The sequence below is a fragment of the Choloepus didactylus genome, chromosome 1, assembly GCF_015220235.1.
Source record: "Choloepus didactylus isolate mChoDid1 chromosome 1, mChoDid1.pri, whole genome shotgun sequence".
Taxonomy (NCBI): domain Eukaryota; kingdom Metazoa; phylum Chordata; class Mammalia; order Pilosa; family Megalonychidae; genus Choloepus; species Choloepus didactylus.
The window spans coordinates 62,893,138-63,136,930 of NC_051307.1; the positions used below are offsets into that span (position 1 = coordinate 62,893,138).

Sequence of the window (243,793 nt, forward strand, 5' to 3'; positions counted from 1 at the left end):
TGTGCTCTGAGGCCTGCCAGTTCTTTCAAAAAGGAGATTCATGGCAGCATGAAGTAAAGCCACAAAGGGTGACTAAATGGAATGAAGCAGACAACGAGTTGTATGAGTTACCAAAAAGACCCCACCCCATTCAGAGCTCTCAGAGTTAGACCTTATTGTTACTCTCTTCTAACTTCTGGTGTCTATTGTTTCAGCTGTTGAGCATTTTAGGTTTCTTCCCCAAGATAAAAGCAAAGCCAATCCAATTTCTATTCAATTATGTTGTTTCACTCACATCCTTTGAAGTGTAATTAATCAGGGTGGTGTGTGGCCATTTCCAAACCAGGAGCCCAAACTTTTCCGATAACTATTAAGAAAACATCTCTCACCCAGGGAGAGAGCTCTTTTCTCATTCTCTATGCCAAAGGACAGACAATGAGAACAGGTCGTCTGACTCGAATTTATAGGTACAATATGGATCTCATGTCTGGTCTTTTAGGTCAGAAAACACACAATTTCATCTGAATAGCTCTTGAAAAATCCTCTACAAATCTGTGTGAAATTGTCTGCTGGCTACAGCTTTCATATTCACACTGATGGTGTCTGATTTTCTGTTCTTTCCTTTAATAACATTTTTCTACCTGAGGCCATCGCTGTCAAGCTATTTTACTCCAGGGTGTTGGGCTTCATACTAGCTGAAAAAACAGGAAAACCTTCCCTGGGCATCAGGCTGCCTGCTCCCCACCCTCGAAGGCTCACTAGGAATCACAGTGAGCTTGCGTGGCAGTGTCCTCAAATTCAACCAGAAGATCCTTCCAAGTAGAATCCAAACGCACATCAAAGAAATATCATTTGCCCAGATACGTTTGCCCTTTGCCCAGAAATTTTAAAGCACCTTTCCAAGCACCAAAAACTGGAAATCTCCCTCCACAGACAATGTTTTGTTGGTCAGTATTGTTATAGCCAAGTCACACATTTGCCTCACTATGATTTATGGGTCAGAGAGGTTAAGGGCTGCACCTCAAATCGTCCAGAAGTCATCAGTCAAGTGTGGAGTTGTTTGTCCACCTTCCTCTCCTAGAGCCTTAGCTTAGGTTTACAAATAGCATTTTCTTTGAAGGAGCTTGTAAGTTTTCCTTAAATCAAACCAACTATCCTGGTGCCAGATTGCAAGCATAGAGCTACTTCACCACTTTTTTGTCTTTCATCTTTCTTATTTAAAAGGTTATCATCTTTAACAAAATAATATCTTAAATTTTCATTCATTTCATGGAGACAGGGTTTGGGAAAAGGGGGAATAAATCCATTCAGGTTCCAACTGGAAAGTGAAGGGAACACTCAAAAAAGAATAATTCAGAGGGAAGATTTATTTCAGAGCAATGATTCACAAATGTAACCTGAAGACAATGTCAGCTGAATTTTTACCACCAGTAAGCCTGAAGAGAGGACAGGAGGAAGTAGTTACCAGAATCCCATAGAGTAGAGAGCTGTGTAGATTCAGCCATTTTCAAAAAGCAGTGATTTTGGTTGAGGGACACAGCCAGGTCTTACAAGAAAGGAGCCAAAGAACCACATCCCTGACCTCACTGTCTGCCCCCTCCACAGTCTCCTGTAAGAACATCCTTTGCTCAAACCCAAAAGGAAGCCCAAGGGCTTGGAGAGCCTTCTTGACATAGTCCAGACAAATCAGGATCTGATCATTTTTCTGAGCTCTTGCAATGATTACTGATGATAATAAGGACCATGTATGGCATTCCTAGTATGTACCAGACACAAGTACTTCATTTCTTCTAATCTCTTTAATACCCTCTTTGGTGGATATTTTATCTATGTCTTGCAGATGTGGAAATTGAGGCTCAGAGCCATTCAGTAATTTTCCCAAGGTGGTCACACAGCTAGTAAGTGCCTCAGCCTCATACTGGTTTCAAGCTCCATTGAACTTCTATCAAAGCTAGTTCTTCTAATATGTCCCCACTGCATATAAAGTGCCCATCATTGTGCTTACTGCATAATGAGGCTCAGTAAATTGTAATTATCAATATCGTTTCAAACTTGGCAGGTAATAACATTAATGACAACAAGAAAAGAGCTGCTTCTTATTACATAATCACTGTGTGCCATGTGCTGTGCTAAGCACCTTATATACTTTATCTCAGTTAATCTTCATAGCCACCAATAGATCTTTTCAAAAATGAAAACTTTCTTATTGCTGGGAGAGATGCTCAAATGTTGACCAACCAATTCCATTGTGACTGCCATGAGAAAATGTGTCTCAGATCTCCTTCAGCAGGGAACACAATTGACTAATGGCCCCAGGGGCTGCACTCAGAAATCTCATCATCTCCTTTGTCCAAGATCATACTGTTCACCGGCTACTCACAATCAATGACTGACTGCAACAGGAACACTAAGTCAGAACCTTTTCTGGGAGATGTAGGATTCCTTTGATAGTCAATTTTGTCTCACAGACTCACCAATGAATGGCCTTGCCAAACTTTCCTTAGAACTACACTTCATTCTAAGATGCCTTTCTTCCTTTCTACTCTCCATCTGGAATCAGAGCTGCATTAGAGTCTGGCAGCTCTCCCAGCCTTTCCCAGCTCCCTTCCCATTTTTTTTCACAGGCACTTTCTCTAATAAATTTCTTGCCAGTTTAATCTTGTCTTGGTGTCTGTTTCTTGGCAGACCTGTGCTAAAACACACCATCTTAGGCTCAATGAAATTGTAATCTCAAATACAGTATTCAACAGATGATCACTTAGTATCTGTTATTTGAATAGTTGCTATAAAAGATATAAAGAAAAATCAGTCAAGCACCTATCCTCAAGTAGCTTGCAATCTAGCAATGCATGTGGTGTTTACAAAGATATACTGTTAGATGGTTACTGGATATGCCAGAGGAAAAGCTACAAAGCTACACTGGACAGTCAGTTTCAGTCCTTTTGTGTTTTTTGCCATTATCAGTGGGAATTCCATGCATATTTCATGACAATGTGTTTCTTTGAAAAATTGGTACTAAATTCAATATCAAATTGTGGTTTTTTGAATCGTAAGTGGAAATGGCTTGGCAGGAAGAAAAAAATGAACCAGCTGTCATCATCCAACTGTTTAAAATATGTATAAATATGTATTTTCCAAGCATCCCATTCTTTCCACTGTTTTTTTCAACAAAGACCCCACTCCTTCCCTCAAAATATGTCTGCACTAAGGAAGTTCTCCTCTCCTCTGAAGCAGATGAGGTGGAAACAAAGCCATTGGTCTAAACCATTCCTTTTGTTTATATAACAGACTACGTGTGCATTGCCTGCCCCACCCCATCTCCCAAAAAAGAAAAAGAAAATCCTGTAATTTTCTTATATAGATATTTGACCAGCTCTCTTTTCTTTCCTCTTAATGAATTTTGGGGGTATATGTGAGATACATAACAGAGACAGAGAGGAACACAGAGAAAGAAAGGTCATTCTAGTTGCCTTTTGTTGCTAGGCTTGAAACATAGCTTGCACATGTTAGCAACTTAAGAAATAAAAGACAATTCCAATTTTCTACCATTGTCTTGTTTGAAGGAAGTCATGGGCTTTTTGTTTAACCAAAAAAACTAAAGTCCTAAAAAACATCAACCACCTTTTTAATCAAGCATGGATTCTACAGCAACTATGTAATCACTTCAGAGACAAGCTAAAGAGTCAAGAGATAGATCATTTTAGTAGCTTCCAGTTATACTGTGAGTTTACCAAGTGATTCAAATGATTTCTCACCTTTGGTATGTGTGCTGTTTGTATATATTATGTCCCCCAGAAAAAGCCATATTCTTTAATACAGTCTTGTGGGGGCAGACATATTAGTGTGGATTAGGTTGGAACCTATTGATTGAGTGTCTCCATGGAGATGTGATTCAATCAACTGTTGGCAAGACCTTTGATTGGATAATTTCCATGGAGGTGTTACCCTACCCATTCAATGTGGGTCTGAATTAAATCACTGTAGCCATATGAAGAGTTCACAGACAGAAGAAGCAGAGAGCAGCTAAGAGTGACATTTTGGAGAGCAATTGAGAGACACATTTTGAAGACTGAAAATGGCTATTGGAAGCTGACACTTTGAAGAAGAGTTGCAGCTAAGAGAGGACAAAATGCCCCTAGAGCAACATTTTGGAGAACACCATTTTGAAATGCCACCTGAGAGCAAGCGGATGCCAGCCACATGCCTTCCCAGCTAACAGAGGTTTTCCAGAAGCCAATGGCCATCCTTCAATGAAAGTACCTGATTGTTGATGCCTTACCTTAGACACTTTATGGCCTTAAGACTGTAACTTTGTAACCAGATAAACTCCCTTTATAAAAGCCAGTCCATTTCTGGTGTTTTGCGAAGCGGCACCATTAGCAAACCAGAACAGTATGTAATTAAAAAAAAACAACAATAAAAACCCTCCCGCTGTCAAACTATTACCTAAAGGAGCAAGGAGTCTCCAAGGCTTTGAGATGTCTTCCCAATGGGCAGGATGCCCTTGCTTGGACTGAAGACAGCCCATAAAATTTAAGCAAGCAAAGGAGAGGCTAGGCCTCCCTATATTTGTGCCTAAGAGTCTCCTCCTGAATGCCTCTTTGTTGCTCAGATGTGGCCCTCTCTCTCTGGCTAAGCCAACTTGAAAGGTGAAATCACTGCCCTCCCCCCTACGTGGGATCAGACACCCAGGGGAGTGAATCTCCCTGGCAACGTGGAATATGACTCCCGGGGAGGAATGTAGACCCGGCATCGTGGGACGGAGAACATCTTCTTGACCAAAAGGGGGATGTGAAAGGAAAGGAAATAAGCTTCAGTGGCAGAGAGATTCCAAAACGAGCCGAGAGGTCACTCTGGTGGGCACTCTTATGCACACTTTAGACAACCCTTTTTAGGTTCTAAAGAATTGGGGTAGCTGGTGGTGGATACCTGAAACTATCAAACTACAACCCAGAACCCATGAATCTCGAAGACAGATGTATAAAAATGTAGCTTATGAGGGGTGACAATGGGATTGGGAAAGCCATAAGGACCACACTCCACTTTGTCTAGTTTATGGATGGATGAGTAGAAAAATAGGGGAAGGAAACAAACAGACAAAGGTAGCCAGTGTTCTTTTTTACTTCAATTGCTCTTTTTCACTCTAATTATTATTCTTGTTATTTTTGTGTGTGTGCTAATGAAGGTGTCAGGGATTGATTTAGGTGATGAATGTACAACTATGTAATGGTACTGTAAACAATCGAAAGTACGATTTGTTTTGTATGACTGCGTGGTATGTGAATATATCTCAATAAAATGATGATTAAAAAAATAATAAAATAAAATAAAATAAAATAAAAAAATTTAAGCAAGAGGTTAATGGAGAAAGTCTATGTTTTCCAGGGTGTCTCTGTGAGCAGCCACCTTCCGGATTTGGCCTAGTAGACAAGCTGCAGCCTGCCCTTGAGTTCCCCCCGCCCATCGAGTGGTGCCAAGATGGCGCCCACATCCTGCTTCCGGCTTCTGATGTATGTAACCACCCGCTGTATTCACCAATCATGCTTGTGTGCGTGGCGTTAGCCCATTGGATACACGCAAGGTTTATAAGAAAGTTCCCGGGCAAAGCTCGGGGAGACAGCCCACAAGGAGCCGTACCTGACGGCCGCATCGAGGTTGTTCTCCCCCGAGGTGTCTCGCCCCGGGTGGAACCTGTAAAGATGATGATTGCCTAGTCCCATTAAAAGTTTATCTGCTTTACCACCGCGAGTCCTGAGTGATCACAAGTGCTCCGGGTAAGACGTTGTCCGCACCCTCTCTCCCCTTATCTCTCTGGTCCCCATCGCCGGCCGACCAAGGACTCGAGGCGGGGCGGAGAAGCGCCGGACAAGTGGTGGCCCGTACGGGGAACTTCGAACCCGCAACTTCATTTGCGTTCCCCTCGCCCCGACGGAGACATGCTCCCGGGATCCGTGGTTTGACCTCCGCGACTGATCACCGCGAGAAGGTAAGCACCCCCTTTCCATACGAGGACTAGGGCCCGTGGGCGTTCAGGTAGCCCCGGGGACTCGGAAGAGCTCTCCGAGTGATTACAAGACAGTGCCGGCTGCAAGCATGGGGCAGTCCGGGAGTTCACCCCTACTAACCCCCTTAAAGACCCTTTTGAAACAGTGGGGTATCTCAGTTAAGAGAAGCTCTCTCCAGCGATTTTTTGATGATGTGGCCACTTTTGCCCCCTGGTTTCCTTGTTCTGGCAGCCTTAATCTGCCCTCTTGGATGAAACTTGGTCGTGATATAGACCGAGCGCGCCAAACGGGTGTCTGTTTGGACCCGATTCTAGTCCTTATATGGGAGACTGTTCGTGCAGTACTTGAGTTAGAATCAGCCACAGGCCTAACTACGCCTACCGCCTTGTTGCAGGCGCGACATGCACTCCAAGAGGCTCAGTCTGTTTCATCTGCGGAGGGCTCCCATAAGGGCAAGCCGCCGGAGTCGAGTGCTAGTTCTGATAATTCTGACTCAGAATCTGAAAGTGAGGCAGATGAAGGGCCGGAAGCGCCTCCGCTGATTGACCTAGAGGGGCCTCCTGTCTCACCCACGCGGCCCTCCGCCCCACCAGCAACGGCTGCTGCGCCTCAGAGGATGCACCTGCATCCGGTGGATGGTTTCAGCGGTTCCGTAAAGGGCCCTTATAGAGGGCTCCCTCTGGCGGACATGCCGAGTACATACCCTAACCTTCCCGCGCAATGCCCAGAATCCCCACCCGACTACGCGGACCCTCCGCACCCTTCACCCAATAGGAGGCATTTTTGGAGGTGGAGCCCTTTTACCACATTCAGACCTTTTGGCATTCTTGGCGGCTACCGACCGCTGCTCAATGAACCCGAACCAGCCTCCGAGATGTTCCCAGTCATTATCAATCAGCAAGCTCGTAATCATGAACCCTATGATTACAAGCTCTTGAAGGAGCTGAGGCAAGCCGTCCATCAGTACGGCCCTAACGCCCCTTACACCCTGAATATGGTTGAAAACCTCTCCGCCCTAAATCATACACCTGCAGATATCCTTCAGCTGGCTCGCTCTTGCTTGCCTCCTGGCAGGTTTATCGATTGGAAGGCGTGGTTTGAGGAGTTAGCTGAGGAACAAGCCGCAAGAAACGCTGTGGCAAGGCACGGCGGGTGGAATGCGGATATGCTTTTAGGGAAAGGTGCTCACGCCCAGAATCAGACAGGATACCCCCAGGAGGTTTATGCCCAAATTTTTCGCTGTTTCATAGGGGCTTGGAAAAAATTGACAGGGGAAGGAGAGGCGCAGGCTTCGCTTAGCGGCATACACCAGGGTCCCACAGAACCTTTTGTAGATTTTGTAGCGAAAATGCAGACTGCGGCTGAGAGGATTTTCTCAGATCCAATGGTTGCAGAAACTGTGGTTAAGCAGATGATTTTTGAGCAATGCAATAAGGAGTGCAAGGTTATCCTGGCACAGAATAAGGGAAAGAGCTTGACAGAGTGGGTTCGGCTTTGCAGGGACGCTGGCAGCCCGTTAACTAATGCGGGGCTGGCTGCTATGTTAGCCAGCTCCTTACAAGTAAACACAAAGGACCCCAGAGCTTTAGAGGTAAAGCCAAAAAGATGCTATGGCTGTGGCCAGTCTGGGCATTTTAAGAGAGACTGCCCCAATAAAGATCAACCGCCTGCCGTTCAGCACCTCCGCGGGCCACGTGCAGTCACTAGGCTGTGTGGCCGCTGCCACAAGGGGCCTCACCGCGCCGAGGACTGTAAGTCAGTCTTCAATGCGCAAGGAGTACGCCTTTCTGGTCGTCCTGAGCAAGATTCAAAAAACGGGCAGGGGGGGTCCACCCTTGCGGTGGGCCCCCAAACACACCAACGGACGATGCGGCCCCCATCCAGACCCGCGCATCTCCCGGATCAGCAGGATTGGACCTCCGTGCCACCTCCGGGCTCGTGCTAACCCCAGCTATGGGAGTCCAATTGGTGGGGACCTCTTTCAGGGGGCCCCTTCCAGTAGGAACCGTGGGGCTTATATTAGGGAGAGCATCCATAGCGTTAAGAGGATTAACAATTGTGCCAGGTGTTGTAGACTCAGATTTCACGGGTAATGTCCAGGTTATGGTGCAGTCTCTGCAGGGCACTCTGGTCATTGCAGAGGGCGATAGGTTGGCACAGCTTCTGCTCTTGCCCAGCCTGCATTCAGTCTTTCCAAGCAAGCCAGGACAGAGGGGGAATAAAAGATTTGGGTCCTCCGGAGAAGTTTTTGAGGGTCTTCAGATGTCCCTAGAGTCTCGACCCATGCTGACTCTTAAAGTACAAGGCCGAGCCTTCCTAGGTCTGTTAGATACTGGAGCCGATAGGTCGATTATAAGACAGCAAGATTGGCCCCCCCGCTTGGCCAACGAACCAAGCGGAAGACACCATCAGAGGGATCGGCCAAATCTCAGCGCCCATGGTGAGCGCCATTACTCTCCATTGGGAGGATGAGGAAGGGCATCAAGGCAGTTTTCAGCCTTATGTGCTGGCCCTGCCTGTTTCGTTATGGGGAAGAGATATTCTAGCTCAAATGGACGTGACTTTAACCACTGGTTACTCTCCAACTTCTAAACAGTTGCTGAATAGAATGGGATATGTCCCGGGCAGGGGGCTGGGAGCCTCCTTGCAAGGGCGCGTGAAGCCCATTCAGGCTGACTCTAACCCCGGTAGACAAGGCCTGGGTTTTTCCTAGGGGCCACTGAGGGTGCATACCCGCCTACACCTATAAAGTTAACATGGAAAGTTAAGGCTCCAGTCTGGGTACCTCAGTGGCCCTTACCTCAGGAAAAACTTTCAGCATTGCATGCTTTGGTGTCAGATCAGTTGGAGAGGGGGCACATCGTCCCTTCCACGTCACCCTGGAACACCCCTATCTTCGTCATCAAAAAGAAATCAGGTGCGTGGAGGCTTTTACATGATTTGAGGGCCATAAATAGTTGCATGGAGCCTCTAGGACCTGTCCAGATGGGGTTGCCCCTTCTCTCAACTCTGCCGGAGCGGTGGCCTGTTGTTGTCATAGACATTAGAGATTGCTTCTTTTCTATCCCACTTCACCCTGAGGATGCCTCAAAATTTGCTTTAAGACAGACAACGGCCCGGCTTACGTTAGCAAAGCTTTTCAAAAGTTTTGTGATGTTATGGAAGTTAACCTAAAACACGGCATCCCATACAACCCTCAGGGGCAGGGTGTCATCGAGAGAGCGCATAGGACCATTAAAGAACTATTGCAAAAGCAAAAGGAGGGAATAGGTCATGGTCTGTCCCCCAGGGCCCAATTGTCTGCCGCCCTATTTACATACAATTATTTAAATGAAAACGCATCAACCATGACGCCTGCCCTACAACATACCACCCCAGGTCCTCCGCATAGAGGCCTGGTCCGTTGAGGGATGTTCTGTCGGGGCAATGGAAAGGTCCTGACCCAGTGCTCAGCTGGGCCAGAGGCTCTGTTTGTGTCTTTCCCCAGGAACCAGGACGCCAACCAGTGTGGGTACCGGAGAGATTGGTGAGAACCGTGCAGTCGCCTGAGAACACCAAAGAACTGCAGCCTGACGGGTCGTTAAACCCCCAACGTGACCTGTTGGATCCAGTCCTCAACTCGCGTGATGAGCGGTCAAATGATGTCGACGGTGTCGACCACTCCCCAGCAGACCGGGAAGAGGGCCAGGAATATTGACATTTTTTCCCTCCTGGTTCTCTTGGCCTAATCTGACCAACTGGGTTCTTCTTGCTGTGGGGTTATTAGTAGGTTTGATCATTGTTAAGAGTTTGCTGGAGCGTTTGTTTCAAAGACAACAGCAATTACGTGTTACCGCCATGATGGCCATGTCCTCTGCCTGTAACCCTCCTGATAACTATAGTCCCTCTGCCCAGCACCCATCCCAACCACTCGAAGCTGGGCATTCGGGGGTAAGGTTCGCAGCTAAGTATATGAAAAAATCTCGTATATAAACATTCGGTACCAGTGGCCCTAATTTTTGTCTCAGGTGGACCTCTTACGCAGAGTCCTAGTTGTGGCCAGACGGGACCCTTGGCGTTTGCACAGAGGCTCCTAGTGACGCCCTCGGCACTGGCTACCTTCTCCTAATCCTCCTGTCCCCCAGTTGCGAGACTGAGTACTGCAAGGAGGGCCACGTGGTTTCCGGCTCACGGGTTCTCCGGTCTCTATATGAAGTGAGCATTCTGGTCGGTGCCAGAGGTCCCACCTTGGTATGGCCGGGACCTAGTCCAGACTCCCCAAAGCACCAAAAAATACGTTGTGGGCCATCTTGGTCCACGGGAGCACATTCATCACTGGAGACACTGGGGCATAAAAAACAAAAAAGGGGGAGATGTGAGCAGCCACCTTCCGGATTTGGCCTAGTAGACAAGCTGCAGCCTGCCCTTGAGTTCCCCCCGCCCATCGAGTGGTGCCAAGATGGCGCCCACATCCTGCTTCCGGCTTCTGATGTATGTAACCACCCGCTGTATTCACCAATCATGCTTGTGTGCGTGGCGTTAGCCCATTGGATACACGCAAGGTTTATAAGAAAGTTCCCGGGCAAAGCTCGGGGAGACAGCCCACAAGGAGCCGTACCTGACGGCCGCATCGAGGTTGTTCTCCCCCGAGGTGTCTCGCCCCGGGTGGAACCTGTAAAGATGATGATTGCCTAGTCCCATTAAAAGTTTATCTGCTTTACCACCGCGAGTCCTGAGTGATCACAAGTGCTCCGGGTAAGACGTTGTCCGCACCCTCTCTCCCCTTATCTCTCTGGTCCCCATCGCCGGCCGACCAAGGACTCGAGGCGGGGCGGAGAAGCGCCGGACATGTCTCTAAATTACAGAGCCAGATGTCTTCAGTTATTATACTTGGGGCATCTAGCTGATTCCAATAATCCCAGCATGAATTCTGACAAGAACTCTATAAAATATCAGTCCCAAGCCATATTTCCTCTACTGTTATCCCAAGTGATATCTCACCAAGCTTGACCTATCAGAGGGAGGTCTCCATCTGCTGCCTGGCAGAAATTTCCACCAAAAATGTTCAGGTACACTGTTCACCAGAAGGGGCAGAACCCTTTCTACCAATATATTTCAGACATCCCAAATAATTATCTTTATTTGAAAATAATGCTTGAGAGAAGTGGAGGAAAAAATAGGGAAGAGTTCAAAACTCCAAAAAATTAGTAAAACAGCCATTTCTTGTCAATTTTATAAACTTTATTAGAACTCAAGGATAGCTTTTCCCTTCTCTGTGGTCTTTAAAATTTCAGTCTTAGCATGTAATTTAGTTTATTTTAAATGTGCTGTTCTTGTCATCCTTTAATGTAACACCTTTAAGATAAGAATCAGTGTCTCCTCCTTTCCTCCAAACCACTTTTCCCAACAATGTACACTATGGTTTGCACTTAGTAGAAGACCAATAAATAAATAATGAAAATGGATCCCCCAGAGAAATAAATCAACAACTTTTACCTTCAGGAATGTTTTTATTTTCAGGAATTAACATTCTGGATTGATAACCAAATCATTAAAAGAAGGGACTTTCAAAAATTCTTAAAGATCTTTTCTACAAAAAAATATGCACAGACATTCAGAGACTGAATAATATTGTCGTTAAATTTCTATGACCAAATATGTCTATGTAACCACAGAAAAGATTGTTAACCAGTTACTTTTGCTCTGAGAATAAACAGTCTTTTAAACATTTCTTTCTGTTTAACTTTCCTTGGCTTCATTAAGTCTTCCTGGGAATTTTCCCTTTCACATTCGTTCAAAAGACTAGGGATTTCCTGGCTTCAGTGAGATGGTCGCTTAGAGAAAACATTAACAGAGCAGGAAGGTGGAGATCAGATTCTTTTGAGGAACTAGTTGAGCCTCAGGAGGCATTCCACCAGGTTAGATGGAACAGCATTTTGGGATTTAAGTCATAATTGTTGCTGGAAGGAATCAAGATTATGGTAGTGAGGTTAAAGCCTTCAAAAGCTAGGGCACCCAGCTGGGAAGAAATTCTGGCTCCACAAGCAGAACCTGCCAGTACACCCATTTCATTTGATGCCCGGAGTTTTTGGAGAGGAGTTGACAAGAGGTAAGGCAGGGCTGGAGAAGGAAAGGTACTTAAAGGAAGTTTGCCATGCTAAGTGCTTTTCTCTTTTTCATATGTTCCCTTGATTAACCATAATTCTTATTAAAAACAAATCCAACAGGGGGTGTTTTTATCTGAGAAGAATTAGTGCTCCATAAGTTAAAGCATCCACACGCTTTTCCTAGCACATCTGGCATTACTATTGGCTTGCAATACTGAAAGATTTTTCAGTCCCTCAGACAAAAGCAGAAGTGGCCCCTTGAGTTAAGCAGGAGTAAGAGAATTTTTAGCATCTCTATTTTTCAATAATTAAGATGACCCAGCACACTTCAGTCTGTTAGTAAACACAGACCAAGAAAAAAGTGGTTTCCAAAATTCATAGATTCATTCCCTGCTGCATCTCACTTTCATCTTCTGGAGGCAGAGCACTGGACTGGGAGTCTCAAAACCTGTAACTGAATTCAAGCTGCCAGTAACTATCTTGTAACTTTAGGCAAGTTATTTAGCCTCTCCAAACCTGAATTCCTCAACCTATAAAATTGCAATGTTTTTATCTGCCTTATTTAGACAAAAGAGTTTTTGTGAGGCTCCAAGTGGAAATGGATGCGAAAGCATTTTATAAATCATAAAACACTGTACAAGAGATTGTGTTAAACGGATTTGCTGTTGGTGGGGATGCTTTGATGATCTTTGCCTGTATCCCACAAATCCAACCTGACCATCAACCAGTCCTCGAGGAGACCTTCCATTGGATGGAGAATGAATGGACTGAAACCAAATCAAATCTATGTTCTCCTTTATTCTGACATTTCCTGGTAATCAGCATTCCAGAGTTATTTGCAAAGATAAAAATTAGGAGAGGAAACATAGGTGTAAAGTTTTAGGTCCTTAAAATATGGGGAACTGTCTATTTCATGTATCCTATTAAATTATTTTTTGCAAGCCCAAATTAGTTGATATAATAAAGATTTATTCTATTAGAATGTATGTAAATATTAATGTTCATTTCTTGAGTTCTAGAAAACTTTTGTGAAAATTATTCCTTTGCCCCTTGAATTTCAATAAAGATGTTTTACTCTTCCTGCTAAATCATTTCAAATTATGATCTATGCCAGTGGTATACATTTTATATCCTGCCAGTCAACATTTAGGTTGCAATGGTTGTCATCCAGATTCTCATTTCTAGCATAAATGACTTTAAAATACATTCTCTATATTACACTCCAATCTCATCCTAACCCAGCAAAATATATATTATTCAATATAATGTAAATAATATTATGATGTTAAAAAGTACCAAGGATTCAAAATGGTGTTATAAGAACATACTATAAAATTCATATGCTTACTCTGAAAATGTTCCATTAAGCACTAGAAAATATGACAGCGTAATGTGGTACTGAAAAGGTCAGATAAAGAAGCAGGAAGTCTTGTGAAATTTAAGTATAGACAAAAGAAATTGCCAAAAGCATATAATGACTCCTGTAAATTATTCTATATAACACGAGGCCCAAATTTCTAGCTCCAAACTTATACTTCTCTTCATATTGGAGACCCAATATCCTATTAGAAAATCAGAAAAGCAAAGCCTAATCCAAATCAATGGAATTTATACCACAAATACCTTCCTTAGACTTAATAAATGGGAACACCTAGAATTTAAATCTCCCCAAATACCAAGATTACATGTCCATCCTCAATTTAATTCAGCAAATCTGATGAGAATTCTCCATATATATGATAGTTAAATATGTTTTCTATACAGTTCTTTGCTGACTGTCTTAAAACAATGTTTCAGGCATGCTTATTGTTTGCTTAGTTAAGTGTACCTTCAAATAGACATATTTTTAAAGGACGTTTGAAGGATTTTCCAATTCCTGTATGTTGTTTTAAATTTATGGTCTATCACAACAACATCCCTATAATGCACCACATTCCCAAATTCCAGATGGAAAAATAGAGGCAGAAAGGAGAGTCTTTGAATCAGACATTCAGTGATTGATCCAGCAACAGAACTCATGTTTCCAAATTCCTTTTACCGTGATAGCTTTCTGGAGCTGCCTTAGAAGATCTTCCTCCAGGAATGATCAGAACTCTGACAAGCAACTAACTGCTTTTAAGAACAAGAAATTGTCTGCTGGAACATCCTCTAATTGGCATGAGTAAAACCAAAAGCCAATAGGACCAAAAAACCTTGCCTTGGACTGCATGACAATTCTGACCATAAAACACAAATGCTAACATTCAACCATTCAGCAGAAAAAAAAATAAAAAGCTTCAACACGTCTCTCCATCCAAAATAAATACAAATAAACAATACAGGGGTAGTGAAATGCTTCCAAGTTGGCCTGGATGACACAAATCACTAATCCGAAGTATAAAACAATTGAAGAGAATCCCTCTTCTTGGAACTGGGCAGACAAGCTCAGGGTAATATGCCCTTCCCTTTTCTAATTTTCCCACCAGGAGTGCAGCCACCTGACTCAATCTGAAACAGGGCCTTTTGTCTAGTGCATGGAGTTCAATCAGAAGCTGCAGCCAATCCCCAGCCTCCCTTTAATGGTTGAAAATAAGAGTCAATATTAATAAGAGTCTACAAAGTATTCAATCATACATTTCTTTATTGAGGAAAAACACAAGAAAACAACAAGGACCAAAGAAATCATAGGCAGAAGATCAGATATCCCAGCATTCCATTATCCTAGAATGAGAAATTGGAACAATGACAAGGAAAGATTGAATTTTGAGGATTCTTTGGTTTTGCAGTTACTGCTAAGTATCCTTATATTGTGATTCAAATGTTATTTTATTAATTCTTTCAGCAACATTGGCAACAATATGCACTAAGGAATTGGCGTTTCTTTTTTTTCCCCTAAAATTGAGAGACTACTTCTGTCTCAAAAATTATCCTATAAAGTGAGAATTAGAAAAATGCATAAATACCAACTGCTGCAATGCTCAGTTGTAAATCAGTGAAAATAATAGCAATAGAAATAGAAATTCTAATTTGCTAGCTCAGCAACACTACTCCTTCCACTCAGCAATATTTGTTACAACATAGGTATAATTTTATGTTTTCCTTGTAATGGATTTCAAGACAAGTTCTTTCTCAGTTGAGGAGCCATTTTGAAATGTTTTGAATGGCAAAGTGTCTTTTGTATTATTTGAGAGTCCATAGCAAATTAAACTCTACAAAAACAAATTTTAGCTCCCAGATCTAATCTAAAGCCATTTGAATAAATTGCCTTTGCTGGTTTATGTTTGAGAATACTAGTATTCTTTTACAAATACCTGACTTTTTAAAAGAAAACTGTCCATAAAGAGCATGGAATCATAAACCTGCTAAGCTAAGGGACTTTGGAGACTACTTATTATAATCTCCTCAATGGAAATTATGAGACTGGGTTAATGACCCAAATTCTAACTTTCAACATGGTAGTTTTAAATGGAAAATAAATCTATTAGCAAGTTGCTAATGACTTTTTCAAATATATTGCAGGATCCTACTCTTCCCTAAAAGGTACATTCCAATCCTTTCTCACTAACTCCAAAGAGAAATCAGATTTTATATCCTGTAACTTTCTGCCTAGATGTCATAAGACGTGTACACACAGCAAGTTCTTTTTATTCACTATTGAAATTATTGCAACATATCCAGGAAAAATGTCCCTATGTTTCTGAGTGGTTATGGTGAATGTATCATAAATAACACCAATTGGTTGTGCATTCTTCCTGCAAAGATAATACACGAAGTTACTGGGCATGAGCCAATATACATATGCCAGCTCATAGGTCTCCTTTCACTTAAAGAAGAAACTCTGTTTAATAACTATTCCTTTGTGTTGAATAAATCCAGACCTCAAAAGCCCATATTTCAGTAAAGTCAAAGGACAGATACAAAGCAGCATGATTCCTGCAAATCCCTGTAAATAAAATGAAAGCTTATCTGTCAAGGAACTGTAGAACCCTAGAACTTGGGGACCACATTATTCAACATCCTCATTTCAAAGATGAGAAACCTAAGACCTAAGAAGTGAAGTGGGGTGCTCAGTTTTACAGACGATGAAGTACAATTCATAGCTAGAAGCTGAAAGCCAGTCAACGGAGTTCTTCCATCTAATTGACTAATTCAATAAAAAGAATAAGTGATATGGTTTATTGTGGTCCTTCCTGAAATCAGAGCATAACTCAGATGCTTACTCAAATTTCCTTTCTTGTCTGTGATTCTGAGTGAATCACAACCATCATGTTGAGGTGGTATTCATGCATTTACAAAATAAACCTATTATCCAACCCCTCTAGACTACTGACATTTTTTAATATGTTTTGTTTGTTCCCCAAGCTGGATAACCCTAATCTTAAAATTTTGGCATAAAAGTCCCAATATAATTTAAAGTGTACCTTAAATGCCATCTCCTCCATGATTTACTGAAGGCTTCAACCAGAAAGGGGACCCTCCAAGTCCTAGAATATCTAATCCATACTTCTTATTTGGCATTTGATATGCTTCCTTGTATCAATGTTATTCATATATGCATTTCACCTCTCTCAACATGCTTGAAACTCCTTAAATTTAAATCAGGAAAGTGCCTCTCCAAAAGCAATAAACCTAAAGTGCAACATTTGGTTTGGGGGAAAGGACATTAGTCCCTTTGGAGAGACATCAGAGTTTACCACTCGTTGACATTCCATCATAGCTTGATTGGTATTATAGTAAATTGTTATAAATCTGGCTCCTGCACCAAATTAGCAAACCCTGATTGTCTAGGATTATGTTTGTTTGTTTATAAAGGCTCCTATTGCACTTGTTATTATTTTTGTTTTCCCACACTTAAATTACATACTGAGGGAGTTTAGCAAGTTTAGCATCATGCCTGGTGTATTGTATATCATGGAAATCTCTCCAAGGTAGCTGTTATGCACTAATCTGTTCTTTTTAAAGGCTGTATAATATTCAATGGTATGAATAAACCCACTGTATTCAACCATGCCCCTATTTAGAACATTTACTTTGTTTCCAGTTTGGGAGCACTATAAACAAAGCTGCAACAAACAGCCTTTTGCACTCATTTTTGCCATCATATAATATATGCATTCCTAAAAATCAGCATGCTATGCAAAATAATGTAATAAAAAACACTTGGCTTTTGGGAAAAAAAATGAGGTTAGGGGCACAACATTCAAAAATTTCATCAACAACATATTCTAAATAGATAGAAAACTAATAAAGATGTTAGCACAGTTTCACACCTGATAAAACGGTCAAGAAATAAACAAATACTACAATAAATATGGCATTCCACCTTGGGAAAAAAAAACCTGACTTTGCTTGTAGAAGTGGGCATCAGAAAGATTTCAGCTTGTGAGTTATTGCGAAGTGGTGGAAGGGGGGTTATCTGAGATCAGATGGAAAGTTTTAACACCAGATGTGGGTGTGGCTCCAAATACATACAGGGAAATGAGGTAGCTGAAGATGTTTGAGGTGTCTGTGTTTTGTGTTTTCCTAGGCAGTTTGATTCAGCTGGGTGAGGTTTCCTGTTTTCACACAGTATTTCTTGCAGAGGAAATCATATGTAAGAAAACATGAATTTCCCTAACATATTTGTTTATTCCCTAATATATTAATTGCTTTGGAGAAAATTCACATTCTCATATAGTAGAATTGACTGTATATTTATCTTACATGCCAGTGCTTTTATTCCTATGGGTTAGATTTCCAGGATAGAGATTGATAGGTTGAAAGGCTGTGCCTGTGTATTTTTTTTTGAATGGTACTGACAGATTGCATCCCAAGCAGTTTTAACAATTTAAAGATATTTTCTATTTTCCCAACCTCAGAGAAGATAATTCAGTCCCACATTCTGTACCCCATTTTTTCTAGTTTGAGATAGCAATTGTAAGACCAGGTGAGATTTCCATAAAGGGATTCTGGACCCTCCTTGGTACTAGCTAAAGCACCCAAATGGTAATTTAAAGAACAGGCATTTCCTGGGATAAGTAGGAAAGGGAGCTACTCCTATTTATCTGCCCTTTACCCCTGCCTCTGCGCAGCCCAGGATGGGAGGTATGAGACTCTTAGACACTTAATGGTGGGGGGTTCCTTTACGGGGATGTCCTAGTAACCTCACCAGTATGGTGGCCACTGAATCTTCAAAGAATTTATTTCCCACCATATGTCTTACCAAGGCCTCCAACCTATTTAGCAAGGCTAGGCAATGTACCTGTTTATCTATAACAATTAACATGTTATCCTCAACATAATGGGCAATATGCTTTATGGAATGTCCAGATGGCCGAGGTCCTGTCAGACCATATTACAGAAGGTGGGAGAGTTAACAGGGTACTGGAGTAAGACACAAATGTAAAAATGTTGGTTATTCCATGTGCATGAAAAATGCTTCCAATCCTCCTTCTTACTAGGTATTGAAAATAATGCATTTTCCAGATCAATGATTGCACACTTTGTACTTGAGGCCATATATATCTGCTCTGGCAAAGATACAGAAGCTGGAATTTGATCTACCACTTGGTTGAATTTGTTGTCATCGTCTAGAATGCAATCTGGTTTTTATGGGGCACAGACAGGTGAATTAAATGAATATACAGTAAGTACCACAACCCTACATCCTTTTAGTTCTCCAAGGGTGGTACTAATATCTGCCATCCCTACCTCTCCTACTCAGAATATATACTGTTATTGATTTACTATTTTGGCAGTGGAGTGGAGTGGGTGAGTTTCAAAGGATTCCACTCAGTCTTTACCAGTGGAAACTACCCCCACAACCCAGGACCCATTATGCATGTTCTGTCAACTACCAAATATATCCATTCCAATTACACTTTCAGGATCTAGGAAAATGACAGCAGCATAGGTCCATGGTCCTGGCAGATCCATGTGAGCTAGGCAAGCAAGAAAATTCTACCACCTGGTCTTTTTTACCAGCCCTAACCTAAAGAGGACAGCTATCAGTTACCTTCCCAGCCATGCTGGTGCAATGCTGGTGCACATCTCACCAGCAAACGCATCATCTCTTTGGTAAATAGTATATTCTGTGGGTCCTCTCATGGAACATAGCTATGGGGGTGCTACTTAGCTAGTTACTCTAGCATGCCCTATTCTCTAAACCTTTTAGTCCCCACATTTGCTAGATGCCACAGGAGTTCTGACATCTCTACTTCACTTAATGTTGACCACTATTCTTCCATGCTTTCAATAGCCATTGTTCTGGTTTGCTAATGCTGCCATTTTGCAAAACACCAGAAATGGATTGGCTATTATAAGGGGTTTTATTTGATTACACAGTTACAGCCTTAAGGCCATAATGTGTCCATCAACAGTAGGGTACATTCACTGGAGAAAGGCCACTGGCATCCAGAAAACCTCTGTTAGCTGGGAAGGCATGTGGCTGGCGTCTGCTTGCTCCCAGGTTGCATTTCAAAATGGCGTTCTCCAGAAAGTCTCTACATCTGCTTCTCAGGGCAAACTCTGGGCTAGTACCTCCAAAACATCAGCAAAACTCTGCTTTCAACAGTCGTCTTCAAAATGTCTCTGTAAGCTGCAGCTCCTCTCTCAGCTCCTGTGTGTTCTTCAGTGTCCCTCATGGCTGTAGCAAGAGTCTGGGCCTGTGTGGCTCTTTTTAAAGTACTCCAGTGATCCAATTAACCCACTCGCTGTATGGGCGCGGTGAAATCTCCGTGGAAATTATCCAATCAAATGTTTCATTCACAGTTGATTGAGTCACATCTCCATGGAAACACTCAAAGGATTCCAATCTAATCAGCAGTAAATACATCTATCCCCATAAGATTTCATCAAAAAGCATGGTATTTTGGGGGACATAACACATCCAAACCAGCACAGCCATCTTAATTAGCTTATTAGCTCCATCTCCTAGAGCTCTTAGCAGGGTGTTAAATTCTATAAGCTGGGAGAGTGCTTTCATGCAGATAAATTCTCTGTTATCCAGCTTTATGTTCCACCCCTACTCCTTGATCCAGCACCCTCAGGATTCAGTTCCATATATACCCTCCTGACTCCTGCCAACACATACTAGCCCATTCTGACATCTCTTTCATTGTATAGTCCCTTTCCCTCCTTAGAGGGAAAAGATGTTCACAAAAGTCAGTATAATGATCAAATGATGTTATAAATGGAAAAATAGATATGCTCAAACAAAAATGGTTGTCAAAGCTATCAGAAAAGGTATTAAAGAACAGCATAATGAACAGGTAGGAGAATAGATTATGTTATAATACAAATAGAGAAATCAATATCACATAGCCAGTAGTAAATAAAAAGAAGGGACCAAACAAACTCTTTGGCTAAGGGATAAGTTTTCTCATGGCACAAGATGTGTTCTGACAGCTGCATGACCCCTACCCCCACCCCAGTCTCTACCTTTAAGTTGGCATGCTGTGTATATACAAATTTTTGCCTGCCTACTTTCCATGCTACCACTAGCCAAATGCATTCTCATGGGCAGAGAACAGCAGTAATGGTGGAAGTTTTGTTTCCCAAAATGGATATTGTTTTATGCAACTCTGCCAAATACTGCTGTCAGATCTCTGTTTTAACTAGGAAAACGTAGTAAAGAGAAGAGGTTGAAATTATTTGAATCCTCTTCCTCCCCAGTTGGAGAGCTATTAATCAGCATAGATTATTATAGGGAGTGTGAATTTCACAATTCTATGGCCTGAGTGATTTTGACCAGTTATCTAAATCAGTCTTCTTCATCCAATTTGGTCTGTAAATTCCTCTGAGAGGCCCTGAGACCCACTAGCCCCACTGTTTCTGCTTGTCCTACCAAAGAAAATTTTTAGCCTCATTAATGGAAAGAATAGCACCATTTTTAAAAAAGAGAGCCAAGTCCGGTGGTTTCTGAACATTATTAAAGTCATAGACAAATTATCCTGCTATAGGAAGCATAGAGGTTATCATTTTAAATATATAAATATTCTACTAGCCAAGTGCCAGCTATCACCCCTGATGAGGACTGGCAATATGGTAAATTTTTGAATTTAAATAAACTGAAGTTTGAGTCCTGACTCTGCTACCTAATAGCTGTTTCATGGGCAAATTATTTTTCTTTAAGTCCCTGTTGCCTCTTACATAAAATAGATATATTAAATCTATTTCCTAGAATTATGATATGGATTATTTTGCAATAGCATTAGCAATTAGCGTAATACGTGGCACTTGGAAAGGCTTTAATAAATTACACTTCAACTCATTAATATTACTTTTAGCATAATAGTAATTATTGTTTATATTTGTATTAATCACTAGGTGGTCAATCTCCTTTTTTTCCAGTGCTCTTGGGTTGTATGGTTACAGCCTAACTGAAGCAAGAGTTGATTTTTAATCTTTTAAATGATGTTCCCCACCCCACCCAGAGGACCAATAACTCAACCGTGCTTGTTTAATGTGGTTTCTTCTGCACCATCTGCGTGTGGGCTTTTAATAAATGCTATTTGATGACGATAATGAGTTCCTAGAGACAGGCCATGTTCAGCAGAGTCACTACATTATGCTTGGCCCAGCCTTCTACTACTCAACTCCAAGAATGCGCTGGTGAGCGGGACAGAAACTTCTGAAATTTCCATCTGAGGTGAAATACCACTGCCAGCAAGCCTCATGATGAGAGTCATTAACCTTCACCCTTTTTTGTCTTGTGTATACTTCCAAACTGACCAACAGAAGGGTTTTCTCAGCAGGCTGCCCTGTATTTCTCAGCAGTCCTGTGCTCATTCCACAGCAGTGCTATCTGCCGTGTTTTCATGGGAAAGCAAGGGGCAAATAGCCACTGTACTCAGTGAGCTGACTCCCAAAGTCCAAACAACAGAGAACGGTTTATTACAACTCCACCAAAAGGAAAAACAAGACTAGCGACTCATAGTCTACAATTTGTAATTGATAAAAAATGAGCATATAGCTCCAAGGACTCATATAGGGTTTAAATTTTTTCAAAATGTTTGCATTTAAAATAGTGACATATTAAAACAGTAGGCCTGAAAACTAAGATCAAAAGCAAAGACTTTTTTTCTACATAACTTATATTAGAGTGACTGGGAGGTCTTTCTATGCAATTGGGATCAGTCTTTTTTCTAAAGATTCCATGCTCTTTTTCATAAGGTCTTCTTTTCTGATCCAAAATGATCTTTGGGCTGAATTTTGTTTTAAGTTCCACCCACTGCTGTAAAACATATATTTACCAACCATATTTGAGTTAAAAGTCTCCATTTTAGAATGTTCAAGAGGATTGATTACAAAGGTCCATAAATGGATAAGCACAGTACTATGTGACGGTAGCACAATATTGTAAGTATAATTAACAAAGCTGAGTGTGAGTATGGTTGAAAGAGGAAGGCTGCGGGCTTGTACAACACCAAAAGGAAAGATAGAAGATATAAATTGGGACTGTATAACTTAGCAAAACCTAGAGTGGACAATGATGGTGACTAAATGTAGAAATACAAGAAAGTTTTTACATGAAGGAGAACAAGTGAATGATAGGTGTCGCAAGGTGTTGAAAATGGGATGGTATATGGGAAAAATACAACTGATGCAAAGTAGGGTCTATAGTTAACAGTAACATTGCAATATTCTTCCATTAATTGTAACAAAGGCAATATACCAAAGCTAAATGTCAATAGAGGAGGATATATGGGAGGGGTATAGGATTCTTGCTGTTCTTGTTTCTCTTTTTTTATTTTTATATTCTTTATACTTTTATTTTTTTCTTCTTTTTTCTTTGCAGAAGAAATGGAAATGTTCTCATATAGATTGTGGTGGTGTATGCATGTAACTGTGATGATACCAGAAGCTATTGATTATTCACTTAGGACAGATTGTATGGTATGTAAATAAAACTGTTTAAAAAATAAACAAAAAAATATAAGTGTTGGAGAATACGTGAAAGGAGAATATTTTTACTTTTGTACAGAAGTAGATAGGTGCAGCCCCTCTGGAGGGCAGTGTGGTGGTTTCACAGGAGGCTAAGTATAGGGTTGCCATATGAACCTGCAACCCTTTTATTTGGTATATACTTAGAAAAACTGAAAGCAGAGAAACAAATAGGAATTTGAACATTCCTGTTTATGACAACAGTATACACAATTTGCAATGGATGGGGGTGGCCTAAGGGTACATCAAAGGGTAAACAGAACAGCGAACTGTGGTATATACACACAATGGAATACTGATCAGCTGCAAGAAGGAATGAAGTTATGTGGCATGCAACTAGGTGAATGAACCTTGAGGAGATTGTGTTGAATGAAATAAGCCAGAAATGAAAGGACAAATATTGTAAGGCCTCATTAGCATAAACTAACTATAATGAGAAAATGCTAAGAATTGAATTTGGAAGCATAGGGTGAAATCCTAGAATATGGGCAGAGATTGGGCAATGATGCAGGGGTACAGAATATTCAGTAAGCCCTATTGTAAAGGTTCCTAGATTTTAAGCTCTTGCAGCAGTCACATCTATTCCTTACTTTTAACTGTTATTTAAGAGATGTTTATTTGGTACAAAATTTATATCTTCTGTAGCACACTATCTAATTTAACCTGTATGGTAAGCTTATTTAAACAACATAATTACACGGAACCTAGCATAGGGAATGAGACCTTGTTATTCTGTACAGGTTAAGGTAATATCCCAATATATACCAGAGTATTTGGGGCAGGAAATAAAAAAGTATTTGCAAAGTCCCCTTGAGAGACTGGGGGAAAATGTGGAAATAAACTTTCCCTCCTGGGGAATTCCTGATATTCTCACAAGCATTAGAGACTCCAAATTTAATAATTCAAGCCCTCAATCTTGGGGCTTGCCCATATGAAATTTATTCCTGCAAAGGAGAAGCTAAGCCTACTTAAAATTATGCCTAAGAGTCACCCCCAGAGAACCTTTTTTTTTTTTAATTCAGTTTTATTGAGACATATTCACATACCATACAATCATCCATGGTGTACAATCAACTGTTCACAGTACCATCATATAGTTGTGCATTCATCATCACAATCTATTTTTTAACATTTTCTTTACACTTACACCAGAAAGAATCAGAACCAGAATAAAAAATAAAAATAAAAAAAGAACACCCAAATCACCCCCCCCCATCCCACCCTATTTTTCATTCAGGTTTTGTCGTCATTTTTCTACTCATCCATCCATACACTGGATAATGGGAGCGCTATCCACAGGGTTTTCACAATCACACTGTCACCCCTTGTAAACTATGTTGTTACACAATCATCTTCAAGAGTCAAAGCTACTGGATTGGAGTTTAGTGGTTTCAGGTATTGACTTCTAGCTATTCCAATATATTAAAACCTGAAAAGTGTTCTCTATATAGTGCATAGGAATGTCCATCAGAGTGACCTCTCGGCTCCATTTGAAATCTTTCAGCCACTGAAGCTTTATTTTGTTTCATTTCACATCCTCCTTTTAGTCAAGAAGATGTTCTCAATCCCAAGATGCTGGGTCCAGATTCATCCCCAGGAGTCATATCCTGCATTCCCAGGGAGATTTACACCCCTGGAGTCAGTTCCCACAGAAGGGGGAGGGCAGCAAGATCACCCACCAAGGTGGCTTAGTTAGAGAGAGAGAGAGCCACATCTGAGCAACAAAGAGGCACTCAGGGGGAGACTCTTAGGCACTATTAGAAGCAGGGTTAGCCTCTTCTTGCAGCAACAAGCTTCATAGGGGCAAGCCCTAAGACAGAGGGCTCAGCATATCAAGCCGTCAGCCCCCAGTGTTTGTGAGAACATCAGCAACAATCCAGGTGAGGAAGTCTAACACCTCTGCATTCTTCCCCAGCTCTTCATGGGGGCCCCAAATATATATTTTTATTCTCCACCCAAATTATTTTAGGATGTGTTGCTATTTCATTCTAATCTATACGGACCTACATTAGCTCACTTCCTATTCAAAGTTCCATGTAATTGTAGTGTTTGAACAAACTGACTGTAGAAGCTATATTGTTTAGAAAATATAGATGCTACACCAGACAAACATCTCTTCCCTTGGTCTCACATGGAAGTTGAAGTTTGAACACAGTCAGTTTCAACATTTACCCTTTGGCCCAATTTGCTCTAGTCTTAACCAGATCTGCTTTATTCATATCTCTAATTGAAGTCTGGGCTCTATTTCAGCTTTTTTTTTTTAACAGTTGCTGTATACGTTAATACTGATATTCATATCTGCCGAGCTCTAGCTCTGAGTTTCAGGTGTAACACAGACATCCAATGTTCCAGAGATCAATCAGGTCATACATTAAGGGATCAATATCTCAGAGTTTGGAGATAGCCATTACAATTCAGGAATAGATTTGACTGCTGTAAGAGCTTACAATCTAGGGACTATTACAATAATCATTTCCCTGTTAGGCTGTGCTCTAAGATTCAATTCTGAGTTTACACATTGTAGTTAGTCCATGTTGGTGAGGCATTATAGTGTTTGTCTTGGTTTCTGGCATACTTCACTCAACATGCTGTCTACAGGATCCATTCACTTCGTTGTGTGTCTCACAGCTTCACTACTTCTTGTAGTTGCTCAATATATCATTGTATGCATACACCACAGTTCACCATTCTGTTCCTCAGTCAGTGTACCCTTAGGCCACCTCCACCCATTGCAAATAATGAATACTGCCTCCATAAACACTGGTGTGCAAGTGTCCATTCATGTCTCTGCTCTTGGACAGAGAACTTCTTTTGTTGCTCAGATGTGGCCTTTCCCTCTCTCTCTCTCTCTCTCTCTCTCTCTCAACCAACCTGCAATAAACTCACTGCCCTCCCCCCTACATGGATCATGACTCCTGGGGTGTAAATCTCCCTAGCAACATGAGACATGACTCCCAGGAATGAGACTGGCCCTGGTATTGTGGGATTGAGAATGCCTTCTTCACCAAAAGAGGGAAAAGAAATAAAACAAAATTAAGTTTCAGTGGCTAAGAGATTTCAAATAGAGTGGAGAGGTCATTCTGGAGGTTATTCTTATGCATTATATAGCTATTCCTTTTTAGTTTTTAGTGTATTAAAATAGTTAGAAGGAAATACCTGAATCTATTGAACTGTAATCCGGTAGACTTCATTCTCAGTGATGATTGTATAACTATATACCCTTTATCATGTGACCGAGTGATTGTGAAAACCTTATCACTGATACTCCCTTTATCCAGTGTACAGTCAGATGAGTAATAAAATAAAAACAAAAAATACATAAATAATAGGGGACATAATGAGTATGGGCTGTTTGGAATGTTCTTTTTTTTATTTTTATTTTTTTCTTTATTTTGGAGTAATGAAAATGTTCTAAAATAGATTGTGGCAATGAATGCACAACTGTATGATGTAACTGTGAGCCACTGATTGAATGCGTTGGATGGATTATATTGTGTGTGAATACATCTCAATAAAATTGCATTTTTTAAAAAGTCTCTGCTTTGTTTTGTTTTCAGATGTGCCCCTTTTTACTTTGGGATGATAAAATCTTTATTCATGAGTGAAATCTCAACTTTCTTACCTATACAACTTCCACCCTCATACACAAGAGATGCAGTTGGAAAGGATATAGTGACCTCTGGTACAATCTTTTCAAGTAGGAAACTTCAGAAAAACTGGTCTAAATGAGCAATGCTTCTTTTCAGACAACCTGGGTTTTCCAAACACAGAAACAGTTATGATGCTATGCCAGATCAAGAGAGAGCTCCAAGTTTGACAGTAATGGCCTGGACTTTTAGCCATGTACTTTGCAGACAGTCTACAAAGGCTTAGACCTGGTTTTCAAAATCCACTGAGACTATTGCCTGAAATCGCAAGGAGGAGTGAAAGAAGAGATTCAAGAGAGCCAAAGTATATCAAACCATGTTTGGGGGCAGAGTGGGCTCAGGGGAAGCCTGAGACAGTTGTGCCTCTACTTGGAAAACAACAGCCACAACAAAGGTTATGAGTTTACTCCCAAAGTCACTAAAATAGACAGTTTGTTTTACCCAACTTTGTTCTCACAATCCAAGCCACTCTTTCATCCATTTAATCAAATTTTACAGCCAGCTAATCAATCATTTCATCAAGTTTTTTAATTCATCCCCAGAGACTGCAACAGTATTCTAGGATCTTTTTTTTCATCATGGTCAAATCTGTTGTTACTGGCAACATGTGTAGGAACCAGTCCTGGTGACCTTTTTATGAACCCACCAAAAAGTCAAAATTTGCAATTTGTTCTTCAGTGTCAAACTGAGCTTTGACCTTGAGGACTTTGTTGTGGTGGCTTTCCCCAGGAAATCAAAGAGACTGGTCATTTCCCAAGTCCCCAGAAGCACTTTTGTTATGAGAACCTCTCACAAACCTCTGAGTAAGAATCTTTCAACTTTATGATTCAAGTACAAGTTCTCACTGGTATATAAGAGACTGTAATCTAAATCTCAAGTTTTTCAAGAAGTTACAAGAAGACAAAGGGAAGAGAAAAAAGAAAACTGTTTTGAGAAATAAAAAGAGGTGAGATAACATAAAAAGTAGTAGGAGGGGGTCTGTTCGTGCTTCATGACCATATCAATCTTCTATCTTTTTGGAATATCTCATTTCTTTTGTCCAGTCCCCTTCCATTCTTGCTGGCTCTTCTCATGCAAAGAAAAAATACTTCCTTTGCCAATTCCAACTGAATCTCTTACACCTCTGCTGGGAACATTCTGTAGGTAGGACTTTATTCTGATTTACTTGGATGCCCTTCCTACTGGCCTTATTTTCCTTACGTCTCAGTTATAAACCCTTCCTGAGAAGTCAGATGCTGCTATTCTACACCTCACCTAGATGTTGACAGTATATTTTTTGAATGAGCACCCACTGTGTGCTAAAGCTATGCAAAAGAAACAAAATATAAATAATGAACATTAGAACTGGATAGAATTTAGAGCTTAAGTCCAAAATTTCCATGTCCCATATCCAGAGAGGTAAAGTAATTTTCTCAAGTCATCCTACAATATTGTGATGGAACTAGAGCACAAAAACAGTTCTCATCACAAGTGCTGAGCTGTCATATGTTCATGGGGCTGCCAGGTTAGTTGAAATTGCATATTGCACATTGCAATATAATCTAATCTGATAATGTAATCACATTGTAATCCAAACACATTTCTATATAAATTTACATGGTACCCTCTAGTTAAACGATGAGGTACCTTCTATTTGAAAATGTTTATATGCATGAAATGCTGATAATGTAATCACATTGTAATCCAAACACATTTCTATATAAATTTACATGGTACCCTCTAGTTAAATGAAGAGGTACCTTCTATTTGAAAATGCTTATATGCATGAAATGCTGCATCTTCTCTAAGACTACCTAAAAAAGATTTTCCACAAATTCTAAAGAAAAACTGATAAGTGATAATATTTTCATTGTTCAAATTCTCATGAACTTCACAGGTCATGGGGAATCTCTATTAAGAGTCCACAAACACTTTAAAGTAACACACAAGTCAGAAATGATATAACAGGAAGTCTGTGTAGTAGTAGCCTCAGAACCAAATGTAAGAATTGAAATATGGTAATTCTTACTCTCATCAGTAGCTCTTCTGGTAAGTTAGACTTACTAAAAGATGCAGTTCTGTCCAGATCTTTTATCCAAGCTAATCCATTCACTACTGAAAACATGTATCTTAAATCTGGATGAGAATCCCTCCTAAACATGCATGTGTGTGCATGCATGTGTGGGGGTGGGGTGGATGAGTGGGTGGGTGTGTGTGTGTGTGTGTGTGTGTGCTTTCATCCATATGACTTTCGCTTTGTTTGAATTTGTGGAATAACTACAGTGTGCAGAATAGGGAGAAGAAATGGGAGGCATAGTCTGTCTCATTTCTTAGCCCTCAAGCCCAGCAGCCTTCATCCATGTGCCCATCCCTTGCCTTGGGCCACACACATTCCAGGTGTTAGAAAGGAGACATATGAAGAACAGTCCCCACTTCAAATTTCTTCTTTCAATAATTATTCTATGCTGCGATTCATTCTTGCTTTTGGTTTGTGATACCACTTTTTCGGATCTTTTGAGTCAGATCCTTAACCTCTTGTACAGACCTTTAGGTTGGGCTACTATATTGTCCGATAATGTCTCAACCCTCAGGTCCTTAAAGGTTCATTATTTTCCTGGCAAGAGTTCCCAACTCTTGCAGCCTTCATCTCTTACTGACTTTATCCAAGGTACCTGCCTTCTCTCCCCTTATTCTCCCTGGATTTGACCTATGTTGCCTTTGGTACAGTAATTGCTAGCACCTTTCTGACTTTCTAGCCAGATCTTCTATTTTTGATATTTTAGAAGGAGACTCATCTTGACAGAGGACATAAAGGTGGGGCTTTAAAGAATGCCAAGCTATGGATAAAACTTTCTGGGGCACCACATGTTCAAAAGTCATTCATGAAGATTTAGAACAACTCAATTAGCATCATCTATTTAACTCTGCCCTTCAAACAGTCCAATTATTTTTTTATCATGTTCAACTTTTTGTTACAAAAAGTAATAGTCATTAAAACAACTTGTGTAAAAAATTCAGCCTGATAACTTCCCAGATATATGTCCTAGGCTGAATATACATTCAGAATGATTTCTTGTGATATATATATATATATAACCAATAGCCCTCAAGCAACATTGATTAAAGATTAAAATGGTCCCATAGTCTTGCAAAGACTAAAATAAGAGCACACATTGATGTATGTGAGAATAATTTTTAATACCAAAAGTTTGATCCCTTAATCAGCAAAAACTGATTAGACAATAATAACTTCTAATATTCCAGTTAACTGAGGTTTGAAAAATTGAATACAATAGAAATCAGTTATAACCCACTTTGTTAAATGACTTTTGTATATCAGAACTGAATTTCAGTTTCCTAAAATATACCCACACCAAGATGACAGCCCTAGTCCTGAGTCAGCAATAAGTATACTTAATGAAGTAATTTAAAATCTTTAAGCCTCAGTTTTCTTATGTATAAAATGGGGGTGGCAGGTGTTCAGCTAGATGATATTGAAATTCCCAATTTGACTGTGAAAAGTTATTTGAGTATGTGAATTCTATAACACTATTTGGCTACCACCATATACTAAGTATATCTTTTCACAATAAAAGAAAAACTCAACAAAACAGAAGCACAAAATAAAGTCTCTTACGGCCTCTCCAGTGTAATAAAAAAATACTGTAATTCTCATTGCTTCTAAAAGGAGTTCTGCAGATGTAGGAGAAATAACATAAATCATGTGCCTCTGAGAAGTGAAACTGAATGGCTGTGACCAGACAGCTATACCAACAGTGAGTTCATATGAAATGCGATTAGTACCTGGTACTCAAACCAGCTGCACCACAATTTCTGGTGCAATTTTATTTGCAACAAGGAAGTCTTTGAAGACTCACAGGAGAAGATTTATTTACCTGCATGAGATTAGAGACTGAGACATACCAATTAAATTGCAAGTCATTGGTTACCATAGGAAATTTCTTAGAACAGAAAGATTTGTTGGACTTTTCTGTTTTGTTTATTTTGTTTTAAACCAATATCCAATTGAACATCTACTAATGTGCCAGAAATATTAATAGTCTCTGTGGGGATAGAAGAATAAATAAGGAACAGCTCTTGCCCTCAACTCTTTTTTTTATTTTATGTTGAAATAAATTCAAAGTTACATGAATAGTTGCAAAAACAATACTAGCCCCATACACAGAATTCCATCATACCCTAACCCCCCTCCCCCAATAGCTTAATCCACCAACTTTAACATGCTGTCACATCACTATTTCTTTCCCTCCCTCCCTATCCATCATTCTTCATATATTTCTCTGTCTTCTGAATATATGAGAGTTAGCTGCACACATCCTTGAACATCCACTATAATTCACGTATGTACTCCCCATGAACAAGAACATTCTTTTATGTAATTCCATTAAGCCCAGCTAAGAAGTATAAGAGATTCAACAATGATACAATGCTTACATTCTATATTTCCTTTTCCTTATGTCTAAACTGTGTCCCTTCGAGCCACCTGTCCTCCACCCTCCAATCCCATCCAAGTTCATCCTTAGCATTCAATTGTCGTCTAGTTAGACTGTCTTTTTTTTTTTCCTTTTTTCAATTGTGGAAACATATATACAGCTTAAATCTTCCCATTCCACCCCTTTCCTAGCCTTCCATTAGTGGGATTAATCACATTTAGAATGATGTTATGCTCTTTCCCACCATCCATTACTAGAAATTTCCCTTCACCTCAAACAGCAACCCTACACTCCTTTCTTAACTTCCCATTGCCCCTTCCCCCATTTCTCTTAATCCAGACTCTACTTTTCATCTCTATGGTTATATTCTCTGATAATTTCTTTGTGTTTACTGTGGGGCTTAAAACTAACCTCTTAAATCCCTATCAATCTTGTTTTTCTTTGATACCACCTTCACTTCAATAGGGCACATAAACCATGTTCCTATACTCCTTCATTCCCCCACCTTTATATAGTTGTCTAAAATTACATATTTTACATTGAGTTCAAAAACCATTGATTTGTCCTTAGAGTTTGTGTATTTTTCATCATGTAGGAAGTAAATAGTGGAGTTATAGTTCAAAAATTATTGACTTCTATTTGTATTCCACTGTGTTTCGAAAATGTTCTTTGAGTATATTCAATTTTTTTTTTCCAAATTTCTTGAGGCTTGTTTTATGTCTCAGCTTATGGCCCCTTCTGGGGAAAGATCTGTGATCACTAGAGAAAAATGAGTGTCCTGGTGATTTGGGATATAAGGTACTATATATGTCTGTTAAAATTCTCTATATCTCTTTCTCCTTTCTTTGTCTCTCTGTTGGTAGGGCTTCCTTTAGAATCTGAAGTAGGGCAGGTCTTATATTGGCAAAGTCTCTCAGCATTTGTTAGTCTGTGAAAAATTTAAGCTCTCCCTCAAATTTGAAGGAGAGTTTTGCTGGATAAAGTATTCTTGGCTGGAAATTTTTCTCTCTTAGAATTTTAAATATGTCATGCCACTGCCTTCTTGCTTCCATAGTGGCCACTGAGTAGTCACTACTTAGTCTTATATTGTTTCCTTTGTATGTGGTGAATTGCTTTTCTCTTGCTGCTTTCAGAACTTGCTCCTTCTCTTCAGTATTTGAGAGTCTGATCAGAATATGCCTTGGGGTGGGTTTATTTGGATTTATTCTATTTGGAGTTCGCTGGGCATTTATGCTTTGTGTGTTTATATTGTGTAGAAGGTTTGGGAAGTTTTCCCCAACAATTTCTTTGAATACTCTTTCTAGACCTTTACCCTTCTCTTCCCCTTCTGGGACACCAATGAGTCTTAAGTTTGGACGTTTTATTTTATCTATCGTATTCCTGAGATCCATTGCGATTTTTTCAATTTTTTTCTCCATTCTTTCTTTTGTTCTTTCATTTTCTGTTCTGTGGATTTCTAGGACACTGAGATGTTGTTCAGCTTCCTCTAGTCTTGAATTGTGAGTATTCCAGAGTCTTTTTGATTTGGCCAACAGTTTCTTTTATTTCCGTAAGATCTTCTATTTTTTTATTTACTCTTGCAATGTCTTCTTTATGCTCTTCTAGGGTCTTTTTTATGTCACTTATATCCTGGGCCATGGTCCTCTTGATGTCCTTTAAATCCTTTGCCATGTTTTCGTTCTTTGATTGTACCTCTTTAATTAATTTTGCGAGGAATAACGTTTCTTCCGAAATCTTGATTTGTGTGTTTGGAGCTGGATTCTCCATATCATCTGGTTTTATCATATGCATTAAGATTTTCTGTTGTTTTTGGCCTCTTGGCATTTGTTTTGCTTGATAGGGTTCTTAAAGGATATCGATCTAATTTTTCAGAGACACCGCTTGGTGACATGCACTTTCTCTAGGTAACCAGCAGATGGCGTCTGTGAGCCACCTATATCCCTCCAGTCAGTAGTGTGGGGAAATGATTCTTGTATGTTCAGTTGGAGAACTCAGCCTGGGCGTGCAGCTGGAGTCGCCCGCCCTGAATGTGGGGGGCGCGCACGGGTGGTCAGGGAGGAGGGGCAGCTCTCCCATAAACCACCAGACTTGGCATAGCACCTCTGGGTTCTCTGAGCGCATCCCCCCTCCCAGCCGCAATCCTCCCTCAGCCGAGAGAAAATGCCATGCTACGTCATCAGTGTGCTCCGTCCCTCTAGGGAAGCCCTGGGCCACTTGGCTGTGCCGCAGGGCTCTCAGCTCGCCTCAGAATGCAGAATGTGTGAGGTCATCTCCACTGCAACTCCTTGTGGGCTGAGAGCACCCAAGGTTTTCTCCAGAGAGAGAGAGCAAGAGACAGAATATTTCCCCCGATTCTCCCAAGGTCAGCCATCACCAAAAGCCTCTGTCTGCTTGTTGAGGATTCGCTGTCTGTATTGAGCTGTTATCACTAAAACCTCACTTGGGGCTGGGCTGAGAAAGTGCACAGCGCGGCTTCCATGAGGGAGGGGCTCCCGGCTTTAGGTTCTCGGCTCTCAGCGTGGGTCCGCAATTTTACTTACAGATTTTATGTTGTGATCTCGGGCATTCCTCCCAATTCATGTCGATGGATGTTGAGTGTACAGTCACATTTGTCTCCCCGCTACCATCCCAGGTTATTTACTGGTTTTTTGTTCATTTATGAATTGTTCTGGGGGAGACTAGGTCTTCCACCTCTTTCTATGCCACCATCTTCCCAGAATCCTTGTAATATAATATTGAATGTCAAATATCCATTCTCATGGAATACCAGGATAAGACAACATGGGCAGCAGGTGAATGTGGAGTTGTAGAAACAGCGTGGGAGACTCTCCAATCCAGGCTACTGGAGCTTTGCTCGTGAGGGCACCCGCCCAGCCCGAGCGCGTGCCTACAGATCCCAGTGCTTGGGCCGAGCCACCCTCAACTCTTCAAGGGAGATAAGACATACACAAAAATAGATACAGCACAATGCAGTTTGGATTGACCCACAAATAACTGGTTCAATATTCTCCAAGAATTCCAAGTAGGTCTTGGTTAGTCACAAACTACCATTATCAAGTCACTGTAACATATATCACCTATATCACATAGACATAAGTGTATATATATGTATATATGTGTGTATAGATTTACATACATACACATACATACTCATACACATTTGTTGCAAGCCAAGAAATATGATCATGGTAATTAAATGTTTTAAGAAAACAATTATGAAAAAATTGGTGAAAATTTAATGAGACATACAATTATAACTCCATTGACCTTGTTCTATCCCATTAATAAAGGTAGTGTCATTGGTCTTCTAGCAGAGATTAGCAAATCTGACCAAAGTGGGTAGATGTTTCATGCATGTCACTCTATTAAATTTAATGTTTCTAAATTAAACACTAAATTAAAAAGCAAGAAGGATGCTTTTACCCCAAAACACTGTTCCTTGGAATTTCTGACAAACATGTTTAATATTTAAAGCATTTCAATTTCTAATTGTCATTATCTTTTCCTCTAGATAGTTTTTAATTGAATCTTTAGTATCTTTAGTGGAAATATATATTAGTAGAAAATACAGGATAAGTCTGAATTTCTATATTCAGCCAGTTTATGCTTCCTTACAAACATATCATAGTGACCACATGCACATAACTCTTCTCTGTATAAAAATGTGACTAAAATGTCAGTAAAAGAATAAAATTGTATAGATCCTAGAAGAACAAAAGAGTATGAACAACTTTTGGGAAAGCAAGCAGTGTAGTGGTAAATTGATTAGCTGATGGAGGTATAGTAATTAAATTGACTAAAATCTGAAATTCCTGAAGAGAAGCATCTGAGGTCAAGTTCCTTAGAAATAGAGCCTGAGATGGGTGTTCCTGTAAAGTGATTTATTGATGAAGTGCTCTCAGGGGAAACTTGTAGGGAATGAAAGAAATGGGATAAAACTGAGGAAACTAACTATGCAAAAAAATGTAATTTCAGAGGACAGCTAGTCCCCTGATCCCACAAGGAGTTCTGTAGGATAAATTTTACCAACATGTAGTCCCTTTCAGATGGAAGACATTTATACCCCTGCATCAGTCAGCCATTGTCCATTGGGCTGCCCCAGGCAAAAGAAAAGAGTGTAAAATGATGGGGGGAAATCACATACAAAACAATTAGAATTTTATTTGAATTATTAAGAGCAACATCGGATTCTAAATGACAGAGGGAAAGTGCTGAGGGAAGATTATTTTCAACCTAGAATGCTATACCTAGCTAAACTATCACTCAAAAATAAGCAAAGAGTAAATTTTACCTTCTTTGAATCCTTTATTGAGAAAATGCTAAAGGAAGTTCTCCAACCAAAGAGGACAAGACAATATCCAGGGAATGGGACATCTAATATAGGAAAACTAATATAAAGGCAATTCCCAAGATAACACCTGTGCAGCAGGTTTAAAGAGTAACCAGTCTAGCAGGAGAACAGAGACATCAAGGAGAAAGGTGCCTAGAGAAAAAAAGTAACTAATAGATTAACCAAAATGTTTGAGAATTTTGGGGAAAAAATATGCATGCGTGTATGACCAATCTGATGGCTCAACAGGAAAATACTAAGGATAGGTACAAATAAAACTATGTATGATGAAAGATAAAGAAATAGTTTACCCCAGGAAAAATAGAAAGATGTACAAGAAAGGAAATGGAATCATAATACATTGTAATGGGCAGTAGAAATATTATGTATATTATTGTATAATAATTGTTATTATGGTGACCTTTGTCTTCTGGTTTAAACAAAATTTGTGGAGGCATGTAAAACATCAAAATCATCTACTTAAGAGCAAGTCAGTGGATAAAGTCTAAAGTTGATAGCCTCATATAAGGACTATCATTTAAAAATACAGAGGCAATTACCAGAGGCAGCAGCTAAAAGAATTGACAGTGATTGTCTCTGAAGGTAATGGAAGAATAGATCAGAAATGTGCTGATATTCTTTATAAGCCTTGTCTTTAAATATTATATTATCTAACCATGTGTTTGGGTTTGTTAAAGCTGCTAAACCATGTGTTTGGGTTTGTTAAAGCTGCTAAAATGCCATAAACCAGAAAATGGGTTGACTTTTAACAATGGGCCTTACAATTCTAAAGCCTTGGAAATGTCCAAATTAAGGCATCAACAAAAGGATACCTTCTCTGAAGAAAGGCTGCTGGAATCTCGGGTTCCTCTGTCACGTGGGAAGGCATATCGCAATATCTGCTGGTTCTTCTCTCCTGGGTTTAGCTTCTGGTTTCAGTGGTTTTGTCTCTCAGCTCCTGTGGGTCCTTTTTTCACATCTCCAAGACAAACTCTGGATTTCATCTGTTAGCTTCTCTGAGTTCTCTGAGTTTCATCTGCATTTTATTCTCTCATTAAGGACTTCAGCAAGGGAATTAAGACCCACCTTGAATCGGGTGGGTTGCATCTCCATGGAAACCACCTAATCAAAAGGTCCCACCCACAGTGGGTCTGCCCCCACAAAATTGGATTAAAAGAGCATGGTTTTTCTGGAGTACATAAGAGCTCCAAACCAGCACACCATGTGTATTCACTGCCTTGTAAAAATGTCAATATTATTTTAAGAAACTGGGACAATTTCCAATAACAATAATATGTTTCACATTCCTATCTGCCCTGTATGGATAGGACAGCTAATTCTTGACTGCTAAGAAGGAACACATAAGCTAAGCATTTGGCAAGTAGAAAAACCAAAGGTTAATCCAGATGAGAACCTAAAAGCCTTGACTTCACCCCTATAACCCTGATGTTCAAGATAGCATTGATCTGCATTTGTCTTCAGCCTTATTTTTATTATTTGGTTTGAATTGTTATTAATTACTGTTTTATGTAGTTATAGAATTCTTAGGACTATATTCATAACTTTACAAATCAAAGTACACAGTAGAATATTTATAAAGCATGTGTCTGATAAATGACTTGCATAAGGAAATTATAAAGAACTCCCAAATCTCAATAATAAGAAAACCAACACCCAATAAAAAACCTAGGCAAAATATCTGAACAGACATTTCATCAAAGAAGATGTATGAATGCTAATTAAGCACATGAAAAGATGTTCAACATAATTAGTCATTAGAGATAATTGGTCATTATAGAATTGAAAATTAAAACCACAATAAGTTACCACTACATATCTATTACAATGGTTAGAATTCAAAAGCTTGTCCATATCAAGTGTTGGTAAGGATATGGAAGAAATGGAAGGTTCATAGATTGCTGATGAGAATGTAAAATAGTACTATCATTTTGGAAACTTTAAGCATTTTCTTAAAAATTTAAACATATGCCATATTTAAACATCATAACATATGATCCAGCCATTCCTTACTAGGTATTTAGTGAACAGAAAAAAAGCATATGCCCATACAGAGACTTGTACATGAATGTTTATAGCAGCTTTATTCATAATAAATAAGTGAAAATGTTATAGCAGCCAAAATCTATAAACAACCCAAATATTCATCTGGTAAGTGTATTAACAAATTGTGACATTTCTATACAATGAATACTACTCAGCAGTAAAAACTAATGAACTTGAAAAAAAAGTAATGAATTATTGATATATGCAACAATATGAAAAAAATTTCAAAATAATTATGCCAGGTGAAAGAAGTCATACAAAAAAGAGTCACACTATATGGCTTATTTTATATAAAATTGTAGAAAATAAGAACTAATTGTTCATGATAGAAAGAAGATTAATGATTGGGGAAAGGTTATGCAGGGAGGGATGGGAAGAGAGGATTACAAAGGGAAAACTTTTGGGGATATGTATATGTTCACCATCTTGTTTATGATGATAGTTTCATGGATGTATACATATTTCTAAAATTATCAAATTTTGCACTTTAAATATATGCAGGTTATTGTTGTCAAGTATCACTCAATAAAGCTTTAAAAATAAAAGGGAAATTTAAAAATCAATACAGGAAATAATCCATATTATTCAGATATAGTCATTATTAATTCATTCAACAAACAGTTACTGTATAGCTACTATGTGCCAGGTATTATGTTAGATGCTGTGGGGTAGAAAGATTATTATAATACGATGCTCCTTCCCAAGGAGTTCACAGATTTTCTAAATGATAGATACCTACCTTTTGAGAAAGGTAAGCTATTTATTTCAAAATGATGGCTAATGTCCCTTACAATTACCTAATATCAAAATATTGAATAAATACAATAAATGTTGGCAAGCATTGCTCATATAAAGCACTCTTTTACAAATAGTTGTTTATCTGTTATTCTCATTCATCAACTATATTCACTTTGGGTGGCAATAATATCATCCTTTTTCAGTGGTACTGTATTAATATTCCAAAATCATCATTACTTTTTGACCATCATTAATAATGCAGACAACTCTCAATTTTGATAGTGAATTTTCCAGATGCCTGACTTTGGTCCTTGTGTCCTCCTGCTATTTGCATTTGGAAGTATTTCATTGTTTGTTAGCACCTCCAACAAAGGTGTTCAGCAGGAAATGAGAAATAAAATTCAAACCCATCCAGTATTCTGCTATGAATCATAAAACCTTAAAATTGGAAGTAAACTCCAATGTTTTTATTCTAGCTCCCATCCAATGCTCAATCTCCTGTATCCTATCCCTGACAGGTATGCACCCAAATTAGATTGTGCTTGAACATTGTAAATAACAATAAAGCCATTGCTTGGTCACTCTGATAGCAAATTTTAAAGTCCCCTTGTTGAGCCATTTTCCATGTTAGCAGTTCAAATAGAAGTGGTTGAAAGCAATATTTAAACTTTGGTTTGACCATGGCATTATGTATTACAGTTATTATACATACATATATACATACTTCTCAGGCAAAAAAGAAAAAATTATTCCATAATATTATGTTACAAATACTTCATCCCCAATAACTCCTATGAGGGAAGGAGGAAGAGTGGAAGGGAGGGAGGGAAGGAAATATTAAACCAAAAAAAAAAATGAATACATTAGTCCTAGGAAGATTTTTTTGAAGCCTATCAAGGAAATTGTAAGAGCTCAAAATACTTTCTTGCCCACTTCAAGTCAATTTAAAAGATGTTACAGATACATTTTTATTCAGATGTCTTACTTAATCTTAGTTTGTTGATTTTTTTTTTTTTTTTTGAAAGAAAGGAAAGAGGATATGGAAGAAGAGGAAAGCCATTAAGTTGGAGACTGATTGCCCGGATCCTGGACTTAGACTTGACAAAATCATTTGACATAACTGATGCTCAGTTCCTCTTCTATAAACAAAGGATTGGGATTTTAAATGATTCTCTACATCCCCTTCATCTTTAAATTCTCCAAATCTTTAAATCTAAATGGACTTTGCAATATTGGAGGAAAAGGAACAGAGTAATTATCAATTTGGATGAATGTGTAAAGAAACAGGTAAGAGGAGTGATAAGCCCTGAGAACCAAATCATTATAGAACACCCTATAAGGAAGCTAATTTTTCCTATTAAGATTAAAGTAGCCTAAAACTATCTATTATTACTTGGGGCTTAAGCGTAAAAGGAAAGAATTACAGTTTGTAATTGCCCCTTCTGTCTTAACTCATTCATTCATCCAACATATATTAGAGATGAATAAAACGACAAAGCCTGGCCCTGCCCCTTGGAGTCAAGAACTGGGGAGTACTCTATTAGGCAGACGTTTTTCTAAAGAATTTGCTAAACATAATAACTGCAAGATTGCATTACTTGGCAAACATTTTAATCTCCACATTTAAAACAACAAAATGTGCAAGGCATATCATGGATTCAGAGAATTTTAGAGTAAGAAGGAACTTCAGAAACAAATAAGCTGCTGCTTTTTGGAACTTCCACAGCATTTGATTCTCTTCCTTGTAACTGCATCTTGTTCTAATACAATGTTCATTAAATACAGTATTGTTATATTATAATCTTCATTAAATATGTCTAAACATCAAGTGGCATCAGGCAGAGGAAGCAACCTTATTCGCCTGTTTTCCAGTGCCTTGCATCAAATCTGATACATAGCTGGTAGCTCAATACATTTTGTAGATTAAATAGAATAAATCTGAACCTCTCCCATCACCAGATGAGGTGTCCAATTACTTATACAAGATAGGTTGTGGCAGAACCAGGGCTAGGCCCCAGTTCTCAAACTCACAGTTTGGTGTTCTTACCTTTACATCTTGCAATTAAGGAACTGGTATCTCACTCAAACCCCAATTGTTTGTCCAATAGGTAGTAATCAGAAAGTCTAACAATATAATGAAAAGGCAAAATTTAAAATAAGAAGATATTGTGGAGGTGGGGCAAGATGGTGGCATAAGGAGGTGTGGGATTTAGTTAGTCCTCTACAGCAACTAGTAATCAGCCAGGAACAACCAGTAAATAGTCTAGAACAACTGTTTGGGGAACATCTGTGACTGGACACACATCATATACCAGTCTGGAATAAGTGAAAGGGCCAAGACCACAGTGTAGAACTGTACATAAATCTCCCAAATGGCAGAGGCTGGCACCCCTCCCCCCCACCTGGCATGGAAGGCTGAGTTGGAACACTTCCTTGTGGGAAAAAGAAGAGGTCTCTGCTTGGAGCAAGGGAAGGTAACTGAACCAAGCTCCAATTGAACTCCAAATTTGGACTACTGAATACAAGCTATGAGCACAAATAAACCTGGAGCAAGCATGAAAGAAACCCTGAAGTCTCTCTCAGCAGAGAGGAGGTGGAGCTGATAGAAAAAATAATAACAAATAAATTAAAACAGAGGCTTTTGGAGACAGCTGAACACAGAATACTTGAAAAGGGCTATATGCCAAGAAAAGGGGCCCATAGAACCAGGTACCAATTTTGGCTCTCAACTGGCAAAACTGGTTCTGAAAAGGGGATTGTTTCATGTTTTCTTTTTTTCTCTCATTCTAAGTATCCCATTAGAGAAAGCCTCCAGGCAAGCATGGAGTTAAGATAATTAGAGAGACAAAGGAAGAAGTCAAGTGAAGGAGATAATTCCCTAAAGGGCATATCTTCCCTAAGAAAAGGGACTGTGGGGCCCAGCCTAAATGGCTGCCCTCCCTCAAAGAGTTCAGATCCCAGGGCCTGAGGGAAAAAAAAAAGAAACAGCTTAAGCTTGGCTTCTGGCTCACCCATGGTCCCTGGCAGGGACAGGGTCTGCTGAGAATTAAAGGCACTACAATTCTTTCTGTTGGTGGGGAGCTGTGGGCTGACAAGCACCACCTACTGGGCAGGACAGGAAAAGCACAGAGTCTAGATGCCTCACAGGAAAGTCTGACAATCTTTTGGGTCTTATCCTCAGGGAAACTTGATACTGATAACAACCTCCTCCTGAGATGTGGGCCTGTCTGGTCTGGGAAAATCTGATTGGGGTAATCAAGGAAACCAGGTGCCTAGATGACAAAAAAATTATGAGTAACACTAGGAAAAACAAAGATATGGCCCAGCCAAAGGAACAAACCTACATTTGAAATGAGATACAGGAGTTGAAACAACTAATTAAAGATGTTCAGTAGAGTAGGAATATGTTGGAAGTAAAGTAGTTATTTTATATTAGTTGTCTTTTTCTTACTCCCTTGTTATGGTCTGTTTGAAATGTTGTTTTTTTTATTGTATGGTTTTTTTAATTTTTTTGATATAGTTAATACTTAATTTTTTTAAAAAATTAATTTAAAAAAATGAAAAAAATATATGCAGAACCCCCCAGAGAAGCTGATGGAGAATGCTGGGTTGTTGGGCTTCCCCACCTCGATGGTTGCTGATGTGCTAACAGACATAGGGGACTGAGGGTTTGATGGGCTGAGCCCTCTACCACAGGACTTGCCCTTGACAAGACTCTTGCTGCAAAGGAGAGGCTAGGCCTGCCTATAATTGTGCCTAAGAGTCTCCTCCTGAATGCCTCTTTGTTGCTTAGATGTGGCCCTCTGTCTCAAGCTAAGCCAACTTGGCAGGTGAAATTACTGCCATCCCCCCTATGTGGGATCTGACACCCAAGGGAGTAAATCTCCCGGGCAACATGGAATATGACTCCTGTGGAGGAATCTAGACCCAGCATCATGGGATGGAGAACACCTTCTTTACCAAAATGGGGATGTGAAAGGAAATGAAATAAGCTTCAGTGGCAGAGAGATTCCAAAAGGAACCGAGAAGTCACTCTGGTGGGCACTCTTATGCACAATATAGACAACCCTTTTTAGGTTCTAATGAATTGGAATAGCTAGCAGTAAATACCTGAAAGTATCAAACTACAACCCAGAACCCTTGAATCTTGAAGACGATTGTATAAAAATGTAGCTTATGAGGGGTGACAATGGGATTGGGAAAGCCATATGGACCACACTCCCCTTTGTCCAGTGTATGGATGGATGACTAGAAAAATGGAGGAAGAAAAAAAAAAGGCACCCAGTGTTCTTTTTTATTTTAATTGTTGTTTTTCACTTTTATTTTTATTCTTATTATTTTTGTGCATGTGGTAATGAAAATGTTCAAAAATTAATTTTGGTGATGAACTCACAACTATATAATGGTACTGTGAACAATTAAATGCATGCTTTGTATGACTGTATTGTATGTGAATATATCTCAATAAAATTGAATTTAAAAAAGATGTTCAAACAAATATGCTAAATCAAATCAAAGAGCTGAAAGAAATGTGGCAAAAGAGATACAGGATATAAAGAAGACACTTGGTGATCATAAAGAAGAATTTGTAAGCTTGAGAAAACAAATGGCAGAATTTAAGGGAATGAAAGGCACAATAGAAGAGATGAAAAACACAATGGAGACATGCAACAGCAGATCTGGAGAGGCAAAAGAAAGAATTCAGGAACTAGAAGACAAGGCATCTGAAATCCAATCCACAAAGGACAATAGAGAAAAGAATGGAAAAATATGAGCAGCATCTCACAAATTGAACAAAAACATGAAGCATATGACTATATGTGTCATGGGTGTTCTGGAAGGAAAAGAGAAGGGAAAAGGGGCAGAAACAATAGTGAAGGAAATAATCACTGAAAATTTCCCATCTCTTTTGAAAGACATAAAATTACAGATCTGAGAAGCACAGCATACCCCAAACAGAATAGATCCAAATAGACCTACTCCAAGACTCATAATAATCAGATTACTAAATGTCAAAGAAAAAGAAAGGATTCTGAAAGCAGTAAGAGAAAAGTGATCCTTATCACTTATCAAGGAAAGCTTGATAAGATTATATGCAGATTTCTCAGGAGAAACCATGGAGGTGAGAAGGCAGTAGTAAGAGATATTTAAGATACAAAAAGAGAAAAACTGCCAACCAAAATTTCTATACCTGACAAAGCCTTCCTTCAAAAATAATGGAGATGTTAAAACATTTTCAGACAAATAGACACTAAGAATTCGTGAACAAGATACCTGTCTACAAGAAATACTAATGAGAGCACTACAGGCAGATAGAAAAATGCAGGAGAGAGGGGTTTGGAGAAAAGTGTAGAAATGAAGACTATCAGTAATGGTAAAAAGAGAGAGAAAAAATAAAAATAAAATAAGATACAACATATAAAATCCAAAAGACAAAATGGTAAACAGTAGACAATACATTGAGTGAACCTTGAGAGTTAATGTTGAGAACACAAGTTATCAGGAGAGAGAAAGAGGGCAGAGATTGGGCATCTGATGCTGAAGGATTACAGAATGTTCAACAGGATTGATTGTATAGATCCAGAAATGGATAGCACAGTATTGTTTGATGGTAGCACAATACTGTAAGTACTCTAAACAAAGATGAGTGTGAGTATGGTTGAAAGAGGAAGGCTAGGGACTTGTATGACACCAGAAAGAAAGAGAGAAGATAAAGATTGAGACTGTATAACTTAATGAAACCTAGAGTGGCCAATGATGGTGATAAAATGTTCTAATATAAGAATGTTTTTACATGGGGGAGAACAAATGAATGTCAACATTGCAAGGTGTTGGATCGTATAGGGGAAAAATATAATTAATGCAAACTAGAGTCTATAGTTAACAGTAACATTGTAATATGCTCCATTAATTGTAACAAAGGCAGTATACCAAAGCTAAATTTCTATAAGAGGGCGATATAAGGGAGTGGTATGGGATTCTTGGTATTATTGTTGTTGTCTGACCTTTTCACTATACTTTACTTTTTTCTTCTTTTTTTATTCTTCATTATTTTTTCTTCTCCTCTTCATCTTTATTTACAGAAGTGGAAATGTCCTCATATAGATTGTGGTGGTAAATACATAACTATGTGATTATATCAGGAATCATTGATTGCTTACTTAGGATGTACTGTATGGTGTGTGAATAAAACTGTTTAAAAAATAAACAGAGGGCTACAAGTGCTGGAGAAAATGTGGAGAAAGGGATGTACCTATTCACTGTTGGTGGGTAAGTAGAATGGCAAAGCCCATCTAGAGGGCAGTGTGGTGGTGCCACAGGAAGCTAAGTATGGGGTTACCATATGGTCCTGCTACCCTATTATTGAGTGTATATTTGAAAGAACTGAGAGCAGGGACTTGAGTGGACATTTGTACACTGGTGTTTGTGGTGACAGCATTCACAATTTGCAATGGATGGAGGTGGCCTAAGGGTACATTGACTGAAAAACAGAATGGTGAACTGTGGTGTATACATACAATGGGATATTGAGCAGCAGCAAGAAGGAATGAAGTTGTGAGGTATGCAAGTAGGTGAATGGACCTTGAGGACAGTATGTTGAGTGAAATAAACCATAAACAAAAAGACAAACATTATAACACCTCACTAATATGGACTAACTATAATGTGCAGACTCTAAGAATTGAATATGGGAGCATGGGTTATCAGGGAAAGGCTTATTGTAAAGGTTTCTAGATTGTAAGCTCTTACAGCAGTCACATCTATTCATGAGTTGTAGTGGTTATTTCTAAATTCTGAGATGTTTGTGTGTGACCTGGTCAGTCCCTGGAGCTTCAGTTTTCTGTGGCACCTGTGACTCAGAGCCATAGTTCAGCAGCTGTGACTGTCGGCATTGCCCCAAGCAGCAATTGTTAAAGAGGCTGAAAAGGAGATCAGACTTTGATTGGAGATATGAACAAAATGGACTTGGTTGAGACTGGGGTAGATAAGACTAAAGGGTAGAGGATGATACTGACTGTGTTTTAAAACTTTAGCTTCTGTGTAGGATCAAAGGAAAAGATGTTTACTTGGTGCAAAATCTATATTTTCTGTAGCATACTATATAATTTAACTTGTATGGTTAGTTTACTCAAAACCATAATTACATGGAACCTTGAATAGGGAGTGAAATCTGGTTGGTTTGTAAGGGGTAACATGAAGTCCCAACACATCCCAATTTGGGCAGAGATAAAAAGTATTTGCAAAGCCCCTTTGAGGGACTGTGGAAATATTAAACTTCCCCACCTGGGGAATTCCTGATATTCTTGCAAACATTGGAGACTACCAGTTTAATAGGCCAAACCCTCAATGTTGGGGCTTGCCCTTATGAAGCTTGTTACTGCAAAGAAGAGGCTAAGCCTACTTATAATTGTGCCTAAGACTCCCCCACCCCCCCCCCAGAACCTCTTTTGTTGCTCAGATATGGCCTCTCTCTCTCTAAACCAACTTGGCAGGTGGTGTGCCAGTTTGAATGTATTATTCCCCTCAAAAAGCCATATTCTTTGATGTAATCTTGTGTGGGCAGACCTATCAGTGTTGATTAGATTGTAATTCTTTGAGTGTTTCCCTGGAGATGTGCCCCACCCAACTGTGGGTGATGACTCTAATTGGAAAATTTCCATGGAGGTGTTACCCCACCCATTCAGGGTGGGTCTAAATTAAATCACTGGAGCCATACAAATGAGCTGACAAACAGAAGGAACTCAGTGCATCTGAGAGTGACATTTTGAAGAGGAGCTACAGCCAAGAGGGACACTTTGAAGAAAGCACAGGAGCTGCAGATGAGAGACAGGTTGAAGATGGCTGTTGAAAGCAGACTCTCGCTCCAGAGAAGCTAAGAGAGGACAAATACCCCAAGAGCAACTAAGTGCAAAATTTTTGAGGAACTACAGCCTAGAGAGAACGTCCTGGGAGAAAGCCATTTTGAACCCAGAACTTTGGAGCAGATGCCAGCCACGTGCCTTCCCAGCTAACAGAGGTTTTCTGGACACCATTGGCCATCCTCCAGTGAAGGTACCCAATTGTTGATGACTTACCTTGGACACTTTATGGCCTTAAGACTGTAACTTTGTAAACAAATAAACCCTCTTTATAAAAGCCAATCCATTTCTGGTGTTTTGCATTCCAGCAGCATTAGCAAACTAGAACAGGTGGACTTGCTGCTCTCCCCACTATGTGGGACCTGACTCCCAGGGGTGTAAATCTCCCTGGCAACATGAGACAGGATTCCTGGGGATGAGCCTGGATCTGGCACTGTAGGATTGAGAAAGCTGTATTAACCAAAAGGGGAAAAATATTAAAACAAAATAAAGTTTCATTGGCTGAGAGATTTCAAATGGAGTTGAGAGATCATTCTGAGGTATCTCTTATGAATTGTAGAGATATCCTTTTTTAGTTTTTAGTTTATTGAAATAGCTAGAAGGAAATACCGGAAACTGTCAAACTGAAATCCAGTAGCCTTGATTCTTGAAGATGATCATATGACTACATAGCTTATACAGTATGACCATGTGATTGTGAAAACCTTTTGGCTCACACTCCCTTTATCCAGTGCATGAATAAATGAGTAGAAAAATGTGTACAAAAAATAAATGAATAATGGGGGTGAGGAGGGTTATGGGATGTTTTGAGTGTTCATTTTTACTTTTTTTTATTCTTATTTTTATTTTTTGGAGTAATGAAAATGTTCAAAAATATGATGACACTGTGAACAATTGTACACTTTGGATGATTGTATGGTATGTGACTATATTTCATTAAAATTGCATTTAAAAATAATAGAAGGGTATGTGGGAAACAAACATAGCTTTTACAAACCATGGACTATAGTTAATAGCAATATTTTAATATTCTTTCAGCAACAGTAACAAATTTACTACACCAATACTATGGGTCAACAGTAGGGTGTGATAAGGGGTATAGGAAGATTTGAGTTTTATTTTTTATTCTTATTTCTGTTCTGAAGCAATGAAAATATTCTAAAATTGATTATGGGGACGTATGCACAACTATATGCCAGTGATTGTACACTCTGAGTGGTTTGTGTGGTATATGAATATATCTCAGTAAAATTGAGAAAAAAAATATATATATACCAAAAAAAGAGATGGTGTAAAAAGAAGTAAAACTGATTTGAATAGACATTTCTCAAAAAACATATATACAAATGGACAATTAACCTATGAAAAGCTGCTCAACATCATTAATCATAAGAGAAATACAAATCAAAACCACAATGAGATACCACTTCACACCCACTAGAATGGCTGCCACCAAAAAGATGAACAATAACAAGTGTTGGCAAGGAGGTGGGAAAACTGGAACTCTCATACATTGCTGGTGGGAAAATAAAATGGTGTAGCTACTTTGGAAAACAGCCTAGCCATTTCTCAAAATGCTAAGCATAAAGTTCCCATATGACCAGGAATTCCACTCCCAGGAATCACTCAAGAGAAATAAAACCATAGCTCCACACACAAACTTATACAGAAAGTTCATCGCAGCATTTTTCACAATAGCCTAAAGGTGGAAACAACTCAAATGTCCATCAACAGATGAATGGCTAAACCAAATGTGGTATATACATACAATGAAATATTACTCAGCCATAAGAAGGAATGCATTCTATACATGCCACAACATGAATGAACCTTGAAAACATTACACCACATGAATGAAGTCAGACACAAAAGTCCACATACTTATGATTATTTCAAATGTTCAGAACAGGCAAATCCATAGACAGAGAGTATACTGGTAGTTACCTGGGGTTGGGGAAAGGAGTGGAAAGAGCCTGCTAATGTATATGTGGTTTCTCTATGGGGTGATTGAAATGTTCTGGAATTAGATAGTGATGATGGTTGCACAACTTTGTGAACGTCCTAAAACCCATTGAATTGCATACTCTAAAAGGGTAAATTTTATGGTCTGAAATTATATCTCAATTTAAAAATCAAAAAAAAAAAAGAGAAAATAAACTGAACTACATAGAGTGGCCAAACTTATGCACAATAATATCCTTATAGAACAATATTTTTAAATGATGCTATGTAGAACTTGGTACAAAGTGAAATATTATTTTGTACCATGAGGGGATTGAAGGAAAACAGTGTCAATTTAGAGGCTAGTATGTTCCAGGTGCCAGCCTAAGTGTGTTTCCTAGGTTTTCTCATCAATATTTTTAATAAACTATTTCTCATTTTATAGATAAGGAAACCCAGTCTTTGAGGGGTTAGGTAATTTTCCTAGGATCACACAGTAATGTAGGACAAACCTGCAAACTGAATTCAGATGAGCCTGCTCCCAAAGCATGTATTCTTTCCACTGTATCATAACACTTCCTTAGTTTTCAAATTCCATGAAATTAGGTTTCTTGCAAGTTCCTCCAGAAGTTTTGAAGTAAACTAGACCAAACTTTTCTTCAAAAGCTTATTCAAACATTGGATAATATTGATAAGCCCAATGCACTCACTTATTTGTCCCACCTGCATTCCTGACCACCTCCCCCTCCACTGCCAAAGTTGGGGAGAGCAGTTTAAGACAAAGCCTAGTAGAAATTGCATCCCTACCAGATGTCTGTTTCATAATTATAGACCCCAATACAGTTGACTATACTTTGCATTTAATGGGAGTTCAACACATGATTGTGGTGATTGAATAAACAAATGTGTTCTTTTCCATAACCTACTCATAATACATTTGAAGAGGCAGGATGAAGACACAGTAAAATTAACCATGACAAGGTGCACCCCAACAAACCTCTCTTACAGGATAATATAGCTGTAAACAGACTTGGTAAATGTGAAGCTATGCCCCAAATCTTCCTGTACAGGGTTATAGACTGATGGCAACATCTGTCTTCCAGGTAATAATAGGCTTAAACTTGATGGCTTCCTTGGGGGCCATGTGGTTGGCCTGGACAATGGACTGAGAGCCAAAAGGACATGTGCTACTTCTGGGCCAAGCTTAATTACTGATCTCATACACAGCTCTCATTTCTGCTGCACTGTGACCAGCACCTGCTGATGGTAGCTGTTCCATCAGGTACCTGGAGAACTGTGGAGCAGAGGCCTCAACTGACGCACATGGATATTTCATACGCCACCAAAATTTTAAGGTTGTTTTTGTTTCCACCATATAACCTAGCCTGTCCTAACTGATTGAAGTCTCTGAAGTACAGATTGTGTATGAGAATGGTGAGAAGTGCAATTTAATTGGAACATTCTTGACTGTGAAGAACTGGAGGAGATAAGATCAAAATATAGTTTGGGTTTAGATACTGCAAACCCTGGAAACCCAGATTTATGTAGAAGACCTATATTGGAAGAGGAGAATTCTGTAAGTGGGAAAAATAGTTGGGTTGTTAAGCCCAGAGAAATTGTGGCAGAAAATAAACTAAACACAGTCAGTATCAGCTTTCAAGTCATAGATGATGTCTTCATTTTGAGAGCCAAGAGACTGGGTTGAAGGTAGATAACTGAGATCGACATTGAGAGACCACTTGGCAGGAGAAGCCAGAAACCCACCAGAGAGGTACCAAAAGCCCATAGCTGGGAAGGGACCTATGTTAGTGTTTTATTGGTGTTATATCAAATTACCGCAAACTTAGTGGCTTAAAACAACACAAATATATTATCTTCCTGCTCTGTAAGTTAGAAGTCTGACATAGGTCTTGCTGAGCTAAAATCAAGGTATCAGCAGGGCTGCATTCCTTTCTGAAGGCTTTAGGGATAATCTATTTTCTTGCCTTTTCCAGCTTCCATAAACTGCCTGCATTATTTGGCTCTTGACCCTTTTCCTCCATCTTCAAAATCAGCAATGCAGCATCTCTTTGACCCGTCTTCTATTATCACATCTCTCTCTGAGTATAGCTTTTAAGGCCTCATGTCATTAGTCTGAGCCAAGCCAAATAATCTGCAATAATCTTCTAATCTCATGGTTCTTAACTTAATCACATTGCAAAGTCCCTTAAGCAACATAATACACTCACAAGTTCCAGGGATTAGGATATGGACATCTTTGGCAGACCATTATCCTACCTACCATAGAAGCTGAGTATTAAGAATCAGGAAGACAGTCAATGTATAAAGAAACAAGAGTGTGGCACTAGACAGAGGGGGGTCTCCATTTTAATATATTCTGAATTCTAGCAACCCAGCTCTGTGTACAAAGGTTCTTGCTCTGAGGTCCCTAAAAGGCAAGCTGAATGGTCCCAATGAGAGGTGAGTAGACTTGAACTTGGCCAGAGCTTGGGAATGGAGTGTTGCAGTCATCAGTGCCCTGGATGCCTTGAGATTATGCCTCTGCATGTCTCTCTCTCTGCCTAGTATATTTCACAATATCTGGTTCAATAAACACAGGCGGAATGAATGGGTGGGTGAGAGACCTATCAATCAAATAAACAGGACTTGGCAATAGTTTAAATACAGAAGGCAAACAAGAGAGAAGAAGAAAACTTTACAGCCAATGGAGCAGCTAGGAGAGGTACAAGGCTAGGCATTGAAAAAAATAGAAGATGGTTGGATGGGATTACTTCCCAGCTGTGCTCTGAAAATTTCATTGTTAGTGTCAAAATTTAATTTATTTTACAAAGTCAAAGGAGTGACTATACTGGCAAATGGATGTAAGCTAGAGAAATGTAAGAAATTATATTAATCATGTGTTTAGAAAAGGATTATTGGCCAGATGTTTTTTCAGGAAACCAAACACTAGACATACTATTTGCAAAAATAAATTGAGGGAAATTCTAATTAAAAGAGTAGGATAATTTTTAAAGGATATTTCATCTTTGAAGACATCAACATAGGTTGGACCATATTTTAATTCTGAAACAATGTTTTTGAAAGTGTGCATGCCTTAGATCTCCACAGTGGAGGTATACTAAATCTGGGACCACTGACGCAGTAAAATGTGCTGAAAACTAAAAACTATAATAAATCACAACCCCTGCAAGCAGCACCTGATTAAATTTCTTTCTGGCTTTTGCACAATGGTGGCAATGGCTGTAATCAAGAACATAAACAAAAACTCATATGGAAGCAACCAAACACATATGAAAAAAAAAACACTTTTATTATTCTCCAGTCCAAAGAACTCTTTGTCTAGGACTGTGTGACCTAACATTACTGAATAGCTCCACCCAGTGAACACAGAGCACAAGTAACTACAAAAAGGCAGCATTTACATAGTCTAATGATTCCCATATATGTATGATACATGTGCATGCCAAGAAGTTTGGCAATTCCTTTTTGGAAATTGGCTTAATGAGATGGTGACAAGTGAAGTGTGTACATGGTCAATTCCATGATAACCCAGACATTTTATACTCTCATCCTGGAAAATCACACCACTCATTCTCCATTACTAATATGTTTTTAAACAACGTGCAAATAATGGGCAAACTGCCACATGTTGATTTTGCTAAAAACAGCCCCATGGCATAAATGGAAACCAGAGCTATAACCACTACAAATACAATATGATAACTGATGAGAACAGCACGAGTCTTAAACCTCTTGCTTCTTGAACCTTATTCTAAGGACGTGACAAATAATGATATAGGACCAGAAATAATCAATTCAGCCTGCCACTACAATAATGAGTTATTCCTGATCTCCAAGTTGATTATCCTACTAACACAGATTGTCTCTGGTTAAACATTAAACTCACACTGGCTTTCCCTTCCACTTAGTTCATCCTTGTTCACTGTGCATCTGTGTATGGGAGTCCTGCTTACCTAGTTTATACAGATGGGAGATGAAACAAGATTTGAAATCACCATTGGATGTTACTACTTTCCTGATAACTAGAAAGGTTTGCATAATTGGGGCTATCATAAAGATGAGTCGAGAAGTACTGATCCCATACTATTAAAAGTTAACAAGCATATGGCAACATATAATACATGTAACATACAACGGTGAAGGGTATAACTGAAGTTGAAGTTTCTGTGGGTGATGAGTTTTTAAGGATGATAAGAGACATACTCTACACACTCTTGGTTTTCTTCTGTTTCTGTTCTCCACCCACAATGTCATTTTTAATCCAGAGACAATCTGGCACAATAGAGTTTTATCTCTTCATCGTCGATCTCCTCTCTAACTCTTAGCACAGCACCCTGATTTCCATCTTGCCTGTACTCTTTAGACTTGGCATTCTTACTTGGTTCTCTTGCCATACTTATTCATCCATCCATTTTTTCATAAATATTTACTGAACATGACTCTGTGTGCCAGGCACCATGTTAGTCACTGAAGATGTATTGCAGAAAAAGACACAGATGTTTGACTCTCAACTTCCCCTAACAAAGCAAGTCTTAGCCTAATTCTTCGTGCTTTGCTGCCTCTGTCTTGAATAGTTCACTGCCTCAAGAGGACTTTCTGGTCCATTACCGTGGCATTGATCATTAAGTGAGCATCCCAGTCAAGCTGACCCTGAACCTCCTGCAGAAGGATACAGGAGATCTGTATAAACCAGAGCTTCTGCCCTGGATTGCCACTTTAGCATCTCACACTATGCTGTCATAGTGTCAGGGTGAATAACAGTGTTAAAAAAACAACTGCAAAGCTTCATAGCCCCATAACCTGCAGTTGCTAAAAGGTCAATGTCTAAACCAGGGTTTAAGAACTCTGTCTTACTTAATTTTTACTTTTGTTATTTTTATTTCTGTTCTTAATGGCTTTGCACAAATCTGCGCAATGCAGGGACATCAGGAAATGAATCTCTTTGATACTACTCACTCCCTTTGCAAAATGCTAATGCCCTCTGCCACAAGGGAAAATGAATTTAGGTGGGGAAAGGAATGCCTTCTGGGATGAATGTTTCTGGAAGACTCCCTGCCATTATTTGCAAACTCTTTCCTCTCTTTCCTTCTCAAAATGTTACATCAAGGGAAAAATAAAAACCACCACTGGTTGCTAAACTAAGCTTTGTGGACTCAGGGAATTTCTGTTTAAATTTTGCTTGCCCACATGTTGTTTACACCCACTTAGAAAAGGCAGCCTCATGTTAGTGTGAAATGAAGAAAATTATAAACAGTAATGGGAATTTAGTTTACACAAACACACACGCCTGCACACATCAGAAATACATGAATTTCCAAATACAAACTGGGGACAGAGGGAGTTTCCAAACCATCCCCAAAGGGTTGTCTATATTCAGAATTTCTAACAAATCCCTACAAAATTCTCTGCTATAAATGAGTTCCTTTGGTTGAATTTCAACAAGGACCCCTCTTCCCCACCCCCAGATTACATTATGGTTTAACATTGAATTAATCTGGTTTACATAGGCAAATTCATTGGGCATATTGACACCTTATAGAATCATCTGAACAGTGTCTCCCTCCCCATGAGAGGATATAAGAGATCATGCAAATATCACCACACACATTACAGAAGTTTCCTCTGGGAAGAGTGCTGAAAAGGAGCAAAATGTTTGCAAGGTAAAAAACCAAGAAAACTCTCTCTATAATTACAAGGGTTCTCCAACCATAGATCTGTATTCTCTTTACTTGTATGCAACTCAATAATTCTATGACACCCTAAAGGCAGGCACTATTGGAATAGTGTGCTTCCTTTTTCTCATCTATTAAATTTAAAAAAACAATGCTTGCCCAACACTAATCACAGCTATCGAAAATGATATGATATACATCAAAATGCTTTGAAAAGATGGAGATGTTATTCACAATTAGGAGGAAGGGGTGACGTTGGTATCAGTGGCTGCGTTTGTGGTGGGGAGGTGGAATTTTCTGACAGAATTTCCCAACTGAAGACCCACAGGGCACTAGTTCTGTGAGAAGCCCCTCAGAAAGTAGGCAGTGTGTGGAATCAGTTCTGTAGTCAAATATCTTAGAAAATGCTATGTATAATATCTACCTATGAAAAGGCACATTAACCATTCAAGGTTTAGAATAGCCTGGCAGTAAAAAAATCTGTTTAATTTAAAAATGTAAAACTGCCTAAGCATAAATGGATATGAAGCATTTTTCTATATTACATCTATTCCAAGGCACTAGAATACCACAGAATATGATCATTATTCAGAGGGAGAGTTAATTTGATGCTCACCTGGACAAAAGGCTCATTGTAATTGCCTAACTCTTTCCCATCAGACTCTTACCTATACTGACACAAGAAAGGTAGGATTCCAGACACATACCAGTTGACATCTTCTAACATGGCAACATAAGACATCCTCTGAAAAAGTCTCCTATCAGAATCAACTAATAAAAGGATGAATATTACTTGCTTGGGACTCTAGAGGATGACAGAGACTGGAGAAGGACTCCACAAATCCTGAATCAAAGAAAAAGAATCTCCAAGATCAGGTAGGAGATTTCTGTTCCAGACCTTCCAGTCTGGACCCTTCCCCATCACTTTGTCCCACACAGCTTGGGAGTCACACACAGGCAGAATGGCCCAGCTGCCTCCTGTCTCAGATACAGACTATAGAGCCACTCACAGCAGTGAGTTATAACCACAAGCATATCCAGGCAAAGGGACCCAAGTCTGCAGAGACTCGGGGTGGAAACACAAGCCACTGAGGAGTGCCTCATACTGAAGGCCCCCAAGGGAAGAGAGAGGAAGAGAGAGAGAGAGAGAAATTGCAGCAGAGTTATGTAGGCATGAGGTGCACACACTCAACCCAGTTTCTATTCACTGGAGCACCTAAACACAAAACAGACCTTCCTGGAGTGACTCATCTTTCTGGATTGACCTCATTTGGATTGCCAGGTGGGGGAGGAAACCAGAGGCAGAAAAGCCACATAGAAAAAAACAGGTGGGGAGCTGAACTGCTATAAGACAGAAAGTATCCCAACACTGAAAAGTGTAAAGAAAAGGGGGCACTGAGTGAGGGAGAGAATTTAAACAAATCATAGTAACTCAAGAGAAAATTCTGCACAAAAACAAAAAGAAGAGATCAAGATTCCTGGAAAATGAACAAAGGAAAGGAAGCTTTCTCCTGAAGGTAAAACAGTTGCACAAAAGGTACAATCATAAAAATTGTGCCACACACCCAAGGCAAGAATCAAATGAAGAAGAGCTGAAAAAATCTGGACAATAAAACACAGGCTACTCTAAATAATGTTCTGGACAAAGCATCAAAGAAGAGCCTTAATACAAAACTGAGTCCACAATAAAACCCTAGACAACAGGGAGAAACTGACCTTCAGAGTTAACAGATCAAAATAATCAGATGCACAGTCATTAGTAAAAAATTACAAGGCATAGTAAGAAACAGGAATATAAGATGTTCAAACAAATCTAAATCAATTCAAGGAGATGAAGGAAAATATGACTATGGAGATAAAAGATTTTAAGACAGTGTGTGAGCATAAAGAATAATTATAAAGCTTAAAAAGAAACATAAGGGAAATTATGGGGATGAAAAGCACAATAATGGAGATTAAAAATACACTAGAGGCATACAACAGCATATTTGAACAAGCATAAGAAAGAATCAGTGAACTAGAAGACAGGACAGTAGAAATCATATAGTCAGAAAACCAGACAGAGAAAAAAATTGAAAAACTTGAGCAGTGTCTCAGAGATTTGAGTGACAGCATAAAGCATCCAAACATATACATCAGGGATGTCCCAGAAGGAGAAGAGAAGGGAAAAGGGGCAGAAAGAACATTTGAGAATATAATGGCCAAAAATTTCCCAATTCTTTTGAAAGACATAAACATACATGTCCAAGAAGTGCAACATACTCCAAATAGAATAAACCCTAATATACCTACTCCAAGACACATACTAATCAGAATGTCAAATGCCAAAGATAAAGAAAGAATTCTGAAAGCAGCAAGAGAAAAATGATTTGTCACAAGAAATCCTCAATAAGATTAAATTATGATTTCCCAACAGCAACCATGGAGGTGAGAAGGCAGTGGTATGATACATACAAGGTACTGAAAGAGAAAAATGGCCAGCCAAAACCTCTTTATCTGGCAAAACAGTCCTTCAAAAATGAAGGAAACTTTAAAATACTCAGAGATAAACAGAAATTGAGAGAGTCAGTCAACAAAAAACCTGCCCTAAAAGAATTGCAAGTGGGATTTCTATAGGTTGAAAAGAAAAAACAGGGGGAAGTGGCTTAGAGCAATGTGAAGAAGTGGAGATCTTCAGTAAAAGTAACTAAAACAGTAAATGCAAAGCCCAAAAGTATTGTATCCTTAATATACAATTCCACTCTTTAATTCCTATGAGTCAGAATACAATTGACAAGAAAAAGGCTTATTTCCTGATAATGGGTTTACAAAATATAAAGCATTAATGTGAGATAAAAACAACATGAAGAGTAGAAACAGAGGGATGTGGGAGCAGAGAACATGTATGCTATTGAAGCTAAGTTGGTATCTTTCCAAATTAGTGGCTCATAGATGTAGATTGTGTAATACAAATCCCGAGATAACCACAAAGAAAGCATTCAAATATATATTCAGAAAAAAAAATTAGAAAGGAATCAATCAGATAAATCACAAAATATCAACTATACAGAAAATGAGGTTGCAATAAAGGAAAAGAGAGACAAGAAAAAAATGACAAATAAAAACAAAAGGACAAAATGACTAAAGTAAATACTGCCTTTACAGTAATAATGCTGAATGTTAATGGATTAAATTCCCACAGAAAATCCACAAATATATGGAAGTTAAGTAACACACTCTTAAACAATCAGTGGGTCAAAGAAGAAATTACAAGGGAAATTAGTAAATGTCTTCAGATGAATGAAAATCATATCAAAATTTATGAGATGTAGTGAAAGCAGTGCTGAGAGGGAATTTACTGGTTTACACATTCTGTAGGTAAGAAAAGGTGACAAATAAGTTATTGAAAGGTATTTATTACTCTCAATCAATGCAACCAATATCCTTTTTTGTTGAAGTAATTATATTTCAGAGCTTGGTAAATAGTAGGTATTCAATAAATACTTCACGCATGAAGAGGGCAGGTTTGGCTAACAGGTTTTATAACAGGTTTTATGGAGGTTTCAGTCAATCACAGTCTTTGTGAGAATTCCTGTGTGAGAAGTAGCAGATAAAAAGCTAATGGTATTCTTATTTTGCATTCAGACAGACATTGCATGAAGATTATTAAACACCATCCACTCTGTTCTGTGTGAATCTTAGAGTACTGTATTCATTACTGAATGCTCTATTTTAAGATGACTATTAATAAAGTGCAATCTGCCCAGAGGAAGGTGAACTGGAGGGTAAGGGATCTAAAGATATTCATTTAAGGAATAGTTAGTTGGAAGGAACTGAGACAGGTACATGAAGAAAATTATGGCAGATTCATGAAAACTTTCTTCAAACATTTGAAAGGTTGATATGTTTTGGGAGGTAGATGTTTTCTCAGAAAAAAAGAATAATTGCAGAGAATTATGAAAATCAAGTATGATACTAATGCTTACATTATAAAGGAAATACCTAAAATCAAAGACCTAACTGCACACATGGAGAAACTAGAAAAATAACAGCAAACTAAACCCAAAGCAAGTGGAAGGAAAGAAATAACAAAGATTAGAGCAGAAATAATTGATATAGAGAATAAAAACAATAAAAAGCATTAACAAAACAAAAATTTGGTTCTTTGAAATATCAGGAGAATTGACAAACCTTAGCTAGACTGACAAAGAAAAAAAAGAGAAGATACAAACAAATAAAATTATAAATGAGAGGGTGAGAATTACTACTGACCCCACAGAAATAAAAAGGGACATAAGAGGATACTATGAATAACTGCCTGCCAACAAATTAGATAACCTAGATGAAATGGACAAATTCCTAGAAACATATGAACAACCTACAATGACTCTAGAAGAAATAGAAGATTTTAATAGACAATTACAAGTAGCTATTGAATAAATCATCAAAAACCTCCAAACAAAGAAAAGTCCAGGACCAGATAGCTTCGCAGGTGAATTCTACCAGACATTCTGAGAAAAATTAATACCAACCCTGTTCAAACTCTTCCAAAAAATTTAACAGGGATGGAACCCTACCTAACTCATTCTATAAGGCCAACATCACCTTAATACCAAAGCTAGATAAGGATATTATAAGAAAAGAAAATTACAGGCCAATTTCTCTTATTGATACAAATATAAATATCCTCAACAAAATACTTGCAAATGGAATCCAACAGCACATTAAAAATAATTATACACCATGATCAAGTGGTTTATAACAGGTATGCAAGGATGGCTCAACATAAAAATATCAATCAATGTAACACTTCATATTAACAAAACAAAGGGAAAAAAACACATGATCATCTCAATTGACACAGAAAAGACATTTGAAAAAATCCAGAATCCTTTCTTGACACAAAACACTTAGAAAAACAAGAATAGAAGGAAACGTCCTCAACATGATAAAGGGCAAATATGAAAAATACACATTTAACATCATACTTAATGGTCAAAGACTGAAAGCTTTCCCTCTGAGATCTGGTACAAGAAAAGTATGCCCACTGTCTCCACTGTCATTCAACATTGTGCTGGAAGTTTTAGCCAGAGCAGAAAGACAAGAAAAATAAATAAAAGGTATCAAAATTGGAAAAGAAGTAAAACTTTCACTATTTGCAGATGCGTGATCCTATATATAGAAAGTCCTGAAACATCTACAACAAAGCTACTAGAGCTAATAAATGATTTCAACAAAGTGGCAGGGTACAAGATCAACATGCAAAAATCAGTAGGGCTGATTTTTACATATTGCTGGCAATGAACAATATGAGGATGAGACCAAGAAAAAAAATTCCATTCCCAATAGCATTTAAAAAAAATCAAATATCTAGGAATAAATTTAACCAAGGACATAAAGGACTATCATGGAAAACTATAAAACTTTGCAAAAAGAAATAAAAAAAATACAATAAATGGAAGGACCTTCTGTGTTCATGGATTATAAGACTAAATATCATTAAGACATCAATTCTACCCAAAATGATTTACAGATTCAATACAATCCCAAACAAAATTCCAACAACCTACTTTGCAGAAATGGAAAAGTCAATTTTCAAATTTATTTGGAAGGGTAAGGGGAACTGAATAGCCAAAAACATCTTGACAAAGAAGAACAAAGTTAGAGGACTCACACTTCCTTATGGTAAAGCATATTACAAAGCTACAATGGTCAAAACAGCATGGGGAGAGGCGGGGCAAGATGGCAGACTGGTGAGCTGTATGTTTTAGTTACTCCTCCAGGAAAGTAGGTAGAAAGCCAGGAACTGCGTGGACTGGACACCACAGAGCAATCTGACTTTGGGCATACTTCATACAACACTCATGAAAACGTGGAACTGCTGAGATCAGCGAAATCTGTAAGTTTTTGCGGCCAGGGGACCCGCGCCCCTCCCTGCCAGGCTCAGTCCCGTGGGAGGAGGGGCTGTCAGCTCCGGGAAGGAAAAGGGAGAACTGCAGTGGCTGCCCTTATCGGAATCTCATTCTACTGATCCAAACTCCAACCATAGATAGACTGAGACCAGACACCAGAGAATCTGAGAGCAGCCAGCCCAGCAGAGAGGAGACAGGCATAGAGAAAAAAAAACAACACGAAAAACTCCAAAATAAAAGCGGAGGATTTTTGGAGTTCTGGTGAACATAGAAAGGGGAAGGGCCCTAAGGCGCATATGCAAATCCCGAAGAAAAGCTGATCTCTCTGCCCTGTGGACCTTTCCTTAATGGCCCTGGTTGCTTTGTCTCTTAGCATTTCAATAACCCATCAGATCTCTGAGGAGGGCCCTTTTTTTTTTTTTTTTTTTTTAATCCTTTTTTCTTTTTCTAAAACAATTACTCTAAGAAACCCAATACAGAAAGCTTCAAAGACTTGCAATTTGGGCAGGTCAAATCAAGAGCAGAACTAGGAGAGCTCTGAGACAAAACGCAATAATCCAGTGGCTGAGAAAATTCACTAAACACCACAACTTCCCAAGAAAAGGGGGGTGTCCGTTCACAGCCATCATCCTGGTGGACACGAAACACTCCTGCCCATCGCCAGCCCCATAGCCCAGAACTGCCCCAGACAAACCAGTGTGATGGAAGTGCTTCAAATAACAGGCACACACCACAAAACTGGGCGTGGACATTAGCCTTCCCTGCAACCTCAGCTGATTGTCCCAGAGTTGGGAAGGTAGAGCAGTGTGAATTAACAAAGCCCCATTCAGCCATCATTTCAGCAGACTGGGAGCCTCCCTACACAGCCCAGCAGCCCAGAACTGCCCTGGGGGGACGGCACTCACCTGTGACATAGCACAGTCATCCCTCAACAGAGGACCCGGGGTGCACGGCCTGGAAGAGGGGCCCACTTGCAAGTCTCAGGAGCCATACGCCAATACCAAGGACTTGTGGGTCAGTGGCAGAGACAAACTGTGGCAGGACTGAACTGAAGGATTAGACTATTGCAGCAGCTTTAAAACTCTAGGATCACCAGGGAGATTTGATTGTTAGAGCCACCCCCCCCCCGACTGCCCAGAAACACGCCCCATATACAGGGCAGGCAACACCAACTACACACGCAAGCTTGGTACACCAATTGGACCCCACAAGACTCACTCCCCCACTCACCAAAAAGGCTAAGCAGGGGAGAACTGGCTTGTGGAGAACAGGTGGCTCGTGGACGCCACCTGCTGGTTAGTTAGAGAAAGTGTACTCCACGAAGCTGTAGATCTGATAAATTAGAGATAAGGACTTCAATTGGTCTACAAATCCTAAAAGAACCCTATCAAGTTCAGCAAATGCCACGAGGCCAAAAACAACAGAAAATTATAAAGCATATGAAAAAACCAGATGATATGGATAACTCAAGCCCAAGCACCCAAATCAAAAGACCAGAAGAGACACAGCACCTAGAGCAGCTACTCAAAGAACTAAAGATGAACAATGAGACCATAGTACGGGAGACAAAGGAAATCAAGAAGACCCTAGAAGAGCATAAAGAAGACATTGCAAGACTAAATAAAAAAATGGATGATCTTATGGAAATTAAAGAAACTGTTGACCAAATTAAAAAGATTCTGGACACTCATAGTACAAGACTAGAGGAAGTTGAACAACGAATCAGTGACCTCGAAGATGACAGAATGGAAAATGAAAGCATAAAAGAAAGAATGGGGAAAAAATTTGAAAAAATCGAAACGGACCTCAGGGATATGATAGATAATATGAAACATCCGAATATAAGACTCATTGGTGTCCCAGAAGGGGAAGAAAAGGGCAAAGGTCTAGGAAGAGTATTCAAAGAAATTGTTGGGGAAAACTTCCCAAATCTTCTAAACAACATAAATACACAAATCATAAATGCTCAGCGAACCCCAAATAGAATAAATCCAAATAAACCCACTCCGAGACATATACTGATCACACTGTCAAACACAGAAGAGAAGGAGCAAGTTCTGAAAGCAGCAAGAGAAAAGCAATTCACCACATACAAAGGAAACAGCATAAGAATAAGTAGTGACTACTCAGCAGCCACCATGGAGGCGAGAAGGCAGTGGCACGATATATTTAAAATTCTGAGTGAGAAAAATTTCCAGCCAAGAATACTTTATCCAGCAAAGCTCTCCTTCAAATTTGAAGGAGAGCTTAAATTTTTCACAGACAAACAAATGCTGAGAGAATTTGCTAACAAGAGACCTGCCCTACTGGAGACAATCAAGGGAGCCCTACAGACAGAGAAACAAACAAAGGACAGAGAGACTTGGAGAAAGGTTCAGTACTAAAGAGATTCGGTATGGGTACAATAAAGGATATTAATAGACAGAGGGGAAAAATATGACAAACATAAACCAAAGGATAAGATGGCTGATTAAAGAAATGCCTTCACGGTTATAACGTTGAATGTAAATGGATTAAACTCCCCAATTAAAAGATATAGATTCACAGAATGGATCAAAAAAAAATGAACCATCAATATGTTGCATACAAGAGACTCATCTTAGACACAGGGACACAAAGTAACTGAAAGTGAAAGGATGGAAAAAAATATTTCATGCAAGCTACAGCCAAAAGAAAGCAGGTGTAGCAATATTAATCTCAGATAAAATAGACTTCAAATGCAGGGATGTTTTGAGAGACAAAGAAGGCCACTACATACTAATAAAAGGGACAATTCAGCAAGAAGAAATAACAATCGTAAATGTCTATGCACCCAATCAAGGTGCCACAAAATACATGAGAGAAACACTGGCAAAACTAAAGGAAGCAATTGATGTTTCCACAATAATTGTGGGAGACTTCAACACATCACTCTCTCCTATAGATAGATCAACCAGACAGAAGACCAATAAGGAAATTGAAAACCTAAACAATCTGATAAATGAATTAGATTTAACAGACATCTACAGGACATTACATCCCAAATCACCAGGATACACATACTTTTCTAGTGCTCATGGAACTTTCTCCAGAATAGATCATATGCTGGGACATAAAACAAGCCTCAGTAAATTTAAAAAGATTGAAATTATTCAAAGCACATTCTCTGATCATAATGGAATACAATTAGAAGTCAATGACCATCAGAGACTTAGAAAATTCAGAAATACCTGGAGGTTAAACAACACACTCCTAAACAATCAGTGGGTTAAAGAAGAAATAGCAAGAGAAATTGCTAAATATATCGAGACGAATGAAAATGAGCACACAACATACCAAAACCTATAGGATGCAGCAAAAGCAGTGCTAAGGGGGAAATTTATAGCACTAAATGCATATATTAAAAAGGAAGAAAGAGCCAAAATCAAAGAACTAATGGATCAACTGAAGAAGCTAGAAAATGAACAGCAAACCAATCCTAAACCAAGTACAAGAAAAGAAATAACAAGGATTAAAGCAGAAATAAATGACATAGAGAACAAAAAAACAATAGAGAGGATAAATATCACCAAAAGTTGGTTCTTTGAGAAGATCAACAAGATTGACAAGCCCCTAGCTAGACTGACAAAATCAAAAAGAGAGAAGACCCACATAAACAAAATAATGAATGAAAAAGGTGACATAACTACAGATCCTGAAGAAATTAAAAAAATTATAAGAGGATACTATGAACAACTGTATGGCAACAAACTGGATAATGTAGAGGAAATGGACAATTTCCTGGAAACATATGAACAACCTAGACTGACCAGAGAAGAAATAGAAGACCTCAACCAACCCATCACAAGCAAAGAGATCCAATCAGTCATCAAAAATCTTCCCACAAATAAATGCCCAGGGCCAGATGGCTTCACAGGGGAATTCTACCAGACTTTCCAGAAAGAACTAACACCAATCTTACTCAAACTCTTTCAAAACATTGAAGAAAATGGAACACTACCTAACTCATTTTATGAAGCTAACATCAATCTAATACCAAAACCAGGCAAAGATGCTACAAAAAAGGAAAACTACCAGCCAATCTCCCTAATGAATATAGATGCAAAAATCCTCAACAAAATACTTGCAAATCGAATCCAAAGACACATTAAAAAAATCATACACCATGACCAAGTGGGGTTCATTCCAGGCATGCAAGGATGGTTCAACATAAGAAAATCAATCAATGTATTACAACACATTAACAAGTCAAAAGGGAAAAATCAATTGATCATCTCAATAGATGCTGAAAAAGCATTTGACAAAATCCAACATCCCTTTTTGATAAAAACACTTCAAAAGGTAGGAATTGAAGGAAACTTCCTCAACATGATAAAGAGCATATATGAAAAACCCACAGCCAGCATAGTACTCAATGGTGAGAGACTGAAAGCCTTCCCTCTAAGATCAGGAACAAGACAAGGATGCCCGCTGTCACCACTGTTATTCAACATTGTGCTGGAAGTGCTAGCCAGGGCAATCCGGCAAGACAAAGAAATAAAAGGCATCCAAATTGGAAAAGAAGAAGTAAAACTGTCATTGTTTGCAGATGATATGATCTTATATCTAGAAAACCCTGAGAAATCAACGATACAGCTACTAGAGCTAATAAATAAATTTAGCAAAGTAGCGGGATACAAGGTTAATGCACATAAGTCAGTAATGTTTCTATATGCTAGAAATGAACAAACTGAAGAGACACTCAAGAAAAAGATACCATTTTCAATAGCAACTAAAAAAATCAAGTACCTAGGAATAAACTTAACCAAAGATGTAAAAGACCTATACAAAGAAAACTACATAACTCTACTAAAAGAAATAGAAGGGGACCTTAAAAGATGGAAAAATATTCCATGTTCATGGATAGGAAGGCTAAATGTCATTAAGATGTCAATTCTACCCAAACTCATCTACAGATTCAATGCAATCCCAATCAAAATTCCAACAACCTACTTTGCAGACTTGGAAAAGCTAGTTATCAAATTTATTTGGAAAGGGAAGATGCCTCGAATTGCTAAAGACACTCTAAAAAAGAAAAACCAAGTGGGAGGACTTACACTCCCTGACTTTGAAGCTTATTATAAAGCCACAGTTGCCAAAACAGCATGGTACTGGCACAAAGATAGACATATAGATCAATGGAATCGAATTGAGAATTCAGAGATAGACCCTCAGATCTATGGCCAACTGATCTTTGATAAGGTCCCCAAAGTCACTGAACTGAGTCATAATGGTCTTTTCAACAAATGGGGCTGGGAGAGTTGGATATCCATATCCAAAAGAATGAAAGAGGACCCCTACCTCACCCCCTACACAAAAATTAACTCAAAATGGACCAAAGATCTCAATATAAAAGAAAGTACCATAAAACTCCTAGAAGATAATGTAGGAAAACATCTTCAAGACCTTGTATTAGGCGGCCACTTCCTAGACTTTACACCCAAAGCACAAGCAACAAAAGAGAAAATAGATAAATGGGAACTCCTCAAGCTTAGAATTTTCTGCCCCTCAAAGGAATTTCTCAAAAAGGTAAAGAGGCAGCCAACTCAATGGGAAAAAATTTTTGGAAACCATGTATCTGACAAAAGACTGATATCTTGCATATATAAAGAAATCCTACAACTCAATGACAATAGTACAGTCGGCCCAATTATAAAATGGGCAAAAGATATGAAAAGACAGTTCTCTGAAGAGGAAATACAAATGGCCAAGAAACACATGAAAAAATGTTCAGCTTCACTAGCTATTAGAGAGATGCAAATTAAGACCACAATGAGATACCATCTAACACCGGTTAGAATGGCTGCCATTAAACAAACAGGAAACTACAAATGCTGGAGGGGATGTGGAGAAATTGGAACTCTTATTCACTGTTGGTGGGACTGTATAATGGTTCAGCCACTCTGGAAGTCAGTCTGGCACTTCCTTAGAAAACTAGATATAGAGTTACCATTTGATCCAGCAATTGCACTTCTCGGTATATACCCAGAAGATCGGAAAGCAGTGACACGAACAGATATCTGCACGCCAATGTTCATAGCAGCATTATTCACAATTGCCAAGAGATGGAAACAATCCAAATGTCCTTCAACAGATGAGTGGATAAATAAAATGTGGTATATACACACGATGGAATACTACGCGGCAGTAAGAAGGAACGATCTCGTGAAACATATGACAACATGGATGAACCTTGAAGACATAATGCTGAGCGAAATAAGCCAGGCACAAAAAGAGAAATATTATATGCTACCACTAATGTGAACTTTGAAAAATGTAAAACAAATGGCTTATAATGTAGAATGTAGGGGAACTAGCAATAGAGAGCAATTAAGGAAGGGGGAACAATAATCCAAGAAGAACAGATAAGCTATTTAACGTTCTGGGGATGCCCAGGAATGACTATGGTCTGTTAATTTCTGATGGATATAGTAGGAGCAAGTTCACAGAAATGTTGCTATATTAGGTAACTTTCTTGGGGTAAAGTAAGAACATGTTGGAAGTTAAGCAGTTATCCTAGGTTAGTTGTCTTTTTCTTACTCCCTTGTTATGGTCTCTTTGAAATGTTCTTTTATTGTATGTTTGTTTTCTTTTTAACTTTTTTTTCATATAGTTGATTTAAAAAAGAAGGGAAAGTTAAAAAAAAAAAAAAGAAAGAAAAACAAGGAAAAAAAAAAGATGTAGTGCCCCCTTGAGGAGCCTGTGGAGAATGCAGGGGTATTCGCCTACCCCACCTCCATGGTTGCTAACATGACCACAGACATAGGGGACTGGTGGTTTGATGGGTTGAGCCCTCTACCACAGGTTTTACCCTTGGGAAGACGGTTGCTGCAAAGGAGAGGCTAGGCCTCCCTATGGTTGTGCCTAAGAGCCTCCTCCCAAATGCCTCTTTGTTGCTCAGATGTGGCCCTATCTCTCTAGCTAAGCCAACTTGAAAGGTGAAATCACTGCCCTCCCCCCTACGTGGGATCAGACACCCAGGGGAGTGAATCTCCCTGGCAACGTGGAATATGACTCCCGGGGAGGAATGTAGACCTGGCATCGTGGGACGGAGAACATCTTCTTGACCAAAAGGGGGATGTGAAAGGAAATGAAATAAGCTTCAGTGGCAGAGAGAATCCAAAAGGAGCCGAGAGGTCACTCTGGTGGGCACTCTTATGCACACTTTAGACAACCCTTTTTAGGTTCTAAAGAATTGGGGTAGCTGGTGGTGGATACCTGAAACTATCAAACTACAACCCAGAACCCATGAATCTCGAAGACAGTTGTATAAAAATGTAGCTTATGAGGGGTGACAATGGGATTGGGAAAGCCATAAGGACCACACTCCACTTTGTCTAGTTTATGGATGGATGAGTAGAAAAATAGGGGAAGGAAACAAACAGACAAAGGTACCCAGTGTTCTTTTTTACTTCAATTGTTCTTTTTCACTCTAATTATTATTCTTGTTATTTTTGTGTGTGTGCTAATGAAGGTGTCAGGGATTGATTTGGGTGATGAATGTACCACTATGTAATGGTACTGTAAACAATCAAAAGTACGATTTGTTTTGTATGACTGCGTGGTATGTGAATATATCTCAATAAAATGAAGATTAAAAAAGAAAAAAAACAGCATGGTATTGGCACAAGAATAGATATATTCACCAATGAAATTGAACTGAGAGTTCAGAAATAGACACTCACATCTATGCCAAATGATTTTTAACAAGGGTGCCAAGTCCATTCCATTGGGAAAGAATGAAGGGGGACCCATATCTCAAAATGGATCAAAGATCTAAATATGAGGAAGAGAACTATAAAACTCCTAGAAGAAAATGAATGGAATCATCTTCAGGATCTTGTGTTGGGCAATGGTTTTTAAACTTTAAATGCAAAGTAGAAGAAATAAAAGAAAAAAATAGATAAATAGGACCTCCTCAAAATTAAAAATTTTGTCACAAAAGTGAAAAGACAACATTCTCAATGGGAAAAAAATATTTGGAAGCTACCTATATGATAAGGGTTTAATATCCAGAGTATGTAAAGAAATCCTACAATTCAATAATAAAAAGACAAACAACCAGAAGGACCTAAGATGGTGGCTAGGTGAGAAAGGGCGAAAAAACACCTCTGTGAAAAATACTAGATAAAAGCCAGAAAGTGACCCTGAACACCAGTTCCAGCAATGCACCAGCTGGACAAGGTCTGCTAAATCCACAGGGACCGTGCACTTGGTGAAACCAGGAGTCTGCATTCTGAAACGAGTGAGTGAGCTTGCTGAATGTTCAGCAGCCACACTGCAGTGTGGGGAAACCACGGGTTGGCATTTGGAGGTGGACTAGTTCATTTTTAAAAAAATCCAAAAGTGGCTACAGATACGGCAGCAAGAGCCACACAGTGAAGCATGGCAGGAACAGGCTGTGCAAACACCTCAATATCTGGCGTGGAAGATACCCTTTCATGCACCCACTGCTAATTGTCTCAGAGCAAGGAAGGTAGAGGTTAGCCAAAAGGGGAAAAAAACCTTGCCCCTTGCAGCCATCTTCATGGCAGGCTGGGAACACTCCTGCCTGGTGCAGGCGCCCCAGTCCAGAGCCATGCCAGAAAACCCAGTGTAACAGAAAGTATTTCCAGCAACACTAGCACATGCCACAATATCAGGCATGGACAATAGCCTTTTGTGCACCCACAGCTAATTGTCCTGGAGCTGGGAAGGTGGAGCTGTGCAAAAAGGGGGAAATTAACATGCCCCATTCAGCCATCCTTACAGCAGGCTGGGAATGCCCCTGCACGGCCTGGCAGCCCAGGGCTTCCCTTGAGGGATGGCGCACACTTGCGATGTAGCACAGCCTTCCCTCAGCAGAGGCCCTAGAAGGGCACAGCTGGGAAGAGGGACCCACTCGGAAATCCCAGGGACCCTACGCCAATACCAAGGACTTGTGGGTCAGCAGCAGAGACAATCTGTGGTGAGACTGAACTGAGGGTTTAGACTCTTGGAACAGCCTTAAATCTCCAGGAACACTTGGGAGGTTTGATTATTAAAGCTGCCCTGCCTCCCTAACCACTCAGACACATGCCCCACATTCAGGGTAGACAGCACCAACAACACACCCAAACTTGGTGCACCAACTGAACCCCACAAGAATCAGACCCCCATACACCACAAAGACAAAGTTGGGGAGAACTGACTTGAGGGGAATAGGTGACTCACAGATGCCATCTGCTGGTTAGTTAGAGAAAGTGTACGCCACCAAGCTGTAGACCTGACAAATTAGAGCTTAGTCTTTGAATAATCCTTCATATCCTAAAAGAACCCTATCAAGTAAAGCAAATGCCGAGAGGCCAAAAACAACATAAAATTTTAAAGCATAGGAAAAAAACAGACGATATGGATAACCCAAACCCAAACACCCAAATCAAAAGATCAGAGGAGACACAGTACTTGGAGCAATTAATCAAAGAACTAAAGACAAACAATGAGAACATGGCACAGGATATAAAGGACATGAAGAAGACCCTAGAAGAGCATAAAGAAGAAATTGTAAGAGTAACTAAAAAAATAGATGATCTTACAGAAATAAAAGAAACTGCTGACCAAATTAAAAAGAGTCTGGATACTCATAGTACAAGACTAGAGGAAGCTGAACAACAATTCAGTTACCTTGAGGAACACAGAATGGAAAACGAAAGAACAAAAGAAAGAATGGGGGAAAAAAATCAAAAAAAAATTGAAATGGATCTCAGGGATATGATAGATAAAATAAAACATCCAAATTTAAGACTCATTGGTGTCCAAGAAGGGGAAGAGAAGGGTAAAGGTCTAGAAAGAATATTCAAAAAAATTGTTGGGAAAAACTTCCCAAACCTCCTACACAATATAAATACACAAAGCATAAATGCCCAGCGAACTCCAAATAGAATAAATCCAAATAAACCCACTCCAAGACATATTCTGATCAGACTGTCAAATACCGAAGAGAAGGAGCAAGTTCTGGAAGCAGTAAGAGAAAAGCAATTCACCACATACAAAGGAAACAACATGAGACTAAGTTGTGACTACTCAGCAGCCACCATGGAGGCGAGAAAACAGTGGAATGACATATTTAAAATTCTGAGAGAGAAAAATTTCTAACCAAGAATACTTTATCCAGCAAAGCTCTCCTTCAAATTTGAGGGAGAGCTTAAATTTTTCACAGACAAACAAATGCTGAGAGATTTTGCTAATAAAAGACCTGCCCTACTTCAGGTACTAAAGGGAGCCCTACCGACAGAGAAACAAAGAAAGGAGGGAGAGATACACAGAAATTTAGCAGACATATATGGAACATTACATCCCAATTCACCAGGATACACATTCTTCTCTAGGGGTCACAGAACTTCCTCCAGAATAGACCATATGCTGGGACATAAAACAAGGCTCAATAAATTTAAAAAAAAATTGAATTCATTCAAAGCACATTCTCTGACCACAATGGAATACAAATAGAAGTCATTAACCATCAGAGACTTAGAAAATTCACAAACACCTGGAGGTTAAAAATGAGGGGGAGATGAAAACATTCCTGGATAATCAAAAGCTGAGGGACTTCATCACCAGTAGATCAGTCCTGTAAGAAATGCTAAAGGGAATTGTGCAGGCTGAAAGGAAGAGACACTAAACAATTGTCTGAAACCACATGAAGAAATAAGGATTTCCAGTAAAGATCACATGGTAAATATAGATACCGATACTACTGTATTTTTTATTTGTAACTCCACTATTTACTTCCTACAGGATCTAAAAGACATAAAGTGTAATGATAAATCAGTGGTTTTGGACTCAGTGTAAACTATGTAATTTTTGACAAGAACTACATAAAGGTGGGGGAATGGAGGAGTATAGGAACATAGTTTATGTGTCCTATTGAAGTTAAGTTGGTATCAAAGAAAACAAGATTGTTACAGATTTAAGATGTTAAATTTAAGCCCCACAGTAAACACAAAGAAAGTATCAGAGAATATGATCATAGAGATGAAAAGTAAGAGTATGGGTTGTAAGAAGTGGGGGAAGGGGCAATGGGGAGTTAATAAGAAATGAGTGAAGGGTTTCTGTTTGGGGTGAGGGGAAATTTCTAGTAATGGATGGTGGGAAGGTAATGGCATTGCAACATTGTGAATGTGATTAATCCCACTAATGGAATGCTTCGGAGGGGTTGGAATGGGAAGATTTAGGCTGTATATATGTTTCCACTATTGAAAAAAAAAAGACAGTCTAAACAGATAATGACAATTAAATGCCAAGGATGATCCTGGATGGGATCTGAGGATGGAGGAGAGAAGGCTCAAAGGGACACAGTTGGGACATAAGAAAAAAATGAAATACAGAATGTAAGCTTTGTATCAATGCTGAATTTCTTGAACTTCTTAGCTGCGCTTAATGTGATTGCTTAAATGAATGTTCTTGTTCATGGGAAATGTATATATGAATTTCATTGTTTGTTCAAGGATGTGTGCAGCTTGCTCTCATATGTTCAGAAGACAGAGCAATAGATAATGGATGATAGATAGGGAGAGAAAGAAAGAAATGGTGGAGTGACAGGATGTTAAAGTTGGTGGATCTGGGTATCAGTGGAGGGGGTTTGGGGTATGCTGGAGTTCTGTGTATGGGGTTTGTATTGTTTTTGCAACTGTTCCTGTAAGTTTGAATTTATTTCAAAATAAAATTTTAAAAAAAAAGACAAACAACCTAATTTTTAAATGGGCCAAATACCTGAATAGACATTTTTCCAAGGAGGATGGCCAAAATCACACGAAAAGATGTTCAACACCATTAGCTATTAGGAAAATGCAAATCAAAACCATAATGAGATACCATTTCATACCCACTAGAATGGCTACTATTATAAAAATAAAAAATTACAAGTGTTGGAGAGGATGTATAAAATTAGGAACATTCATTCACTGATGGTGAAAATAGAAAATGGTGTAGCTACTGTGAAAGACAATTTGGCAGTTCCTCAGAAAAATAAGTATAGAATTACCATATAATCTGGCAATCTTGCTACTAGGTATATACTCCAAAGAATTGAAAGCAGGGACTCAAACAGATATTCACACACCAATGTTCGTAGCAGCCTTATTCAAAATTGCCAAAAGATGGAAGCAACCCAAATGTCCATGAACCAATGAATGGATAAACAAAATGTGGTAGATACATACAATTGAATATTATTATACATTAAAAAAGGAATTAAGTTCTGGTTCATGCAACAACATGGATGAACCTTGAAGACATTATGAAGAGGTGAAATAAAGAAGACACAAAACGACAAACACTGTGTGATCTCACTGATATGAAACAATTAGGTTTCGCAAACTAACAGAGTTAGAATCTAGAATACAGATTACCAGGGACTGGGTTGGGGGTAGGGAATGAGGTGTTAATGCTTAATTTGTACAGAACTCTTAACTGGATTGATAGTAAAGTTTTGGAAAGGAAATAGATAGGGGTGAATGTAGCACAACAGTATAAATGTAATTAACAGCACTGAATTATATTTGAATGTGATTAAAAGGGGAAATTTAGGTCATATACAAGTTACTAGAATAAAAATTAAAAGATAAACCATAGGACTGTCAGCACAGTGATTCTATTATAAATGATAGATTTTAATTAATAGTGCAATTGTAAAAATGTTCTTTTTGACTTCTCAATTTGAGGAATATATGATCTGGAGGCAGAAAGGAGAGCAAGATGACACAAATTTAAATAACAACTGATATCCATTTGGACAGATAATCCCCACAAACAAGGTTATCTTCAGAAATGTCACCAACAGTAGGAAATCATTCTGGCCCAGTCACACACAGAGAATGGAAACAGAGAGAAGTACCTGATCTTGGACAGGGCTCTTCTGCCACATGGCCAGATACAATCCCAGTACCTCACCTGACACTCTCTGGTAGTAAATCCAACACAGAAAGAGAAATAAAAAATGAAGTTTTTAGAGATTATGCAAAATACAGACAAGAGAAAATTAAATTGAAAACTAAGAATGAATGAAAATTAGAACAGAGAGAAAATGAGGATGAGAAATAAAATGAAACCGACTCCCTTTATAAAATTTGACAGAACCAAAACGATGGGTAAGAACACATTTTTGAACAGGAATTTAAGTCCCTCTTTTTAGTAGGTCATTTCTTTTCCCATACCCTTACCTAGTGCTCTAAAGCCCACTTAACCATGTGTCTGTAGCTGTGATGTTTTTAGATTATCTTAAGAACAGACTTACCTATTTCCTTATGCACAGAGTGGAACTCCAGACATGTAAACTTCTTTCTAGGAAAGCAAGTAGCTGGCAGAAATAAAGAGATCTGGTATTGGTACTCTGAGGATGCTCACAAAACCATATGGTAACTCCAGGCATACATGACGAGGTCCAGCTGTTTATATGCCCACATTTAGGAAATAAATGGATGAATAATATAGATGCCAAGTTATATGAGCCTCTAAATTGCCCCCTTTGTTGTCATGGGGCTCTCTAGGGACGTCTGAGAAGATGATTTCTCTTTAAAGGAAACAGATGGGAACCAGACACCATAAGATGATATCAACCACTCATAGAAGGTTCAAAAATAAGTGGCTTCAGTTCTTTGGTGCTTTGGGCATTAGGTACAGTCTATCATTCTGTCATTTAGTCAGTCAAAACTCTTAGTGTGTGATGGTTTGTACAAGGAGAGTATATTCTGTCACTTTTTATTTCAAAACAATGTTGTCCACACAAAAACTTGTACATCAGCTGTATGATGGTGCTGTGAACAGTTGATTGTATACTGTGGATGATTGTACGATATGTGAGTATATCTCAATAAAACTGAATTTAAAAAAAAAAAAATTGTGCCAAATGTTTACAGCAGCATTATTCATAATAGGCAAAAGGAGGAAACCACCCAAAGCCCAACAATTGCTGACTAAACAGAAGTGGTGTATGCATACAATGAAATATTTGGCCATAAAAGGAATGAAACACTGATATATACCGCAATATGGGTGAACGTTAGAAACACATTATGCTAGGTGGTACGAACCAATCACAGAAAACCACCTGTTGTAGGACTCCATTTATGTGAAATGTCCAAAGTCGGTAAATCTATAGAGACAGGAATTAGATTAGTGGTTGCTTAGAGCCAGGGGAATAGACACAGGGGAATGATAGCTAAAGGGTACAGAGTTTCTTTTTGAGATGATCCCAAACTGTTCCAAAATTGATTGTGGTGATGGGTGCACATATCTGTGAATATAGTAAAAATCATAGAATTGTACACTTTAAATCAATGAGTTGTAGATTATGAGTTAGGTCTCAACAAATGTGTTTTAAAATAAATAAAATTTTAAAAATAAAAGAAAGGGAAAAAAGCAGGGTTGAAACATATCTGCACAAACTTCCCCCCTCAACAGACTCACCTGGCAGGAAAAGCCAGTTTGCAAGTCATCATGCAGACTAACACTCCTGATCCCCAACCAAAAACAATATAAAGCAGACCATTGGATTTTCACTCCAACAAACATAGAGAATGGCAAAGCTTTTCTTTTTCATGTGGTTCTTGGTGACATCCTCTGACTTACGCCTCCCATTCTGGGAAAGCATCTCAAAGCACTTCTAATGAGCAAGGCTAGGTTAAAGAGCATCTTTACTCAGCATTCTTAGTGCCCAATATTTACCCACTCCACCCCCATAGAACTCACCAAGTTGAATGGAAATTGTCTGTTTATCTCTGTCTTCCCCCACAAGACTGCTTAAACTACACAAAAAGGAGAACCAAGCCATACTGATCTTTGGAAGTACAGTTTTGTTATCTTGCCAGACACATACCAAGCAGCCCTAAATGTGTGCTGAACCAACTGAAGCAAAAGGAATTGGTATAGAGAAATGTATGAGAGGATGTGATGATTTATTTTCCAAATGAAGCTCTACATTTTACAAATAGATGTTGACCACCTGCTCTATGCTAGGTCTGGTGTCAGGGTAAGGGGATTTGTCTTCAAAGAGAGAACAATGAAGTTGAGGAGAAAAGAGTGAGCACACATAAAACAAAGGAGATAGTGACAAGCGTCATAACAGAAGTACCAGTTTCCCTGGGAGTTTCTCAAAATGCATACAAAAACACTTTCTGAAGAAGGTGGTATTGAGTAATACAAAATTTGAGCATATATCCATAGATGGACCCAGCAACAGGAGCTCCATAAGACACCACAAGAAGATGACAACTTGAGTGTGTAGACATTGAGAAGAGCAGATTGTTACCCAAGACTGATGTACAGAGAATGTAAATGAGACTGAAATGAAGGCTGGACCTGAATGTTGGAGAGGGGCTGGAATGCCAGAATAAAAATCTGAATTTTTCCTTAAATAGTGTATTATCATAGAAGCTGTCTGAACAAGGGTATAAGATTGCTGGGTGGAGGGTGATTGCTCAGAGCGGCAACAAGCAAGGAGAATAGGACATGCCAGTGTGAGACCAGGACACCTGTTAGACCTCTCACCACAGCTGAACATTTCTGCCTATCGATTCAAACATTTTAATGAAAATCTTAGCTTATATGATATAACTCTGAATAGGTTATATTGAAGTTTATTAAAATTGAACATAAAGTAAATATAAATAAGAACATACTGGTATACACCACAATAGAAGAATGGAAGAAATAAGATAACACAGAGATACAAGGATTAGCCAGCAAGAGAAGTCTAAGACCAAGGTATTTTACAGATTGTAGCCAGGGTCTAAGTTGGCATATAATAAAGTGAATTATATTTTTCTGGAAGGCTCTTACTTTTCCATTCCTTCTGAGTGAGAAAAAATATCTGGCTTATATCCACCACCACCCCACCTCCATTGCACTGCCCCCATGAAAGAATCCCTATAATGAGGTTTTTATTTCTTATTCAGTTTTATTGAGATATATTCATATACCTTATAATCATCCACAGTGTACAATCAATTGTTCACAGGACCATCATATATTGTGCATTCATCACTAAAATCAATTTTTGAACATTTTCATTACTCCAAAAAATAGAAAATAAAAATAAAAGTAAAAAAAGAATACCCGAAACATTCCATCCCCCCCATCTCTCCCTATTATTCATTTATTTTTGTCTCCGTTTTCCTATTCACCTGTCCATATACTGGATAGAGGGAGTGTGAGCCACAAGGTTTTCACAATCACACAGTCACACTGTATAAGCTACATAGTTACACAATCTTCAAGAATCAAGGCTGCTGGGTTGCAGTCCAGCAGTTTCAGGTATTTCCTTCTAGCTATTCCAATACACTAAAACTAAAAAGAGACATCTATATAGTGCATAAGAATAACCTCCAGAATGTTCTCTCAACTATATTTGAAATCTCTCAGCCACTGAAGCTTTATTTTGTTTCATTTCTCTTCCCCATTTTGGTCAAGAAGATTTTCTCACTCCCACAATGCCAGATCCAGGCTCATCCCTGGAAGTCATGTTCTATAGTGCCAGGGAGATTTACACCCCTGGAAGTCAGATCCCATGTAGGGGGGAAGACAGTGAGTTTACCTGCCAAGTTGGCTTAGAGAGAGAGGCAACATCTGAGCAACAAAAGAGGTTCTCTGTGGGAGACTCTTAGGCACAATACAAGTAGGCTTATCCTTTCCTTTCATACAATGAGGTTTTGTAAGGAGTAGAAAAAAAAGATGGAGTGACTTTAGGTGACACTAAAGAGAGGGTGAGAGCCTGTTTGAGGAACTAGAAAACACTATAATAATTCAGTCCATTAAAAAAAAAAGCACAACTAAATTTTTCCTAATTAAAGAAATAAAACTGTGTGGCACTGGCAATAGGGAGGAATTTACATTGAAAGTGAAGCAGCAAGCTTTTTAGGGAAACAAACCAAATAATTTGGACATCAAGTAAATCTGTTACAATGGAGGGAATTTTCAGAAACCAGGAATCTGTGTGGTGTGATTATATTTTCATCAATCCAAAAAACTACTACTACAGAGGAAAAGAGTTAAAAAGATTTGAGGTTCAGAGGCCAAAGGCTGAATCTGGGAGACTTCTGCCAAGTTCTAAGACTTGGTTAGAGAGACAATGGCCACAGTTAAGAGTTAGTTAAAAGACAATAGTATACTCCAACTTTTGGGGTTCTATGTCTAAAATACAGTCAAGGTTTAAGGTTAGGGTGAAATCCCCAGTAGCAAACAATGGACTAATTATAACCTCTTACTACTATGCCTGAAATTGTGCACATGTATCACTGAATGTTGGGTTGACCTCACGGGGAGTGAGAAGAGCTTCCACCATCTGGCAAAGAGCAGCCATTGGAAAGATGTAAAGAACTTTAAAGAGTGTCTGGTTAAACTTCCTTATTTTACAAATATGGGGACTGAATCCAAAGAGGATAAATCATCTGTCCAAAGCTTTCATGGGCAGTTAGTAAAGTGCTAAGACTAACTCCAGATTTCTTGACTCTGTCTAGTATTTAAAAAGCCAGTGGGGGCTGCTAGGCAGTCATCTGTGGGATCACCTGTGTCCATCAACTCTCTACCATCTGGGCCAACAGGAAAACAGTGAGTGACTCACAAAATCCAGAGTTCGTTTGGAATGCATGAGAGGTGTGCCCTTCTTCTGTGCTGTAATGTTTTAAATTTTTATAAATAAAACCCCATTTTAAATGCCCAAGGAGAGCTGGCAATTTAAAGGGTTTTCCAAGCCAAGATCATATTTGGTGATGCTTAGCACAGGCTTAGGCTGACTAATGGATTTTTGATAGATGAAATAGCAAATTTCTTACACCCATATTCCAAATTGTCAGATTTGCTTCAAGTGAGCACTCCTGTCTGTGATTTTCCTTAAACCAAAAGCCAAATTAATTTGCATTTTGAAGCACTTAGGAGTGGCAGGAAGACTCAGAACTTAAATTTGCCAAGGGTAACACATACAAAAATCACTGAAATTTGGCTATTTTGAGAACATAGATGTGAATACACAACTTTTAATGCCAGGTTGTACCGTTTTCTAATCCAGGAGCCCTTGGAAACTTTAAATATATATTTTTTGAACACCTTAAAGCTATGGAAGGTGAAGAAGAAGCTGGTCTCAGACACCAGAGCTGACACCACTCCTCCCAAGATTCCTATCTGTCATCCTGGCCACACCCTAGCAGAGTTCTGTAAAGACCCTATTCAAGGAAAAGTGAAATTGCAATAATGTGCTACTTCCAACTGCTACTCTACTGCACAAAACTCTTCAATGACTCCCCATTGCCTAGACAGCACAATTCAGACCCCTGAGTTGACATTTAAGGCCTTCCACAGGCTGACCCCACCTCTCCTTTCCTGCTTTTTAGTCTCATTGCTCTGCTACCAGGACTCTCCCCTTCAATATTCCATATTTTGAATTATTAGTCATGCTGGCCAATTCACCATTCTTTGAACACTCCTATGCCTTCTTCAGTTCCGTACATTCCCTCCCTTGCCAGGAATGCACTCCTGTTCACCACTCCTGTATCCAAATGCTACTTTCCATGGCTCAGCTCAAATGCCACCTCCTCTTCACTGCCCAACTAACCAGATGTCATGTGTGTCTTTTTCTTTCCATGAGAACAGGTCTACTTTCTCTGCTTTGAATATCCCACGGTGTCTGGTATCCATTCTCGATAGACATTTAATTGATCAATTCTAAACAAGCAAAAAAAAAGTTTACATTTTCAAAACTCTTGAAAATAAGTTAATCAGTGGCTGTTATTATATCCACACAATGGAAACTTCAGAGTATCTAGTATGTTGTCATTGGATTCCTTTCTTTCCACAGAAGACCAAACTAGGTCATTTCAAACCTCAATCACCTTCAGAGAGATTCTAGGAAGGACATGCTAATAGTCAGCAAAAAGATCACATTCTTAGATTCCTGACTTGTCCAGATCTGCTACTGAATCAGAAGCAGGTAGGTATGAACTGGAGAAAGAAACTAGTCTTTAGCACCATACAAGACAAAATGAAAGCAGCTCTTTTGTTATGTTGGCTGGATATTCAGATTTGAAAGGAGGGGGTGAAGTAGGAAAAAAAGAGAAGGAAAATACAGCCATCAATTGCCTTCCCCTTGAATTCACTTTTTTGCTTTCTCTATTTCTATTTTTCACAACTATGTGATGAACTGGAATGTTTAGGAGGCATTAAATCAGGATTAAAGTGATGACTTGCTGTAATATGACGATATGAATTAACATGTTGTATCTCTAGACCTTCCCCTAATCAACCAGGTCCTATTTTCTTTGCTTATATCACATTCTTTGCTAAATTAAAAAGTGCCAGAAGTAGCACCCTACTTGTAAAATCACATCTGATTTCAGGGTTCAGCCCCAGAATAGGCAAAGCAGTCCTATTTCTAGGTCCAGTAACACTGGAGCTATTCATTTCATGGACTTGCATACCAGCAAGAAAGTTCATTTGAAAGTTTCAGCTTTCTAAACATTCATTAATTCATTTATTCACTCATTCAAGTAGTTATTACTGGCTTTCCTCTGTGTCAATGTTCAATAACATCATTTATTCAATTTGTCAGACTATATTTATTTATTGAGCACTTATTTCCTGCTAGCTAATAAACCACTAGATATAACTTCTTTGCAGCAAAAAAGTTATCGAATATAATTTGAATAGGGGCATACAGATGAAAATTTATAAATAATAAGGCAAACACTCAAATGTCTCAAACATCATGATTAATATTTGAATAATTGTCCTAATATCAAATTTGTGTTTATGATAATAATCTTAAATATTTTATTTTACATATTATTAATCTTCCTTCATACCCCCAGGCACATGGGGTTCTATTTTATTGACTCCCAGGAGGTATTCAATTGAGAATAATATCAGTAACAAAGGAAGCAAAGGCTGCTAGTATTATGGTTATGCAAATGGAAGATTGAGCACCAGTACCTTTAAAATGCTTTTTTTTTTTGGTTGTAGAGAGTCTCTAGACCAGTGGTCCTTTTTAACTGGAGGGTGAGGGATTTTGACCCCTAATGGACACTTGACTAAGTCTGGAGACATAATTTTGATTGTCACAACTGGAGGCAGGGAGAGTGCTACTGGCATCTAGTGGGAAGAGGCCAGGAATGCTGCTCAGCATTCTACAATGTATCTGACAGCACCCCACAACAAAGAATATTCAGGTCCAAAATGTCAATAGCGCTGAGGTCGAGAAACCCTGCTCTAGACCATCAAGTTTTCTTTCTTGGATCCTGGTTAAACCCAAAGACATCAGGATTTAACCTGAGAGTAGGCTGGGTGTTCTAGTCTGGTACAGAGAAGAGTGCACAGAATTTGCAAGCTCGAGCTAGTTGCTTAGCCACTTTGAGATTCCTTTTTTTTTTTTTTTTTTTTTTTTTTTGGTACAGTAGGTTATGAGTGCTGAAAAGTTTGTGTGTTTGTATGCGTGTGTGTGTATATACACATATATATACCCATATACTTTTAACACCATACCTAGCTTGTAGTTGGCGTTCAGTGTTAGTCCCCTTATTCTCCCCAGCCCACCCATCCATCCCGGTGCCCCTCCCCTTCCCTCCTCACTCTTCAGAAATGCTTTAATTCCTTTGGTGGCAAAAATCAAGCTTGGGCTGGGAAGTGAGTCACCGCTCAGCAGCGAAAGGAGCTTGTTTTTCTTTCTCTTAATGCGTTTCTTTAAAATTCCAGCCTGATCCTTCAGCCGCTTAATGACTGAATTCTCTACTAAAGTTTAAGACACACTAAGAAAGAGAGGCCCATGGCACCAAGACGTTTTCCAATTGTTAGGAATGAGAGTTTTTTCAATACCTAAAAGAACCAGAGGGCAGAGAGCCCTGAAAGCCTCTGTTATATAAGCAGATGCTGGAGGACCAAAGCTGGTTTTGAGGTTCCTTTCTGCAGGAGCAAATCTCCGCTGATCCTGCCCACCCTTGCTGGATTACCTTAACGCTGCGGAAGCCACAAGAGGGGCCTCTGGATGCTGCACACTACAGGCAGTACGATGAGAACTTTCTTCTCAAATGAGCAGCACCGGGAGCCACGCGGGTTGCGTGGGTAGCACAGGGACAGCGGAGGCAGGGGGCTGCCCCGCTCGCCGCTGCGTGGGTCCTCTCCGCGTTCCGGGTCTGCGTTCACCCGGCACTTCGCGTTTACCGCTTTGACGCCCAGCTTCCCCTCCTCTGCCTGGCTTATGAACCCTTCCGTTTCTCTGAACCGTTATTTAGCTTTTCAAATGCACAGAAAGCACCTTTAGCAATCATAGTCGCCCACAAGTACTCGTCCCCAGAAGTCCTGAAAATAGAAATAATACAAATGCCCTTTCCTCCCAGGTCTTGCGTGTTTGGGTATCTGTCTCGGTCTCACGTTCGTTTTTTCCCCATCTTTCTCTATTCCTCTTCCTTCTCTCTTTTTTTTTTCTTTCTTTTTCTCCCTCCGTCTCCCTTTTCCACTTTCTTCCTCCGCTCCTACTCCCCCCTCCTTCCCTTCTCCCCTCTCTCCTCCCTCTTTACCGGCTCCGCGCTCTGCCCTCCCCGCCCCTCCCGGGAGAAGATTGTCCAGCTCCTCCCGGGGGCTGCCCGCCCGCCGCTCCTTCCCTGCCCACCTACTGTGAGGAGCAGCTCCTCCCACCTGCACATAAAAGCCAAGTGCATGTTACCAGCAGCGGATCAGAGCACTTTCCTGATCTTCTCTTCTGGGAGCCCCCAGCCTCTCTTTGGATCTTACTTTCTCAAGGTAAGATAACCCGTCTTCAGGCATCTGACTTAGGAGGGGTTGCTAAAGGGAAATAAGTCATGCCTTGTCAAGGCGCTTACTGTATGGTTAGAGCCGATTTTTATAGACGCCTGATCAGCTGCTCCTTTAACTAGCAACCGGTTAAAAAACAAACTTCTGTTTGAACGATAAAATAAAACCTCATTTTGGGCAGAAACAGCAGCATAAATATTGCAAAAACTTTTTCCTTTTCGAAATTACTTTTTCCCCTGCTGCTGACGGTTGCTGAGGTTAAAGCGTATCTGTTGGGGCATTTTGCTGACGTTTTCCATTATAAGTATTTCACATAACAGTGGGGGCAAGGAAAACTTAGTCCTATTGTCAAAAATGTACTTTAAAAGAACACAATTAGCTTCTTAAAATAGCACAGTCAAACGGTCTGCTAATAATTTTGCAATGTTTTCCAAACCCCCAAGACAGTTTCTGGGTCCTTTAAAAAATATCTTTCCAGGTTTAAGCGCTTGGAAAAAATGATGAGAACGGGTGTCGTTTGCACAGGAACTGTAATCAGGTGGCTTGTAGATAGGAAAGAATACATTCAATTTGCAAGTTAGGGCAGAATGTGCTCTCACCAAATGAACTTTTCAAGACACCCTAAAATGAAAATTGTTTTGCAACTAAGTATGTAGAAGAACTTCATGGACTTCTGTGCGCACACCTAAACAGAAACCGTTTCAATATGTTTCACAGTAAGAGAAAAATACAGGCCAGATTATACAATACTTCTGTGTACACCAGATGGTTGTAAAGAAAAATCAACAAGAAAAGCTTTGGAAGGTTTAACTCTGCTTACCACCCCTCTTCCCTCATCTAATTAGTTAAAACCTACCAGTCAGCAGCACCAGATTCTCACAGAGATATCCAGATTTTAGGCTACCCATTTTTTTAAAGACTGATCTATCTTATTTGTGAGGTCCAGGAATGAGTGTTGTGCACCTGTGAAAGGAAAAACATACTCCACAGTTACCAGACACTTGGTCCATAAAATTTGGCATCAAAATCTGTGGGCTGTGTGGGATGAATTTCTCTCATGTGAGAGAAAAACCCTCTTCAAATGTTTTCTCCAGGGGATTGCACAAGACCTCTCATAGAAGGCAAACCAAAGCTGCCAATCAGGAAACCAAACCACTATTTTAGCCCTTAAGGTTCTTAAAAGTAAGAGGAAAGCAGTTTCACTTTGGGGGATTGTTTATTGAAACCAATGAAAAGGAAAATTGTTTCAAATGGAAAAGGAAAACTCACAGAAGCTGTAAAAAAAATTCTACCTCATTAAAGAAGCCAGAATCATGAGAAGTTCAATTGAAGAGCTTCCCAACCGTTTCTCCTTATCTTTTGCACATTGAAAGAAATAGCAAAGATATTTTAAAATTGTGTTTGGAGTGGAAGGGATTCAATGCTATTATTCAAGTCATATGTAAAGCTTTCTGTCATGTGAAATTTTGCTTCGTTGGAAAAAATATTGCAAGGAGTACAGTTTCCTTTAAGAAAATAATTTAAAACTACTTTTGAACAAAATGATATGTGACCTGAGCATATTAAAATACCTTTAATCTCACACCACAGTGCAGACTGCTTGCTTCATATCTGATATAAGTCGGTAATCAACCATGATAAAAGCACAGGTATGGGACAAATCCAAACAAAGTGTGTGGCAGTCCAAGTTCTTTCTTCTCTTGTGGTTGTGCCTGATGTGTCTACCACAAAGGTGAAATACACTTCTTCAGTTACCAGATCCTCTTCAGAGAAGTTATCTTTTCATTGGGAGGGGATGATGTTCCCAGTATGAAAGAGCAACCTGTTATTACTAAATTGGGATGTGAGAAGTGTTCTCCAGGGATCTGCTGCTTTTCCTAGCAGGTAATCCATTCTACCAGCTATGAACCATTTAACAATAACTGCCTTCCCTATGTGCCGTCAAGTTCAACCAGCTAAATAACTGGGTAACATCATCTCAGATTGCTCATGATCTAACTCTCCCAGTGGCCTTTACCAGACACCTAAATTGATTCTTTCTCCATAGGATACTATCATGCCAGATAAGACTTCCCTTCTTAATTTTTAGAAAAATCGGTGGTGGGTTTCATGTAGTTATCCCAATGTCTCCCACTCATCTTTTGCACAGGATGTAGAGACCTAGTACGTGTCTCCTCTTTATACCACCACAGAGCTGCCCGTGGATCAAGTTCATAGCCAGACTTATGCAACACCATTCCAGCAGGCTTTGAGTGACTCTCTAATGTTGCTTAAAAAAGAAAAGATGAGTGGCAGCACCTTTCACCCAAGACACAGAGAGAGTGCTGTGCTGATTTTGAGGGCCTGCCATGCCTAGGGAAATACGCATTTTATATTTTCTACTGTACTCAAAATTATAAAATGATATTCTTTCCATGATCAGAAAGTGATCCCACTTTATTCCCATTCGTGAAACAGATATCGAGGGGAAGAGTGTGGGGATGGGTAGAGAATTGAGAGGGAAGCTGCGAGGAATCCCAGAAGTGATTCTCCTATGAAAGGAGAGGGATCAAAAAAAGCAACTTCTCATTGCACTTATTTATGTGGAGTATGAAGGGATGGTGAAGGGGGGAAAAAACATTTCTGCTCTTGTTTTTTGTGTGTGTGTTTGTTTGTAATCAACGACAATATTTCCACCCGTAAGTTGAAATCCATCTGTACTGTGCCAGTCTCCTTAGTCTCCCAGTTTCTAACAAAGGTGACCAGCTCAGTCCTAAAGGCCAGAATGATTTTGGGTCTGCTGCACATTAAAATCCACAAGACTTTGGCAGTTATAATTTTTAAAACTCTGTTATGGGTATTGAACCCTCAGAACACATTTCTTAACTAACATGTGGTTCGCATCAACAAAACCAACCCTAACTCTCCTGAGGGCCCAGTGTTGGGTATTCTGTGCAAGTTAAAAGCAGCACTTTACTCCTTATTTGTAGTCACCCACCTTGATATGGCAACTTGCAATGTGATTTAGGTCACATTTCCTAACCTGTGGTCCTCGAAGAAATCTTTGATAACCAAGTCTTTCCTTCTGCTTGGATTTCCTTCTCTTCAACCTCTTCCACAAAACTGTGTACGTGAATAGTTTAAAGAAGGTATAGATCTTAAGACTAGAGGGCAGTCTTGAGAGAGTGCAATGTTCCCGCTATTGAGTGATAAAAAGGAAAAGGAGGGGAGGAGGTTAAGGAGAGAATGAATTCCCTTTGGAATTTAGAGAACCTTTCACTCCAGCACTCTGTGAAAAGGACCCCTCATGAAAAAGATCCAGTGGACCAGCAATCACCAACATCAGTTTACCCACCACAGGACTAAATGATAGTGCTGCTAAACTTCCTCCTTTCCAGAGAGATAAAGATTGGAAGAAAAAGTTAACCATATTTCAGCACCAACAGAGAGAAGTCACCATTCAGGCATTCCAGTACCACTTTAGTAACTGTGTCGGCATTTGAGGAAAGCAGCTCTTTATGGTATTTTCTCAAGCAAATAGATTTGCTGGAAAGGGGTTAAAGGGAGTCATACAAGGTTGGAATGTCTATAATCTGAGAGCCCTATGTCCCTAAATCCACAAAGCCATTAAAACTGCACCAAATCAGACTGAAGTGAGCAAAATAAAAATGTTTCCCCAAAACTAACCATTGAATGGTCAACTAAAAAGATAATTAATTCTAACTTAACGTAGTCTAAAAACAAAATAATTGACAAAAATTATAGCTGATTATTAAAATATGAAAACATACCTAATGGTTTACCTTCAATTTCCTCTATTGATTTGGGGCTCACTTCCGTTGTCCTTCTTGGTAAACAAAGGCTGGCCCCCTTTCTCCCATGAACACAAGCTTTCCACTATTTGCAGTTGCAGTCATGATCCCTCTATACCACTGTCTTTTTCTTTCAGTGGAAGAAGGAAGAAATCTAAATATTTTCACTTCTTAAACATCAAGTTTATGGAGTACCACTCATATTTGTGGCTTTTCTCATAACCCAAAGTCTTCCCATTCTTCTCTTAATAGGATATAAATTTTTCATTCCAACAAATTAAAAGGTTTCACATTTTTCTAAACCTTGGTTTGTACACCTGCAAGAAAGATGATTTAAAATTGCTGCTTGCCCTCTGACACTCACTGAAATGAGATTTCTAAGCACTTTCATTTATCCATCCCCTATTCTAACTTGTCAGGGATTTAAAAAAAAAAAACATATTTAGAGGATCACAAAATATAAATGTGAAAGGGACCTTTGAGCTAATTTAAGTAAAATTTAATTTTATAGATGAGAAAAAGTCAGAAAGGTTGATGTCTTGCCCAAGATCATCCAGAAGGGTGTAGCAGAATCAGAGCTGAAGTTCATGTAGCCAAACTCTCCAATCAGTGCTCTCTCCTTAATAACTATAATATTTCTCCCCATACGGAGTGAATCCAGAGTGTCTCAGATTATACTGAACATCCTTTAGGAAGTTATCATATAGACAATGATGTGGGTTTAGAGTTCTCAGAAATCTAAGCCTGGTAAAGGTTTTAGACTGTCACTGTACCCTTACTACAGAGTGGCTGTGAAACGTTGATACAGATCCCTGTGAGGAGTGAAATCACCAACCAGCACTATCACAAGAACCTTGTATATTTTCCTCGTTGTAGGACCTAGCACATAGCAGCTGCTCAGTAAATCTGTTTTGAATGACTGAGTGAATGAAAAATTAAAAAGCTAGATATATAATATACAATTTTTTAACTCCTTCCATATAAGTCCCTATAAGAAGCCTAAAGGTACATATAGGTAATCAAATCTCGAATATATCAGATATGAGATTTCCCTTGCTTTAGGAAATATAGGGAGTTCATGTTGCCTTACCAATGGCTAAAACATTTCCCTGCCTATAGTACTTTCACTAGTCCTTCCCACATTTACCTGAGTTATAGAAATTGTATTATGTTTACAGCAGGCTTAAGATCTAGTTCCAGTATTTATTTGACAGGACAACTGTATTGATATGTTATGCTTTACAGCATACCTTTCCTCTTCTCCACCCAATAGATTATGTGCTGACAATTTATCAACCACACACCTTCCCACCTTCCCTGGGCTTTAATGAGAAAAAAGATAGGATGTGCTAAATGAAAATTAGAGAGGACACTGAGAGACCCAGTGATTGGAGGATGTGGACATGAGACGGGTTAAGACAAAGCAATGATCAAGGGACTCTATCAAGTAGAGTCAGGTGTGTGCATATAAGAAAGTTCATTTTCAAAACCCAAACAGTTTTGAGGTGCTGGAAAAGAGAAAAGATTTTGATATGATTGTCTGATCCCAGACATTCTGAAATGTTTGAGAGATAAGTTCCTATTTGGGTCAGACTTTGTTAAGTACAATACTACTTTGGGACTGGGTCACATAGATCAAGACTTTGTGAGCATTACATCCTTTAAAACCCTTCTTAACCCTTGACTCAACTTCAACTGGGAAAAGAGCCTCAATCCACCTCATTTTAGACTTGACCCTGGCCTAGGGTAGTATATTCATGAATGCCAAATCATCAAAATGTTCTCTGCTAAGATAATAACAAAATTATCAGTAACACATAAAGTTCCTCCAATATAGAAAGTGATGAAGGTAGAAAAGAATATCCTTCTATTATTTCTTCAAACAATCTACCCTGAATAAGTGGACAAATATAACACCAGATGCTTCTTCACTTTCCTCTAAAACATGCCTGACAATTGTGTGCATATCTTTGAAACAGCAATTGTGTTTCAGAAATTGATATATTGTACATTAAATTTACAGAGTTTGTGACTAAGCGTCATTGTGAAAACATACTTTTAAGTAGGTTTTCCTTGAAGACTGCCTCTTATAAGCTCTCTTTTTGTTATGTTTACTTCACAGGATATTTTGGCATTGGCATCGTTTGATGTGCTGAAACTAAAAACAATCAATTATTTCATGTGCTACTTTTCCAACTCTAACTGAATAGGCCTGGGTGTGGGTGTCAGTTGTTGGCTTCCCCAGGAAATAAAATGTATCCAGCCTGTTGGGGAGCTTCTCCAGTCCTCTCTGTTAACTAAATAAAACAGCTGTTCTTCTGGAAGTCTGGGCCAACGGCCTCCGTAATAGAGGCTTCATGTACTTGGGTAGCTCCGGCTGGTTTATGCAGAAATTTGGTCACTAGGCAGCAAAGCTACTAAGCCACAGGTGCCTTCAGTCAATCGAAGGACAGATAATCTTAAAAGCTGGCTGAAGAGCATCATCGTGAGGCAACTGGGAAACATTTTGCCAGCCAGCGTCCCATTTTATGTTCCTCCATCATGCCACGTGTACTCTAAAGATAAACCTAAACTTGATTCATAAATTCAAAGGGAATATTGTGCATTGCTAAATTTCTTTAAAGATCCCTACTTAGGTACTGCCCAGTCTCAAAGTCCAAGGGTCATGACGTCCATCAGTGCTGTAAATAAAAACAAGTGGCCTCTTCTTAAAAGGTGGCTATAAGGTAAGGCTGAGAAGTACATAAAAGGAGAACTAGGTGGAGCTAAGAATTTGTGACTTAGGTAGCCAATATTGTTGAGGTTAGAATGAGGGAAGAAAAGGGATCTACAGAAAAACTGTGCTACTTGATCACAAATAGGTGGAAGGTAGGTTGTTGACCAGTAGAGGGAGCCAGGGAGCTGAGTGTATCAGAACAGAAAGTGGTCCTGTTTCCAGAAGGGGTCTTTAGGTTTGAATTTTTCTGATAAAAGACAGAACAAGGTGTCCTTTGGAACCAGTGGCTAAAATGTCCCATAGTAGTGCATCACATTGTTGGTTTTCTTTTTTTAAAAAAAAATCTAATTTAAGCCTCTAGGAATAAATCCACCACATTTCAGCAGAGCCAGGAATGTCCAGGCTTGTAGAAGTTTATTTAAAAGAAAACCAAAGAAAGCAATCCTAGAAAATGTTCTTTCCAAAGCTGCCACCAGCCAAGACTGAATCCAAATGCGCAGTTCAGTAATAAACAAACTCTGTCAGCTGGGGATCAGCAAGAGACAAGCATGGAGAGGACCAAGGACCTTATGAGCTCAAAAGGGATGTTCTGGTACCCTGCCATGGCAAGACCCTCCCTGTCGGCAGGGAGCAGGGAGAGAAGGAGGCAGCAGTGGACCAACAATCTGCTGCAACCAAGATGGCCCAGAACCTGATCTCTTGGATCTGGGCCTCTGCAGGGAGCCGCCCAGGCCTTGCCTAGACTGAGGTGCATACCTCTCATTGAACGTTTCCATTGCATAGGTATGTGGGGATGGCTTGTTAAGACTTGAGACACTTGGCTAATTCAGAGTCCTTTGGGGATAGAGATCAATTAGGACCATAAAAAAAAATTCTTTGGCACACCAGAGAAAGGCTGCTTGCTTTGTAAAATTATGACATTCACAGTAAAGACAGCAATCCTCTCTCTAAGGCTATTTCTGATGTCAGTAGAGATGAAGCTATGGAATTGGTATGCGTGTGGCCTGGGAATCCGCCATTCCAGAAAACCTTCAGGATTCTATTCTCGAAAATACTTTGTCTCTCTCTGGGGCCTGGGGCAGGTCACTGATCATCTCTGTGTCTTTATTTTAAAAGAAGAACGTTTCTCAAATAACCACTCTCTTTACTATTCAGAGACACATGCGATTTTGCCAAGTATTTTGCAGAATGATATTCCTTAAGCATCCGTTTCTACTGTTATTTTGTATGGTAAATGGATTACACATACAGACATCTGGGAATGGCTCATGGGATTTATACAGAAACAAGTAAAAATAGAATAAAATTCCAAATAGGTGCTCACATAACCTACAAAGATGTAGCAGGAGCAGTCTTGTTTCTTAGAATTCAGAGGATAATCCCACACACCTCAAAAGGCCAGATAAAGTCAAGAATAAGTGGAAAAAGAAAAAGAGACAATAATTAATGTATCTTTTAAGAAGTTTCAAAAGACCTATATGTTCAACTGTTTAGATTTTTTTGTTAGAGAAGCTGTAGGTTTACAGAAAAATCATGCATAAAATATACAGTTCTCATATACCACCCTATTATTTACACCTTGCATTAGTGTGGTACATTTGTTACAATTCATGAAAGAACACTTTTATAATTGTACTGTTAATTATAGCCCATCATTTACAATAGGGTTCACTGTGTTATGCAGTCCTATTTTTTTTATTTTTATTCTAGTAACATATATGCACCTGTTCAGATTTTTAACCAGTCAAAAGGGAATTCCTCACATACAAAAAAAGTTTTGTGATTTAAAAAGTCTATTTTAAAAGGAAGGATATTTAATAATGACTGCTATATTATATAAAATCTTTGCATCCCTCTACTTCAACATTTTCCAAAGCATGTTTCCAATACAGTGCTATGTGAGATATTAACAGGAATTTATGCAAAAAAGTCTGTGTGGTTGAATGAATTTTAGAAACACTCAAACAATTTTAACCAATTTTGTTCACTTCAAGATTTCACAGACCTTAATATGCTATGTATATTTTAGTTCTCCAAAGAGGTTACGGTAAAGAATTCCCTAAACTTACTTGATAACAGAGTGCCCTAATCCAGAGCATCTCTTAGAACTGGTATTCTGTGGAACACCTTAGGAACCATCTGGGAATCACTGCCTTACTTCATTGTTTCAAGATCTACTAGAACATCATACTTCCAATGATGTTGGTTATTATGTAATATACATTGTCAACATAGATTATTTTCTGTGTCAAACCATAAAATAAGAAACAATCCCCATGTGATAGATTTCCAAACCCTTCTCAAAAAGGAACAAAAGAAGCAGATGAACATTTCTTTGTTCTATTTGTATGACTCAGTTCTTTATAATAATAACAAAACTAATAGCAGAAATGATGGAAGTATTTACAATCTTTTCTTTCTTTCCACCACTTACTATGCATTATCTTCAACCTCCATTTCTATCAAAAAATCTTTACAACATTGCACAGATTGAAATTATCTCTTCCATCCCTCTTCTTTCTCACTCTCTGGATATGGTTATAAACAGAGAGATGGCCAAGAATGAGCAAGAAGGTCAATAAACAAGGAGTTCAGATAATTCTATAAACGAGCTCATCAATCTCTGAGCAGTTAATTCTTCTCTAAGACAAAGCCATTAGCCAAATGTGTTCCTTTAGCATTTGTTTTCTCATCATAAATAAGGAACTAATTCCTGTAATAGGAATGCACTTATTAATACTCTAGTATAGCTTTCTACATCAGGAATTATTTGGTATATCTATGACAGTCTCCTCTCAACCCCCACCAGATTCACAATTTCTTTTTGAGTCCTCCTCTGGGAAATCTCTTTTCACAAAGTTAATGTCTATCCCAAAAAAGCCAGAGAACATCCTCTCCTTTAAGAAAGTAGGTAGCTCATAGCCTTCCAAGGGAGAAAGGAGAAAGTCAAACACATTATTAATAATAGATACTATTTATTAAGTGTCTAACAGAAACAGACGCTTGTGCTGGTCCCATTTCCTCTATTCTTCATATCAACCCATTTTACAGATGAGAAAATCTGGGTCCCCACTCAGTCATGCAGCTAGTAATTGGCAGAGTCAGTTTCTCATCCAGGTGACCCTCCAAAGCCCATAGTCCTCCTGTTACTTCATGCTGCCTCTCATGATGTCTGTCCTGCCATAAGGGAAACAAAAACATCAACTCCCTTTGAGAAGGCCTCTGACTCATAAAGTAAGTGAGAGAATTCCAGTGGCTCTGTTTCTAGACACTGTAGACTGGCTCTGTTTCTTGTTTAATACGGTGATTTTAATTTCTTTCTTTTTTTTTTTTTTTTTTTTTTTGTACTTTTTCTAAAAGCATGCTGTCATTTCTGAGCCAAAAAAGTAAGAGCTGTGCAACTAGAAAAAACAAACCAAAGTAAAGCTATTGTTTCTCCCCAGGGTGATTTACAAGGGCTCAGGTTTCCCCATAAACTCTCCCCACATGATAACAAGTTGCTTGGCACCAGTCTGGTAAAGAGAGTGACAGTCTAGCATGTCATTCCTTAAGCAGCAAAAATTCCCATGGTTATATGAGAAACAGACTAGATCAAAGGCATTACAGCATGTTAAACAAACTTGAATCTGGCTCCCCAGATCATTCTCTTTGGTAATACTTTGCTATAATCAATAGGCAGATGATAAGAGTTAGTTGATTTAAATGATTCCCCTAAGTCAGGTGAGTCATCTAGACAAATGTCTCTGCTGTCTACACCTGCTGTTTAACCTGAAGTGAGGGTGTATAAGGAAGTAGGTAGAACCCAAGCCAAAAAAGGAAGTAAAGCCCAGCTCTTTCCACGTGATCTCATTTTGCCTTACTTCTTGGTTTGTGTACTTATCTCCCCTCGCTGTGCATAGTGTCCCCCACTTTGTCTACTGGATTCATTTGTACTCTTCTTCCAAGATTCAGGTCAAGTATCTTCTTCTCTGAGAAGGCATGCCTGCAGCCAGCCTGCTCCCCCACCTGCCCGAACCAAGGCCGCAAATGTACACCTCCTCTCTGCCCCCACAGTGCTCTGTGCACAGCCCTGTCATGGTCATTTCCACTCTGTAGTGGCATTTATTTATGTATTTCCATACAAGACTATGAGCTCCTTGCAGAAGGAATCATGCTTTATTTATCTCTGCACCCCCAATGCTTGTCACATAATAAGAGCTTAATAAAAATGAAAAGGAGGAAAGAAAAAAATGTGGACAGAGGAATACAACTTGGTGACAGTGAATGAAAAGCCTGTAAATATGCTTTTCTCTATCTCTATACATTGTTTTAAGAAGACTCTATTTGACTTAAGTCCATTCTTGAAGTCTTGATATAATCAGGGTATTCCAAGCATGGTAGAAATTCCTTTCCATTCTGAAAACTTCCTTGACCAGAATGAACACCCACAGATGTCCTAGAAAGGAGAAAAATTCTGAATTAAACTTAAAATACCCAGATTTCCCTATGGCTTCCTGAGATTAACAACAACTTAGCCTTCTCTTCCCTATGGCCAGAAGAAATGACTGAGAACTGAGTTTCCATATCTCCTCTCTTTCCCCACCCTATATAACATAGACACACACATCACACACACACACACACACACAGTGTTAACAAAGCTTTGACTCAACTCCAGAGCTAACCATGGGGTACAAGATAGAGTTCATCTGGTACCACACATTGGTGTGCTAATATTAATTATCAGCCTTCTATACCAAATTACATAAAGTAAAAATTTTTGCTGGATGATGCCGCTGTCCCAGGACATCAGTATCCTGCTCAAAAGTGTTCAGTGGTATTATGAACACCTTAGCTTGACATTCAAGACCCTCACCCTATCTCACCCAAGTCATCTTTCCATGTTAATCCCCCTTCAGTCTTTAACAGAACTTTGACCTACGCCAAATAGGCCATTATTCCCCCAAGCATTCCTCTGTCTTTTCTCTACTGAAAATGTCCCCTACTCTCCTCTTCACCTGTCAAAATCACCAAAAGTCCTATTAAAGCCTTCCTAAATACTGCACTCCACATTGATCCTTCCTTATTCTCAATTGCCAAGCAGTTACAGTCAAAATCAATAATGTGTTACCATTAAAGTACGGAATAAATCGGGGCTGACCAGTAGAACTTTCTGCAATGATGGAAATGTTCTGTATCTGAGAAGTCCATGTTTTACATCTGAGCCACATATGGCTACTGAACACTTGAAATTTGGCTAGTGTGACTGAAGTACTGCATTTTTAATTTTATTTCATTTTAATTTATTTAAATTTAAAATAACATAACCACATGTGGCTAGTGGCTATAGGGTATTCAACTTTTCATGTGATATGTCTTGCATCACTTGGTGAGACTATAAGTCACTGAAATAAATGAATGTTATCCTTTTTTATATTGCCCCATGACCTCAATAGTGTTCAATAAATGTTGTGTTCAATGCGTTGCTTGACTACTAGGTCTGCCTCTAATTGTTGTATTATCTTAAAGAAGTCTCCTCCCCTATAATTAGTAAAAGAGTATAAATAATATTGACTTTTTTTAATGACTTAAACCCCCAGAATGTAACTACATTGCTACCTGGGTCCTTTATTACACTATACAAACAAAAATGAAATGAAGCCGACTTGAGCTGTATCTCTGAAAGAGAAAGTTGTAGCACTCATTACCATTTCTTCTCCTTTTCCTTTTTGGGGAAAAACATGTTTTAAAAAATTGCTGACACAGAAAATAGCTTCAATCTTCAATATGATCATTTTGACAGAGAAAGACTATCCCCAGGTAGCTGAAACAAGTTCAGCCAACAGATTTTTTGTTTTCTTTCCTCTGGTAATCTCACTGCTTTCTGAATGAAGGTAACTCTTGGTCATAAATTTTCCCAGAGCATTCCTGTCTCTATTTATGTATTCTGCAATGAACTTGAGGCACTTAAAGAAGGCTAAATCCTCTGCAAGCAGGTCAGAGGAGGTAGCATGTCTTTGGAATTTGACAATGATGTGCCCCTGGCACTTGCTATTTTACCAATGGTCCTTTAGGAATTATCTTGCCAAAAGGCCAAACATGCAAGGCCAAGAGCTCAAAGTGACCAAACAGCCTGGCCACAGATGAGATGCTGACTTATTAATAAGCCTTTAGAAAATAAACCAGAGTGAGTCTCTAACAGCAACAGTTTACAGGAGATGTTTAATGATTTCAGAGGTTGGCCATACCACATGCTTTCCTTCTGACTCAGCTAAGTACCAGACAAGGGCAAAAAAGCTGCTCAAGAAGGCAGGACGATCAGCTGTATCTTTTCCATTCACAGCTAAGTTTATTTGAAGTGACTGGAAAAACTTTCAATGAAAACTTTTTTGCAAAATAATAAAATAAAAGAATGTATCCTGCTATCATGAGCCAGACAACGAGAAAAAATGGGCATGCACTTTTCCCTGACTTGTAAAATATTTACAAAATTGTAGCATAAGCAAGCTCTAGAGTCAATGGTAAAAAGAGCAATAACATTTAATTTGTAATTTTTTTATATTTAGCCATTAAAGAATTTCCATGTGTCTAAATCACATTTAAGTATATATAAATAAAAACCCATTTGCAGACATGAGCCAGGCTAGAGAAAGAATCTGTGATTCCTTTTCAACACAGCAAATACTCAGAAGATGTTTAGTATCCTGTTTTTATGTAATACAATTCATTGTCGCCACATCAGCAAAGGAGTATTAGCAAAGATCTTAATTTGGAAACTTTTAAATATGAAAATTACCTATAAATCATGATAATTAATTAATAATCATTAGTAATAATTTACAGTTTATGTCACACAGTTCATACACAAGTCTTCATTTGAACTAGCTAGAAAAGGATTTTATTTCCCTTTATGCATGAGGCTTAGAGAGATTAATTATTCAACATCATTTACATAATGAGTGTTGGAGCTGGAATATGAACCTGGATTGTTCCATTCCTGAAGCCATATTCTTTCTACTAATCCAGTCTGAGCCTTAACAATGTCACATTCAGGAATGGAGAACCCTGGCAGCAGAAAGCAGAAGCTATAGCAAAGGAAGACAGAGTGGCCTGCAAGGATTACTTAGGGAAGAAGATTCAGTGACTAAGAAAGTGTTTTTCAATAATAGAACCCAAACTCCTAACAATAATAGTAGCAGCTAATGTATTATAGGTTGACTCTGTGCTAATCAGAATGCTGAAAATTTTTATTTATACTGTATCTATTTATCCTGGTAAAATGAGACAGGGAACTATGTAAGAGAAGTTAAGTAACTTCCTCAAGGTCACGTAGCTGTAAGTAAAGGAAACAGGATATGAAACTAGGGGATCAGATTCCTGAGCTCTCATCTTTCACTGCTATATCATTGACATTTTATCTCCAAAGAAACATTCACAACATCCTGTAGTAATCTGTGGACAGAGAGTTTTGCTAGTGGTAGACACAACAGCTACATAGGAAATGACACTGATAAACAGCTGAAAGTTTTATAGATTGTCCTTTATATAAGTTTATGACTTTCAGACATCCAAACCATTTTAAGCTTGCCTGTAAGTATTTTTAAGGATATTTTTAAATCTCCCTTTCAATTAATGCCAAATGCATGCTGTTTTAGTTTGCGAAAGCTGACAAAATGCAATATACCAGAAATGATTTGGCTTTTACAAGGGGGATTTATTAACTTACAAGCTTACTGTTCGTAGGCCTTGAAAATGTCCAAATCAAAGCATCATCAGGGTGATACCTTCTGCCTGAAGAAAGGCTGCTGCAATCCAGGGCTCCTCTGTCACATGGGAAGGCACATGGCCATGTCTACTGGTCTCTCCCTTCTCTCCTGGATTTCATTGCTTCCAGCTTCTGGCTTTAGTAGCTTCCTCACTGAGCTTCTGCGTGGGTTTCTCTTTTTAGCTTCTATCTCTCTTAGCTTCTATGTGTCCTTCCCTCTAAACTTCTCTGGGGGCTTTTTCTGTGTCTTCTTTCTATCTTCTATCCTCTTATAAGGGATTCCAATAAGAGGATTAAGACCTACCCTGAATGAGGTGGGTCACACCTCAATTGAAATAACCTAATCAAAAGGTCCCAAGGTCTGCACCCACAGAAATGGATTAAAAGAACATGATCTTTTCTTGGGTATATACAGCTTCAAACCATCAAACATGCCATTGATGGAAAACCAATAAAATACTTTAAATCATCCATGGGAAGCCACCATAGTATTGTGAATAAAAAGACTGAATTTAGTGTAAAAATTCTTGAGGTCAAATCCCACTTTTACCATGTAGTAACACTGTCACCTAGGTCAAGACAGTTAGTCCTGCCAAATCTCAGTTTCTTCTGCTCTAAAGTAAATCTACTTTTCAGGGTTGTTGTGAAAATTAAGAGAATCTATAAGAAAGTGTCTGTCACATAGAAGGTGCTCAGCAAATGTTATTTAATAATAATGACTACCAATTACTGAATACTTAAGCACCAACACAGTGGGCACTTAGGTAAGTAAGAACTTCAAGTGTTGCTTTCTACATTTTGCAAATAAGTGCATTGAGGATCTCTTTGCCTTGTAATTCATTTAATGGACTCGGCTCCCACTCCAGGGTACTACTATGAGCTAGTCGTGGTGGTAGTGTGTACTGTTTATGGGCTGATCTACATTTCTGTTCTTTCAGAGGGTTCTTGTTTGTTTGGGGGAAGAGGGTGGTGAGGAGGAGTTTTTGGTTTCATGTTTGCTAGTACTAGATGGCACTACTTCAGTCTCCCCACCCATTCCCCAAAGGAAGAAAGATCCATGGTTGCACAACCCCTTCCCAATTCAATGCCACCTCCCTCCCCTCATCACAGCAATGGCACGTCTCATGCAGCCAGTTATGACATCATCAGGCAAAGGATGGCTGTACTAGGTGTCTCACCTAAGGTCTTAGTGCATGCCATGAGCTCCTGGAGTTTTATGATGCTATTCTCTACAGAATTTTCTTTAAGGCTGCCAGTATCCCAGATGCATCCTGGCCCTGCATTTTGGTGCAATAATGTGCCTTCTTAAGCCATGGGCACACTACTCCCTACAGCATTCAACATCAGCACATCAGAATCCTTCCTTACATGAATTACATTTATTTTTTCATTAAGTAGAGTAGGACTTTGTTATCTCAATGCCTTAATTACCAAGAAATCTGTAAATCCAGATTCTCTCTAGGAAATAACTTTAAATCCAATGTTTCCAGTAAGTAAAATTGCAAGCTGTGGTGGAAAGCATTTTAGTTCATAAAGACAAAAGGAGAAGAACCTAGAGTTTTAAAAGACTTTGTACCTCAAGTTCAACTACCCCAGTTTTATTTGGTTAGGATTCCAGTCTCAACTTTACTTATCCATTCATTCAGCAAATAGCTATTGGGGACCTACCATGTGCTGAGCTCTGTGCTAGACTCCATCAAGGACCATTTCACCTGCCCCCATGGCTTGCAGCTGAAAGGAATAGAAACCAAAAAATAGAGCCATTGGGAGCATGAATGAATAGGGAATTCAAGAACCTCTCTCCCTCTCTTTTTTTTTTTCCAAGGATAGGTTAGCTTTTGTGCAATTTCCATGATAGTCAGCCTTGTAGTATACCCATCTCCACCCAGAAAAGTCTCCCATTCAGTGACAGCAAAGACCAGGGAAATTATATTACCGCTCCGTGATTCAATTTGTCTATTTGTATAATGGGGGAAAAAAAGCTTACTTCACATTGGGTCTGGTGGACTTTGTTCCTATTTCAAAACTTGAAAATGCTTGATATAAATTCCAATAATAATCTGGTTTGGGGCTATTAGTTTTAAGCAAACACCCCTCAAGGAAAAGATGCAAGGGAAGTTTGTCTTTCTTTCCCTGCTTTTCTTTCCCTACAATCTTTCCTTTCCAAAGAACACAACAAAGAAACAAAGAGCCAAATACACTGACTCACGTCTTTTTCTAATAGTGTTGTGGTCAATTTGCTCCTGCATAAAAAAGTAGTAGTGAAGCTTTGAACTCTGGGATTTGGAAGGCCAAGAGTGGAAAAACATCTTTAAGAGAAAGAACAGCACGTTCCAAATCTGTCCAGTGTTAGGTATTTTGAGAAAAGGCCACTTGGGCATGCTGTCCCCATTGAAGCACTTTTCTGTTGTCAGAACTTTTTGAGAAAAGAAGGGGTGAACTTTGCCTTTCAATGAAATCTTGAGTTTTTGTGGGGTTTTTTTTAATTTTTTATCCCCGGACTTTACTTACTCAGGATGGTTTCTCTACTTGAACTTGCTTTTTCTTTGGACCTAGAAAAGCTGTCTTCAGTTCTAAGTGGTTCAGAGAGCTGAAAAAGAACTGAGAGTGTTCACTAGGCAATTTATGATGCTAATATTGGTTATTATATTCCCAAGGTTGATAAGATGTCATGTCTTTTTTTTCTTAGATGTTGTTTTCTTAAAATCTATCACAAGTTCTTGTAATCATATAACTTTATAGTTTATTAAGGGCTTTCACCCTGAATTCTTAGTGTTTTTTTTATTTTATTTATTTTCTTAAAAGTACTTATAGTCTGAAAATAGAAATTAACTTCAGCACATTTCTGTAAAGCTATTATCATTTCTTTGGCTAATAAGATTGAGCAACTGGTTTATCCTACATAGCACCCAACTGAATGATTTATTTCAGTACTAAAATATTATTACCTTAAGTGCTCTAACAGATACCTCAAAAGTATTTTCACTCCTTTTTTCTCCCTGGCAGGACATTTCTTTGAGAATGGCCTCAACTTCCTGTTATCAGACACACATCATATCTGCAGACTATTCTGTCTTTGCTCTTTCTCACCCATGACAATGGAAGAGACATTTTAAAACCTTTCAGAGATATTTCATGGCCCTCAAATTAGAGTCTGCACTCTATTTTCCCTCCTGAGTCTCTCCCCTCACCTATCCTCTGGGTGCCCTCATCCCACCCCTCCTGCTTTCTGGAGACTTTCCTCTGTTTTATCTGCACCATCTGCCCCACTGCAGCTGGAGTGTTCTTTCTTAGTCCAGATAGGATCATGACTTTCCCCTGTTGAAAATCTTTCAGAGATTTTTTTCTTGGCCCTCAAAGAGTGCACACTCCATCAAAGGATTTATAAGCCCTCCCATGACCTGGGCCTATCCAGCTACCCAGCCCCATTCCTGGCCACACCACCCCTCGTCACCAATTCCTTTGTATTCCTGTCACGTTCTCTTAAAAGGGTCATATTTGTCATCTTTCAAGCTTTCATTCACATTGTTCTGTTCTTTCTGCCTGGACACACTGCCTTCCCATCTCTTCCAACTCCCTAAACAAACACTGGCATTCCCAGACGCCCTCTTTAACCCCTGGACTAGATCAGGCAGGCCTGCTATGGGCTCTCACGTTGCCCCAATACCCCTCTATAGAACCTACCACACCCAAAGTAACTGTTTAAGTACTGTCTTCCCTGGTAGCCTATAAATTCCATTATGGCCTAATTGAATGTGTCTTGCTAAGCAGTATGTCCCCAGCACAGAGCCTGAAAATAAGTACAGGTATTCAATATTCTTTGAATGAAAGAGTGAATGATAAGCAGAGGAGCACAGATATGAGAATCAGAGTAGCAGCTTCAACAGTCAATCAGGCTCTAGAAGTAAAATAAAGTGAGTAGTCAAAAAGTCTGGTCAAAGAAGTCAGAAACCAAGAAGTCTTTAGCTACCAATAGTGCAAAGTAGGAAGAAAAGGCCTAAGAAAGAACTTTAACAATAATGGTAAGCAGAAACGTGCTTGCAACACCCCAGGCTTAGCTGTTGTTATTGCCTCTTATCCTCATCCTGGGCAAAGTTTCCCAGAGTTTTCAAAATGTAGTCCAAGGACTGCCTGCATCGTGATTTGGCATCCATAACCAACCTTACTGAATCAGAATTTCATAGGCTTGGATCAGAAATCTGCATTTTTAACCTACATTCCAGATAGTTCTGATGCACCCTAAGGTCCTATGCTGGAAGTGGGGACAGTTGCAATAGCTGATTGAGTAGGAAGAACAAGAACAGGAAGCAAATGCCCTTCCCCGGTGGCGGCTAGCTCAGCACTGTGATCCCCCTGTTGTTCCATATGTTCGGTGTGATTCTTAGGTAAAGATACCCTTACTTGTAACGAGCTAATGCATAGCTGACTCAGAGGTAGCCATAAAATGTGACAACTAGAGTCATGCATGGTGGCGGGGAGGGGAGTGCTTTCTGGCACTTGAACTATCACCCCTACTTAACTCTTCATTGCTGCCCCTGTTCTCCTCTTTGAGGCATGGCCCTGTGTAATCCACCTACCCACTCCATCTGGACAGATGTACACTTAACCAACATCAATAAGATAATATTCCCTTGTCCAGGATCTGGATAAAAGCTAATAACAATAACCATGACTTCATTCTAAGCTATTACTCCTCTGAGGAAAACAAAAATGTCCCTTTTACCCACACTGAGCTTGTGGTTTTAAAGCCCTTCCCAACTTTGCATTATTGTCAAAGAAAAATAATTAGATATGGTTGACTGACAAAAGCATCTAGAAAGTTCTTTCTAAGGAAAGGGTTCACCTCAAACCAACATTTCCTGTTTTGATCTTGTGTTCCAAGCAGTCTTATTTTTTCCCTTTGGGTTTTACATATAGTTTTGTCATTTATGGTCATGCTCATAATCTGTCATACTCACAATGACTCCAGAATAAACATTCGATTGCTTTTACTCTTCAGTTATTTACAGCTTCAGATTACTCTTCACCTTCCCTCCAAGACCCTGTTCTATCGCTGGCCATTTGACATCAGTGCACTGCACTTTAAGTCCCCGATAAACCAGAACATGTGTGAAAAACAATACATCTTGACTTTCCCAAAGTAGTTTGAATCAAATGTTTTAAGTGTAATTGAAAGCATATTTTTACAAGCAAATAGAGCCAATAAACTAGGAAAGCCATATGGAAGCAACAGGCTCGACTTCTCCAGTTTTTAATAACATGCACTAGAGGACCTCAGGAACAGTAAAACACTTACATTCCAACCCAGAATTATGTAGTAGGATAAGTGAGAGTGGTGCGTCATAACTGCTCTGTACAGAAAGTTCCAGCAGGAAAAGAAGAGGAAATACGTAAGGGCACCGTGGCTTTTAATAACATCCCTAATGTCAGTGTGGGGAATGCAGTTGCCTTTACACAGGTGGTATGATTTAAGGGGGAGAACATCTTTGCTTGTTTCCTTCTCTGGTCCAAAAGATCTAAAAGCATGATTATTTTCCTATAATTATCTTTTTTTAAATGTAACCACAAAGGAAATATCTTTCTGGACCAGGTCCTTAACGACAGTGACACAACTCCCACCTAATCTGCAGGGTATCATCTCCTTCATCCGTGTGTCAGAAATACAGTCTGTCTGGCTTTTCTAGCCCCTGAAACTGGAAGCCTGTGGTGGTACAGTGGGGCTGGCACTGGGAAGAGGAATTCTGGGGCTATGAGATTGAATCTTTGGCATACGCTGAATCATTCTGGCATCCTGGCATCTATAATCTCTCTAGCTACGAATCGAACTGCATTTACTAAATTTATAAAATGGCACCATTCACTAAAGTAAATCACTTGAGGTAAAAGACCTAATTATAGAGCTTTTAGTAAAAATAAAGTGAAAGCTTTTACTCAGAAACAATTTCTGAGTTATAGTTTTTTACTGTATATTCGTGTTAAGTTTCAGGGAACACGATTTGACCTAAATTTGATTAATAGCTAACCATGATGTAACAGGCTTTTACTGTTTGTAGCACAGAGTGGCTATGTATAAAAATATCCTTTTCAATGTCTGTGTCAGTTTTTAAAATACATCTCTTGGGGGGTGCTGACAAGGGGGTGGAGATGAAGGGAAGTGTCATATACTATTGGTAAGAGTCTAAACTGGTACAACCTTCAGTGTTTGAACCCCACCCCAGGATTCTATTCTACAGAAATACTCACATGTATGTATTAGGCTATAAGAGCAAGTATATTAATTACAGCACTGTTGACCATAGTGAAAAAATAGAGAAAACATGCAAGTCCTTTGTTCTAGTTTGCTAATGCTGCAAGAATGCAAAACACCAGATATGGACTGGTTTTATAAAGGGGGTTTATTTGGTTACAAAGTTACAGTCTTAAGGCCATAAAATGCCCAAGGTAAGGCATCAACAATCAGGTACCTTCACTGGAGGATGGCCAATGGCATCCATAAAACCTCTGTTAGCTGGGAAGGCGCGTGGCTGGCGTCTGCTCCAAGTTCTGGTTTCAAAGTGGCTTTCTCCCAGCACGTTGCCCTCTAGGCCACAGCTCCTCTTTAAAATGTCACTCTCAGTTGCTCTTGGGGTGTTTGTCCTCTCAGCTTCTCCGGAGCAAGAGTCTGCTTTCAACGGCCATCTTCAAACTGTCTCTCATCTGCAGCTCCTCTCTCAGCTCTTGGGCATTCTTCAGAGTGTCCCTCTTGGCTGTGGCAACCTTGCTCCTTCTGTCTGAGCTTTTATAGTGCCCCAGTGAACTAATCAAGGCCCATGCTGAATGGGTGGGGCCACGCCTCCATGGAAATTATCCAATGAAAGATCTCACCCACAGTTGAGTGATCACATTTCCAAGGAACATCCAATCAAAATCTTCAATCCAATCAACACCAATACACATTTCCTGCCCACACAAGACTGCATCAAAGATAATGGCATTTTTGGGGACATAATTCATCCAAACCAGCACATCCTTCAAATGGAAAATAGCCATTGTATGGGCTTCCATGCCACCATTAAAATGATGCTGTATAGACACATGAATCAACTTGGAAGTGTGTACAGGATATGTATTTTTGAGTTAAAAAGCAATTCTCAGAGCAATATACTTATAATGATTTCATTTTTTATTATTAGAAAAGATGTATATATATATATATATATATATATATATATATATATATACACACACATATGTATATATACATATGTATATATAAGTAGGAGTATGCACATACAAGTATATAAGGATCTGAAAGATGCACCCCAAACTGCTAACTGGGGTTACCCCTGAGAAATGGTGGGGATAAGAAGGATGGGTGGATGGTACTTAAACTTTTTATTTCCACACCTTTTAATTGATTGAAAGATGTCCAACAAGCCTGTACAGCTATTGTAAATTTAAGAAAGCAACATATAAACTTCCTAATGTACCTTGTAAGCATCTGTCAAGGTAGATACTAAGCTATCTTGGAGAGAAGTGGTAACTACAACAACTAAGTGATCCAAATTGTTTTAATACTTTTTATGTATCAATATGCTAAATAGTAATACTTTACCTAAGGATTATGAGTCAGTGACAGAGTGGAAATAGCACTGAACTTGAAATCCAGAGAGCCAGATGAAGTCCTGTTTCTTGCACCAGCCTGGCCATGTGAACCTAAGTTCTTAACCACACTGGCATTTACATTTTTGTCTTTAAATATTCCTGTAAATTTCAGATATACAGTCGCTTGGTCTGTGTTTATTCAGATCTGGCTCATAAATGTGACATGGTGTATCACAACAACATTTAACTGAGCAAGTTGCCTAAAAATAGCTAACTATCACTTCTCCTAGAAAAGATCTGGACACAGAGACTATTGGTCTAAGCTGTGTACTTGAAGACCAGTATCGATGTTACATGATCAGGCAGCACCTTCCTACTTCTGTACGGTGCTTATCACAACCTCCGCTATCACTATGGGAAGAATACCTCTCCTCTGGGGGACCCTGAAAGCCCATGTCATTCCAGCAATGCTTCTCTTTATTCCACCATTTAATCAGGAAATAATTATTAAGTATCTACTGTGAGCTAGGAATATATCTAGTCTTGGGGATTCATTGATCAGCACAATAAACAAGGTCCCTATTTATTCAAGGAGCTTGAGCTCTTAGGTGAGACAGACAAGAAAACAAGCAATTACAAAATAATATAAAGTGTGTTTTGGTAAAAGAATTTCAGGGTGCTGGGGGAGCCCAGCTCTCTGAGTTAGGGGTCCCGAACTCAAACTTGAAGGTTTTCCAGAGGCTTATCTTCACAGAATTGCATCTATTCCACTATGAAATCATGAGTTAGATTATTTTGCCTACTACCGACTGGCTTCCTAAGAAGTCTGCTTTTCAGTTGCATCTATGGCTGCCAGAGAGGGTCATGACTCAGGCAGCAAGTAGCAAGACCCCGTGGTTCAACTGCTCAGGGAAGAGAAACATTGACATCACTGTCTGAGATATACCCTTTCAACTTCCTGGATGGTGCCATGATTTCACTCTAGGTAGGAGAATCAACTCTAATGAGTACAGATTCAAAAATGTTGAAGACACTTGATCACAAGTCCTGGGAAGAATTAAGAATATTTATTCATTCTCCTTCAGGGTCAATATCCACCATAGCCCACTCCTAACTTTTACTAGCTGTATATAACAAACATAAAAATGTCCCTCTCAAAGTCCTCAGAATGCATGTTTATTGTTTTTTCTGGCAGAGCACATGCTGGGGTGATAGGGCTCATGTCCTTTGCTGTTTCCTCTAAATCTTCTCAGAATTGTTATGTCAAACTTCAAAGCTCAAACAAATACTTGGTTAAAAAAGGAAGAAAAAGAAGTATCCTGGACAAAGTGGTGGTGGAAGTGGGTGCTTTGTTTTGTTTTGTTTTGCCTCTTCATCACAGAAAGCTCTGTAAATTTACCAAATCCCAGTGTATGCTTTGCCTGGCTCTTTGGACTCTAAATCCTGTTTTCTAGCAATGTCTATTGTGACTTTTTTTTCTTTAATTAATTTCTGAGTCATAAAAAAATCTACACTAGAGGACACAGCATGGTAAGAAAGTGATGAAGAAGGTGAGATTCTTCCCCCCCCCCCCCCCACAGAAAGGAATAATCCTAGATCCTCTATTGAAGCCAGGTTTCTTTGGATTTTTTGTAAATCTAGAATGTGTTTTAAATTTCCCTATGCATCGAAGAAAAGTATTTAGTTTATGTCATTTCCTAATCCATGTTTTCCTTGGTTAATTAAACTACAAGTCCATCAAATTATGTCCTCTTCCAATTCTGTAAACTCCCCATTCACAATTCTTGTAAACAATGCCTAATCCATAACAATTCATTGATTTGGGGGGAGAATTAAAATTAAAAAAAGCCTATCCCTAGTTACTGAACACTTACTGAGTATAACTGCAACCTCAGAACTGAGTATATCCAAGGGACCTAAGAATAATTCCATTTCATTAAATTAATTTTATAAGTCCATTTTCCCACCATAGAAAGGATACAGTTATATAGGATTCTAAGTGCAACTAGACTGTTGTTTGTTTGTTGTTTATTGTTTGTCTTTCCCCCACTAGAATATACGCTATAAAAAGCAGGGATTTTCCTTTGCTCATTGCTGTATCCCCAATATCTGGAATAGGGCCAGGCACAACATAGGCCCTCAACAACTATTTGTTGAATGAATGAATGTATTAAGGTTACTTTTTTCCAATCACAGCTTTCTAACTGGCTCTACTGAACCATCTTTTGCTGTGCTTTAATGACATCTTGGGTAGATTCTATAACTTTCTAGTCACTTTCAGCCATGAAAGACTCAATCCAGTTTAAAACTTCAGCCTCAAATCCAACCCAAATCTTTCTCTTTCCCACTAACGCCCCTACTTTTATGCTACTCTTTTACTCATCCCCAGGTCAGCACCCTGTTACAGCTGCTGGGCATACCCTGGCCCCAATTCTGACACCCTTCTCCTCACTGCCTCCTGTGGAGATAGAACTCCTTGAGTGTTTTGGGGTAGGGAGGGAGAAAATATGGGCCAGCTTTTTTGTTGCTGTTTTAACAACATGCTCTAGTTGAAGCACTTTTTCCATTGACTGAAGCAACTTCACTAACACCTACTGGCAGTTACATTTCCGTGTGTGGCAGTCCATTCTCAATGCTTTCTCTGCCATGGGACGTGTGTGTGTGTTCTTTGCAGGATGCAAGTGAGGGAAAGGGAGAGCCAAGGGGAGCAGAAGGGGAGGAGGCCTTTCCCACACTTCCTTGAAGCAAGGAATTAGCTTCTATATGCCCTCAGGCACCAGTATCTACCTGCGGCCTCTTGCTCCCTCCTGAGAATTCAAGCCCAGTTACCCTCGTGAAACCCACTTGACCACCAGGAAACTCTTGCATCCTCACCACACCCAAAAGTGGGAGAGTGTCTTTTCCATGTCCCCCAGTCCTCTTCAGTATTGCCATTTCTCAGATTGGAAAGCCAAAGGGCAGATGTGAGGCTTCCCCTCTTATAGGAATCCTCAACTTTCAAAAGAGTTTCTTGCAACCCCACACTGAATCCCTGCACCCTGTCCCCACCCCAGTGTCTCACCTGGCTTTGTGGAGTGGAAAGCACCCACCGTCTCCTTCTGTCCCACAAGAAAAGCTTCTCACCATGACTACTGACTTCCCCTAAAACTGATGTTCTGAGTCCCCACCGCTCCCTCATCTACCTCCCTTCCTCCGATAGTGGGTGTGGGAAGAGGGAAGGGTTAGTTTTGACTGCCTCAGGGTTGGCTCTCCTGGAGCCTCTTATTAAGTCCAGATTAGGACATAAGCAACAATTGATGGCACTTTAGACTTGCCACCTTTTCGTTTTCAACTAGGATCTTACACTTCTATTTCAGAGCTACAGGAAACGTCCCACTGGCATTCTGTTATTTATGCTCTATAAAAGATTATCTGTCATTTATATTTGAATCTTTCTCCAGGCCTAGCACAGTGCCTTATTCTATAGTCAGTGATGAAGACACTCAATAAATACTTGTTCAATTAAGTTCTTGACTTGGAATTAGGTACTTGTGATTTGATTAGAAATTCCAGACTTCAAAATTAAACTTGCTGAAAGAAGCTTATGGGTATCATGTCCTGAATCCTGAAAAAATCACAAAGATTTCAGACCCCCTGGGAATTTCTAAATTCCAGTCTGAACCTTCAGCAGGGTCCAGGGCCAGGTGGTTTTCCAAATGCTCTAATTACCAGAAAATCTGCTACATGAAGAACAGGGGCAATTTTTTTTTTTAATTCAATCCATGCTTAGGGGGAAATTAAAAAGAAAAAAAAAAAAACTGGATAATGAAAGTCTTCCATCTTCGCTTGCTGCAAGCTCCTTGAGCTTCAAAGTGTCTCATTAACTCCTGGAATCTAATGTCACCAGAGCCCCCGAACAGAAACATTTTGCCACAATTCACAGATGTTTTAGTAATCCTCCTTTGTGGGATTTGTTTCATAGCTTGGGCCTTGTAATCAGGTTGTCTTTCTGCCACAGTTCAGATAAGTCAAGTTGGGCAGTCATGTTTCACTTTCACACTCACTGCCTCACCAACATTTCTGGATCCTCATTGAACACAGTAACTGCATCCCTCTATAATATACATTTTGGGAACAAAAATTCAGATTAGTGGGGAATGTTATTGGGGAGAGGGAAGATTAATCTCATTTTGTTGGTTTCAAATTTCCACTGAAATTTGTCTCACATTCTTATGCAAACCAATTTCCTGCTCTGTACTTCCCTTGTTCCCTGAGTAATAAGTGACAACATCTACCTTTCTCAAGCAAATATTGTGAGAATTAAGTGGAAGTATACTTCTAAAACAAAACTTCAAATTTGTGGGACAAATCCCCTTTGTTCCATCACAAGTCCTGTAATTAATGACTTATCCCTCAGCAAACCCTCGTCTCTAATCTGCATTCTCCTCATCTGTAAATTCAGGCACAGACTAATTTATTGACCATTTATTGTTTATTCTGTACCAAGTTCTGTGGAGAGCATTTATCATCTATTTTAATTTTTTTGTATGCTCATGGTAATTCCTTGTTAAAGGAATCATATCCTCCATTTTGTAGATGAAAAAACAGATACAGGAAGGTTAAATAACTTGCAGAGTATGTCACTTGGCTAGCAAATTATAAGACCTGAATTCAAATCCTCATTTATTTAAATTGCAAAGCCCTGGTTCTTAATTGCTGCAATATGCTCTCACCTTAAATGAGCTCTGAACTTCCTAAGCTATTCCTTTGAGTTTCATATTACTTTGGATTCCATTTCTGAGCCATGAAACCATTTCACTTCATTGCAAGAGACATCATTGATAAGTTATTATTGCTGACTCTATACATTAAAAAATAGTGCACTTTAATTTGTTATAGTTACTTTGGTGTTGTGAATGGTAGAGATAAAAGAAATGTCAAGGAGATTCATCTTTGACTTTCTCCCCCCAATATACTCTACCTAAAAAATTGGTTTTCTTGTTATTTTAATGATTCCCCCAAACAGAACTTATATGGCCTACTTCAGAAGATTATCTGTTACTTACTATTGGGAGGAAGAGATTTTCTCAATCTGATATGATTCCCTTATATTCTAATTTATTCTCAGTTTTTAGATATATTTTATCTCCTTTCCCTTTAATATGATGGGAAAGAATAGGATAGGATAAGCTTCAAGGGAAATACAAAAATAATTGTATTGAGACACACAAGTAATGTTAATTTCCACTTGCAATCAATGTTTCAAGGGTTGTCCATTTACACAGATCAAAAATAGAAGGAATGCACTTAGGGTAGACAGAGAAGAACTCCAAAGACTAAGCTCTGGGGCATTCCAGCATTAAAAGGACAGGGAGTTAAGAAACAGTCAGTGAGGAAAGAAGGGAATCAGGAGACTGTGATAGCAAAAAAAAAAAAAATAGAAGGCATGAAATCTCTGTAGATGGACAGATGTGGAGTCGAAAGTTTTCTTACAAAAAAGAAAAAGTGCAATTAGTCATCTATTCTTTTAAATAACAAAATTCAGTATCATTTGTGCCTGGATTTTTTTTTCCATTGGAGGAATTACACATAAGGAAGAGGATGGAGAGGAAGGAAAGGTAGCTCCAACTGATAGATACACTGATTTCATCAAGAATCGTCTAATTTGCTTAATAAGAATTATCTTCTCCATATGTGCTGGCCCAGAAAATGAAAAATGTCTTGTCTGTTGGCCTTCAAGGGAGTGAATCATGATTTTCTTATCAGCCAACACTCAGTGAAAAGGAAGAAACATTTGAAGATAATACAGCAAATTTTAAAAAAAAAATAAAAATGAATGAGATTTTGTAGACCCTTTTTTTTCCACTTTGGCAAAGCTACTTATATAAATAGCATTTTTAAAACCATCTGGCTAAAACAAAACAAATGTTTCCTGTCAGCATGGAAAAAGAAATTCCTGTCTAAAATTGTGTTATCTGGTTTTTAGTCCGCTTAATTAAGAAAGCTGTTAAATGTCATGCCACATGTCATCAAATGCCCTTTTTAAAACTGATTTCAATTTTTCATGAATACATTCTGGTTTTGTGTTCTCGCTATTTTATTCTTTAGGGATTTCTTTTAAGTAGAATCATCATTTCTAAAAGTCAAAGATACACTGCTTTTGCCATAAGTACTTTTTATGCATCAGAGCTAAAAAGATAGATCAGAATATAAAAATACATTGAAAATCAAGTTGTCTTTCCAAACATAATGCACTCTCATACATATCACTAATACTTCTAAAGAGAAAAACTGATATATGAAAACTTCTTGAGCTGAATTGAGCTATATGGGAGTCAGAACTTGCAACTATTTGGAGGTCATAAAGTTGATGGCAGAAATCTGACTTCCTGTCTAAAAATCCAGTAAACGTGCTTCGCTACTACACTGTACAAAAATAGTATTTATTAAACAGCGACTATATGCCAGGTAGGGTTCTGATGAATATTAGAGGTTCTGATGATACAAAGGTACATAAGACAGGGTGTCAGGCCTAAGAAGTTTACAGTCCATTGGGAGAGTAAGATTAAAAAATGGATGTTAAGTAAATTTCTGCCTAACAAATGACTTACAAATGTAATGGCTTGAAACAGCATACATTTCCTATCTCACAGTTTCAGTGGGTCAGTAATCCTAGCATGACTTAGCTGGATCCTCTGCTTCAGAGTCTCATGAGGTTGCAGTCAAGTTGTTGACTAGGGATGAGGTCTCATTTGAAAGCACAACTGGAGAAGGATATGCTTCCAAGCTCACATGGTTGTTGACAGGATTCACTATCTTGCAGCCTGCCAGACCAAGGGCTTCAGCTTCTCACTGGCTGTTGGCCAGAGGCTGCCCTCTGTTTCTTGCCTTGTAGGCCTCCCAAACATGGCTGCTTGCTTTAGAGAGCAATAGAGAGAGTCTGCAAACAAAATGGAAGTTACCATCTTATGTAACATAATCATAGTTGTGACATACCACCATCATTGCCATATTCTATTAGTTAGACATAAGTCATAGGTCCTACCCACATTCAAAGGGAGGAGATTACACCAGCCATGAATAGCCGGAGGTGGGGATAATTGGGGGTCATTTTAGAATGTATTTGCCACAGATGGTTATAGTAAAACATGATAAATGCTATGAAAGAGGAAGGCACAGGGGCTGTGGGAGCATAGAGGATAACCTCTAAAACAGATTAAGAAGGTTGTGCTGTCATTTGAGTTGAACTTTAAACTATAAGGAGGCATTGGATTGATGATGAGGGAAAAAAGGCCATTCCAGTCAGGAGCAGCTCTGTAATTGCACTGAGGGTTTTAAAAGCACAGCATTATCAATGCCTCAATAGTCAAACTGGAATGGCACAATGTTAGAGAATTGGGCAGAATGCTGCTTGCTAGGATCAGAAAATTTTAGAATTGGAAGACCCTAGATGAAGAAACTAAGACTCAAAAACATTAAGCCTAGTGCATGGTAGATAATGAATGAATGCATGCATGTATGCCTGAATAAATGAATGCCTTAGTAGCACTTCCATATTCCACACAGTAACAATATAAAACAACCTCCCTCTCTTTAAGAAAGATAAAAGATATAAAATTACAAGTGTTTAGAAGTAGACAGAGGGAAGATATGTTTTATAAATAGGACACATTCTAGAGACAGCCAGAACCTGATGGAAAAGAAACAGGAAATTTAGATCTCAATTCTAATATCTACTCCAATTGTCTAATCTCTATTTCCAGCTCTTTGGGGGAGGGGGGTGCTTTACAGGCAAATAGGTCAATAATGAAATTTTTGTAGCTAGTTCTCTCATTCCATTCCAGGAAAAAAAGTTTTCCAAAGCTGCCTTCTTGAGCTCACCAAAATCTTGTACTTTCTGACTCAAAAACATACTCAATATGTTACTGCTAGGCCTCTCTAGTTTATATTACATGTTTACATCTGACTTAGCATTTTTGTCTTGGTGTGAAGGATGTACATTTTTTGTATTTCAGTTTAAGAGCTTGTTTTGTATATGGTGTAAAAACAAGGTAACATCACTCTGACACTACCAGCATTTATCTAAAAGCCACATTAAGTTATAATCATTGTGGGAAGTTTTTTGTACCCAAAATGAATTTGAGTGGTAATGGCTAATAAGATTGCATGAAATTTATTAAATGGAATTACACATATATGATTTTTTTATACCTAAAAAGGCAGACTAAATGCTAGTCAAATTTTGCGATCCTGCTGTCCTATATTAATGGGCAAACCAACTTGGAACCAAATTTGGAGAGAAAGCAGAGGACTGATGGAGTCTGCTAGTAAAAAGACCTCTTTTCACTGCTTTAACAGGAGAATTGTTGGGCTGCATCTTGAGATGCTGGATTGTTTGATTTCTTTCCTTTCCGGGTTGGCACATCTAATTTTTTCCTATGTGTGTGTGACAGTGGATGAGGGGAGGAGGAGGGAAGGGAGAGCGAATTGTTTTAAAATTATAATTCCTTTCTGTTGATTCTCTACAAATCTACAACAGAATCAAAAAGCTATGAAAAAGTGGTGCTAAAAGAGTATGGAGTATGAAGCGAAGGAAGATAATTTCAAAGGAATAGGAATAAAATTGTAAAAAGAGATGAGGAAAAATAAAAGTTAATAAGGTGTGTGATTTCAAAACATTCTCTGATAGAATTGCAGAAAAAACAATTCTTCAGATAATTTAAGGATCAAAAACATTTTTATTTTTTAGAGAAGAACTTCTAAGGTAAAACATAAAGCTTTTCATTGTGCATGCCAAATTTTGAAAGAAATAAAACCTCAAGTATTCGATTATCTAGAAAATCTCTCCCCAAACTGCCATAAAGAAAAATAAGGGATTTAGGGAATTTTAGTTATTTGATTTGATTGTTTTCTAAATAACAGACTTACTATACTTATTTTTAAATCTCTTCCAGATAATTATATTATCAGCAGTTTAATTCCATATAATTACTCTGAATTATCCATTTTAGAATCTGAGACCTCTTAACAGAGAAAATACAAATGTAACCTAGAACAAGTGAAACCTGTAGAGATCAATCAAAGACAAACTCAAAACTAATCCATTAGGGATCCTCCAGAACCAGGAATAGGAAGAATTAATAACTTCAGGATTTTCTAAAAAGCTATTGAAAAGAGAGGTAGAAATCTATTCTCTATTTCAATATGTAAATTTCTTATATGTAGGTGATATTTTTCTTTTATGTAAAAAAGGTAACTTTGATTCATAAGAAGAATTTTGGTTCTTCCATTAGATGTATATTGGAACTATTCATTACTATTTTCCATGATTTTTTGTTTTTTGTGTTTTGTTTTGTTTTTTGCTCCTCTTGTATTCTCCATCTCTTTATCTCTTTGGTTTGCATTCTTAGTGTTTTTCTTATGCCTTCACCTTATCTAGCCCTTTGTTTAACCCATCTCTCTTTTTATTTTAATAACATTTTCATTTTTAATGAAAAAAATTCACATCCAGAATTTATATTTGGTTCTTTTTTTTATCTGTCTGTTTTTTTCCCATTAGTTTCACTTTTTATGAATTTTATTCATTCTGTTACCCCTAATCATTCTTAATATACTTATTGACAAGTCACTTTTAGATCAATAGTTTAATTCTACCAATAGATAATCATACTATCAATAATTTAATTCCTTTAATTCATTTAATAGGGTTCTTCCATTAGTTGCATAAGCCACTTCACCCTCAGGCAGTGAGTTTTTGTTTATGCTTTATAATTTTAGTCTATTCCCTGCTACTTAGAGTTCCCTTTTATGGCTTTTTTTTTTCAGTGCCATGACTTTATTTTGTCCTTATTCTACAACTGTATTTCAATTCTAAACATTTTATTATGTGGTGCAGACTGTTGTGTAACACTGATAGCAAAAATGTAATTTGTATTGAATTCTCTGATCCAAAACATTTGATATCCTCCTCTCAGGTGCCAGTATATATTAGTTGAAATTGTCTCAAATGTATGGTACCTGTTAAGGTACTCACCCATGATCTTCTCTGTATGATATCACTGTTTGCTTTTACTGTGTTCTTAAAATTGAATTTTTATGGCTTTTTAGCTTCATAGCTTAAAAAAAAATCTTTTAATCTTTTTCTTTATATTGTAGCTGACTTTACTATGTGTTTCAAGTTCCCCACATCTGCTTAGTCAATCAGTCTTCCTCAGAAATCAAGAAATATTTTGTAGCAGAAAAATTAAAGTTAGGGATTTCTATCACTGGATACCTTTTTGAAGTAGTGCTTTACAGGTAAGAAATTACCTCATTTCTTTGACTTATCAAGCTTCCTGTTGACTCTTCCACTTTGTGTAAATTTTTCTAACATTAACTAACATTTGCTAATATTTAAAAAACCTTGTGTAGTATATAACATGAAATATGTTAGAAGGTCATAAGTCCATCAAAAGGGACAAATGTGATTAGTGAATGGGTAACACACAACTCAGTACTGCTTCGTCACCAAGAGATGAGGAAAAAGGCTTTGATTGACCTCCTTGAATGAGACTGAAGTTCCTTGACTCTTCTAGCCAGAAAATATCTGAATATCTTTTCAGCCTCAACTATTAGAGACATCTTGCTTCCTTTCAGAATCCATTATGGGACTATCATCCATGAATTTGTCTAAATCATTTTATATTTTTTATATATTAAAACGTTTTCATGCTTTTTGTGTGAATAGCATGAATTTATTTTCACTGTGTTAAACAGCATTTTCTATTATTAGTCCTTTATTATTAGTAAAAGTCCTTTATTTTTACATGAAAGTAAATTGTGAAGAATAATGTTTTGGGGGATAACATTTTTCTTGCTTTTTATTATTATTTTATTTTCCTGTCTATATTTCACTGTGGTTCTCAGGCAGTTATTGGCCTTCAGGTATTTCTTTTAAAACCTCATTTTGTCTACCATTTTTTAAAGAAGTAGCAGAGAATACGTGTTAAGTTTCCCAGTTCTAGAACCAGACTGCCTGGGTTTGAATTCAGTCTCTTAAACTTACTACTGACTGTGTAAACATGGGCAAGTTTCTTAGCTTCTGTTGCCTCAGTTTCCACATATCAACAATGGAGATGATAATATTGATAGCAGTGCCTATCACATAGGGTTGTCATAAAGGCTAAATGAATTCATCCCCATAAAATTCTTAGAACAACCTTCAATATATGTTAGTCATTATTATTTTATTTCAAATTTCCATGTGTCTTTTTGCAGAAGTATCTCTAAGAGAGTATTTCTACCATACCCTAATCTAATGATTTCATGTTTTTAGGGAAAGTCTCAAGGCACAATGCCTCAAGGCATGTAGAAAGCACAAATCCTATGCTATTCCTTATCATAAGCTCTTGCTTTTCATGAATTGATGCCTTGAAGGAATGAATTCAAGTAAGCCTCCTTTTTTTCAACCAAAATCCTTTGTTGAGACTGTTTACAAGAGATCCCTTGGGAATGGAGGGAGTCAGGGACAAAAGAAGAATCTTGCAGCTTTTTGGCCACAAGGAACACCCACACCTCACTGCTGCTCCTGTGGGCAAAGACAAACAAGCTTGGCAAGGAATGTCTTGCTTACTTCACGCTGTCAACACAGAGGTGAAGGTTTTCGACCATAATATTGGTACTCCACCCAACTTCTGTTCCATTTTTAATATACCCTTATGATAAAATGTATTATATCCATTAAAAACTCTTGAAGGTGTGGTTGACAAGAAGGAAAGCAATATCCTGCCACTGCTTCAGACATGGAAGTTTTCCCAGCCCCAGCGCATGCTCCAACTTCCTTATTCTGGCTGCACAGCGCAGGCTCCACATTTTGCTTAGTCAACACAACAACATTCACATGTCCCACCACCTGCCAAAATTTGTCCCTAGGCATGTGTACCCTGGCAAATACCCAGGTATGTGGCTGAGCTCACAATGGCCAGTCACAGAAAGAACATCAGCATACCTTGCTTTCCTCAACAGATGTGTTGCTGAAACTCTGCATGAAAATCAAATGTTTCTGAGTTGAATCACATCTTTAATGCCCTGGAAATTTGCTACTTAATGAAGCTGCAGAGTTATTTATTGAACAATGAAATTCCTTTTGTAAAGCAATGATGACCCTTTGTTTGTTTTCCAAGTTTGAAATTTTAAAATCTGGTTTTCCTTAAAAGCAAAAACACACCCATAGTATTAGTTTCTCCACTATAGGCTGTCACAACATTTGGGCACTCACTTCTATTGGGAGGAATATTAGGACACCAGACTCAATGACCTATGTAATCCCTTCCAGCTTGAATTTCACTGTCTAAACAAGGCAGTCTAGGAATAATGAGAGGTGAGTCCTCTTGTTTGGTTATTCTTTCTGATTTTCTCATCTCTTCCATAGCCTGAGGTAGTATATGCTTCCACTATCATTTTATCATGCAGTTCTATTTGATTCTTTACAATGTGGCTGGCCCAATTGTTTTTGGTGGACGTGGCGTAGAGAGCTAGAAACATAGTAAACTGAGGTTTTGAAGCTCCCTCAGAGATCTCTTTCCATTGCTACCATTCCTGCTTTATTTTTGGCCCTATGAAAAACCATTATAAAAGATCAAGAGTGCCTCTAACAACTTCACAGATTAAGCATAAGGTATTGCATGACAATATTCCATTATTTTAGATGAGCCCCAGTAATGCAACAAAGGGAAAATCACATTACTACACTAGAAAAGAGTACTGCAAGATAATTAGGTTCATTGTTCAAGTCACCCGGTAGGTTGCTAATGAAGCTAAAGTTGCTTAATTTTGCAACACTATTAGTAGGATATACTGCTTGAAGTTGAAGGGCCTGACATCACATGTATTTTAATTACTAATCTTTCTTCTGCATATCCACTGAACATCACACTTTTCAACCAGAGAGTTCACACATTCACCACCTCATTCTTGGAATAACCTCAAGAACAAAAGACAGTTCAAAGATGACATTTCAAACATTAATGAAATAATGGCATCATGCTTCGATTTACCCAAGCTGCAATCCTCCAAACCCAAATGTAGCTTGTATTTTGACTCCTTCTGTGGCTGAATAAGTATTTCCACATTAGTGTAATCATTGGAAATCATACAAATAAAAAGAGTGTGTGGTTCATGTCAGTATTATTTCATCTCATATGGCATAAATAAATGTGATGATCAGCATGAAATGGTTTCTCAAACTTCAGAAGAACTGATGATAATATTTGCTATTATTATTGGCTGCAGGATTAGTAGCATTTGTAAACTGTAAACTGATAATAAAAGGATAATTAGAAGCTATCATGAAAAACTTTTTACCAGTAAATGAGAACTTACGTGAGCTTATCAAATTAACAAAAAATGAAAAATCTGAATAGTCCTATATTATTAAAGAAATTGAACCAGTTTTTACAAACCTTTTTACAAAGAAAATGCCACATCCAGATATATTAATCAGTGAATTCTTTCAGAATTTAAAAAAGAAGAAATAACACAAATCTTACACAAATGCTTACAGAGAGTAGAGGGGGAAACTCTGTGACACTTTCTTACTCATTTTCAGACCTGCATAATCTTGATCTAACAAGGACATTACAAGAAAGGAAACTAAGAAACACCCAGATGAAATTAACACAATGTTAATTTGACCAAGCGGGTTCTATTCCAGGAATGCAGGGGTGAATCAATATAATTCATCACATTATCGTTAATAAAAGAGATAAATAATATCATAAAATCAAAAGATTCAGAAAGAACATTTGATAAAATTCAACACCTATTCATAATTAAAGCACATAGGAAACTAAGGGGACTCCCTTAATCTGGTAAGAGTACATTCAAGAATTCTACAGCAAACATTAAACTTAATTGTGGCTTAAAGAGTAAGACAAGAATGTTCACCATGACCACTTTTATTCAAAAAATACTGGAGGTCCTAATCAGTGCAATAGGCATGAAACAGAAATAAAAGGCATAGTACTGGAAAGGAAAAATGCAATTAACATTATACATTATTTTCATTAATAAATGCATTTATCAAGCCCAATAGATACAAGATCAATATTCAAGAATCAATTATATTCCTATGGCAAGCAAGAAACAAATAAAAACTGAAACTTTTAAAAAGATACTATTTACAATAGCATTGGAAATATCAGCTTTAGCAGGTAGTGCAAAGGAATTTAAAAACTAAGCATCAAGAAATAACTATTTTAAGGGCAATAACTGTTTGATGGGACAAGTGCTTAAAAACAGATCCAATGAAATGAAAAAAGTTTCAGTGGCTGAGAGATTCCAAAAGGAGCCGAGAGGTCACTCTGGTGGGCACTCTTACACACAATATAGACAACCCTTTTTAGGTTCTAATAAATTAGAATAGCTAGCAGTAAATACCTGAAACTATCAAACTACAACCCAGAACCCTTGAATCTTGAAGATGATTGTATACAGATATAGCTTATGAGGGGTGACAATGTGATTGGGAAAGCCATGTGGATCACACTCCCTTTTGTCCAGTGTATGGATGGATGACTAGAAAAACAGGGGCAAAAAAAAAAAAAAAAACACCCAGTGATCTTTTTTACTTTAATTGTTCTTTTTCACTTTAATTTTTATTCTTATTACTTTTGTGTGTGTGGTAATGAAAATGTTCAAAAATTTTGGTTATGGATGCACAACTATATGGTGGTACTGTGAACAACTGATTGTATGCTTTGTATGACTGTATGGTATGTGAATATATCTCAATAAAAAATGATAAAAAATTAAAAAAATATCCAAAATCCATGTAAATATAACTAATTTTAATAATCATTTTTCAAAACTAATATCCAAAACTTTCTTCCACTTTGCACACTCTCTCTCTCGCTCACTCTTTCTGTTAGTTCCTATATTTCTTAAAAGCAAAGCATCACAGTTATCTGAAAATGCAGCAGTGATCCTCCAATAGTATCAGATAATTGGCATGGTCTTCAGGAAACTCTTCATGGAAGCCACAGGTTTGAATGATCTTAGAGGGAAAGTACCAAAAAAGAATAAATTAACAAATTATTGTAAAAAGTCTTTCTAGCTCTCTTAAAAGCATAATTCTACATGAAACCAGATAGCTTTTTTATATGGAATATCTTATAGTACACCACATGAAAATATACAAGTTCTTTAGGGAAGCAAATTTTAACTAATTAAGAACTTCTGAATACTACCTTAGAGAAAATTCAGAGAATTCAAATATTTTGTGACTTTGTGATGAATTTTCTAGATCCCAGGGCCAATTTCACATCTTCTTTTGTACTCTTCTAGACTTTTCTATACAGCTCCCCACTCAGAACAGCTCCAGCTGTCCATGAGAAGGCTCCCTAAGACAAAGAGCTAGGATTTGGCCATCTACACACAGACCACAGATGAATTATGCAGAGTGTGCTGGCAGAGGGACTTGAACTTACAAACATGGGAAAATCTGCACAGGTTGCCAATGGTTTTTGAGAATTGTGAGAAAAGAAAAGGGAAATAAAAAAAATCTTACTAGCATGATTCACATTGGGCAACATGAGCACATTCCAGTCAATCCACTTCATAGACATGATCTCACTGGTCTCCTCAACATCCCTACAAGGAAATGAGGGGGACGAGTATGACTATATCCTTTAGACCAAAAGCCCCATCCTTCACTCCACTTTTGGTTGGGAGTGAATAGAACACATTTATACAGGGCAACAAATTACCATCTTCCTTACTTTCTGACCCCTCAATATGTGGATGAACAAGTATACCTTTCCTTGGTTGAGGCAACGCCGTTCCCAAAACAACTTGTCATAAATGTGGGGAACTGGGTCTTTCCAGTGATAATTTTCAATTGATTGCTGATTTGTTTCCCAACTATTGTTTGGCCATGCAGGCTTGGACACAATTAACCATGTAATATAAATGCCTAGGAATATATTTTCCTCATTGGCCAAGAGGAAACTTCAGAAAAGGGGGAAAAGGTGAATATGAAGGGGAGGCATTTTTCATTTTTTTTTCACCTGAAAGCTAAGTTTCTAGCACTACACATATTTAGTAGACAAGATTGGAGACCAGGAAAAGGAAGCACAATGGGCATCCAGAAGTTCTCCCAGCTAATAAACAACTGGCGTTCCATTTTTCTATGTTTTTTTTTTTCTGCAGCTGTATTACCTCTCGAGACTTTAGACATTCCTCCCTTATATGTGCTATTTTAAAAAATGAGGAAAGGATTGCCCAAATTCCTCCATCAAAACACAATTATTAGTAATTAGAAGTTTGGGGCAGGGTCATTAGTAAAGACAACAGTATAATAACAAAAAATTATTAGCTAGCATTTTGCACATTAGAAAACACAAGTAATTTATTCAAAACTCTACTCCTTAGGACTCATGCTTGATTCTTCTATATTTCAAGATAGGTTTAGATTTTTTTCTCCCATGAGAAATAAAAAATATTCCAAATATTGAAGGATGAAGAACCCAGAAGAGCATCCTCCATATAAATGTTGACATGCAAACTCACTCTACCCACATGGATATCTTTTATGGACACAGAACTCAACAGCTTCTAACAGTCATCTGAGATGAACACCATATGTGGTATAATAATGCATAATTTCACTAAAGCTTTCAAAGCTTGAGAAAATAGCCTGAGGAATAAGACCACTCCTTTCTGAGCCAAAGTTGCAATCTTCTAAGTCCAAGGAGTGCTTGAGAACAGTCATTAGGTAATTGTAAAAGCCCAGGGAGATCAGTTTAAGAATATGAATAATATTACTACCGACTGCCCTTTTCTGCACTGAATCCAGATGGAAGCTGGATACATGGAAAGTGACATTTGTACAATAGCAAAGAAAAGGGGAATGAGGGAGCAATCCTCCAACCTATGCTCTCTTTGTAGGATTTTATTACTATCTGTTCTCCGTAATGCAAGGAAAATGGAAAAGTTATATCTGTTCAATGAGTTATGGAAAGTTTTCTACCTCTGTCTTTCTGTGACATTATTTCAGTTCATCATTAGGCAATTTCATTCCATATATCAATAGTAGCCTATTCATTGGTTGAAACAAATGACACAAAAGGCAGTTCTTACTGTCTAAAAAAAAGTCCTAAAATGCAAGTCAGAAGATTTCACTCTGTCAATAACCTGACGTGTGACCTTGAACAAGTCACTTAATCCCTCCATGTCTTGATTGCCTCATCTGTCAGATGAGAGGAATGAGATAAATTATCTCCACAGGCTTTTCCAGAATTGTGATTCTACTCTTTTTCCAAATTCCGTTTTCATTTGTAGGAAAGGTTCAATCTGTTTCTTGCATGGCAATGGGCAGGTCAGAAACTCTATCTGTAGTGATGAAAACAGGCCAGCACATTTATAAAATTAATTACTGTAGCTAAAAGATACACAAATATGGATTAGGTTTCTCTAATATCCAGAGGGTTTCCATCCAAGTTATTTCATTTTTAACAGTTATTTTACCCATCCCTGGTTGAGATGTTCCAGTATCCGTATGTCAGAAATTGTAGACCCTGTTTGTTGCTTAAGAAAAATCTCTTATACTTTTCCATCTGCACAATTTCAACACAGTGATCCTTAAGGATCCAAAGGGACCAAAGGGTCAAAGGAGACTGAAGGATTAGAGGAGAAAAAAGTTAATGAGGTAAGTTTAAAGGAAATAGAGTTTCTAACTGGAGATTGTATTTAGTCTGGAAAATCAAACTCTGAAGGATGGCTTAAGAGTCATCAAGAAGTTATGATGACCATCTGCTCTCCATTTCTTCAGAGACTAGAACCTGAGGAAATGACTTTCAGTTATATATAGCAGAAGGTGGTACTTTCAGTTAGATCCAAAGGAGAATTTCCTTGCTGGGTCCCTGAAACAAGTCACTAAGGGAGATATTCACTATCACTCAAGGATGTCTTGAGACTTGAGACAGATATGATGCTAATATTAGTTCACATATATTGGGGGCATCTATATTCATGCTCTGTGCTAAGTACATTATATTATACTTTCCTCTTCACAAAATCCCTCTGAGAGAAATGTTATTGTTATCATTTTATGGGTGAGAAAACTAAGGTTTGTTATATGGCTAGTGAGCAGAGGAATTGTGATTTGAATGCAGATGGTTGGACTCAAGAGCCAGCTCTCTTCACCATTAGGCTCTACTTCCCCTCTGCTATGGACTGATTGTCCCTTCATAATTTGGAATAAGAAGGGGGGGGGGGGCTACTAGATTTGACCTTCAAGTATGGGAAGACCATTTGTACAGAGAAATTATAATCTGACATTCTCCATCTCCACCAACTTCAAAAATAATTGGAAATGACTAAAATGGTTTGGAGTTGTATAAAGACTACAGAACATATAAGAACTTACTAGCTTTGTGACCTTGGGCATGCCACTCAACCTCTCTGATGCTTAGTTTCCTCTTTTACCTTTTCTACACTATTCATTGAGCACCTACTCACTTCAGAAATCCAATGGTGAATAAATCTGAAAAATGAGAAAAATGACTGCCTCATAGTATTGTTGTGTTTAGCACTCACTTAGAGTGAGCTCCCTCCCCACTAATGTTTCTGCACAAGGATTTAGGTTATAGAAGGAGGACCTATCTGATATTAATTGATGTGAAATATGCTCCTAAGGGTAGAAACAAATAATAGAGAGTTGTTATCTTCTGAATGAAAGATGCTTTTTAGAAGTCCAGAGAGAAACAACATCAGCAGGGTCTCTATTTGCTGTGTTCTTTGTACTCTCATAGAATGTTTTCATGCCTCAATAACCATGCTTATCATATTTTAAATATTCTTTTAGATATCTCCCCCCTCCCATGAGACTCTGCATCCTAAAAGACAAAATCTATCCTTTGCTTATTTCTGTATTCACACAAATTCAAACCAAGGCTAGTGCTTGGCACATATTAGGCATGCATAAAATATTTGTTGGATGGATGAATGAGTAAAAATAAATGAATGAAAACTCTCTTGGGGAAAAGGGAGAAGAAAATCACAGGAGAGAAAACATAGTAGAATTTATCTTTTGCTTTACTTAAATGTGGGATGAGCTAAAATGAGGCATAATATGTAAGTGTATCTCATGATTGCTTAAAGCCTCCAGAACACCCTTCTTGGCAGCTCTTGAGAGACGGGATAAATTCTGACTGGTGAAAGGGAGTGGGTGGTCCTGCTGGGAAGCAGGTGGATGTGACTTCATGATTTCTTCCAGCCTAAGCTTCAGTGACTCAGTGATTCCAAATGAGCCCTCGGGAATCCTTCCAATCAAATGATTCTTTCCAGTTACCCTCAGTGGCTATGAAGAAGCCCACATTAAAAGCCCACATTAAATATTTAACCCAATACTGTCATGTTGCCAAGAAGCTGTTTTTACATAAGTGGATACCTTCAGAGCCAAGGAGAAGTGCTCTGAAGTGGGCTAGTAGGGACTGGGACTTTGTCTTCAATAAGACCTTAACAATAAGCTCAAAAATCAAACAATTTGTGAAACCAGTTTTGTGGACCAAGTACTGAAATGAGCTATTTTTTAAAAAGTGAATTGACTAAACTGTTCAGAATGGTCAAACAGGTCCAGGTCTCTGGACCTTACAGCTTCATCAGCTCTGCAATATCATGGAGTTCTGCATTGCCAGGTTTTCCATGTAGCAGGTGATGCAAGATGAATGGGCCCCAGGAACAGCACTTAGGAGTCACTTCTCCAGTCTGTCACTGTGTATCAGGCACCTACTGGGTGCCTGGGACTGTACTAGACATTTTATGTACATTCCCAACAACACTTAAAGCAATCCTGGGAGGCAAGTGTCATTACTCCCATTTTATATGCATAGAAATTGGGCTTCAGAGAGGTTATGCAAATTGCCCAAGGCTAAACAGCCACTAAGTTAGAGTCAGGATTCAGACACAAATGTATCTCTCTGCTTGCCTTCCTAAAGTAGGAGGGTTGGGGTACTGTTGGATGATTTCCAAGCATCTAAGCCCAAAGCTGTGAAAGAATAGAGCAGTAGACATCATGCATTCTTGAGTGAGAAGTTGCTATTCTTTAGTAAGAGTTTATTACTTGGTTTAATCAGTTGTACATCATTTTCCTATTGAAATGGAGAGCTGTCAAATCTCAATAGGCCATTTCCCATTGCTATTATTAAATTTTCCATGTTTATTGCAGTGATAGAATAATTTCTTAAAGTAGGCTTGTGTATTTTCATTATTATGTGTAAATTTGGTGCATTGTAGAATAATTTTATCAGGAATTGTGCTCCCATTACCTAGTTACAAAAACTTGTCAAAATTTAAAAAGCACTGGGAATGGGGAGGCAAGAATACAAGTGGATCTCAAGGTCTCACTCTTAAAAGAAATGGAAATATTTTTGGACTTGATTGTCATCCTATTTATTGGTGTAATTACAGTTGGAAGGGGAAAATAAAAGGCATTGTTTTTATCCCTACTTTTTCCAATAACACCTAAAGCTGAGTTGTGCTATACATAAAGAAAATCTTTATGAATATTCTGCAGATTTTAAAATCTTTTAAAAAATATTAATATACTATTTAATGCCTCATTCTGAGGAATAATTACATTTTTTCTTAGTGTAAAGCCTGTAAGAAAAAAAATGATGTCAACCAACTAAAATGAGAGTTCATGCAAGTGGGAAGACATCCAAATGATGCAAAATACAGCATTAAAGGCTGAGGGGGGTTGCTGCTTAACACTGTCTTACTACCAACAAAAGGGTTGATAAGGAGTATGAATGTTTATGTCCTCAGGGTGTCCAAAATATGAATATCTTCCAAATACTACATATTTCAATAATTTATTTTGAATTTTCTATATATAACCTTGATATAATATTCATAAAATCACATTCTACTAGATAGAAAATTGATGATATGAATTCTATCTTCATTAGTCTTTCTGTCTTCCTTTATTTTCTCAGGAACTTAAAAATTAGCCAAAAAGAAATCTGTCGATGTGAAGTAAAGAAATGGGACTCGCCCCTCCCTGTTGTGTATACTGTACCCTATTTTAATCATAGTTCTCTATTATCAAAAAATATGGATATAATAGTCAGGCTATGTTACCCTATGTGAGGTGCCCAGCTGGGCAACTGGAAACATGGCAACATTTCCAGCCATACAAGGGTTTTCAGTTTTGTCTTTTCTGTTTTCAATATTATATAAAATAATTTTGGCCCTAATAAATAGCTTAATATTCTCATTCTTTTTCATCAAATGCTGGAACAGAAACCCACGAAAGCTAGCCACTTTAAAAATAATTCATGTAAAACCAAAATCAGTGATTACAGGCATCAACTTCATTTCATTAGAGCTAAACAGGTAATCTAAATCAGTCCTACAATTTACAATGTGTTATATTCCCAGACAAAGAAAAGTAAATTAAAACAATATGTTACATCTTCAAAACAACAACAGAATTGAGGGTTAATTTTTTACCAAAGACCCGAAGAACTGGAGAACTTTTAGTAGCAAGTTGACTGGACCACTCCTGCTGTAAGTTCTCAATGTGATCCCAGTAACGACCTTGGCTGAACTCTGTAACTATTAGTCTCTGAAAGTCCAAAGGCCACATGGAGCCACCTGGCAGCAGCAGGACTAACGGTTTCCAAGGAAGAGAAATAAAAACCAAGTCCTGCCTCCACTGCTTACTGCCTTTTTGACATTAGAAAAGTTACTGAAACTCTTTTGCCCCCATTTCCCACTCTGTAAAATATTGATTATAACAATGATTGTGCTAAGTGTTATAAGACAATGGAGGTAAAAAGCGCTTTGTGTGCTATTAGGCACTAAACAAATGTTAGTTATCCTGATTACATGTGTGTGTGTAGTACTATTAATGTGTCTGTTTTTCTGAAGCCGTCATCACAAATGGCGAGAGGCAGATGAGAGTTTTGCACTCTGTGTGATGAGGTTGGGTGTAGAGAGTTGTGCCTGGACAGGAGGCTGCAGGCATGCTTACAGACGTGCTTATGAATACATACTGAGGGGTAGGCAGGCATAAGGCTCCATGCTGTATATTCTGGATGCCATCTCATTGCTTGCAAATGTACTTGATATAGACCAGAAAAAAACTGAAACCATCTTTTTTAAGGATTCAAAGTGAGAAGTGGCATTTAGTGAGGCTTATGCTTCTCATCTTATAATAACAACTAACTTAATATGGTTGCTGTGAAAATTAATGAGACAGTTTATGTACAAGCCTAACAAATGTTTGGAATTGGTGCAATTCTGTGAATAATTGTACAGCCGCTGTCACAGTAGTTCCTTGTACTCTGCATTTTCCAGCGCACTTGGTGATGAATTACTTTACCCATAAATTGCCTATAAAAGAAAACAGCACAGAGAAAGTTGGCTTCCTTAAGATTAACAGCTGTTACACCCACCAGCACTTCATCACTAGTATGATCACTGATGTTCACAATCATGACTGAGGCTCTGCAAAACCCTAAAGTGCCTCCCATATCCTCAGAGAAAAAGATGTTCCATATAGCTAAAGATTGGACTGTATTTTGTGTTCTGATACAGTGAAAAATATGAAATCTCTTTATGCTAAATATAAAAAGATATTTCCATTCTTAAACCTTATTCTATGATAATTTACTAGTTTCTTATGGCTGCTATAAAATATTGCCACAAGTGCAGTGGCTTAAAACAACACAAATCTTACAGTTCTGGAGGTCAGAAGTCAGTAACTAGTCTTATGGGGCTAAAATCATGGGAACAGCAGAGCTGCATTCTTTTTGGAGGCTCCAAGAGAAAATTTGTTTCCTGGCATTTCCCGGCTTCTGGAGGCTGCCTGCATTTCTTGGCTAAAGGCCCCTTCATCATCTTCAAAGCACCACCCTCTGACTTCGGTTTCTATTCTCTCATCTCCTTTTCTGATTTTGACCCTCCTTCACCCCTCTTATAAGGATCCTTGTGTTTGCTTTATGTCCACCAGGATAATCTCTCTATGTCAAGATCTTTAGCTCAATCACATCCACAAAGTCTCTTTTGCCATGTAAGATATCATATTCACAGGTTCTGGGGATTCAGCTATGGACATTCTGAGGGCCCATTACTCAGCATACCACAGATAGTGTACGTATTATCATCACTTCTTCTGTGAAGGAGAGGAAGCATAAAATGAGATCATAAAAATAATTTGTTCAAATATATCCAATGGGCATGTGAGATTGAGAGCTCTACAATCATTATGACCTGTTCTTCATCCCTAAGTTCATTCTAACACAGGATTTCTCAGCCTTGGAAGTATTGGCATTTTGAACCAGATGTTTCTTTGTTGCGGGGGTGGGAGCAGGAGCGGGGGTGTGATGTCCTGTCCAATTTTTAGAAACATCCCTGATCTCAACCCACTAAATGGCTATAGCAACCCCTCCTCCCCAGTTGTAACAGCCAAAAATGTCTCCAAATACTGACAAATGTCCCCTTTGGCGGCAAAATCACCCCCAGTAGAGAACCACTGGTCTAATAGAAAGCAGCTGAATTAATGTAATGGTTTCTTTAAAGACAATAACTCACAGAAGGCAAAAGATTCCATGGATTTTATTAATGACTAATCTTAAGGGGACATATGTGAGTCGTTTAAATCAGCATCATAGCCTAACTTTATTACTAATTTTGTCTTCCAAAGGGCAAGAAACTCAAAGAGTTCAGTCTTGTTCACTGGCACTAACTCATCCATGTGACATGTACAAATGCTGGGTTGTATATGAGATCTTTAGTTCTTTGGGTGTTAGGCTGAGTGGTGTCTTAGTATACAACGTTGTCCGAAGACTGTGAGCCCTTCATTGGCAGGAACCTTGTCTTACTATCCTTGTTTCCCCAGACCATAATCTCCTTGATGTAAATACAATATTCTTTTCATTATACTATGCTGGTTCTCAAACACAGGGGTGATAGTGTTTCTGAAAGGATGTAGGTGAGGCCCAGGAACTCACTTCTTGGTTTATCCCCTAGGAAGTGAGTCCCAAGCTTTGGTCACGTGTGCATGATTTTCAAAATTTTTTGTGAAATTTTTCACATTTGCCATTATTTACTTGGTAACTGACTTTTTCTGAGTTCTAAAATACATTAAATTAAATACCTAACTGTATATATGTGTACACATGGAAAACATTTTTAATGCTTGTTCATGTGTCATTTAAAAGTATCTCACCATTGCATGTATATATGATACTTTGAGAAACCCTGCCCTGGAGGCAACCAATATCAGCAAAAGCCTGACCTTTATTTTTATTTCTAAGAATGTCTTTTTCATCAATTTAAGTTCCTTACAGATTAGGGGACATCAAAGGACAATGAACCAAACTGCTCTCAGAGAAACTCTGAAAGTTCTCACAACCACACTCTTTCCTGAAAAATCTTCCTTTTCATTTTTCTTTAAAATATATGACAGTTGAAATACATGCCCTTAAAATATTGCATTACCAGGCAATTTGAATTGATTTGTTTAACATGAGACACCAGCTAGAAAACCACAGACAAAGCAAGCTAAATAAACGAGTAGAATAATATAGACCAGAATTTCCCAAAGTGTATTCCAAAGAACATTAGATTATGGGATCTTAATAGATGTTAGATGAAAAAAAAAGGGGGGGGGGGGCGCCATGACCACATAATTTTGGGAAATGCTGTTAAAGTTAAACAAATTTCTTTATTGTAATTTTTCTCAGAGACTTTAATATTCTAATGGGCTTGTGGAACTTAAAGGAAAATATACATTAGCAGTCTGTCCTAAATTTATTTGACGACAAGACTTTTTTCCCCTTAGGAGCATCTCATGGGTTTAGTTCTAAGGAACATACTTTGAGAAATGCTGACCTAGCTAGATTGGGGAAAATTTTATTTTTCTTAGACTCAGAACCAATGGATATTTTTAAATGCATTTTACGTAATTTTTTATAAGTCCTAGAGGTGTAGTATGTCTGTTTTTGTATTAACTTTGTTAATCAGAGCCTGGCATCCCCAGGGACTCAAAACAATATATCATTGGATACTGATGGACATAAAAGATAATGTGGAAATTATTTTTCTGGCTAGCATGGTTTGTGCTGGCTACCTCTGCTTTGAGAAATAATTAACTTATTTTTATCTTAACTCATAAAGTTCCACAGAATGTGGGCCCTGATACTCTAAAACAATCTTTGCTGAAGCTGATGGAAATAAAGGCCACAAAATGAAAATTAGTTAACCTGCCAAATTTATTTTTTCTAGAAACTGCTGCACATGGTTAAAATGAAATTGTGAAAGTGAATGAGATAGTGTAGCCAAAACACTGAGTCCGGAGTTCCACCTACAAAAAAGGGGATGCCACAAAACAAAGAATTATAGCATCAGGGGGGATATGAGAAATGTACAAAAGTGACACCATTATCAAACTGATAGAGTTCTTGTACAGGATGTACTAGAATTTGTGGTATGAGCCTGGGAAAATCGTGTTGCTTTTCTAGGACTTGTTTTTATCTATCAAATGAGAAGTTGGGCACGATTACCTAGGACCTTGGTACCCAAAGGGTGGCCCATGGACCAGCACCATCAGCATCACCTGGGAGCTTACTGAAAAGGCAGAAATTCAGGGTCCACTCCCAGACCTACATTAAAATTTGTAAAGTGCTGAGCTAGTACATCAGTTTTCCAGCTCTTGTCCTAGCACCTCAGGCCAGCCCCCAGCCCTCTCCCACCCTCACCCAAACACCTTTATGGATAGGGGATCTAAGGACAGAATGAGCAGTAAAGACTGATTTTGTTTAGAAACCTTTGATCATTCAACCCCTCCCTTTTGGCAGATAAGGAAACTGAGGCCCAGAGAGGTAAAGTGGCTTTCCCGAAACCACACATGTAATTCGTAGCAGAACCTATATTTCACTATTGGTTTTTCCAGTACAGTTGTCACTGTTTTGAGAGAATTTTACCAAAGTTGTGGGATTAAATTGCCAAGTGTTAATGTTACAGAAAATGAACAGCTATGCCTTTCTTTTTGTGGAAAAGTCTTATTTTGTTTAAAAATGGCTGATTTTTAATGAAATTATGTTATTCCTGGAGGTACTTAGAGAAGAATCAGGTTACAGGGTGTCTCAGTCCTCTTCCAGGCAGTGGGAAAGCCTCTTTTCTTGGGCCAGAGGTTTTCTCTCTCTTCTTCTCCCTCTCTCACCATCAGCCCCCTCACACACCACCTGCACTAAGTCTAATTCAATTATGAATAACGGCAGAAACCACGTAAGTCTGTGGCCCAGGCTCATAAGCACTGTTTTCCTCAGTAACCCCTTTAGCAACCAGCACTTACTTTGTCCAAAACAACCAAAACTTTATGTAGCTTGAAAATCAAATATATCTCAAATAGCCACAGGGAAGGAAAAAAGAAAAAGAATGAATAATATATTAAGAGAATAATTTTCTGACTACCTTTAAACAAATATTTACTCAGTCTATTAAGTAGACAGTCATACATGCCCTGGGAGACTGTCCCCCTTTCACTTTGGGCCAATGCTTTCTTTTTCATTTTCTCCCCACTCCTCCTTTCACCATTCTTACTGGAATGATGTCCTAGAAACAAGGGAGATGAGTACAACCAGAGTAAGAACAAGTAACAAAAGCATTTGAATGAACAACTGAGCCTAATGTATTTAACCTTAGCTAGTCAGATATGTCCTTCAACTTGCCTCAAGACTATTCTGGTTTTTGTGGGGACTAAAAGCCCCAGGTGCTGTATTCAAAACAAGGAAAATGGTAATTGTATGATGTCATGCTCATCCTTGAAAAGTGATTTTTTTTCTTCTCCCTCATAGTATGTAACATGATTAACATCTGAGAACTGTTGAACCAAGTGTGTGAAACGCAAAGTAAATTTAAGTACTAGTATTTTTTTATGCATGACAAATCTAAAATATCTTCCTCACTTTCTATTCTTTGTTCTCTAAATCTTTGTGAATTTGAGGGATTCTTTGTTTTTAGTATCCTTTTCTTATACATAATTGGAGGGCTTTCTTGATAGATCAGCAGTCTTCATGTGACAAGATTAGGTGACTTACCAAAGTTTAAGTAGCTAGATAAAATAAGTATTAAATATCCAGCATATAAATAAGAATCTAAGAACAGAGCAACATGCATACTCCCCCTTCTCAAGAAATTTTTGACTACTGGCAAAAGTAATAACTGTAGTGGATCATTATAAAAGGCAAATGTTAGGGGATATGATTAACATCCTCCTCAACCAAATTATATCTGACTTTTTCCAGAAGTTGTTAAGTATATATATCTTGAACCACAATCTATCTGAATTACAAATAATTTTTCACAACCTGATTCTACAGCAGTTCAAAAGAAATATAATGAGAACCACATGTGTAAGTATAAATTTCCTAGTAGCCACATTTTTAAAAAGTAAAATGGAACAGGTAAAATTAATTTGAATAATATATTTTATCTAACCTAATATATCTGAAATAATATAATTTCAGTATGTAATCAACATAAAAATACTGCTAAAGAGCTAGTGTGCATTCTTTTTTTTTTGTACTAACTCTTCAAAATCCAGTGTCTATTTTATACTGTTACAGTACATCTCAATTACAACAAGCTACATTTTAAGCACTCAGTAACCACAAGTGGTTAGTGCTACTGTATGAGATGGTGCATGTCTACAGCTATCAAAAATCTAGCAAAAGTACCAGTATTTACTTATACAACTGTGGTTATATAGAAATTTAGAGAATCATGTTCCTAAGTAAACACTGACAGGATTCAGGGATGGGTGGCTAGTCTTTGTGAAAATGATTAGAAAACCTGCAGTCAGGAGAATTTTGTTATAGTCATCTGCAAAAGCATGTCCATCTGAAGAGACGTGGAGGAGGAAATGCTTAGAATTGAGAGAAAAACATGAAGAGCTTTAAAATGATGTAAAACAAACAAACAAACAAAAAAATTCCATTCTAGGTAATAAACCAGCATAAACTCCTAAGATAATTGAATTGTACTGGCTTCTTGTATTTTGTACCAATAAACCCCAAAAGAAAACAGAAGGTTTTTCTCATCACCAATTTATTTTAGGTGAGTGAGGTTTGCAGTTGGTGGCTAAGCTTCTCAATAAAAAATAACTAAAAATTAATGTCTATCCCCCCTCCATCCTTTTATCCATTTCCATCACAGCATTATCACAATATTTAATTGTTTCACTTATTTGTTGGTTCCCTTCTTTTTCACGTGTCCCACTAGAATAGAAGGTCTGCGAGGGCAGGAACTGTATGCCTTGTTCACTGCTATACCCAGAGTCCCTGGCATGGTAATCACTCAAGATTTGTTGAAAGAATGAGGGGAAAAAAACAACAAAACCAAAGAACATCAATTAGGACAGGCTATCATCTGTTTCGTTAAAAATGAACACTAAATGTCTGAATATTGTTTATCCTAACATCTGAATTTAACGAAGCAGAGAGTAAAACGTGTCAAAAGTTTGAACTCCTATAGCACTTTCCGTTTCTGGAAGTTTAACAATAACTTCTTCCAAATGTTCTTAAGATTAACTAATGCTACTCAGAGCTTGTCCAGGTTCCACCCACAGGACTAGGAAGGATCTGGTAGGGGCACCTACCGAGTAAGATTCTGAGAGTCGGTATATTTTCACCCAGAGCAGCAAAGAACAGCCAAGTCAGAGGGAGAATTTGAAACAGGATCAAAGAGATTAACCAGAGATGGAAGAGCAAGGCTGAATGAATGTCCACTCTGAGGGGACAGGCAGAGGGCAGTGCACCATGGGGGTTGGAGACCTGTTTTTATGTGGGTGGCACCTGGGGGGAGACAAGCCCATCGGGGCTCCCTACCCAGAGACCCTGAGGCCAACCTTCATCAGTGCCGAGGGTCACATGGCTAATGCACCAACGTGACAGAAACTAAAACCAGCCATCCGAGCACCAGATGCTGACCACCAGATCTTAATGGGGTAGCCAAGATAGAAATGGGGGCATTTATTTTAGAATTCATGTGACAGATTTAGGCATAACTGATTTATATCTATTTTTTTAATACTTTCACCATCCCTCTCTCAAATCCACTTTTATCTTGAGTTTTCACATTTTAAAAATATAATATGTAGTAATTTAGTCAGTTTGCTGTAAAGCCTGCCTGAAAGATAAAAACTTGAAAGTACCAGACAAAATCCTGGGTGCCTATTTGAAGTATGAAATATTTCCTGTTGACTACAGGAGACATTAAAGAAATAGCCACTGGGAAGAAACCTCTGGGGTGATTAGATCTGCTAATAAACTTTAAGGGTTTATGACTCAGAATAAAATTAGTCAGATTAGGAAGTTAAAAATGAAAACAAACAAATTGTTAAAAAGTGCTGGCATCTCTAAATGAGATCGGGGAAGCTGACATTAAAGAATGTTTTAGGGAGTTAACTGAAAGTACCTTGGCACTACAGGGGTGGTTTGAGGATCTTTCAACACCTAGGAGTGACTCCAGCCTGAAAAATACACAATTCAACAATGGGGGTTATAAATTCTCCCTGACGACTGCGAGTCAAAGGAACGAGATATTCAAGAGTCAGTGCACCTGCTTGTATTTGGAAGATTGTGAATACAAGCCTGTGATGTTCTTTACACCCTAATGATTAATCCTCTTCATATGAAGCTGCATCTTCTATTTTCTCTGTACCGACAGCATTGCTGCTATCTGGCCAGCTCAGAACACATTTATCAGTGCAAGGAAAATACCAGAATTGATCATAGAGAAGGACCTAGCACAGGCATTCTACAGTCATTTATTTATTCAAAAAGGAATTTGATAAGATCTTACTCTGCCATCAGTAAACCACTCTGTCATGAGGGACACCTGCCCTTGAGGAATTTACCATCTAGTAGGAGAGAAGTAACATATGTGATTAGATGCAAAACTACTCCATAAACACAATACAATAGTAGCTCCCAGTCTATCATGTCACCTTGTTTTATTTTCTTTTTAGCACTTGACACTAAATGAAATTGCTTGTTTATTTTTTGTGTATGATGGGTCTCTCCTACTAGAATGTCTGTTACAAGGAAGGAGAGAATCTGTCTGTATTCCCAGTGCCTAGAACAGTGCTGGCACATAGTAGGTTCTCAATAAGCTTGGTTGAATGACTGTATTAAAAATGAATAAAATTGATTGCCTAGCACTGTATATCAATAAATACTTGATGAGTGATAAAAATAATATAGCTCCAAAAATTAGGAGGAAGAATAGAGTAAGGTTTTATAATCAAGGAAAGCCCCATAAAATAAGGTGAAATCATTGAAGATGAGACAGATTTGAAGAAGTGGGAAGGGACCATTGTCAGAGTGAAGTAGGATGAGAAAAGCGGAAACAAGTACCACTGGTGGAGTGATTATAAACTAGCTCCTGAATTTCTCCCTGTGAGAAATGTGAGTAAGGGTCAAAACCTCCCCTTATCAACATATCTCTTCCATTAAAAATCCAATTCTCTAAAACCTCCCCTCACCACTTCCCTATCTTCCATTTAAAATCCCTTTCTCTCCATCACATACACTCACAACTCTATAGCTATCCAAGACTTCTCTCCCTCCTTCATTGCTACCCTATAGCTAAGGACTGCCCACCTCTTAAAGACTCTTCTTATGCCATTTATTTCCAATTTGTACCTTATTCTCTACTCACACCACCAATATTTTGGTCAAACTCTCATTAGCCTCTGTCTTGGTTTTCCAGGCTGCTATGACAAATACTATACAATGACTTGGCTTAAACAATGGGAATTTATTTGCTCATGGTTTTGAAGTTAGAAGTCCAAGACTGAGCTGTCAGCAAGGCAATTCTTTCTCCCCAAAGTCTGTATCATTCTGGAGCTGGCTGCTGCGATCCTTAGGGGTCCTTGGCTTGCATTCCTGCCTCACATCACATGGCATTGTCCTCTCCTTTCTCTTCCAGGTTCCCTTGTCTTCTGGCTTCCAGCTACTCTCCGTGGCTTTCTCTCACTATATCTGAATTTCTTCAGCTAATAAATGACTCTTGTAATCTGGATTAAGACCCACCCTGGTTCAGTTTACCACACTTTAAAAATAACATCTTCAAAAGGTCCTGTTTACCATAGGTTCCCATCCACGAGAACACAGACCAACACCAAGAACATGTCTAAATTGGAGTTCATAACTCCACCTACCATAGTCTCCTAACTGGTCTTCAAAGACTCCATTCTACCTTCCAAAACCTGATTTCTAGTCCCTGCTCTGCTTCTAGGTTACCTGTGTAACACTGGACAAATTATAACTCCCTATGCCTTAGTCTTTTCATCCCTACAGTGACAAACTGGGACGCACTAAATCTTCTGCACAGCCTCTTCCAACTCTCACATTGTGAAATCCTGTGATATCTCTGCCCTCGGCAGAACCTAGCACTGTGCCTTGGGCACAGAGAATGTTCAAAAGTTATTTTATTTGAATATAATTGAAGAGTGCTTTCCAGATAGTAATTTTTTTTATCATCATTTTATTGAGATATATTCACATACCACGCAGTCATACAAAACAAATCGTACTTTTGATTGTTTACAGTACCATTACATAGTTGTACATTCATCACCTAAATCAATCCCTGACACCTTCATTAGCACACACACAAAAATAACAAGAATAATAATTAGAGTGAAAAAGAGCAATTGAAGTAAAAAAGAACACTGGGTACCTTTGTCTGTTTGTTTCCTTCCCCTATTTTTCTACTCATCCATCCATAAACTAGACGAAGTGGAGTGTGGTCCTTATGGCTTTCCCAATCCCATTGTCACCCCTCATAAGCTACATTTTTATACAACTGTCTTCGAGATTCATGGGTTCTGGGTTGTAGTTTGATAGTTTCAGGTATCCACCACCAGCTACCCCAGTTCTTTAGAACCTATAAAGGGTTGTCTAAAGTGTGCGTGAGAGTGCCCACCAGAGTGACCTCTCGGCTCGTTTTGGAATCTCTCTGCCACTGAAGCTTATTTCATTTCCTTTCACATCCCCCTTTTGGTCAAGAAGCTGTTCTCCGTCCCACGATGCCGGGTCTACATTCCTCCCCAGGAGTCATATTCTACGTTGCCAGGGAGATTCACTCCCCTGGGTGTCTGATCCCACGTAGGGGGGAGGGCAGTGATTTCACCTTTCAAGTTGGCTTAGCCAGAGAGAGAGGGCCACATCTGAGCAACAAAGAGGCATTCGGGAGGAGACTCTTAGGCACAACCATAGGGAGGCCTAGCCTCTCCTTTGCAGCAACCGTCTTCCCAAGGGTAAAACTTATGGTAGAGGGCTCAACCCATCAAACCACCAGTCCCCTATGTCTGTGGTCATGTTAGCAACCATGGAGGTGGGGTAGGCGAATACCCCTGCATTCTCCACAGGCTCCTCAAGGGGGCACTACATCTTTTTTTTTTTTTCCGTGTTTTTCTTTCTTTTTTTTTTTTTTTAACTTTCCCTTCTTTTTTAAATCAACTGTATGAAAAAAAAAGTTAAAAAGAAAACAAACATACAATAAAAGAACATTTCAAAGAGACCATAACAAGGGAGTAAGAAAAAGACAACTAACCTAAGATAACTGCTTAACTTCCAACATGTTCCTACTTTACCCCAAGAAAGTTACATAATATAGCAACATTTCTGTGAACTTGTTCCTACTATATCCATCAGAAATTAACAGACCATAGTCATTCCTGGGCATCCTCAGAACGTTAAATAGCTTATCTGTTCTTCTTGGATTATTGTTCCCCCTTCCTTAATTGCTCTCTACTGCTAGTTCCCCTACATTCTACATTATAAACCATTTGTTTTACATTTTTCAAAGTTCACATTAGTGGTAGCATATAATATTTCTCTTTTTGTGCCTGGCTTATTTCGCTCAGCATTATGTCTTCAAGGTTCATCCATGTTGTCATATGTTTCACAAGATCGTTCCTTCTTACTGCCGTGTAGTATTCCATCGTGTGTATATACCACATTTTATTTATCCACTCATCTGTTGAAGGACATTTGGGTTGTTTCCATCTCTTGGCAATTGTGAATAATGCTGCTATGAACATTGGCGTGCAGATATCTGTTCGTGTCACTGCTTTCCGATCTTCCGGGTATATACCGAGAAGTGCAATCGCTGGATCGAATGGTACAGATAGTAATTTTAAAAATTATCTTAGAGCTCCAAATCAAAGACACTTTATGGATATTTCTTGCCTAGACTTTTTATTTCATCTTCTCACATACATTTTCGTAAAGGCATGTTGTTTGTCAATACAGCATTTCTCGTCAACAGAATACAGTGCATGCCCAAGAGGATCTGAGCACAGAGTTTTCTCCATTCTAAGTCAAATCCTTGTTCTCTCTGTGTGTCTATCTCTCTGTCTCTCTGCCTGCCTGTCTCTCTCTCTTTCTCTCAATACACCCAAACACACACACACACACATCATGTATCTACTCATGCACACTTTCTCTCTTACTCCTATTGATTATGATAGTCATACATATAATATGTGTTGAAATTAACAACTGTTGAAGAAATAATTCAATGAATAAAAGAGAATGTCAGAGCTGTGCCTCTCACACGTTACTTTGTACCTACCTCCTCTGGGGATCTTGTAAAAAAACAGATTCTGGTGTGCTTGGTCTGCGGTGAGGCCTGAGACCCAGCATTTCTAACAAGTTCCCCGGTGATGTAGATGTTGCTGCTCTGAGAACCAAGGTGCTGAAGAACACAGGGGGACCTTAGAGATCACGGTGTCAGCCCCCTCATGTTTACAAGGGAGGAAAGTCAAGGCCTGGATTGGTGAAGTAGCAGGCTCAGGTCTCACACCAGTTCGTTGACAGAAATGGAATGAGCACGGATGCATTTCCCAGCTCTGAACTGAGGGCTGTTGGGAGGCCATGCTGCCTCACGCAGTGTAGACGCACACCCTGACTCTCTCCCGGCCCTGCAGGCTGTGAGAAGTCACACTTCAGGAAGAGCAGAGTGTTTTTCACCACCTTCTACTGTGGGAGGAGGTAAATCCTCAAATTTCATCCCTGCTCACCAACCTCAGAGGGCTTACCCTCCAACCACAGAGGAATATTCTTAATTCTGACAAATCCATTTGGCTACCTTTTTCCCATTTTTTCCCATGGCTTTACCAGTAGATTATAGATTATAGAGAAAATAGATTAGTGTTTTCTAGTTTTCTTAAACTAGTGATTATGATCTCTGAGAGGCCCAAACTTAGACGCATCATCACTACCAAACAACATTGCTGAGGAATCCTTTGAGTTGTGTTGTGTGCATGTACACAAAAATACACACACGTGTACATGCACATGCCCACACACACAGACGCATACACCCCTGCCCTTGGCAGTGTGTGTGCTCGGCATCTGGACCCATGTTATTCTTAGCTAGTAGAAACTCCAGGTCTACAGACATGTGGACTGATTTTGACTTCACTTTAGAAAGTTCTGGTAACTTCCCATGTATAGGCCTTCCACATCCTTCTCCCCATAACTCCATGATTTAGGTCTAGGTCTTAAGTTCAAAAGGGACTTGTTTGTAAGAAGAAAGGCAAAACAAGAGACATATTCAGGCAACAGTATGAATTTCTTTTCCTCTGGTAAGTACCAGATGTCACAGCTCACTGAGAAAGCATCTAAAACCATAGTAAGGCCGTGCCTGGAAAGCAGAGCACTCACTTTTAGTTTAGTCTATTAAGAAAGCTACCAGCCTTGGATTCATTTGGTTTCGATTTAATTCTCACAAAACACATATATAGTGAAAGATCTTGGTTTCGTGTTTTCCTTTCTGCTCACAAATTTTACCCTACTTGAAACATAAAAGGAGAACAATAATTATGCTGACTAGAGCCAAGCGTAATATGGGTGGACACAGTACAAATTTTCCCTTAGAAAGTTTTACCCCCTGGACTTAATGGATGAAATTGTTCCCTAATAGAAAAAGAGATGCATGTTCTTTGCAATAGGATATTTCTCTGTCAAAGGCACAACACATGCCCAAGAAGATTTTTATTCTTCTTGACTTTTTGGAACCTCAGACTCTGTGATGCAGAAGAGGAGAATGGACACATTGAGTGAGCTGAGGCTTCACTGAGTGAGAGAAGTAGATTGCCTCCTAATTCTGTCCTCTTGAGAACAGAGTTTCATCATTATTCTTGAATTGCCAAGTCCTTACTCCATCTGTTTCAGAATCCCATTGCATGCAATCTGTAGCATTTACAAAACCTTTCTGCTCACCCTCTCCTCCCATAAAAAAAAAAAAAAATTTAATTTTAATAAACTCAGCTGTCAACTCCCACTTTTTTCAGACCCAAGAAATCATTCATTTTAAATCTGGAAGATCATTAGGGATCAGTCCCCCTTTCAGTGTGACTGAGACCCTTTGCAGGGAAATATCAATATTTCTTAATTAGAGGCAGGGCCGTTGTAACTCCTAATGCACAATTCCATGCTCTTTTCACTACATCAGTCTTACATGAAAGATGAAAGCATTAATTTGAAAGCATTTTGATGTTGCTGAGCCCATTACTGTCTCCTTCCCTCTCATCCTTTAGTTCTACAGAAGGAATGACCCTATAAGTGAAGTATGAGTTGATCTAAGGCACTAAATATTCATGAGTCAAAGATGTTTTCTCCCTCATAATGTTATTGCAAGGGCACTGGGAAGTCCTCCTCATCCAGCTCTCCATCTCCACCTCATGTCAACTGATTCCACCATTATAGATGCTCTACTTTAGGTTAAGCATTACCCTCTCCTTAGTGTACTTTCCTAAAATCCAAACATCACTGAGAGAGATGATATTTTAAGTCACTAACAGCTGACTCCAACTTTGCTTATAAAATAATTTCTCTCCATGACAAGGAGAAACAGGGCCTTGGTCTGAGTGACAAGAGCTCAGAAAGGAGGGAGAAGTGCGGAAATGAGAGGTGAAGTACACCAATCTTAATCTGCTTCAGAGTAATGCTTTGACCAAGCTTTGACTATATTATAAACATAGTTGACATGTCATATTATATAAGGACCAAATCCATGAAGATTTGTAACTCTAGTAACTCTAGCTAAAGAATGACTATGCCTCAAAGAGAATATAAATGAAGATAAGCTTTCCTTTCCAATTGGAGCAAATATATATCTTTGGCTACTAATATTCCAGAGACAAACCAGGGGAGATTTCAATTCGCATGAAATGATAATGATGATGATGATGGTGATGGTGATAGCCAGATGTGCCGAGTTCAGTTCTAAGTGCTTTCATTCATTCATTCATTCTTTCATTTGACACTCATTGAATACCTCCTATTGTGTGGCACTGTTCTAGATCTAGGGATTCAGCGGTGAAAGAGAAAACAAGATCTTGTTCTCATGAAGTTTGCATTCTAGTTCGGAAGCAGATAGCACACAAACAAAAAGATGGTTTAACATGTTATGGAGAAAAGTAGAGCAGGGTAAGGGGAACTGGGGCTGTCAGATGAGGTTTCTTTTTTTTAAAGCTGGTCAAGGAAGACCTCAGTGTATAGGTCACATTCAAACAAAGATGTAAAGGAAATGAGGGAGGGAACAATGAGATATCTAGGGAAGAGTGTTTCAAGCACAGTAAACACCAGGTACACATGTCCTGAACAGGGAAATGCTCAGTGTGTTTGAGGAACAGCAAGAATGCCAGAGGGGCTAGCGCTGAGAAAGCAAGGGGAAGAGTAGTAAAAAGATGTCAGGGGGCCGCAATATGCAGGACCTTATAAACCACCATCGGCCTCTTGACTTTTACACTCATGGAGATGGGGAGCTACTTGGGGTGCTGAGTAGACTAATGATGTGATCTGACTTGTGTTTTAAAGGAGTTCTTCTGGCTACTCTGTTTATAAATTGGACTTTAAGGAGGCAAAATCAGAAGCTTGTGTTACCTCATTTAAGCCTCATGAGTTATGGGGTTTGTGCTATTACTTTTCCCATTTTACAAGTGGTAAAACTGAGACCGAGAAGTCTCACAGATGGTTGCAAACAGAATCGGTTAACAGCCCACGTAGCTTGGCTCAGGATACCATGCATTCACCTCTACTACTTCTCAAGGAAGGTGTCAAATGTTGAGGCAAGGAAAATTGATGCAAATATTATTGGATGGAGACCAGAGATAGTCCTAATTGGGAGAAGAAGGATCATTTTTCCTCATTCCATTTCCATTTTTTTCTCAAACAGTAATGCACAGCGTAGACAATGAGTCAGAAATACCTGGCTTTATCACATCGTTAAGAAAAAAAAATACAGTCTGTAACAAGTCAGGAATATAAAAGAGTTATTATCACAAACTAATAATGACTTTGTAACAGTTACCAAAACAGTCAACTTGAATACTGGAAAAGGCCCTTGCATATTACTTTGCCCACCTGCATGGTGCAAAGTTAAGAAAAACATGAAAAAGACAGAATCCCATTCAGTGATCACTCAGCCTATATTACTGATCAGTGATTCTCAGCGTTCATTCCCAGACAACCTGGGTTCATCCAATTATGTAAAACTTGTAAAGGAATTTGCCACAAAATGCATATTTTAATCACTTCGATTCTCTCTGTAGTTCTTTTTAAAATTAATTGTCTGGTTGTCAAAAGTTTCAAGAGAAAGTTATCATTAAATCTTTGCAACACTATCTTTGAACGAAGAGAAAAAAAAGTTAAATTAGCCTCTTTTGTGATGCGCTACCTTATAGGACTCTCAAAATTAGAATTTGTGATATTAGTAAGTAGCTATCTTTTATTCCCACCATAAAAAAAAAGTTATATAACAAAAACTATACTTCAAACATGGTGAGGTTTTCTCATTCATTTTTTAGTGATTGTGGAGTCAAATGAATGAATTCCACCGGACAAAAAAGAACTTAATTGAGCTCAAAGAGAATGTATTCTGTGCCTTAACACTTTAAAGGGAAAACAAAAGAAACATTAGATATAGAGATTTCCTACACTAAAGGAACTTAAGACCTTGTCAGAAGGACAAGGCTTTTATAGCTTATAAAAAAGAAAAAACATATGTAAAAGATAGTAGTTAATACCAGGGCTGAACTATACAGGGCGGCCGCCCCTGCAGGTCTTAGGTCAGCTTCCCAGCATCATTGTCCTGCCCCTATGCTGTCTCCTTCCTGTCAGTCAGCTCGCTTCCATTCTCCCCCTCCAGACTCTGAACATCCTGGATCGTTACATTTTATGTTATTTATTACACTTCTGAACTATTAATTTGAATCTTGTAAAATATACACATACACCTCTAGGAGTGGGTCTAGTTTTCAGGCTGCCATGAAAAATACCACACAATGGAACAACAAGAATATGTTGGCTCATGGTCTCAGAGGTCAGAAGACTTGTTTCCTCCCAGGTTTGGTAGCCTTCTGGCTAGCTAGTAATCCTTGGGTTCCTTGGCTTTCCCATCATATGGCAATGTCCTCTCCTTTCTCTTCTGGCTTCCATTGACTTCTGGCTCCCTGCTCCTCCCTGTGGCTTTCTCTCTCTAAGTCTAAATTTCTTCTGCTTATAAAGGACTCCAGTAATCAAAATTAAGAGCCAACCTCAATCAGGTGAGCCACACTTTAACTAAAATAACATCTTCAAGAGATGCTATTTGTAATAGGCTCATACCCACAGGAATGAAGATCAAGACCAAGAGCATGTCTAAATTGGGGTACAAAATTCAATCTATCACAGAGTATTAAGGAACTTTTCTCCTGTCCCCAACTGGAGAGTCCCTGAACTGATAGGGCAGGAATTTTTATTGATTCAGGAGAAGAGAAACCAAGTAAGGGAAATTTGAACATGGATCCCATGAAGAAGCCGGCAGTCTGAGGTGAGGTATCCAGAAGGCAACTTAGGGCAGCTACTAGACATCTGAGAGTTGGGGAGGGCAGCTGTTAAAAGACGGAAGAGGGGCCCAGCAAGGAAAGTAGGAGTGCTGTTGTTCAAATTTGACAGGCAGGCTCTCTACCTAGGATAGAGATGACAACTTTCGCTATACCCTTTTCTGCTGGCCTCCATGGTATTCTGCTTCTAGCCTCCACAGCACAAGCTATTGGTAGTGTTATTTTGTTCCAAAACCTGGCTTCTCTTTAGAATCTTTGGGTAATTCTGATGCACAACCAGATTTGGGAATCACTGCTAGAGTTTATTCATTTAACAAATTTATTGAGGCCCTGTTATGGATTAAGCAGACCTCTGAGGGCTAACCTCCAGCGTTTTTATTGGCAATATGTCTTCTGAGTTCTGCTCAACTGATTTATGGCATTGGGAACTCTTACTAAAGAAAAATAGAGTGTCCATTGAATTCTTTCTCTATTAGAATTTGCATGCTGCCTTCTCCTTAATTTGAAAACAACATGAAAATACAGAAAATGATACTGCAGACTACTTGATTTTATTTGTTTCTCTCCCTTCTTTGGAATTGAATTATTGGTGTGCTTGGGGAAAACTCATGAGACAGCATTTTTATAAAAGTCCCAAGAGAGATGTCTATCACAGTACTGGTTGAGAAAGTATAATACAAGGCAGATCACCTGATTTACATAAGAATGTACACATAAAGAACATGGTTTTGGTTTCTAAAATGAAAAAAAGTCAGAAGTTCACTTACTTGTAAGAAGCAGGGGTCTTTGTTCCAGTTAGGGGGATGAATAAGCTGCTACTTTCAGGACCCTTTTGGGGGCATAGTGAACAAAGTAAAAGACAAATAATTATTCCATTCATTCAGTTCACCCACTTTTAATATCTTCCCAGCATGGAGAATATGTGATGATAAATAATTGATAACAGCTGTTTTTTAAAATGTCAGTATATTTTTTCAACCCACATGATATCTCTATCTCTTTCTATTCTACATTTTCATAAATATCTTAATTGTATAGTAAACTGAGAAACAGGTAGATAAATTACTTTTGGGTCAGGAAAAATATGTAGCCTGTGTATACACTTTAGAAAAGTAAAGGCCAATGTAATCTTGCCCTCCCCACAACTCTATCCCCCTGAATAAAACCCACACATGTTTATGTTTATGCTTGCCCTCAACAGTACAGGAAAAATAGCGACAGAGTGAACTCTTGACAGTGGGAAAGTTAATCTCCAGCTATGATCTTCTATTTTCCAAAATAATCTTCTTTCAAAGAACTGGGGAAATTTCCTCAATGAAACTCAGCTTTGTTTCCAGGTGGGTTTTTTCTCTTCTTTTTTTTTTTTTACCCAGAACCCATCTAAGGAGAGTTGGAAATTCAGAGTCATTTTCTGAAAGAGAAGGTCCTAAACCATACCTGATACAGTCATTATTTCTCTCAAATAAATATTGAGAAAAATTGCTGATTTGCCAATGTTAGAATTCCTGGATTAAAATTCCAAAACTTTAAACACATTTTCAGACTGATAGCTTTGTGTTCCTACAAAATGTCCTTCATGTTTGATCCTGGTAAATAGTTCTGACTCCTTGGATGGTTAGGGCTAGTAAGCGTGAAGCTTGTCAGCTATCTTCTCTATAGAGCATAAGTTACATCAATTAAGTAATCTAGATGTGCATTTTTCTCATGTCATTTCTAAATAATTAATTCAGACCTGACCCCATGAAAATTAATCTTCTTTACACCTCTGCAATGGTAGGTTTAGTAACTATTTAAGCAAGGTATTTAAACTGTGCTGTCTGGGTTTTCTTGGACATTTACTGCAAAAGAGACATTCCTATATAAATTATCAAGGAAGAGAACTAAATATAAAGAAAGGAGCTGCACCAATCTTGCCTGATGATCAGTGCCTTTGACTGGTTTATATGTGTGTTTTTTATATGTTTAACTTTCCTTGTTCGAAAAGAATTAGGGTTCACTTACAATGATGCAGACAATGTATTAAGATAAAATAGATTAAAAATAAGTGAAGAAGGTGAGACATAGAGGAAATAAGGGTAGGAGAGTGAAAAGGAGAATGGAGAAAGGGGAACACCCAACATGCGTCATGACATGTTGTACATTTGAGGGAGGCAGAAGAGGGCCCAGGGCTTCCTAGTAGTCTGTATGAAAAGGGAAATGTGATCATTTATATAAAACTCACACACATAAAAGTGACCAGTTGCTATCAAGAGGCACAACCGTTGAGGGCATAGAGCTATACTGGTCTGAAGAGAAGAAGGGTTACAACACACCACATTCTGGAGAGAACAGCCAGGCCCTCAAGCCCTCAGACAGCACCAGGTGTTGGTTCAATTTCACATGCATCTTGGAGAGTGCCATCTGCTTTATATTAGCTGTAGAACTGGAGAACTCCAAAACCTCAGCAAGTTGAACATTATCCTCCCTGCTTCTGTCTGTTCATCATTTCTCAGTAAGGGCAAATGCACAACTATCTCCCTGACAGGCCTGGCAAGTGTGTTCAGGAAGCAATCACCGGACTGTCCCTTGCTTCTCTTTTATTTTGGTCACAATTCATTAGGTAGGGGGTTATAAAAGTCAGAGAATCTACGTGATTGGGGCCAGACCCTGCCTATGGTTGGGGCATTGCCAAAGAAGAAATTGGAGAAAGTGCCATAAAGTAAGAAAAATTTAGATTAATTTTAATATATGTTTAATAAAATAATTAATATTTATTGAGCCCTTACTATGTTCAGATACTCTTCTAAGAGCTTTACGTTTAATTTATTTACTCTACCCAACAACGCTATGGATAGTTACTATTACTTGTTTTGCAGGTGAAGATACTAAGGCACAGAGATGTTAAGCAACCTCCCCAAAATCACATAGCTAGTAAGTGACACAGTCAGGATTTGAACCCTAGGGTCTCTCTCCCTAGCTGCTGTACTAAGTCTAGATTCAAACACCCACCTCACCACATTCCTCATCCGTTAGCACACTTTCCTGGGACTACTGTTTCTGAAGTTTGTCCCAGTTTTAGCCTGATTTCCCTTCCATTAAAAAAAAAAAAAAAAAAAAAAAGTTAGGGGGAAATCCCAGAGTGCTATTTATGCTGCCCTTTTCATCCCTAATCATGTTCTCAAAGATACCTCTGCTCATGACGTGCAGTGAGCAGCCATCCAAGGATTCGCTGAACGAGTTCTATCGTAGAACTGGAGACTAAAGAAGATGCCAGATGCATCAAGAAAGTCCATGGTCAGAGACAGAACTCGGGAGGAGGGGCTGTCCCTAAGTCCTCATTTCTTCTTTATTGGTGGGCCTCCATTCCCCACCCACCCCACACCCACCAATCAAAAAGCTCAGCTATTCAATTCTCGAACTTGGCCTGTTGTCTTGCCTTGCCAGAAATCACCAGCTTCAATTATACTAATGGTAAAACCTTCCACCTAAGGTTGGAGCCCACTTCCTCTGCCCTTCTTTGTTCTCCACAGAATTTTTCTTTTTGGAAAAACCATACTGGCAAGCACAACAAACTCCTTCCACATACTTGAGATTTTACAGTGGCTTTTTTGGAACTCCTTTGTATTTTACATGTCAGTCGATCTCTACTGGATAAAGCCTCACAAGGACCTGTTGACACCTCACAGCAGAATTTCACAAAATGTTCTAGGAAGAGATTATTTTCTAATTATACCACCAAATTCTACTTATGCAAGCATTTTCCAACCACTCTGTTTCCAGTGGTGGGAAAATCTTAGGGGGAAATTAGACCCAGGGTAAATACTTTCCTTTCCTTTCTCCCTATATTTTTTTTTTCTTTTTGGTACTAGGAAGTATTGCCTGGAAAATTGGTCCTTGCTTCCCAAATACTCACCTGAGAATGTGACGTGAAAGAAATGTCATTTTCCTCAGACTAACGCCTGGAAGCAGTGGAACTAGGGCTCTTCCCTGGGCCAGCTGGATGTAGGGCCCCTAAAGGACACTGGCCAATCATTCTGTGTCTCCTTTGCTTCATCTCTAACACATTTCTTTCCAGCTGCCTGGACAGCAATTCCTCCAACTACCAGTTAGAAGAGCAACTGCTTCTCATACTTTAGACCTTGGTTAAATGTCATTTTTCAAGGCAGCCCTTCCTGACCCACTATGCCAGCATTCCCAAAGAGCGACCTGTGGCCCAAAGTCATCAGAATGTCCCAGGACCCAGATACCTGAATTTTAATAAACTCCAGGGAGATTCATAGGTACATGAAAGTTTGATAACCTCTGTCTATACAGAGCTACATCTTGCACTCTACCCTCCTGTAGTCCCTGTCCACCCTCTTATCACACTGGTAAATTGCCCCCATTTGTCTATCATTTACACCAGACCATAAGCTCTGTCAGTTCAGGGACCATTTAAATTGACATGCTCAGAGCTTGGCATTCTCTTGTTTGTAGAAGATGCCTAAGAAATATTCATTGAACTGAATTGAATCAAATCAATCTTTCAAAAATTTTTTTTAAAGAATCTTCAATTTCAGAGATAAATGTAATTCCACTTTAAAAAGGAAGGAGTAAAGCAATTTTTAAAAGTTTGTATCAAGAATTTAGAGGAAACAACAGCACGCACAGAATGCTCACATGCCTTCGGTGACCTGTGTGATTGCCATCAACATTCTGAATAGCAACAGAGGTGTTGTCGGTGTTTGAGAATTAATTTTTTTCCCAGAAGATGATCCTTTTGTTATAATGTTTTTTAAAAATACTTGTAAGAACAGTGCTTGAAATATAAAGAAATTTAATACTTTTAAGAACAATGCTTGAAACATAAAGAAATTTCATATCAAACATCAGTTAAAGAGACACTGTGATGCATAAAGAAATCCCTTAATCACACACACCCTACTCCTTTTCTCATAGGTGAAGAGGACCTGGATATCAGGTGATTTTCTGGAAAAGAGGAGTGAAGGGAATCTCAGGATATGTTATTTAAGTACCAAATATAGACTTTTTAAAAACCATCTATTCATTAAAATGCCATTTAATGCTGTACTTTGTAAGGAGTGTGTGTGTGTGTGTGTGTGTGTGTGTGTGTGTGTGAGTGTGAACATGTGCATTTAACTCATGAAAAAGGTTATGTTGCAGAAACCAATTTCTGGGTTGTATGTTAAACTAGAAACATATGACCTGGGAAACCCCAGAGCAAAGCAGCAACGCTGTCATCAGTGGGACTGGAATGTTTCCCAGACTTCAGACTGGGCTACTCCCCAAGTATTCTCTCTCCTTATCCCCACCCATTAGAGAAGTGGTATCCATGGGGGAGGATGGGCCTGTGATGGAGTGAAAGCCACACAACCCGCTAAATGAACCAGCCCCCTTATCTCCACATAATCAAAGGGTTTAATAAGGGAAAGTAATACAATTACATTTATTTTAAGGAATGCCAGTTTGTCGGAACCAAAGAGACATCATTAAGCTAAGCTAAGTTTCCAGTGCCCCAATAATTCCAAACACCACTGAATGTAATGCAGCTGAGGAAATGAGAGCATAAAGGAAGAGGTTTTCAGTGACTTTCCAGAAATTTAATACACTGGATCAGCTAACTGTCAGGAGAAGCAGTCATTCTGTTGACTTTTTAAAAATAATTTTTGTGTCAGGCAGAAGTATGCTAACATTTGTCCCAGACACAGGTATTCTTATTATTCTTATTATTCTTATTATAATATTCCTATTTTATAGATGAGAAGATAGGCTTAAAGAGATTAAGCAACTAACCCACAGTCACACAGATGGTAAGTGGTCGAGTTAACATCAAATATCACACTATATAAGTCCATGGCCCATAGTCCCTGAACTTTTGACTATCTGGAAACTTTTAGTGATGAAGTGGATGAATGAAAATAGAAAGAAAAAAAAATACTGCTTATTTTAAGTATAATTGTTGTCCCCATTCTAGGTTCTTACTAGAGGAGATGAAATTCACCCATTTTGGAATGCTGCTTTAGTACCAAAAGACAAATCTGTCCTCAAACTGTAAATGATGGAGGGGAAGGTCCTGAGAAAGTTTGGCCATGGGCAATTCATTGTGACTGTTCCAAAGATTCTTTTCTAGGCTTTTTTTTCCCAATTGCAAATCTCTGCAGTGACCGGACACTACTTTTTCAAACCTCTTTAACTCTCATATGATATCACTTCCTTTTCTGGTTTAGGATAAAGGAGGCAATTTGAAAGCCTTCTGATTTGGAGAAACAAAAAAACAAAGAAGAGAAATCAAGGAACAATACAATGTGATCCAATCAATCAGTGGTTACAAAATCATGAAATTGAGCTATAGTCTGAAAATGCAGAGAAAAGAGAAAATGAGTTGTCACTTTAATAGGAACATGTGTAGTTGCCACTATATGATTAAGTGTTTTACTTTCAGCCTTTGTATTTTCTTCTCAAAATCCTTTCCCCTCTTTCTTTTCTCAAAACTCCTGGGATTCTTTTGCACATCTGCAAAAGCAATGTCAGTTCCAGGTTCCTATTTTGGTGTTGAACCAATCCGTCTTCCAGCCTTAGAAAAGAAAGCCAGTTCTTACCAGACAAACAAATGGAGGTGACCTAATACCTGAGGGAAGTGAGAGTGGAGTCCCTGACTGATAAATAGCAAATGATGTCAGGCCTATCTGATCCTCAGTCTACTGACAAACTAAGCCATGTCAGAACTTAGAGGCAAATTGATGCGGGTCATGAAAAAAAACAGGTGAATTTTATTTTCAGAGCAGAGGAAAAGGATACAGGATAGGTAGGATTATAGGATTAAGCTAGGCAGTGATGGTTCTTTTTAAACAGAATGTTTTCAAGAAAAAAAATCAGCAAAGTAGGAATAATATTTTCTACCTATTTACCTACCCAATGATGATTTATGTCTCCTAACTAAAGGGGAAAAAAAGCACTTTGATGCTATAAAGAAATAGAAGCAATGCTCTTGGTTTGTGACTTTTCTTTCCACTTAATAAAAATATTTGAGCCTTTCAAGTTTTTGTTGACCTCTATTAAATTCAGGTAAACTTGGAAGTGAACAAAACATAAAACCTATACTCTTTGGAAAGGGATCAAGTCATACTTTGAAATGGGGATTTTAAAAGGTTAGGAGAGAATGCTTTTAGGGCCATTTGAGACAGAAACCAAAATCAGATCTTATTTTCCCCACCAAGAACCATGAAGAAAAATGGAGTTATTTGTGACTAGCCATATTGTACTTTCTTTGAAGAGAAAGATTCCACACAGTTCCTGGAAACCCTACCTCTCTAAGAAGATGGCATTTTTGTGAATTGAGGGTAAAGGCATCAGCAACATATGGAGAACATTTCCCCTTATAACACTGATCTGTTTAAAATTGAGAGAAAAACCACTTGGCAAGTTGTACTGACCATGCCAATGGCAAAAGTCATTTCAGTTTATCCTGATTCTTTTCCATGGTCCACCTCCCAGCCTGCCGGACATCCGTGCCCATGATTTATAAGCCCCAAATTGAAAACCAAGCAGCTGAGAATACCTGAAGAAAACCTCTTTCTCTTGGCATATGAAACATAGCACTGCCTTTTGCCTCATGTCTGCAGAGATGACATAAGGAGAAAGATCTAAAGGGTTTCCAGAGCCTCAAAAGTGATTTTGTTTTGAAGGACTGCATAGTCTGAGAAAGAACACACAGAACTAGAAATCAGGCATGGGACCCTTTTCCAAGGGTGGAGTCACCAACCATCCCAGTTTGCCTAGATCTTTCCTGGTTTTTGCATGGAAAATTCCCTCAGCCCTGGAAATCCCTCAGTCCCAGGCAAGCCAGGACAGGCAGACACCTTAATAGGCAACTTTGGATGCTTTTATGGCTTAAATATTGAGAAAGAAAAATCCTAGCACTATTTAGAACAACTGTTCGGACCTGAGCAAGGATGAAAATAGTAATAAGAACTCTGATAATAGTAGCTAATATTTATGGAGCTCTTGTTTTTTTCCAGGCCTCTGCTATGTGCTTTATAAACATAGCATTTCTATTGGTCCTGATTATAGCCTGAGAATTGCTTCTTATAAGGGTCTCCATTTTACAGATAAGGAAACTGAGGAACAGAGAAATTCAAGTTAAGTTGCTCAAGTTTTCACAAATAGTAAGGATAGAGCCAGAATCCATGTTCGTGAATTACATTGAACTTAACCAAGACGGCTCCTTCTAATACTCAGTCTTCTTGTGTCCCATGTGCAGCTTCTTTAAGTTTTAAGATGGAATTAGAGCAGGACATATTTCTTCTTTTTTGCTATCCCAGGAACTTGCTAGATGCCAGATGTCAAGAAACAGACTAACGAAGAGAGAAATCAGTAAAGCTAACTGCTTGTTAAATGGCAATTGGTTTAGCACCTCCTAAAACAGAATCCACAAACTTCTATGGAATAAAGCTGTAAACTCTTACAGCAAGGTTACTTGACACCTGCATCTGTTAAGACCTTAGGAACTTTCTCTCTAAAGCATTCTTTCAGCCGTTGATCCTGGGCACTGGGCAACCTCTTGTGAGTTAAGCACCCTGCCAGATGGCAGCTTGAGCCTATTTAATCCTTCCCTCAAGGAGCAGTGGTAGTGCTTGAATAAAGTTGCCATTGTAATTACCTGGCTTACTGCTTAAGAGTATTAACGGCTCTCGGAGTGGATTTGTGAAGAAAATACAATTAGAAGAAATTTTAACAGTGTTCTTTTGAAATACAGTGTGTGGCTGCACGAGGGGAAATGACTTGCCCCAAACTGGCCTTTGGAGGATTTATCTTATGAAAGGAAGCTGTTTTACTTAATTTGTTTTTCTTCATGAAATCAAAACGTCGGGACCTTGTGGAGCTGATCGGAGGGGAGGAGAAAAGGGAAGTTGGAACGTATCTTCAGGTTAACACTTAAAATTACAACAAATGGAAAACACATCCTGTAGTGAGCCTAGGCAAAGATATACTTGGATGACAAATTCTGATTTTCTCATTTTAAACAAAAGCCCATGACATATTCCTGGACATGTCTAAAAGCACATGTATTTATGATTACTGGGCCCAGAAACCACCACCACACAGTTGTAGCTGTCATGTAAGTAGGTCTATCTTTTATTTGCATCCAGATCATCTGTTTTTGAATTAGTGCTCTACTGGATTTTCTAAAACTCGACCCATCTCGAAGTAAGGACCAGGATTTTGCATTCTATTTCCCCCAAGGGCACCCTCCACTGTGAAAGTAAAGCATAAGCATTAGGACCAGCTGGCTAGAAGGAAGCATTTCTAAACCCTATCCCACAAAGTTTCCAGATTCCCAAGGAAACAAAAGACTCATAGAGCTCTTGATTTAGCTATTTCTAATATGTCCCAAAATTGATGAACTGGAATCTATCTGACTTTTGTTCTGGGCCTAATACAACCTAAATACACTTCTGCATCCTACCAGCCATTTGTGAGTAACTCCCTTTATGTTTCTTGGCAATGGTCTCAGGAATCTATTTCCATCCATCCATCCATCCATCCACCCATTCATCCACCCATTTATTCATTCAACAAATATTTGAGGCGTGATTTTCAGGCTCTGCAAATTAAAGCATTGAACAAGGCAGCCAAAGTTCCTACTCTAAGGGAGCTCAAAATAGAGTGGAAGGACAAACAATAAACAAGAAAAAAATAAATAAACAGAATATTTTTAGATGATAAGTGTCATCAAGAATTAAATGGAGAATATCACAGATAGTGACATGGGAGAGAAGGAACCACTTTACACAGGAAAGACTCCTCTGAGAAAATGACATTTGCTCTAAGACCTGAATAATGAAAAAATCTGAAAGAAGAATGTTCCAGAACAAAGGAACACAAATAAACACAGAGTGCTTGGAGCAGAAATAAGCTTGGTATGCTCCAGGGAGAGCAAAAAGGTCATTTGTTTGTAGGAAAATGAGCCTGGTTTAGTTGGGTGTAAGAGTTGGAGGTTCATATAGGGCTTTCTAGACTAAGGGGAGTTTGGATATTATTTCAAGTGCATCAGAAAGTCATTGGAGTATTTGGGGGTGGAGGTGACATGATCTGATTTATAATTTTAATGAACTCATCTGGCTGTTGAGGGGAGAATGAGATGCAGATGGGATGTGTGGGGTACAAGAGTGGTCACATGAAGAACAATTAGAAGACTGTTGCTGTAAACATGAGAAATGATGGTGGCTTGGACTCGTAGAGGAGACAGTGAAAAGTGAATACATTAGGGATATATTTTGAAGGTAGAGCTGACAGGTTTTACAGATGTGTTCCATGTGGAAAGTGAGGGAACTAAAATAATCAAGAATGACTCTGAGGTACTGGGCTTCAGCAACTAGGTGAATGGTGATGCCATTTCCTGGAGACTAGCTCCCCATGAATAATCCTAATCCAGAGAGGTAGAGTGAGTCTTGTTAACTAGTCTCCATTTTATTCCATGTTTTCCTAAAATGCAAGAGGCTACTTAATTTTCCAGTGCTTACGTCTGTAATGATAGTCCCCAGCCTCCCAATGCAACCATTTTCTGCATATATCTCAGAATAAGCAGAAAATTTTTTGAGCCTGAGCTTCATAAATTGTCAGCAAAGAAAGAATAATTTTTCCTGGGATCAAAAATAAAAAATAAACACAGGCATGCATTTTGATTTCACCATCCTCTCCTTAAAAGGAGCCACTTGACTGTGTCATTAGCAAGTGGGGATGATAAAAGAGGCGATGAGGGTGGGGAGCTGAAATGTTTACTCTCTGGACCAATCTGCAAAGACTAGTGGATTCTTGGAGATTACTTCTCTGAAAAGGGTATTGTATTTCCATATCTCATGGAGTCTGTGCGAGAGAATTAAAAGGTCATGTGCATTAACTCTGCAGCACTTCTCAAAATGCCTTCATTAAAATAACTACACTTTACACTAGTGTAACTCCTTCCCTCTAAAGGTGGAAGAATTTGCAATCAGCAAATTGCTCGCTATCTGATGCCCATTTAAGTCCAAATGAAAGCCTGGTTTGCCACATCTCAGTTTACCATACTCTGGCATACAGGTGGTGGTAATTATAGGGCCAGAAGTAACCTGGTATACAGTAGAGTAATAGCCCTCTTAGTAGACTTATTGACTACAGCTGATTGGTGCATGAACAAATGCAAAGGACTTCCTCCAGCATTCCAAATTTCAAGTTGGTTGGGAAGTACCCTGTTTATCTGAATTCCTACAGCCTGTGAAAGTTCACCCATTAGACCAGCATCTTGAACAAGCACACAGGGAGTTGCACTGGAAAAAAATTACTTCTAAGACAAACATTCCATCAGAATGATTAGAACCAAAATGCAAATTAATTGACTCTCTGAAGACAATACAGAGATCCATTTAGTAATACTGACAGTGGAATTTGTATGTGCCTGTTCCAAATTGTACTACAAAAAGAAAGCTTATTCAACAATAAGAATTTCAATCTGCACACCTTGTTACTAATGCTGAACACAATAGAAACCCAGACAGAAAACGTAGTAGGTAGCCTTCCTGATTTATAAGATGACTCGTGACACCCCCACAAGACTTTGTGAGTAGCACAGCCCATAACTGCAGTCAATCCTCAACATTTCTTTGCATGACATTTTGAACTTAGGGAAAAGTATTTTGCTAACCCCTTGATGCTGAATGTTTGACCTTAAAGCTTGTTGTTTGCTCCTTTTTTGTCTCTGTCCTCATGACTACAAATGCTATGATTAGTCATAAAAATATTCAGTCCCTTTTAAATTCCAGCCATGGTATTTGACTTTCTGGCCTAAACATAATACGGAATTCAAAAGCCTAATTATTTCCTATGAGCCTAATTCTTCAGCCTTCCCTATGTACTAAGAATTTTGCCAGTTTCATATGGAATCAGGGCCTATGTTATGTTTTAGCAACATTATGCCCCTGAATCTTTCATTGAGCAAGGAGACACCATTTCCTAGTGGAAAATGCATAGGTTTGTGTGTGATCAGACCTGGACTCGAATCTCAGCTCTGCCACTAACAAGTTAGGTGGACCTTAGGAAAGTCATCAAACCTCTGTTTTTTGAGCTATAAATAGAAGATAGTATTTACATGAGGGCTATTGTATAGATAACACTACAGTACATACTGCATGTAAAATTCCTGACACAAAGTAAGTATTCAGTCAAAAGCAAAAATTTTCATTATCAGCATCAGCAGCATCACTCCATTTAGGTGAAGGTAGGTGCTGACTGATTACTATTTTCTGTTTCAGTCTATGTCTGGCAAGGCTTATTTCACCTTAAGATCTTTTGATCTTGTGATTTGACTGTTCATAACCCCACAAAGTTATGACATATCCAACATACCACTTAGAACAATCCGTCTAAGAGAAACTCAGGCTGTTAGTTGCATTTAGTCTGAAATTCCATCCTAGTTCATCCACCATAAAAGATTACATTGGTGCAAAACAGATATCAAAGGACTCATGAAATCGCAAACCTTATAGCTCAAAGTACTTTGAGAAGTCAAATGGTTCAACCTATTTTATTTACAGATTTGAAAACTGAGTAACAAACTAAGTCAAGTAGCTTTCACAAGGTCATAGCTAACATCTGAAGAGGCCCAGGTCCCAAATAGGTTTAGAAATTAAAACCTCTCCTATTCTAGTGATGGTTCTTATACTTTTTAACTAATGGCAATCTTCTGGAGAGATTGACTTGCCCAAAATCACAGACAAGTAATAGAGATCAATCATTTATTGTCAACAGAATTACCCAATTAATATACTCTCTAAAGGCTCAGCTCTAATGATTCAATTATTTTTCTGCTTGTTATTCAAGGATACCATCTTAGATTGCCAGTGCTGCTACAACAAAACACTACAAAGTGATTGGCTTAAACAATAGGAATTTATTGGCGCATAGTTTGGGAGACTAAAAGTCCAAAATCGAGGTATTGGCAGGCCATCTCTTCTCCAAAGTCTGTAGCATTCTGGCGATAACTTGCTGGCAATCCGATCAATCTCTTCCTCCATCACATGGTGACTGTCTCTTTTGGTCTCATCCTGTAGCTTGTGCTTCCATGTCCAAACTTCCTTTGATTATCAGGACTCCTGTCATACTATATTAAGGCCTTGTCTTAATAAGATCTTTGAAGATCCTATAATACAAATGAACAAGATAAAGACCTAACCTGCAAATCTTGTTCAGGAGGAGGGGGAGAGATGTCAACTGGTAGTTCCTACACACAGTGCTCTGCTGGGGTAGGAAAGGGTATTGGGGATTAGATGTGAATAACACCTAATCCAAACTTGAGGGAGGAAATGACATCCTAGTCTAGGAGGGAGCATGAGCCACTGAAATTCTGGAGGCTGCATTTGGCCCAGTTACTGGGTATGCAGGGGGGCAGAGAGTTCATTCAAGTTTGCACCCACGGTGATGCACACTTTACACAAAAATAAGACCCTTTACTACAACTCCCAATGTTGTTGCTGGTTGGTTGGAGGTTCTTTTGGTTTCCACAAGCTTTCACAAATCAGATATGAAGCCATAAAGATTAAAATTGATCCTGAGTTGGAAAAAAATCTGAAAATGGATAAAGTATCACTGGAGTCAGAGTGTAAGAAAAAGGATTCCACTTTTGATGACTGGAAGAATATTAGAGGGCCTAAACCTTGGGAAGATCCTGACCTTCTCCAAGGATGAAATCCAGAAATCTTTAAGACTAAGAAGACCTGAGTATGCTTCTTTCTTTTTTTAATAAAAATGTTATCGCCAGGACTTCCTACTATATACTCCTATCCAATAGCAAGAAAATTCCAGACCTGCAGAAGTCTATGTATGAGTCATTTGATAGCAATCTTGATGAAAGATTGAATAGAGGACTTTATACTTCCCAGCTATTCCATTTGCAAATGAAAATATTATCACTGATCACATATATTCTATACCTGTCAATAAAAATGTGAATACTGCTAAAAAAAAAAAAAAATCCTTAAGGGAACAAGGGAACAAATACTTTCTGGAGTAAATAACACATCCAGGCTGAAATGTACAGGATAAGTAAACATTAGCCTGTCAAATTAAGGAAAACAGCATATGGAAAACCCAGAGGCTGAGAAAGTGAGAAAGCATGGTGAGTTCCCTTAACTGAATGTAGTTCAATATAGCTGAAGTGAGAGGAGAAGAGAGAAGAAAGGAAGGGTTGGGAGTGCAGAACTGGGAACCTGTACTTTATCCTAAGGGCAATGAGGCCATTTTAATTTTCTAAGCAGGTGAGTGACATGGGCTTTGGAGTGATCATTCTGGAGTCTTCCTCCATCCCACTGTGTTCTCAAAATTCCCTCATTTGCTTTGAGCAAAATCAACTTTGGTATTCATTTGCATATTTGCTCTTTGCTAGAAATACCATTCATGGTTTTCAGACTAAGGCCTATCTTTGACCATCTTTGCAACAATGGTCTCTAAGACCAAAGCTATCCTGAACCTTATGGACCCAAATGAAATTTTCTTAGAATTCAAAACAATCATATTAGATAAAGGTAATAGTGATATATATAGATCTTCAGCAGGGGATTTCAAGGGAATTATATTCATCAAAAAACAGCCCTTTCAATTCAATGATCATGTGCTGGCATAAGTACCTGAGACAACTTTAATTAAAACAGTCTTCTCTATCACTCAGCCATGTGTGAATTGGCTTATCATTGCAGAATGAGCTGCTTAGGGTTAGTATGTTAGGAAAATGAAACAGCAAGACATGTTTTCAAAACCTAGTGAAAAAATGCTAAGACCAAGTACTAGACTATGCACTAAGAAAAAGTAATCTTTGTTTTTGGATTCAATACTGGAAAAAAAAAAAAGTCAATTAAGTCAAGAACGTCAAAAGATGGTAAGGAGTTTCTGAGAACCAAAACAAATGGGGGAAAATATCGTCATAATGATTGTTACTCCCTCTTTTGCCCTCTCTGCTTTGTTTTTACTTTCAATGTGGTATGAGGAATAAGGGGGAAAGAGGGGATATGGATAAACAAGGAGCAGAAGAGGAGTGGTAAATTGGAAGAAAAGAAAAGGATGAGAACATGAAAGGAGTAGCTGAGAGCATTTTCTAAGCCATTCAGAATTTAGGGAGTAACATTAAAGATAGAGAAAACGCAAGAATGCTACCCCTTTGCTCACCATCACCTCCAGTATCAAGTTGGGTGATAGCCAGAAGACACTCCCACCGGTGGAAAAGTGCAAATGTTATGCAAGGACAAAAACATTAAAAGAAGACAGGACAAAAACATGAAAAGAATCATAAAAATGTCAGCTGACTGATAAGCAGACAAGTCAGCCAGCCAGTGTGTCCAGAACACTTGCTTTGTGCCGAGTTAACACAAAAGCTGACACCACAGCCTGGATGGACAGAGCTAAACAGAGGGGAGGAGAGGGACGTCTTGATGGCCATAGGAGTGCAAAGGAAAGAACAAAAAGAGAAGGGGATGCAAAGGTGAACAGCTTAAAACCCAGTTAGATATGTTGTTTGAGCCAGAAAATAAATTGCCCAAAACCCTGTAATACAAGAAGAGTGGCTCAAGTTTATGCAATTATTCATCCCATGTTGATATTTGGAGTATGATTAAATTCAGATTTCCTTGTCTAATTACCCATTAGGCTTGATAAAGTACATTTTTAAGTCAAGCAGAAAATGACTTTAAAGGAAGGTGTGTCCTCAAGATGGGGCAAGGGAAGGCTAGGCTGAGGCATGAAAAGGCAAAAGGGCAGAAAAAAAATCCACATTTATTATAAAACCCTTGAGAATATTTCTCCATGCACTGGGTTTTATAAGTGAGGGTGCTGATGTGGCTAAACCTTATGTGCCTTTTGATGCTTAATTCAGAGTTCAGCAAAAGTTTAAAGGGAAAAAGATAAAAATTGATCACTTAATAGATAATCACAGGAGAAAAATATCCATCCCCAAAATATTTCTGCCATGGACTTTCTTCAATACTCTGCTGTTTGGAATTCTTTTAATAATATGAAAATTCTAAAAACCTTGAAGACAACTTGCTGAGTGAAACAAGACAGACATAAAAGGGACAAATATTGTATGATCTCATGGATATGAAATAATTAGAACAAGCAAACTCATAGTCAGAATCTAGAATATAGGTTACCAGAGATTGGGAAGAGAGCAGGAAATAGGGATTTAAGGCTTAAAATGTACAGAATTTCTATTTGGGATGATGGAAAAGTTTTGGTAATAGATGGTGGCTATGGGAGTACAACATTGTGACTGCACTGAATTATATATTTGAGTGGTGTTAAAGGAGGATATTTGAGGCTGTATTTATGTTACCAGAATAATTTTTTTAAAATCCATGGAACTGCACAATACAAACAGTGAACCTTAAGTTAAACCATAGACTATAGTTAATAGTACAATTTTAAAATGTGCTTTCATCAATTATAACAAATGTACCACACCAATACAAGATATTAATAATAGGGTGGTATATGGGAACCCTGTAATTTATGCATGATTTTTCTTTAAACCCACAACTTCTCTAAAAAAAATAAAATCCATACTAGTTAAGCTTTTTAAATAAAGGAATTATCTTTTAAAGGGAACTCTATTTTTCATCATATTCTCAAAAAGCTAATTTTGTTTGCATGTGCTTAAAAAAGATCCTTGGACTTAAAAGATGGGAAACATATCCCTGTGGATAAGAAGTTTGAGAATTTAACCTCTCTTCTAGTAGATTAAATTCTACTTAATGAAAACAGTCATATATGCTATCAGTTGCTTTGCAAAACATTCAGTCAATAATAAACTGAAAAATAATTTAGCATGTATAAAAATTCTTCAAGATCTAAACTTACACCCTTTGACATTAATGTATTCTATATAAGCAAGAGTAAGTACATAAGAGGACTTATATTAAGATATGTAACTTTTACCTCAATAGAAAATTAAAAATATAATTTCAGGGTTCTCACCTGAGAAATAAGTGACGTAATAGCACACATTGACCATTGTCACAGGCATTTGGAGTAAAGATAATGGTCAGTAGGGGAAAATAGCTGTTCCTTTCTGCCAGAGGACTACTTAGAGCATATTCATGGAGTTGTTTAATATTAAAGTGGAAGAAGCCTTAAAAATAAATTTGTCCATCTCCTCAACTTACATTTGAGAAAAACAAGACAGTCAGTCACCCCATTGTGATATCTAAAGCTAAATTGCTTGCCCAAAGTGTTAAGAGCTAGGAAATGGCCATCAGCATCTTAAGAATATCACCTCAGCATTTCCATGGGAGCATAAAGTATAAATTACAATGTGCTTTTATATTTTTATTGCCTAATATTAGAACCAGAGAAATATTGACATATTGGTATGTCAGCATTCACAGAATGAATCTCATTAAATCAATTATGGAAACTCCCAATTTTAAGAAAACTTAGCAATTTATCTTGAAAAAACAGCAAGAGACCAAAATAAAAAAGAAAGAAAAAATTTTAAATAGACAACATCTGAAATGAAAATCGTGTGCGTCCAGGAAAGAAGCCTGAGGTGTGTATTTAACAGCTGTATAGAGGAATAGCTATTACAGGGTGCTCCCCTCTCTAATAAGGAAAGAAGAGGAAATGAATTTAAATTACAACCAAAGGACTTTAAGTTAGATGGAAAGATCTTATTGGCAGTGAAGGTTTTATAAACCCTGGAAAAGATTCCTGGGGAAGTTTTCAAATTCCCTATCTGGATATATTTAAAAAGAAGAGAGATACCTATCAGTCCAGGGTGGCTGAGGTAGAGACCTGCTTGGAATTCCCTTTCAGCTGAATTTTGCAATCCCAGACTAATCCCTGACAATGGTCAGGATGTCGAAGGCAGTAAATGCTAAATGATGACAACAAATACTGCCTCTTAAAAAAAATAAAAATAAATAAATAAACTTTACCCATAGTAATCATTTTCTTGGAAAATCAGATGGCATGTACTAGTTGGTTTTAAGTGGAATGTACAATTATAATACAATTATGTTCTTTTTTTAGCCTGGTTTCCAGTGGAAAAAAGGCTTATGAAATATCTCTTGCAAGTTATGCCCTGCTTAGTGCATTTTAATTTTCATTCTCTAGTCTGGTTACAACCTACTGTCTTAAGAAGGACCTAGAGCTAAGTAACAATACATGTGCCCTCAGAGTAGGTACATCTGAAGGAAAAAAGTCCTCCCCCTAACTCCAAAGGAAAGCTTGTTTCCCTCCTAACTGAAAGAAGCAGGACCACCTATCACCCCTTCTCCTTCCTTGTCTCTTGCAGACTCCAGCAAGTTCTCTGCAACCTGCATAATTTCACCTTCATTTCCAGTGCACAAGCTGCATATGCACCAACAGCTCATACCAAAATTCTCTAATTTGTTGTATTTGTCTGTTTATACAGCTGTGCATCTGTTTGCCCCATTGTGTTTCCCACATCTATTGTCTGATTTTTATTGTGAGCTCCTGGAGGGGAGGAATGAACAGCCTGTTGAACTTGCTGCACATGCACACACAGGAGGACTCCATATGATTGTACTTGACAGTAACAGTTCCTGGAATAAATGGATACTCCAAAACAATCCCAAAGCTGGCGAGAGAGGATGCAGTTCACAGAGTCTGTGTCACCTCATAGCCCTCCTATTTATATCCAGCACACCACAGCCTAATGGAGTGTCAGGGATCATCAGGGAAGTGAGCGGCGTGGACAAGGGTCCAATCAGCAACTGAAAAATCTAATAAGCTGGGACCTCCAATGCACAGAAAACAATGTCGCATTCATTTCAGAGCTTGCCCTTCACCATGACCCTCCTTTCCCTTTTGTATATCCCAACTTGCTGGTGTCCTTGGCCCAGAGTGTCACCTGTCGGTGACCATTGTCATTTGAGGTTGTTATAGCTCAAACACATCAGGGAAGACTGTCAATTTCACAGTATCTTGGCTTTCTTATTCCTTTACTTTTATAGCCCGATAGGAAAAATAATTTTCACCAAAATTAATAATTTTCCCTTTCCACCAAAATCCACCAACCTCCCTCCAGCTTCCCTTTCTACAGTCTCCCTTACTGCCCCAAGATGATGGAGACAAGTCAATCCACATTTCTTACTTCCAATGCCTGTTCATCCCTAGGTGTCTTCAAAGTTCGGTTCTCAAAAGGTAAAATGAGTGATAAAAACTCGTTCTTTGGGAAAGCACAAGAAATTACATTTTATTTAATTCAACAAATATTTTCTAGAGGACAACTTTGATCCACTCACTATGAAGTGAGAAGAGAGAGGAGAGCAAGACTGTCTTTAAAACACACACATAAATTCTATAAATATGTATGTGTGTGTATGTATACTTATGATGAGCTATTTAAGCTTTTATTAAAAGATCTTAAATATAAGAAGATTGCTTTATTATAAAATTGTTGGTGAGGATTGAATGAGATTTCATGTATAGATAAGGTGTACTTAGTATAGAGCCTGGCACATATGACACCATAAATAATAGCTATTACAATTACTACTGAGTTATAGTTTCAGAGAATTTAGAGTATTAGAAGTTTATTTATTATACTTAGAGATTAGGTAAGTGACTACAAAGACACACTGGAAGATTGTCACATTTTTTTTGAGGGTAGATGAAATGGTTATTTCAGAGCATCATTTTACTGAGTTAGCTGTTACTGAATCAGTGTCATCGATTAATCTTAAATAGCAATAAGTCAACTTTTAAGGGAAGTAAAACAAAGTCAAATTTTACTCACTTGAGACATTTCTTTTTAAACTTAACAAAAAAAAATTGCCTTAATAGGTCATCTACTGATTAAAGATCCATTAGTCTGTAAGTAACTTGAGGGTAAGAACTTACTCTCTTTAATAATTAAATAAGAAAAATACAACTATCTTTTTCATTTTATGTGATGTATAATGTTTGTTTAATTAATATATTATTCAGTTAATTAATTGTGTGAATGAATAAATGAATGAATCATAATGCAAATGATAAGATAATTGATTGCAAGGATGACATATTATAGTTTTCCCAAGCAAAGGAATCCACAAATCTTGTTCCTTTTGGTTCAGTATAAGCATTTCCCTAAAAAATACCAAATATCTGGATAACAGAAAGGAGGTGTCATGTCAGGCCCCCCTTGAATGTTTACCAATATAAAGCCAAAGCTTTGGTCTTCTGCCTGAGCTCTTATTTAGAAGGCCTGTGACCATGCCTTGGATCAGCATTATATTCTTCATATTTCCTTCTCTCATATTTCATCTGAAGATTCATCTAAGGATCTCATGTGGAAAGGGCTATAATTTCACCTTCCATAGTTTCTCAACAAGGACGAGGAACTTCTGACAAGCATAGCATCTGATATACGTCTATCTATTGCTAAAGTATTGGAAGGATGCTCCTGGAATGAAAATCTCAGACACTATTTCCTGTCAAATATCATACTTGAATTGTATTTTAAGAACCTAATTTTAGATTCCCAACCAGAGAAGCTTCTGTTTTCCTGCTTTCCAAACAAAAGTCACTATTTTTCAAATTTATTCACATATTGAAATGTTAATTAATTGCTCACTTCCATCTTCCCTATTCCCTTCCCTTTTCTGTCTTTTCATCTACCAGATCATTTTCACATAACTCCTTTGAACTTTGTGGCCAATAAATGTGATCATTAGACCATAATGTGGGTTTTATAAAAAAAGGGAAATTTATGTCTCTCTAACCGTTATGTACTCAAAAGAAAGACAGTGATTCAGCAATTCAGATCCTCAGTGGTAGCTTAGTAAAATCTTGGGAATTTTTTTTTCTCTTTCTAATTTATCAAGATTGGGTTGTTAATTCAGAATTGATACTGTTTTGGGAAAAATGGATTTCATTATCCTAGGGTTTTATCTGAGAAAGTACAACCTTGGGCTTTTGTAAAAATATGCTCTAGCATTATGAAGTTCATTCTGAAGGGTGGAGAAAGGGAAATGGGCCCTCCCCCTCCTTCCTCCAGCCTGGAAGCATTATGAAGTGGCAGTGAAACAAAGTCATATGTAGTACTCTATAGCAAGATAAGCATACCTTTCAGGAACCTCCAAGTGCCTCACCCAATAGTCTTTTTCTAAGTCGTGGCATTTCTAAACAATTCAAATACGCAGTTTCAATGGAAATCTTGTGAACAATTTAATTGCATCATTGATCAATGAACGTTTGTAATGCTCCATACAACTGCCCTGAATCAGTAAAGTAAAATATGTTGAACTTTGAAAAGCTTGAAACTAAGCCCTGGAAAGATGTCAACAGGATAAAAATAGGCAGTTCCTTCATTTTGCTGATTCCTGATTCAGCAATCTTCTCCATGAAAGATAGACTCTGATATTTCATTGAATTTACTCATTCATCTCTCAGTTTTAAGGATTAAATGAGACTGCAGATATCACACTTAGCAAGAAGATGACCCAAAGCACATGTATAATAAGTTTGTATTTCCTTTTCCTTCAAGAATCATGAGAATGTGCCCAGTCTGCTCTGTGGTAGAAATTCAAAACTGGTGGGTAATAAGTATGTTGAAACACATATCAGAATTTATGACTGAATGTCTGAGAGAATGTGAGCTACATACCTTCTGAAATATTATGGAGTATCTATAAATAACAATTCAGATTTTCTCATGGGTTTTATAGAAATAGATCTCGTTACTGTAGAATCTTGCAATTGGGCCTAGACACTAAAAATCCCAAACAACTTTAGCAACTTAAAGAGTGAGTGATACCAAGAGGAACAGTTTTTTCTCCCATCTGCCCAAGAAGGGATGATTAGGATATGTTCTCATTCTAGAGGCTTGTAAGAAGCCAACCTCAAAAACTGAAACCCTCCTTCCAACATTATCAGTGCTGAGAGTATTTACTAAGACTTGTTTCTCATCCAGTAAATAAATCATTTGTTCAGTGGCAATAAAAATATTGGTGGGAGGAGAACATTCTTCATTTCAAAGCAAGGAGCTTGTTGAGTGGTGGTATGATTTTAAACATGTTTAATTTGACAGAGGATCCCTCATCACTGTCCTGAAATAATTTTACTCCATTGTGATTTTGTCTGTGGGTTATATTTTTTCCAAAATTGAAGCAATGTATTTAAATCTAATCCAAACCATCAAAGCCTTTAAAGATGCCCATATAATTTACAATTTCTGATTTTTGAAATAAGTACTGTTTCTTCCACACTGCTAAATTCTGTGTTTCAGAAGTACAGAGAGTATTTGTGAGGCAGCCAGCAAATATTTATGGAACGCCTATCATGAGCCAGGCCTGGTTCTGATTGCAAGGGATGTGACAGTAAACAAAACAGAAAAGTTCCCTGCTCTCAGGGAGGGGTTGGAGAGTGAGAGAAAGGTTAGTGTTGAGACTTACTATAAATGAATAAAATGTATAGTTAGACCAGGAAGGTATAACTGCCACCACAGAACTAAAGAGAATTAAAGAAAAATGAGAATGAGTGGCTGTCTGCAGATTGATGGTCAAGAAAGACTTCACCAAGGAAGTGATATTCAAGTTGAGATTTAAACAGCACGGGGCCCAGCCATGCAGTGCTCTTGGGGAAAAACATTCCAGGCAAAGGAAGAGCAAAGACCCAGAGTGGGGACCAGCATGATGTTTTCCACGGGAAAATAAGAAACAGGACCGGAGAGTGAAGGGCAAGGGGAGAGGAGCAAGGTCAGGAGTAGGCAGAGCAGGAATCAAGGGGGGGATGGAAGCCAGAAAAATGGAGATTTGTTCTAAGTGCTATGGGGAACTACTGGGGGTGAGGGATAGTTACATAGAAGAATGGCATGATCTGGTTTACATATTTGAAAGTTCACCCCATCTGCTATATGGAAAGTGGGGCAAGAGTAGATGCATTTTTAGTGCAAGTAGAACCATTGAAGGGCTGTAAGCAAGAGAATGGGCTAATTTATTATTTTTTATTGAGGTAAAATAAACATAACATAAAATTTACTATTTTAAAATGTACAATTCAGTAGTATTAAATATATTCACAGTCTTGTACAGCCATTAACACTATCTAGTTCTAAAAATTTTCATCACACCAAAAGGAAATTCCATACCATTAAGCAGGTACTCCCTGTTCCCTCCTCCCCCAGTCCCTGGCAAACACAAATCTATTTTCTGTTTCTATCGATTTACCTAATTTGGATATTTCATATAAATGGAATCATAAAATATGCTGCCTTTTATTTCTGGCTTATTTCACTTAGCATAATATTTTCAAGGTTCATACCTGTTGTAACATGCTCATTCCTTTTTATGGCTGAATAATATTCCATTGCATAGAAATACCACATTTTGACATTTTGTTTATCCATTTTTTCAGTGCTAATTTATTTTGCTTGTTTGTTTTTAAGATTATTCTGACTATGGTGTAGGGAATGGCCTATGGTAGGAGGGATTTTATAGAGGGGGCAAGAGTAGAAGAAATTTTAATGAATTTGGAAGGTAATATGAATTTGGATATGGAACTCAGATGGTAGCCTTGGATTGTAAGAAAGGAAACACTTATCAAGGAACTACCTTTTGCCAGATACTTATTGTTATATACACAATTTCATCTAATCATCACTACACCAATGGAATAGGTAAGTAGCCCCATTTTCCCATATGGAAACTAAGTTCAGAGAGTTAAACCAAATTTCCAAAGACTTAGAAAAAGTAAATGGCAAAAGACAAGTGCACAGTTATAGATGAAATTTGAACACACACACACACACATACACACACGCAAGTGAACGGCAAAGCCGGGATTCAAAGCCAGGTCTGTTTGCCCATAAAACTCCAGCTCTTTCTACTCTGCTATGATGTTTCCAGCTCAAAATTAGCAAACAAAATACTTTTAAAATTTCATTCTAAATGATAAAATAATATGCCATAATATAAAATGCATAATTTGTTTAACTATGTTAACTTTTATCTTGCCTCTATATTTTTGCTCCTATAAGTAGAAAAGTGGTAAATATTTTATATATTATTTTACCTCATTTCTGATGACTTCCTTGTCTGAATTCCTAAATTTCTAGAAAAGTCAAAGATTATGGATATTTTGAAATCTCCAAATATATAATATCAATGTATTGTTTGCACCATTTTATACTCCCACTTAACCCAAACCAGAATTAAATATTTTTTAATCTGCCAATTTGATAACCAAATTTTCAGTCCATTGTTTAATTCATATTTCCTGTAATTACTAGTGAAGTTAAACATCTTTACATGTTTATTAGCCTTTTTAATTTCTTCTTTTGTGAATTATCTGTTCACTTCCTTGCCCATTTTCCTACATGGTGTTAATATTTTTAGTGACTTGTAAGAGCTCCTTATACAGGAAGGCTATTAAGACTGTCTTCACCAATTATTTCAAACAACTTTTCCCAATGTGTTTTTTACATACAATTTATTTTTTATTGTAAGCATAGCATACATACAAGAGGGAATTTCCAAGTATCCACTGCTGCATAACAAACTACATAGTGGCTTAAAACAACAAAAATGTACTCTATCTCATAATTTCATGAGTCAGAAATTCAGGTAGGTGTTGGCTAGGGAGTTTTTTCTGTTTTCATGGCATACTCATCGGACAGATGGGCTAATGTGAAAGGCCCAAAATGGTTCTACACCCACATGACATACATCTAGTGCCTTGGCAAGGACAGAAGGAAGGCTGGGCTCTTTGGCATCGCCAGCTGGAACACCTGTATGTGGCTTCTCCAACATGATGTTCTCAGTACAGTCAGACTTCTTTCTTGGAGGCTCAGGGCTCCAAAAGACAGTGTCCCAGCAAACAAGATAGCAGTTCTATGACATTTTCTGACTCACTCCAGAAGTTTCAGAGTATCACTTCCACTGTCCTCTGTAGGCCAAAGCAGTCGTAAGCCCCTTCAGATTCAGGGGGAGAGAACCCAGAGGAGTGTCAAAGAATGTGTAGCCATCTTTTAAAACCTCCATAGATGTCCGGCGCTGCCCCGCTCGGTCCCCGGTTCCCGGCCGGCGAGGGGAAACAGGGAAGGAGAGAGAGAGATGCAGACTGCGCGAACTAACCTGGTCATGAATCACGACTCGAACCACACGGCAGTTGTGAAAGCAAGCCCTTTACTACAGCTAGATGAACATTCTGTGTTACTGGTTCCCACACGGGGCACGGCGCCTCGTGGGAGAGCAGCCTCGATGTGGCCGTCAGGCACGGCTCCTTGTGGGCTGTCTCACCCTACCCCGTCCGGGTAAGACCTTTTATACACAATTAACAACCAATAAGCTTCTAGGCTAGTATCGCGTATACAGGATTTCGATTGGTAGGAGCGGGTGGCGGATACATGCGTCACTATGCGGAAACAGGATGCAGGCGCCATCTTGGCTCACTCGATGGGCGGGGGTAACTTTAGAGCAGGCTGCAGCGCATACGCTAGGCCCGATTCGGGAGGCGGCTTTCCACATCTCCCCCTTTTTTTATTTATTTTTGACCCAGTGTCTCCAGTGATGAGCGTGCTCCCGTGAACCCAAATGGTTCACAACCTCTTTGGTGCTTTGGGGAGTCTGGACTAGGCCTCAGCCATCCAGCGGCGGAGCCTCTAGCACCAACCAGAATGCTCACGTCATATGGAGACCGGAGAGTCCGTAAGCTGGAAGCAACGTGACTCTCCCTGCAGTGCTTTGCCTGGCAACTGGGGAACAACGACGGGGGCAGGAACAGCAGTAACCAGAGTCGGGGGTGTCACTAGGTGTCTCTGTGCAATGGCTAGGGTCCAGTCTGGCCACAACTAGGACTCTGCCCTAGAGACCCACCTGAGACAAAATTATGACTACTGGTGTCGCCTTTTACACCCGAGAAACAGCCATGCGATTCGCTACAAATTTTGCTCCAAAGCGCCCCACCTGAGGCGACCAGGAAGGGGTATGGTTAATAAATCGGTCACTATCGGGGGTAACAGAGGTGGGAGTCATAGCCATCATAGTGGTAACACGCAATTGCTGCTGCGCTTGAAACAGGCGTTCTAGCAAACATTTAACAACGACTAATCCCACCAATAATCCCACTGCAATGAGGATCCAATTAGTTAAATTGGGCCAAGAGAACCAGGAAGAAACACTGTGCAATAGTTTCTGTAGAACCTCGCCTAACCCGGAGAGATCGACTTTAACGGGTTTTAACTTGATCCCCCCAATTGTGTCTAAACTAGATTCCACCTGTTGGGAGAGATTAACAAATTCAGGAAAATATGACCTTTTCAGCCAATCAGAGACTCTGGAAATGCTTCCGGTCACGTTGGCCCTGACAGGAGTGACACAGAGTTTAACCGTAAGCCACCGGGTGTCACATGTTTGCTGAAGCACTCTCCAGAGTCCATCTATTTCCAGTCCAAGTTCATCTATCTCCGCTTGGAGTTTCTGAATGGCCTGGAAATTTAAGTTCAGCATCTGATTGTGGCGGCGTAGCACGTCTCGGGTAAGGTTGACCAAGCCATTTACCGTTTCCATCGTTATGGCGAGCTGCCGATCTGTCCATGCTTGTAGCACAGCCTGCCCGATCGTTGGGACAAACAAAGAGGAAGCTACACTGGCAGCATTCGATAGCCATTCTTTTATGCCTCTTGGACGCCTAGACTTAGAGAAGGGGATATTGTTAAGTGAAACAACTTGAGAAACAGGGCCAACCCAGTCGGTTGCCTTGACGGGGAGCCAGACATAACTTGGGCGATACACTAGGATAGCGGGGCGGCGAGGCATCCGGGTCTTTGGAACGGTTGCAGACTGTAGGAGGAAGCCCTGGAAGGAAAAGGCACCTTTGAGTCTCCTTTTTACTCAAGATCCCTTCACAAGACTGGCGGCTCTTCCCTGTAACGTTAAGAAATTCAAGCAAGACTCCCTTACTTAACTCGCCATTACCAGTTTCACAAGTAGCATTCGCCGCAACTGTGGTGTTGACAACCTTGACAGAGAGGTTAGCAAAAGAGAGGATCATTGGTGAGGGGGAAGGACTCGTTGAAGCTTGTGGAGGAAATATAGTTCCACTAAAAAGAAAAAGGCAGATTAGAAGGATTGCTATAGGAGAGCAAAGAACAGAGTTACCGATCCTCTTTTTGGGCAACCGCGGGGTGGTCAGTCCTACTATTATCGTCTTGTCGGTCGTCGCCATCATCAGCAGGGTCGGAGGCTTGGTCTAATGGTTCAGGTTGTATATTCGTTGGCGTTTCTGACAGCTGTTCCTTGGCTTCTTCAGGTGATGTCACGGTTCTCACCAGTCTTTCCGGAACCCACACTGGTTGACGTCCTGGTTCCTGGGGAAAAACACAAACAGAGCCTCTGGCCCAGCTGAGCACCGGGTCAGGGCCTTTCCACTGCCCCGACAGGACATCCTTCCAACGGACTAGACCTCTATGCGGAGGACTCGGGGTGGTGTGTTGCAGGGCAGATGTCATTCCTTGTGAATTTTCGTTTAAAAAATTATATGTGAGCAAGGCTACAGACAGTCGAGCTTTTGGGGACAGGCCGTGGCCTATACCCTCTTTCTGTTTTTTAAGCAAGTCTTTGAGAGATCTGTGCGCTCTTTCAATGATTCCTTGCCCCTGAGGGTTATAGGGGATGCCATGTTTTAATTGGACATCCATGTTGTCACAAAATTTTTGGAAGGATTTACTAGTGTAGGCAGGCCCGTTATCCGTCTTTAACGTCTTTGGCTTACCCCAAGCTGCCCATGCAGCAAGGCAGTGTGCAATGACGTGGGAGACTCTTTCTCCTGGTTCAGCAGAGGCAAATAAAACTTGGGAGCATGTGTCCACCGACACATGTAAGTACTTGATCTTACCATACTCTGAATGATGAGTGACATCCATCTGCCAAGTATCCCCTGGGGTGAGACCCCTAGGGTTGACCCCAACCGAGGGGACTGCTCTCTGCTCTGCACAATTGTTGCAGGCTCGGACAATATCTCGAGCAGCTGCACGTGGTATGCTGAACCGCTTAGCTAGGGTACCTGCATTGATGTGAAACTTGGCATGGAATTCTCGGGCTTGTTGATACGGTACCAGCGTCGGAAAGATGTGCAGCTGTCGAGTGGCTACATCTGCGCTATGGTTCCCCTGGGCCATAGGGCCAGGCAAACCTGTGTGGGCTCTAATATGGGTTATGTAAAAAGGGTGTTGCCTGGTCCATATAACCTCCTGTAGTTTGGCAAAGAACGTCCTTACTGTAGAGGAATGTTTAACAATGCCCACCGTTTCTAAAATTTGTACAGAGTTCACAACATAAGCAGAATCCGAGACGACATTTAAGGGCTCGGAAAGGCTTTCCAGGACTGCAATGATAACCTGCAGTTCTACCCATTGAGGCTTTTGTGGTTGGAAGAGCACTGTTTTAGGAGTGTCCCCCTCCACACAATACGCCCCTGTTCCAGAGCTGGAGCCGTCCGTGTATACGGTGGGGGCGCCTGCTAGTGGCCTAGGAGAGGTTACTTTGGGAAAAATCACTGGGTGCCGGGTGACAAACTGCAAGAGAGGAGCCTTAGGGAACTGATTGTTAATGGGACCAAGAAATGTACACCGGAGAATGGCCCATTGATCTATGCATCCGGTGAGTATCTCAAGCTGCTGGGAAGAATAAGGCACCCTGAGATTTTTGGGCTGCTGACCGAAATGCTGCACAGCCCTTTTAATGCATTCTAGGGCCAAGTCTGCAACCGCTGTAGGATAGTGCTCTAGGACTTTTTTGGGGGAAACTCCAGGGTGGACCCAGAGCAGCGGCCCCCGCTGCCACAGTACCGCAGTGGGCTGTAATTCTGTCGGCAGCACACAGGCTTCAAAAGGCTCATCAGGGTCTATTCTCTTCAATGCAGCGCCACTGAGCGCCTGTTCCACCTGGCATAGTGCTCGCCTTGCCTCTGGAGTGAAGCTTCGAGGTGAGTTTATATTAGAATCCCCCTTCAACAGGTCGAACAAAGGTGTTAGTTTGACATTGGGTATTTTTAGGTATGGACGGATCCAATTGATATCCCCCATGAGTTTTTGTAGATCATTGAGAGTGTGTATATTGTCTAGCCTGAGAGACACCTTTTGGGGGGAAACATGAGTGGGTGCGACTTTCGCCCCCAGGAAAGTGGTAATGTCAGTCATTTGGATTTTTTCAGGGGCAATCTCTAGGTTAGCTTCTCTAAGACTAAGGACTAAATGTGACAAAACTGTTTTAAGAAGATCTGTGTCTCTATGGGCTAAGAGAATGTCATCCATATAATGGATGATTTTCACTTGAGGGAACTGCTGCCGAGTGCTAGCTAGCTTCGCAGCGACATACAGCTGGCACATGGTAGGACTATTAGCCATGCCTTGGGGCAGGACTGTCCATTCAAAGCGTTGACAGGGCTCCTCTTGATTACTAGAGGGCACAGTAAAGGCAAACTTAGGGGTGTCTTCAGGGTGGAGCGGAATAGAAAAGAAGCAATCTTTCAGATCTATGATGAAAATCGACCAGTGCTCCGGTAATGCCGAGAGGAGGGGCAGTCCCATCTGAACGGGCCCTAAAGGCTCCATGCAATCGTTAATAGCTCTTAGATCATGTAGCAGTCTCCATTTACCAGATTTCTTTTTTATTACGAATATAGGGGTGTTCCACGGTGACGTGGAAGGGGCGATATGGCCCTTTTCTAGTTGTTCTGATACTAGGGCGTGCAACGCTGCAAGTTTTTCCTGTGGCAAGGGCCACTGAGGCACCCACACCGGAGCCTCGGTTTTCCATTTTAGTTTTATAGGTGTGGGTGGGAATCTCTCCTCAGTGGCCCCTATGAAAAACCCAAGCCTCGTCTGTCAGACTTGGGGGCAGCTTGTATAGGCTCCGCACGTCCGTGCAGTGAAGCTCCTAAACCCTTGCCGGGGGTATACCCCATTTCTTTTAGCAGTCGCTTAGAGGTTGGGGAGTAGCCGCTAATTAAAGTAACGTCCATTTGGGTCAGAATGTCTCTTCCCCACAAAGACACAGGCAGGGCTAATACATAAGGCTGGAAACTGCCTTGGTGTCCTTAATCATATGATTCGTGCCGATTGCCACCTTGGGGATTGATAATAACCGGGTACATTTCTGAGACTGGCTGCGGCTCAAGTGGCTGGTAGCCACCCAGCATGCCAAAAGGTCTAAATGTTGTGAAAGGGTTCCATCTCCAGAAATGTCTCCCACCACTACCTAATGGCAAAGGGTCCTGAGGGCCTGTATACTCGGGCGGGGGGTACGGCAAAGGTTGCCCCTCCCCTGACCGACCCATCGGGGTTTCCGGGTCTGGCAGCAAAGGATAATTACATTTACTGGGCATGGCCACTAGAGGGAGCTCTCGGCAAGGTCCTTTGGTGGGACCGCCCAAGGCGTCAGTTGGGAGCTGGGGTGTCCCTGGGGGTGCAGCGGTAGACATTGGCGGGGCGGAAGGCTCCCACTCAATTAGCGGGGATGCTTCCGCCTTCTCGTCAGTATCGCTATCTGACTCTGAGTCAGAGTCACTGGACTCCGGCGGTTTGCCCTTACAGGAGCCGTCCGCTGACGAAACTGACTGGGTTTCTTGGAGCGCGCACCGTGCTTCTTGCAAGACAGAGGACGGGCTTAGGCCGGTAGCCGATTCTAGTTCAAGGACCGCACGGACGGTCTCCCATATGGGTACTAGAATCGGGTCCATACACACGCCCGTCTGGCGCGCTCGGTCTATGTCGCGACCGAGCTTCATCCAAGAGGGTAGGCTAAGGCTGCCGGTGCAGGCAAACCAAGGGGCAAAAGTATCAACATCATCAAGAAAACGCTGAAGGGAGCTTTTCCTGACCGAGATACCCCGTTGTTTCAAAAGGTTCTTTAAGGGAGCTAAGAGAGGTGAACTTCCGGACTGCCCCATGATTGCAGTCGGCACTATACTTCAGTCACTCGGAGAGCTCTTCCGAGTCCCCCGGGGTCACCTGAAAACCCACGGGCCCTAACTATCATGTAATAAGACGCACTCACCTTCTCGCGTTGATCAGGCGCGGGAAGTCCGCCGTAAGCTCGACGCGCAGCGCTGCTCTCCTCACAGAGGGACCGTCGAGAGCGAGGCAGGAGGAGGAGCTTCCCCGTACGGGCCACCACTTGTCCGGCGCTGCCCCGCTCGGTCCCCGGTTCCCGGCCGGCGAGGGGAAACAGGGAAGGAGAGAGAGAGATGCAGACTGCGCGAACTAACCTGGTCATGAATCACGACTCGAACCACACGGCAGTTGTGAAAGCAAGCCCTTTACTACAGCTAGATGAACATTCTGTGTTACTGGTTCCCACACGGGGCACGGCGCCTCGTGGGAGAGCAGCCTCGATGTGGCCGTCAGGCACGGCTCCTTGTGGGCTGTCTCACCCTACCCCGTCCGGGTAAGACCTTTTATACACAATTAACAACCAATAAGCTTCTAGGCTAGTATCGCGTATACAGGATTTCGATTGGTAGGAGCGGGTGGCGGATACATGCGTCACTATGCGGAAACAGGATGCAGGCGCCATCTTGGTTCACTCGATGGGCGGGGGTAACTTTAGAGCAGGCTGCAGCGCATACGCTAGGCCCGATTCGGGAGGCGGCTTTCCACACATAGAGTATAAAATCTTTTAAAGAATAAAACAAACTCCCCTTCACCTTTTAATTTTGTTCATTATATTTTTATATGCAGATGGTTTTTACATGTCTTTCTTTTCTTCTTTGCAGCTTCTTCCATTGCTTTGTAATTCATGTTTAAAAATTATTTTCAAAGTGCATGCCTACAAAATCAAACACATTATCAATTAATATATTGGGAGAAATAAACTTTGGTCTTCAGGTTCCTTAAGTAATATGTATGGTGGTTAGATTCATTTAGTTTATTTTTTAGCCCTCTTCACCCTTACATTTCCATCAATAAGACATTTGAAAATTCATCTAGAACATGCAGGTTAGGCCATATATTCAATTATACAGTTGCTGATGGAGAAGAAAAATCTGACTGAATAGTTTTTGCTTAGTACTTCATCATTTCTGTTGAAATTCTTCCAAATGAACTGAAATAGTTCATTCTTCCAAAACAAACTGAAATAGGAAGCACTACATATTACCCGTGCTGCTAATAGTTCTCTTCTGAACCAATGATGCTTGGATATTGAATAATCTGATTCTTTTCATAAATGGTGGTTATAGGGTTGAAGTATTCTTTCTTACAGTGTTATGGATGGCAAAATAGAATAAAAAGCATCATCACATAAAAGCAGCAAAACAAGTTTTTGAGTTAATAATTACTTTAAAGAATATTATTCTGCTCAGTGAGGAAAGAACATGTTTTAATCATACAAGACAAACAATAAATGCTAAATGATGCTTGGCTCGTGTTCTAAAAATGGCGATTGAGGGCTCTTCATTTTTTTTCTGCTCTCAATATTGTATTTCAAAAAAAGAGTTTGGTCATCTACCTGGATGTGTATCTGTGAATGCTGTGCAGAGTAAACTGATTAAATGTGTGACAGTCACATAATAGTGATCTTCAGCATTTCTGTTTTTCCCACATCTTTCTGTTTTACTTTCCCCACATCCCAACAGAAAAAATGAATTTTGGAGGAAGAAAGCATTGGAAGAAATCTTGCTGTTTAATGCATTTACTCATCACGAGGGCAGGGGCTGTATCTACTTTTTTTTCAATATTTTACCCCAATATTAAGTATTGTACCTTGCACATAGTTGGCAGTCAATAAATGTTTATGGAAGAATTTATGCAGAGAGGCACAGAAATATTTATCTGCCTGTTCCAGCTATCCAGTCTGAATCTGGAGGGTTTCTGCTGCATGGGGGCAGTTGCTTGTGGAGTACCTCCTTTATATCTGTCTCTGTTACCTGCCAGCCTTCCTCAAGGAGTCATACCACAGGAGCAATGGACTGCAAAAATCAAGCTCTTGAGTTCATTTACCTTCATTGAACTTCATTGCTAGAGATAATTTGAGATCCCACAGCTTTCCAGAGACAAAAGGTTCTCAAATCACCTATGGCTAACCCAAGTTTATTTATGTCTGAATATCCACAAGTTGAGCCAAAGTTCAGAACGCGGCTGTATCCACCTTTCAGGCCTGAAACACGTGCTGCTGACTCCACAGGGAAGGCCAGATGCCAGAGCCTGAGCCTGTGCTTCACGGGCACTCCTGTTTTATAGACATTCAGCTGCGAGAGGACATTCAAGAGCTTCTTCATTTCATTGTTCAATACCAAAAAACAGATCGGTTCTACAACTGCGCACTCTAAATGGTAGTCACTGGCCAAAAAAGGCTATTTAAAATCAAATTAATTAAAATGAAATAAAACTAAAAATTCGATTCCTTGTTTACACTAGTCACATTTCAAGTAATCAGTAACCACATGTGGCCAGTGGCTATCTTATTGAACAGTGCAAGTACAGAACATTTCCATCATCACAGAAAGTTTTATTAGACAATTCTGCTCTAGAATATACCACTTGTATCATATTGCAGCAATTGTAAATTGTATACCCAGTTCTACTCTTATTTCTTAATCAACCAATTCTGGCTTTCAAATCTTTTTGTTTATCTAAATGTCTGAAGCTGTTCCTGTTTAAATCTTTTTTGACTAGCAAATGTAGATAATATTTCCTAAGCAAGTCCCCGTGAAACATACCAAAACAAAACAGAGTATCTACTTACTGAAAACAGAGTTAAATTTCTGAAATTAAATTTAAAGTACAGTCCACTACAATTAGTCTAAATTAGAATTGAAAAGTCTAAATTATAGATGATTTAGAAAGTATATTCAATCAATTTAATTGTACCAAAAGCTCAAACAAAAACCTGGAAGTGTTGCCAAATTAACCTATCAGATTCAATTTGATAAATAATTAAGAATAATTTCTAACTCAAATACTATTATATGCAAACTGGATGGAAAATGTGTTGTTCTAAGGGTTCACTTTTCTTCAATAAACCTGACTCTTCTCCCTCAGGTATTACTCCCTCATGAATTTGTTTAACACATCCCTTTTTTAACAATAAATGCCAAAATCCTTTCTCAGTTATCTCAAATCATTATTAAGGGGAATTGAATTATTAAGAGCTTAGCCCATAATATGACCATAATAATGCAATAAAGATGTACAATAAATTGTTTATTTGGACTAAAACTATATTTATAGTATAAGTGTAAAAATAAATTACTGCCTATCTGCATTGAAACAAAACAAAACAAAAAACTATTCTCTCCCTAATCAGCATATAATGATCTCCAATGTCCCCTAAAGATCACTCCAATTTTGGTAAATAATAGCATTTTCATTGAAGTATGGTTTTCTACATTCCTATTTTGTAATGTCTCTTATGATTCAAAAACAATACATTTTGACAGTAATTCAGCTTCTTACTGTCTTTCCAATTTGTAAAAGTGTCTTCCTTTTTCTACTTCAGGTGCTGTTCCAGAAGTGGAGCAGTGAGTGGTGAAGAAACAAAAACCACCAGCCCCAGGCGTTCCCCCGGCAGGCACAAGCAAGGGCATTGGTCCTCAATTCCACAGACCCGTCAAGTCTAAATGTAAGTTTTAGAAGCAATGAAGGGCGGGGCAGCGACCGACGGGTGGTCCGCGGGCGAAGGGGCCGCTGTCGCTGAGGCGGCCTTCCTCGGTAGCTGTTCCTGGCGGATCTGGGAGCGGGTTGGCAGGCACTCAAGTATCAGGTATCAGCTCTTTTCTGCGTCAGATCTCTCATCTACTTCTCCACGGCTGTACAATCCTTGAGACCATATCTATTAACACCAGATTTTTAAATCCTAGATAGTAAAATACATGTGGAGAGTGTGATTTTAGCTGATTTTTAAGTCCAAGCATGTTGAGAAGAGTCTTAGAATAATCATTTCCATAGGATCTGACTAGATATCCAAATGTTCACCAGATGCTTACAGCTAGATTTTGCAGAGGAAAATTGCTAGCTTAAGCTTCTTTTCATGATTCAGTGGAGAGCTTTAAGTAATAAAAGATCTGGAGATTTGTAAAATAAATAATTCCTGTGCAAATGGGAAAGTTAAAATAATCTTATCATCTCCCAGTCATGTCTATATGTGCTTTCCTACCATTATCATATTTCTCTTAAGAATTCCAAAATTTTTTATGGCTGATATTTTTTTTTTTTTTTTTTTTTTTTTAGAACAGTATTTGGCATGTATTGAACATCATATATATATATATATATATTTTTTTTTATATTCCAGTAATAAAATTTATTTGATCCAGAGCACCCAACAATAGTTTTGTGGTTACAGGTGAAGATGGATGATGAAGGCAACGTGATTCATTTGTCACATCATCCCAAAGAGATAAATGCCTACATCTTTAAAGAAATACAAAAGAAAGTTGGTGATTTTAATAATAGAGAGAGAGGTTTGACAAGTTTTCATTTTAGTTCAAGGCAATTTTTTCTTTCAAGAGAAGATATTTATCTCTACATTTTGTCTCATTTAAGTAATTATTACATGCGATTTCTCCATAAAACATTATTAAAATTTCTATTTATCATATCTTTGATAGCCACTTTTTGATGATATCTGTGTTCTGGTCCAGTTATTTCCAGGAAGCTGGTAATGTATTTTATAGTACCAATATTCTGTTTAACACAAGTTAAAATCACTATAAAAACAACTGGATGTGATTGTCTTTCCCCTTAGCAGACAGATATCTTAATTTCGCTCTTACACCCTGTACTATGAATAAATTGCAAGGGCTTCCCAAATCCTTGGATCATTGAAGATGGATACTGGCAGGGACTGGAGCACTTGAGCCTCTTCTTGCATCTCTCCTCCCAGGTTCTGCCTCTATTGTCAGGCTTATCCGCCTCTATTGTAATGTGTATCTGTCTATTCCACTAGATTGGGAGCTCTTTGAAGGCAGGAACCATGGCTAGTGTTAAGACAAGTTCCAAGTAGATGACTAATAAATGCTTGATGAGTGAGTAAATTATTTCCTTTGCACTGAAATACTGCCCTCCCCCACCCTCTTGTTCCTCCCTCTATACAATCCGACCTTCCTTCATTTTCCCATAAACTACCCCAGATCTTTCTCCTTTCAACCTTTACTTCTTTTTTTTTTTTTATTTTTTTTTTTATTTTTTTTTTAATCATCATTTTATTGAGATATATTCACATACCACGCAGTCATACAAAACAAATTGTACTTTCGATTGTTTACAGTACCATTACATAGTTGTACATTCATCACCTAAATCAATCCCTGACACCTTCATTAGCACACACACAAAAATAACAAGAATAATAATTAGAGTGAAAAAGAGCAATTGAAGTAAAAAAGAACACTAGGTACCTTTGTCTGTTTGTTTGCTTCCCCTACTTTTCTACACATCCATCCATAAACTAGACAAAGTGGAGTTTGGTCCTTATGGCATTCCCAATCCCACTGTCACCCCTCATAAGCTACATTTTTATACAACTGTCTTCGAGATTCATGGGTTCTGGGTTGTAGTTTAATAGTTTCAGGTATCCACCACCAGCTACCCCAATTCTTTAGAACCTAAAAAAGGTTGTCTAAAGTGTGCGTAAGAGTGCCCACCAGAGTGATCTCTCGGCTCGTTTTGGAATCTCTCTGCCACTGAAGCTTATTTCATTTCCTTTCACATCCCCCTTTTGGTCAAGAAGATGTTCTCCATCCCACGATGCCGGGTCTACATTCCTCCCCGGGAGTCATATTCCACGTTGCCAGGGAGATTCACTTCCCTGGGTGTCTGATCCCACGTAGGGGGGAGGGCAGTGATTTCACCTTTCAAGTTGGCTTAGCCAGAGGGAGAGGGCCACATCTGAGCAACAAAGAGGCATTCAGGAGGAGACTCTTAGGCACAAATACAGGGAGGCCTAGCCTCTCCTTTGCAGCAACCGTCTTCCCAAGGGTAAAACTTATGGTAGAGGGCTCAACCCATCAAACCACCAGTCCCCTATGTCTGTGGTCATGTTAGCAACCATGGAGGTGGGGTAGGCGAATACCCCTGCATTCTCCACAGGCTCCTCAAGGGGGCACTACATCTTTTTTTTTTTTTTCCTTGTTTGTCTTTTTTCTTTTTTTTTTTTTTTTTTTTTTTAACTTTCCCTTCTTTTTTCAAATCAACTGTATGAAAAAAAAAGTTAAAAAGAAAACAAACATACAATAAAAGAACATTTCAAAGAGACCATAGCAAGGGAGTAAGAAAAAGACAACTAACCTAAGATAACTGCTTAACTTCCAACATGTTCCTACTTTACCCCAAGAAAGTTACATAATATAGCAACATTTCAGTGAACTTGTTCCTACTACATCCATCAGAAATTAACAGACCATAGTCATTTCTGGGCATCCCCAGAACGTTAAATAGCTTATCTGTTCTTCTTGGATTATTGTTCCCCCTTCCTTAATTGCTCTCTACTGCTAGTTCCCCTACATTCTACATTATAAACCATTTGTTTTACATTTTTCAAAGTTCACATTAGTGGTAGCATATAATATTTCTCTTTTTGTGCCTGGCTTATTTCGCTCAGCATTATGTCTTCAAGGTTCATCCATGTTGTCATATGTTTCACCAGATCGTTCCTTCTTACTGCCGCGTAGTATTCCATCGTGTGTATATACCACATTTTATTTATCCACTCATCTGTTGAAGGACATTTGGGTTGTTTCCATCTCTTGGCAATTGTGAATAATGCTGCTATGAACATTGGCGTGCAGATATCTGTTCGTGTCACTGCTTTCCGATCTTCCGGGTATATACCGAGAAGTGCAATCGCTGGATCGAATGGTAGCTCTATATCTAGTTTTCTAAGGAACTGCCAGACTGACTTCCAGAGTGGCTGAACCATTATACAGTCCCACCAACAATGAATAAGAGTTCCAATTTCTCCACATCCCCTCCAGCATTTGTAGTTTCCTGTTTGTTTAATGGCAGTATGGCTGATATTTTATAGTTAAAAATTATGAGCTATAATGAAGAAATGATTATTTTCAGATGATTGAAGTGACATGTACTAAATTTTCCTGAAGACAGTCTAGGATGTATGAAACATATAACAAACATGGTTTTATTCATATGTGATACTGAATATATCCACAGTAAAAAATAATAATAATAACAGCATGCCAGAATCCCTTTCATTCCTTGATTGATCTGACAGTGGAAGCAATAAAAATATAAAGTACGTCATTAACTTTTGAACTTTGATGGAAAAAAAATCATACCATCCATTACTGACAAGTAGACATTATCTCATAGTATCCATATCCGTTCTATGCTTATTACTATTTCCTGATCTTAAGTGTGACTTTTAGACATGCAACTCAGTATTTCCTAATATATGATAATGCAATGGCTTTTTATAGTCTACTTAATTTTATTTAGTAATTGAAAGAATGAATAATTGATTCCTCAGATTTTTTATTTCTTGATAAGGCTACACCTGTACAAAAAGAAAACCAGAGCATTTAGCCCTATGGTTAAAGTCACATGACTACATTGTCTAAAATGAATCGATTTGGCATTCCTAAAGAAATGAAAATGCATTAATGATTTTCCTAAAGTATTACATTTTTACTATAAGTACCACTAATTATTTTGGCTAGAGTCCATCAAAGCCAGATGCTATCCAAATAAAATATTTATAATGCAAGAACATTGAAGGAAAAATATATGTTCATTTAAGCAGCATGCTATAGGACTCAAACTGATCACATATTTTGGAGAAACTGGTGAGGGAAGCATGATGCTGGTTACATTTATAATGTCAGGATAAGGCTCTGAACTCAATCCAGAGAAACTTTATAATTGTTGCAACCAGCTACAGCCTCAGCTTCTGGATTTCTTATAGCAAATATTGCTGCCAAAAGCACTGATGGGCAGTAAAATATTACAATAATAATATTCAAGTAAATCATAAAAATGAAGAAGGTGGCTAATCCAGGGCAAAAGAGAGGAACTGCTTGTAAAGTTATGGTTGAAATATCAAAAAAACATTTTATTGGACTTTTAAAAATTAAGTTCTTTGTTTTAAAACTAGGGTGCAAAAGCAATAAAATGTAAAGATTACTCAATACACTATTTCATTGAATGGCCAACAGCAATGATTCAGCAAGTGAAAATAAAAATTACTTTTATTCAATGTGGTTGTCAATTCAGGCAGGCCTGAGGCTTATATTTGAGAACTTTCTAATAAAAATAACCAGCTGCATGTCATTTTTTAAGAAAGAATTTGATTGAGAAGAGAATAAAGAACTTTTTGAATGTATATCTGTTACTCAGTGAAAATGAATCTGGCTTGTACTAAATTTCACATAGCATAAAATTAAATATTTTGTGTGCCTTTTAAATTCAACAAAGAAATTCATTTGACCAAATATAGAAAATGACAAAACCCATTTAAATTTGAAAACCATGATAGTCATACAAGTAGGGAAATGGAAATTGATTATGATAAGTAATCCTGTGTGCTCTGCAAAAGTGAAGATGCAACTTTTTAAAAAATGTTTTGAATAATCTGGCATTTTCTTTCTGATCATCTCTTTATTTATGAATATATAGATTCCTGAATCATATGTCATAGACATTCTGGTGGACAGATGCCATATTTTCACCAAGTTTAATATCATCTATCTCTAAGTGATACTTATTATAGAAACAAAGTCCTTTTCCTCATTAAAATACCTAATGTGTCTTACACATGATAGGCAGTTAATAATGTGGGTTGAACTGAATTATTCCTATTTTCTGCTCAGAGATTAATGTGCCTTTTAGATTCATACTAGAGAGATGATGTCTCATACATGAGAATTACTGAGCTACATCAGTAACCAAAACTATATAAGGAAAATCTGCTAAATTGATCCATATCTGTTTTATTAATCAAGCACACTATGGAAGGACTTTCTTGTGGTCATACTATATTCTGGAGATAGACAGGGGAAATCACAGTTCAATTAGAAGTTGTTTGAAACTTTGAGTAATGTGGGGTTTCTATTATATGACAGCAATACAGTCCAATCCTTGATGGCTGCAATTCTGAATACATATAGAGAGAGAGAGATCCCTGTATATATAATTTTACTGCAGAATATTGACAGTGACCAAGAGGACCTTAACTGTTCCATATGGAATTTACTTATTACTACTCCTCTCCTTCTCCAATTTTTTTTTTAAATAAAAAGGGAAAATTTTTTCAAGAAAAAAAAAAACTAGCTTGGTATGAGCAATCTTTAGTTGAAGCAGATGGCTGGAAGTCAGAAGCCCCAGATTCTATCCTTGATTCTCCTACTAACTTGGAATGTGGCCTTGGGCAAGTCATGAGAGGCCATCTACATTAAAAAGAGTAATAATGCCTTACATGTGTATGGAGCTTTATGGTCCAGCAGAGCACTTTCACATACAATATCTTATTTAATCTTCCCTGCAGCCTCCTGAGAGGAGTATAGCAGTTATTAATAATCCTCAGTATAAAGAGTAAGCATTTGAGACACAGGAAACTAAATCGTTTGTTCACAGTCACATCAATATCAAAAGTCAGAGCCAGAAACAGACATTACCATTCCTGGCTGGTTTGCCTCCTTTTCTCTACACCACACTGCTGCCCTCTGGTGCCTCCAGTAGCAGCAAAGCGGAATGACTAGAGCTGTGGTGTCCACTGGGATAGCCACCAGCCACGTTTGGCTATTGAACACTTGAAATGTGGCTAGTCCCAAGTAAGATGTACTGTGCAATGAAATTCACACCGGATTTCTATGACTTAGTATGAAAATAGAGAATGTAAAATATCTCATTAATACTTTTTATATTGTTTGCATATTGAAATGATGATTTTTTGATATCCTGAGTTAAATAAAATGTATTAAAAAGTAATTTGCCTGTTTAATTTTACTTTTGTAATTTGGCTACAGGAAAATATAAAGTTACATATGTGGTTTGTAATATATTTCTATTGGATAGCGCTAGTCTAGAGACTTCCATTGTATGGACCCCACGGTACCAATTTCAAACACCAGTAGTGGGCAATCTCTGTTGTTTGTGCACCTGACTTGATGTGGCTCAGACAAATTTCCAAAGATGCTGTCAAACATAGAGCAGTGTTGATCAGCAGCAAAGACTTATTCATTCTCACACATTAGCCACAAACAGAGAAAAGTTAGGCATAATTAATTGGTACCTCAAATTGCTCATTCATTAAATGGGCTCATTTTGTACTTGCTGAATGCTTGAAAGGCTCACAGGAAAAGTGCCATAGAAGAATAACTACAAATTCTATTTTTGGTTCTGTAACATGCCCTATTTTTAAATATGTTCCCATTAAATATTATGAATGAATAAGGCATTGGACTGTTTGGTTGGCATAGGCAATATAAAATCATAACTACATACAGATATAATATGTAGCAAATTTTCTTCCCCCTGCAAAGTCTTTAAGATATTTTATATATAATCCTTAAACAACTCATTGCTGTTTTGAAAAAATGTAAATGAAAGTCCTCATGAGAAATAGGTTCTTACTTAGGTGAAAAAAGGTTATACAATAAGAAAAAAAAAAAAAACCTAAATTACTCAACGCCAGCATCTATTTCGCATGTGGGCTCAAGCACTGTGCTAAGATTTGGACGAAGATTATCTCAATCTTCACAGGGCTTTGAAAAGCTAGCAACAGGGAGCAGAACCAAGGTCTTAATGATTACTTCCTCTTACTGCTAAGCTATTTGAAATCACAACGCAGCCAACCACAACAGTATTAGAATATTGGGTACTGATTCAGTTTTATTCCTTCTTGCTCATCGAGTGTTTACCTAACACATACAATGGACAGGGAACAATTCTACACACTGAGGGAATATTGAGCAGTAAGACAGAGCTCTGTCCTCAAAAAAGTGCACAAGTTTATTTGAAAAATGCATACTCATAAACAAGATTAAATGAAGGGGAAGATATGTTTACTTGCTAAATGGCAATTTTTTATAATATAAAATAAATCCTCATGGCACCATTCCCCAGTGTGTTAAAACCTGCCTATCGTTGACAAAGCAATATATATATGTAAAAAGAAAAAACTACACAGCATGAATTTTAGAGGTTTGCTTTCCTCTATATGTTAATACCCACTTGGTAGAAAGTGGGCTGTAATTACCTTAAACCTTTTCTGGAACAAGAGGGGGGAAAACCAACAAAGGAGACCTAAATCACAAAATAGTGAAAACAAAAGAGTTTTCTAAGTTTTTATGCAACAATAGTATGTTATCTTTGAAAGTAAAGATTAAAAATTATGTAAATAAGTTAATTATATGAAATTTTAAAAGGAGATTTCAAAATAGAATTTACAACTTGTTGCCAATTTCTTAATGTTCAGGCTTATCTAGAATAAAATAAAAAGAAAAATACTAACAATGGCCAACTCTGGGTGGCAGGATTTTAGATATTTCTATGTCCTTATTTATACTTTTCTGTAAAATTTCCAGAATAATCATATGTTGCTTTTATAATAGATAAATAGAAAAATAACAAAAATAGCATGTTATTATTGTGATCTACTCCAAAACTGGATTGCAAACAAGAAAGACAATAGTTGTCTGGGGGAGGTAAAAAGTAAATTTTGTTCTCAATCACAAAATTCAAAAAAATAATAATACTTTTTTTTAGGTTCTTCTTGTCAGGTGCTATTTCCCTTTCTTCTATTCAAGTTGAAGCAACCTGTAGATTATTCAACTTCTCTAGGCAATTGTATTGGGTTTTCTGGATTTTCTTGAAAAAGCTGTTACCCTCAGCTGTGAACATGAGTGGAAAGATTAAGGTTGGAATATGAGCTCTTAAAGCTCAAAGTTGTTATTTTAACAACTAGAAATGCCAGGCATCAGATAAAATGCATCTCTTACACCTTAAAACAAACTGGCCAGCAGTCATTTCTGATGGCATCCGCTCAAAGTTGGCCTTAGTATTAGCCCTTGAGATGTATAAAATGTCATTTGTGAATATACCATGTAATCAGTTGTTTGATCTTCATAGGGTCTTATTGATCTTAAAAAGTAAGATACAAAGTAGTTTGAAGCATTCTTTTTAAAAAGCTATGAAAAAAACATTTTGTCTGAAAACTCCTTTATTGAAAATGCTAAAATTTTACTACACAGAAAACTCAGAAATGATTTATTTGTGCCATTTAATCACTAACTCATAATGTTAGAACTGAAAGGAGCTTTCTCCTTCTACTTCATTCAAAACCAATACTTTGTCAATGAGAAAACTAAGAAGCAGGAAAAAAAATTTTTTTCTCAGGAAAGAAGTAAAATCTCTCCAAAATATCCCAAAGAATCCAGGAACTTCCAGAAGCTTACCTACCAGACTGTTAATTATAACTTGAATTTTTAGTTTGGTTGTGGGTGCTCCTGTGCAAGGAAGGAAAGATGCTAATATTGACTGTGGAAAGCACAGTCCCAGTGAACACTTACAAGTAAAAACTACAAGTACACCAAATCTGATGATTTCAGACCAAGTCACACACTCATTACTCAACTTCCCTTCTTCAGTGAGTCAGATAATTGAAATGGTCTTGTTTGCCACTTTTCAGACACAAATCACTATTATCATGAGAAATTGGCGATTTCGAAAGTTTCTAAGAGACCAAAGAATAACGAGATGTTCCTGGAGTTAAAAAGAAAAGGATATCGAAATCTTCCTGACTTCATGCATTTATGAAAAAATGCTTATAATAATTAAAAAGTTATATGTCAAGAACACATTTCTCATCCTCTACAAATACATACTTAACTCATATTACAAGTGTACGAGTATAATATATTACAAATATATTATAAATAATATTACCAGTAAAAAGCTCATTTTCTAAGTTCAGTAGCTAAGAAATTGAAATAGTAACACCTGGTTTTAAGGAAAAGAGAACAGTGTATGCACTTATCTGTAAAACAGGGGTAAAAGTAGACGTTCAAAAAGTTGTTTAGGATTAAATCAGCTAATAGATGTAAAATGCTTGTTATAGTACCTAGAACATAGTTATTCAATAGCATTCAATAAATCTTAACATTCAATAATGTTAGCAATTGTTATCAGTATGGTAATACTGCTATACTATTATGAGAACTACTATACTGTTATCAATTATAATGTGGCAGCTCCTACACATGCACCCTTCTCCTCAATCAAACTAAACTCTTGAGATTCCCCACACTGTTTCATGCTCCATGTCCTTGCACATGCTGATCTCTCCTTCCAAATGTCCTTTCCCGACTTCTTTTCTTGGTGAACGCCTACCATCACCCGAAGTTCAGCTCTGAAGCTTCATCCTCTTGGCTGTCTTCCCTAATTCCCACGTCTGACATAGATGCCCCCACCCGTTTCCTTAACCTATGCCTCTCCTAGCAATTAAGAAAATTATTTTTACCCCATTCTCGCAAACCCTCACCACACACACATACATACACATACATACACACAAGCACACAGTAGACTGCAGGGAATCCATAGAAATGTCTGCTGAAATGAATGAACAACTCCAGATTCAATAAATAAGAGCTTTTTTTCATATTTATCAGGTTAGATTGTGTGACTATTGGCCTCAGTTTAGAGGGGAAAAAAGGGAGAAGGGAATGGTGGGAAAAGCTAGGGGATACAGTGTAGCAGTCCTGGGGCCTGGCTCTACCACAAGCCTAACACTGTGGCCTTCACTGAGTCATTTAGCTTCTCTGGACCTCAGTTCCTTCTCAGCAAAATGGAAACATAGAGCAAGGTGTTCTCTGAAGACCTTCCCAGCTCCAACATTTCAGTGATGTTAAACATTGGTTAATCTCAGTGGTTTTTAAATTTTATCAGGCATCAGAATCATCTGGAAGGCTTGCTGAAAACACTGATTCCTGGTCAGCGGGTCTGGGAAGGAACCAAAAAAATGTGCATTTTCTAACGAGTTCCCTAGTGATGCTGAAGCTATCAATGGGGGGACCACACTTTGAGAACCACTGATTATTGTTGTCTGGCTGAGAACACTCCTAATAGGAAAATTTTATTATAGGATGGAGACGTAAACCCAGGCTTCTCTGAGGCTGCCATCAGGAAGACTAGGTGCCTGTGCAGTGAGCCTCAGGGTGGCCACAGAAGACAAGCTTTGCTGCTAAAAAGGTTTGCTAAAGTCCCACCTTGTGGGGAAGGGGCAGTCTGTATTCTCAATGCCATAGGGCAGAGAAAACCCTAATTCCAGTGTTTGATCAATTTGTCAAACTTGCTGCGGCCAAAGTCACATGGCTCACAATCGCCATCTAGTGTCTGTTTCAAATTACTGCATATGGAGACTACTGAACAAATAATGCTTTCATTTGGAAATTGTTTTTTTTTTTTTTACAAAACTATGTCCTAGATGAGAACCCCTAACAATAAACGCTAGTGGCCTCTGGGCTTGTATACATGTGTATCTCGGTACTCTAAAAGTAAACAGGTCACTCTCTGCGGCTCTTTCCTTCTGAGAAGATGGCAGCACAGCCACCCAAGTTTGGGTAATATTTGTCGATCACCCATTGCAGAAGCAGTTTTCAGAAAACTTGTAACTGATCAGAGTATTTCAGATAATTTGAGGATAGACAGTGCCGCAACATCTACTTATGAGATAGGAAACCCTCCTGATTATCGAGGGCAAAATTGCGGGAAGATGCCTGATATTCCTGTGAATCAGGTGGCCCGGCAGGTTACCAAAGAAGACTTTGCCACATTTGATTATATACTATGTATGGATGAGAGCAATCTGAGAGATTTGAATAGAAAAGGTAGTGAAGTTTAAAACTGCAAAGTGAAAATTGAACAACTTATTATTGAGGATCCCTACCATGGGAATGACTCCAACTTTGAGACTGTTTACCAGCAGTGTGTTAGGTGCTGCAAAGCATTTTTGGAGATGTCACAGTAAAGCTGCATCCATTCATTGCGGAAGGCCAACAATGATTCACATTTTAACAGTGATGTTCTAGGTTTTTCAGTCAATCAGTGTGTTAAAAGTGTAATGCTTCATAGCTCTGGCCACAACTTTTTTTCAATTGACTTATTGTTTTTTACCTTAAAAAATAATTGTAGATGGAAATCAATGTTGTGTTTGGCAGAAGAATTAATAAAAATCTTTGATTCAGACAGTTTATGGGGTACATTAAATGTTCTTAAACAAGTTGGACCTCTTATCTTGCCCCAATTGCAAAAATAGTGGAACAAACAAAATAGTAGAACCACAAAATACTAAGTTCTGTGTGTGTTTTGTAACAAGCATTTCTTTCCAGTGTTTAACCTTAAGGTACTAATCCAGTGATGGCTAGCATTCTAACATGCTTAACAAGTAATTGAAACATCACTTTCAGGCCCAAGTCAATATCTGAGCCCGTTGAGACTTTTAAATAATCTACGTCTTCATTAAGTAGATATGTATAACTTGATGGCCAGATGTCCTTTATTCACCTATACTACCTCTCTTTTTTCCCCAGGGCATCTTACTGAATTAGAAATCCCTAGTCATAGGGCTTCATAATCTTGATTGGAAGTATTTTGATTCACACATACCCAGAGTGCATACTTGTATGTTAGGGGATAGGGAAAAAAATGATTTATGGTATGGAATGAATCTTCAGCATTGTTCTTAATTTTTGTTTATCTAGTTTATTTCATGAGGAAGTCAGTTTATTGCTCCCATTTGGACCACCTTGCCTCTGAAAATTGATATCCAGAAAGGACACTGTATGCTGTTTCATCTTATGCTTACTTTTGATAAATGTGCCTGTTTTATATGCACATATAACCCAAATGTCAAATATTACATTTTGGGTTAGATGGGAAAAATAGTTTAAAAAGCTGGAAAAGGAGAATTCTGTTATGTTGAAGTCCTTAAACAATATGTTAAGTGTTCTTTTATCACTGTTTCATTTATAGGAGAATATAGGTAATTTCTGTGTACTTTGAGATAACTGTAATTTCAAATTCATTTGGATATATATCAAAAAAGGTTGTTTTCAAAATAAACTGGGGAGTATAAAAATATTTTAAAAAAGTAAACAGGTACATAGCATTTACTATGTGCTAGGCACTGTTCTAACACTTTATAAATGCTAAGAAACTCACTGCAACACTGTGAAGCAGACACAGATAAGAAATACAACTACAAATGTACAAAGCAATAAAAATATTTGCCTGAGGTACCACCAGTAAAATGGTAGAGCTGGGATTTGAGCCTAATCAGCTCCTGAAGGGATACTAACCTAGCTGGCCTCTTTTATACCAGCAATTTAAAATGTAATTGCTGAAACTATTAGTACCTGAAAATAGTTATAGTTCCCAGAGATGGATCTGAAAAATTTATATAATACACACTGAAGCAATGCATATTTTTCTGATTCTTCCAAATGAAATAAGCTCATGTGCAATGATTAATGTTTCTTCCTACACAAACAGCTATCAACAACAATAGCAAAAAATCACCTGACATGGAATCAACTTCCAACTTGCTATGTAACCTTGGATAAGTCACTTCACCTGTCTGGGCTCCACTTTCTTCATCTATATAATAGAAAAATAAAGATGTAGCTTACATGGTTTGGGAGTTCTTTAAAGCCAGATTAAGTCAGCCAGCAAATGTGATCAAAAGAGCAATTAGGAAGAACATGGGCAGTAACCATATTGATTTTCCCCAAATTGTCCTGCCAGTGTGAAAGGAGGTTAGGGAGGCAAAGTGCAGAATTGATCTCCAAGTCTATTATCCAGAAGTGCTAACAGTTAATAACAACACTCATGGCATTTGCACAAGAAATAAAGAACTCAGTCTGGGAGAGCCACATTTCAGTTCACTTTCTTGGCCTGCCTGCCTGAACTCTGCATCTCTGCCTGCTCTCTGCCTCCTGAAAGTCCTCAAAAAAAAGACTCCTGCAGGAAAGTCCTATCTTTGCCAGATTAAGGTCCAACCTCTCTCACTCCAGGCTTCTTTTATCAGCGATCTTCTTGGATTTAAAAAACCAAGTTGCCACTAATCCTTTTAGCTCCTTATCTAGAGTATCAGTTACCAAGCCATTCATTCCTTACCGCAATATACATGCTAAAAAGCCAACCAAACACTACAGGATGGTTATCAAACCAAAGCACAGTGGTTTCTTTGCATTTCTATATGTATGTAATATTGTACTAAGGCCTAGTGGTATAAAGATTCATGGTAATGAATGAAAATAAACAAAGACAGAGCTAAAGGAATAAAAGGTAATAAAATATAGTAGAGTAAAATATCAGAATATCATTTTAATAGATTTCTTTTTGTCATTCAAAGTATTTGCATAAATTTAATCATCACAGCAAACCCAAAATTAGGCTAGATGAGTTTTATCAACCCCATTTGAGAAATGAAGGTAATCAAGGCACAAAAATTTTACATAACTGTACAAACAAGTAGTTGAGGATCCATATCTCCTGATTATTAGGCCTGTGTCTTAACAAGAAAATCCTGATATAAAATGACTTGTCTCTGACACTTCAGTTAGAAAGAGGTTTCTTATAAAAGTGGTAGAAGTAAATAATTGGAGTTTAAGGATAGTAAAAACTCTTTAGTAATTCACTCAGTAAGCACTTACTGAGAATCTACTATGTGCCTGGCACTGTTTTAGGTTCTGGGGATTTAGCAGCAAATGGGGTCCAGGGTGGCATTCTGTCCTAAAGAGCTTACATTCTATCCAGTTTGGGAGAAGACAATAAACAAGAAAACAAATAAATATAAAATACAAAGACTGGTAATGAAGAAAAGCAGGAAAAGTAACAGAGAATGATGGGGGGTAGGGACTGCTTTAAATTGGATGGTCAAGGCAGGCCTCTCCAAGGACATTTGATCTGAAGGAGGCAGGGCCATGCAAAGATGCAGAAGGCAGTTCAGGCAGAAGGAATAGCAGGTGGGAAGTCTCAGGGTTGGGAGGCAGCTTGGCTTGTTACAGGAAGAGCCAGCAGCACACTGGGGCTGGGAGCACAGTGACTAAGGAGATGGTGTCAGAGAAGGCCGGGCTACGCAGGCCTTACATTAATTGGGGTAAGGAGCCACCCGCAGGGTCTTCAGCAGAGGAGTGGCAAGACCTGACTGACAGCTTTAAACCGTCACTCTAGCTGCTCTGGGGAGAATAGATGAAGGGCGTGGATTGGAGGCCGGGACTCCAATCCAGGGGCCATCACAGTGGTCCAGGCAAAAAAAAAAAAAAAAAAAAAAAATGATGGCACCTTCCCATATATCCCCCCTACTATGGGAACTCTGTATTTTCTGTCTGATTTTTCTGTAAACCTAGAACGTCTCTAATAAAAAAAAAAATGATGGTGTCTTAGTGGAGGTGATTTGGGATATATTTTTATGGGGGAGATCACAAAACTTTCTTATGGATTAGGTGTGTGAGTAAAAAGATAGCAAGAGTGTTACCTAAACTTTGAGCCTGAGCAACTGGACAAATAGAATACCATTTTCCAAAATAGGGGAGCCTGGCGTGTAATTTTCTGTCCTAGTTAGATTGACTTAAGAATTAGTTTTCGAAAGTGAAAAGAGCTTTTGGCTTAAGAATCTTTAGGCTATATTACCACCTTTTCAAAGATAAACTGTGTACAGCAACAATGATGTTCTGCTTCTGAGACAGAATCCTGAACCAGCAGCCTGATAGCCTATGATATTTCTCAACGTCCTTATATAAAACAGTTTCAGTCTACAGCCGCTTTGAGGGCACCAGCACCTCTGCCACCGAGTGCCCTGCGGGCAGGGAGACCCCGACCCTGCGCCCTAGTGGGCTGCCAGCGCCGACGCTGCGCATTTGGGCCGGCTCCCCTTGGGGCTCGCCTGGCCTTCCCTCCCTGGGGGTTGCTGCTGTGCACTGCCCAGTGCCCTGGTCCCCCAACTCCCTTCTTTCGGCACCTCGATCTCTGGGCTCTCGGTCCCTTCACCCTCCCCGTCTCTTTGTGCCTGTCTCCACCCTCGCTTTCGCGGCCTTCGTCTCCTCAGGGCTTCTGTGTTCTCACGGTTTTCCTCCTCAAGGTTCGGCCGCCTCCCGGCTGACCCCCTTGTGGGGGCCTCCTCCCTTCCGCCCCGTGCCCAGGTGCTTCCGGCTCCCGTTCTTCCCTGGGTGCACTCCCGGCGCGTGGCCGCCTCCCTCCCTGGCCTCCTGGCATCTTCCTCCTGGCTCAGCCTCTGGCTGTGGGGAAGGCAAGGCCCGCTGCAGGCAGCTTGAGGGAGCGCTGGGTGCAGGGTCAGGGATTCTGACCCAAAGAATGCCTCTCGGCCAGGGGTGGCGGGTGCCAGGGAAGGAGGTGCCACAGAGGAGCCGCCCCTGGTGGACCCCTGAGGGGCTGCCCTGCAGGGCCCCCTTGAGGTGGGTGCTGGGCTCAGCCACCTCAGCCACACAGTAAAGCTGGTCTGGACACACCATGCCTGATAAAGCACCCCCCGCTCGCATGCAAGTGCCCAGGCCACCCCCACCACGCCTGTCCTCTCATGGGGGTGGGGCCGGAGGGGCCTGCTGCGCCAGGTGAGGGCAGAGGATGGGGTGGTGGTGCCCGAGCCCCCCATCAGGCTGGACCCCGTCGGGTTCCTGACGCCACCTGCATTCCTGCTTCCCGCATCTTTGTCCCGGAAATGCAGAGACTGTCTGCCCTCCCCATCTCTTCTTGTATCTTTTTGAATCTCCAGAGACTAATTTTAATTGATTTGGAACAGCACATTTTGGTACCAAATGTAAACACCCTCCATTGTAGATTCTCAAAAAAAAAAAAAAAGAAAAGAAAAAAACAGTTTCAAGACCCATGAGTAGAGAATTATAATAACATGACTTTTGTTGAGGGCATGTTTACAAATATGAATAATGGAAGCTTAAGCTCTACATTCTTTCAAGAAGTACAAGGTAAAAGTCCATGGTTCATTTAAAAGGAATGTTAAATATCTGCCTTAGATTCATACTCCTGAGAAATTAAATGTGCTTAGTTTGTGAGCCAGTGGTTCTTTGTGGGAGCCAGGGTCTTGAACTTCCAGGAACTATGCTGTGCTGAGACTGACCTCAAAGATTTGGGGACAGTGCCATCATATAACCCATGCATGATTGATAAGAGGACTTTTGGGGTACAAGGGCTTAGCCAAAATTACCAGTAAATTAGGGACAAAGCCAGAACTATGTAAATGGTAGTAAATAGACACAAATTATTTGACTCACGCAAAGAAAACTGAAAGGACTGCAAATTCCTAAAATGTGGGCTTCTTTTGTCAGTTTCCACATTTACAGAAAATGGCTCCCTGTCAATTTTTTAGCCTATCTGAATGGATATGAATTACCTGTGATCGTTTTTATAGATGAAGGAGAAATGCTAATGGAATATAAACTCTTAATGGACAGAGACCTTTCTGTCTTATTCTCTGCTGTGTCCCAACAAGAACTGTGACAGGTATACACTTAGCACTTAGCAAATTTTTGTTGAATGAATGAATGAAGAAAACTTGACTAAATTACTAAATTGAAGGAAAAAATAGAAGGTCAAAGGACTTTACCATGTTGTCAGGTAAAGCCTAATAAGAAATTCAGGAGAAACTTTTCTCTCATGGTGAGCAGTTCTTATCTAGTACACTCTTCCTCTGGTGTCACAGTTGACTTTTCATTGCCCTACATATTTGTATCATTCATTGACTGAGCATCAGCAGATCTTTATTTTCGGTTCCACCACTTTTATCTGTGGTTCACATATCTCACCCATTTTTTCATGGTGAGCAGCTCTTATCTAGTACACTCTTCCTCTGGTGTCACAGTTGACTTTTCATTGCCTTACATATTTGTATCATTCATTGACTGAGCATTAGCAGATCTTTATTTTTGGTTCCACCACTTTTATCTGTGGTTCACATATCTCACCCACTTTTGCATACTTACTGGTTGGCAAAGCCAACTGAAGAATTGAATAATTGGCTGGCTGGCAGCCCCAAAACTTGGCTTCTTTTGACCTCCCTCTAAATTCCATCCAGGATTTTAAGATCCATGTCTAAGTTTCCATCTTGTCTTAAACCTACGTTAGTGCATCCACCCATTCTGACCTCATTCTGAGGACTGATCTTTTTTTCCATTACCATCAATTCAGCCATAGCTATAGGGTAGCTAAACATGGAAACTAGTAAGGAGAAAAGAATAAGAATGAAAAAGGAACTGGATGGGATAATTCTGTTCCCAGACCACCCCTCCTTTTGGAAGGTATTTGGTGGGAAAGCAAAAGCTTCACACTTCCACAGCATAGGCTGGCCTGGAGATCTAAGTGTAGAAGTAAATGAGCATGAATCTGTCCTTGTTTCCAAAGCTTATTCAGGTTCTTGGATCTAAAGCCTTTTAAAAATATGTCTAAGTCATTCTAAAATGAGAAAATGAATAGTATATATCCTAGAAGAAAACCAAGGAGAGATAATAAAATAAAACTTTCCCATCTCCCTTTTTGGTGACATTACACTTAAAAACAGGTATGGGGAGGAGACCAAGGTTAGGAATTTCAGTTAGGTTAATCTACTTACAAGCAGAATTTCTTCCAGTACTCAAGAGCCTTTGGCAAACATTAGTTGGCACATTCTTCCTAAAAGGTAAAAGCCTTTTTTTTCATTGGCAGGTTTTAAATGATACTTAAGAGTATCAGGCAAACCTTCCAAACCATACCCAAAAGAGGTTAATCCAGAACACACAATATCCCCAACTAGCTCAAGATCAACAAAAAAAATTAGCATGAGGATTGCAAGATATTAATAGTGGAACATAATTCTGTGTTATATATAGCTCCACATCTGGGCAGAGCTATTCCCGAGTATTTGAATTTCTCTTTGCAGTGGGCAATTGCTTATACTTGATGCTATTACATATCCTGTACTTAAAAGAACCACAGTTTTAGTCACAGTGTATCCCTTGGGACCATAGTTCTCAATCTTTGGTGGGCATATGAATCAACTTTGGCAAGTTTGTAGAAAATGCAGATTTCTTGTCTCTTCCCCTCACCTATCTAATTAGACTCCTAGGGGAGGAGATTTAAGAACCTGGATTTTTAACAAGGAAAACCAGTGAATCTAATGCATGTGAGAGTGGAAACTGGAGTGAGCTCCCTGAAGCTCTATTCAAAGCTTACTTCTCTACATCCACCACAGAGGATGGAACTTGATAGATACTCAATGAATATTTAATAAATGAAAAGCATTTAGCATTTATGGACACCAGCCAGTGTCCCAAGCACTCTATACCTATTAATTCATTTAATACTCACAATAAAGGACTATTGCTAACTTTACTTTGACACTTGCTGGGCACTCTACCTACACACTATCCAGATTGTTTCATTACTTTCAGCTGACATCTCAGGAACATTCTCCCTGTCCATCTATTTAAAGTAGAATCAACCCTCCTCCCATCCCATCACAAGACTCTGTTCCTTTTCTTTTTAACACTTGCCTCTCTCTAACATTATCTTGTTTAGTTTACTGTCTGGCTCCTCTATTAAAACGACTCCATAAGAACAGGAATCTTGCAGATCTTATTGTCATTGCACCTCCAATGCCTGACTCACAGTAGATGCCAAAGAAAATGTTAAATGTATAGTAAATGCAAAGCAAAGGAATTATATTTGCTATATAATTTCTCAGTTCTCTCAGCATTTCCAAAATTTATAAGTGTAAAAAGTGAAAGACTTTTAACCCAAAAGTGTCCTGAAAATTATCTCCCTTATCTCCCTTGTTCTAAGTCATAGCATGAATGTTAAAACAGGGAGAACTAAGTAAGGGTTAAAATGAAAAATCTGGATAGTTTTTTCACTCTATTGCTTCAGTATTTTGTTTGAAATGAACTCTCGGTACATGAGATACACCCATGATTAAATGTAAGTAAAAAACACATTCCAAAATCACATGTACATGATTTTTAGATTAATCAATGTTTTTATTACCCAAACAATGACTCTGTTTTACTATTTCAAAAGGTTGCATCTACAGGACACACCAAAAGAGCTAGTAGAATCAATGAAAGTCAAGCCAATTGTTTCAAAAGTAGAAAGAGTGGATAGACAGATTCACTCCAAATGGTGAATGTGTAAGAATCATGAATTGTGTTGCCCTATGCCAACAAAATCGTAATCAAGAGCTGACTGTGGGTTCAGGAAAGAGAAAGAAAGAAACTTGTTTTAAATGGATTTCTCCTACAGTGTGGCTTAAAATTACAATTTCTTTGAAGAGGTCCACTTGCTAGTTGAGGTCATATCAGTGCTAACCAAATCCCCACAGTGTCCCTGCTGTGGATGAGTGCCTCTCTCTCCTCCTCTTCATTTATGGTGTGGGTCTTAGCAAATAAAAGCTAGGACCTAGAAATCACCACTGAATGAAGCTTTTTATTCCAAGCAATTTTTACCACTTCTACTAAAACACCAGACAGTGAATGTTGTCACTGATGCTGTTGGATAAAAGATACTCAAAATCAACTAGAAACTTTAAAAAACAAAATTGTTTTCCTTGTTTTGTTTTGAAAATGTCTTTTTGCTGTGGTCACGCAGGGAGTTATGGCCAGACCCGGGCTGGTTTCATTGGTCTTCTCAGAACATATGCCTGGAGCACAGAAAAATATTTCCAGTTTTGAGGAATTGCTGATCACCAGTGATAGTCATTTTAGTCTGTCATTGAGTCTTAATATGAAGCTTGGAAATAGCAAATAGATAGGGAGAGAGGGTGGAGGAAGGAGTGTAAATGGTAGTGAGATCATTCTTACTACAGGGAGGTGAAGACCCTTTACAAAAGCCTTCACCTAGGAGGAATTTTGCTTCCTCCTTCCCCTAGAGAAAGATTTAATCAGAATCTTTAGAAAAAGATAGAGGAATTTGTTGTCGTTCTAAAAAGTTCAAAGTGCAACCCAGTCCAGAACAAAGATAACTTCTACCTTCATTACCCAAGCCCTCGAAATCATCTGAGTTAACACAAAGCCAGGTTTAGCACTTTTTGTTTTCCAATTTGTGAGCAAAACATGATTTGGAATACAAATTTCTCTGAGGTTCATGTGTGGAACTGAGAAATTCTGTCATTTCCTTATCAGAAGCAACAGGAGAAATTCCAAATATAAAGAATCACAGAGATTTATTGCTTCAATTCCCAGCCTGACACTTGGCTCAGCGCAGAGGACAAGCAGCCAAAAAGAAGTCCTGCACTAAAGTATGAAGGGAACTGGCTGCTTGTGAAGTCCAGACTTGGGAGTGACACAAACGGGGGTTTGGGCTTTTATTCGGCCAACAAAACCCAGTCTGTTTGAAGTCGGATCAATTGATTTCTTGAACATTTCAAATAAGCAAAGTTCTGCAGGAAATGGGAGCCAGATGCATTTTTAACTCAGGAGTTCCTTGAAGAGAGGCAGAAAAGAGTCAAACAACATTTTCTACTTTCATTTCGCAACCTCACCCCACTTACACACACACAAACACACACACACACACAGACACGGCTCCCATAGACTTACTCTCTAAAACTATTCCCCTGACACGTGTGTAGAGACAATGCTTGAATAAACCTAGGAGGGCCACAGGTAGAAATTTTTTTATTCAAATAAAAAAATGAACAGTATATGTCTGATTTAAATGTGCATCAACTCCTTTAAAAATATTGCACTGATTTGGGAGGGGCTCCAAAACATTTAGCAAGCATCTAGCATGAACAAGGCCCTGTGCTGGCAATTTTCCTAATAACCCTCTGAGGCAGATTGTCATTATTCTCCTTGTTCACCTGAAAAAACCAAGGCTCATTAAGATTCAGTGATTTGCCAGAGGCCACAATGGCTATAAATAGAGACTGGAATTGACTTATCAAAGGAATCCCCAATTGATCCTCAGGGGTTGAAATCCAAATGGAAAGACTGATTTCTAAGATTAAGTTTCTTCTATATTAGCTCAAGTTCTCGCATCCTTGCATGAGGTACAGGAATAAATTGGTAGTGTGATCAAGTTCTAAGTACCAGGAGAGGAGGAGTTGGCAGCTTGTATGTGTGCCAGAAATACCACCAAACCGAGTAGGCATAGCATAGATACAACTTTCCCCCAGGAACTCTAAGGGGAGAAAGAAGGGGTTTCTCTCCTCCCTCAAAATAAGCTTTGGCTTCAGAGATTTGGAAAAACATAAGGAATATGAAAAGAAGGAAGCAAACTCACTCCATCACACCTAGCTGCTACCTTGTTAACACCTTGTTCTTTGCACTTTTGACTTTCTCAGAGGATGAAGTATTTCTTTACTCTTAATTTCACATATGCTTCCCAGGAGCCCCCAGGTTTCCTGGAATTTTTGTTAAGAATTCCAGATATTCTAGCAATAATTTTCAGACACCACAACCTTGGCTGACAGAGAGCAGATACATACCATGTTTGGTACAATCAACCTCTAGGGATTTTCCCTCTGCTTTCTTCTGCTTTTGCTTCCAGTGAAACTGTACCATTATTGGTTTTGATTTATTAATTATGATCATATTTCCCTCCCCAGAAATCTCATTTGCAAGATAAGGAAAGAATAAAAATGTTAATAAAGAGTCATGCCTGGTATTTTATTAGCTCTCCTCTGCTCTTGCTCTTGAACTCTGCTCTATTCTTGGGCACTTCTGGGTCAGCAAAGAAAATCATGGACACTTTATCATGTTGTATTTGTGTGTGAGTGGGTATCTATGTTAATTAGGCCTGCCCCTAACATTTGTGGTACTTTGGGCAAGTGTACAAATAGAGGTCCACATACCATACATCTAATTATTTAGAAGCTTTAATTCAAGCTAAAAAAGTATTAAATAAAATACGTTCTATCCCTCTACCTTGGCAAATACACCTTCATAACGACCTGGAACACCACATCAGAGTCTAGAATTCTTGAACTCCTTGAAGTTCTATTCCAGAATGCAAAGGTACAAGGAGATCAGCCTGTTGCCCTATCCCCCGAGTTCTTTTGTTTGCATCCCAAGCTCTGCCACGCACTACTACAGGTTTCACAGCTACACATTGAGCATCTAGTCCATACAACCAAGCTCTATTCATTTCCCCTAGGCAACGGCCACTCCCTAACCCCACTTTGGGCCCAAGGGTGAATACCCATGACCTCAGTGAGGCCAGCCTCTAAGAAAAACCTGGTGCAGGCCCATGGAATTTGATGCTATAATCTGTGCACCCAGCAACTATTCTAATGCTTCTATCACCATGGGATTAGCAAGCTCAGTCACTTGGTCACCTTCTCTGCAGCTTCCCCCAGTAACTGTGCATTTGCCCTTAGTAGTTGGAGGTTTGACTTGGAAGAGTGGTTGTCACTTACACTAACCTGGGACTTTCTGCTTCCTGTGAAATCAAAATAGCCTCTTCCTTCTCAGGTCCAATGACCATTACCCACCAGAGGCCAAGGAACCTCAGAGTATCACAAAATCTTCTCCATACCTAACTGGAATTTTCAAGAGGTGCCTTGTGCAAGAGGATTTACTTATTCTATCTCTAAGGTTCTGAAGAGATTAGGGATTGTGTCTTATTTTTCTTTATTCCAAGTTCCTCTGAGTTCTTTACATATATAAGAAGTGTTTAAAACTTTTTAAATAAATGAAGTTTTACAGTATTCTCCAATAACCCTGAGTTTTAATCTGACAGCTCAGTGAATATAAAGAGGAGAACAATATTAGTATAAAAATTCCAAATTCAGTCATTGTGGACAGGCATGAATATGGAAAGTGTATACATGTGCCAGGGTCTTTTCTGTATTCAAAGTCCCTATTCAAAGAGGGCAATGATTAAATGCCTAGACCCTAGAAACTGGCCCCTGAATTCAAATTCCAGGCCTGCTATTTACTAGCTGTTGACTTTTAACATTATTTATACTCTCTGTGCTTCAGTTTCCTCCCAGGTAAATAGGAATGAAGATGATAATAGCTCCCATCTCAGGGAGATTTTCTTTGAGAATTAAGTGAGTTAATCAATATGAAGTGGCTAACTGAATTAATCAACATAAAGTGCTTTGAACAGTGCCTGGTAAATAATAAGTCCTCCATGAATGATACCTGTCGTGCCAAACCATCCCATAATTTAAGCACAAATATAATATCTTTCAGCAGATAGAATAGTTGACTTTTTCAAGTGATTATAAAGTAGGTAACCATACTTTTCTCTTATAGTAATTAAGAGAACTATTATTAATAATTATAGTTAACAAAATTTAACCAGGAATAACAGAATATATAATAATTTTACATTAGGTACCAACTGCTGCCAGAGTAACACACTACAGTGAGAAAATGCAGCTCACAGAGACATGGTCTTGGCTGTCACAGTATCAGCTGAATCACGCTTTTTCTCCCCCCTGGAGCAAGCGTCACCCTTTTGGGATTAACAAGGACCAGGGACATCACTCCTAGCTCCAGTTTGCTACAATTGCTACAGTTCCTCCAAACTCACACCAAAAACCACCACGAATAAACTCCACCATTCCCAGATCAGCATCCTATCAATTCAGCAAAAGGTAACTGGTAGAACAGGTAACACAATGGGAATCCACAACATGTAATTTTGTTGTTGGTGTCTACACTCTCCACAACAAAGCCAGAGGAAAGTGCAGCAGTTCTGCAATATCCAAAATGTTCCAAAGCATACAGACCATTTAAATCCTTTTGGGAGCCTCAAATTCTTTCCCTCATGATCTTAACCTTTGTTATACAAACCCATCCCAAATTCCTTTCTTGACCATTCTTCAAGGTGAAGTTTGGACTACTTATTGTACTATATCTAGTTACTGTTTACTTCCTTGTCAGGTGGTTTTCTCATTATAATATCATTAGTATAAGACAGGGGCCCCTATAACAAAGAAATGCTCAGTTGGCCCTATAACTCTTTATTGGTCATACCCATTGTTTTAGTTTGCTAAAGTCTTTGAAATGCAGATACCATGTAATGGGTTGGCTTTTACAATGAGGATTTATTAACTTACAAACTTACAGTTCTGAAACCATGAAAATGTCCATATCATAGCATCAACAGGCAATGCTTTCTCCCTGAAGACTGGCTACTGGTGATCTGGGACTCCTTTGTCACCTGGCAAGGTATATGGAAGCATCTGCTAATACTACCATTCTCTCCTGGGTTTTGTTGCTTTCAGCTTCTGGCTGCTCTGTCTATGGCTTTCTTTCTCGGTTTCTGTGTCTTTCTCTGTCTCTCCTTCTATGAATTTCATCCTCTTAAAAAGGACTGCATTAAGAAGATTAAGACCCACCTGGGTCATGCCTCAACTGAAATAACCTAATCAAAACATCCAACCCTCAATGGGTTTACACCAACAGAAATACATTACTTTTAAGAACATGATCTTTTATTAGGTACATAACAGCTGGAAAACATGATACTCCAACCTCTGGACCCCCAAAAAACATGTTCTTTCCATATGCTTCAAACCATCACACACTAATGTTCTTGGCCACCAAGCTATGAACATTAACATTTTAGAGTTTTCTCCTACTTCTTTTGTATGTTTCTCCATAAGGTCTCATTGGCCTGTTACACTTTTTCCTAAATTTATTAACATCTCATTTTATTACTACTATATATCCTTAATGCCTTTCTCTTCTTCAACATGACAGATTTGTCATCCAATGCCTATTCAAAAACAATATATATATATATATATTTTTTTTTTTTTTCAAAAAAGTGTTCCAAGCATCGTGATTCAATGCAAAGTAAAATGACTATTACCATTGGTACTTTCTTTCTGAAGCTAATATAGAGTATTTATTTATCAGATGATAGTTCAGCAAACCCAGGACAGATTATTTCTTTTAAGAATGGTTCTATTTATAGATTTGCCTAAGGTACCAGAATTGGTTGATAAAAGATACATTAATATCCTATTAGATCCTGAATCCATAGTAATGGCAAGAATGCAAAGCTATATGATGCTTATAATAGCTAAGAAACTCTCAGACATTTGTTATCAAATTTGATCCCCATGAAGATTATTATTCCCATTTTCCATGCTAAGAAACAGAGATTCCTAAAGTAACACGAATGGTATGTGGCAGAGCCAGGATCCATCTGATGCATGCCATAACATGGATGAAACTTGAAGACATGTTGAGTGAAATAAGCCAGACACAGAAGGACAAATATTGTATGATCTCGCTTATATGAAATACCTAGAAGGAGCAAGTGTCTAGAAAGAGATAGCAGATTATAGGTTAGCAGGTCCACAGGCTCCTTCCACTGTGCATCCTGCCACTCAGCACAGAGTCCCCAATCACTGCAGCAGCATGCTTTGGAAGAAAGAACAGAAACTCAAACAGTTCATGCAATCCATGCATTCAGGCTGCGAAGCCAATTATCAGTACAATTAACTGTGAAAGGAAAACTGGACTTTTAGATTCCTGGTTCTTTGTGTACTCCTTCAATGATTCTTCATTTCGCCTTAATATTTTCCTTTAGAAAAAAGAATAAATTTTGAGGGGAAATGTGGTGCTATCAAAATTAATATTCACCATAATAATTGGATTTGACTTTCAAAAGTCAGTGCTACTGATTGGTAAAGATGAGTGTCTTTTAGGGGAGAGAGACACCCTTGAGATAAATAGAAGCATTTTTTCTTTATGTAAGGCACTAACTCTTTTTGACTCCTTCAAATCTTTGTGTGTGTGTGCGTTAGCTCAACAATAAAAAAGTGATCACTCCCACTAGGATGGCTATTATTTTCTTTAAAAACATAAAATAATAAGTGTGGCAAGGATGTAGAGAAATAGGAACTCTAATGCATTGCTGAAGGCATTGTAAAATGGTGAAGCCACTGTGGAAATTAGTGGTTCCTCAGAAACTTGAAAATAGAATTACCGTATGGCCCCACATCCCACTTCTCTGTATATACTCAAAGCATCTGAAAGCAGAGATTTGAACAAATATTTGTACATCAAAGTTTATAGCAGCATTATTCTCAGTAGCCCAAATGTGGAAGCAACCCATGTGTCCATTAATAAATGAATGGATAAATAAAATATGATATATGCACACAATGCAATATTATTCAGCTGTGAAAAGCTATGTGGTTCTGATGCATGCCATAACATGGATGAACCTTGAAGATATGTTGAGTGAAATAAGCTAGACACAGAAAGACAAATACTGTATGATCACACCTATAGGAAATACCCAGAAGAAGCAAGTGTCTAGAAAGAGATAGTAGATTATAGGTTAATAGGGGCCAAGGATGGGGGGGCAGGTGTGGGAGGTGGGAGGGGGGGTAAGATTTATTACTTAATAGGTGTGGAGTTTCTGTTTGATGTGACGAAAAAGTGGGAGTAATGGATTGGTGATGATAGCACAAAATTGTGACTCTAATTAATACAACCACTTGAAAGTGGTTAAGATGGGAAATTATTGAGTTGTACATATGTTACTATAATAAAAAGTTTAATAAAATGTTTAGTTCTGGGAAACCTTCGAAGAGATGGTGTATCCTCCAAGCTTCAAATTAGCCCTGCTCCATCTTTTCCTGGTGAGTTTTATTCCACAGCTTAGAAGGCAATACTTGTTACAGTATAGTTTCACTTCCTTTAAAGATTTCCTTCTTGATGATTTGGGATCATACCTATTTCACCACAGTTTATTAATCCTTGAGTTCCTCAAGACACAAGGTTTTCATTTAACATTTAACTTTGGCCCAGAGGCACTTTTAAGTTTCTCCAGCCCAAAACTGGGAAAAGAGCTGAGGAAAAGTAGCCAGAACGCTACAACAATATTTTTTAAACCCTCATATGTTCAGATTTAAAAATACATACATTTATCTTTTCTTCAGGAACAGTAATAACTCTAAGCTGACAATATTTTTATTAATATTCCTGGTAACAGCTGGTGGACCTAATGTGGTTTCTTTGGAAAACAAAGAAAAAGAGGAAGAAAGAAGCCTCAAATACCTCCTATTACCCGTGATGACCTGGCTCGGACCGTGACAGGATTAGGAGCATTTCTTTCATCAAGTCACATGTCATTAGGATGAAAGTTTTGCTCCAGCCCAAATACATTGCAGCCCATCATCACTGTTTTGGTTGATTATCAAAAATGAGATCAACATATAATGCATACTGCCAGTGAATGTCTGAATCACAATGTGCATACGAAGCAGAGAGCTTCAGGATATCAATAACGACAAAACAGATGCCCCCAAAATAAGTGAGAAGTAAAGATAATGATGATGATGACAAGAAGACGTATTTATCAGAATGAGTTAGCATGAGAAACCAACTCTAGAAGAATTATTTCAACTTCGGTACCTGTGAAAGGAACGTTGCTCCCATTTTCATTGTGACTGGGATATAAAGACACAGTCATAAGCTATAAAATGCAGTGGAAACTCATCTACACGTACCTAAAATTTGATTGAGATCAGCGTATAACTAAACCCATTTCAAATTCAAACTATAGAAACATAATTAGTGACATTAAGACAAATTAATAGAGTTTTAAGGGAAAAATAAGTGTTCCTTTTAGCCAAAAAGGTCCTACATTCCTGGGTACAGAGGTCCCAGAAACCCAAACTCTAGAAAGCTGACAAACTCCAAAACGATGACTCTTTTTTTTTCACAGTTGTCCAAATCACTTTTCAGAGCACTGAATATGGAAAATTTCATTTACTCCTCACAACACCCAAGTGTAATATGTATTTCTAATTATCACCTTCTTACAGGTGAAGTGTGTAAGGTGCAGACAGGCAAGTAACTTGCCCAAGCTCACAGAGAGCTTGAGTGGCAGAGGCAGCATTTAAACCTAAGGGCCTGGTTTAGATTCCACACACATAAGCCCGTGCTATTCTTTTTCTCACACTTAGTTCAGTCTACCAGTCAGACTTCCCACTAAACTGCCTTCTGAATACAATAGAAAATGTTAGTGTAGATGCAGTTTAATGCTGTCCTCAGACCATCACCCAAACTCTCCCCATAACCCCTCACCCTACCCAGGACTTCTCCCTGAGGAGTCACACCCTCAAAACTCTCCATCTGCCCAGCTCTCTATTCCAGTTTACATCATCTCATTGCAGTAATGATCTCTAGAAGAGAGTAGATAAAAGTTAATCTTACCAAAACTTTTAACACTAATGTGTGAATGACTTTGTAGGTTAACCCTATAAGAAAGTGTGCCCATTTGGATATATTATATCCCTCCAAAAGACATGTTTTAATCCAATCTTGTGTTATATTTGAATTAGGTTGTTTCCATGGAGATGTGACTCACCCAACTGTAGGTGATAATTTTGATTATATTATTTCCATGGAGGTGTGGCCCTGCCCATTCAGCATGGGTCTTGATTAGTTTACTGGGGTACTTTAAAAAGAGCCTCACAGGCCGAGAAGCTTGCTGACACTGATGCTTAGATGCTTGGAAATGCAGACAGAAGGACATTTAGCCAAGAGATGAAACCCAGAGTTTGCGCCACAATAAACTAAGAGAACACCCCCATACACTTAGAGAGAAACGTCCTTGGAGAAAGCCATTTTGAAACCAGAACCCCAGAGCAGATGCCAGCCACGTGCCTTCCCAGCTGACAGAGGCTTTCCAGACGCCATTGGCCATCCTTCAGTGAAGGAACCCTGTTGTTGATGCCTTAGTTTGGACACTTTTATGGCCTTAGGACTGTAACTTTGTAACCAAATAAACCTCCTTTATAAAAGCCAGTCCATTTCTGGTATTTTGCATAATGGCAGCATTAGCAAACCAGAACAGAAAGTATTTGCATTTCAGTAAAGGTCTTTGTTAACTCAAATGAATCCAAATGGGAGAGGATTTTGTGGTGATTTGGTTGTTTTTGTGATACCTCTGGTATAAAGAGGGCAACATTTGGAATCAGAAAGAAGTTGAAATCCTCCATCTGCTAATATCAGCTACGGGGAAATAGGCAAATAACTCACTATTCTCAGTCTTTTTCGTCATTTGTTTGGGCAAATAAAGTGATAACTTTTCTCAGGATTGTTGTCACAAGATGATATTTGACAGGCACCTAACATACTCTGTGTCATGTGACAGGTAGGAGAAAATTGGTGAATTCAAAGAGCAGAGAGAAGGCCAATGTGGCTGGAGCTTGGTCAACAGGTGGAGGTAGAATGAGGGCCAGGCAGGGACCAGATGAGATAGGGAGTAATAGGAAGACATTGGAGGGTTTTAAGCAGAAGAGTGCTATGATCTGATGCACGTTTTTAAATTGTATGATCATTTTATATATATGTAATGCATCAGATCATATGGACTCAGGAAGAATAATTTATTCTATCACATTATACATATACTGTGTCTTAGTTTACCAGGGCTGCTATGACAAATACCACAGAATGGGTTGCCTTAAACAACAGGAACTTCTTGGCTCACAGTTTTTTAGGCTGGAAGTCCAACATCAGAGTATCAGCAGAGCTTGCTTTCTCCCAGAGTCTGTGGCATTCCAGCTATCCTCCATCACATGGCAATCTCTCTCTCCCTCTGTTCCTCTGATTTCCACTGATTTCTGTCTTCTACTTCTTCTACTCAGTCATCTCTGTCTCTGCATAGATTTCCTCTCCTTATAAGGATTCCTGTTGTATGGGTTACGATCCACCCTGATTCAGTTTGGCCTCATATAAATAGGATCTTCAAAGATCCTATTCACACTTTAACTAATAACACCATCTTCAAATACAAATGGGTTCACACCCACAGGACTGGGGATTAGGACTTGAACATGTCTCTTGTGGAGGAAGGTGATTTATTCCCAGCACATTGATTACCAATTTTCAAGTAACTATTATAATATAAAATATCCTAATTCTGACTGAAAGTATAGTTTTGGCACCACTAGGTTGAATATAATGATACAGAAGTGTTTTTGGAGACATTTCAGTGTCTCAGGTGTCCGTAATGACCATCATTATGCAAGTGAGGCACAAAGGTATAATTTAATAAACTTGAATCAAAATAATGACAGGCAAAGTAAACTTTACTTGAAATTTACACTCCTGAAGCCTAGTGTGCTTTCTACAAAATTAGCATGTTTGAAGGGGAACCTTTCTAGATCATCAAGCTGGGTTTGTGAATTGTGTGAATTTCACATAGCTGAGAGTAAGCCAAGGCCTCTTCTGCTCTTTCCATTCATGAAAATATAAGAGTGTTAACTGTGAAGATGTTAATGAACCCAAAGTATAGCACTGGGAAGGCGCTAAAGGAATTTTAGCTTGTCCCCCTCTCAGGGGATGAAGTGCCCATATGGTGTGTTCCAAGGGGCAGCAAGAGGCCACCATCCCCCAAAGATCCACACACTCCTGAGCTTCCCTATCATGAATCCCTGCTTGGGGTGACCAAAACTCTAATAAAAGACAAATGTTTTATCCTAGAGGAGTAACCCATTGATACCATAGCCAGTCATGAAAAGCTTCTGTCTTAGTTTGCCAGGGCTGCTATAAAAAATACCACAAACAGATTGACCTAAAGGACAGGAATTTATTGACTCACAGCTTCACAGGCTAAAAATCCAAAATCAAGGTATTGGTAGGCCATGCTTTTTCCAAAGCCTATAGCACTCTGGTGGTAGCTTGCCAGCAGTCCATAACTCAGTCTCTGTCTCTATCACAACAATCTGTCTCCTTTTGTCTCCTCTTCACTCTTCCTACTGTGTCCAAATTTTCTTTGCTTATAAGGACTACCGTCTATTGGAGTAATGCCCACCCTGATTGAGATTGGCCTTCTCTTGATAGGATCCTTGAAAATCCCATTTACGAATGAGTTCACATTCACAGGACCAGGGGCTAGGACTTCAATATGTCTTTGTGGGTTTTGGGGATTGATTTATGTCCCTCACAAAAGGCATGTTCAGGTCCCAAACCCTGGTCATGTGGGTATGAACCCATTTGCTAATAGGATCTTTGAAGATGTTATTAGTAAAGGTGTGTCCAGACTGAATGAGGGTCCAATATGGCTGAAGTCCTTCATAGAGATAGACAGCAACTAGTGAAGGCTGAACGGTAATCTAATAAGAACAGATAAGCCATTGAGGGTGATCTCAATGTTATGGAATGCTCAGGAATGAATACGGTTTGCAAACTTTCTTGGGTGTGGTAGGATCATGTTGGAAGCAATGTAGTTATTTTAGGTTATTTGTTTTTCTTATTCCTTTGTTTTGTTAGGGTTTTCCAGTTTTCTTGGGGTATGGTAGGAACATGTTGGAAGCAATACAGTTATTTTACATTATTTGTTTTTCTTAATCCTTTTATTTTGTTTGAATTGTTTTTTTTTAATTTTTTGATAAAGTAAAAAAAACTGTTGCATTAAAAAATTAGCTTCAATGTAGTTATTTTAGATTATTTGTTTTTCTTATTTCTTTGGATATGGTTTATTAATTTTCTTGGGGTATTGTAGGAACATGCTGGAAGCAAAGTAGTTATTTTAGGTTATTTGTTTTTCTTAATTCTTTGCTTTATTTTGTTTGAAATGTTGTGAGGTTTTTTTTGTTGTTGTTTGTTTTAATTTTTCAATAAATAAAGTTAAAAAATATATATATATGGCTGAAGTCCTTATAATATGCAAGAGAAATTGGACACAGCAGAAGAAGCCACAGGGAACAATCAGAAGCTGGAAGTCAACGGAAACCAGAGGAGAAGACATTGCCATGTGCATTGCCATGTGACAGAAAAGCCAAAGACCAAGGATTTCCTCAACAAGCCCCAGAATGCCACAGTCTTCTTGGAGAAAACATCAACTTACTGACAGCCTGATTTGGGGCTTCTCCTAGCACAAAGCCATGAAACAACAAATTCCTATTGTTTAAGCCAACCCACTGCATGATGTTTGTTTTAGCAGGTAGGAAACTAATACAGTGAGGAATGTGATCCAATCCCAAACACCTTCCAGCATTGGTTTGTTAAATTACCTGGTTGGTGCCTAGCAGGACCCCCAAGTGCTTTATTTTTACAAGGGGAGAAGGTCAGGAAGTACATAATGTAATTTTAAAAGGAGCAGGTATGTCTGGAGGGCCTCAGTGAGAAATCCTGAGCAGCAGGTTGGGTGTTACGGAGGGGTTCCCGGGGTCACTGAGGAGAAGGGACCACTGGCAGCAGTCTCTATGATTTCTCCTGGGCATTTGTTCCGTGTGGGACAGGGTGTGAGGATGTGGAGAGGGGGGCTGGTAGTCTCCCAGGCAGTATTCGTGCTGATGAGAACAAACAACCCAAACAAAACAATGACCACAGGAGTTCTTTTCAACATAGTTGAACTGCCTTCTTGAGGCACTGATGCCATGGATACTTTTAGTCCCTTTATATCCAGAGTTGTCCCAAAAAGCAAGCCTCTAGGAGATAGACTGTCAGATTCAAATCTTATATATACTGCCTACTAGCTGTGTGATGACCTTGGAAGTCATTTAACCTCTTTGTGCCCTCATGTCCTTGTCTGAAAAATGAATATGATGATAGCACCCGTCTCCCAGAGTTGTTGGGAATGTATTAAATTCGATAATTTATGTAAATCACCCAGCACAGTGCCTGGTACTTGGTAAATATTCATTCAACGTTAGTTACTCTTAATATTGTTGTTTCTAACAATCTAACAGTGCTAAAACATTCTAAGTCCTCACTAAATATTTGTTCAATGAATCGTTAATAATAACAGTTTCATTGGCCCCTGGTAGCTCCAGTGTTAGGGGCTAAGGATGATGTCTGGCTCCCATGTCACAGTGTGATGTTACAGTGAGTCTGATACTCCAGCCCTGCAGAGCAGTGGCATCCGAGAGAGAGCCCAAGCCTCTTCTCACAAGATTAGGCTCCACTTTACTGTGATGTTTCTGCTCTGATTATTATTTATATTTTTATCTCCGATGAATCTGACAAGACATAAATAAGTTCAAATTCAGCCTATTATCATTTCTAGTCACATAGGATCTCTATTTTCTCTATTTTGAGGAAGCAAAATAATGGTCACTACTTGAAAAGGAAGTTCGTAGCAACCTGAGCTACAAAACTTTACATGAGGAAAAGCCTCATGTAAATTGCACTACATAATTGCATTTTGTGTTTACTCCGAAAGATCCTTTAATAGATGCTGGAAATACCCATTTCTATATTCAGTCAGAACTCAGAACCAAGCAAACAGCTAACGTTTGTGTTTCTGTACCAATATGCACACAATGATAACAATAGATAGATGGCGAGAGAAGGATAGCCTGGAAGATGAATAGGTAGGTGGGGAGGTGAGTAGGTAGATGATAGACATATAAAAAGGAATTTTCTTCACAAATTCTGGTGTCATTTGTTTTGGTAGAAGCTAGAGGATGTAAAGTTCAGCAATAGAACCAGAACAACAATCCAGAATACTGTTATATGCAAAATAGCATGCTGCTTTAGTAATATTTTACCTGCCTAAGAGTTCTTATGGATATCTCTTGATTTTAGTGTGCTTCTGTATAAGACCAGACACTCAGAGAGATCATTCAAAAGTTATTTCTGTTTGTTATACAATGTCTTCTATTTGTATTCTTTGCAAGTCTTGTTCAGACCAATATTAAGATATGTTTGTTTTTTATAGATATACATCAAGGACAGGGAGCTCAGAAGTAGCCTTATTGCACACTGGGACATGGAGGGAAGCCAGCATGACATTGTAAAAAGCTGGCAATTATCATCCAAGTGAGCTGGTGAGCCTGACACACTTGAGGAGGATATGACTGTTTCCCTGTCACTAATTTCACAGAGATGAAAACTAATGCAGGGAGAGTCAGCTAAGCAGCCCCTCTAGACCATGACTCCTCCCAGGACAGGGACCTCATTCTTCACTTCTTGTCGTGTCTCCAGTACCTGGCATGGTGCCTGGCACTTGCAAAGTACTGAATACCGCTGGATGGATGGATCAGTTAATTAATTAATTAATAGGTAAAAGCATTTCTCTGCATTCTTCATATCTTAGGACTCCAATCCCCAAGTAGAGCACTGGGGGAGGATCTGGATGTTATTATGCAAACAAAGGCAAAAAGCCAAGGAATATTTCTTGGGGAAAATATATGGAGAGAGAAGCAGTAGCAGGTGTGAGGGTTCCCCATTGTCCTTGGAACATTCCTGGCTAAGGTCATGCACAGAGATCCAGCAGGACAGGACCTCAGACTCCAGGAGAAGAACCCTGCCCCTTGGCCTATGAGGCTTTTAAACTGTATGACATGGAAGCACTATCCTTTGTCCTGGTGTGATCAGAGGCTAAGAGAAATAGCAGTGTGACATGGCAGACCCTTGGCGCCAGCACCATCCTGGCTGCTCATCAGTCATGGCTGAGGGGAGCACCAACCAGTCCCTCTCCTATCTCGGAGCTGGGGACCAAGCCTTGCAACCCCAGCTGCGTAATATGGTAAGCTACTGGCAGGATTTGGCCCATCAGTATGCACCAGCCCCTCCCTAGGCATGATAGCAGAAGGGAGGGCTAGGGTCCAAGCCTTGAAGGTAATCAGGATTGTTCTCTTTAAGTATGGATTGGGCTGTAGCCATTTTCCCTGGAGCATTATGGGAAGTCCTCTCCTTTCCTGTGAGGCCAGCCTGCAGGGAATTCCTCTTGAACATAACTCTCACCTCTCAGGGATGATGTGGGAAACACAAATTAATCGTGCCATCCTGACCAGCCTTTCTCCCCAGGATCTGTTAGAGAGGCTTCAAGACACTGGGCTTCATGCTTCCATCATAGGATGCCAGTTGACTTGCACCTTCAACTTACTCACTACCCATTGCCAGCTGGGGCCACCCACCTAGACCTCCTAGACTGCCCCAGGCCCCATGTTCCTAATTCTCTAAGTCCCAGGCCCTCGGGCCCTATTCTCCAATATGGGTCTGTTATCTGTCATAAAAATCTCTGGGATGTATTGCCTGACCTAGACTCTGTAACTATAAGTGAAAGTTCAAGCACTCCACAGACCTATGGAGGAGGTATTTTGGTTCCAGGTAGTCATGGGTGCTTTTTAATGTCACTTAAACATAACACATGAGCATCTCCTCCTGGCTGACAAGATGTCTGACCTTGAATTTACTGTGGAGGGGAAGTGATTTTGATTCATATATCCCACTGTGGCCTTTGAAGAACATTAGGCTATTTTCTGGCTCAGTCAAAATGGGCTGACGAGGTTGTAACATGAGATGAGAATCAGAGACCTGACAAAGAGCAAAGGAATTGGGGATAGAGACGGGAAAGAACAAGTGAAAGAGAAGAAGCAGGTAGAAGTGAAGAGGGAAAAATGAAAGCCTCATAGGGAAAGGAAGCAGGATCAGTTTCTTTGTATTTTTTTGCTATGGGTTTGCTGTGGGTTTCCATTGAGGCAGAAGTCATGCTTGAATCCTCCATAAATCCTAGCAAAGTGGTTCAAAAAAGTGTTTGCTAAATGGGATAAATGAGAAAATTATAATGGTATATGGTAATGAGCTCAGTGGAGTGGGCCATGGCAATATTCTAATTGCATGTCATCTGGTTAGCTTCACCTTTTAAGCAAGTAAAATAAGAAATAAATGAAAATAGTTCATTGTAGTGGTTCTTTCCATGGCAACAGTGCCTCTCTTTAAGGAATTTTTGCCCACAATATCCAGATTTTATTACTGTCTTACAACAGAGAAGCCATAAACCTGGAGATGCTGGGAAGCTGACCCAAGGCCACACAGACAAGAGTCAAATTCAGGATAGACACTCCTATTTTACAACTCTCGGGGCTATGACTGTGAAAATCACATAGGATATTCTATCCCAGAGGAGCTACAGATTTAATATAAGAATCAGATAAATTAATAAAATATAAAATATGGGGAAAGTAAAAATAAACTGCAGACTACACAAAGTAGAAATGGGATCATGACAACCAATCTGTAATCTGTTTGTTATTAGGGTGGAGAACAAGATTATGTTCTGACTTTTGGAATTCAGACACTATTTCTGGTATTTAAAGGAATACAAGGAAAGCTCACACAGGCTGGGCTGGACCTCTTTATAATGTAAATACCTTTCCAATGGGGAAAAAATATTACTGAAAGATGGTGAATTTGTCTTCTGACAATATTTCCCAGACATTTTTTATTATTAGCAAAGCTCTCTTGGAGCGTAACTAAGAGTTTCTGAAGAGTAGTAACCATAAAGCAAAGGGAAGGAAAATTTCAATAATAACCAAGCTGCTCCAACCCCCTCCCTTTATTTTTAAACAAAATCATCAAAGGGGAACTAACGGAAATATACTTAAGTGGCATTAATTCATCCCTAAGAGGTCTCTCCAAGAGTTTTATTGCTACATAAGGGAAAGCCATAAAACCAGGAGGAGGAGAAAGCAAAGAAAATAAGACTGGGGAGTCTTCTTGTATAAGAAAGTGAGCAGGTGGTCAATGGTGTATCTTTGGCTGGTTTCCACAGCCAGGAGGCGAAAATTCATGGCAAGGATGTGGCCCACAAAGCTGGCAATCACAGAAAAAGAATTACAGAACCTTGCAAAGTGCCACCGAAGAGTTCACATGAATATGAAATAATAAAATGCTTATTTCTCCTCCTCCTTCTCACCACACATCCAATTTCTTGTTACCATCTGACTCTACAACCTATCATCTGGCTCTTCCAAGTCCCTGGCTTTATTAGAACAGAACAAAAAAGGACTGGCTAGGAGAGGAACAAGGACAGCAAAGTTTTAGACTTGAAATAAACATTAGGGATCATTTAGTCCAATGTTCTCATTTTTACAATCAAGGGACTTGAAACTCAGAGATTATTTTTGTGGAGGGAGACAACTTCAGAGATTTTCACTTGCAATCTCAAGCCCTAAATTGAAGATTAAGCCAAGGAATTTAGAAAAGCTGCCTCTGTGATCCTGTCATCCTGTTCAAGCCAAGTCCAGTGACCTTTAAAGTAGCCGTAGAGAGAATCTCAGAAGCACCCCACAAATGAATATTATTTGAATCTGAATATTATTTGAATCTGAATATTATTTTACCATCAGCCAAGCCTTTTGCATTCTTCACAGGATTTCTTAATCAAACAAGTAGCACTCTTCACAATTTCTAAGGAAAAATGACTATTATGTAGAGTTTCCATTTTTGTGAGCTGGCAACAGACACCAGGATACAAAATCAGGAAAGTGAGAATGAAAACAGGCAGAATTAAGAGTAACATTAATTTGATGTTCAAGAACCATGGTTTCACAGCCATCACATCACCCAAGATCTTATTTTAACATTTAGAGTAGGGGGTAGAAAAGGATGAAAACATGATGCTATTCATATATTCATTTGGCAAACATTTTTAAGAGCCAACTTTGTACACTGTTATGAACTAGGAGCAAAGAGAATGAAACCTGGTCCTCCAGATACTTGAGAGAACTCTATAAGAACTTTCCTCTCTATAACCAGTTCCTAGAATTCATAACCAATAATTCCTTTTTCCAGATAAAAGATAAAACAGAATTGCTTCTCTTTTTTTGGGAAATTAACATTTTATATTTAAATAAGGATTATGGCTAAATATGGTTTGGAATTCATGTCGTATATTAGATTTGAGGTTACTACCTTACATTTACTACAACAGTATTATCTATTTGGCTATTATTTTGGTCTGTACTTTTCATACACAAAACTCAATGTAGTTTTTAAATTAAGCAGAGCCCAGGGGTTAGGAGATAGGAGGGACACAACTCATGGGACACAGTAAACACTAAATAAGTGTTAACTACAGCAATATTATTATAATATTATTATTATTAAAGTTCTGAAAATGGGAAGGTTGAACTTCTAAAAAGTGTTCATAAGCTGATTATCTTCCTGGCCTAATAAATTTATAGCTACTATTATTTGCTAATTTTACTTCCTTCACCAGTAGAATATAGTAAGTCCTGCAGCCACTCCCAGAAGGACAGAGAGCTGCTGTCACCTCACAGAAATGTCTTCAGTTCTCTGACTTTCAAAATGAAAGCCTTGGGAAGTTAATTCAAAGAAGGCTGAGGAGTGGCGAATCCTCTGTGAGGGAAGAGAAGCTGAAAGCAATCCAGCATTAGAAGCAGTGTTTGCACAAGGCAAGCAGGTGGGGTACACACTGCACTGAGAGGTGGGAAAGGGACAATATTCATTATCCGCTTATTAGGAACTGTCTCCACCGTGCCTGTCTTTGGAGTCTCAGCCAAGGAGGCAATTGGTCAGCCTAATTTTCATAATAGGTCTGGAGCAGAATTAGAACGAAAATCACATTATTCAAAAACAACACTGCATGCAATAAAGCAAAGTGTTGGGGAATATGTTTTCACAATCTCCTCTTCTTTTTCTTCCTCTTCCTCCTCCTCTTCTTTTTATTTAAATAATAGCTAACACTTAGAGAGTTCTTCCTAAGTCTAGGTCCTGTTGTAAACAATTTACTTGTTCGAAGGCCCTTAAATTCCTTAACTACTTCGTGAGAGACAGGTAGTGTTACCATCATCCCCAATTCGTAGTGAAGAATCTAAGGCATGGCAAGTTAAGTAATTTGCCTAAGATCACAGAGCAAGTGATGGAATCAGGATTTAATTCAGACAGTTTAGCTCAGAGTTGCTGCTCTTAACCATTACCTCATAAGGCTGTCTTTACCTATTTTAGCTTAAAATATCTGCTTTTTGATGATTTTGAGGAAGAACAAGAAATACCTTCCCCTTCCCTGCTTCCTCTGCTAGACAATTCCTACGAATTCTTCTAGACTTAGTTCTTGCACTGTTCCTCCACGAATTTGTCCCTGACCACCCCCCACCACGCCTTTCAAATTAAAGTCTATTTTGTCTTTATAGAGGGACTTACCATACTAGATTGAAATCTTACCCGCAACAGGTGACTGGAAGTTTCTTGACAGTAGGTCCTTATCTCACTTTCACTTATTTTTATTTATCTCTGGCCACTAATATAGTGCCTAACAATTCAAATAGGACTGCTGAATTAATTATACCAACCAACTGACATGGTGGAGGGAAACAATACCAGGATTTAGAATCTATTTAAGCAAATAAAGGCATGGAGAATCCTCCAGACACAGCATTTTTAGAACAAGAGAGGTACAAAGATCCCAACCCAGCAGTCTAAAGGCTGGATCCTGCACCCAGAGGAATTTTTTTTTTTTTTGCTAGAAAGTATTTTGTGTGTGTGAGTGTGTGTGTGTGTTTAATAAATTGAGCCAAAATTTAAAAATAAAGTGGTTTCACAAAATGTCCAAATTTCCTTCTCTTGAGAAATTGGAAGGCCTGCCGGAACTAGGCACACATTCCCACGCTCTGCAGGAAGTGAGTGGTTCAGAGGCTGCCCCCTCTGGATGGGGCAAGGTTCTGCCAGGTTCACCACAAACCCGGGCCAGCCAACTCCTCTCGCTCTCACACCTCCCTGCTTCCTCCAGCATTTGGACCCCTGATCTAATTTATTCCCCTCATTTTATATTTTATAGTTGAGGAAGAGGAGGCCCTGAAAGGTACACAAGGGTATTGTGACAGAGAAATGACTACAAACCAATCTCTTGACTCCAATTTCGTGTCCTATTGACACTCCAAGACCTAAGAAATAACATTTGTGAAGCATGTTTTTTATCAGTGGAATTCCATGTGTTTTTATGAATTCTTGTGCTTTGTACCAAGTTTTGCTCCTAAAAAGAAAAACCTCTTACCCATTCCTAACCTCCTTAACTGATGTATCCCCAAGAACCGGCAACTGTTACATAATTCTTTCTCCTTCCCTTTCTCCACTTCCAGCACTCTCTTTTCTGAAAAATGTTCAGTGGATTAACTGTGAAAACCTTATGATTTTTTTCCTCCCAGACAGCTCATCCATCTTTCTCTCTCTCAAAATAAATTCCACCCGTTAAATAAATGAAACTTCGAATACCGAGATAGCTGTGGTTTGGTTGCTCTCTGTGTTCTGCCTGTGTTCAAAGTGCAGGATGTTACCACGCAGGCTAATTATCTCAATGGAATTGTGGTTGAAAAGTAGTGGATTTTAGAGACTGCACTTTCTGTGGCTAACAATTTATCAAAATTTGCTGTTTTAGGCTCAGTCCCACGTTCCGAACTAACTTTTTAAAATTTAAATTCATTTGAGGGAACAGACCTGTGGAATGCTCTCTGCTACTTTTGAACCATGCAACAGGGAGGGAACAAATTCACATTTTCAGTGACCAAGAAATTGTAGAGTTTTTTTAGTTCTTTTATAATTCAGAAACTGCCAGGACTAAATATTGCAGCTTTAGTAGGATTGGTGTTTTGACTGGAGATTAACTCTGGGGGGAAGAAGGAAGGGAGCCAATTTGGGAAGAAATTGATGAATTATTTTCCAAGTGCTGTTGATTTAATTCAACATGTTCTGCTCATGTGCAATAGAAATGGTATAGCTTGGTTTTTAATATCAAGTCATTCAAGGTTATGTGGTTAAAGATAATATTAGCTCAAATAAAACTTCAACAATTGGACCTCCAAAGCAACAAGGTCAAAATGAAAAAAAGGTCAACCATTGGCTGTCTTGTGCCCTTTTCCTTCCATCTCTAAACCCACGTATGTACTCTCAGTGTGATTTATTTCAAAATAATGAATTTACAATAATGAATTTAATGATGAATGATTATTTCAGTATGGAGAAATGGATTAGGCTAAGCTTTGTTCTTTGATTTGAGGAATTTTAGGTTTTTTCTTTCATAGTTTCCTATGAAAATACCAAATGGACAGTCTACAGCCATAATAGTCTGCTAATAGAAAGCAAATATTAGCACGGGAAGTTGACAAGCTCACTTTCTCAATTTTCAGAACTCTCACTAGAATGTCTAACATTAAGAAGAACCATTAACTAATTTGAGCTTCACCTAATCACTCAGCCTTCTTGAGTAAGGTGTTGAGAAGTAGTGAAGCAACTAGAAGCTACACAGAATTATAGAAAAGGATAAAAGATGAGAGCTTCTAATATGACAGCCTCCCTTAGGAAAAATTTGGATCCGTGAGCGAACCATCTCGTCTCCCCGTCCCTCCTTCCCACACCTAGAGGCTGCCCTAGGACCGCAGACTCCCTAAAGTTCAGGTCCTAGATGAAGGTCATGGAGTAAGCAAGTTATCTGCTTTTGTCTTTTTTCCTAATTTGATTTAAATTTTCTGGTCTCTATGACTTTAGATATTTTGAGAATGAGCATAAATTTATCACTTTGCTTTATTCAATTCATTTATATTGTTTAAAAAGGTCCACTTCAGCCACAACTACCTAGTTTTATCCATGTATATGATGAGGACATTGCTGAGTACTGTGTGGGTCAATTCACTTGCGATCTCATTGGTCTGAACAAGAGTTCAGGATGAGATAAAAATGCTGGCAGTAAGGAAACGTTCCATGAAAATCGTATTTTGCAGAGTACATGATAGTCATATACTCTAAATAAATATTTTTTACAATGCCCAGTTTAATGGATTACATTAGATGAAATTTCCCCATACATCTCTCGCTTACAAAGGCCTGAAACACCTTTGTTTGATGTAGTGTTGTTTGCACAAATTGTAATAGTGTTGAGAAGGCAGAAAGATGCTCTCATGAACAGCAGAGTGTTCCACGTCCTTTTTCTGTCATACCGGGAAGGAATTTACCTTGCAGAGTTTGGCCAGACCTATGGAACAGGGAGAAATTTATTCTTGGGAGACCCGCACCATTGCCAACTTTATTTTACTGTAGAGTTGCCTCAGGATTTTGGAGCTTCAATTTTTCTTTCAATATGAGAATTTTTGTAGCTACTGAAATATGATGCTTTTGCACCTATTGGCTACCCACTGCCCCTTCTAAAAATCCAAGTTTTGTATTCATTTCTCATTCTTGTGACAGGAGCCACATCAATACTTGCTGAATGACCCTGGGGAAATTTTTAAACCCCTACATTGTAGGGAGTTTTTATCATTTATAGCCAAGTTTTAAAGATTTCACAGTAAGCTTCACATTTTTATTCAAACTTTGAATATGGTAAAAAAAAAAATCATTTTTTTGCCCCTAAACTTTGTTTCTTCTTTATGTTCTTCCTTTGATTTCTGGTCAGGTGGAGCTAAATGTTTTACCAGAGGAGTTTTTACAGGGAGGTTGATCAAGCTCTTCTCGTTCCATCTCTAACTGTGAGAAGGGAGACTGAAATATTGAAAAGATACTGCAAATGTGAGCTTGGTCATCCAAAAGCTTGAGCATTTATTGTTGTTAATGTATTCATAAGTGTAAACATGGTCTTCACATTCACAGCTACCAGGAAGTTTTAGAACTGGAGGGGACCTTGAATTGTCTAGCCAACGTCCCCATTTTCCAAATGAGGAAGCTGATGCCCAGCCAGGATAAGTGACTTGCTTAGGTCAGGTCTACACCTTAGTACTCTACACTCTGAGGAAATGATATTTTCATATTATGGCAGGAAAAAGAAAGATTCCATTTGAGCACTTTCTCTTTCAGGAGTTCTGTCAAGAGTTAAGCAGCTGACACTATTCCAGTTAGAGAAACAAAAGGAGTTAATTGCAGACTTCAAATATGTGAGCTATTATTTTAAGAAAAATATTCTCCAGATGTTTACCACCTCCTCTGAGAATGGAAAAAAGAGGAAATGAGCTTAAAGTTCAGCAGGAGAGATTCAGATTAGATATTAAGAAATGGAGGTCTATGAAATCCTGTAACTGATTAAGGCGGAACATTGTGAAATCTCCTCTGGAACGTGGTGGTTGACCATCCATTTCAGGGGGATTATGCGTGTGACCCATTTCTAGAGCTGGGAGCTCAGCCTAACTGACATCTCAGTTCCTACAGGTTCCATGAGATAATGCTCTGCTTATAGTTTTATCTAGTAGGTGATAGGTGCTGTTAATGGTAGAGAACTTGGGATTCATTAGTGAAGCATGTAATCAGATCTGGTTTTAATATTTACATCAGTCCTAATAAGGTAAATGGATAGTTCAACTAAAACTAATGAATGTTGACTGGAAGGTCTTGCCCGTTGTCTCCACTGGACTGACTGACCAGCATCTCACAGGCTTGTTTCTTTGGGCTCCATTTCCACATTTTTGCCTTGCCAGTAGCATTCTGATTTCATGAATGCCTTCTAAGCTTGTGGCCCTATTCCAAAAAGCAAAGAATAAAAGATCCAGTCCAAAATCTGCTCCTATATATCAGAGAAATGCTGTAGGCATGGTAAACCTTGATTTCACCCAAAGAGATAGCCTTGAGACTCATTGGACAAGATGGAGAAGGGTGGCATACAGTTAGACAGATCTGTACCTTATAAAACAAAGTAGAAAGTTTTGTTAGTTAATGTTTTAGATGACAGCCCGTAAAAGTAATCAAACAAGAATTTTAAATTTCTAACTTGTAATGAAACAGGGATAAGTATACAGTTTTGGATTTCAGTACAATAGCCAATTATATAAATTCAGGATGGGGAAATATCACTTGAAAGGATAACAAAAAACAACAACAACAACAACAACAAAAAACATCAGGGGGACATGAGATTAATGATATAATGTGTTTGATGATCATTGTGCTGGCACAAAAATGCTCTCAAATATGTAGCTAACATTATTATAACTTAGACGTTCACTGCCCCTGCCTCCAGCCATCATCTGGTTCCAATTTTCTCATATACGGTCACTGGCTTTGTCCAATCCCAATCTGGATGCAACACTGAACCATCCATTTGACTACCTAAAAATAATCCATTCCCACAAAAAGGATCGGGTATTCTGAAGATTTCATTTTAGGGCAGGTGAAGAATTTACAATACTACTGTATCATGAATATTAAAAAGCTGCATCTGAAATGAGTTTTTCCTTTCTTGACTGCTCCTGCGCTAGAGATCTCCTTTTTTCTGACTTACCCCCATGCAGCAATCAACTCTGTTCACACATACTTTCTCCAGATTCCCCAGAAAAATGGAATCTCTCTCCCCTCTATTATTTAGAGGTGTTTCTACCTTCCTTTAATACTCAGATGTCAGCCCATCCAGGCCCAGAAGGCTCAGTTTCCTTCCAAAAATGAGTTTGAAAGAGCATCATCTCAGTAACAACCAGCCCCCTTCCCACTCTTCTCACCTTCCTCCACTTTATTTTTCTCCATATCAGCTGAGACGCCGTACATTTGTTTTTAGTTTATTTTTGTCTCCCCAAAAAAGAATAATTCTCAAAATGTTAAAACACAATTCTCATACTTGTGCACAAAGTCAGAGTTTTATTTAACATGATGATAAAGTTGATTCAAAATAAAATACAAAATACCGAGGCTTTAAAAAAAAAAAAATTGGTGGATAAAAAAGAATGCTGAGATAATGCTGTTACATTCCAGTTAACATTTTAAAGGATAATAAAGCCATAACCTGAGAGGATTAATTAATGTAGTTTACCAGTTTTGCAGAGTTTTTAATATCTGGGTACTAATCAGTTATGCAACAAAGTTACATATATACCCTTGTCAGATGACCCTAAGGCAATGATTTGAAAATGATCATAGCATAACAGTAAAAGGTTATATGGTCATCTTTTGCCTTATAGCAACTTGGGAATACAATTTTCTTAATACCCCCTTTTCCCCACTAAAAGTAAGCTAGATGCATCTGCACTGCCGTATGTAAATCAACTAAGGTGGGTCTCTCCTATGAACTGCTAGGATAATAAAAATAGCAACAAAATTTTTACAAGGTAATGAGTTGCCTCATGAAAGTTCCCAACATTATCAATAGTCAAGCATGAGGGCTTTCTGTCAGCAACTGTTGTAGGTGGAATTTCTAAACGGGAAGTGAGGCTGAATTTGATATTTTTCAAAAGCCTCTATCAACACTGAGAGTCTTGATTGTGAGGATCCAACGATAAATATTGAGAAAGTCAAAAGAAAATCACACATTTTCCTTGTCCTCAAGAAGCGTATCATCATGTTGAGGCCTAAGTACAAAAAACAAGAGGAAAAAAAAACACAAGTTTCGTTAGAATTACTTTCAGATGTGTGTTAAACTTTTACGAGAACTACAACAATGATGGTTAAGCAGGTGAGGAAGACTTTATAAAAAAGGTAAAAATTAAGTTGGCCTGGAAGAATGGTAGGATTTAAATCTGGAGAGGGATTTAAAAAAAAAAAAAATCCCCCAAGAGAAAAGAATACAGCAAATAAAAGGTCAAAATGAGGACAGACATAAATAAGGAAACTGCTTTTGAAAGAGGTGTATATTAGTGAAAGGTGGCTACCATCGTAATAAACATTTTTTTTTCAGTGTTGTCTTTAGAGAGAGAAAATAAAACAAATAGCTGAAAATTGTGTTTCAACTTGAGTAAATCCTTTTGTTGTTTCCACTCAGCCACCAACACTCTTGAATGGGGCATCTCCCCTTGTAATGACAATGTTGAATGTTATCTGAACCCCATGGTACTGGAAAACAGTGTAGGTTAAGAAATTCCCCACCCTTTGTGTTACTGACCAAGACAGCCTCAACTCCCTCTTATATAAGCTTCTCCTTGACTCCAGGCCCCTAAACCCCCTCACCTTGGCCCTTACAGAATTCATATAGAACATGTTCCACCTGTCCTCAACAGTCAACTCAGGAGATAACCCCAGGTAATCAACACAGCCTATTACTTGGCATACCCACTCGCTCACTCCAGTTCTTAAAAGCTCCCCTGACCTCTGCTTCAAGGTAAGTGAGCCCCCTCTCTTCCCCCTGTTCTGATAGCGTTCTGGTCTCCCTCTCTATATATCACAATAACCTCTGGTCTCGCTTCCCTGTTGCATATAGCTTTGAATAAAGTCATCCTTGCTGTTTAACATTATCCAATGCAATTTTCTCCTTTAACAGTGACAACTGTCTCACTGGAGATGATAGGCTCAGTGTTAGTGAGGAGATGATAGTCTGACACAGAACAGGGCACTTTTCCATTTACAGATGAAGGGTTTTTTACTCCCTTCTGAGTAAACAGAAGGTAAGAAGTAGTGCCATTCTTGATATTTTTTAGTGCAAGTAAATTTATACCACAAAGATCCAGAGACTGCATCTGATAGCTTATTCTCCCTGGATGAATTTGCACAGCCCCAGATCTTTGTACAGCCACTTCCTCTCAACCTTCATGGCTCTGCACAAAATTCACTTCCTCATAGATGTCTTCTCCTTCCACCCTTACCAAAACAGGTTTTTCCACCCCAAGTTATTCTCCAGCTGTTTACTCTGCTTTGTCTCCATAGCACTCAAATCTGAAATTGAAACATTTATTTATTTATTTTTCCTGTTTTTTTTTATTTTTATTTTTTTTATTTTGAAATAAATTCAAAGTTATATGAACAGTTGCAAAAACAATACTAGCCCCATACACAGAATTCCATCATACCCTGACCCCCCTCCCCCGATAGCTCAATCCACCAACTTTAACATGCTGTCACATCGCTATTTCTTTCCCTCCCTCCCTCCCTCCCTATCTATCATCCGTCATCTATTGCTCTGTCTTCTGAACATACAAGAGTTAGCTGCACACATCCTTGAACGTACACTATAATTCATGTATACACTTCCCATGAACAAGAACATTCTTTTATGCAATCCCATTAAGCGCAGCTAAGAAGTACAATAGATTCAACAATGATACAAAGCTTACATTCTATTTTTCCTTTTCTTTATGTCTCCACTGTGTCCCTTTGAGCCACCTGTCCTCTATCCTCCAGTCCCATCCAAGTTCATCCTTAGCATTCAATTGTCATCTAGTTAGACTTTTTTTTTTTTTCACTTGTGGAAACATATACAGCCTAAATCTTCCCATTCCACCCCCTCCCTAGCCTTTCATTAGTGGGATTAATCATGTTTAGAATGTTGTAATGCTCTTTCCCACCATCCATTACTAGAAATTTCCCTTCACCTCAAACAGCAACCCTACACTCATTTCTTAACTCCCCATTGCCCCTTCCCCCATTTCTCTTAACCCAAACTCTACTTTTCATCTCTATGGTTATATTCTCTGATAATTTCTTTGTGTTTACTGTGGGGCTTAAAATTAACCTCTTAAATCCATATCAATCTTGTTTTTTTTTGATACCACCTTCACTTCAATAGGACACATAAACTATGTTCCTATACTCCTTCATTCCCCCACCTTTATATAGTTGTCTAAAATTACATATTTTACATTGAGTTCAAAACCATTGATTTGTCCTTAGAGTTTGCATATTTTATATCATGTAGGAAGTAAATAGTGGAATTACAGTTCAAAAATTATTGACTTCTATTTGTATTCCATTGTGGTTGGAGAATGTGCTTTGAGTATATTCAATTTTTTTAAATTTCTTGAGGCTTGTTTTATGTCCCAGGTTATGGTCCCTTCTGGAGAAAGATCTGTGATCACTAGAGAAAAATGAGTGTCCTGGTGATTTGGGATGTAAGGTACTATATATGTCTGTTAAAATTCTCTATATCTCTTTCTCTTTTTCCTGTCTCTCTGCCAGCAGGGCTCCCCTCAGAATCTGAAGTACGGCAGGTCTTTCATCTGCAAAGTCTCTCAGCATTTGTTTGTCTGTGAAAAATTTAAGCTTTCCCTCAAATCTGAAGGAGAGTTTTGCTGGATAAAGTATTCTTGGTTAGAAATTTTTCTCTCTCAGAATTTTAAATGTCATGCCACTGCCTTCTCGCCTCCATGGTGGCCACTGAGTAGTCACTACTTAGTCTTATGTTATTTCCTTTGTATGTGGTGAATTGCTTTTCTCTTGCTGCTTTCAGAACTTGCTCCTTCTCTTCAGTATTTGAAAGTCTGATCAGAATATGTCTTTGAGTGGGTTTATTTGGATTTATTCTATTTGGAGTTCACTGGGCATTTATGCTTTGTGTATTTATATTGTGTAGAAGGTTAGGGAAGTTTTCCCCAACAATTTCTTTGAATACTCTTTCTAGACCTTTACCCTTCTCTTCCCCTTCTGGGACACCAATGAGTCTTAAGTTTGGATGTTTTATTTTATCTATCGTATTCCTGAGATTCATTTCGATTTTTTTTATTTTTTTCTCCATTCTTTCTTTTGTTCTTTCATTTTCTGTTCTGTGGGCTTCTAGGACACTGAGATGTTGTTCAGCTTCCTCTAGTCTTGTATTGTGAATATCCAGAGTCTTTTTAATTTGGCCAAAAGTTTCTTTTATTTCCATAGGTTCTTCTATTTTTTTATTTACTCTTGCAATGTCTTCTTTATGCTCTTTGAGGGTCTTCTTTATGTCACTTATATCCTGGGCCATGGTCTTCTTGGTATCCTTTAAATCCTTTGCCGTGTTTTCGTTCCTCGATTGTAGGTCTTTGATTAATTTTGCGAGGTATAGTGTATCTTCTGATATTTTGATTTGTGTGTTTGGAGTTGGATTCTCCATAGCTTCTGATTTTATCATATGCATTAAGATTTTCTGTTGTTTTTGGCCTCTTGGCAGTTGTTTTGCTTGATAGGGTTCTTTCAAGTTGTAAAGAAAAAGGTTATCGATCTAATTTTTCAGGAACACAGTTTGGTGACGTACACTTTCTCTAACTAACCAGCAGATGGCATCTGTGAGTCACCTATATTCCTCAAGTCAGTTCTCAACCTTGTTCCCATGGTGTGTGGGGAAATGATTCTTGTGGGTTCGGTTGGAGAAGTCAGTTTGGTGTGTTGCTGGAGCCATCTGCCCTGAATGTGGGGCGTGTGTACGGGTGGCCAGGGAGGAAGGGTAGTTTAATATTCAAATCCCCCAGGATCCCGGAGATTCAAGGCTGCTGCAAGAGTCTAAGCCTTCATTTCAGTTCAGCCCCAGACCCTCTCTCTCACTGATCCACAAACCACCGGACTTGGTGTAGTGTCCCTGGGTTCTCCGAGTGGATCCCCCCTCCCAGCTGCACTCCTCCAGGAGCTCAGCCAAGGGAATGCCATGCTACATCATCAGTGCACGCCATCCCACAAGGGAAGCCCCAGGCCACCGGGCTGTGCGGCGGCGCGCTCTCAGCCTGAGGCAAAAATGGCCGAATGGGGGCATCTCAGCCCCCTCCTCCTCGCACAGTTCCTCCTTCCCAGCTCTGGGACAACTGGCGGGGCTTTGGGCTGTGGGCACGGCCCCGGGCAGGAGTTTATCCAGCCCTCTGGGGGCTAGCTGCTAGCCGCGGGGTTTCTTTCTGCTTCCGGCTCTCCCCTCCGTTCCCCTGAACCCAATGGTATCTGCTGCGGGCTATCTTCCCAGCCAGACACCGAGAGGCTGGCCCAGCCCCCTCTTGCTGTGTTTTACTGCATGGTTCCCACAATCGCAGATGCAGCCGCTCCTGGGTTTTTCCCTTTTTTTTTTTTTCAAACAGCCAGCCGGTCTCCAAAGGCTGAACCCTGGTTTCCCCAGCCCGCCGCGCAACTGCAGGTCTTCTAGCCAGCTTACTCACTTGTTTCAGAATGCCGACTCCCGGTTTCATCAAGTATACGGCCCCTCTGGAGCTAAGAAGCCCTTGTCCAGCTGGCGCATCACTGTAACCAGTATTCTAGGTCACTTTCTGGTTTTTAGCTAGTGTTTTTCACGGAGGCGTTTTTTTCGCCCTGTCTCAGCTAGCCTCCATCCTAGTTTCTCCGAAACATTTATTTTTAACATGTTTATTTCCTGTCTCGTCTCACTTCAATATTCAAATACCTCATCTCTCACTCACCTCTGTATCTCTAAAACCCAGAATGATTCCTAACAGTAGAAAGAATATCTATATCTAATGAATGAATTGACTTTGAAACACAATCAGGAGAGAACTTTCTTTGAGAGGCATGAAAAAGCCAGGAAGGCAATTCTGGTGAATGTGGGAGGAATGTTCTGTCTGACTTTCCCTTGCTTCAAGGGGCAGCTCTTCCCAAAAGCCTCAAAGCCTGTGCAAGGGGCAAGTAAGGGACACAGAAGACAACCAGCTCAGAAGCAGATGGAGAGGCCTATCCACCCCTCACACAACATAGACACACATGTGCACACACATCACACACACAGACAAGCTGTGTTGGCCCTGTGTGATAGAGACAATTGGATTTAATGGCATATTTGAAAGGATTAAATACATAAACACACTTTCAGACAGCAAGTTAAATTCTCATGAGGATAAACGTACAAATAGAATGGTGGGGAGCATCTAAAATAATATATATCACCTTATTGTTTTATATAAATTACAGGTTGCATGAGGAAACTGAAACTCTGCATCCCTGCCCAAATACAGGAAACCATTTTAGGACTGCTGAAAACAATTAGGATTGACGACCGACTCTCAGGCTGAATGACTGCCTTGGTTCAGCTGTTCTTTTTTGCCATGTTTTACAAGTACATTTTAACAGCCATTATTGTTTTATTCATGTTAGGTTTATCATTATTGCAGTTAACCTCACATTTACTTTGGCTAATATCCTTCTTTGAAAGTCTTTGACATTTCAGTTGGTTTTGATTTGCTTTTTTGGTCACATTCCGTTAATAATAACTTAAATGTGAGCAGTGCTTTTCACCTTACAAAGAATTCATATTATCATGTGTACCCTTCTGTGGGTCCAAATACCTCTATGGGATAGGTGGAGATTTCAATCTATTTTATAGGTGAGGAAACTGAGGCTTAGTGAAGATAAGGGACTTGCCCAAAGTCATAGAAATGGAAAATAGAACTAAAACTCAAACACAGGTCTTTTGACTTATTCTGTGTTTTTTCCATGTGACATGGAGCCAGCCGAGCTGCCAAAATCCAGTGTCCACACACATTGGAAATGCTTATGCTCACATATAGTCACAGATGTGGGGGGGCACGTGAATGCATGCGAGTGCACACTTACAAACACATACACACATCAGTTGTCAAACAAATAGAAATCCAAGAAAACATCAAAGAGGACTCACAACATTGCTGTATTCTGCATCTTCGGGGGAAAAAAAGAAGCAAGAAAACCCACCACTACCATTTCTTCCCAGCAGAAATCCTGAGTCTCCTTCTTCCCCTGCCAGGTGTCTTTACAGTGTAACACAAATCTGATGTTTTTTCAGTAATTTGGGGAGAACTACCACACCACTTTGACCACCTAAAATATCCTCGGGGACAGGAGGGAAATTAGTGGGGATAAGTCAAGTGGCAAATTTTTACCAGGGTCCCTATATAAATATTCAACTTTGAATAAAGTTTATTTAAATAAACAGCCTGAGAAATGGCAGATGGCAGACCTAAGAAGGTGGTTTGGGGGAGAGAGAGGCCAAGCCTGCAAAAGGAAATAATTGTAGTAAGGCAGGATCCCACTGGGCCTTTGGTATTCAACTGGTCTTCTTCCAGGCATTTTGCCTCCTTCCAGTTTTCCAGTATTTCATTAGATTGTCCTAGTTTAGAGATTATTAAGTATAATCCAATACATCCAGTGAATTGATGGAAGGGTGAAGAGCCAAACATACCAGCTTATTATTAAAGACCTCACCACAAGTTTAATTTTCCCAAGGTAAAATTAAGTCTCAGTTTGTACATTACCAGGTATTATCACGTATTTCTAGTGTGGATTAACACTTTCGGCTCTCTGGTGACCACTTATAGACAGGACTTTTGAGAGCAACTGGGTATTTTTTATTTTTTTAAGGATTTGTCCAGATACGCATAACTAAATGAGAAATAAGATCTGCAGTCCTGGTCTTCTGAGTGAAAAAAAGCAGAGAACAAAAGTGCTTATGGGCATATAGTATGCTATAATTTTTTAAAGGGGGTTGTATTATAGTATATACCTATTTATAAATATCTCTAGAAAAATATGGGGAAAAACAAGAAAAGTGGTTGTTTCAAAGGAAAGGAATCTTAGATACTGGAGAATAGAAATGTGAGGGAAATTTACTTTTTTCTGGATATCCTTTGATACTCATTAGTAGTTTGCACATCTGTCACTCCCTACTAAGAGTACAAGCTTCTTGAGGGCAGAGCTTATTGGTCATATTATATTCATTTTTGTAACCCATGGGCTTAGCACTGTTTCTGGTAAGCACTCAACAATTTATCATTAGGTACGTGCTTATGATAGATACTGCTCTTTTTCTATCTAAAATAAATTTGACTATTAATGAATATTAATCAAAATTAATTTTGTGTTTCTTTCCAAATGGTTTACAACAATTAATCATTCTCAGAAAGACAGAAAATAACAGCTTTCTATCTTCTTCCATTTAACCAGTACATATGTTATTTAGAGTACACTTGAAATAAACAGTTCTGGAGACTATTCTGATTTATGAAAGGGGAAAGTTTTATAAATTATTTTGCTGAATGTTTCTCCATTTTTTCCCAATGGGGGAAAAATGATTAGTTCATGTATTTATGAAAATTTTAAAGCAGTGAATTTTGTGGTAGGGATTCATATTAAATGTTTTCTCAGGTGCTTTTTATTAATCAAGCCTTCTGCAGCCTGCTTGCACTCTTGGCATTTCCCTGGAATAAGATGACACAAAGTCAACGCACATTTTCTTAAAAAGAAGAAAACTGTGGTCCAGAATTAAGTAAGGTGGGAACAAAGAAAACAAACTCCCAGGAGAATGGAAATTAAATTATTTATAGGCAGACATTTTTCCAAAGTTTTCCAGAAGATATTTACATTAAAAATTGTGAGGAACTTGCTTCTCTCCCTCTTTCTCTCTCTCTCTTCTCTCTGAGCAATGAGCATTGTGATGACACTCCACTTAGGATTCAGGTTTTCATTAAGTCCCTTAATAAGAGTGAGAGCATAGCTCACGTGTCCCAGCTCATGTATTCTCCGTCAGAGCCAGGGGTAACTGAGCAGACTTCAGTGTGTACCTCATTTGCCCTCTAGTGGTGATTCGCTAACACATTTCCCTGAGCTGTTCAGTCTTTAACCTAGAATGTTTCCAGTGGTGTTTTCAAGCTGGTTTTTATAAACAGTTAAGGCTCGTTTTTATTTACTCTATTAAATGCTGGCTTGAAAGGATGCTATTAAAGGGCTTAGAAAAAGTTTATTCTTCAGAGTAAACAACTCCTCCTATCATATTTACACAACTAATTTGCTTTGTAAATTCCTTTCTTTCATAATAGTACAAAGATAAATGTTAATCTATACCAGGTCCAATTAGCTAAATTCTAAACTAGTGACTTCATAGTGTTTAATAGAAGATAGAAATGGTATCCTTATATGTGCATGATTATGATCGTGATTTTTTATGTGACCTTTTGCAACCAACTCAGGAAGCACCTTTTCTCCAATTCAGAAGCCTTCTGCAGGTTGTTGCTGTTTGCTCTTTAACCTTTACATTTATTTACAATCACACGGAAGCAGCCAAAAGGCATCTGCAGACGGAAAACCTCTGCCAACTGGGATAGTCTGTAATATTAGCTGTCTCATTTTAGAGTAGAATTTTGGTACTTATTAGTAAAGCCTGACTTGCCACCAAGTTTGCCTCCTTTTAATAGAATCTATCTCATCTGTTAGGATTAGGTTTAGCGCAAATGACAGAACACCCAAAATAACAGCGGCTTAAAGAGAATAGAACTTTCTTTCTCTCTTGGGTAAACAAATACCAAAGTTAAGGATTGATTTGGCAAGCCCATGTTCATCCTGAGCTGAGGTTTCTTCTAGCTTGTTGCTCTGCCATCCTCAATGCACAGCTTTCCACTCATGTTCCAAGATGTCTGGTCTGATTCCAGGCAAAACATCCATCTTCCAGGCAACAGGAAGGAGGAAACAGAGAAGGGGAGGACATACACACTCCCTTTTAGGGTCCTTCTCAGAAGTTGCACATGTTACAATTAACATCCAATTAGCCAGAACCTCTTCACATAACCACACCTAGTGGAGATGATGTCTTCATTCTGGGCTGCTCTGTTCCCAGCTGAAAATCAGAGGTTCCAATACCAAGGAAGGAGGGCAGAATTGATATTCAGGGACAACTAGCTGTCTCTCCCAGAGCCTATATTCCCACCAATTGCTTCCATTTTCCAGATCCTACTCTCTCTCTCTCTCTCTCTTCTTGCTTGATTTTTTGTTTGTTTTTCTATTGAAAGATAGCATCTTCCTTTTCATTTGCCTTCTACCCTTGAAGTTCTGATGATAGATATTTCTCTCCCCCACCCCTTTTTTTTTACCGTCTTTAAATAAACTCTGGTCACTTGGCCTGCGGGTTCTCACTACGTTGGCTCATTCCTTCCTTCCACAGGTGATGGCTGTGCCGCCCGCCCCTCTGCAGCTTCTGGGAGTGCTGCTTGCCATCTCCCTGGGCTCCATCAGGCTCATTCAGGCTGGTGTCTACTATGGGGTCAAGCCGCTGCCACCTCAAATTCCTCCTCAGATCCCACCACAAATTCCACAATACCAGCCCCTGGGCCAGCAAGTCCCTCACATGCCTTTGGGCAAAGACGGCGCTGCCATGGGCAAGGAGATGCCCCACTTGCAGTACGGCAAGGAGTATCTGCACCTACCCCAGTATAGGAAGGAAATGCCACAGGTGCCAAGAATGGCCAAGGAAGCAGTCCCCAAGAAAGGCAAAGGTAACGCAGTCAACTCTCATATTCCTGTCCTTATAAAACAGCAGCTTCCCTAAATTCTAAATTATGGGATGAGGAAGGGGAAGCTAAATTTTAGAAACTTTTATTTTAGGATTTGTAATTGATATTTATGAATGCCTACTGGATTCTAAACCCATTTCTTGAAAAGCTTAAGTCCTAAAGAAAGATAAAATTACTGTCTTCTGTTTTGCTTTATTATTTCAACTAGCATCAAATGAAACAAAACATGTTTAATAATAAAGGGTTTATCCCCTTATTCATTATTTATTTATTCAAACATTTGGCAACTGTTTAATGAACATCTATTTTGGGGCCAGATGCTAAAGCCGTGGAGGGCAGTGGGAGGTGACCAGTCCATCTTCTTAATTAGGAGGACAGTGTTCTGAGAACCTTCTGTGTAACAACAAACCAGAAAAATTATATGACAGTATTTTGAGAACTAGGTGCTATATAAATGCAAGTAGTATTTTTAATACTGCTCTAGTTAAGCTACTGTACATGTCAATTAATAAATAACAGAAGGAAGCTAAAAGGTACAGACTACATCTAGAGATGGTACCTGAAACTCTCTCCCTTTATTTTCTAGGCCTATTTATTAGCTATTCAGTACCTATGAAGTCTACAGCACTGTGATAGATACTTTTTCACAAATTCATTTGGCTTCTCTGGAGTTCTAGGCACCATAACATTTATTGGGTAATAGCTGCATCAGAGTAGCAATTGCCTTTGAGGGAATTCCCAACGGTCTCTGCACTAGCAGGAAGCTGGGCATCTGGAGAAGTGCTGGATTTAGGGTTAAGAGGTCTGGATGCCTGGTTGCCAGAAGTGAGACAGACCTACCTGGGCATTTAATTCTATGAGCTTAATTTTCTTCACCTGTAAAATTAGGTTGTTGAGCGAATCAATGACATAAGTAAGTAAAAGTGTTGAGGAAACTCGAAAGCATTCTAGCAACTTTGAATTCTTGTTTGGTTGGCCTTCCTGGCTTTTGGCACTTCCTGTGCTTATTCAGATGGGTACCAGAAAGCAAATAAGGGAATATGGAAAGAATGTGTGTTCTATGGCTGCACTATGTTCCCTGCCGTAGCTCAGTTAAAAATACTGTGGTCAGAAAAGGGGGATGCAAAATGAGACAAAATAGTTTCAGTAGCTGAGAGATTTCAAATGGAGTCGAGAGGTCACTCTGGTGGACAGTCTTATGCACTATATAGTAACACCTCTTAGGTTTTAGTATATTGGAATAGCTAGAAGTAAATACCAGAAACTATCAAACTCCAACCCAGTAGTCTGGACTCCTGAAGACAAATGTATAACAATGTAGATTACAAGGTGTGACAGTGTGATTGTGAAAACCTTGTGGATCACATTCTCTTTATCTAGGGTATGGATGGATGAGTAGAAAAATGAGGACAAAAACTAAATGAAAAATGGGGTGGAATTGGGGGGGTGATTTGGGTGTTCTTTTCTACTTTTATTTTTTGTTTATTTTTTATAAGAAAAATAAAATTTCCTTCTGATGTAAGGAAAATGTTCAGAAATAGATTGTGGTGATGAATGCATAACTATATGATTATACTGTGAACAGTTAATAGACCCAAATATTAATAAAGGGTGATAAAAAAAAATACTGTGGTCAGAATTAAGGTGCTACTATTGGTTAAAATAAGACTTTGGGACTATAAATGACATGTCTTCCTTAATAATATTCATTACTCCTAGTAACAGGAATCCTGAGTTGTGTTTATCTGAAAGGTATATAATAATTATTATAATGTATGCCTTGAATTCCATCAAAAATTCAAGAAAGCATAATGCCTTTCACATTTATCATCTGATCTTGTAGTGTGGGTGTCTTAGTCCCACTGAACAGACAGGGAAGCAGAGATGGCTTAAGCAAGGGGTGCAACGTCTCATGCCAAGCCCAGGAAGAGAAGTAGAGCTCCCTGCTCCTGAACTTGACTCTCTTCCTTATCCATACTGCTTGCCATCCTAAATTATCTTATTTGACTTTCCTGTTTAAAAACCAAATTTGCAAATGAGAAATAATTTATTAAATTAAAGAATTAATATTTGAAACTTAGGCAGTTCTACAGCATATTAAAGATATTAAGCAAATCTATTTGATTCTAGAGGAACAGATGTGGAAAGACATTATTGAACCACATACAAAATAAAATACTTCTTTTCTTCCTGGAGTCCATATGATAACGACTTTCATCATCTACATCATACTGTATTTCAGCACATGAGGAAATATTATTTAGTCATAAATTATTACTTTAAAAAATTAAGGACATGGAAAAATACAATATGGCCTCAAGTAGAAAAAATAATAGAAAATTAAAATGGAGAATGACTCCAACACTCGTTAAAAATACACACACAATTACCTAGAACACACAAGATGAAAATACATACAAATGTGAAGCAGTAATCTCTGAGTAGTGCAATTATAGGCAATTTTTATTTTTCTTTATACAACTTTGAATTTTATAAATTCTCTATAGTGAATATACTCCAATTTTTGTACTTGGAGAACTGCTTCTTTGTTACTTTTCAGCATTTAGCTTTTTTAGTTAACCAACACTGATAATAGCAGCTTCCTATGTCAGTACTCAAAACAATACTTCAATATGTCAAAGAAATTATCGACTTGATTGTCCTTTTAGTGCTTATAACATACAGTCCTAGAAAATGGGTACATCATTCCTAATAATTCTTCTCAATGGGCAAATGTATCAGAAATAAATATTGAATGCCATTACTTAGTTGAAGTGAGGGCTAATCAGTGTCTCTCTCTCTTTTTCTCCCTCTCCCTCCCTCCTCTTTCCTAGTAGAAATACCACTAGCCAGTTTACGAGGTGAGCAAGGTCCCCGTGGAGAGCCTGGCCCAAGAGGACCCCCGGGGCCCCCTGGTTTACCAGGCCATGGGATACCTGGAATCAAAGGAAAACCAGGGCCACAAGGATATCCAGGAATTGGAAAGCCAGGTATGCCTGGAATGCCAGGAAAGCCGGGAGCCATGGGAATGCCTGGGGCAAAAGGTGAAATTGGACCCAAAGGAGAGATTGGGCCTATGGGCATCCCAGGACCACAAGGACCTCCAGGGCCTCACGGACTTCCTGGCATTGGGAAGCCAGGTGGACCAGGGTTACCAGGACAACCAGGAGCAAAAGGTGATCGTGGACCCAAAGGACCACCAGGACCTCCAGGCCTTCAGGGTCCTAAAGGAGAGAAGGGCTTCGGGATGCCAGGTTTGCCAGGCCTGAAGGGCCCTCCTGGGGTGCCTGGCCCTCCCGGCCCTGTCGGACTTCCAGGAGTGGGCAAACCAGGAGTGACAGGCTTCCCTGGGCCTCAGGGCCCTCTGGGAAAACCAGGGCCTCCAGGAGAGCCTGGGCCACAGGGCCTTATTGGGGTACCCGGGATCCAAGGACCTCCTGGGATGCCTGGAGTTGGAAAACCAGGCCAGGATGGGATCCCTGGCCAGCCAGGATTTCCAGGTGGCAAAGGAGAGCAAGGGCTCCCAGGACTGCCAGGGCCCCCAGGCCTTCCAGGGATTGGGAAACCAGGCTTCCCAGGACCCAAAGGTGACCGGGGTTTGGGGGGTCTGCCTGGACCTCTTGGACCGAGAGGAGAGAAAGGACCAGCAGGTGCCCCTGGAATGGCAGGACCCCCAGGAGAGCCAGGCCTGCCTGGAATCCCAGGTCCAATGGGCCCTCCAGGTGCTATTGGTTTTCCTGGACCTAAAGGAGAGGGTGGGGTTGTGGGGCCACAGGGGCCACCAGGTCCCAAGGGTGAGCCAGGGCTTCAAGGCTTCCCAGGAAAGCCAGGTTTTCTTGGTGAAGTGGGGCCCCCTGGTATGAGGGGTTTGCCAGGTCCCATAGGGCCCAAGGGGGAGGCTGGGCTCAAAGGTTTACCAGGGCTTCCTGGAATTCCAGGGCTCCTTGGACCCAAGGGAGAACCAGGAATCCCAGGGGATCAGGGCTTACAGGGTCCCCCGGGCATCCCAGGAATTGTAGGCCCTAGTGGTCCCATTGGACCACCTGGAATTCCAGGCCCCAAAGGAGAACCAGGCCTCCCAGGGCCCCCTGGGTTCCCTGGAGTAGGGAAGCCGGGAGTAGCAGGACTTCATGGCCCCCCAGGGAAGCCTGGTGCTCTTGGTCCTCAAGGCCAGCCTGGCCTTCCAGGGCCCCCAGGCCCTCCAGGGCCCCCAGGGCTCCCAGCTGTGATGCCCCCTACACCGCCTCCCCGTGGAGAGTATCTGCCAGATATGGGGCTAGGAATTGATGGAGTGAAAACCCCTCAGGCCTATGGGGCTAAGAAAGGCAAGAATGGAGTGCCAGCCTATGAGATGCCTGCATTTACTGCCGAGCTGACAGCACCTTTCCCACCAGTGGGAGCCCCAGTGAAGTTTGACAAACTGCTCTATAACGGCAGACAGAACTACAACCCACAGACGGGCATCTTCACCTGTGAGGTCCCTGGTGTCTACTACTTTGTGTACCACGTTCACTGCAAGGGGGGCAACGTGTGGGTTGCTCTGTTCAAGAACAACGAGCCCATGATGTACACGTACGACGAGTACAAAAAAGGCTTTCTGGACCAGGCATCTGGGAGTGCGGTGTTGCTGCTCAGGCCTGGAGACCGGGTGTTCCTGCAGATGCCCTCAGAACAGGCTGCGGGACTGTACGCCGGGCAGTACGTCCATTCCTCCTTTTCAGGATATTTATTGTATCCCATGTAAAAAAAAAAAAAAAAAAGAGAGAGAGAGAGAGAGAAGAAAAATGAAAAGAAAATTAAAAAAGAGATTAAATGGAAGAAAATGACACACACACGCACCAAAAAAAACACACAATTGCTTAAAAACATTTAAGTAGTTGGAAAGTGACATCTAAGTGAAAATTTGGACCTCCATGTACAAATAAAAACTAAAGTGGATGTAATGCTCTGCACAGCTGCTCATAATTGAAAACGATGAGATAGATTTATATATCAAGTACTGACACACATGTTGTACCCACTGGAATCATATTAGCTGGTGTATCTTATATGCTACCATGATAACCTGCTTATTCAGATCAGTCAAAATATTTCAGTATGAAAGATCATTGCTAATGAAAGTCACTTATATTGTTTACTTTAAAATATTTATAAATAAGACTTAAAGAAGCATCAGTGATAGCAATCAGGTACCATATTTACCTGCATAATTTCTTCTGTGTGTGTGCAGATACTTTGCCATGGAAGGTGGGGGAGAAGTTCAGCCCCAGAGGAAGCAGGGGAGAGAATCATGGTAGTGCTTTAGTCCAAGGGACGTTGCTCTCCTGTCTGAGGCTGTGTCTTTTAGGAGACAGAGCAGTCCTACTCAGAATTGTGTCTCTGGTGTCTCTAAAAAGACAGGTGACCCAATCAACCATTGTGTATTTACTCAGTGCCTTCCTTGTGCCTGGCACTGAGTGAGACACTTCTGTGGGATGTAAGATGGTGCCCCACAAGGCACAAACAAACCAGCAGGGAGACATGAGCAATAATTAACTCATCTACCCCTCAAGGTTTTCTTTTTTTAATTTCTGATATTTCTTCCTCTTTGTTCTTTCCTCCATGTAATTTCCACTATGGCCTAACTAATATAAACACTGGGAAGTTATAAAATGATAATAATCCTGCCCCCTCCAGTTTTGCAGAATGTTCATTATCAAAAGCAGTTATCAATTGTGTTTACATGCATATAAAAACCCCCCACCTTCCCTACACACACAAATGTCCACAATGAAGTTTCAACCATGAAGGAGCTAATATTTTTCAGTAGCTTTTGAATTTTGAAGGAATTTCCCTTTGTAGCATATATGTATAATTGACATGTCATCTGAGGTTCCGAGTAAATTTCCAAAATCCAAGCCATTTCTTATTTGGGGAAGAAGTTCCAAATTATATAGAAAAAAAAATTTATTTGAAATAATTTCTGAAGTTCAAAGCTAAAAATGGATATGCTCCTTCCTGATATAGGGACTAAAATTGTAGGAAAGGAATTGTTTCTTTAGAAACAACCTATGGGAGAGTTCTTGGAATGTAAAGGGCATGCTTTTTATGTTATCCAATACTCAACACAAGTCAAAAGCCAAGGCCAATGCAAGTTTGAAAAGGAAAAATAAATTATTTTTCCAGGTTTTCACTTAGGCATATACTATTTCTAACTGCTTCAGGCATTCTAATCTGACCTCAAAACAGAGAGAAATTTCAAGTCTGCTATTAGCCTGCTGTAGACACTGTTAGCCACTGGGGAAAATTATGTGGAGTTACACTGGTGGCATCAGATATCTTTTCCTCAAAATTGAGAGTGAGAAGGTACAATTGGGGAAAAAAAAAAAACACAAATAAACACGGTATAAACACACATGGAAATGCATCTGTGTCGAATCTGAATCATTTTTACCATCAAGAAATTCCCCTCTTGGCCTAATATTTGTCTTTTCTCTATACATGTATTATTTCTTCTCAATTTTCTGTAAAAGAGAATGAGTTCATTACCACAGGATCTTCCTATTCACTGCTAATTATATGACAAACTTTCCTCATCAGAAGGATGTCCCAACCTTCATTTTGAAAGCAGACAGCATTTATGTGGCAGAATAGCCTTTGGATTAGTCTGGGAATGATTAGCAAGGATACCCGTTTGGTGTTGACGACTGTGGAGACATCATGGATCCATAGGGCTCCTTCTGCCGAATAGCTGCATTGAAATGGCATGGAAGCAAGTCAGATCAGTTCATTTGTGAAACTGCATTTATCTGTACATGTCTGGGCTTTAAATTTCCATGAAGCAAGAGAGAAATGTGTCTCTTCAGTTAAAACCAAATTTCACTTTTCAAAATATCTTCCAACTTATTTATTGGTTTTTACTCAATTGCCTATATATATATATGTATATGTTTATTATCAGGCATATGCTTCTAACTTGTAGATGGGAAGGAGCAAAATCTATGCCAGATACTATGTATTCTACAATGGTGCTAATCTCAGAGCTAAATGAATTACTCCATTTAATTTAAAAAAGAGTTTTAAATAATTATCTATGTGTCTATTTCCTTTTTGAGTGTTGCACATCATGTTGTCACATTAGTGTAAAAGCGGATGAAACAACCATATGTTCTAAAGTCTAGGAATAGTGCTGTTATTCCTATTTGATTCAAAATGAACTAGAACTTTTCCATGTGAAATGGACTAAACTGGCATTAATGTTATTTAAATACAGAGTTTTAATGCAGTATGACATCCCACAGGGGAAAAGAATGTCTGTAGTAGGTGAGTGTCCTCAAATATTTTACAGAATACTATGAATGGTGAACAGACTGGTAACTTTTTGAGTTTCCATGATAGATTTGAGGCTTGTCAATAGCAAATCATTTTTGTATTTAAATTTTTGTACTGATTTGAAAGAAAAAGTCTTATTAAATATCTTTAAAAGTATGTTTCTCATCTTGTTTATATCACTCAGCTGACACTGTTTGAACCTTATAACTTGTCTATCCCCCATTGTATTAATTAGCTGCTCAACTAGAGACCTCAAATAGCAATAGCTTAAACAGGACAATTATTTATCTTTGGAATATCAGTTCTCAGCATAAGCAGTCCAAGGCTCATATGTTGGTCCCAGTCAGGAACCCAGATTCCTTCAAACTTGTTGCTCTTCATCCCCTAGGATGTTGCCCTCATCTCCATGGTCCAGGATGATTTACCACCACAGCCACATTCCAGCCAGCAGGAAGATGAAAAAGGCAGGAAGGGAAGGGCATGGTTTTCGGCTTTAAGAATTTAACCCAGGAATTGCTTACATCACTTCCTCCCAAATCCTATTGCTCTGAATTTAGCCACATTGCCACAACAAGCTGCAAGGGAGTTAAATATTTGTTCTGGATAATCACATGCCTACCTAAAAATCAAGAATTCTATTAATGTGGAAGAAGGTGAGAACAGATGTTAAGGGATAATTAGCTGCCTCCGTCATATCCATCATAAAAGAAAGAACTGTCACAGACCTCTCTTTTCCCACAAGAAACCAATCTTTAAATACTTATTCTATTTCACTTTGCCACATTAAAGCCAAATGTTTTGAGGGCAGACAGGGGTGAGTGGAGCTAGAGAGCAGAAGCAGACCCATTTCTAGAACCTAACGGTCTTAATGAACATCACCAATAAGGAAAGAATTACTTTGTGATGAATAATCAAGCCACAATGGTCATTCACATCTAGAATAATGTAAATAGGATTGCTCAAATCACTCAACAAGCAAGTATGTAGCACCCGTCTGTGGCTGGTAAACTCACTTGTTTAAACCATCAGGCCAAAAGCTCGAGACCACAGTTTACCTTCCCAAGTAGCCCAACTGGTTCTATTTCATTCCATGTCCAAAGACTCTACCATAACACGGACTAGTCATTTTGTTGGCATAAAGTGTTGGTCACGAAAGTGACAGGGAAGAATAAATCATTGGAATTCAGAATGCTGGACAAGTAGGGCAAATCCATCATCACTATAACTGACTACAGTAACTCAAACTATATATTTTATTTAAAATGAGTCTATAATATCCCTTTACATTAAAGCAAAACAAAAACAAAGTAGAACTCCTGACCTCTACATTGTGCTTGATACTACTAAGCAACATTAAGGATACAAAAGCAGCAGAAAATATGACCCCTCTTCCTAAAGAATCTACCTTCTGTTTGGAGAATACTAATATGTTTGTTAAATAGGAAATTGATTTCTAAGTGATACACAAACAAGTGTAGGGTGACTGGATGAATATGTGCTAGAGAAATTCAGAATGAGAAAGACCATTCCATGCTGCACGCTTGCTGAGAATACCTTCTCTGACTTGCTGCTGAGTAAACTCCTCCTCACCCCTCAGGACCCAGCTTGGCATCACCTCCTATTTAAACCTTCCCTATTGCTCATATCTGGTCACTTTTCTCCTACATGCTTCCACCCTGCCTTGTACATCCTTCTGTTCCTTCACTTAATTGTTTGTCTCCCTACTCAAGATAGGCTTCTTGAGAGCAGGCACCTTGTTCTTCCATCTATGCATCCACAGCCCATCATAAAGTACTGGTCCAGTATCAGGTTTGATAGAAGAATGAACTTCTCAAGGATGCTTTCAGAGGTAGTCCTGAACTGTATGTGAGCTTGGCCTGAATGTCAGGTAAAATTTCTTCCAGGATAAATCTGGGATTCCAAGAATATACAGAAGCTCACTGTCGATAAAACTTAATTTCAGATAGGTTTTTGAAGAGAAGATAACTTTTAAAGTAATATAGAATTTGGATGGATGGAGCACAAGGGAGCAAAGGGATGCCATCCCAACAGAAATAGTCTCTCAACCTCTCCTCTAAGAGGGGGAGGAGACTGTGTGTGTGTATGCGTGCGTATCCTGGGTGGGTTTGGAGGGATGGAAGAGGCTAAGGTAAGGGGAATGGTCTAACTAGATCAGAGGATCTATTTAAGGACTACCAACAGGAACAGATTTAATAACTAAAGGAGGGTCAAGTGATTCAGTGCATTACATATAGGAAATAGACATTTATATTGTATCTAATATAAGAATTGTAGGTCCTTAAGCAGGAAAGTGGTATAAAAAGTAATTCAGAAAAATTATTTTGATGATTCTATGAAGACGACACAAGAGAAGGAAATATATAAATAGTAAAACCAATGAGGAGACCAGAATAGCTTTAATCCAGGAATGGATGGTGGGTTGATTGTGAAAGTCTGAACCAATCTGCACAAGTGAGAGTCAGGAGAGGTTCAGGTGTCAGGATTAAAGGACTGCATAAGAATGGAACTATTTCAGAGCCTAGGAATTGGAATGAAGAAGAACTGAAAAACTGAGGAGATAGCAGAAAGACTGAGCTGAACTTGGAGACAATAACAGAATGGCCTTATGAGAGAGAAGGCTATGACACAAAAGTGGCTTCCTCCCATTAATAAACTTGCAAGTCAGGAGTGGTGCCACTGACAGAACTGGGTAGTCCACCACCCAAGTCTGTTCCAGACAGCAGAAATGGGGGATGATAACTAGTTTATATTAGAGACTTGTTGACCTGATGGTGGGAGATGCCTGTGATTCAGGTACGCATTTGGTAATTACGAAGAGGAAAAGCAGAGCTATGAAACTGGAGAGAGACCAGGTGGTCTATTATAGTAAGAGGGAGAGAAAAGATTTACTTGAGATAAGTAGTACTATTTCCAGACAAAAAGGATTAAATTGCTTTAAAATTTCCTCCTTTTCTTACTTATTTAACAAATCATTTTGTTAAAGATACAGCAAAGGGGCCCTTCATCCCAGTCCATGTGGAATAACAATGAATTCCAAATATACAGTCAACACAAGTCAATCATGTTTTACTATTTTTTGAAAGCATTTTTTTCCTTAACAGTCCTTATGACCCTTAGAAAATGCAAATGTTCATTCTCATTCCATATAATGAAGAAAAAATTTCCAAAGAATATATAGGGTTATCTTTCTTTTAGCAGAGAGCTGCATAGCATTTCTGATTATTTTTTTTTCCATTTCAAAAACTAAATTTGTGCCATGATAAATTCTATTCTCAAACAAGTTGTTCTTTTTGGTGCCAAAATAGATGTTGAGTTTTCTTATTAGAAAAAAATTTTTTTGCTAATTCCTAGAGATAAATGTAATGGAATTTAAATCAGAAATGGGGCACAACATCCCACTTTAACAAGTTATTCAGAAGTGTCTCATGTGTTTTACTGAAACACAGACCCATCTAATCAAATTTTCCTTTTAGGCACCCAGAACCTTTTCAGGGGTTTTTTCCCCCTTTATCTTATCACAAGTAAAAATAAATTGTATTAGAATCAAAGCACCTCTAAATTAAACTTGATGAACCCTAAGGAGATCTACATTTCACATGCCTTGTTAAAACCACCAAGACCTAAAAATCAATTTTGTAATGAGCATTGCCAAGTTAGCTTCTATCTGACAAGTTAATAGTTGACAGCAACTTTCACATCTGCTCTTCATTCATGGGATAAGAGACACAATGGAGAAAGCTGACGGAACTTTTACAATTCTCCAATTACTTATTACTAACAACAGTTGTCTTTCCTTACTAAAGATGAGGCTGCCCTTGTCATTTGTTCTGCCAAACCAGAGTTATCAATATAGAAAAGGTTAAGAGAGGGCTTTGGGATCAGTTCTTCCATTTACCAGCTGTGTAATGGAGTCAGTTACTTAACCTCTTTAGGGATCATACTAGTAAAATGAACCCCCTGCGTCCTTCAAGTCTTTTAGGTTGGCATTAATCTCTGCAATTCCACCAGGATAAGATATTGCTTCTGAATTTAGTATCTTTGCCATGGAGTGGGTGGTTTTCCACTTGGCCCCTCCTATGCTAATGGTTCTTACTTCATAGGTCAGAGAATTAATGTGATGGTTCTACCAGCACCCAAATACATCCATCTGAATTATGCACTCAGCAATTGGGGAAATCGCAAAAACTTGGGTTGATGGACACCTTGGGATCACTATAAAACAGATTTGAGCAGATGCCTGTCTGCCGCACTCTAACAAGGGTTATGTGGCAGTTCACACACCTTGATACCAATGTCATTTCACTCTCTATCCAATAGTCCTTGAAAGAGCAAAGTACAGTTACTCTGGTAAATGATCAGAGGGCCCTGTAATAGTTTTCTATGAATGCCACAACAAACCACATGGCTTAAAACAACAGAAATTTATTGTCTTATGGTTCTGGAGCCTGGAAGTCTGAAATCAAGGTTTTGGTAAGGCCATGCTCCATCTGAACCATAGAGGGGCGAATCCTTCCTTGCTTCCTCCTAGCTTCTGGTGGTTTGTTGGCAATTCTTGGCTTGAAGTTGCAGCACTTCAATTTCTGTCTCCTTCATCACAGGTCTGTCTTCTCTTTTGTCTGTCTCTGTGTCCAAATTTCCCTCTTCTTATAAGGACAGTCAGTTATATTGGATCAGGACACACCCTAAACCAGTTTGGGCTCATCTAAACTAATTCCATCTGCAATGAGTCTTTCCAAATAAGGTCACATTCTGAGACACTGGAAGTTAAGACTTCAACAGTTTTTTGCGGGGACACAACATATTTTGAAAGGACACAGTTCAACACATAAAAGTCCCTTTGAAAAAGGTTTGGGAAAATACTTATTATATATACTTTCAGTGTTGCAGTGAACTTCCTTTTGATGGGAACCAGATTCCTTAAATAATGGGCTCTGCATTTGAATACTGGTTCATACCTGGAAA

General features: G+C 38.9%; 1 protein-coding gene across 4 annotated transcripts; it reads left to right on the forward strand.

The window, feature by feature from the left end:
* The first annotated feature begins 81,189 nt into the window (after positions 1-81,189).
* Positions 81,190-237,912, forward strand: COL8A1 (collagen type VIII alpha 1 chain). 4 transcript variants are annotated; one of them, XM_037834359.1, is made up of 5 exons: positions 81,190-81,324; positions 176,474-176,596; positions 187,073-187,179; positions 231,151-231,481; positions 234,334-237,912. In XM_037834359.1, the coding sequence occupies exons 4-5, from the start codon at positions 231,154-231,156 to the stop codon at positions 236,241-236,243; spliced, it is 2,238 nt and encodes a 745-aa protein (XP_037690287.1). In that variant the 5' UTR covers positions 81,190-81,324; positions 176,474-176,596; positions 187,073-187,179; positions 231,151-231,153; the 3' UTR covers positions 236,244-237,912. The 4 variants fall into 4 exon arrangements, with proteins under 4 accessions (XP_037690287.1, XP_037690293.1, XP_037690282.1 ...); XM_037834365.1 differs by lacking the exon at positions 187,073-187,179 and adding an exon at positions 201,046-201,116; XM_037834354.1 differs by lacking the exon at positions 187,073-187,179.
* Positions 237,913-243,793: the final 5,881 nt, after the last annotated feature.

Bases quoted from the DNA above. Each gene is read 5' to 3' on its own strand.
- COL8A1 (XM_037834359.1), top strand. From the start codon at position 231,154: ATGGCTGTGCCGCCCGCCCCTCTGCAGCTTCTGGGAGTGCTGCTTGCC. The intron at 231,482-234,333 runs GTAACGCAGTCA...CCTCTTTCCTAG, and splicing joins AGTCCCCAAGAAAGGCAAAG to TAGAAATACCACTAGCCAGT.